The sequence below is a fragment of the Cyrtonyx montezumae genome, unplaced genomic scaffold (genome assembly GCF_038088225.1).
Source record: "Cyrtonyx montezumae isolate F1298 unplaced genomic scaffold, pur_monq_1.0 scaffold_5, whole genome shotgun sequence".
NCBI classification, from domain to species: domain Eukaryota; kingdom Metazoa; phylum Chordata; class Aves; order Galliformes; family Odontophoridae; genus Cyrtonyx; species Cyrtonyx montezumae.
Window position 1 is genome coordinate 8,024,017 of NW_027072056.1, and position 288,358 is coordinate 8,312,374.

The window sequence follows — 288,358 nt, forward strand, 5'->3', positions numbered from 1 at the left end:
AGTAACTGACAGTGCAGCCATTTGCTCCACAGGACAGGGATACAGCAAGCACAAAGGTCAAATGTAGCAAGAAAAATGAGAAAGGGAAATGTACTTTCTGCCTCATTCTCACTCTGCCTTTCGAGCAGCAAAGAGTCTCTGGCTATCTCATACCACTGCTCTATGAGAGAACCATTTTTTTTTGTTAGACAGATGAAAAAAACGCAAAAACATCTGACAGAAAAGTTAATTGATATTAAACATAAGGTGTTCTCAATAAAATGAAAAGCTAAAATAGTTTATTTGACTCAAAATGTTCCCCTTTTAAAAGTAGAGCCTCATTAACCTGCTGATAGTACTTAAATCACATTTCACGACACCTCAAACATTAAAAACAAATGTTTTGTCAGCTGCAGAATGAAATGACAATAAAAGGATGTATAAAATCTCAGAATTTTCACTTCACTTTTTCAAGGAAATATTTGCAAAATTTGACTAGTACAATTTTGGATTCCCAGATTTTTTTACCCAAGAATAAATACTTATTTGAAACTTATGTAATTCTGCACCAGTTATGACAACACAGTCTGTCCCCAGCTACATGAAGGCAAACAATTGCAAGCAGATAGAACAGGAAAAGGAGTAAAAATATACAGATGATCTATTTGAATCTTTGAGTTTTGCTGCCACCAGACCAACAAGGCAGCAAAACACAAAGAACAGCTGCACACGCACCTGAAGATGGTAAAGCTGGTGCAGAGATTGTCTGTCATTTTATGTCTGTAAATCTCAGCGACTGCTTTAGAAAACATGAGAAATTTTAAACTGGTAATGAAACCTGACGAGGGAAGATGGTTTCAGAGTAGATATGGTCTGTAAACCACAGGGAACCTTTCTCTGAACATAGCTTTAGTTTCAAGTTGACAAGAAAAATCAGAAGCTAGTTAAAATTCATGTGAATTAAGTTGAGAAAGATTCATTTCTTCCCAGTCTAAAGCAAAAAATGAAAACTTCCTTTTTGTTCATGACAATTCAGATATTCTGTCAATAAATTTAAGTCCATCAAATAATTAAAACAATGCAATATTGTCCAAAACAGAAAAAACATATCTGGTGAAGCCCCATCTGTTCAACAGGAGAATGCTAATGAAGACTGAAAAAGGCAATTACATTTGTATTTTGTTTTTAGATGCTCTTTTCTTCTATTCATAAATTGCAAATGAGAAAATTGGAACAAACTGCCAGCATATAAAACTCATGCCTAAGTTTTCTGCAGCCAAGTGTCCTGCTTCTCCCTGTGGATCCTTCCAGCTTACAGGAGAACGTTCTCATTATCAACCCCACACAAGCACACCGAGACTTCACAGTTTGGCTTCTGGCTCCCACCCTCGTCTCTGAATAGCTCTCCCACCTCAGAGGGAATACACTGAAAGCACTAATGAGGGTTGGACTGTGGCAATACAAAAAATGCATCCCCTCTTGAAAATTTCCTATCTCCCAGTAACCATTTGTTTGTTCTGTTTGCGCTGTGCAGATTCTGGTGGCACTTTAGGAACACAGGGCCTTGGCTGGGATGGCTCATTGGGCAGCGCTCCCAAGGGCTCTGCTGCACACAGGTTTGGTAAGCAGTACCTCCAGAGTGGCTCTGGCTGAAAGTTTTCTCTTCTGCTTATCAAAAACACAGCTTACTCCCAATTCACCTCTAGATTTTTAAGTCCTATTGCAACAGAGATAACAAGAGAACCATTAATACAGTCACGGGGAAAAATCTGTTGCATGTAGACAGAAAGAAGGAAACTGACAAAGCAACACATTTACACTGACAGATGCTCACTCAAACTTTTCACATCAGTAGTATTCGAGTGAAGCAAAATAAAGGCATGTTAACAACCTGTAGTTATGATGCTGCTAAGGCTCAGCCATGAGGGCAGACACCCAGCTGCTGTGGGGCCAGCACATGGCATGCCTCACATCAATGGCCCAAACGTGGAGACCAGGAACAGGGCTGGGAGCAGCACCTGCCTCCATCTTTCATACACTTCTCTTCACTGGTGCTGCCTGCTTCAACTGCTCACTGTGCACGGCAGACACTCTTACAGGAAGCTCAAGACAAGCATGCTGGATTCCAGACATGAGTAAAACATGCAAGAGCTCCATACAGTTCAGTCAACAATGATAACATGCTACTTTTGCAAGATTTTATGTTAATGAAATAAGGAAAAAATAAGAATAAAAATTGAGCCTGTCTTGGATTTAGCCCATGGCTTCGTCTCAAGCTAAAATGCATGTTAAGTGAGCTGGAAGTAATAATGTCATCTCTGTGATTGCTAATGATTTAATTAAATGACTACAGTTACATTCAAATAAATATCTGAATCTCATTTTATGCAGTACAAAAAATTGTTTTAATTAAACATGATTACAAAAGTCATTCTAAGGAAGTGTTCTCTTTAGTATTTCAGAAGTGAAATGGAATCCATTAATCACTTTGATCTTCACATTTTAAATACTACAGAAATGAGTGCCTGTAAAATGAATTGTTGTCACGTTCTATAGAAAAAGTGACACAAAACCCCATCTTTGTGGAAAATCATAAATGAGAAATGAAAAACTCTTGAACTCAAAACCTAGTAATGCTGGTCCTTCAGAAACATATAGCTCTCCCCATGTATGTGTCACCACTCAGATTTTTACAGAAAACAGTAGACTTCTAGTTTTAAAGTAAAATGTAAGCATATCAACCACAGTTGTTGTGGGAACCATCACTTTAAATTTCTTCATTGCTACGTTTATATCTTCAACTAAACACATTCACATTGTCATCTTTTTAAATAAACTGGAAAAAAAATCAGTACATTTCCATGACAGCAGAACCTTATATTGAAATAAGTACACTACTCAGCTCTGACAACTGGAAGTTTTCTCACTACCAACAGGTCTTCAGCAAAAATAATTGCAACCTAAAATCATTTAATTTCTTTGACACATTGACCTAAATGGGCTTATTTCAGAGAGCTGAGTTTTCTATCTGGGCTGACATGCCTCACTGTATTAGAGTTACTAGAAAAACAGAAGGCATATGTGCTTGAACATTATGACTCTGCAGGTGTTGCTTGCTTCTGTTCACTGCCATTCAGAGAATTAGTGGAAAACAAAGTTCTGTAAGATTTTAATAATAAACCCTTCCAAACTGGATCAGCTTCCATTGTATGAAAGCTTCAGCTTCCATACAATTTCTCTCTTCCAGGATAATTACTGAAACCGAAGGCCTAGGAAGTTGGGTACAAGAGCAGCTGCTAGACAAAAGAAAAAGTTTCTTTTATTTAAGAATATATACTGGGTTATTCCTGGGCATCTTGACCAAAGGTACTTGGGTATGGACTGATGCAGCCATGATCTGGCTATGTATTGAGCAGAACTTTGATGATCACATCACCTTATAGTTTCTATTGCTCTCTCATTTTCTTCTTTCTTGAATTCTGCATGCTCTTCTTGTGCTAGATACAACATTGCTTCAGAAGTGGAATTCTCATTTCCCTCACCTAACTAAAACACATACTTTTTCTTAAATTCCACTAAAGCTGATTACTTCCATAGACGTGGGCCATTGCTGGATGCTAGGTAATTACACTGCATTCTAAATGAGTGCCTCTGAAGAGACAGCCAGCTATAAACTCTTTTCTTTTTAAAGAGTAGTTAAAGCAGTCCTCACCCCAGAGAAGCTGAGCTTCCTGCAGAAATAATCAGCAAACCTTTCTCTCAGAAAAAAAAAAGATTATTCTAACACGCTGTAAAATAAAAAGTGAAGTTTCAAACCTGCGGGACAAGATTTCAGCTGGTATAAATTTATTCTGCTCATGACAATCTAGAGAATTTAATTCAGGCTTCCTACTATTCCAACCCAGGTTTCCCTTCTCTAAGAGCTATCAGAGGAAGTCTTACAGAGGGACTGATTGATACGTTCCCTATTGTTCTCCCCTCATGTTTTGTATCTGCCATTTACATCTGACATCCACACTGACATATTTCCTTCAACAGTAAGCTCCTTTAACTTCCCTTTAATTTTCCCTGATTGTTCAAGTCTATTTGCAATTGGAGAACGGAAGCTAAAAAACTGGTAACAAACAACAAACAAAACAACTGGTATTGAAGACTTGTGATAGCTGCTCGCTAAATACTTGTTCGGTTCCCCTTCAATTGCAATGAGGTCCCATTGCTTTTGGTGACACCTCTTGCAAACTTTTTAAGCTTTCCAACTACCTAGCTAATACTTATGCTCAACAAGACATTCTAATCAGACCATTAAGATAAAAAAGATGTACTGATGAGCAGAGCACTGAATGCTGCAGGCTCCAGGGATGGGTCTCCCTGTCTGCCTCCTCTCCAACATCACCAAGTGGGACTGACAAACATGACAACACACACAATCGCATCAACTGTAACCTCATTTAAGGAATTTTAAGTTGCTCAGTGGCTGCTGTGCCCTGAAACAACAAATGAAAAAACAATCTCACCCAATAAACCTTCATACAAATGTCTTACTGACAAAATATTTTAAACATTTTCTTGCATTTCAGGACTGTGCTGTTTCTAATTGTGGACAGTTCAGGGTCCTTCTGTTTCCTATTAGCTTTTTTTTTTTTAATACATCTTATTAGCCACATTCCCCCACTCACAAATCTTCTGACGCTGCTGATGAATACCTTGAAGTGATCCTGGAACATCTTTGTTGATCCATACACTGCCTTTACAATGGATCTTGTTAATCACATTATTGCTCATAGCAAGGCAATACTTGATCTGGAAAATCGTGGCTTCGGCCCTTCTCAGTGCAGATTGAAAGCCATATGATGTTTATTAGCATGCAGCATGTGTTACTTGGAGTTGGCTGGGAAGTTGATGGAGTTGAATTGAGCAGCATACTGGTATACATGCTGGCAAAGTTCCAGTTCCTCATTGCCACCTGCAAACCACATCCTCCCCCAGGAATGGGATGCTCATTTCACCATACCCTGAGGCAACATCAGCTTCTGATGTATTCATTCTTTTTTTTTCTTCCCCTTATTTTACAGGTATGTAAAGTGGTCATACACAGAAGCAAGAGCTTTGTGGAGCATGGCTGCTGAAAAACTCTGAACTGTTAAATTGCTTACCCTAGTTTGTTCATTATCACATGCAAAGCAGACTCAGCCATTTTTGAACTTACTCTTAACTTTTAGTTCAGTACAACTATGGCCATAATCTTTAAGCAGTGCTTTATCTTGCACTTTGTGTTGGTAGAAATTCTAAAAGAAAACTTTCTGAAAGATATAGATTTGAGTCAGACAAAATGAAGACAAATTTTTTTTGAGCTGTTCAGAAGTGAAAACAAAAAAAACAGGGAAGAAATTTTGGAAAAAATAGGAAAGCATTCATTTCTATAGGAAATTTCATATAGAAAACACACCTTAGACACTATCTCAAATCCATTCAACTCAGAATGGTTTGTTTGTAAATGTGTTTAAGATTTTTGTTCCCAATTTAATTAGCCATCAGGAGGCTCATCTGTTAGGACAATTCTACACAGACCCTTGACCACTGTTTAACTAAAAAATAGGAAATGTTTGCTTTTAAATTTCAAAGTGTTTTCTGCTATTTGACATGTGATTTCAGTCCTTAGTATTAGTGGGATTTGTTGCAAATTAGTAAGACAACAGCCCACCTATAAGATGCTGCTGCAGACTTGCAGATGTAGTGTGAGTGGCAAAGCAATAAAACCGCCTTTCACAGGACAGTGGAATAATGACTGAGATTCAATTAGCCTTTCCAGTAGAGGAAAGAGCTACCTGAATCTCTAGTTTAAACAACTCTTTATGGGCTGGTACTGCACTATTAGGTTAGTTTAATAAGCAATTATAATTATTGGGAAAGCAACTTCTGTATTAAAGGTCAGGGAGTAATCACTACAGCTCCAGCTATGAATATAATTGGACATTTAATGAAAGGTGTACATCCATTGCTGTCTCACTCCTTTAACAAATTCATTCTGGAGTAAAATACAATACAAAGATGTTTTCTGACACATTTCAGGCAGAAAAGTTGACTACTTCACTCTAAGGTTTTTTTGTTTTCTTTCCCCCAAATATGATGGTATAATTAGTGACCCCTATAGGTAAAAGTATAAAGCATAACAGCAACAATAGTACAACAAATTATTTAGATGCAGTACAACATATTTTCAAAAACTGGTGACTGAATCAATAACTCACATACAGGAGGCATCTGCATTATTTGGAGAGCTAGACTCCCAATATTAGCAAAATACATTATCTCACTAAAATCCACTGTTGCTAATTCTAGGCTCACACTTCAGAAGTGCTGAACACTTCCAGAAATGACGTGTGCTTGAGGTACCTTGGCCACCCTTACATTTTTATTTTTAGAAAGCAAACTCAAAGACCAGGATTCCTGTCTGCTGCAAACCAGAGTCCTGGCAAAATCCCAATACCTGAATAACCCAAATGCTGAATTAATATTTACTTTAGGGTTCTCAAAAATTCTTCCCTCATCTGAGTCTTTAATCAGAAATAAAGGAAACAAGTATTAACTCTTCCAGCAAAATGAATGATTTACAGCATCACATAGTGCAATGGTGCAAGAGAAAATTCATCTGTCCCTGGTATACAGTGTTGCCTCTTTGTTAACTCTCTCCTAGCAGGACTTGACACTGTCAAATGAGCAGGTAGAAACAAGAAAAAGGAGTGCAGCCTGGTGTGCTGGAATAATCAATTAACCTATATAAATGCAAAGCTAAGTTTAAAGGTGGTCCATATCCCCGAGTTGCTGCTCACCATCAGACCTGCAGCAAGGCTTCAGCTGACTTCAGCCCAACTGGGAAAACATGTTCTAGTTGTAGCTCTTCAGCTTTCTGAGAATATAGACATATATGGAGAAGAGGAAAATGCTAGCTAACAAAAGAAATAGCTTTGTATACAAGTTTTGAGTGAAAATATGCTTTTAGTCAGGATAACTGAATGATCCTCTTGCAACATACTTCCTAAGCAGAATGTCTTAAAAACAATCTAACAGCATAAAATAGAGCTTTCCTAAAGAAGAATGATCATGTAGCAGCCAAAGATGAGACTCAGTAGGCACTCTGTGAAGCTCATGAATGCATACAAAAAAAGACAAAAAATTAAAAAAGCCTTTTGCTTTTGTCCCACTTGAGTGAACTACAGGCTGAGTTCAAGAGCAAACAGAGTAATTAAATCAAATTCTTCTTTCAACTACCTTCACCTTCTGAGTGAAGACAAAATGATTTGTCCCTTTTTCATCCAGTTCAGTCACAAAACATAACGTGAGACAAAAAGCCTGTAGAAGATAGGCATGAAGTGCTAAGCTAAGCCTCAGCACTTTGGCCTGAAGTGGATTAGTGCTCATGTGCTCTGATTCACTGGTAGAGCTGAGGACTGAACATTCAAAAATACATACAAAGAAGAATCTTAAAAGTACTGGAGCCTGTAGTATTAAATCAATGCTTAATGCTATCTCAAGTTAATTTAAGCCTAATCAAAGTGAAATTTACACAACAAAATGCACTACTGACTTGGAACAGAAACTTATGCCACATCAAGTAAAAAAAAGCTACTACTTATTTAAAACTGCTCTAAATTGAAAGGTCTTCAGTAGAAACATACTAGACTTAGATCACTTTTAGTAACTGAAAACTGATTTTTAACATAAGCTTTCTACATCTGTGGGCATTATCAAGTCAATCTTTACAGATACAATACTGGATTAAAGGAATAAATTAGATTGTGAACAGCCCTGGTAAATTTGAAGTGAGGAAGGAAAACTGTCTGGCAGAAATGGAAAGGATAGAGCAGAAGTAGGGAACTCCAAATTAACATGGCATCAACCTAATGGAAGTAAAACAGGCAAATGTGCTCTCTAGGATTGAGGGGGTGGGAGTGGAAGGAGCTCAGCCCAGTAATGTTGTCTTCATCCAAGTACGGGAAAAAAAATGAACCAGAGTTTAGCTAATCCTGTATTCCTTGACTCAACTAAATGACAGCATGTTCATCTCCCGTGTCCACTGCTTTCCCTCAGCACATTCAGAAGGGAACTACTAGCTCTTCTTCACATCCCTTGAGAAGGCCTTTCAAAATAACACCTTAGTTCACTACTGCTGCTAAAACAAAAATAATGTATTTGAAACAAAAATAATATATTTGAAGCTCTTTGATACCAAAATGCTACATATGAAACAAGGAAGTCCTTTCATCTGTAAATAAAAAAAGAAAAAAGCAACAACAAAAGCTGGGCAATGCAAAATCCAAACATAATGAAAATAAGACACTTCTCTTGCTGAGACTCTTTCCATCTTGCTGATGGCCTTTCCATCCTTAACTAAGGCAAAATCACGACTGTGATGCATTGACCTATTTTGCATATTGCTATGACCAAAATACAAAAAAAAAAACACCTGAAGGGACAGCATTACATAGTGCTATATAAGCTTTTGTTGTTGTTGTTTGTTTCCTGTATGGGAAAATGATTAAGATACCATACAGTTAACTATCAAGAACATTCCTTGCAAATTTAACTTCCTGTGAATAAATATGACAATTTTGAAAGAGTTTTTCCTCAGGATCATCTTATGCTTGCAGAGCTGCTCAGTACATACAGTAAAAAACTTTTCTAATTCTGAGCTTCTAAACTGTTTTTATTGAAGCCTATGAAAAATCTGTTGCCTTTTGCCTTCTAATTCAGTACAAGTACAGTGCTCAAAATTTGCATGGGCTACAGCTTTAAGTTAGAAGAATAGAACAATAGAAGTATGCATTAATATTCATTTGTATTTCTTAAGCACAGAAAAAGAATCTGACTTTGTTAAAGAAGGAGACACTGGGCTAATGAAATCTATAAAAGGATTTGATGACGTGTGGGAGGAAAGCAGCTGAAGCAATAAGAATTTGGTGGTTGCATTTTTCACAATGAGAAAATTCCATTGGATGTTGGGAAACTGGACTGCATTTCTCTTCTATTTCAGCTCCTTTTGCTTCATAAGAAACTCTTGAACGTATTTGTAATGACAGGAGAAACCTTTTTTGTCTCTACAAAATTTGTAGCAGTGTTCTATTTTTCTGCCAGCAAATCCTCATGCAGGTCAGTATTAACTACTTTGATGTTGACCTGTCATGGTGGAAATATTAGCTTTCTGAATATTTGCAGAAGGTATTCATATGCCTACTGTAGCCTTGTCTCATGAAATTCATGGATATGAGTTTTTGTTCTCACTGCTGTGGCTCTTACTGCAGTGTTGTTCACATCCAAGACCTCAAGCAACATATAGGTTGAAAGTGATACCTGCATGTTACTTAGATATTCTTCTCAGTCTAAATCAGTGTCACCCAAGATTTCTCAGTGCTCTGTGATTATGTGTGTGACATCTGGCCTTTAATGCCTCTATATTTCCAAGAGTTAAACATTAGGCAGTTTGAACAAATATTTCCTGGTCTGTTGCAGCACCAGTTGAGTTTGACTGTAGAATTAGTTTCTACCATCAATTTAAAAAAAACACAGTGCATTACTCTGGTAAGTCAGTTACAGAGGTACTAAGTTCTCTAATTTAATCTTCAAAAAGTAAGTGACTGAGGGAACACAAAGTTTGATATTTATGATGGGTTTTTGAATATTGGTGTGTATTGTTTTGGAAAGATAATCATGACTTTCTTCTGCTCACACTCCAACTTGCTGGATAAGAGACTAAAGTGAAATGTTGCCTCTACCAGCTGAGCACAGGAATAGAATAAGCCTGTGCCAAAAGATTTTCAGAAAGCTCATCCAGTAACAGCTTGAAGCTTCTGGTAACATTTGACAGAAAGAACAATACTTTTTTATGCTAAAGAGAGCAATCTCAGGTGAAACACTTCACTACAAAAAAATCCCAGGTTTTATTTACTTGGCAATCAACCCACAGGAAATTCTTTTAACAAGGTTGACTGAGTTACTGAAATCATTAAAAACACTTAAAAGTGGACCTGGAGGAGACCCAACAAGATTAATTGGACAAAATTAAGTGATGGCTGGTGCTTGTGTCAGTTCTGACTTAAAATTCAATCACTAACCAACCAGTACTGGAGGAATAGAAGTGAATGCATGTCTTGACTGGGTAGGAGCAGTGCTCACACAAGACCATCTAGTATTCAGACCTCCATGCCCCACACAAATACATTGGAACCACACAGTCTTGATGGTATTACACAGCTGGAAATAACACAACCTTCCCTTTAAAATTCAAAGGCTCTGACTACCACTGATACGGCCTTCTGTTCCTTTTGGAAGAACACAACAACAAAAAAAATCACTTTAAAAGCAGATGTTCTATCCAGACAAGGAAAGATGTCAGCTTACAATGACTTCGTCAAAGAAGTCTGCAAAGTTACTTCAGCAAACGAAAGAGGATCAACTAGCAGAGAGGACTTGCCAGGAATACTCAGCTTGGCAAAGAAGCAGGGAAGGAAAGGAGTAAAAATCCAATAGATCAAATTTCATATTGGCTGCATTAATCTGTAGTCCCTAAAATACTTTCAAAAATGGCATTCTTTCAAAATTCATGAAGGATATCACTCTATAAAGCAAGTGGAAAACATGACAACTATAATCTGTTGGGTATGGGTAGACATTCACTGAGAGCTCCAAGGACATAATGAAGTGAAAAAACCAACCAAGCCTTTAGAAAATGATTTTTCCACAGCAGTACCTTACAGTCCTTGGCTGTAGCTAGCATAGATTTACTTTGCTCAAAAGGTCACGTACGTTATTACTTCTTCAGATATATCAGCTTAGCTCTACTTAAAAATCACCACATCTCTAACGACCTTAATTGCAAGACACTTCCTAAATTTATTGTGTCAGGTAAAACATTTCTAATATTTTCCCAGTATTTGGGATTTCATTGTCAGTTGTGTTACCCTGAGAACAGTGGTAAAGAAAAGACAGCTGTGATAGCATTAATGAAAAGTTCTGAAAACAAAACAATAACCCCATTGCTAAATTTCTTCCTTGCTGGTCAACAACCCTCCAGTGCAGCAAAGAAGGCTCTATCTGCCAGTAAAATCAGCATCACCCAAGCAAAGGATCTGAATGCGGAATGCAAAAAATAAGTAATGATTGCTCAGAACAGCAGTAACGCATAGAGCTGGCACCAGGGAGTGGACTTGGAGCAGGAACACCCAAAAGTTTGAAACCAATCAGAATTTGGAACAAGCTTCCATTTCCTATACAGAAGGATTTTTTTAAAGCATTTCACAGGAGGAATGTGTTTCACCTTCAATGTTTCTTAACAAGAAAAGGAGAGAGCAGGAGGCCTTGAATATCTCTTAAGAAATAAATCTCTTCTTTTAGGCAGTTCCATGCAAACGTTTACCAGAAACAGAAGCAGACTGTCTCTGTTCATATCATCAAAGGCTGTGCTCAGAACTGGAGTGGAAATGGTTGCAAGCCCACCTCACTCTGTGATGGTATTATCAAACCATTGGTGTAGTGAGCGGGCATGGGAAAAACTAGAGGCTTTGTCGTACTGCTGCCAATGTTCTTATAACGTGACATAGTAGAACAACATCAGATGAAGCTATGAGAATAGAAAGAAATGTGTAACAGCTCAGCAGACTTGTAATCCCATGCTGAGGAAAAAGTACTGGGTCAAAATTCTGGCCCACAATTACATAAACAGTCTATAATTAACACAAGATAGCTTAATGCTTCTTAGTAGCAGAAAGCATCTTGTATACAATCAAATTCTAATTAGCTGAGTTCTACCAGTTGCCTATAATTTACAACCTCATTTGTTCTTTCACAGGCTTGTAATGTGGAACTTTTATAGAGTCTCCTAGTCTCAGCTCTGCAGATCACATTATATTAACGTGCAGTGCTCAAGCTTTCCAACCGACTCTTAAAATTTCTTCTGAAGGTAGAAAACAAAACCAGACAAAAGCAAAAAACAAAAAGCAATTAAAAAATCCCCCCAAAAAACAGAACTAAAACGCCACCTACATTATCTTCCCTAGTTGTAACCATCCTCCTCCCAAAGCTCCCTTGTTTCCTATAATAACAGTAACCGCTATATGCTCCACGTGACACAACATAGCTGTCTCCTTCCCTCCAATCCCTCATGTTTACAGCCGATGTAAGAGCTAGACAAGAAGTTATTTTAAGGCATACCTACAGTGAAAAATAGAATGTACTTCAGAAAATTCAAAGCTTAGTTCTGAGAGCAGAGCCAGTACATCCATGTGGTCCAGTGCCAAGAGGATAGGCTCTTGGCAGGATTTATTATGTCTACACAGTAAGATGAATCACATATGCAGAGCCAGCCTGACTTGTAGCTGCTCCCTTTACATATCTCTACCCCTGTTGCTTTTTGTCTCTGCTCTTGAGATCACCACAAGCACAGCCAGCATTATCTTTAACCCAGACACAAAACAAAAATGATCCTGAAACTATAGAATGCATTCTTCAGCTCCATGTAAATGGTTTGACTTTTTTGTTGTTGATGGTCCTATGTTTCATACCTCTCGTCCCTTTATCCTGACTTTGTCTTCAATTTAAGTATGTATTTTAATTAATATTTCTCAAGTACAAAGTAATAAGAATAGAGTTCATTGTTATAATTGTAAGCGTCCATCTCCTGACCCCTGCATGTCTCCTGTTCTGGAATTCTATATTTCTAATGGAGAAGCTTGTAAAAAAAACCCAAAAACAACACAGCAACTCTGGCAGTTCTCAATAATCATAATCACTATATTAAAAAAAAAATTCAAAGAGTCACAGCGCTAGTGAACTGAATTATTTTACATCTTGCTATTATTTTCATTATAAATTTGTATTTTTTAATTGCAGACAATACATCTTCCTCATTTTTTTCTTAAGTGATTTGTAATCATTCATTTTAATCCTGAAAGCACATAAAAATACCATAGCACACTACCCATAGCACCTCCAGCTGTGTTCTTCCCATAATCCATAAGAGGAGTGGATCTATACTTGAGCAACACAGGCCTCCAAGAGAAGCAGAAGTGAAAGTTAGACAAGTAAAGCAGTGGGTGACTTTGTTTTCAGAGGGATGTACTATGCTTTCTTGCATACCTGGTGCAGCTCAATTGCCTTCAGTAGTTTAAACAAAGTCAGCAGACAAGTACACTAAAAAGACCACCAGTCACACAAAGCAAACCAAATTCCTGTGGAGTGGTGATGCAAAGTTCATACCTTGAGTGTCACGCGGATGATCCTGAAGTTGGAAGGTAATTCTTTCATGAGGCTGAAATCAGTGTTGGATTGTTTTTAACAAAAAGATGTTAGGACAGAGATACTGAATTCTAACGTGGGCAACTGCTCTCCCTAAAGTCTGTTACTTTCAGATGACCTTGTTACTATGCTGAATACATTAATTGCTACACTTAATTTGCTGCTTTGTTTTGCTGCAATTAGAGAGTGACTTCTGTGCACATCACAGAGTTTGTATAAATCATAAGGTTATAACTGCAATGCATTTTGGAATACTATTGATAAATGACACTGAAAAACAAGATATTTGTCATTGTTAATGCTCACTGGCTGTGCTAATCCATATTCATAAACAGTTACTTAAATATGTGTAGCATTAACATACATAGTTTAGGTTTCTAATTATCTCTACAGATTCAGACAGAATACAACATCTCCCTTGCTGCAACACTGTGCTAACCCAAGGACAAAAAGAGAAGCAGACAGGCTGCACTTCTGGGGCTGTGCTGGGTTCTGGGGCAGTTGAAGCACTGCTCACTGCATCCCCAGGAGCCTAAGCACGGAGTGCTGCTGCAGAGCTGCCAGCCACTGGGCTGGGGCCCTGACTGCTGCCCTCCGTGGCAAGTGTACCTTGCTTTTATTGATATTCAAACACTTTTCTGCACTCCTATTCTGTCTCTTCTGCTTCTGTTACTATGTATGAAATAGAACCTGGAAACAATAGAAAGAAAGAAGAAGAAAGCAAAGGACAGCACTAACTCACTTCTGCATGCTTAAGACAGACAGCTTAAGCCACTCCTCAGCAGCAGAGACGGCACAGAGTGGCTGACACCAGCCTCAAGAGAGAGGTTTCTGTGGAACTGTGAGGTTGGCGTAACAGAACCCAAGCCCAGCCACATGGTAAAGCTCTGAAGTTTACATGCAGGCTCTCCTGATATCCATGCCATCTGAAGGCTCTTGAGCAGTTAGAACAATATGCAGAGCACAAGAGCTTTTCACTGCGGAAGCCAAGCACAACTGCCTCAACACTACCCAGCTGGGCCCAGAACGTTTGGGTCCTGTGCTCTGGGACAAAAGTGCATGTAATAGGTTTAGTGAGGTAAAATCTGTTAATAAGGAAAATGCATCTGGCATTTATTATAAATACCCTGTGGTTTTAACTCATATTACAAAAAAAAAGCTTCTTAAAATAATATTTTTCGCATGATGTGGCGGTTGTGAAGTAGGAAGGATTCCCAGATTAATTGAATACATGCTATCTCTAGCTAAGTTGTATGCCAAGCTTTGGTCTGGAACACTTTCAGCCGAATGATAAATCCTCAAAAAAAGGAATTTTAAATGGGAACTGTAACAGCCATTAGGGTATGAATGAAATGGCTGTTCTGTAGCAACTTCTGAACTGTTGAGTCAACACCAGTGTATCAGAAACAGTCTATAATCATCATTTTGGAAAAAATTTTATAGACAGGGAAAACTGCATTTAACAATTTAAAGACTCATAGTCTTTGGATCAAGTTTATTCCAGGTGAGACAGGAAACTCCTCCAAAAACAGTACCAATAAAGTTATTCCCTACAAATCTGAGCTATCCACATAGCATGGGGACTGGGAAGATGCCCTATCATGGACTATAGAATATTGTCAAGTATATTCTGCAGTACTAAGCTCACTTACTACAGGAAGACTTTGGTATTTGGCTCATTCAGAAAAACATAATAGAATAGAGAAGAAAGAAAACAGAGCATGCCCCAAACTGAAAAAAATACAGGAGCCAAAGCAAATTGGCTTAGGAATTAGGATGTAAGAGTGACCGGGAGTTGCATGGAAACAGAGCTAAAATGAAACATACTGCTTTGAGAAAACAAAGCAGAATTAGGTATTTCTTGGCTCCAGATTCTGAGTAGATTGGACAGGAAATGTCAAGCCATATCAGATTAGTTTGGCTACATCTAGATTTCTTTGATAACATAACTGATTTTCTAACCCAAAGAAAGATCTCATCTGTTTGGATCTCAGTAGATTACCACATGGAAGTTCATTAGCTGAGATAAAAAAAAAAAGTGAAGGCTGGTAAGTGAATTGTAAGAGGGCAAGGGAAATGGATAAATAGGAGATGACAATGAGCTACACCAACCAATTTTATTTAATATTTTCATCAGTGACCTTACCGTAAAAAGCATACTAATGAAATTTGCCAGTGACACAAATTTTGCCTGTATCAGCAACAGAGAAGAAGATTGGAAGGTTAGAAACAATTAAAGTAATAGAAACTGAATGAAATTCAGTACCATACAGTGTTAGGTCATAACAGACTAATAGAATACTTCTGCAGTAGAAAGGGAGCTCATCAGGGTAGAAATAGCTGAAGAAGAACACATGCGTGATATCTGAATGTAAGGCAACAAGCTGCCACAATGACAGTCATGGCAGCACCCAAGGAACATTTACTTCATTCAAAGCATGATGGTAATGCCTGGGGAGCACTGAATAGCTTTCACTGAATATCACTGAATGGCTTTCACTACAACACTGCCCATAGTTTTACTCAAATGAAGGGTACAGATGAAGCTTGACTTGCTACTGCTAACAAATGAGAGCTGAGAACAGGTAGAACCTCATTATTGTCTAAAAATACTTCACAGAGATAAATGCCAAAAAAGAAGAAATCTTTAAGAAAATAGAAGATGCCAGCATATGAGTTTTTCCTGAATGAACTTGAAACTGGATGTCAACTGGAGATTTTCAGCCACAAGAATGATGTCATACAGAGAACAGCCTCACTAGTTGCACTGGGAACCCAAACTCTGCTGCTCAAAAAGCTCACCAAGTTTCTACATGGCCACTAGGACATGCATGGGGTCCTCAGTAGCCAAGGCCTGGTGAAGCCTCCTGCTCTCAAACCAGTTCCTCTTTTTAAAACTCCCTCAATACATTGGCAATGTCCCACCATTCTTCTCACCTGGGGAAGAGGCTCTGCCTGGCATATGAAAACTGCTTTGCAGTACCACAGCAGGAGATGTATTTGCAGGATCTCTGAATCCTTCAGCCTTCCCAGATGACAGCACTGCACAACAAAGCATCACAGCTTAAAGTCTTCCAAATGCTCTACTCACAGTGCTAGTAACTAACAGGAAACAGAGCTGGTGCATCCCATGGTGACATTAACAAAAAGACAGAAAGGCAAGAAATAGCTTACAGATCTAAAAATAAACTCAAATAGACGCAAAGTTGGTGAGTTTTTTTCCCACAGACCTCTGCTTTCAATGCCATTTCTATTTTAAGTTTTGAGTCTTAAAAAAAATATATATATATATATGTATATATATACACACACACATATACATACACACAACAAACCATACACATGTAAAGGAATTGAAATTTGATAAACAAGAGCAGGAATATGCCATTTCCCACTAAAGGATTGAGGTCAGACATCCCCTTCCACCTCGTTTATGTTTTGGGCTAAATCTCCAACCAGACATTGAATGATTTTTATCTTCTCCCGTATATGAAGGTAAGTGGATCTTAGTTTAAGACAGGTCCACGATGCCAGTGCAAGCGGCTCGGCAAGGAGCAGCTCCCTTCTGCTTGCCTTTGCAAGGGCTGAGAGGCTGTGTGCCCCAGCTGCAGCTCCCAGGTACCTGCTCTGTGCCCTTCCACTCAGCTCAGCTCAACCTTTGGCTTAACCCATAGCCCAGAGAATGGTGCTAGCCCTAGAAAGCACAGCACGTGGCTCAGCTTGAAGAAATGAAAACCCCCTGCAGATGCATCTTTTAGTTTAAGGAACCATGACTTAAAGCACAAAGCTCAGTATTTTTTTGGAAATATTACACGTGATAGTTACAATTATATGATGTACTTTGCAGAGAAAGCTACTATACAAACAACAGAGGAAATGATGAGAATTTGAGGTGCAATATGGGAAATTAAATGTGCATCCTCAGCTGAAATATGAAAACAGCATTTTGTTACGCAAATACGCAGAACTCCACTTCTGCTACATTAGTTGTTGCAAAATAAAAAAAACATTAAAAATAAGATATTAAGAAAATATGGAAAATTGATTCCCATAGAACCCCTGACCTGTGCCAGAAACTCCAAACCCCAATCTGGTTAATCAAATAAACAATTCACATACAAAGTATCTGCTTGCTCTCTGTGCCTGGAAAAAAAAAACTGTAAAAATTATAATGTTAACATTTCCAAATGGCAAAAGATGAATTTCAAGTAACTGGCAATGGAAATGCTTGATAAACACACGCTGGCTGAAATTCCCTTCTCTTCACACCCACTTCTCCTGAACCCCACGTTAACCATATGCTTTTGCAGATTAATTCCCTGCTTAGTTTATAACCTGGTTTGTTACCATGCATCTGCAGTAACCTGAAGTTCCTGAAAAATTTAGTTTAAAAAAAAAAAAAAAGATTTGCAAATATTTTCATCAAAAAGACAAAGCATTTGTTGTGTCACGAAACACCTATATTTCAAGTCTTTTGCAGTGGCAGCATTACTTGGATCATCACAGTAATTAATTACTGCTGGCATCAGCTTCATTGATAATCTTGTCTTCGTAATTCTATCGTTCCTGTGGTTAACACTGTAAAAAATCTAATGCACAGAATGAATGCCTGCCATATATGGCCACCAACTGAAGTCTGTCCTCAACAAAACCACTTGTTTTCTGCCTCGCTGCTGAAGATTATGAAGAGGTTCTTACTTAGGAAGCTGCTTCCAATTGCTAGCCCTGTTCAGTATGAGTTGTCCTGCCTTGGTCACCAGGCAGAGCCAGGTGAGCATCCAAAGTTTCTTCTGATCATAGGGACCATCTGTCAGCTGCAGCAGTAACTTAATGGAGTCAGTAAGAGCCCCGTCCATGTCCTATTAGAAGTGTAACCCACACCAACTTAATCACTGTGCCTCTCAACCAGTGAGTTCATGAAATATAATGCTTTCATTAAATTAAGCTGTTTTACATTCTCTTTGGTCTCAAGCACAATGCTCAGCCTTGCTCTCAGTAAGTAAGCTACAGCTACAGCCAGGACTGGCATGGTAAGCCTCAACTCCCAAGATCCCATAGGACACAAGGCATAGGGGTCACCACTGCCATTGTGCCTGCCTCAGTGCAGGGCTCCTGTGCATGGCTCTGTGCTCACAGGCTGATGGAAAGCCCTGCTGAATGGAGATTTCTGTCCTAATCTGCCATCAGCAGCCAAACTGCAACAGGTGAACCACACCTGCAGAGGGCAACATGCTGCCAACACTCCCTGTCCTTTTTAATAAATCCCCATGACTCAGTCCCTGCTTGTGCCACGAGAGCAACTCTGTCCTGTTGCTTTAAAGGCAGAAGGGAGAAACAATATTTTTCCTTCTCTGAAATTACATGGCAAATAATTCACCTAGCAGGGGATTCTCAGTACAGCAGCACTCCTGACAAAGTCATGGCAGATCTGTGAAGACCAAGCAAAGTAAGGTTACTCTGAATTCGCTTCCAAATGTAATGGTACCACACACACACAGCATGTTCCTTATTCAGCTTTTCCAAAGGGCACGGGGAAATGACCCCCTTGTCATAAACACCAGAGGTAAACCCCAGCTAAATCTGCTTTGCTCCCTGTGTGCCAGCAGCCAGACCAGCTAATTAACACAGCCAGATTTCCAGCACCTTCAAGGACGGAAAGGAATCTCCACCAGACTCCGCTTTGGCACCCCGCTAGCACAGCTCTCATTTCTCATGCTATCTGCTACAACACCCAGAATCTCCAGCCCTCGCTGGGGACTCACTGCTACCCGTGTACAAACACACCACAATGGCCCACGTCCTTGTAGCAATGCAGCCATGCTGTCAAACTTAGAACAAGCTGACAAACACAGGCTTGTCCTCTTATATTGACAAGTACTCCCAGTGACAAAACAGCACTGGGAATTTAAGGTCAGATCTTGTAGCTGAGAAAATTCAGCTAAACAACGCAGTGATTTTGAAGGAAGAAGGAAAGTAGGAAAAAGAAAATAATGGATTTTCAGGCTGTAAAGTGTAAGAGATTTTTGGACACTTCCACAAGCATCCAGATAACAGTGAATACTTAAAGGAAGCAAATAATGTGACCTGGCGGCTCTGATCACGAGTGACTGGGCACTGTGTTCAATCAGCCCTACCAAACGTGATGGCACGTATGTCCCTACGGTGAGGCTCCCATTCACATGCTGCATTTGGAGCTTTCCACTTCAAATGTTATAAAGCGAGGAACCTAGAAGCCTTGTGATGTGATTAGAGAGGAGATTTAGGTAGAGCTGGGTCTGGAAGAATGACCAAACCCCACACCATTTATTTTGTATTGCCGCTTTCAAAAATTGCTCAGACATGCTGTCAGTGCTGATCCAGGGAAAAATGTCCTAAGCATTCCTGAAATTGGTTAAGAGACAAGATCAACTGACATCAAGGGAAGAGCTTTCAAACAGTGGGAAGCATTTAGTAAGAAAATAAATTAACTCTATCTTCAGGACAGTTTTACACAGTAGTATTTGCATCTAGGCTGATAAATATCTCCGCTACAGACAGGGTCCTCTGCTGTGTCTGTTTAAAAGGGAACATCTGTTCTGTTTTTCACCCCACCTCTGTACACTACCCAAGGCCATGCAGATGGTCAGTAATTCCACCTGGTGCCAGCATACGAAAGCTGCCTGAAAGAAGGTTCTGTGACAACAAGCTCTGAGAGGATGGAGCCCTGAGCCTGCAGCAGATATCTGAATTTATTCAAAACCCACAAACCATAAGGTGACATAAGACACGTGGGCACACTAGGCACGTGGTGTTGATAGCTGGACTAACCCAGCTGCTGCAGAATCCTACACTAAGCTGTTAAAGGAGATCAGTGTTCTCCTTAACCGGGGGACTGACACAGCATCACCAGGAAGGAGTGGAGCACTGGAGGAGGAGCAACTGGGAGCCAAGAGGCAGAAACTCTCCCACACCCTGCTTGCCTCGCAGTGGGCAGTGCCAAGCGATGACAGCCTGAGGCATCTCATCTTTATTTCGTCAGTTCCAATCTACCTCACATCAGCAGAGGCCAGGAATGGTTGTTGCTGCTTTAGCATCAGTCCTGATTCCCCTACCAGCATCAATGCACTGACCCTGATGAATACCAGCAGTGATAAGGGGTTTTCTATGCCTCATCCCCCTAATCAGGAGTGCTTTCAGTTTCTCTCCCACAATACATAGTTTTCAGAAACTTCTACTTCATATTCTAACACTCTTGAAGAATTTGGCCCTACAGAGAGAGCATGTTTCAAGTTAGCACAGAGAATTTCACTATTCTCCAAACAAATTTTTAGGAAGGGCTTTTACTATTTTTCTCAAAGGAAAATAAGCTTTTCTTTCCATCAGAAACAAATGAAAATTTAAAATAGCCAGCATATCCCAGGGATACTCTGCCAGCTGCAAAGCTGCATGCAGGGATCTCAGCCCATCCCAGGGAAGGCAGACTGCCTGTAACAGTACTTCCAGATGTGCTCAACACCTTGGGTGGCCCTCTCATCCAAAGTGATTGCAACCCAAAAGCATCACAGCCTTCCATATTCTATCATCTCCTCGCAGACCAAGGTTGAGAACTGCATTCCCATAGCACAGACAGTGCCTGCTTTGTTCTGGAAAATACAATGGCTGCCCTTGGAGTAGGCACAGGTAACTCAGACCTTGACTGAAAAGACCTCAGTGCAGATAGGGAAAATCTTTTAGAGCAGGCACACAGGCACTCACCAAGTGCCCAGGGGTTGGGACATGGGAGCAGAGCAGAAGGGATGGACCCTACATGCTGCTTGGCAGCCTGCTGCAAGCCCCACCAGGTTCAGTTCCTCAGCTGCTGCAGTTCAGCTATGCAGGCACGTGGCATAGGAACCTTTGCAGGGAGAACAGGTTAAAAAAGATCTGTTTTGTTTTACTACTGAAGAACGATAGCCATTCTGGAAGACCCACACTCACTCTCTGTTCTCAGAATTACCTCATGAGGAGTATCATCTAAAAGAATCTCATTCATAAACAGTAAGGTTTGAGTATGATTTTTTCAAATATGTCTAAAAACTACCATAGCAATTTTGACACTTTCAGGATTTATCCTCAATATTTTCTTGTACAAGTGGTAATTTTTCTTAATGTTACTTCATATCTTCTTTCAAGAATGTTCTGCATTTATTTCAGAGAGGAATACTAGCGGATAGTGCCGTGAAATTGTTGCCTCAAGACAAATTGGCATTCATCATTCAAGCAGAAAAATAAATTAAGTGCAACATTTAGGCACCCTGCATTAGGTTGTAAAGAAAATAAAGAAAACAAATGTTATGTCAAATACTGACTGCAGAAACTGAATAAGTAAAATACTTCAGTATTTATACAGCTGTGGGATTCACTGTGCTGTTAATAGTTTTTGTAGGAACCTGTGTTGCAGATAGGAGTTACCAAGGCCACATCTTCAAAAACATCACCCACCCTTTTCCATTATTCAGTTTGGCAACTAAAAAATAGGTCAATAGCACTTTTATTACCACTGCAAATTATGAGAAGCTAGTGTTTTTGCTACAGTCTGGGAGACTGTAATAATGCACTTCAAGAGTGTCATGCATCCTGAAGGATTCAAGGGCGTATACACTTTATGAACACAAAGCAGATGAAGGCAGGGATTGTTTCACACACCAGCAGAATAGGATCATGTTTACAAAGACGAATATTGGTCTTACTTCCTTCTAATGCTGTAGAAAAGGAAAAGAGAAGGGAAATCTCTAACAGTAGTTCCCTACTGGGGTATTTGCCTTAGCGTTTACTTATGAGCACAGTTCCCTTCCCACTTGTACACCATGAACAGTAGGTGTTAGTGTTGGATATTCTGTAGCATAGAGCTGTGCTTGATAGTCTTCAACCATGAAAGAGAATGATGCGTTTTACAAGTTATTCACATGGTTTACTATCTGTACTGTTATTCAATCCCCATCACTCTGCCAGTGTCATCTGTATTCTTTGAGTTCCTCTCAGTACATACTCCAAATTAACTTAATTATTAGGAAATTAACTCTCATCATTAGGAAATATCATCCTTCCATTCATCCTCTCTACCTGACTACCAATAAAGGCATTAAGTGCTGCTCTTTGCACACAACTCCTCGTTCCCCACCCTGCAGTGTTAAGTCCTGCTCTTCCTGAGAACTGCTCAGCTATTTCCCACCAGAGAAGGATCTCAGCTTCCTCCTTCTATCTCTTCCACCCCCAGGCTCCCAGCCACAGCTCTGACAACACAAGCAGCTCTGCCCACAAGTGAGCAGCCACTAACCTGCCTCCTGCTGACACAGAGGAAGTTGCTACCATGCAATACAGACTACATGTTTGCACAGGTGGCTGTTGAAGCAACGTTTAATTGCACATTCACTTTCAAACTCAATCTATTCTTCTCCTGTCACCTTAGTGCAGCTCAGAGAGGTAGCAGAATTGTTCAGGATTGAATTAGGAGCATGACACCTGCAGCATGCCCAGTGTTTTACTCCAGATGCATGGACATGATACAGTCCTTCTATACACAACCTGATCCCAACAAGCAGCATGAAAGAGGTGTGCTCCTTTTTATTTTTGAGCTTTGACAGCACAGTTAATTCACAATCCTTGCTGCTCTGCACATCCTGACAGAAAAAGAACTGAAACTTCCTAGCTCCAGGTGAACCAAGCTTGATAGCATGAATATTGCTGGTGAAAAATCAGGAGGGGTCAGATTTTTAGTCAAATACCTGGAGCTTTCCACCACCAGCCTTTAGAGGAGTGCTTCCACATTTACTGGCTTACTCACCAGTACGATTGCTCACATTATTAGGAGCTGAAAAAGAGTTAAGCCTCAGAAGCCTCATGAAGTAGAACAAAGGCAGAGCAGCAGCAGAAGCACTACCCAGCCAGCTCTGGCTGCCACTCTGTGCCATCAGGATTGCTTCTTGCCTCTGGGGTTCCACCTCCAGCCAGCACAGAGGTGATGGATCCATCTTCCCTCTTTCCTTTTAAGAAATAAAGTATGTCTACTGCTTCTCCCCCTGCTTCCTTTCTGATCAGAGTTAAAGCAAAAGGAGCACAACTGTTATGTTATTAACCTGAAATTCCTCTCCCCATTCCTACACCCTCTCATCCATCCTTATTTTTGTCCCTCTCAGTCTTATTCCTAATACCCATCTGATACCTATAACCCAGTCTCCTCAGGTCACTGCTCCTTTATGCTTCTCACCATATCACTAAGACCTCATACATGCTCCATATCTCTTAGTCTTTTCTGTGCTTCCCTTAGGGCATATTAATCCAACACAACAAGCAGGGTTAAACAATAACCACATGATCTAGGTTTTGCCAAACATGGAAGGGGTCAGAAACTGCATGGCACCAATAATCTACAGTCCACTGACAGCTAACAAATGGAAATACTGCGTGCAATATTTTCACTTTAGCCAGAATAGAAAAAAATTACAGAGCCAAAAAAGACCACACTACTTCCCACAGGATAAATCAGATACAGGAATTTTTAAACATATTTCAACTTCATGAGAACATAAGTGACAATAAAAACAGCTCCATCTTTAAAAGCTCAGTTTCAAAACCCTTCTCTGAGTAGTAGACACTCATTCTTCTTTCCTATCAAGATGAATTTTAAGAGCAGAGTAATGTAAGTAGCTCCATGCATTCTCCATACATGTCAAGTCATTCAGTGAGAAGATGTAGCATAAAGGTGGTGATGAGATGAGCCACAGAAAAGGGGAAGTGGGAGTGAAGGGGCAGCAGCTGAATCTAGGGCTCTGCAAAAGGAGTAAGGGGCCAGAATGTCAGAGGCAGAAGAGAACATAGACTCACATATCAAGACATTTCCTTTTTCTTCCCCATTGTTTTGGGGATCCTAAATGAAGGAGGGGGAAAATAAAAAGCAGATACTTTATCAGGTCAGAAGCAGTTACTAAACATTCAATATTCCTTTAAAAGGTGCCAACAGGTGGGCAAGTTACAACTACCACAGCATATTGATAGGATGCAAGGAATTTGGATGAATGCCACTTTTTGGAACAAAGTAACTGAGACTTGTTGATCTACTAAACCTTACTCATGCAAAATTGAGTGTGAAAATAATTTCCTTCTGTCACTTCCCCTGTTTTCCGTCTTTTTCAACCTTATGTCATCATTCTTCTTGTAGTTTTGTAGGTCACTTCAAAAGCGATGCTTGCTATTTGCCCAGAAACTACAACAGATACAAAGAGTATAACAACACAATTTGATAGAGCATATCCTGAACTACAAAACACTTATGAAATACATTCTCCACCATTAGCTATGCATTTCCACCAGCAATGAACAAGAGCTGGTGTGCTGTGCTCATAAAAATCTTCACCAACGGATATGACCCACTGTTTCATAGCTGCTATGGTGGCAGTGTTACTAGGAAAATGTTACCTATACCTCTCTCACTGTGCCCACATCACTATTTGGTTTCCAAAAACATCCAGCAAGCACTGATTCATGTCAACAGAGCCATTTTTCTTATATGGCTGAGTTCAATTCCACACCATTGTTTCATATGTGCTTCCACATCAGACATGATTCTCTGTCAGACTGCCCCACTGCTGCCATCTGTCACCCAGCAACAATATGCAATGGGATAGTGGCAGGCAGGTTCAACCTCTACTGCCACATCACCAAGCTCTGGCATTGTGGCCAACATAATAAGATAGAAGGTATTACTTTCAGAGCAGTCCTTGCATGTTTTGCTGGTAGCCTACCCTACATGGTTTCTTCACCACATCTGATACATGGAGTGCTTTGGCCTTTGTCCACATTTTGTTCTCACTGTGTGTAGATACATAGTCACACTCCACAGGCAGACTCAGGAATCACCCTTGAGCTCAGTTGTTTACTCCTTTCTCTCTTGGTATCAAACAACTTTGACTTCAAACACACACAACTTGCCAGTGTGGGAGACAAGGTTACCTTGAACCAGATCTGTGGCTGTACAGGAATTCTGTTAAGCTATTTTAAACAGAAAGGATTTTCCCTGCCTCGAGGTGACTGTCCTAAAGCACTGCATAGCAAATGACAAATATTTGGTTGATGAATCATATGAGTATTTTCCCTTGCATGTAAATCTGACCTTTATGTTGAAGACTACTGTACTGAAAAAGATTGTACACAACCAAAGTACTGCACAGCCAACATCTGTTATTCAAAAGACCTGAGGGGTGGGAAAAATCACAGGAAACAATTTGACCTAAATATGTTTTGCTCAGTGATAATAAAATACATTTTACTGCCTAACTTGCTAAATTCCTCCTGCCTTAGCATGACACTTCTTTAACAGAAATATGTGATTTATGTAACCTTTATGTTTAACGCAGTAACTAATTGTTATTCCTTAATAGTCTCCACATCATTCATCACACAGTGAACCCTAGATGCTGAAGACAGATGGACCACCAGATGGACCCTGGGAAGGATTGGTTAAAATGTCAGTGATAAGCTAAGAAAATGAAATGCAGTAGACTGAGGAGACTATTCAGCTGAAAACTCTCTACAGAAATGGGGTTTGTATTATTCACATTCATTAAAGCACACTTCAACCATGCTGTTTTGACATTTTCTGTTTTGAGACTTTGAGTCAAATAGTTCTGTGTTTGCTGTTCTGCTGGTTTTTTTTTTCCCTTTCCCAAATGGTTGTTTGATGATAGATTTTCAAAAGTGACCCTAGCTCTTAAAGGTGATCACTTCTGCTGTCGAGAAATCTTCCCACTGTCATATTCAGCCATTAGAGTTGAAAGTAAAACAATTCTGACTCTGAAGAGCAAGTTGATGTAAGGATGAAGATCATGTCAGGGCCAGAAGTGAGTTGCTGTTTGCGTCTGGTAAACTAGGATGGCTTACATTCCAGTTCTTACCATACGTTTACTTTGCAATACTAATTCCAATAACTTCTTTGGGTCTAGCCCGAAGAATTTCACTGCCTACATGGAAATAAATGCATACACATTGCAGTGTATCCAGCAGTAGGGAGCTAGCTGAGACAGGTCAGGAAAGACTCCAGGCAGAAGCTCTGCTGCAAATCAGAAACACAAAATAGAGATTTGTCTGATTTCATGTGGTTCCTCAGTCATCTGTTTGACTTTCCCCACTCACTATTTGCTTCACAGAAAAAAAAGCTGTTTTCTTCAAACTTGCAGTTTTAGTTGTGACTCTCTACCAATGCTACATGGCTTATCTATAACTTCATAAGGAATATTCTGCAGTTTCAAGATCAGTTATCACAAGATCAATGTGAAATTCTTGTTTTTACTGAGTCACAATATAAATTCTACCACAAATATTGTCATTAAATGATTCAGAAATAAAAACAAATCTTGGCATTGAAAGGTACTTCACTCTAATTTGAAGCAATTCCCAGCATTCAATAAACTGTTGGAAAGGCTTTGTCCATTATGTTTTTCTTTTCTTTTTCTGCTTTACATTTGTAAACTTTTGAAATTAGAATATGTTTTTCAACAAAAGCAGCTCAAAATTGGAAGCAAAAAGTTTAATCTTTGTCATTTGAACTCATGCAGATAGGTCAAATATACCTTTATTCAGGGATGCAATGGATTTCCCATCAACTGAAATCTAAGTATTTCTAAATGTCATGCCATACACACAAAAACAGCAAGTTACACAACAGTTTAAAGAAAATAATAGCCACAACACTCCTTTTCTCTTCCTAAAAAGCATCATAAATCAATTTGACATTCTCTACCAGCAACCTATAGAATGAAGTAAAATATGTGCATATTTGTACTTCATTAAAATAATAAAGTGCTGCAGAAATACTAATGGAATATTGTGCAGAATCCAGCAATATAAAATATGTACTGCTCCATGTCAAAACATATCCAGACCCAGAAGAACAGAGGCAGTGTTCACAATGATCTAAAGCAAGTACAACTGCAAATACTAACACTACCATTTTCCACACTGTGCAATTGGGCAGTGTACATATTTCTCCTTGTATTTTGTGTCCTTAAGTTATCATCATAAGTTTATGGCATTATAATACATAGTTTATGTTATGCTATGGTCAGTTCATATAGCAGGATTTTTTTTTCTTTATCACCATCTGATAACTAAAACAACTGAAATTAAGTACACTGAACATCAATAAGGTTTTCAAGTGTGAAAGTGAGTTCTGTCCAGAAGCACAAAACTGCATACAGGGACAGAAGATTTAACTCCAAAGCTAATTAAACTAGACTCTCAAACAAAACAGAAAAAGCATTCCCCATTGTTCTGAGGGTAGCCATTAAACTCCAGCATAGGCCTCAGCTCCTTAGAGGTGATTATGCAACCACTGGAGTGATACCTGCGTATGATTCAAAGCCAAAAGCTACCTCTGATAGTTGCCTTCTGCTTGCTCATTCCCATTCAGCCTTCCACAGGAAAGCTAAACAAACATTTTAAAGGCATTCCCTTTTCAGTGGCCCAGCTTAAGTCAGGACACCCATTAGGTCAGCAGTAAATTGAGACACAGCCCAAGAGCTTCTTCTATAGTGCTATAGCATTATACTCCGAAGGATACCTGATAATTGAGAAGTTTAATTGTGATGACACTTGTAGAAGGACATGAATCCCGCATGGTATCTCTTGTATATAGTTTAAAATCAGTGTATCCATACTAACTATTCGCTATTATCAGATCAGCCTAACTGAAAAGCTTATCACTTCAAAGAACTTACACAGAATATGTTAATTGTTAATTCAAAGATGACTTAAGCAGACTCCCCACATTTCATTTGCCATGGCTGGGTTGAACTCAAATCTATGAGATTTTGCAGGAGAGTAGACGATATTTTCTATCAAATGTAGCTTGAAGTTATTGGCTTCTTCACAAAAAAAAGTTCTGGCACCCCATATCATTCTCAATTAAATGGAGAATGCCAGAAACAGTGCGATTTTCTATCTGTAAGTCAGCCATATTAGGGAAACTAATAGGATTTGAACATGACTCACGAATCGTAGTTTGAAGTTCCTGATTGCTGTTTTGAAGTGTCAGACTTTTTTTGAAGCTGAAAATGAATTAAAAACTTGAAAGTCCTAAGATAAGAGCTCCTTCTGAAGGAATATCCAGGGAAGTTTAATATGGTATGAAGATTACATTATCTCTTAAAACAGACAATGCAAACACTTAGAAATCTTTTGAATCTATTAGGAACGTAGTAGATGTAGATTTCTAGCAATAAACAGTTAAAGCACAGATAACATATAAAGATGGTTCATGCTAAAACCAAACTGACAAACCCCACCGTTTCTACACGCACGTATACACACAGTAGCTGAATGTGTGAATATGTACATGTGCATACTTAAATACAGATCATAGATGAAGTTCATTGTGCTGGCAATGATAGCAGGTAGCAGCTACACCACAAGAATGGCTTAATGTTAAGGTACAGAGCACTGTGCATCACAGAAGTGATTTCCAATTTTAGTAAGGCAGCTGGAATAGGGTAGCAGTTTGTTAGAGACCCGCGGCCACACATATAACAGTGGAGCATACAAACAGCTCTTGGAAGGAAATTCTTCATCAGCTGCACAATCTGAAAATATAAAAACCAGTGAATTACTTACATCTCATTCATAACGGAAACTACAGATTCAGCTTTCAAAATAAATGAAAGATTCCTGTATTTAAAGCTCACCAAAACAGCTTAAGAGATCCCAGGCTGCTGAACCTTGATCCTTCCCTTGGAAGGACTGAAGGCTACCATCTAATTTAATATTTATGGAACCCATTATATCTTGTCTCTACTGTGGCAATGAGTTGCAAGATTTAATTACTTAGTGTTTATAGAAAGTATTTTTTTAGCAGTTAAATCTGATAACCAATCATATGATTGTTAAATTATTTGTCCTTAGTATTGTGAGAAATAACAGATAATTGCCTTCTATCCACCTCATTCTCCTATTCACTTTCTGTGAATAGGATACCAGATCTTCTACTCAGATATCCATTACATTAAACTGTCACCATCGCTTGGGTTGAAAGCTTTTTTGTTGGTTCTTGAAGTTTTTGAATGTTTTTTTTTGTGCCAGAAACATTCACAAGGATATTAAAAATTCTTCGCAAGATTGTCTCTGCATATATTTGTTATTCACACATCTCGACTTTTAATAAAATTGGCTAAGTCATTCCATCTGCATAAGACAGATACAGTCTAGTTCCAGCTTTCATTCATTGTAACGGGTAGAACTCTGTCATTTGTCACAATTTTCCTATTCTCTTGGGCATACGCCTTTCCAGGGTTGGCTTTTTTTTCCTAAAGAAATTTCATTTTTTTCCCAAAGTAATTTTAGATTTGTTTTCACAAAATCTGATACTATTTGAAAAAGTTATTTTGGATAACTAAGATGTTTATGGTTCCAGTTTTGTTTCTGTTCTGTTTTAGCTTCATCTATACAGAAAAACAAAGAAGAGATTAGAGAGCACTAGACTTCTGTTAGGACTGATACTGGTGAAATGTCAGAACTGATAAAAACTGTTTCTGTTGCCTGTTTGTCTTATATTCACGTAATGCAACTCGTTAGAGGACTGAACAAGCTGCCACCTCACATGTACCACATTATTTCAGTGCTAATGTTTTTTTCCAGTAAGGTAACACCAAATCTGCAGTGCACACAAATCACTAGATATCTCTGTCTAACCAGCTATGCCCTCATATACAATCAACAGCCTGACTATACAGGGTCATTAAAGATGCTCAAAATATGTATGACATACTGAACTGATGATAGCTGCTTTTAGGTCCTCTCTAATTTATGTGCCAAGAAGCTAAATAAAAGTTAAGTAATACTGCTTATGCTATATGGGGTGTCTAGGGGAGTCTGCAACACTTATGTCACCATAAACGCAACTTTTAGAGTTTGTTGTAGCAATATATCAAATAATCTTCCCCCAGCAGACTTTGCTGAGCACTCCCAGTAACAGACCAGCATGGCCTCCTTAGAAGGTAAGAACACACAGCTGCCCATAATGGATCATCTAGGTCAAAGTCCTGTCTTTGACAATCGCCAGAAGGGCTGTTTTCTATCAGAATAGCTGAACAACAAATAAATACATACAGATATTGGGTATAATCCCCAGAATAGTTCCTCAATTACTTTGAGACTGAGCAAATCAAGTTCAGATACAGCCCACATTTGTGTGGTCAGTGCAACTATTCGGTCAGCACACATTTATAGCAGCACAGTGAAGGGGTTTTGTTTTAATCAAATAAAGTTAAGAGAACAGGATTCACATTCCATTCTGAATTTGACCAGGAAACTGCACTAGTCTTGCAAATCCCTGTAAGTCCCCACTCAGCCTACTAACTATTTTTTCCATGTTCTATTCTGCTATAGAACTCTTGTAGTTCTAAGGTCACCCAGCCTCAGCAGTTCACCTAGTCACTTTTTCATGTTTAAAGTGTTTTAAAAAATGAAAAACAGTACTAAATTTCACAGAGCACAAATAAAATACAGTTTTAAACATAGAAATGTTGAAATGTAGAAATTTTTGCTTCTCCTATTACATATTTTGACCATATGTTTTTCCAATATGCAGGAATGAGATATAGTTTTCCAGTGTGCATTACAGTCAGGTGGAATTATTTCATCAGTTCACAGATTGAATAAGAGGTGACATCTCTATTTTCTTAATAGCAATCATCCAGAAGAAAGAGACTGCACAGCTCCAGGTGCAGAGCTGGAGATCAGACCCTATAAACTCAGTTCCACACTAGGTGAGTACTCATTTGTGGCCCTAGGAACTGCTGCAGGACAGCCAACGTACAGCTCGGAGGCCCCTAGTCACAGCTCTGCTTTGAGTCTTCCACCAAGGTCTACCGGTTGGAACAAGAAAGGATGAACAAAGGTTTGAGCTGCTTGGGTTCACAAAGAATTGAACTGCCACCTGGGCCCTTTCCCCTAGAAACTGAGGCAGGTTAGAAGAGAAAGGAACTGAAATATGGAAATATTTCTGGGGGAAGGAAACTTGCAGAGAGGAATACAGCTTCTCACAGGGGAAATACCAAATTCTTTGAGACTTATAACTAATTTCAAATCAAATCTTTATGGACTAATTTGCTTTCTGCCAACTGAAGAGGGCATTCCATTGAACAGAATCCATAACATGCTGACCCTGCAGGGCTCCCACAATCTGTGTTCTAAAATCACTTGGTTCTGTGGCTTGTTCTGAATGTTTTCAAGTCATAATCCAGAGAGACTCAGGGCAGTACCTGAGAAGACCTCAGCTCCCCAAAAACATGGCTGGCATTGGAAGCAAGGGTACTCTGCAGCTCTCAGGAGCAGGCCCTGCTACATTAAGGGTGCAATCACTTCAGAGCATGAGGGAGTTATGTACCTCATTCACCTGCATACTGATGCTGAACATGGACATTAAGATAACTAAAGGTAATTATTCCGATTGATTTAGAATTAAAAATTGTAATTAGAGGGACTTTGAATTTTGTATTATGCAGCAGATACAAGAGATGCACATAATCACAGTACTCACCTTCACATTCTCAAGGAGACTTGTATTACATTTTGAAGCACCAAATACTAACCTTCAACTACTTTAATGCTCAAAATATACAGATTTTGTTTGGAAAAATGATCTGCTTACACGTGAACAGGAAATTCTGGGACATAAACTAGTATTGCAATGGAATTTCCTTCCTATAGAACTAGGGAAGTAATTTCTCAAAAAATGGCCACTCTCTGCACCATATTAGAGATGAAAGTAGCATTTAAACATAGCACTTTCTAGGTAACCTTCTATAAATGCCTTTAATTATAAAAAGGATTTTCCCAAGTACATTTTTCCTTTCATATTGTTGTCCACCCTTGGGTTGCTTTAGACCAAGTACCAGTAGTTGCTGCACACCAAGAATCACGGCTTCAGTGCCGAGAGTGATCTGAGAAACTAAGCATCCACTGAATACCTAACAATAGGCAGATCAAAGGCTAAATATATCTGTTGTACCCATCAGCAGACACATTACAGAACAAAGCTGCCCACTCCTCTAGGTGTCCTGTTACAGTGACCTCCACTGGGTTCAGCCACCTGTACCAGCTGAGGAAGTGACCAGCTAGAGACCAGACAGTGCTCGTGGTATGGATTACTTTACTGCAGCAGACAAATGAGTAGACATGCACCAAACATTATTTTTCTTCCTACATATTAGGTCGGGGTTAGAGTAAGGAAAGGGAAAGGAAAGCATTGCCCTTGTACAGAAATTCAGCTGGGCAGGCAGCCCTCACGTGCCAGCCATCTAATTGATTCAAATGCCACCTTCCAATGCAGTCTTGTGGCTTCCCAGATTGCTGCAGTTTCCTTTCATTTATATTTTCAGAGTATTTTTTCCTGGTGTATGAAAAGAATGATTTACTGAGATAATTTGTATGATATTTTATTCTCTTTAAACATATGCCTTCCTTTTCATGTTTGTCACTGACCCACTGTCAATCTCATTTCCATGAAGAAAAATTACTGAAGCACTTCTCCCATAGCAGCACTCATTAGCAGCTCCAAGTTCCCAGCACACAACAGGGGTTTTGCCTACTATGCAGTTTTGGTATGTTCCAGGCAGAAATCAGAGCAGATAATGAGGAAAGAACACAAACCTGTACAGTTTCTCACCAGCACACTCATTTACTACAGTGAGCGGTAAAAGGGAAGTAATTCCACATGCCAGTCCCCCTCCCCCCCCCCCCCCCCACACACACAGTGGGTGCAGTGGAGGGCCCCTCCTGGGCTGCCTTCCCCACACCCTACAGCAGGACACTAGGATGGACTGGGCCCAGGTAGTGCTCCAAGGGCCAGCTTGGAAGAGTCTGCTGCACACTGAGCAGAAGATGTCGTTGCACCTAAATTCCTACAGAATTCATCTTGCCTGACTGGCACAATTATTAGACTTCTCTATAGACAAGATTTCTGGCCACAGGCTTGCAGCTGTCTGGAGGCACCGGGATGTCAGACTTCTCAGCATTTGACAGATTTATCAATTAAAATTTTCTGAATCAAAATATCAACTTTTCTTAAGGATTTAATTTAACTTTTCTAAGGACTTAATTTAGTAGTTGGGTAGAGATAGTGATAGGAGGATGGTTGGACTAGATGATCTTATAGGTCCTTTCCAACCTTATGAACTTATGAACTTATGAACTTATCAACTTTTCTTACTGTTGTTTCTGTGCTTGCCTCCCTGCTTTTTCTCAGAAAGAATTGAGAAAGCTATCACAAGTACAACAAGAATTTCCACTGGATCTAACCAGACCCACTGAATACAATATAGATATTAGAAACAAAAGATCTGAATGATCGCTCAGGTTTTCAGGATATAGCGGGAAGTTGAACAGCACCACTACTATTTACAACCCACAGCAGCTTGCTCAGGGCAAGTTCAGAGCTAGTCAGCACCAAAGCAGCACAAGGCACATCCAGACCCTGCAGCCATTCAGCTGGGTCATCCAGGTACATGCCTGGGAGTCGGCAGGAGATGGATATGAACACAGATCAGCAGCCCATTAAACAGATTTCAGCTTTACTGCAACAAAACTTGGGCTCCTTCAGAGTGGGATGTTGAAACATTCACAGTTTGACTCCTGTATGCATAGCCTATGCATAATAAACACAAAGTTATTTCTTCTCTTGACAATTTCAAGCCCTCTCTTCCATGAGACCTGATGCTCTTTACAAAGCCAGGTCTCCCACCCCTACTACTGTCCTATCCCTCTATTTTATTTATTTTTCTAGTACAAGAATGTCAGATCATATGCTTATAAATGTTCCTAATCAAAAACTGCTCAGTAGAAGACATCTTCCTTTTCTCATAAAAACATTAAATAAATAACATCCTTTCTTAAAAAGATTTACATTCATTTCAGTACACTAAAAGCTGATTTCAAAAGTGACTGTCTTTCTGAAGAGTCTTATTCACTGTACTCCCTAGACTGGTAAGGAAAGCTGACAGATGCATCATCAGCAAGCACCCAAGGATTGCTATGATTAAAACCTGAATTCAAAGAGAAAATGTAAAGGTTTAAAAGCTTAATTTCTAAAAATTATTACTCCTAATGAAGTATAAATATTTAATGATTCTCAGAAACTTTTTGGGTTCGTAACATACCATTTTGAACAAAGATTTAAGAAAAAAGAAATCAATTTCTTTTCCATTTTCCAGACCATTTCTTCACTTCATCTGAAGTGAACACTTACATAACCAGGGCAAAGTTTAGACTCTAAATAAACTTCAGCAAAAAAAAAAAAATACAGGTAAAATGAAAATTCAAATCAGTGTCACCAAGCTTTCTAAAACAAAAAAACCCTTACATATAATCTAGCTGCATACTGTTTACTAGTAGGGAAGACAAATAGGAAATAAACAAATGAACTATATTTTAAAACTTTTTTCTGCCCTGCATATTTCTGACTTGTTTAGTCATATCATATTACACAAGGGACTTAAATTATGTAGCCGTATAACACTGAGCACCATATGCTAAGCCTAGACATATCTTTCTGATTCAATCTCTCTTTTAAGAGATAAACTGATAGACTGGAAAGTGATTTCTCCTTCTCATGTTAAGGTATTGCACCTGCAGCCAGTGAAGCTGGGATCTAATCTCAATCTTCTTAAAAAAAAGTGAAAGTCTCATCACTTTTAATAACTGTATGACAGGAGCCCTCCAGCACAGTATCAGGTATCTTTGCTGGGGTGAGAACACTTTATGAGCCAGGTGAAGTCCTGTCACCAGCACATGTATGAAGACGTTGGTGCCACCACAAAACATGAATAGTAATAATTCACATCCTGAATATTTTTATACATAACCTATCAAGTCACATGACTTTAATACAAAACGGTACTGAAAACAACATAAGAGCTCCTATGAGACATCCATTTTTACGGGACAGTTTCACTTAATAAAATTGCGTAATAAAAGCTTGCATGCTGCAAGTAATACCCCAAATGTTCTCAGAATGGAACTCCAGTCACACAAGACACCCCACTAACCATGTCTTGCTGCTGCAGAACTCCTGTTTTTTCCCAGTTTGAAAAGTAGTTTGAATAGTTAAAACATGGATAATACCATATTCTAAGATGGTATAAAAATGAAACATTATGCAGACTTGCATTCAGTTAGGAGAAGCCCGCTTTTCTTCAGCCTGCTCTCTTGCAATCAGAAGAGAGAAGAGTTGCACCATATACAAATCCTGCCCACCACCTCTGGAGCTTACACCTGATGTGAGAACTGTGCCCTGCCCAGAAGATAACGAGATGTGGGTGCCAGCTAGTGGAGAAAGCAGAAGGCAGAATGAAATACCAGCACTTGGCCTGCAGTAAGTCTTTTGGGAGGGCACGGGAACCTCCCACCTTCCCTCCTGCCAGCACTGCCTTCCTTGCAGGACACATGCTCAGCAGCACGAGGCACTAGGATCAATCAGCTTCCTGCTGCAGCTCCTTGCTGCCAGGCTGGGCAGAACGGGCCATTTCTCACAGCACAAGGCAGCAAACATCGAGCACTATGCCACTAGAAATGAATGGAAGATGCACCAGAGAATCTGCCCTGAATTGTATGCATGCAATTCAGCTTAAGTTCAGCATGCTTGAGCTCTTTGGGCTACCTCCTCCAATTTACAGGAAGCTTTGAGTTGCACTGGTTATTGTGTCTTGAGAACCAAGCCTTAGCATCTGCACAAGCTTCTTCAATCACTTTCAGATCTGTCTCAAGTCCAGATTACACAGAAAGAATTAGGGGAAAGAAACATAGCAAAACGTATCCAGGCTTTGAAAGGAAGAGCAACCCATGAGGTAGCACACTTCTTCACAATTACTTTTTATTTTTAATAACATTCAGCCAGACGAATTAGATTTAATTAAATAAACCATTTAGGGCTCTACTTTCACTTTGAAGGGGAAAGAAAAGAAATATGGGAAGAAAAACACCAGCTGTTTTCACAGCTGTCACAAAGGTAAACTCCAACACAATAGATGCTGAACATTTTTCAAAGCCACATCCCACTGGGAGCTCCAGACCCCTGCAACTGCCAAGCTTGTCTTCTGCAGACAGCATTTCTTACATTCAAGTTTTGGTCATTTGTCAAAATGTAGCAAACTTCATTAGAAATGAAGAAAAAGGAAAGTTAAGACTCCAGAAATGTATATGCATAAAGATATGTCAGCTCAGGCCTGGAAGAACTTACAAAAGTTAAAGTAATGGTAAAATCATCCCAAAAGCTCTTGAGGTCAAACAAAGGATGGGCCTGAAGAAAGAAGGATGCAGAAATCGAGCTCCTGAAACATTCCACCTGATTTACACCATGTTCAAATCCAAAACTGTGGGAAAGAGAGTGTCAGAAGACCAGCTGAATGAGTTGGGCTGATGGCCAACTCTGCCCTACAGGCCAAAGGTTAGACATTCTCACCCTCAACAATATGGAAAGACAGAGTGACTCTGCCCTCAGCCTCCCTGTACTCAGAACTAAAGACTGGACTTAAACTGCAACCTCTTTTGAGCTGCAGAGAAGCCTCCTGGAAAACAAGATTTTTCCTTGACGTCCTTTTCCCAAGCCCTACTGCAGTAATTACAATAGCAGGTTTCCTCCAGCCTGTCTTTTCTGACTGATTCCCTATTTCTGTTCCTCTTTATTTTCTTAAAGTCATTGCTTGTTGACTGAGATCTGACCAAGTGAACGCCAACTTGACAATAAAGCAAAAAGTCAGAATTCAAAAGTAGCTTGTTCTGAGACACTCAGGCTCTAAGGTTACAGGCATTAGCAAGTTACACAGAAGCTGGCTGGACCATGGAGCAGCCAAAGGAGAGAGTATATCAGCACAACAGGCAGCCTCATCTCTTTTCTTTGCAAGGAACACCTCTGTCTTCACTTGTGCTACAAAGAATCAGACCCTTTAATACTGCCAAGCCCTAACAAATAAACATAGGAAGTGATCAGGTATACAGTATCCAAGCAACCTGATGAGGAACTCTGACTGCATCTTTTAGTTCATAAAGATTACAAAGGTAATATTTGTATGAAAGAAAAGGAGGAAAAAAGCTAACAGTGAGGCCAGACTCCCACTCTTGAGTCTACAGCTGAGAAAATGCAGTCAGACAAAAAAAAAATAACACAAGATTTAAGTGTGAAAAACAAAAGTAATTCCTGAGTTCAACTAATAACCAAATAGTGCCAAGTTTCATCTGAAAATATTACAAAGCTAAGCAATCTCAATTAATTGTCCATTAGCAGCTATGTGTCCTACGGCTCATTACTAAGGCAGCATTTTCTTGAAGCCAAACACATTCAGTAGAAGAATCTCTTGAGATCTCCAAGTCTTCAGAGAAGAATTTCTTCCTGCTGCTGTGGGCTACTGCTGCATGGCTAGTGCTCTCAGGCTCAAGTTCCGTTCTTGTTAGGCCTGCTTGCTCTGCTCTTGTAATACGAGCAAACATGAAATAGCCACAGAGGGCAATAATTAGTGTTGTTCACATTCAAGATACAAAAAACTACTCCTTAGTACTGTTCTACCAGGCATATATGACTTCCTAGAGATGTCTATAAGTTCCTCATTATAAATTAGAAACACAGCTATGTGCACATCTAGGTTCTCCCCCCTCTAACTTAAAGTACACACCTTCTTTACTATTGCAAGACAGTGAAGCTGTCATTTATCTTAAATCATCCTGTGCTTTTTGTGTCAATTCTCATCTTTCACAGCTGCAAATGACTCAGTTGTCATAAGAGATGTAGTCATAGACCTCTTTTTTTCATAGTCATGATTTCATTCACAAGTGATTTCTATGAAGTACACAAAAAATGATTTTGACCATGTAGGCTCAGTTTTCCAATGGTGCAGCTATGGAAATAAGAACATTACTTCACAGTAATGAAGAAGAACCTCACTTTATAAGAACAATTGATAAACTATCTAGGCACTCATTTTAAAGAGATCAAATGATCAGGTTATTGAAGTGTGTGAAGGTGAAGACCACAGTGTTACACTGGAATTGCTATCCATCATGTCTCATATTCCACTCAAAGCAATCAATCCCTGTGATTAAAAAAAGAATTTCCTATCTTCTACCAGAAAATATGAAATCTTCATAACCCTCCTGCAAGCGTCAGTGAAGCAGCCAGCTGGAAAACTGCTTTGCTCTACCTGAGAGAGCACAACTAGATTAGACTTTGGGCCACTTAAGTTATCTAAATACTTCACCCTGACCCCAAGTTACTCCTAGTAACATAACTCACCCACTTTCTCCTCCTATCCTCTAGTTCCCACAAAAGCAGCTCTCCAGGCTTTATCAGCAGTCACAGGATCTAGAAGCAGCTTGAAGAGGATTCAATATGCTCTTTTTTCCATCCTTAAATAACCATCACATTTATGCCAGTTTTGCTAAGCCAGGAAGCTTGGTCTCTCGCCTCAGGTCTGTCAGGATCAAGTCACTGTTACACAATGCAGCCTGATGCTGCAGCTGTTACACTGTAGTGCTGTATACCTTCAAGTCCTCAAAAAAGAAGTTTTTTTTTCAACAGTTTACTGGAAGAAATCAGTAAGCATTTACTAATGCCCTACCAAAACCTCACGATGAAGGCCTGGAAATTTTCCCAGCCATAAAAACAAAAGCATTTTGCTTATAATACAGCAAAACATTTGTCACCAAGACTCCTCACTTACCATTACTAGGTTCAAGTTAAAAGGTGTCAGTTTGACACCATATGCAAAGCTGCTAGGTACCTAGATTGGAAGTTAGCACTTCTATTCCCTACAGACAGGGGAAGTACACAAAAAGGTTAGAACAGATGGTGGGAAAGCCAGGAAATGGATGTTTTTATCTGGACACCTTCACACTGAAAAATGAAAGAAATCACCTTTCTTGGTCTGATAGAGTTCATTTTTTTTTTTTCTTGCTTCTCCGACTTCTAGAAAATGAAGTTGCTCTACCTCCCAGGGGCAAACTGAGTGATCCCCTGCTGCTTGGAGCCTTAGGGACAATGCCACAAACAGCCACAGAGTGAGCCAGACGCTTCCTGAAGGGTGGCATGAACCTCACTTGTTTATTTATTAATCATAAACAGATAAGAAATGAGAGCAAAGGAAACAGATTTTACCAGTTAATTCTGCAGGACTTTAAACTACTCAAACAAATCTACAGAAAGGGCCAAGAGAAATACAGCCTTCTACTGCTGCAGCCACAGTGCAGGTAAGATACATGGTCTGTGCTGTAATACAAAGAAACAACTGTAAGATGAAGGAGAACCACAAAAACATATGATTTACAGAAATGGAGAACTGTTATATATCTTAAATATAATTTTATTGGATCTTATTCAAGTATTATTCATAGTGAACAATTTCAGTCTACTATTGTAATATTTCAACATTGGACAATTGGTATTTCAATAAAGTCACCATATTACTCAGATTCAAGGAGACCATAAAACTTCATGAAAATCCTTGCTGAGCTGCTTCCCCTTTTCTGCACTGATTCTATTGCTTGTGATGTATTAAAGCCCATCACACACCAGCCTTCCTCTCCCCTATGAAGGAAAAAATGTTAGTGTGATAAAGATTATCCTCATAGTACACAGCAACTGAGTCTAATCTGTTCATTTCAGCCTCAGAGTGCTGAAATGCAAAGGTGAAAGGGCTGCATTTCATATGCACAAGCTGCACAGTGGCTTGCTTTTGATGAAGAGTTTCTGTTGGACAGGAGCCTCCATTCACTAGGAACATATTACCTGAGAAGTGTTCTAAAGCCTAAGTCCAGCAGGATGCAGCGCGATCCGAGGAAGAGTATACCCCAAATCTGTACAACATGAATATTTTCCATGCTGAACATTTCTGATGATATTGTAAATGGAGAAATATTTCTTAGTGCCTTTTTGCCACGGCTCCTAGGAAACTGTGCTTTGACAGCAGTAATTATGACTAATATACATATGCTACAACCATAAGACAAAGATCAAATGATTTGACAGTCCCAAGATTTTGTTTAATTAGAATACAGTTCTGGCCTGAAATTGTAATCTCTCTAAAAATCACTCAGTCATTCTATGATGGTTGTTCCTTCCCCCCTCCCCCTACTCCTTTTTCTTCCTTCTGAAGGGAAGAAAGTACAACTTTAAAAAAATTACTCAAGTGTGTGTTACTCATCGCTAGCTGGAGGGGAAAAAATTAATGATTACATTCTGCTGTTACTACAACATGAGGTGCTGTGACACTTCATTCACAGTTGTATGAAAACAGATTTTGTGATCACGAAGACTTTGAGGCCAAGCTGGGTAAGAATCTAAAAAAATATATACAAGAAAAAGGAATTATGCATTTCTTAACCAGAAGTTTCCACATGCAAGAATATTTTGACCAGCTAAAATAGAACCAAATTCTTCATGGTATATTTTTGAAGATTTATTCCCAAGAAAAATTCACAGCTTTCAATATTTCATTGCTACCTTTTCACAAACTAAGGTAAATTAAAAGTATTCCCTTAGATGCATTAAGGTAGAGCATGATTCTTTATGCTCCAGTTACTGGAAAGACCAAAGCAGTGGAAATAACTGAACTAAAAAATCCCATGAAAGATACAACTCTTAGTTCTGCAACCCAGGCAGCTTTTCAAAAAAATCACTGGCTTCAAGTTCCTATAATTCTACAAGTAGAAAATGATACAAATGATACTCAGAACTGTCTTGCCTGCAGTTGAGCTGTTATGCACAATGGGTTTTTTTTTGTTTTTTCTTTCTTAAATAGCTTAACTGGTAAACTCATACTGCCTATCTTAAGAGCTTAATGCACAGAAACAAGACAGACACAAAAACCAGAAACCAAAAATTTAGAGTGTGTAATGCTGTAACGCAATAATGCAAAGGGAAGCACAGTAATAATGCAGGGTATTATTACAGGACTGTAAGTGAGAATGAGGTCAAGTGCAGCAGCCACAGACACAGAAAGAAAAAAAGCTGCTTACCCTTAGAGGGCCTTGGGTAGGTAGAGATCTCCAGGGAGATACCCTTGCCTCTACTGCCAACCCTTAAATGAGGTCTGGGAAGGGGTGGATCCTGGCTCCACCTCTTCCAGTCCCTCAGGTACATTGCATGCACCTGAGTTCCCATGAGTTGGTCCTGCCTGCCCACCAGGTGCCCAATCATTGCTTCAGGCCATGACTAGCATTTTTCTACAGAGGAGAAGAAAAAAATAGTTGGTATGCACAGTGGGAGAGTTTTGGCCCTTGCTGAACACTGGTTCAAGCAAAGTGGCATGTTATAGCAAGTGGTTTGTGGCACATTTTACCTTTTCTCTTCTCTACCTAACACAGCAATGTCTACACAATGGCACATCCTGGCCTACATGTTGCTACAATGCTTTATTTGGAATGCACTGTTTAGCAAGAAACAGCCAGAAATATAGTCCTGCAACTAATTCAGTGCTTTTTGGTCAGTCACAAACATATTTGGAAAAGATAACTAAGTTGTCTGTAAGTTGTGTTTAGAGAACGCAGAAGAGCTAAAAAACCCCATCTCTGTGAACTTAAGAGAAGGAAGATTTTATAGAGAGCACAAGGTAAGCATCAAGCAGGCAGAGAAATGCAACTCACTGGGACAAAAGCCTTCTCTTCCATTTTTAAAACTGCTTTCTCAAAAAAAATAAGGGATAGGGAATTAGGACATAGATCTATTCTAAAACTAACAAAGCCTATAAGCAAACACAGACAATGAGCTGATCAAGAGCATGCAGCAATATACACACAAAGATAACTGTGACTGGGTGGCATATGCAAACCCACTGCTACTAAGCAGGCAGATTAATCCTCTTCCACATGACCCAGATCTGACAAGACCAGCAATATCACAGCACAGCCACTGCTTCCCCAACATAACAGTAAGAGAGAACAAGGTTTCCCAAAATTGACAACAAAAGTGATTGAAGGGTTAATACAATACTAAACATACTAAGCAGCTATAAAACACCACAATGGGAAGAAATTATCAGCACATAAGCAGTGTGAGAACAGAGACATATGAAGCACAAGGTCAGTTTTTGAGAACAAGAAATAGGGTTCCTATGGAAGCAGCTGAAAATGATCACTTCAGTCTTATAGCAGCAGACTGAAAAACTCTTGAAAACATATACTGGGAAAGTAATTCCCTTACTGGATATCCCGGGAGATCTTTTCTGCCTTTAACGTGCTTCAGTCTGCAGCAACCCTTCACAACCATGGTGAAAATTACAGAAAACGGCAAACTTGGAACACAGAGTGATACATAGAAGAAAGGGAATTGCTCATAAGTCACACTTGAATCCTTGGCATGTAAATTTGGGTGATCTAAAAATAAATTGGTGTTTCCTTTAGCAATTTATTTCATAAGTATGTAGCATAAATAAGATAGTCCAAAGTCTACACATCTGTTTACTGATAACTTGCATTGTGCATGAATGAGAACTGATACAGATGAAGCAGGAAAAAAACCCAATCATTTTTCAGGGACTCACCAGCAGAGCATTTTAGGTGTTTATCTTCTGTCCTCCGTATGACTAAATTTTTTTTTGTCTGCTTGATGAGGTTTTAGCTGCTTAAATTTCCCCTTAAGTGGCTCTGAAAATCTCACTCTGTTTACATCTATAGATGTCATCTTTCGTAAGTCCTAAACACACTAATACACAAAGGTATAAAGAACACTGTCACAAGATAAGCAACAATGTCCCACATTAAAGACCAGATCAGCCCAATTTTTAAGCAATATGGAGAGACATCAGCTAAAATGCCCAATTAAAAGCCTCTATGACAGTTCAGCATTTCAAATAAATTCCTCATCCTCCGGATCCTTCACAGAAGTGATTTTCTGAGAACCTACCTCACAGCAAGCACATTGGATAAAATTCTGACACAGGTATCATGCACATTATGGAATCCCTAGTGGCTTTTCCCCCCTTCATTTTTGCCAAGGTATAGTTGATTAAACAAAAGGAATTCCAAGACTAATACAGTAACTCGTAATATATTTCAGCTGTACGATGATAATATATGGTCATACTTTTCCTAAGCAAATTTGTACTGTTGTATAAAATAACAACCCGAAACACTCCCCTATGTGTTTTGTGTTTATATACTTAGAACCATAGACTCATTAAGGTTGGAGAAAACCATTATTTTCATCTAGTCCAACCACCAATCCATCCCCACTAACCACGTCTCTCAGTACCATCTCTACCTTTTTCTTGAACACCTCTAAGGATGGTGAGCCCACCAGCTCCCTGGGCAGCCTGTGCCAGGGCATCATCCACTCTTCTGGGAAGAAACTTCTCCTAATATCCAACCTGGACCTCCCCTAGCACAACTTGAGGCTTCTCCACTTGCCCAGAGAAGCCAGCAGCAAGTGCTTTCTCAACAAAAGGAGGTCAGAATCATCCATTGCACTACCAAAAAATTAACAGCACACACACAAAAGAGTGCTTACTGTAACAGGAGAAGAGACCCACAAAAACAATTGTACAGCCCCATCCTGTACTCACTTGTCAATTATTATCCTCACATGGTCCCAGGAAATGATGCAGAAAAGCCTCATAGGAACACAACACTCATTAAGCAGCTCCATTTTCAGTACTGAACAAGAGGATATCACAGGCAAGCTGCTATTCTCTCCTAGGACACCTAAGCGTGAATGGAAAAAAAATAACAAAATAATAATTAAAAAAAAAATTGCTCAAGCTAGGGCTCAACACACACATCAGCAGCACGCCACAATAGGGGACAGCTTCTTACCTGAAGTCCCCCTAGGCAAGATCCACTGAAACAAATCTGGATAAAAACCACACCACCAGCCCACAGAGAGCTCTCCCATACCGGGCAGCAGCCTATGTTCTCCTCTCACATGTGGGGCAGTTATAGGCCAGGCCGCACTGACTGCATCACCACCTCCACCTGGTGCAGCTGCAGCTCTGGGGCGGAGGGCCATGCTGAGTAGCTCTCATGTTGCGTGGCTGTTGTAGGTTATTAAACCCACCTGGAAGCAAAGATGGAGGCTGGTGGCAGGTGGTGGGCAACGATGAGAAGGTTATTAAACCCCCCTGGAAGCAAAGATGGAGGCTGGTGGCAGGCAACAATGAGCCTGTGGTATTCAGGTAGGCTGGTGGATGGTGCTGAGGTGGGGGGGGTGCTGGCTCAGGTAGCAGGAGGGGCTGCTTGAAATTTGTTGAAGCATAGTGAGGGAGGGATCACCTGTGGGGTATGGGTGAGCAGACATGTCTTAGTGATAAAGGATTTAAAACAAAATCTGAAGTGTAGCCCTCTCTTGTGCTCCTGAGGCCTTGGCTGCCCCAGGAAGCAGTGAGGAGTACCCCAGCTTAGAGTGGCTGTGGGAGGATCCCAGACAGGTGTTGGGTTGTCATCTGTGAGGTCCCTTTCCTTAGATAAGGGCTTAGGAAGGTCTGTGTGGCGCATGGATATTTTGGTATGTACCTCCTAATGTAGTCTCTACTGTTAAGCGTATTTTGTATTTTGAAAACTCATTTGTCTGGGGGAGGATCACGAGAGGCCTACCACTGAAAGTCTCTGTCAGTGCATGAGGAGCAGCAGCACTGTGCTGGCACCTGGTCTCCAGAGGTTATGTTCTTGTATGGGATTGCAAACAATAATGACCTTGCAAGACCTACTTTTGCTTGTCCAAAAAGAAAAGCTCCAACTGTGCTTTAGGATCAACAGACTCAGTCTGGATGCTGGCACTGCTTTCACTGGAACATGCTCCGCCCTCTTAAAGGGCACACCTGGAGTTACTTGCAGCTTTTGTTAATGAGTGTCTGCACTGGTTTTAACCATGTGTTTTGCAATTTGCTAGCCTGTTTTGTGTGTCTGTGGAATGCCTGAGGTCCAGTCTCCCTCACTGTTAATACTTAACAGTATATCAAGAAGCAGCAGGTAGTGTGCGATGTTGTTGCCCATGCATCTTCTTCTCTTTTTTGTCTTTGACAGGCTCATCTCTGTGTTAGCCAGTAAGGAGACAATACCTCATAAAGGGAATAAATAATGCATTTTGTAAAGGAGATGAGTTCTGTCCTATTTTGTTTTTGCTTGTTTTTTGTTTCATTATCTCTGATTCTGATGGGCAAGAACATGTCTGTCTATTGACTGGAAAGGGAATATGCTTCCTCCTGTGGGGTGAAGTCAGGTAGTCAAGCTTTTATATGAGTTTGGACTGGGGTTATGAATTTTACTTTCTTTGAGAAAACATAAAAGACCACCCCAACACTAATATTCTCGTATTTCTTGTTTAAACTGATTTTCTTATGTAAAGTTCTCTAAAAGAGAACATGTCTTTCAAGACTCTTATGAGTCCAAGCTTCTAAGCTGTCTACGTCCCTGGCAGTGGCTTGCTGGGCAAGATCCAGGAGAGCTATTCCTGTGCTCTAATCCAGCTAAGTGTTTAAACAAACTGTTTCTAAACTGATATTTATCACACTGACCTGAGGCCTTCATGGAGATGCTTTGTGACTCATTGCCAGTTTTCTGCTCAGCAATTCTTCAGTAATTCTGAACATCATGCTGTGTGCCTCTTGCCTACTCACTGTACGCATCATTTTTCTGTTTGCTTTTTCTTCCTTTGGTGCCCTGCTTCTCTTCACAGCCTTTCTCGAAAGTTGTGCTGCTATGTGAGACTGCATTTTTTATAAAAGACTGCAGTAGTGATTGCTGACTGGAATACCAGGTACACGCTGATGAAAAGATGGACAGAAATCCAGACTAGTGTAAGGCCCTGAACACATCAGGTCCAGGGCATGCAGGTTTAATGAGGAAATTGACTTTCCAGTACAGAAAGATACAGCAGAAGTGTACCATCTGGAGGGTGATGTGCTGGTGAGCGAGCATTTGTGCATTACATTTCAGTGGGAGTAGGAGGGGCATGTCTAAATGTGCTGTTCAGAATACAGTGGAGAGTCAGTCCTCCCATCCCTTTGTATGCAGAGCTCCCTCTGGAAGCTGACAAGGGAGCATCTTGGAGAGCAAATTGTTATTCTGTGAATTTCCTTTATTCTCCATTTTCTCTGACTTTGCTGTTTGGAAAATTCCGTTATTACTTTTCCTGCTGTGTCATAGAGTTGGTGTCTGATACTTCATGTCCAGGCCAAATGCTTGGTCTTAGAACACTACTATCAGAAATGGGTGGGAAAAGACAGTGGAAGAGGCTGGAAAAAGTGAGAAAATCAGTGGTGCTTTTGGATGTGTTTTGTTTGTTTGTGAACACATCTGTATGTTTCATTTAAATAGGAGCTGTAACAGGAGGTAGACACTACAGAGAAAGCAGGACTGAAATTCTGCAGTGAAAAAGAGATCTGACTTTGTAGAGGAGTATTTTGCTGTTTAAGTTTACTGTCTATGATATACTTCCTGAAGGCAAGCAGCAGGACCTTCTCAGTTCTTGTTCCTGCTCAATCAATCTTAATCATGCCACAGGAAAAAAATACTTAAATATTCATCCAGTACAGAAAACAGTCCAGTTTATCAATATGCATATGTGGAGAAAGGGACTGATAGGCAGTGTTGTTGCATGAATTTGATGATACTAAATTTAATTGAATGTATTGAGTAGTATCCTCAAGATACAGTCCATGGTACTGGAGAAAAATAATCCAGAGTAGTTTAAGGTACTTGGGCTTCTTTTCTGGTTTGAAAGGAGTTTGGCCAGGAGATAAGGAAAGACAGGGGCACGTGTGTGAGGTCTCAAGTGCAAAATACGAGCTGGTTGTATAAATCACAAGCAGAAAAAGTGCATGCACCCAAACTGAAGGTTTAAAGATGAGGATGATTAGTTAGAATAGGCCATGAAATTCAAGTCAGGCTGTCAAGGATTTTCTTGGTAGTCAGAGTCCAATTGTATTATTTCAGTAGCTCCTTGCTAAGCTGTGACACAATGGCCTTTGCCTTTCTATTCAAACATTTGGCTGTTGGGCTGTGGTCTTTCAATGCCACTTTAGTATTGTGCCACAGTGTTGACTTAAGCAGGAATGGTGAAGGCAATGCAGCTGTCAGCTGAACTTGCAACAGCAGGAGAATTTCTTTCACTAAGTGAAATTTCCAGAAAATAGCAAGTTACTTAAATGCAGCCAAATGTAATGTTTGCATATGTTGCATATTTCTTCTTTTGCAGTCTCTATCTTCTTTTCATGTTTGTACTGATTTTGAAAAGGGAAAACTAGTGTTCATTCTAGAATGAAGGAATGAAATTACTCAATGTTATCTTCTAATTAATAAATGACTAACCATACAATATTAACCTTAATGTGTACTTTCTGTGGATGACAAGCTAATGCAGTGTACTGTAATTGATAATATATGTATTCACCAGAGTATACTGACCCTTACAAGCTATCTTGCCTTGTCTATCAGTAGAAAATTAAAAAGGAATCTTGCAACAGAATCCCTTTTTCAGATTGCATGAGAATCTATGTTATTTAAAAAGGAGGGTGGGAAAGGCTTGCATTGATTGGTTGCTTTTTCATTTTGGTTATTTAATGCTTCTTAAACATATTTCAGGAGTATAACCTTATAAACATGTGGGATGTATATGTTTTTTTTGTGGTTGTTTGTAGCTGCCTGTGTATGTGACATACTTGACCTTCATATAACATGCTTATGCTTTTACACATGTCAGTGGTGGCATGAAACTCAGGAACTCATTAAAGGGGCAGAATGAATCTCTGCCCTGTGCTGGTCTCACATTCTTCACTTGATTTGTGTGCTTGATGTTTTCCTCTTCAGACGGATGTATTGGACTGACATGTTAATTCATAACAGCCAGATATGTATTTCCCACTTCATTCACTCAAATCCCTTTTATTGGGCTCTTCTTAAGCTCATACTTCCCAGGGTTTTTGCTGTGCCTTTCTGTGACCAGCTGTAGTAACAAAACTCTGCACTGGGACTTCTGAGAAAGCATATAGAATGTCGGATCCTTGAAGGCTCTGTGAACAGACACAAACAGGGTGGTGTTATGAGCTGTACAAGCACTGCTTTCCTCTAGAGATGTAAATGGCCTTTGTGCAACAGCTGACATCTACCAGCACAGGAAGTAACATAATGTAACATCTTTTTGTGTTTGCAAGAAGTGGTATTGATGGTTTGAGGAGGCTTTTGCTTGACAGGTGTAGTTTTTCTTTAAACCAGGAGCTGAAAGTAGACAGTTTCTTACAGTAGAACAGAAGAACCAAGAATAGCACGTCAGTATATTTCCATATCTATGCGTGGCATACTTTAAATTGCATTGATTCTGAAGCCTTCTTTAAATAAATACATTTTTAGTAAGCAGTGTACTAGTTCACTTTACACAACTGGTAAGTGTAGGAGAGAGGCATTATCGTTCACGTCAGATAAGAAAGGGTGCAAAGGTCATTCTGTGCAGATTCATATCACTTTTGAAGTCAGGTGCACAGGCCTTTTACCTGTGGAGGGGTTATGATCATCTCTAATGAATGCAGCTCTAAGGCTACAATTAAAACTATGACTTGTTTTCATTTCTATTAACAGCTTCAGCTGTGCTCTTGTGGTTCCTAATGAGTAATAATAAATGACATTATGAAATCTGATGCATGCTGCATTTGAAATTGTTTGCTTTAAAATAAATTTTGATTAATTGTAAGTGTATTTGGGAGTCACTGTTAACAACAGAATGCTTAGAGCTGTTATGAAATAGGAGTTAATCAGCTTTACGGAACAAATACATGTTGAGATAATCAAATATTTTCCTGTTCTTGCCAAGTAAATAAGTTTCATTTATGGATAATAATCAAAAGAATCTCTTTGAAAAGATTTTAGGCCAAATGAATATGGACAAAAGCTGCTGAGAAGAAGGTCATGTAAATTCTTTCATGTGTAAGGTTCAGAACAACCTCTAGGTCAATCATTTTGCAGCAATTTGCAAAAATGTAAGCAAGTTTTAAATAAAAAGAGGGATTAGAAATTCTTGGCTTTAATGAAATACATTTATACATCTATGCTTTTGAGAAGTTGGGGGAAAAAAAGCCTGTTAATCTCACAAATCAAAGTGAGATTGCCATTATGTCCTCAGAACTTCTGGAGAAATTTTCACATTCATCTGCTTTGTTACTGCTGCCACATGGTGTTAGCATAACTAGCTAACCTGATGGAATCAGATAGTCTTATCTGAGGGAATTTAATCAATCCTTATGATTGTTATCAAATATAATGTTTTCAAAGGGCCATGCATTAGCCCAGATTGTACACTGAGTGACAAGCAATCCCCTAATGGAATTCACTGCATACATTTTGGTCCCAGCTGGGATTATTGCTTTCACTTTACTAAATGTAAATTTTGGATGTTTCAAGTGAGTGCTTTGAACGTTAGGTGAAGCCTATAGAAATACTGTTATGAAGTATAGAACCAATTACTGTTTACAAACTCCTTTACTTTCAAAAGAGGAATATTGAATGTTGTTCTGCCCTGATTTCTTTGACTGCTGGATGATCTGAAATGCACTGATCTTGGTTCTCCCACCCACCCAAACTCACAAAGGTCCAGAGGTAACTGTGGGGGATATTTGCATGTAAAGCATTGAGCATAGATCTAGATATAAAAGTTTACAAAGCAACAAAATAACCAGGCTTTTATTCTCATAGTATCTCGGTTCATCTTTTCTTGTAAAATAATCAGTTTTACTTCCCGAATTCAGTAGCAGCCTTTACTACAGCTATGTGAATATGTAACCCTGATAGCCAATTGGATACAAATGCTCACTGCCGACTGTGCTGCATACCTTCAACTGTTCATTGGACTACCATATTACAGGCAGCAAAGCAAATATTTGGACCTCTGCTGTGTCATTGCTGCAGTTGGGAGCCAGATCATCCTGTTTTATGATCCTATTTTGACTCCATGTATGCTAACAATATGTAATAGACTGAGCCTTCTCAAAGTCTGTTTTGGTGCTGCTGGGATGTATAACTCAGGAGCTACAGTGAAATGTGGAATTCATCTTCCTATTCCTTTCATATAGATCTAAATCACATCTCCTGATTTGAGTGTATTTGAGTTCCTGCTCTTGCCCACTGTTCCCCTCCAGAAAGGGAATCCAAGTGCAGATTAGCTGTTATTATTTTTTTAATTATTATTTACTATTAAATAGAATTCATCAGACTTTCAAATTTTAACACCTGCGTTAGCAATCAGGACTGATTTACTTGAGGTTTAAATATGACTCCAGAATGGTTGTTTTTTCATTTGTTAGAAAAACTGAGGAGGAGCAGTGCTTTATGGCTTTGGACCGAAGAGGCTGATGCCCTCCAGCAGGAGAGCTACTGCTCCTTAGCTTGGTTCAAGCAGGCCAAGGTCCCCGATGGGCAAGAACCATGAGGATGATGTTGCTAATATAATAACCCAGTTACTTCTGGTTTCCTGTCTCGAAATGCTGCTTGAACCAGATTGAAGGGGCAAGCTTTGTGGTGTGGCATTTACACTTGTGTAGCAGCAATGCAAAGTTGTGGCTTGAAACAGTGATGGAGCACCTGGTGGGCAGGCAGGACCAACCCGGGGGAGCTCAGGTGCATGCAATGTACCTGAGTGACTGGAAGAGGTGGAGCCAGGATCCACCCCTTCCCAGACCTCATTTAAGGGTTGGCAGTGAAGATAAGGGTAACTTGCTGCAGATTCCTGAGTACTTGAGGCCTTCTAAGGGTGAGAAGATTTTCTCCCTTTGTTTTTGTGTCTGTGGCTGCTGTGTTTGGGCTTGTCGCTGTTGCTACATTTTCCATTGTGTTATATAGTTACAAGCTTCCAATTCTGCATGGTGCTTTCACCCCTGTGCACTCATGGTCTTCAGGTCTCCACTGCAATGGTGTCAAGAGATTAGGCAGTATAAATAAGCTAAGATTGCTCTTTCATAAATCTTTCATAAATCTTAGACTGTTACTGGTTGTTGCTTACTAAAAAAATCTAAGCTTGTGTTTGGTGTTTCTGAGTAGCTGCCAGTTTGTTGGCTTTGTTCTCTTTGTGTAGATAACCAGATGAATTAATTGACTCCAGGGGATTCTTGTTTCAGTTTAAGCAATGTAACTCCTCTCTGAGGAATAGGAGTTATGAAAAACAATAAATACAGTATTTCCTTTTTGCAATTAGCCCAGAATATAGCAACATAGCCTCTTACTTGTAGAACAGCTAATTCTGACCTCATCACTTCACTTGTCCTCTATGTTTTCTCAGGGTTCCATTGGTGGAGAGCTGATGGTAATTAGTGCTTAATATTAATCAAATAGTAATGATGAAAGAAAATGTGTTATTATAGCTGACATAAGCGAGCAGGGAAGCTATTGTGACAACTGCTGTTGCTGTTTATTCTATTGTCTGCTTCCTTTGGTTTCTAGTGGGAAGTGCTCTATTTGTATACCAGATCTATTTTCAGCAATGGTAGCTTGCCACCCAGTGTGAAAAAGGAACTAGTGGGCAGTGATAACACATCTGCTAGGCTCATCCAGCACCAGCCATGTCACTATGCATCTAAGTATAAAGCAATCAGATTTAATGATCAAGCTGAAAATGAGGAAAAAAACTGGCTAGGCAGCAGTACTTCTAAAAATATTCTAGACCTTGTCTGTCGACCACAACAGCACAGTATCAAAGCTCCACGTTCAGTTTTCTTGATTGCTCCTGGGTAAATGATTAGGGTGGTTGTATGCATATTGCTACAATCTGGGAAATTCTCTTTTGATAACTGTTTTCAGAAAGATGCAGGCAAAATTTCTATGTGTGGTCTATTGTTGATGTCTTTTAGATAGTGCAAGCTTTTAGGAGCTGAGACAATTGATGTCCAGCGTGTGAAAGCTTGTAAACACAAAGATGACCTGCTAGTCTTTGTCACTCACTGAGAGCAGACTGAGTATTTCCAGTCTGGTGCAGCTTAGACAAGGATATGATCTGTTATGTCTTTGGAAGCCTTTAATGATAGGTTAAAAGCACCTATGTGGGCTGGATTGTAGATCCCACTAATTTGGAGCAGGGCAATTGATGATGTAACATTGCTAGGCTTATTTTCTCTGTATTGTGTAACATGTGGATTTTCTTAGCTAGACATCAAGATTGCCATGCTAAGTTGTTTGTTCTGGCTTAAAAATTTTAGCTATGATCTTATTAAGGTAGGCTTCAAGATTAAGAAGCATCCTGGGTTTTGTCCCAAAGAACAGATCTTTTTGACACAAGTAGGAAACCAGTCCAGATTTTGCGTTATCTCAACTTTGATTTCTGGCTTCATTGACTGAGCAGCTGGGATCGGTCCCATCTCAGTGTGCTGCAAGAAGAATAATGATGATTGCAACTCGCTGTTGAAGTACTCAGAATATTTCTCATTCAGGGTTTAAATTAGAGTTTGTAAGTGTTTGTAGAATTAGTAGATGCTATGCTTATGTGCAGCTGAAAGCTTGTTGTATAAATGAGCAACAAGATTTGATCCCACATATTTATTATTATTACGTGGGGCTTTTTTTGCCTCAGCTCAGTGAATATGAATGGAGTAAATCCTGGCCTGATGAAATCTGGAAAGTGCTCACGCTGACTTTAGATGCATCACAGCTCCTTTCCCACATAGATGCTAAAACTGTATGAGCTAAATTTAGCACAAGGCTTTTTTTTATACTTTCAGCAGCAGGGAAGATCCGTGAACTCCTAAAATAGTGACTTGTTTTGGTACTGATGACACAATAATTGCACTAATATTGCTGCTGTGGAATTTAATACTTTTTAGGAGAGAAGTGACAGGAAGTAAAAATACACAAATTGCAGTAAATACTTTAACAGCAATAAGCATTTGTTGACTTCAGCATGACGATTGAAATATAGAACTTTTGTTCTCCTTCTAAACATGACCCTGCCATCGTATCCAGAACTGTTTCCCAGTAATCGCTTTGTTAAGGCTTTGCCAGCATGTAAATCTCACCACAACTGGGAAAAATCAGTACCCAGAGTGAATTGGAAGGCAGAAGTACCACAATAGAATATATAATGTGTTAAGCATTCAAAATGCTGAGCTATTGTCAACAGTCTGAAAAGCAAGTTGGCCAGCAAATGAGCTGATATGCCAGGCTGCAGCCGAAGAGCACAGACAGAAGGAGCTTGCTGCTTGATTAAATTGGTGCTGTACAAAACTGGGTGGAGAACAGCAGGAGCTGCTCTGTGCCTGCCCACAGATCCCAGCTGCAGGGGCTGTGCTGCAGGGAGGGCTGCAGCATGGGAATGGGAAGCATCTGAGAGGAGCATGTCTGCCTCTGCAGAGCAGGGGAAGCATTGTGGACCAAGGTGCCTTCACAAGCATGGATTGAGTTGGGGCGCTTTATCTCATGAAATAATGAATGCTGCACAACAGAAACACCTTCTGGTGTTTCTTGAAATAGTCTGTCTTTAAGAATCAGGGAGCCATTTTTTTTTCCCTGAATGCTTTTTCTTCCGTCTCAATCCTTTCCAAATTGTTTAATTAAATGTTTGCCTTCAATATGTGCTGAACCCCACATTAAGTCTAGACAAAATGACATCCTTTAGGTATTCACTGAACTTGTCATGGGGTGGCTTCTGCTGCACTGCTCTTGGTTATATCAGTTGTTTCTTAATGATCAGTGTAAGCTGTGGCTCTCTTTGCTTTGGTTATGTGCACCATCAAGCACAGGGAAGGCATTGTCAGCAACGATCTTCTGTGACACTGAAAAGCAAGTACTGGGTATGTGTATGAGCAATGATTTTCATTCCTTCTGAGTATATATTCATACCTGCTTCTATATTTTCGTACTTGTAACCTCTTGACCAAGTTCTGCATAGGAATACAGGAAGAGTTTTTGTATTTTCTTGCTTGCTACCTTCCTGAGAACAGTCCTATTGCTTAGATAGCTGGTGGGGGTGTGGGACCTAGCACACCTCCTTTCTTACAGTGCTGGTTTTCAGAAGACTTTGTAAACTCAGAATGTGCCTGAATTTCCACTAACAAGCTTAATATTTCTTTGTTTCATGAGGTGGTAGCTAGCAAAATAGTAAGAAGGAGAAATCTGAGAAGAGGAGGAAAAAATAATAAAACAGCAGCCTGTATCTGTTTTTTTAATAGGAAATGCAAAAACTATCCTCAGCTGCTGTTGCTTCTGACCAGGACCAAATTGGATGTAGCAGCTTGGTGTTGAAAGCATTTATATCTTATTTCTTGTCCTTTGAGCTGTGCAGTTCTTCTGCCATCAGGGTTTCACAGAAGCAAACCTTCCAAAGCAAATAAATAAATAAAATCCCAGCTGACAAGCTAATATAAATGGTATGAAACAGAAGGGTAAATGGGGAAAAAAAAAAGGCTGATTTGACATAAACAAATTAGAGCTGTTGACAGTGTGGGTGATTTTGAGAAGTGCAGTTCCATTAAATTCACAGATATGAATCCTGACGAATAACAAGCCCTGGTAATTTATATAAACAAGGAAAGGGAGTAATGAGTGGATGTGGAAATCTAACAAGAGTTTGGTTGTTAGTACAGCACAAAATGAGGCAGTATGGATGGAGAATACAGAGCCCCTGCCACGATGACGCAGTGCTAATGTGCAGTGCCTCACTAGAAACAACTGCTGTGCTGGTGTTGGAAGGCTGCAGAAATGGTTGCAGTTCTCTGCCTTCCACATTATATTAAAAAAAATCACCCTTAATAGGCAAGGTTATATTGTAAAGTCATATAAAAGCTAAAGCCTTTCACTTCTGTGTTGTTTAAGAGCAAACTAGTATTTGGGGGCAGATGTCGCCAAGGATGATTCAAACTAGCAGATTCCTAGTGCCATACAAGTATTGGGTCCACAGTTTGTGATCTGGGACCCTTTTCCATTTATCCAGTATTTTATCTGCTTTTTGCTGATGTTGCTGTGTGAGTATGTTGTGCTTGTTCAGCATGATTGGCCAAGATCACATACAGCCTACTGCTTCTTGTCTGCAGACACCTCCAAAACTTCATATTGCTCTCTTATTTTTTTAGGAAGCGGTTTGTTGGGTTTTTTTCACCCTTTACTGAGAACAGAATAATGGAAAGACCTATTCAAATCTCAAAGCAGTGAATATATTTTGATAAAAGTTGTTAATTATAAATGTCCAGCCATATGGCCATTAGGACTAACGTTTAGTGGGATGAAGAGGGAATGAGTATTTTAGACAAAAAAACTTTTAGACAATAGGAACTTCTTAAATATTATGTTTCATGTGGGTTTCACAGTGGTGTGGTGGTTGGTAGCCTGCCGTGTTTCAAACTAAGGACCCTGGTTTTGCTTTTTTCTTTTTAATGCCTTGCTACCGAGGAGTCTCAAAAAAAAAAAAAACAAAAAAAAAATGCCTCCAGGAAAGCCAGATGGCTCAATATTGGCATCTGAAATGAAAATAAAATATTCAGCCATACATATGTGCCTTAAATACACTTAGCTGTAGTCCTTTGTTTATGAGCCAGGGTTTTTTCTCTATTGCTTTTGCAGTGGTAACTTTGAACTTGTTTTGCATATGTTTTAGTAGATCAAAGTTGAGTGAAAATATGCTTAAGTAAATGTTTGTGCATATTGCTTCTAGTCCCAAATCAGAGATGCAAGGTTAGGCTTTGGCCAGATGTCACACTCTAAAGTGATAGGGGTTACTTTGGACAGGAGGAGGAATGAGGTTTTCTGAACTGGCATCTCAGTCTGGAGATTTCTATTTAATTTTTTTGGTTAAGCTTTGTGTATTAACAGAGGGATAACAGCGATCTTTTGAATGCATTGAGCATTTCCTAGTAATAATACTGTTTTTGCCTATGGCTCTGCTCATTCTGAAAATTCTTCAACTTCATCTGCAGGTGTGGAGTCTATGTCGCCTGGTACCATGCTGTGCAAAGGGAGCAACAGCTCAGGAAAGTATGTGTGTAAATAAGCAGATATCACCCCAACTGCAGAGCATAGTGAAGACACATGAAAACCCTGTTCTTCTATAAAATCCAGCCAACTCCTGGAGCCATCTACATACTTGCCTACAGGTATCCAGCATTTTTCTATATAAAATGCATGATGTATAAGAGACAAATGTTGTATTGTTTCTGCATTGTGAAACACTTGGTTTGGTGGAAAGATTTCATTAAAAATTATGCTGTCATTTCGTTTTAATAGTCACTAGGCATTTGAAGGCACTGATTAAGACTAGCATCAGTCACTGCTACCAAAAATGCAACTTTGGGATGTGGGTACATGAGAGATACTTGTTTGTGAGTGGCATCCAAACAGAGCCTGCCTTTTCCTTCATACATTCTTTGTTCAAAAGACCCTTGATGAAAATGGAAGGGAAAAATATATGCATGGCCTAATTTTTTTGCGTGTTGACTGGAAAGCTGAAGAGATCACAGTTTATTCCAGTCAGACCTGCTTGTGTTTTACCTGATCTCTTAAAAACATGAGCTCTGGGTTTTGTGTAGTCCTCACCTGGATCTGCTTGCAGATGTACTTTTCCTACTGTCAGAAATTCTTCACTTCTTCCAGCCTAAAGAATAATAAGTGAGTTTAAGAGGCTAAAATGATAAAGCTTGTGATACAAAATGTGGAAAGAAAATTATACAGTGTTGATTAAAACTGTGTAGATTACTGCTGCGTGGCCCTCTGCACATTCTCTTTTGATTTCCTCTCTACCCTCATCTCTGACCCATCTACTCAAGAATGCTATGAATTCTTTGTGACATGTGGGACAGTGTAAGTATGATTTTTGGCAAGTCACTGTGTCTATTTAAGGAAGGCTGTGAGGGGGTGCAGCTCTGTGTACCTTGTTCTTGTTGATGGAGAGAGCAAAGAAGGCATGATCAGAAATGAGATGTGGCGGGGGCTGGACTGGTAGCTTTCCATCAGGTCTTCACTGTCATTGTTGCTGCCTACAACAATATATTTTTAGAGCAGTTATATATTACAGATATGTCAGATGCTGTTTTGGGTCCTTTCTAAATGAAGAGTGAGAGAGTGGGGAAAAAATGTATTAGGGTTTCTTGCAAAATTGTTAAATGTGTATGGAGACATGCAGAGTGAGAAGCAAATTTAATGGTAAGTACATTGGAGGGAAGAATTTTTGCTCTTCTCTGGTGAGTCATTGCTCTGTATCCTTTGATTTGGGCCAGTCACAATAGTCTGTTTACTCCTGTGACAGAATGTGGTGGGAACTCCATGTCAAACACCAACACCAGAATATCGTTGCAGATGTTGCTTTGTAAATGACCAATTCTTTAGTATGTTATACTTGCCAATGAAGGAGGCTTTCCTGAGCTGGTTTCTAGTATTTCTGTATGAATCTATCTTTTCACTTTCAGTTAATTTCCATTTCTCAGCTTTAATCTGGAGTCATAATTGTAATCTTCGTTTCTTGAGACTGATTTTTGAGAAATCCTATTTGCTTGTGCATTTGTTTGTAAAGCCCTTCTACTGTAGCAGAAGGAAATGTATTCTCTGAGTGAAAGCCAGTCTATTTCACTGCACATGTGCCCTATTTGTAATGAGATCTCTATAACGTAACAACTGGGAGCTGGACACAAAATCTGCACTAGTTATGTTAACCTTTGTCACCCTGACCTTCATCAGCTTGATGAAGAAGCAGCCTTGTCTGTTTCCAGTCCTTTGTCCCCCTGATTTAATTTGCTTTAAATTGTGTAGCAACAGCATCCACTGTTTAAACAAAAATCCCTTGGCCCATGTCTTTATTGCCATTTTTTCCTCCACTCTTGAAACTATTTGCAGTTGAACCTCAGTAAAATATGAAGCATTAGAAATGTTAAACTATCTTGGCAATGAAGAGACATGAAACAGATGAATAATGAGAAGTGAAAGATAAGCAGTGATGCCACTTTCATTCTGGAGTGCCTGTTCTGGAATAGAGTTCATGTCACCTTTTATTATTTCATATCCTATTTATGACTCACAAGAATGATTTAGGGAAAAAAAATCCCACCAAAGAACAGTCCTTAGATTTCTGCTTAAATTATGGAAATGAGAAACTTCAAGGCTTTTTTTTTTTTTTCTGAAGATTAAGCAATATCCATTTGAGATTTCCAGTGCTTTATTTTAAGGTAAAGGAAGGAGAGGGGCAGACTCATGACACATCCAAGAAAAGTACAATTTTGAACAGTGTGAATGCACCTGTGACAGCATCACAAGTGACTCCCTTTTAATTTCTTCCTGAATGTTGGCTTGAGGCAGTTCTGTGTTCATGTGTACTGTAAGTTTGTAATAAATATAAATACAAAGCTCAGTGAGCAGGCAATCACACATCTGGAGATTCCCTGCACAGCTTTCTTAGCTCTACGTGAGAGAAACTTGTTAGTGATACAAACCACACTGGAGCTCTTCTTCCTGTGTACATGCTTGCTTTACTAGGGTTCTTCTCGTTGCTTTCACTGAAATTGCTCCAGTGCTCACTGCTTTAAAAAAAACCAAAGAAACAACAACAAAAAAAACCAAAACAAAACAAAAAAAACCCCAGCATTTTCCAACCAGTATTTTATCAACCCTAATTCATAAATTTTGTGAGTTATTTTCAGTTACTCTAATTAGAGTTTGCAAACAGCAGTCTCAAACAAAAGCCTGAGCATAGTGCAGCTTTTGTTTCTGAGGGGTAGCCTATGTACATGTATTTAATTACTTTGCATAAGAGCTGTTGATCCTCTATTTTAGGATCAAATATGAGCCAGGAAAACGTAGCATATGTGAACTGCTGTGTGAAAGCTCAGTGCTCAAAATGGTGTCAAGCTGCATGTAGGTAACCAGTAGTGCCCCTGCAAATTTACTGGGAAATCTGGTGGGGGAAAATAAGGGTTAAACTGGAAACCTAGGACTCACGTTGGACCCCTCTCCTTTTCCATTGGTTGTGTGGTGCTTACTCTCCCTGGTAAGCCAGCACTTAGCTAGCTGAGGACAGTTGATGATGAGCACACTATAAAATGCTTAAGTATATTTTGAGTGTTGGAAGTACTATCAAATGCAATATATATGAATATGATACGTTTGTAATGAATTTGAACACACACAAAACACTACATTGCAGTAGTGTGGGGAATGTGGTTTGACCATAAGGATGCCGGGGGGATCTTAAGCTGTTAAGGCTGATGCTTTGTCCTTAGTTCCCCCTGTCATTTCTAGGTATTATAGTATGTGCTACCAAATGTAGCTCACTGTATCAGATCCAGTGTTTTTTTTTTTTTAAGTAGAATGCAAGCTATATTAAGTGTAGTGGACAAAAGGAATCTGCTGTGAGAACAGCTTCACCCTACAATTTTCACTGCATATTTAGGATGAGTTTTTACAGTTGTGGATTTGTCTAGCTATGTGAAGTAGTTATAACTCTGGAGAGTGGGATGCGAACATCATCCTGTAAAATGTAGTGTAGTTGGAGTACAGAGTATTTAGAACGATACGTTAGAAAACAGGTACTTAGGAGAATGTAATGGCTTCAGATAACGGCGAATCTTTATTTTGCCTAATTTGAGCTTGTGTCTATTGTGTAAATCCATAGAGGTATATTCAAGGTGATTAGCTAGGATTTAGTTCTGTGTGGGAACAGGGGGAAAAGGTCTAATGGAAATGTTGACAGACCATTAACTAGAGTATCACTAATGGGTGCTATAATAGATAGAGATTATTTTTAATTGTAAAGAGGTTAATTGGTATTCCTCATTTACATTCCTTTCTTCCTGAGTGGTAGCAATTTTAGCTCTTCCATTGATAGGAATGGCTATTATACTGAGAGAACATAAAGGATCACAATATTTTCTCCAAGAAAATAAGCTGGGGGAGGGGTGGGGAGGAACAGAAGTTAACTGATGTACAATGATTAGCCAGCTGTGGCTGTGGAGAAAACTAGTTTTCCTAACAGTGTGTGTATGCAGTGCCTGCAGGAAATTGTTTCCTTAATAATTAGAAGAATTTGATCTTTATTTTTAAATTGGTATGTCTGAACATGGGGAAAAATAGCTGACTTCCACAAAACTGTTTACCATGACTTGCGTGTTGTTACAGACTTCAGCCTGTTTCTCTCATGTAACTAGGGATAGGACTAGAGGGAATGGCTTCAAGCTGCACCAGGGAGGTTCAGGCTGGATGTTAGGAAAAACTATGAATGAGTGGTCAGGTGCTGGAATGGGCTGCCCAGGGAGGTGGTGGAGTCACTGACCCTGGAGGTGTACCAGGAATGTTTGGACAATGTGTTGAGGGACATGTTTTAGTGAGAAAACGTGGATGGTTGGACAGAGTGATCCTGTGAGTTTTTTCTAACCTTGGTGATTCTATATGAGAATTTTTGGAATGGGTGAGAGCTTACTATTTTTTCCCTTCTGTCTGAGGAGGTGAGGAAAGTGCTTAGCCTCCACCTAGACACAGAGACACCCAAAATAAGGTCTGTCTCCCTATACCTGCATGGATAAAATGGGCTTATCTTGCTTGGAGCTCAGCTAGGCCATGACTGGAAGAAGGGGTCCGCTGCTGCTGACTGGCTACACCTGCCCTTGTCACTAGTCCATTTAATCACACTTTCCCTTGTGGCTTTGGAGCCCAGCACAGGAAGGCAGCAGTGAGCACACACTGGTGAGGGCAGCGTGGCAGCTGCTGGTGACTCCTGGCTGGCAGCCACTCTCCTTTGTCTGCCTGCTGCTCTCCAAGCTTGGAGCCAGCTCCAGGGTGTGGTGATGGCCTACCGCTGGCTGCCGCAGTTGCATGAGGAGGCTTAGAGCTGACCCAGCACCTCATGCAGTGACTGCCTCTGTGCATGAGGTACTTGGGAGCTCCCCTCTCTCTCCACCCAATGCTCTGTATCAAGCTGCCCTCCTCCACCAAAGGTCACTGCTTTAGAAATTGAGATAATCTTTGTCTCATTAAGAAAAGCAAAGAAGCTCAGATGTCCATATCCTCAGTTTTCCTTCTTCTACAGTAGCCACTTCTTTGGTTTCATTTCCTCTACATTTTCACAAACTTATACAAAAGAAAATGAATATATTGCATTTCTTTTTTTTTCCCTAGACTTCACCAAGTTGAAAATCCTCTCTCTAGGGGGTAACAGTTTTTCTTCCAAACTTCACTTGCCTTCCTTTCCAGTCCTGATGTACATAGCAACAAATATCCCATGTGGATTTTAAATAAAAGGTGAAGGCAAACACATCTGACAAATTGATTCAGTTTTGTGTCCGTAATGCTTGTTGTACTGAACAAATGCATAGCCTCTTAATTTCTTTATAAAATGAATGTCTTAATGAATTTAGCGGATAGCAACAACTTATTCTTAAAATCTATCTTCATGTGCATAGCTAGATTATTTGTGGTTTCTGTTTGTCAGTTCTTAAATGCATTGTTTCTCAGTGTTTTTCCAGTCTTTCAGCTTCTACTGTGCCTTTATGTAATGGCCCCAATTTTGTTTTATCAAAGTGAGCATTTAACTTTCCCCATCTGTGCACATTTCCTAAATAGATGGGACTTACCTGCAGTTCTGAGGGGAGCAAATTGCAGATGATATTAGTGAATACAGATAGGAGACTTCATGCTTCAAGAAAATAAAAAAATACCTCCCACCTCTTCTTTCCTGATCCTCTGTACTGCTGCTCATTGTGGGTTGCTTTTACAGGTTTCATGCTCTGTGTGCTTTCAGACACTTTATTTGCAGTTCAGAAATGCCATGGGTCTCACCGGAGCTCCTTATTCACAGCTGAGTGTCCAAGTAGCTTGGATGAATGTAAGAAGTTGGCTGCTCCCGAATGAGACTCCACTGGCCTGCCTTCCATCTGCTGGGCTGCCCCGGCTCTCTGCTGCCTGCTGTTTCCATAGGCAGGGTGGTCCTCTCACAAGTAATAACGTCCACGTGCTGCCAAAATCCCAGGCTAGTTCTCAGCTTGATCAGTTTCTCAATCTGCCTCGCCACACGGCCAAGCAGGAATTGTGCCAGCGTGAGGCCGGAGGAATAACTGGGGCTGGGAAGGCTGCATCCTTGATTCTGTTTTGGTAGGCACTGTGCTGGCTTACACGAATCTGAACGCCTGGAGGCTATCAATTGCTCTAGTAAAGATAGTACTCTCCATCTTACATTTATAACCACCTTGTATAGTGTACCTGTCTTTCTCTGCCAGCTCTAAACTAACTGAGGGAGTTGCTCGTGCTTGTCAGAGAAGTTGTTCTGGAGTTTCTAGACAACAAAGAATGCCTGTCAGCACCACTGCTGACTTCAGGGTTTTTTTTTTTCCTCCTGTAGGCTTCAGGAGGCACAGTCACTGTGCAGCAGTTCTGGCACACATGCTGTGTGGGCAGTGGAGTAATTCAGATAGAAGCTGAAGGCCACTGGTGTCTGTGGTGTAAGGACTTCTCACTTTAAAAGTCACTGAATGCTTTGGCAGGGGTTCTCATTCTCACGCTGTGCAGTGCCCTTCTCATTGTGTGTGTAAGGAAGCGATCTGGTTGAAAAGAACTTGCTGGTCTTTGTGGTTTTGGATTTCCCATCGTTCCCACCCCAAATTATTTCTGGTTTGGATCATTTCCATGACCCAATTCCTTGCAAGGCCACACAAACGTGAATGAGCAGTAGGGTGTGGTGGTGACAAGCAAGCTTAAACTGCATTGCCTTTTCACTCCATGGGGCAGTGTGTTTCTGTGGGGCTAGGAGATCAAGGCTATGATAGCAGAAGCAGGGCAAATTGGGAGTGCAAGCACACTGACACAGCTGGATTTATCCCAGAATAATCAAACCACCTACTTAGCCCCTCCATGAGCTACACAGAAAAACAATTTGGCTAGTACAACTCCATCCATGCTGGAGGATTTGCCAGCATCCACTGTGCTATAAATACAGCTGTCTGTACTTGAGACCTGACCATAGAAATGTATCTTTACCAGCTTTAATTGATTTTAGCTAGGAGCAAACTGGCTCTAGAAGAACTACTTATAGCTTAACGTTTCTGTTGAAAATGTACCATTTAGTAATTAATGGGTTTGGAAAGCAGCCAGAATCTTTCAATCTAATCCAGTTTAAGGAAAAAGAATCAATTGACTTTTTTTTACTTGAATGGTAAACATAACGAAATATTTTACAGCAGATCATGGTTTAAAAATAGCCCAGTTGTGCCAACTGTCATGTAGGATAAATCTCTTGCATTGGGAAATGATTTTTGTGATTTGTGGCCTATGCAAATAAGCAGAGGGTTTTGCTCCCCATTTTGTATTCAGGCAAAGTTCCCCGTGGACTTCAATGGGAATTTTGCCTAAGCAATAACAGCAAAAATTGGTCCCATGTGAAAAAAATTGATCGCTGGGGAAAATTAAGAGATCTTTCTTAAAGGCACAGATGGCAGTTAAGCATTTAACTTTAATTGGCTTTTTACACGAGTGGGGACCCCTCTGCTGTTGTACCTTTAGATGAATCTTCCTCAGTACTCTGGAAATATCTTACCAGAATAAGAGAAATGTATGTCCTGGTTGTGGATAGTCCCTGGTAGTGATGTAGCCATTGTGCAGTATGGAAGTAAAAGAGTGCTGTTGAGGGTTGTGATGTAGCTGAGCCAAGTGCCAAAATAGAGTAATGAGAGTTTCCTTTACTCTTCGTTGTGCTTGTGGTAGTGCTGTGTGCATGAAAGGGAGAGCATGATGAGAAGAGCCAAAAATGGCTGGGAGAAGGAGCGACCACAGAAGTTCCATGCATTTAACAATGAGGGGAACATATTTGAATCTTTGAGATGACCTGGCATGTGGGTTGAAATTACTTGGGAGAGTTGCCTAGAAGACTCTGCTAACCTTCTGGCATTTCATGCTGGAAATTAATTACAAATAGGGAGATTAGTAGCTTTTCACTTTATTTAGGCTGATCACCATCAGATGCAAAGAGTGTGTACAAACCAGATCTCAATCATCTAAAGTCAAAGTTGTGATGAGCACTATGCTCATTTATGAATGTAGTTCTGCAGGTAGTTGTGGTGGTGGTGGCAGTGTGGTAGTTATGCAGCTTGCTAAAAGTACAGATGTTACTTCACCTTTATGCTCCCTGAGTAAAAGCTCCAATTCCTCATGTGATGCCATGCTTGCATTCAGTCAGAGTTACCTTAGACTTACTATGATTTTAAAGATGAAGGTGATATAGATAATAAAGTCTCTCATTTTACATGTTTTACTCTAATTAACTACTGCTATTTAAAGCCTTTTGTCTCTGCCTGTGGTCTTCAGGCCTTCTGTGCTCTGAGGCTGAAAAGGCTTGTCATCCTCATGGCCAAGAAGTCTCCCACAGAGATCTGCCTCCTTCCTGTTGCATAGTTGTGCTTCCAAACTACTTGCCGCAGCCATCTGCCTGGCCTCGTTGTGTCCTGCAACTGTTTTAATTCTGAACAGCCTTTTCTTCCCCTTTTCTCAGCGTGCAAATGCAACCAAAGGTCAAGTGACATCTCCCCCTCACTTATATACGTGTCTGTGTACATACACAAAATCCTTTCATCTATCTCTTATGTAATGAAGCAATCCATGCAGAAAATCCTGTGATTGATTCTCCAGATGCTTTTTTTTTTCTTTTTTCTGGGCTGGTTGTTATATTCCTCCAGTGCAGTTCCCACAGTGTTACTGTACAGAAATTGGACACTTTTTTTCCAGAGCTGATGGAGTAGTGGTCTCTGTGAACACTGGTGCAAGAATAAGACACATGAACTGCCAAAATGTGTCTGGAAGATTATTTCTGGGTTAGTTTGATTACTGGGATTAATCATGCAGTGAAGACATAGTCAAGAGCAAAGGTACTTCGGAAAAGAAGCTGCTAGCTGTATTTCCAAGTCAGTGGCAGAAACCCTTTCAATTTCTGTTCCCATCATGGCTGAGTTAGAGCAACCCATGAAGTTATTCATGGAGATGCCCATTATCTGTGTGCTCCTTGCTTATGGGTTAAAATTTGTAGTTCTTCGAATTACTTATGAAATTGTAATGATTTTAGAGATCCATGTGAAATTAATGTGGAAAGAATTTGCATTAGACAGTTTCTTTTTAGTGCGTGATTTGGGCTAGAGATAGAAGTCTGAAGTTTGAAGAAACATTGGCAATAAAAGGCCCCTGTGTGACAGGGATCTGCAATTGACAAAAATGAAGAAATTCCCCAATTACAGCACAGCCACAGATCTTCTTCTCGAAGTATCCTTCAAGGAGGAAAAAATCAGAAGCAGAGCTGTAGGCTAGCCCCTGGGCTAGTAAAGATTTCCCTTCTCTCAGGACTGCCTTCAGTTCTTCTACATTGCAGATACTTCCTTTCCAGATCATTTTTCTTGTGACCAAATAACAGCATTCTGTAACTTCAGACCCTATTCTTTTGTCTTTTTAACACTTAAAGCATCCTTTTGTAATGTTCTCTCGGACGTGTTACATGGCCATACAGTTCCCACCCTGTTTCACAGGGCTGTAAGAGGGGTGCTGGAAGTGGTAGGAGTAATTTGCAGAAAGATGGATCTTGTAGCGAGCTTTCCTCTGGCTATGGTTCAATATTAGCGTTGACCAAGTTTTGCACTATATTTATGTGGCTAAATTTACTCCTGGATGGGATAAAATATTGATATTACAGGTTGGGGCTGGAATAAGTAAATCATTAAATCTGCAGGAAGTGTTCTTGCTATAGGTGAGGCCTTAAGTATTATTTTAGCACTCCTTTTCATGTGAATGTGCATGATGTTGGAAGGACTTTATTCTGTGAGCTTAGTTTCTAATATTGGAACTGGAGTTGTTCACTTGGGAAATAAATACATTTGAATCAAGACTTATGCAAGAAAAATACTCCTGTAACTTGAGAAAAAGGCAGAACAAAATGAAACAAGGAACATCTGGACAGCTCCCTTTCTCGTTCTTCACTCTTGTGGGGAGTGAATGCTTTTGCTTTGTGTGCATGCTGCAGGTTTAGGGGAGAGGAAACCAAACTGCACATATTCTGAGAGGAGGAGCTATAACACAGATTTTCAGTCCAGAAAAAAAGGAAATGTTTTCCTCCAAAGCGTTATGCTTACAAATGCTCAATGAGCATAAAGCTGTGTAGTTTCATCCTGGATGCATTTCAAACAGAATGCTTTATTCCAGGGTGTGTGTCTTTTATCAGTATAAGTAAAATAGCATAAATGTCACGCTTGTTCTGTCCGAGGCGTGTAGTTTTGTTCTCGTGCAATGGGAGCAGGTGGTGGGAGGTTGTTTTGGTGAGGTTAAGAAGCTCCTCCCCCCCTTCCCCAAGCAGCAGCCTAATCTGCGTCAGCAGTAATTGTGCGCCTTGCACTGCTTTTCAGTGAGGGTGAGTGCAAAAGATACATCAATATAAGGTATCAAACTGAGGCTTAGATGGTCCTTTTAAGTGGCCGCTCATTTCCTTCATGGGCTAAAGGTTAACCTACACATTCTTCATGGAAGAAGAATTTCTTTTTTTTGGGAAGGGAGAAGGAGGGGGGAAGGGTGTCGCTTCATATGCTTTCCTCCGTATAGACTAAACGCTACAGTGCTGTTCACGCAGATCTTTTTCCCACCGGATTACTTGCTAATCAGCATCCAGTGCGGCGGAGATTAGGCCGCTGCCCAGAGGAGCGCCGAGAGCCCGGCCCCGGCCCCGCGATGGGCCCGGCGCGGCGGAGCTGTCCGAGGTGCTAGCATGCCGGCTGCGCGGGGCGGCTCGGCAGCCGGATTGCAGCCGCCGCGGAGCCCCGCAGTCCTGCTCGCACCCGAAGGTAGGCTTGCTCTTTGTTTGAGAATCACTGATTAATCAACAGCAGCATCAACAGACTGAGGCAGCTGGAGAGAGCAAGCCTGCCTGTAGTCACGGGGAGGGTGAGAGAGAGAGAGACGGTGCCACAAGCTAGACTGCTTCAGACCTTCTGTATCTAAGTGGCAATGAGAGAGAGAGAGCGTCTTTCCTGCCGCAAGAAGCCATTTGGATAGTATGCTTTCCACTCCTTATGTTCCTTTCTTTTTGTCTCCACAGAACAAATTCAAATGAGGCACCTTCGCAGTCTCTGTGTTAGTGCATATGATGGTGCTGTAATCTTCTATGTTGTAAAGTGGGTAAAAATCATCCAGTTTCTTCTCTGCTGGACCACAAAGCAGGGTGTTGTTTCTACCCTCCTATTATCTGTACCCTCTCTTCTCTGAATGTGGATTTAAAGAAGAAAGCACCTGTCCTTCTCTTGCTTTTTTTTAAAGCCAAACTTTCCATGCTGTTTTAATCGTATGTTAAGAAGATCTGTAATGTAATGCTGACTTACAGTGATGCTGAATTCAACAATCTAGGCAATTTTGCCAACAAGATTTAATGCACTTTAAGTGAAGAAAAAACTCAGCCTAACTGCAAATCTGTATCCTATGGTGCTGAAAAATCCCTTCCAACTGCACTGAGATAACCACAGGAAAGGGCTTTTATGGGCAGAAGTCACCTTTGATTATTGCACTTAGCAGTCCTCGTGGACTTAAATTTTGGTACGTATATGTTTTTTTTAAGTTCTTGTTTAAGAATGAGCATGCTAATAAAAATGAAAAAATAATTGTACTTAACAGAATGAAATGAATACCTGCAATGCATAATGATGAACTTGCATGTCATTTTAGGGAAATATTAATCACACCATTGCTAAAGTAAAAGCTGAAGTCTATTTGACTGGTTTTTTTTTTTGTTCTTCACATGTTGATTGTACTTAGAGACATTTTGCAGGTGGATTTTTTTTTGTTGGTAAGAGGTGCTGTTAAATAATAAACATTATCTGCTGTTTTCTGATGAATTAACTGAAATAATTCCTAACATCTGTTAGTTACTTATCAAACTCAATGCACCATTAATATTTTACAGCATTTTAGCATGGTGCTGATGGTAGTGAGATCTTATTTCATTTTCCTAAAGAGAAGGAAAAAATATATATGCATCAGTAAAAAGCTGAGTCTTTTGAGATCAAATGTTCTCCAGTTTGTTTACAGAATATTTGCGAATATGTCCCTGTGCATGGCTTTTTCTTCTTGATCATAAGTCTTCCTCATAATACTGGGATGATAAAATATCATAATTGCGCTTAAGTGCTGGCTATGCTGAATCCAGTTTTGTAATTGTCCAGTGTTCATGTTGTTAGAAGGAAGCTTTATTTTCCTCAAGGGATAAAAGTGATAGGATTGTTGCCTTATTCCAAAGTAAACAACAGCTCTTTACATTCTAGATCCAGAAGAGTCATTGTTAGCAGTGACCTTTTTCAGAAAGCACTAGTGAAGGATCCAAAATTCAAGGTTCAGGGTATTTTTTTAATTATTTTTTTTTGGTTCTTAAAATTGTAGGGAGAATAACTTTCCACTGTGAAGGGTGTAGAAATGGACTACTTCTTTAAATCCATTCAATAGCATTTTCATTCTACTGAAGGTGCCACTTTTAACCTCTTTAAGTGAAGGGCTTAGCACTACTTAGCTTCAGTGATTTCACCCAGGTGCTAGAACTCATGCTGTGCAGTATAATGAGGTTGAGGTGTATGATCTGTAATTCTGGTCAAAATACAGGAGCATATTTTGTCCTTCCAAAAGAATGCGGCATTTTTTCTTTACATGTACACATTAAAAACTTGTCAAATGTTATCTAGTAGGAAACTTGCGTCCTATTTCAGTCTTTCTCTTTTATGTGAGAGTTTAATGCATCACTGAGTGAAAGTAATAATGCCAGATTATTATTGAAAACAAGCAGGGAATGCAACTCTTAAGAAGCATGCCATAGAAATTTGTCTCATGGCATTCAACTCTTTAGATATTACAAAGCTCAGCTGGAATAAGGTACAGTTGTTATAAGAGACTGTTAAAGAGTTCTGGCAAGCAGTCTCAAGTATGCTTTTCCATCACTGACTTTTTCTTCATTGCAGAGAAAATATTCTTTGTATACCCAATGCCATTAGGTCCTGATTAGTATTGCTGTGGTCAGCAGCTTGTGAAAATTGGATATGGCTTGACTACTTTGCTTTAAATGCTTTGCAAGCAACTGGAATGCAACAGCACAAACTTGAGGGCCGAATGGCAGAGTAGCATCCTTGATTTGTGGATAATCCTCCTGAAAATATTAAATTTAGTGGAGGAAATTGACAGGTAATGTGAAAATGGATTTGTGTTCTCAAAGAGAGGTGGCAGTAACTGGAAGGGAGATGGGCAGGACTGGAGGGAGATGTGTAGACTGCTTATAAATAAAGGATTGGGCTCAGGACTTAGGCAACCTCACTCTTGTGGTACCATGCTCTGTTCTCTTATGTTTAAATAACAACACAAAAAGTCCTTCTGATTTAGGAAGAAGGCAATCAGTGCCTTTGTCATTATTTCAAAAAGCTGCTTCAGTTTAATGTCAGCATTGTCAATTTTCAATGCAGCACAGCTGCAGCTTATGGCTGTCATGCATGCTGAAAAGCAACTGATATTTTGGAGATCTTCATGTGAATAAGAGGAAAAACCACATATCTGAATGCTACCACCTAGCACTGCCGTGTTATTGTGATATTAGGTCAATTGCTTCTTGTATTATGAATTCAGTATCTTTGCACACGGATCATGTGAAAAGGAGGTGCTTTTGGTTTTGGCCAAGAAGCCATATGTTTGAGCACATAGTTAAATAAGTAAGGTATGTAACAGTCTTCTAAAGCACTGCTCTTTATTCTCCCATAGAACTGGCGTCTGGATCATTTAAAAAAAATCTTGAATTTATTTATGTAGACATTTCAAGGCAAAGCCAGTAAGAGAGTTCTTTGCCCTTGCCAGACAGCCAGATGTACTGCTTCTGTGGGGAACCCACAAAAATCTTGCTTGCTTTACTCCAGCTAATTACACAGGAAAAGCAATGTGAGCTGCTCTCTGTTGCTTTGCAAATGTCTGATTTGGAAGAAAGGAAGTGGTGGTGCTTACAGACCTTGAGGACTTCTACCCCCCTGAGTGGAGGGGAAAAAAAAAAAAAATTGTCAGATTTTTTCTGGATGGTTAAGTCCCAATATCTTTCCCAGAATGGCTAAACTTGCTATGAAACTTAAAACATCAAACGTTTTGGATTCAAGTTATCTGTGTAGTTTTAATAAATGCAATGGCATTGAACGAACCAGTGCACAATTATGTAATAAATGTAGGATTATTTGGCGTGGGATTATCAAGTCATCTGGCATTTGTCACAACATGCCTAGAGTTCTTATGACTGTAAAAGTCCTACTTAATAACTTAGGAAACAAAGAATAAGCTACAGGTGGAGGTGTGTGAAGCTCCATTTGTGGGTAGCTGAAGGGTCGGGTGACAATGAGGATGACTGCTCTTTCTCAGTGAGGTTTCACACAGTCTTGGGGTAGACTTCAAGAGGCAAAGTGAATGTGTTGGAGAACTCCTTACACATGTCCTTGAATTCAGGAGAATTAAAAAAAATGTTCAGTATTCACTGAATGCTTGCAACAAATTTTCTTCAGTTAATTTCTGTTGACTTCTCAGTATGTTGACTTCAGCAGTTGAAATCCACAGCTTTTCATCCTCCTCAGCGTCTCCTCCTGTTCCTTTACAATGAAGAGGGGAAAAGAAAAGGTATTATAAGAATTTCCTAAGCAGAGCAACTCCCAGTTATAATTTTCCAGTGTATAGTGGTTTCAGAAATCAAAATGGACAAAAATCAACTTGATTGCAAATGCAGAGGTGGCCCTGTGTGTGCCTTGTTACTAGTTATATCTGGCTGCAGTGTTCGTATTAAGGTTACCAAAAATGGTGGTGCCTCACCTACAGCTCACATTACATATTTAACAACTTGCATTTGCATATTTTTAATCAAATATAAATGTACTCAGAACATTTGTTTGTACTTGTATCTGCCCTGACAGATGGCTAGGAATTGCTCACTGCCTGAGCAGCAAGCAGAACCTTTGATCAGGAGTTGATCGGTGATTGCTGCCTGCAATCAGCATTTCCTGAGCAGGGTGGCAAACCAACGATGCATGTGACTTGAAAGGCCACATGTTTTGCTTGTAGTATATTGCAGTTAGAAAGCAAACTTACTGGGGTAACATAGCATCTCTGAAGTGGCATTGCTACCAGTTTAAAAAATAAAAATAAAAATGATTGTGCTATGCAAGGAATACTAATAATTTTAAGATGTTTACAGTAATTAATTTTTTATTCTAGCTGTTTGCAATTTTATGCTGTTTAAGCACCACATACTCACCCGTCAGATAGTAAATACAACGAGGCTGTAAAATTCTCTGCATGCAGGATGTATGCTGGTTTTGTTTCAGAAAATGCTTGTGATTGGTATAGATGCTTGTGCGGTAAGAGCTGATTCACGTTTTTGAAGTCTCTCAGCATCCCCAGACTGGTCCTTCAGAAGTACCTTGAGATTAATTTGGTGTCACAAGCATGCGGTGCTGTCACAAGAGCAGTTCAATAGCTACAGTTATGCTCAGCAGTGTTGCAGGATTGGACTCCCTGTTTGCCACCATGGGGCAAAGAATACATTATAATTTATTTATTAAATGCTATGCAGGTTTTTGGCACTCTGCATGAATTTTGTAACAGTGATTATACAGCTGAACAAGTATTCTATGTACTGTTGTCACTGACCAGGAACTTGATTGTTTTAGACAACTTCAAATTAAAATGACCCTTGTGTTAATGCTCTTATATATGGATAAACTTAAGCAAAAGGTGATTCAGTATATCCTTAATGTCATTCATTCTAGACATGTCAAAAAAAGGGAAGCATGGAAAAAAAAAATTAGGCAGTCTTGTTGAAAAGAGGAAGCAAAGCAGATGAAGATGAAGTTCTTAGTCTCTTAGTAAACACAGGTCAGATACACTTTACTAATGCCCTGAAATTATGCTCAGGATAAAATTTCATACTATATTTCAGGAGTAAAATCTAGTCTCTAGAAAAACCAATGGCAAAATTACCATTAAAGTCACTACAATGAGATTTGTTTTACATGTTTATCTGAATGTAATTCAATGTATTACCAGTATAGAAGCTATACTTTACTAGAAGTGAAAAACGGAAACTTAATAGAAATAAACATCAACTGAGGAAATGGTCTGGATTTTAACCATCAAGGTCAGAGCCTCCATGCTTCCTAAATGGTATCTGGAGTTGGAGCCTCCTATGCCACTAGTATTGTTTTTAATCAGGCCAGCCTTATTGCCCAGGTAGAGATTCTAGTGCCTGGACTTATTTTCAAAATAAAGTTTAAGGACTGGTCTGTAACGATGCCTATTGAAACATGAGCTGATAGAATCTGTTTAGCTTTTTGTAATGTTAGCTTACCAGTTCACTCCTTTATAGCTACTGGGCAACGTGCAGTGAACATATATGATGGCTTGATATGTATTCCAACTCAGTGCAGTTCTAGCCACCTTAAGTGTGAAAGCTGTGTGTAATTGCATACTTTCACATTTGGACTGTGCCAAGACCTCTTCACTGGTTGTTCCCTGCAGGGATTAGTTGAAGATACCTATACCCTTGCATGGAAATGCATTAAGTTCAATCCAGTGACCCTGAACATCAGCCCTGTGCTTGTGTTTGGCCCCAGACGATAGAGGAAGTTGTCTTGGGAGGCAGAGGAGATGATAGCAGCAGGGCCTTCCCATCCTAAAAATCATGGTTTTAACACTCAGCTTAGCACTGAATGGAAGCAGTTTGGATATAGAAAATCGGAGAACAAAGGAAGAGGTCATTTGCTTGCATTCACATTCACTGTCTAAAACTGTCTAAAATTAGCTTGTTGCTATAGCCACTTTATATAATTAAAAATAAGGAGAAAAGAGTGGAAATACTTCCCTACCATTCATATGCGCTGCAGATTGCTTTCATCGTGGATATAAGAACATTTTGTTCTCTTATTCAGGACTGCTCCTGAAGGCCCATAGTGATTGCTAGAATCTATCAGTTTAGTTTAATTTTAAATCAGGGCCTATCCTGATCAGAATTTTGCCTAGCCATTGATATAATAAATTTTACAAGTATGGCAGTATACTAAGAAAGGAAGGAAAATTGATGCCCAATACTCAGGGGCTCTGCCCCCAAAGTCAGTGTGCAGACAGGTTACTCATTGCCTATTGAATAAGATCACTTCGACTTGCAGTGCTGGCATCATTCTCAGGCACATTCCGAGAAATCACGCCATCCTTTTCGCAGAAGGGAGGGCTGCTCTGCTAGCAAAGAGCAAATGTGCCTTGGAGAGCTGCATTCAGCTCCCCAGCCTGCCGTTGTGTCACTCAGTCACTGCATCAAGTCTGCTTCTGTAAAATGTTGCCCACCCCCCCGCACCCCTTCTCTGCATGTAGGGATGGTGCTGTTCAAGATCCAAATGCCTCAGTACTTTAAAGCAAAAAAGCACAACAAGATGGTACATTCCTGCTTTTTAACATTCTGCTTTACTAGCATAACAGGTATTTAATCCACTTGCATAGAATTCAGTTGGAAAGTATGTTTCTAGTAATTTTATCTTGCCTTTAGTCACTTGTAGTATTTACTGATTCCTATACTCTGGGGGCTCTTACAACTCCCAGGATATCTGCTGCTGCGTGGAAAGCTTTTGAGAGTGTTTATGCTGCCTGCCATGGTGGCAGGAATGAGCTAGGGATCCAAGTGGGACTGCTCTGTGCTCCTTGACTTGGGGGTGCTGTGGATTGGTGTATATCACACCTGTGAAGGAAATACCTGTGGAAGCCTGGAGAATTCAGTCACTTTACAAGTGTGATGGTCCCAGCTGAGATGTGTTCTCATGTCCATTCTTGGAGTTCAGGTTAGTAAGGTGTTGGACAGCAGATGACCAGAGACTTGTAGACTAATTTCTATGCTATTAAGAAATGTAGGAAACTATTCAATAATCTTTATTTCTACATTTTGAAGCTGCATAAAAAAGTTAATATTTGTCTTATTATAGAGCATGGAAAAGTATTTTCCACCTCACATTTTTGGTATATCCAGCAGAATAGGAATTTTGACTGATGATCTGTTTTGGTGCAGTTTTATCTTAATTGTAAGGACCCACTGTCCTTGGAAGTTTTTCAACCTGCTTCCAACTGAGATTTAGGGAAGCCAATGTTGTTGCAACTGAAGGCTTTTAGGTGAGAAAAAACCTTGTAATCCATGTAATCTGTGGAATTACAATGTGTAATTGAATGAATCATCATCTTGTAAGACAAGGCTGTTGTTTCTTGTCTTTCTAGTAGTATATTTCTGTGTTCAGATTTGCTTTGTTAATTACTCTTTAGACATAAGAAAGTATAGAAGAAAGTATACATCTTACAGAGATGTTAATTATAATTGATACAATGTCATTGTAAAATAAACCATAAGCTATTTTCCTGCTGATTAAGGTATAATATGTTTTTCAACCTGCAGGAAACATTACTTTCCTTTGTTCATTATCTCCTGCAAGATGATGAGTTCTAATAAGGAAGAGGTCACTTTGGGCGCTTTTCTCCAGTATATTGAAGATATGGGGATGAAGGCCTACGATGGCTTGGTTATACAAAATGCATCAGACATTGCTCGAGAGAATGATCGCATGAGGAATGAAACAAACCTGGCTTACTTGAAAGAAAAGAGTGAAAAACGCCGAAAACAAGAAGAAGCAATAAAACGGTAAGTATTTTGATAAAAAGATTAGAGATCCAGCAGAGTGAATAAACATTGAAAGGTTCATAATCTCAGCAACAGTAAAACTGTGTAGATGAGTTGACTTCCAGCCACTTCCTGATAAAAGCAGTACAGCCTACTGGCCAGTGTCAGGCTGCTAATTGCAGCTGTTATGTTGTGTATAGATGGTGCTGAACAGTTCTCCTCAATGGAAGAGAATATTCCCATCAAAATGTATTAGGTTTGAGCACGTGTGGCATCTTCAGCAGGTGTGATTGGTAACAAAAAGTTTGGAGCAATTGTTAGATGGACAATGTCTACTATGTTCAAAGGTGTACCATTGCAAGTTAAGGCAGCCTCACAGATGAAAATAGGTTCCCTTTAGGTTGATATTTCAAATTTGGTGAATTTTCAAAGCTCTGTAATTGCTATCTAGAAAAAAAAATGTCATGTTATGTATGATTTCCTCTCCATTCTGCACTCTCTGAAGTAATTAAAAAATATTGCAATTCATTTAAAAGAAAATTGATATTGCACCTGGTGGGCACAACCCTATAATGACTCTTCTTGAATAATTCAATTGATTTTAATTGACAGCTAATGAGAAGAGCACTCACATGACCTGGTGTCTTGCACCAGTGGATAGCAACAGGATCTGCAGCCTTTTAGACATGAAAAAAGGGGTCAATGTGATGAATATATATCTCTATATGGAGATACCTGTATATAAAGTCATATGTATATTTGTAAATGCACATACACATAAAAAAAATTGAGTTTCTTGAGGAGACAGACAAATTGTGTAATAAAGATAAACCATCCATATATATACTAAACTTTTATATGCAAATGAATGGCTTGGGCTCAAACTGATAGGAGGTCCTTTGAATTTTTTTCCCCCAGCATGAGTCTTCCATATTTCAGTTTAAGTGATTAAATTTTATGCCATATCTTGGATATTGTACATGCAGGTATAACAGACATGCTGTGCTGTGAACACTCTATCAATGCCTCAGTAGTCTGACAATTCTGATGGAATGTTTAAAGGAAGAGAACAGCGCATACAGTTTGATGGAGGAAGGAGAGGCATCATAAAGCAAAACTGTGGGTCCTTTACATTCCAGGATGTAGAATTTTCTGTATTTTCACTAGTTTGGTTTCTGTAGAGGACGTAAGATTAACATGTAATTGAAGTGAATAATGAGAGCTAATGCAATGTTTTTTTGGTGTCTTCAGGACTAGTTGTCTTGTTACTTCCTTCTGGGTAATGTTTGGAAGAATTCAAACTGTTAAAGTGTCAGAGGCATAGGTTGCTTGTAGCAGGATCTCTGCTAAGCATGACTTAATGAGGGAAAGCATTTTTCTCTACAGCAAATTAATGTAGGTATTTTTTGTTTGTTTTATTTTGATCTATGAAGGTTTAATGCATTTTCTTAAATTCTGGCTATTTTTGTTCTGTGCTCCTGGGTGCAAATACTGAAACATTTGTGTTAAATATGAGTGCCTTTAGCAGTTAAAACAAAAACCATTCATGTTAACTTCCTTCTCTATCTTTTGACTACTACATAGTTACATAAATCAGAATTTCCAAGAGGAAAATGGTCTGGTGGAGGGGGGGATTTAAACTGAAGTTGCACAAACATAGGAAAGATTTGAACTTCTCACCTGCAAAACAGAAGTTCTTTTGTCTGCTGTCAATAAACTGCTGTTTTAAAGCAGTGAGATGAAGAGTACCTTCTCCTTATAAGTAGTTGGCTTTTCTCCACTGAAGAAAATAAATTAAAATTTCAAATATTTTTGATATTATTGAAATGCCACTTTTAAATTAATTTATAATTGCTGGAAAAATAAGTTCCCCATTCCTTGTGGATGCAAATTCATGTGATAACGTAAAACCATCAATGTGTATTTAGTTTGGACCTACCTGGTTCTGTTTATCCCTGTAGCTAAGCTTCTCTATGCCTAATTTGAATGCTGGAAGTTCCTAATTTGTGTTTGTTTTATGTGGTTTTATTTACTGATCTTGGCAAAGTTATTTGAGGAAGAAGTCTGGATAAGCATTGATGATTTAGGCCAAATCTTGAAATGTCTTGCTCATGTTGAATTGAAATTGCTGAGAACAAAGCTCTACTCCCCAGATACTGTGTCAGAAAGCAAGGAGGACTCCCAGCAATAACCGTGGGTTTCTCTGAGGAACGAGCATGTGTGTGTACACGTGTGAGTGAGATTTGGAGGCACCAGCATTTCTTGGCTGCAGCACTCTTCTGTGGAAGACCATGTTTGTGGTGGTACCCTCCATTCTCTTCCCTCTTGGCTTACCTCAGTATCACTGAGTCATATGGCACTACCCTTTTAAGAAAACAAGTAGGAAAATCACCCTAGGAAATCTCAGAACATGTTATCTTTATCCTTTTTCTGTCTTTTCTGTCTTTTCCCTGTGTAAACTTGGGTAGGAGAAAGAGATATTCATGATCAACCCTTGATCAGTAAAATCAAAAGCAGTAACAGATCCAGTAACAGATCCTTTACATCTGATTTGAGTAAAGGAACAATGGTGTCATAATGTCACTTAGGCTAATGGCAGTCAAGTCTGCTCCCTGTAGTAACCTTAACAGGATCATCCAAGGCCCTATTTATTGGAAAAACAGCAGTCAAAAAAGGTGAAGGATTGTTGATTACTTCTTTGTTCTGTAATATTTTCCTTATGTTTTAAACTTATCTTGGTGGATATTTATATTCTCCCTAGTTCCTGATAGTGTGGCCTAGGTAGCAAATAGTGCACAAGCACAGCGATAACTGTGCTAACAGTCCAGAGATTATCAACAACTGAAAGCAATCTCTGTAGCAACCAGGGATATCCCCTGGAACTAACAGCAGGTAGATCTTGAACGGGGGTGGAGGGTGTCCAGCAAACACAGAATAAAGAAATTACCCCTTTTGCCTCCAAGAATGAAAATAACGCAGCTGAAAGTCTTTGGTCTTTGGTATCTACTGAAAGTTGTATTAGTCTGATTACTTAATTTTGGATAAGCTATTCAATTTCAGTATTCAGATGCTCTTTGAGAAGTAGGATATTAACAAATTAATGAGCACTTTGTTATCCAATACAGTGCTGGTATTCACACAAATACTATTTTGAAGTAGCTGTTATACCTGAATAATCAGATAACCACACTGCATGACTTAAAAGTTCACTGAAATGAATTAGTTTCAGCAGTTTAGAAATAAGATCTGAAAAATGACCTTAAAGTGGTGCTATATTTTTTTTTTGCCTTCCTAAGGATGCATTGTGCTGTGCTTCTTCAGTAGCATTGATACACTTTTAGTGTGATTGCTGTTTCATTCTGTGTGGTTCTAATAGGTTAATTGTGGGGAAAATGTATGGATCTACTGTAAATTGAGGGGGATAAAGCATGTATTGCATTGGATTGTGAGGGGGAGAAAAAAAAGCAACTAGCCTTTGATCTTACTGGGCTGAGTCAGCTGATCTGAATTTCTGACCTAATTTTAGTAGAGTACTTAGCGATCATGCAGAGAAAATAAGGTTAACGTGCTGATCAGTAGCTGAGAGTAAACCACAGTAAATGTTAGTATGTGTATTTTAAGCCTAAGTTTTACCCTCTTTTGTCCTTTTATTTGTCTGGTCTCACTACTTCATCATCTGTTCAGGAGTCTGTGTCCAGACCAAAAGAATATACTGGTATATTGCCCACAAGCTTAAAAATTGCAAATAAATTATGAAGCTGCATTTTTTTCACTGGGAATAAGTTGCAGTAATGTGAGATGTACATTTGCCATGATACAATATCTGCCATAGACAGTGTTTCTGGGAACAGAAGATAGATTTGCCTCTCTTGTTCTGGGTGCCAGGGAAAAGGTGAGTATTTTAATTTTACATAGGTTATTGTGAGCAACTGTTTTCTTACTCATCCATAATGGAATTGCATATATTTAGGTACATTACATCTGTTATAGTGATGTCTTGTGTGGATGCTTCATTGGTGGGCTTTAACAGTGGTAGGAAATAATGAACTCTAGCTCCTCCTCTTCCTCCTCCTCTTCCTCTCACAGCTGAGACACATTACATTAATTACAGGGAGTGGCTGGGGCAGCACACTTTCATAGGAGATGTATGCTTTGAAAGTTTGTATTCTAGTTTTTAGACATCTCTTAAGCTACTATTCCCATTAGGAATGTTGTCATTTTGATTTGTAATATTATAAAGATGTAACTGCTCTAGTGTAAAGCTGATGGTGTCTGTAGGTATGCACTTCTAACTGCCAACTCCTGGAGTTTGCCACCAAAATATTTATTTCTGCTTCTAATAGTTTCCCCTATTCTAGCTCATTCCTACCACCTAAATGGCTCTGCAGAAAGCCTTGTTTCTGCTCATTGTGGGAAGTATCCAGACAGATGCTGTCAAGAGGAGGAGCTTTTAAGAGCACTGTTTTGTGCTAAAGCTAGCAGAAATGGGCCAGCCAGCCAGTAGCAGAGTTAAGCTCTTGTAATGAAGATGGGATTGTAATGAACAGCTGTCATCCTAACCTCTCCTTCTTATGGCAAACCAAATAATGAAGACTGACCCATCAACAAAAGTAAGATAATATTTTTCTCTTGCTGTTTTCTTCTTTTTTCTTTTTAGGATTGCAGAGGCATTTAAGTTCAGGCATTATCTATCCGTACTTTTCAGGAGCTTCTGTACTGAGGTTCCTTCATAAGCAAGACATAAGATATGTGTCCTTTGCCTAAAAGTTAAGTTTCTAAGTGTGGGTATAAGAAATATATAAATATATTTATGTGTATGGGATTATTTACTGCCAAAAGATCTGTTCAGCTGAGAAAATGTGTGTAATCTTAGGGAATGTCTAAGTGTTTCTAACAAAAGGTTACTATCAGAATAAAAGATATCCTACGGGAAATGACATTGTGAACTTAATGTTTACAATAAAGTTAATTTTAAAAATGTGTTGAAATTAGAAAAATATTTTAGGCAAGCAATGCTTAAAATGCTGACTTTTTTTTTCCTCTGATCATTTGTCTACAGTTGAAATTTTTCTTTGTGACCTAGACATGTCTAATCTGGGAGTTTGTGCTTCCAGGCAGACCCCAAGAAAGATATAGATGAAGTCAATACGTGTTTTCTGGTTGTGGTGAGAGATTCAGTTAAAATATCTGCAAGTGCAACACTGAGATGTTACAAGTTACTAGCTTATGAACCTGTTGTTATTGCTTTGATATGTTGGTGTGGAGTTTTTAGGGAGAGGGAGTGGTGACTTTTTTGTTTGTTTTTAATTTTAATTTTCTCAGTGTAGCTTTTGGATATAAGGTTAGCAGTGCATGCTTTCTTAATCAAAGGATATGGGTTCTCAGTTTATATATGTGGCAGTACTTCTGTTTTCTTTTTCTTTGCTGACATGTTACATGCTGATTTTATTGTGGATTAAGGATTGCTGTCATACTTTCTTTATGGCTGAGGTGGCTGTGAAAGAGACTAATTTTAGTATGTTTTCAAAACCTTTTTTTTTTTTATTAAAACAATAATCGCTTTTGAAGTTGACTTGATATAGAAGGAGTAGCACTGACAGTTTTTTTAATCAAGAGTAAGTAAAATGGTTGTTCAGTCAGTGACCTCTCCAAATGTATTTTTGTTGCATCTATAAGTAAACAGATGTGAAGACCTAGCCAACAAATCCTCCCTTCCAAATGCTCGTATCCATATGGCTGCCTGTATTATTGCCACAGAAAATAAACAACAAGCACAATGCAAAGTACATTTTATTACTGTTGCTGTTGTTCTGGGTAGTTTAATTTTAGGACAGTCATGCAGAAAATGTCATTTAAAATTTATTTTGTGGCTGATAACCTGCTTGGTAATCCCAAGCACACCTCCCCCCAACATAATAAAGGTATATGAATATATAATGATCAGTTTTGTATCTAAATCTTGATATTATTTTCAATAAATCATGATTTTAGGGCTTCTATGTATACCTTTTTATGCTTTTCAGAGTAGTACAAGACCTGTTCCATTTCATCACTTTATAAATTGCTGAAGCAATTTACACTTACACTGGTTCTCTGTGTAAGTGGGTGTGTTGTGGCTCCTGTTTCGTTTGCTGTTTTTAAAAGCACAATCGGAAGCATGGTGTTGCAGAGCCCAGAGGACTTATGAATGGGTTACAGAGCCCTTTCCTTGTTAAAATCCACTATAAGTGGCTGCGTGCTACTGCTGTTCACAGGCTATCTGACTGCTGGTGTAAAGGAGCGAGCTGGCCGTGGTGGGTGTTCAGACACAGCCTGCAGCCTGTGTGCTCTCAGCAGCCTGAGTCACTACAGAGAAGGTCTCGTGTGTCCTTAGGAGATGGCTCTTTAGGTGCCATTGCTGAAAGAAGCTGTGGGGTGTGTGGATCATAATGCTCAGTTTAGGCTGTTGTTTCTAACCTTTGTTCTGGTGTCATCACTATCTCCTTATTACACTCCAGTGATACAACATGTTTATAATTTTAACTTCAAGTTAAAATTGCCTGGCGTTGCTTCTGGCCAAGCCCTCCTTAGCAAGACAGAAATGCGTGTAGAGATGTTTTGTGCAACTTTTTGCTGTTCTACTGATGCTGCTATTTCTCATTAGGTTTAAGCATTTGCTTGGAAAGTGTATTCAAATACAATATGAAATTGCATAGAGTAAGTAAGGGCAGAAAAAACACAACTGCTGTGTGAAGACTGGATTTAAAAAAAAGAAAAAAAGAAATAGAGGCAAGACCATTTTGAAGCATTCCCAGGTAGTCTTCATAATTAATCTAGGTTGGACTTAATTAATGAAGAAATACATATAGCACTACAGCACAACTGATGACATGTAACACCAGCAAAGCCATCCCCAGGACTGTTGGCAAAACTGAAGCACTCATCTGTTCTAGCTCATTCAAGGCTTCCAGCAACCACAACATACTCCAAACTGAAGTTCAGCGATACCAGACAAATAGTATTGCTAGCTGTGACCTGACTGAAGAATTTCACTGATTCCCGTACAAAAGACATGCAGAAAGTACCCGTGAGCCGTAAGCAGCAAAACTGCAGCTAGCCACACTCCTAGGCATGCACAGAATCACATTCATCCACATGAATGTAGGATGTTATGCCAAAACTGTCTCTAATGAACACCTTTCAGACGACACAGAAGAACTGAATATCTGAGCTAGTACTAGAGTAACATGATTGAATCTTTCAGTACCTTCATGAAACCTATTGTTTAACAATAGCTGTTCAAAAAGTTGAAGAAAGCTGTGTGCTTTGAGCAAAACAGCTCAGTTCTCTCTTCCTTACAGTGCAATAAATCACAGCTGCATTTTGCTGTTGTTAATGATAATACAGATTACTTCATACCCCACCCAGCTGGCAGGCATTTGTTGCCATTGCCTGTTCTCCTTCTCAGCACCCTTCTGACAGGCTACACATGCTTCTTATTTATTCATTTTCCTCCACATGAAAACACAAACATGCTATGGTGCTTGACAGTTTAATCCAAATCTTTGGTTTTTTTAGCCTGAAGAGGAGAGTCATCTGCTGGGTAAGCCCCAGGATTTCAATATAGACTGCCTCTGCAACAGGAGCATTGTGATGAACATCTTGCTGCTGTGCTAGATCTGTGGCTAAAATTCAGATGAAAATAGGAATGTTTATGTGCTCTGGATAGACTTCTATGTGTTGGATTTAAATGGGAGAAAGGGGAGATTTAGAGAAGAAATGGATTGCAGAGACATTACTAGCTTTAGATTTTATAGTTAATTTGATAGTCTATTTACTTCTGACTTTCCATTCTAATGTCTCTTGTAATCCTAAGTGAAATCAATTTTAAAAAATAATTAAAAAGAAGTGTGGAAAGTGTCCACAGCACATGGTACTCAGCAACACCCACTGGGGCAAGACCTGCTTAGCCCTGAGGACAGCCCCACTGGGCTCAGGCACTGCCAGGAGCCTGCAGATGAGCTGGGTGAGCTGTTTTGGACCCACGGAAGACAGTCTAAGTGGAATTGTTTCCTATTTTGTTGTTACACAGTACCCAAGCATCCTAAATGGAAATTAGATTCCTCTGTAACTAACACTGTGTGTGCACCAGGGCGTGAGTCAGAATGAACCCCAACCAGTGACTTAAGGGGACAGCTGAGGAGTTGGGGGACTGCTTGCTTCTTTCGCTATATTAGTACAGTGCAGATTAAATTGAAGTGTATCCATGGTGGCTGTGATGAATTACATCCAGCAGTGCACTCTGAAAGCTGGAGAGAGAGAAATGCTTCCAACAGACATGAGCAGATGCTTCTGGAACATGTCAAGATTGAAGGGCCTCAGCCAGCCAAAACCGACACAGGGATACTCCTGCCAACAAGTGTGTTATATGACAAAATTGTAATGTTTTAAAAGATCAAAAATGAGAGTAACTGTAGGGTTTACCATAAATTAACAAAATTTACCTGTGTTTAATCCATTCCTCTTTTCAGTGGGTTATATAGGGCATATCTCACTAGTAGATCCTCTGCTAGCTGAGGGCACTTTAGTTATTAAGTTGAGATCACATGTTAGGAGCCATTAAGTGAATTGCTTTGTACAGCCTTCCCCTGTATGCTAGGGCAAATGCAGTATTTCATACCCTTAGCTAATTTCATGCTGTAATTTAATTTCTGAAACATACTTTTAATTGAATCTTTAAAGACAAAAGGAAACTGCTGAGTCCTTCAGTACTGAAAAAAAATAAATAAAAAGGATTGTTTAAAAATGTAGCCCATCTAGAGAATAATCTTCTATAATTAAATGTAAAGTTTGTTTTGCTTCTCTGCATGCAGTTATGGAGAAGCAAATTCCTGCTGTCTGCAGAAAGCTCAGGGCTGAAAGAAGTATTGGGGGAGCATGAGAAATTATATAGTCTATTTTATACCCCAGCCTTGTAAATCTGAGAGAGCAGATCCTGCAGCCTTCCACAGTGTGCAAGTCTGAATCAGGAAACAAAGAGAGGCTAATTAAAAAAATTAGACTGCTAACACCAAAATCACATTAGTAGGAGCTCTGCCTAGTGATCTCATTTCTTTAATTTCTGGTAATGAGATGAACTTGAGAAATATGCCAGCAATTTTGTACTAAAAAAAAAACCAGTTGCGTGACAAAATTGATGATTTGCATCTTGAATCTGCATCCAACACCTCAGTGACTGTATTTTGATATCCACCTTCAATAAACAGATTCAAAATAGTTTCACTGAAAATCTGTATAATATGTTACGCAGTTTTGATATGAGGAAAACATCTCAATTTTGACAGTAGTGATGTAGATGTCCAATTTAATGCATATCAGATTAACAATCAACATTAAATACAACCCACTCTAATGTAGAAGAAATCCTGGAGCATCGCTTTGTGGTCTAGTGTTCAAATTCCTTTAAATCAGCAAGTGATTTGCAATGGGGATTTTCCTTTTTGTTGCTATTGGAGAGAAGGATGTGATGCGCCATGGAAGTGAGATGTGTGCGGGGACGTGAAGAATGGAAGGAGTGAGTAGCATGAGGTTAAAGAGAAGGCTCTGAAATTAACCTGTGAAACCCAAACAACATATCTCCTAAGAAGGGGAAAGAACAAAGCAATATTTTGTGTTCTGTGTGGTGGGAAGATTCTGTGCTTCCTAAAAGCAGGAATGATACTGTCAGTATTGAGAGCAATGCTCTTTAAGTAAGTGCCTGGAGAGTTCCGAAGTCAGTGTGGGAAGAGGGGAGGGATCCTTTTGGCTTTACCTCAGATTTAGAATTTATTTGGTTTTCCTGCTAGGAGGAAAAACTCAGAGAGGGCAATTTTCAACACAGGTTAACGCTTTTCAAGGAATTCTATGAAAAGCAAGGAAACAAATGGCTAATTTTTATTAAAAATTCGGTTGTATTGAGGTCTGCCTGCCTTTACTTAATTGATGGCTTAGAGGCTCAAGAGCTTCTGTGTGCTTAGATTCATTGAAGTATTTCTCCTGAAAGCTTGTTTAGTACTGTCCAAAATTATTTCAGAACGTGGAAATTTTTTGTTCTATAGCACTAGCACATGTGAAAGGGACCTGAATGTGTATTAAACACTGACATCCTCAGGTCAGTGTGTGCAGAAGGTCACCTGGCACCATGGTGAGGTTTCCAAAAATACAGGAATGGTTGTACCTCACTGGAACTGATCTCAGAACTGCTCCCTGATTGCTCCTACAGGAGCAGTTGCATTCCCAAAATCTGGCTTTGAGCTGCTAGTAGCTTCAGCTGTGTTCCCTCACTGAATCAGAAACAGAAGCCTGTATGATGTGGCTTTTCATCAGCCTGTTGTATTAGTGTTGTATTAGCAAGCTCCTTATTCTTGGTACTAGGTATTAAAACTTCAAGTCATTGTCTACCTTAGTGGCAGGAACAGCTTTCACAAGAATCTCTTGGCTGTAGCCATCTGATTATTTAAATGAAAAAGCATACATGAGGTAAGTATGGAGATGTTTTTGAAGACAGAACTGATAGCATTCATGCCAAATGATTACTGTGGTAAAAATTTTTGATCAGTATATCACAGATATCAAGGATACCATTTAGCAGGTATTTTAGATTATTTCAACTTCACATTCAAACTGTTAGGCTAAGGAAAGTACAGCTTCTGGAAAATCATATTCCTGCATTGTTAGCCTAAATTCTGCTAAGTCTGTGATGAAGTAGATCAAAAACTGCATATATACTTGCCATGGCAACCCCTGCATCACATGACATATATGCTAGTTCAGCCAAAGCTTCATGGCTTATTAAACAGGCACGCATGGACCCATGCACACACCATTTTGCCTTGTGACTGCTCTAGCCCTGGCACTTTTCTAAAAGGAAACTGTATTAGAACATCATAGTGATTTCATCAGCATTACTTTGCTGGAGTTCCTTCCTATCCTCTTGGATTCTGATGAGTTAAAAAAAAAAAAAAGTAAAAAAAGATCCAAATAAAATTACTAATAATTTTTTTCTTTCATTAAAAAAAAATCTGTGTAAGAAGGTAAAACACTGGGTTTTGACTTCGTTATGTTATTCAGAAATTAAGGGTCTCGTTGGGAAAATGTACTCTTTTCTGGAAGCATCTTCTGCTGTCACTTCCGTTGAACTTTTATTTACTTCAGGAGTGAAGGAGGACAGAATAAATACAACTAATCCATCTTGGCACTGACTGCATGTTACCAAAATGCTTACAAGAAATCCTTTGCTCCTTGCCCATTCCTTCCTCCCCTCAGGGATGTGAGGGCAACGAGCTCTGAACCTGCAAAGTGCAGCCACATAGAACTCAGTTGGTTTAAGTCACACAGGGTGCTTGAGCAAATCAGGGGGACAGCAGCCCAACAGAGTGAGCTGAGTTTGTGATGGGCAACCTAGAGGTGGGCTGGATTAAGGACAGCTGGAGTGGGAAATTGTCTGCACCTAAATGCCCTTAAAGGAAAGGAGAGTGACAGAAATGCATGCTTTCCCCAGTTCCATTGCTACAGGGCAGGTGCTGTGCACGCTGGGTTGATGTCATCATCTTCTCTGCCACCTATTAGCTGGTTTCATGAGCAGTGCAGCTGCTGGAAAACTAATTATTTACTGAAACAGTGTACTATGGAATTCCTTTCTCATCATTTTCCTTTCCTCTGCTACATCCCTGACTGAAATGGCACCGTTTCTCTTTCTTGTTTAGTTGGAACCTGAGCTTTTGCAGCAAGAATTCATTTGAGCCCAGGTGCTTCTCCAGGCACCTGACTAAAATGGAGATCCACTCTGTGCAGCTGCGCAGCAATGTGCAAAGATAACTGGCTATTTCTGTTGTGTGGCTGCAGTGTAACAAGAGTTAGACAATTTCTCAGGTCTGTGTGCTGAAATTAATAATTCTAGTGATTCATGGTGTTGCTTTGCGACTTAAGGAAAATCTATTTTCAATTTTCAGTTCCAGTCATACAAATTTTCATCTTCATTTTCCAAGTTGTCACTCAAGGTGCAAATGCACATAATTAACGCTGCTCGTGAGTGAGTGTTGTTTTCCTGTATTCTGTTTTTTATGAATTTATTGTTTGGTCACCACTTTGGAGATGACCCATAGCAGGGAACAGTAGCATACTCTGAGAATTAATTTGGAGGCGCTTGTACACAAACTGACCATTAAGCAGAGAAGTAGTGTTGAGGGATACAGATGAGGAAAGTGCTGTCTTATGAAGCATGCATCCATCTCTGCCAGTGAGCATAGACAGTTTCTAATGCAAAATCCACCTTTGATAAGGAGATGTTTTAAAATGCGATGTCATAAAGAAGTCTTCTGGCAGGATAACGTATTTTAGGTTATAGTTTCAATTGCTTTTTATGACAGTATTGATCTTTTTCAAGATGTGCAAGAACTACTTTGTTATTAATAGCTACTCTAATATTATTAAGAGGAAAAGAGAACTTAAAGATCATGGATTTTGCAGGAAGGCACTAAATAAAGGCTCTGTCTGCTCTACTGAAAAGTCTTAGGTCTGCAGAATGAAGCAGTGGCAGTAATATTTCCCCTTTGTTTGCAGTCAAAGAGCAGTCAAAATTCCTTTGTGCCTACAAGTGGGACTGCATTTTCAGAGGTTGCCAAAATTGGAGCTTTTCTGAAAAACTGGCCCAAGCCTCTCTATATCAGAATTTCAGTATTCTCTTTTTAGAGCTAAACAATTGGGAGGTTTTGCTTTCTAAAGGTTTATTTAAAACACCATAGGTTTCTATACTGTGCTTGCTTGCAGTTATAGCAGTGGAAAAGGCTATTTAGTCTCATGACAAAATATTTTGACTACCCTCTTCCTAGTTACTCATTTGTTTGTGCTCAGTATATGTTCATTGTGAATTGTAATCCCTTGGGAAGACAAAGAAAGCAGTAGCTTTCACTAACAGGTCTTTCCTGTCGTGTAATGATGGGCTCATCTGAGAGATCCTGTACCAAGGGGTTTGCCAGGCTGGGTGTAAAATTTGTGGAAATCGTGCCATTACCAGGATATATCAGGAAAAAAAGCCCAATAACTTCATTGCAAGACAGTTCTGGTTGCTAAGAGACAGCATGTAATTATCTGTCAACATGTTTACCATTCCCAAACACTTAGAAGGGCGAGAGCTATGAACTGCCCGAATACTAAGCTAAATGTGAAATAATCCAAAATGCATTTTCTTATCAAATGCATTTTTAAAGGACATTTTAAAATGACACGAGCTTTAACTGTGACCTGAGATTTTTTTCTAAATGCATAGAATCAGTCATTTCTGTTTCCCTCTTGCTCTGCAAATCTACGTACGCTCATTGCATGTATTTTTATTGATATTACAGAAAGTATGAACATATGCAACATATAGAAGTGCACAGCTTTTCCAGTAAGACTTTCAGCTACACTTTCTTTAAAATGGTTGTCTGACTCGAATAGTCATTCAGTGATCCTGTGTTGTGATAACATTATTGATGTATTCTGTTGTTAAATTAAGGTTGACCAGCATGAGTCATTGACTCATTTTGCTTTCTTTCTAAAACATTGTGTTGCACTTGCAAAGTGTTGCGATTTATTTTGCGTGCAAAATAAGTTTGCGCTGCAAGAACATTACATTTCTCTGTGTCACCATGGCTGTTATGTAGACAGTGCAAGATTTATGCCATCCTAAGCTATGCATTTATTTGGTTTTAAGGGCGTGCAACTGGTAAATGAGGCACTGACAGTAAAAAGAGAAGCAGAGGTTTCTCCCTCTGTTTTCAGAATGGTAACATCTGCCATTGTTTTTCCTTTACTGAAAATAAAAAATCATTTTTAGCTAATGTGAAACACTGGCTGTAAAACTGAACTCACTATGATACTAAAGCACTTCTGACCAGCCTAACAGTAAACTGAAACATGACTTTGTATTCAGTCAGTGGCTGTGACATTGTGATGCTAAAAACGTGTCCATTCAGGCACATTACTGTGTTGTGGGCATTGTTCTGGAAAGCTGGGGGAGAGCCTTGTTCAAGAGTTTTGTTACCTTTGGCCTTGTGCATCTTGCCCAGCAGAGGCTCTGAATCCATTTACTGAAGTTCATCAGAATAGAAGTGTCTTTACACCAAGCATTGGCATGGCCAAAATAAAGGTCACTTCACCAGAAAAATAGACCCCAAACAACTCTTCTTTTTTTTTGGTGGTAGATGCAGGCGACCTCTTCCCTTGTCACTTTTTCAAGAAAGCTTGCCAGAGTTTAGAGGGATACAATAAAAACCACTTTATATTGGCATCCCTCTTTTTCATTCTCTGATCCTTCTGGCTGCCAAAGGAGTCTTAAATAAATTCTGACTAAGCTCATTTTTCAAAGGCTGCATCAGAAACAATAGAACTGCAGGCACATTGGCCTGTTTCACCTACAAGTCATCCTTTTAACTTCCACTGGTAGTGATCCAGCAGCAGAACCCAGTGTTGGATAAACCAAAGGATTGAGTCCCAGTTGGCCTATTAAAAACAGCACCTACTGACTGCTCTGGAAAGGTCTCTTAGATCACATGAGCTCAGAAGGGACTTTCTAATGGTTGCTTCTTTTTTCTTTGGGGACCCAGCTATCTGCTGTTTCCTCCAGTGTGTAGCTGACAGCTAGACAAAATGGCACGCTGCCGTAATAGAAATAGCTGAGTCTTGACTGCTGGAATCTAGAAAACTGAAGCCTTGTCTTGGCTGATGTTCTGACTGCAATACCACCACTTATGTACTGTGTTTGGATGCAGAAAGACTTAGCAATAAGGATTCAATTAATGCATATTTGCTGCAACTTTATTATTATTATTTAACAGAACCATTTTTTTTCTGTGTTAAACTTGTAGTTGGGGAAAAAAAAGCATTATTTAACTAGTATTCCTTTACCTATTTCAAATTCTAGATGTACAACTGTAAAGATGAAAAAACAAACAACCAAACAAACAAACCATGAAACTTCTTCCATGTGTTTGACTCTCCTAACTCATTTTCTCTCTTTTGTATGTAGATTCACTTTAGGGTGTTCTTTGAGAACAAATAAAATGGAATGACAAAATGCATGAAGGGAGGTTGGTTATTTTTGACCTTTGTTCCGTTCATTCAAATGAGGGACAGGAAACGCTTTTTTCAGTCTTTATTTAATGGCAAGGTCATGAGAACTGTGTTTTTACTGTGGACCTCATAAAGTACTTTGTAAAACAATGGGATAAATGCTCCAGTGATGTTAGACAATGATTGAGATGATGGAATGTGTTTCTTGCTGCTTCTTTGGCACACAGCCTATCCTACATGATTTCCAATTTGCTCTCCATACTTACAAAATCTTTACCCTAATCTTGCATATGGAAATAATACAGGTTCACCTTAATTAGAGAGCTGCATGTCTTTGATGTCGAAATTTCTGGAATGTCCAGTTGCTTTTTAATGTGTTGTGAGAAGTCTGGGGTTAAGACACAATGTACCTATACTGCAAACAAACAAACCCCCACAAAACAGAACTACCAATAAATAGATAAAAATAAAATAAAACCCAACAGTAGATGATCAAATAAAAAAGGTAATGCCAATTTAAGGTGGGAATTCAGATATGAGAGGGTGTTTTTTTTTTTCATTTGGTGTGGTTTATTTTTGTGTAGCCTGTTGCATTTTGGCACTATTAGAGTAAAAATGCTTATGCAGCGGTCCTGATTCAGCTCCTATTCATTATTCATTTGTACTCCAAGTAAATAGTTCAGTGCTTGCTGTTTGCTGTGAACCATCATGTTGCTGAAGCTGTCAGGGACTGCAGTAAGCAAAACAAAAGGTCATGAGCACTCCAGGTCTTTTAGCAGTGCTGTAGCAATCCTTCCTTATAATTGCATAAGCAAGCAACAAATACTGTACTATCAAGCTTCCTTTCTCACCTCTGTGCTGCATGATCATTAGTGGCTTCCCAGCATGTGGAGTTGTTCCACCCCAAGGGAGATGAAATCCCACCTGAGAAGTTATTCCTTCCACAGCTGATGCATTTGCCAGCTGTTCCATATCTCCTTTCTTTGAAGGTGTGACAGGCTGTGAAGCAGCAAGCCCAGTGGTTGCTGACATCGCGTGCGATGGCTAGCAGGCTCCCTGCGTCCTGGTGTTCACTCAGCAAATCATGAGCATTAAATTAAGGCAGCAGACCCCACACACCATTTGACAGTAATGGTGTGTTAAACCCACTGCTGTCTGTGCATTAGACTTGTAAAATCGCAGTGCTTTTTGAAAAGTATTTTCCCTGCTTCACCTTCAGCCAAATTTTTGTTGCTCTGTGGGATGCTGAAGAAAATTGGGTGCTAAGTGGGGGCTCGTTCTGCCTCATGACTGCTGTGGAAAGTCCAGAGGTGAGCAGTGCCCGTGGTCTGGAGGGATGTGTCAGTAACACCTTCTTTATGCCTCTGGCACCAAGGAGAAATTGGGCCAAGAGGAGCAGCTTGCACTGCAGACTTTTTACGGCTTTCTCCAAACATTTGATGCTATCAAGGAGAGCAGGCTAGCTAGGCTTTGAGTCTGATCAGGTAGTACAATTCCTGTATACTCATGTTATGTACCGTTCTTTTGTATACATTACTTTCAGATTCTTTGGCTAAATCGACTACGGAAATCTTCAGGAAATGAAGCAATGTTATAAACTGTCAAGCTTGAGCTAATTTCTTAAGCATTTTAAAGTATTTCAGAATAAACATTTTACATTTCTGCTCATATTCATGCACTCACTATGGTTGTTTTAGTTACGCTTTCTCTCCCAGACTCTTAGCAAGATTACTCAAAAATAATGATTTGCTTTAAAGGCACTGTGACTGACAGGACTATTCCAAGTCTATAAAGTGTGATAGATAATTTCTACCCATGTTCTCTTTGCAGACATGGGATTGATAGGCAAACTGTCACATTATAACCTTCAGTAATTAACCTATGAATGGGGCATTAGTATTAGTTCTGAATAATTACTTGTTTTTTAAGCAAATCTTTCACAGATAATAACATGGAAGGTCTTGAAAAGTTTGGTTTAAAAAGCTATTTGGAAACCAGTTGGTACCATTTAATGCAAGAGATGGTTGAGTGACTTGTGGAAAATAAGGTTATCTGACAAATTCAGCCCATATTTCAGTTCATAAATCATTCATAAACTGATCCTGATTTCCACAATGTATTCATTATTCATAAGTGCTCACTGAATAATTTGTGCAAACAAATTTCAGCCTATAGAGTACCCATGAGTTTTGTATTTGTTATTCTTATTGTGATCATGGTGCTTGGCTCTGTTTTCTTATTGTATGCAGCTTTTAAATAGGAGAATAGAAGATAACATTGAACAGTTCCCAGAGCAAATGGAATACCATTCCTTTATGAGTCAAAGAATATTTCTGTCATGCTTTGCGATTGCTACTGTAAGCACAACAGCATTGTTGAGTGTAGTTGCTTAGGTCTTCAAACAGAAATCCATGGAGACTCTATTCAGTGATGGTCATCCTGCCTAGTGTGCTGTATGAACTGCATGTCCAAACTCCTTATATCTTTAAGTTCTGCACGTTTTTTTTTTTTTCCCAAGGTCTTCTCATGACTAACTGGCTCTCATTTTTCTTTTCTATCTTTTTTAATCCTTCAACAGAATTCTTGCATGTCTCTTTGATGCTTGTGTCTTCCTCAAAACTGTTATGCATCCAATTTCCTAGCGTGGAAAGGGAAAAGAGGTACTTCTCTTGGAGGTTCTGTGGGATATTGAAGTTCAGGCACCATTTAATTCCATTGCTCTGTAAGAGAACAACTTCAGTTTTTCTCTTCATTTCAGGGAACAGATGAATTCTCAAAACAAATTGATATGTACTCCTTAAATAGCTGTTGTGGTATAAATTTCAAGGCAACAGATCATTTTCAATCATTTCTGCTAAGAAATATGGCATGTTTCAGAGTGATACTGAATTGCTTACTGCGAGGAGAAGCAGACTATAGTAAAGCTGCTAGTAATAGCTGTTCATTTATTATCTCAGCTTGTTGTTTCTTGTGGGCATCAGACATAATGTGCAGCAGACATTTGGAGTGATAAGCAGACCCCATCTCTGGTGAATACACACAGAGGTACACATGGTAGAGCCTTGAAGTTACTAATATGCATCTTCTTGCTGAGAAAAACAATCATATACGTCTTAATTATCTCTGTTTGGAAAGCAATAAATATTAAGATGGTCTGATATTTGCACAATTGCACTATCCTGAAGCTCTAAGGAAGATTAAAACAACATCATGCTTCACATTTCTGAAAGCCTGACATTGTGTATAGTTCATGAGAAAATCTGAGACTATTTGAGATTGCATTTGAATATTAGAATCAAAAAAGAAATAAAACAGCACAGAATTCCCATGAGATGTGTGCTGTTGTTGAAGGTGCATTCCTCAAACAGCTCTGTTTCTATATTGCATTTAATATGTTGATAGGAGAGTTCAGACAACTTGCTCAGAAGGTCTGGATACATCTGACCTGCTGTGGTGAAAGCTAGAGATCTTCTGGTACAGGATGAAGGTATAATTTTGTGATTTTGATACTCCCTTGTGTCAGACATGATGTGGTGAGCTGCTACCATTTCATCAGAAAGCAAGCCTTGCAAGATAGGAACAGAGCACACTTGGTGCTGTATGTTTATTGGGAATAAATTACAGTAGTGTCTACAAATATCAGGGCTGGTTTTAACCCAAACAGTAAAGCGAGCCTGGCTGTGAACTCTGAGAGAAGTTAAGAGTAGGTAGAACTTCTTAAGCTGGCATTTCCTAAAGCTTTGCTCTTTAAAATGATGAATAACATAACACCTTTTGTAGTACTATGAAACAATAAAAATCATCTGTATTAAAGGGCTCATAACTCTGTTACAAGCACTCAGTTCACCTTCAGAAGTTTAATATGTACCACTAGTAATGATTACAGTTGAAGAGACGCCATATGCCCTTTTATTTGTCTCCTGGGAGTATTTGCAAGTACACAGATAAATGTAAGTTATTGCTATGATCATCTAACCATGTGTGTCATATGGTACATACAAATGATGTACTATTTAATAAAAAGCATTCTGTCCTTGATTAAGCATCGTTTCATTTTTAAAAAGTAGGTATTCATCTATTATAACACATAAATATTTGTTCTGAAAAGGGCCAAAATTCTGTGTGCCATACCTGAAGATTATTTGATTAAATCTGGAGACCTCAAGTCAAGGTATCAGGTTTTTATGTCCTCTCACATCTTGGGCTTACATTATAATCTTTCCCTTTTCCCTCTGCTTTACTGGGTACTAATCAGCTGTGTAATTGAATTGGCAACAGTTTCACTGCTTATGTTATCAGTCCATATTTTTCAGTGGATTCAGCCATCCTTACATCTAAAAAATAGAATTTCTTGAACAGAAAAATTCACAGCTGGAGATTTTCGATCCCTCAGTAAATAACAGACAGTGGAATTCATTTTATTTCTTGTTCATTTTCTTGCTTAGGATTTTTCATCTTTTCTAAAGATTTGTTTTAAAGTGTATAGAATTTGCAAATGTGTATTCTCGGTGCACAGGATTTCAGTGGAAGGCAAGAACAGTCAGTGTGGTCTGCCTTCCCCCATTCAAGAAATTTCTCGTCTGAAATGTGTGTGTGTGTATATATATATATATATATATATATATTTTTTTTTTTTTTTTGCCACATATAATCAGTTCAAGGCACTTGGGGAACTTTCCTTATTCTCAGCTATTTCTAAATATTTCCATAGCAGAAATTAAATTTTTGTGGCTAGTAGGGGTGTATAACTATCTACCCCAGCCCAGAATATCCTCCTTGAAACAAAAAATCCTTCACAAAAGAACATCAGGTTCCAATCTTGGAGAGGGAAGCGGGATTCTCTACGTGGCTAAAAATCAGACTGTAATTATGCATAAGCTGAATGAAGTAGGAAATGGTTAAATTCCTCTAATAAAAAGGGTTGCAGAAAACAGCCCAGGGCTAGCTCCTGCTGCATTAAGTTGATGGAAGGATTCTCACCCACTCGAATAAAAACAGCAACAAGCTGCAAATAATTCTAGCATTTTAGCTGCTGTTTGTTTTACTGTTTTTTTTTATTATTATTATTCCTGACAGCCAGGCTGTCAGAAAACTAACCCGCTATTTAATCTAATGATGTGTTTACATTTATTAATCAGTTTGAATATATAGTTTCCTCAATGTGACTTTCTTCCCCCTTGCCTCCTCCCCCAGATCTAAGCTGATAGCATTCAAAGCAATGAGAATCTTTCTTCCTTTTTCACTTGAGAAAGTGGCACAGAAGTTAAAGCACTTCAAAGAGATAGTTATCTCTCCATAGCTATTGTTTAATTAAACAACAACCTCCCTGTGCCAGTGTACATTCTCCTTGATCTTTGAGTATGAAAACAAAAAGAAGAGGCATCTCCTGTGTTTGTCTCATCTGACAGATGAGCATTAGCTTTTCACCTTTCTGCTGTAAACTGGCTTAACTGAGTTGGAAAGAAGCTGAACTAAGGCAAAAAGATTTGCGTGCCACTACAGGCAGCTCCTAATATAAGCTTTCAGCAATTGATTAAGTTGTGCAGATGTGTGATTAATGACAGCCTGGTCAAAAGTGACCTTTTAAATATAGGACAGGGTATGTGCTACGTCTTGCAAGATTTAATGAGGAGTTTTAAGCTACAGACAAGGGGACACTTCGCTTGTCCCTTTTGCTCAGCATGTCTCAAAAAGGTTTTAGCTGTAGCAAATTAGGTAGAGCTAGATGAAATGAGAGCCACCTCCGGCTGAATTATCCAACTTAAAACAGCTTTAGCATGCTATTTTTAGATTTAAATATTCCAGCTTCATGGTGGGAGATGCCAAAGTTAATCTGCTTATGAAGATTCAGACTTCTAAAGTTTCCGCATGGGGTCTGTTCAAGAAGAAAACAGATTTTCTGTTTTAATGTTTTAAACAAATTTAACTTTGGATTTTTAATTTAGCTGGAGGGAGCAAATTGCTATCCAGGACCACATTTTGGTGTGATTGATGAATCTTCACTGAGCCAAATATTCAAGCGTGCAAACTCCTATTGTGTCACTGATTTTGATGAAGTTATGAGATTTCTGCCATCAGCCAAGGAACTCACAGCTCTGGAATCAGTCAGTGGTGTGAGAGGAGACAGGATGACATGGCACCAGACACTCCTAACTTCCAGCTGTTTCCACAAAAAAGAAAAAGCTTGATCAAAGGTGTTTAAAAATATCACCGCCTGTTACTGTAACAGACAGTAGGCTGACTGTATGGAGCAGTGAAATCAACCCAGATGAGACAGATGACAGCATTTTACTTGGTTTCAAACTCACTGCATTATGGTTTAATGGTAGCATCTTCTTTTCAAAAGCTAGTTTATGTCTGAGTTCTAACTCGTTGTTACATATAATTCAGTGATAATTAGTGCTGCTGATCTGTGTTAAAGGGCTGAATGTGCAAATAGCTTTCCCTATAGTCTGACAGCAAAGCAGTGCTACTGGCCTGGATGCAGTCCCAGCTGGCTGGTTAAAGAACTGTGTCACAGGATCACAGCAATATAGACATTAGCAGTGCACTTGGAATTAAAACTTGTTCTGAGCTCTTGATTTTGCTCTTCTTAAAGGTTTCCAGCACAGTGAAATGTGGGTATCTTCAAAGCTAAGAACCCATCCAGGCGGGTGTCTGAAGTGTGGTTTCAGATGGGGTTTTCTCTAAGGAAAATATTTGTCTTTAAATTATTTTAGCTCTAATTAGGTCCAAAGTACTCACATTTCATGTCCAAGTGAGCAGTAATTGCCACTGTTTGCACAGAGAAGCAGACAAGGAGCTGCCATGGCTGCCTTGTAAAATGCAAGCTAGCAAAGTCTGGCATCCAGGCCCAGTTTTAATGACTGACTCATTTTTGTGAAAAAAAAAAAAAAAAAAAAAAAGAATGCAGCTCCTGCTGCAGTTGCAACCTGATTCAATTAAATATGCCTTATTTTTAGAACTGGGAATTATGAACTCTTCTTCCCTTCAGGGATCAGGCTTCTTTGTGCAGCGTTGCCAGGGAAGGAGCTGTGTCCCTGGAGAACCCTGGGAAGAGCTTGAGGGAGGAACCAACCCAGGACATTGCCCTCCAGTCTGCGTGGAGCTGGTGGGAGCACTGTGCCCTGGTCCTGGGGCAGCACAAAGGGCAGTGATGGCATGGCCTCGTTCCCCTTTCCCTTGCTCCCTTGAGGCAGTAGGAGCTGCTAGCTATCATGCTTACGGCACACAAGATGGATCTCAGCTCATTACGCTATGGTTCTAAGCACAAAGGAGAACGCTTCATTTCTTCTATTAGCGTGTTTTTTTGTTCTGGATGAATAGATTGAAATGAGTCTGTGGAGAATGGGTATGTGGGAGGTGCGTATGTTTCTGTCTCCAGGCAGTAGCTGCCTTGCTTCTGGAATGTTCCTGTGGCCTGATTTTTCTGCTTGCCCAGCTATCAATGTAAGGCAAGGCATAGTTTCACAGAGTGATTTGCACTGAAATGTTACTGGTGTATGTTGAACTTGCGTGAAACCAGTCAAGCTATGTGCCCAGACAGGCATACCCCATCCCTGGAGGTGTTCAAGGCCAGGCTGTGTGGGGCTTTGGGCAACCTAAGCTAATGCCTGATGTGGTTGGCAGCTCTGCCTGCAGCAGGGGTGTTGGGAACTAAATGTCCTTGAGATCCCTTCCTCCTAAGCCATTCTATGATACTTGGGAGTGTATAATACTCCCAGCTCCTTGGGAGGAAGAGTGAGCTGAACGCTGCCATCCAGCAGAAAAAGTCACTGTGTGCAAATCCAGTACCATGTCTGAGACAAGAATGCCATTGTCCTCAGGACTGTGTCTGTGAGAGAACCTGAACCATAAGCCATTGCATCAGCTTTTATTTACAGAGATAAAATGGATTTTTTTTTCTCTTGGGTTATTACTGTCAGTCATTGTTAAGGGACTAATTAATGATAGTGATTCTTTATTATTGGTTTAGAATTAATTTATTTACCATTTCATGAATGCTAGCTATGTACAAATAAAGGCTTTAATTAATTGACAGAGTTAACTTTTCCAATATACATCAGCCCTGCTCCTTCCCACGCATGTATCCAGAAGAGCAGAATACAAGTGACATATGGTAAAAGGAAGCAGAATGTCTAAGCTCAGGACATTAAAGTGATAATAATAAAGGCTTCACCAAATGGAAAATATCACCAGTCTACTCCAAACTGTCTTGAACAACAGTCAATTCATTTTTATTGGTTTTAGTGTTAATTATTTTTTGAAAAAAAAATCTGTATAAATTCAATTCATAGCATGGTTGTTACACTGTAAATAACTGAAACTACTGAAGCTTTTCCTCTAATAAAATTGTAATTGGGCTTTTAAAGTAACTGCACTAATAAATTCCCCCACTCCCTCCTCCTCATGCTTGAGAGTAAGAGATCTTTAGCTGCCATAAGTTGGCATCATTCCTTCGGTGTTGTGAAGTTTTGCTGACCTACAGCAGCTGAGCACAATGCAGTGCTGAGGAAGAAAACAAACCCTCGCAAGTTATTAGTGTACAGGATAGTTATTCTGGCTGAAGTCAGTGCTTTCCACGGTCAGAAGAGCAAAATAAGCTCTATTTATTCTTGTTTGGGTGTTTTATACATAGCGATTGAAATTTGGAGTAAAAATACAGTTCTGTTTTTTCACTCACTGCTCATTCCACAGTGAAATGATTTTATTAACATACTAAAGAGGTGCACCTCTTCTCATCAGTGTGTCTTAAACTTCTCCATATTGCTTGTTGCAATACCTCTGCACCTTCCAATCCACAGTGTGCTGATCTCTATATTCCTCATTTTAAATGGGGCATTAAACTGGATCCTTCGCATTTCAGTCTCATGCTTTAAAAACCAGAACTGCCTGCTGGAGCTTCCTGGGCACCTGCTGAGGAAGGAGCCTCCAAAGGATGAGTCACAGCTGAGGCACATTTGGAGTCATAGAATGGCTTAGGTTGGATGGGACCTTAAGGGTCATGGAGCTCCCTGCTCAAGCAGGATGTGGTGGAGCAGAGAGATGTGTGGAGATCTTCCAAATTCTGAATGTCAAGCAAGTTTAGGAATGTTCTCTCCTTCACAGCAATCTCATAGAAATTATTATGTCATTGTATTTTTACTGACTATCATTTCTTATACTATTGTGGCCTAGAGTTGTTTTTTTTTTTTGTTAAAATCACCATGGGTAAAGCTTTTGTGCACAAGAACGCTTTGACGTTCTGAGTTTTAGATATGAAGCTTCTCAGTGCATTTCCAGGTAACTTCATCTACAGGTTCTACATTAAGCATTGAAGCTTGTGCATGCAGCCTTATATTTTTGCGTGTGTACAGAAAACACTGAGATACATGTTTCCAAGTGCAGTGATCCCATTTTCTCAGGTTTGTACCTGCCAGTTTGGTGTGCCCTTGGAATAATGCAGGTGTGTGATTCTCTGGCAGATCTGTGCCATGCATGTAAGTGTGCAGAAGCTCCAGGATGGAGCATGGTCCCAGATCTTGACTCTGGCTTTGGGGACTCGGTTATGCAAGCATAGGACTGTGCTCCTCTTCAGGTCGTAGGGTCGAATTTCTCCATTCACTGTCAGCAGCCTCTGTTAAACCCTTAAGGTCCAGAATAAGGAAGCTGCTCAAGGTATTACTTACAGTACTGTAGTAGCTGAGGTCTCCCTGTTGAACGCTGTTCCTCTTACAGACATGGGCAGCTTTATGTGCCCCAGAAATTGATCCCTACATGTCACATTCCAACATTAGCTCTGTTGACTAATTACCCTGAATCTGTAGGATGGCTCTCTGGTTCCCTGTAAATAGCACTTAGTCTAATCTCAACCTGTTAGGAGTATGTGACTACTAACATTTTTGTCCAAGTGTTTCATTTTGACAGCACTATAAGCAAAAGCACTTTTACACATTATTCTTTACTGAATTATTTATTTGAATATAGGTATGAATCATTCTTTATTGCAGAATACAGTACAGTTAGATCCTAGCACTAAAACATCAGTGCTAATTAGCTGGAAATAAAATTGTCAAAAATACTTGATTCTAATTAGGATTTTTTAATGTTTAAACACTGTGGACTTGATCTTTCTTCCAATGACTGTGTAAATCTGTAATAATTTCATTGACTCTAGTATGATGTCCATGCAAATAAGATGATAACGTTATGGTTTATTCTTATGGTTATTATACGCTATTAGCTTAATAAGTAAGTAGGCATTTTAAACTCTAAGTTGTTTTATTATTAAAAGATGTTCACCTATTTCTTGCTGCATTATCTGTACGCATCAATTTTAGAAGAAACAGAATTCAGGCTGTACTCTGAAAGTAGTGACATGCTATTATCTACTTTATATGTGAATATAAATAATATAATAATTATATATAATTAATATAGTAACACTATAATAATATATATTAATGCAAATATATGCATTGATAATTAATTTTTATTAGCTGGAATTTGTAGGGACAAAATATTATAGTCAATGGGCTCCATGAGTGATACTGAGTCATATATGCTGAAAGGTACCCTGAACCTCAAGGGTTTTTCTACATGGTTCATTTTACCATTCTCCCTTCCTTTGAAATCAATTTTCTGTCTTTTTTAAGTGAAGCTCAGCTACTTCTTGATGTAATGTCTCAGCTGTTCCCCATCCATTTTTCCAAATTCAAGGTTCATCAAAACATTCAATCCTGTAATATTGCTTCAGCTCTGTATTTCTGTCCCAAGAGTTTTCTAGAATAACCTCTTTATGATTGGGCCCCAAACCTGTTTAACCATACATCAGATGGGTTTGGATTTAGTATTCTAAAATAGTATTCACTGGGCATTGTCACAACAGAAATAAAGTTTAGCTTGGGATCTTATCCTTACTGAGTTTTAAATAGGTCACATTTAGTGAGCTTGCAGCCTTCCATCCTTCGTCAGTGTGAACTTCTGAATCCAGAGTTATCTTTCAGTGATTCTTGGTGATCTCTCTTGAAAAGCAGTAACAGTGACTTTAACAGGGAGGATGTAGAAAAGCTGTTTGTTGGGTGTGTGCTGTGAACACCCCACTTTGAATCTTGCTATCTGGGAGGATTCTGTAATGTATAGTTTTAAGCTGAGACAGGATTGAGCCAGTCCAAGGCAGGGTTAATGGATGCATGTCAAATCTTCCTCCCACCCAGGAGCCATGGCCATCAGCAATTGTTACCTCAGCTATTTACTTGGGGGTTTCTTTACCCCAACATTTCTTTGACCAAGTAAGCACAGAAACTGCTATGCTGCTTAGCTAAGAATTAAACTAGAAAGCTTTTCAGAAGAAATAAGATAATTTATTTTCTGCAGTTCCTGAATAAATACCCAAAATGAAACTGATTGTCTTTGTCAGCCTTCCTTGTCCTGAGCTCTGCTCTGTGGGGACTTGAGCCTAGTTCTGTCATGCTGCAGTCTCATTAGCACAACCTGGAGAGGTCATCTAGGGAGTGCACAGATGTGTAGTGACACATACATTTGTGTTTGATAAAATATGGCCCAATAAATGGAGAGATTACTTTTATCACCTGAGAAGTGTGAGAAGTAAATGGGGGGATGCCCAGGAGAGGGCTGTTCAGGATGCTTTAGGCTGTATCTCATTTCATTTCAGAAACTCCAACTCAGTCAATTCTACTTCATTTAAGTTGACTGTAATGAGTGGTGTAGTATCACTGTGAGATACCTGAAAATCTTTTAAAAGCTCTGTCACTATTCTGTCCCTTGAGATTTAAGACTAACCTTGGGTATTTGCCAATCTGGGAATCTTACCTAATTACCTGAGGTGACACACAGGTCAATGTGAGTTGATTTACGAAGAGTAGTGGAATTGTTCTGGTGTTTGTGAAATCAGCAGTTGGGTACATAATTCCCTGGGAGACTGGTTTGAGGAGAAGGAGTGAAGAAAGTCCTGACTTCCAAATGCAAAACTCCTGTTTTGTGTCAGGAGAGACATTTCCTGTGTGGCTCAATTTGCCATCCCAGAGACATCACCAGAAAGCAGCTGGGCTATGTATGGGCTTTGAGCAAGATGAAGGCTGCTCTAGAAGAATGCATTGCCGAGAGCAGGAAATGAAGTGCTTTTGTCATTCCTTAGAAGTCTGTATCTTTGTTTGGCTTATCTCATTGATGTTGCTCTCTGACTAGTTTTCCTGGGTCTTTTTCTGTGCAGACTAGAAGTGGGCACATTTGTACAAAAGTAAAGGCTGTGGGCTGTGCTTGCAGACTGAGGGAGTCACCTCTCCCAGCTATTCTCCTTGCATCTCTTCTAGAGTTAATTGAATGAGGGATGCAATTCCTCCCTAATCACCTTGATATGCAACCTTACCTCCTGATTGTATGCTGGGCTTTACTGGCAGATAGACTGCAGCTTAATCTCTGTTCTGAGGGATCACGTGTGAGGGGACGGTACAGTGCCAGATGAGTCTGCTGTTCAGAGCCACCCTGACGTGGAGGTACTTTAAGGATTTGGTTTGTAGGTTACTGTTTGATCTGCTAATGCTGGCATTGCTAATGCAAAGCCATGCTCTGCTTTCGCCTTTTTAGCCAACATTACAGGGAGCATTATTATTCCCCAGTTTCTTTCCACCACTGAAGGGATATTTCAGTGGTAACTTTCAATCCTAACCAACAGCAGCAATGAAACCACACAGAGGGAGTCCTAATTCAGAGAATGAAATCCTAGTGCTGTTTTACTTGGAAGCAGCAGTCTTTACTACAGTGTTGGTGCAAGGCACACCAACATGTGCTCCACGGTGCTCAGATCCAGAACAAACAGAACAGGATTGGGAAAGAACAGCAGTCTTAATTTCTTCTCACATGATGTGAGTTTAAATTAGGTCCCTAGGTATAGTTCAATAATAAATATGTAATAAACTACTGAACTTCTGAAAGTTTTCCCAGGAAAGTTATAAAATATGCAAAGTGTTGCTTGAGAGACTGGAATGGATTCTTCACAGTTGTGTTTACCCAGTAGATCAAACATGCTTAGTAAGTATTTTAAATCCTTTTATTAAGGCTACCCAAAAGAGTTATTTTGTTCTAGCAGTTAAATCAATATTTAGGTGGGTTTAAGCTACTTATAATTCATCCAAGGCACTGCTGTGGCTTACTGTGCTTTAATCTATCCTAAAAGAATGCATTTAGGAAGTATTCTTAAGTAATTCAAAGAAATATTATGACATTTTGTTGACAAGGTAACTGTTCAGACAGCAACATGAGGAACAACTGAAGAGATGGAGATTGACTTGGAAAAAAGAATAAAGAACGTTCTGTTACCATATTTCCATGACTCTTCTCTAGGCTAGAACTGAAATGGAAGTTTTAAGGGTTGTGGCTTTCAATGCTTTTTTAAATCATATCTTATGAATTCTATCAGTGGATGATGTTATTCATATATTTCTTTGCACTTGTTGTACAAAGAAGTACTCTGAAACGTTTTTGGGGAAATGGACAGTTGTCTGATTGTTTCTGCTAAGCAGTGCTGTTGTGTTTTTTTATGCTGATAGAAGCACAATAATGTTATAATTCAGTCTTCTTCTTAGGCAGTTGCTAAAACACAGTTTATTAAGCTGTGTTTGATTTTTGTATTACAGAAAACTATGTTTAAAGCATGGTTATTATCCACATGTTTTCCTACTCGGTATTGCAAGTATGTATAGCAAAAATGAGTCACTTTTCAGGCTGAACTGCCTGAACCAGCTGTAACATTGTAGGGTTCATAAGCACATACTAATAGAATAGACTCAGCATTGAAAACGCTCTTCTTAATCTGCAGTATGAGATCCTTTGTTTATTACATTATAAGATGGTCAATATTAGAATTTGAAGAATTAATTTACAGTAGTTGAATAAATTACCTGGGATAAAAAATAGAGGCTAACTTTAACATTTTGTCTGCGACTTCCTTGGGCTTTTTATATTTAAGTAAATAGGCCTAAGGGTTTTTCACTGAAATAGCTCTACTTCTCCTTTATTCTTAGTGGTAGTATCAAATCCCTATCTGATGTTTTTAGGGTGAAACAGAATTTCCAAGTTAATGATTAGATTTTATTGCTACCACAGAAAATAATGGTTTGTTTTTGGCCATCATGATGCAGAGGAATTAGGCAGAGAAATACATAAGGAATCTTTATTGATTTATATGTACAGTATAGTGTGTGGTTGCCCAGAGTAGCAACATACAATTTGATCTGAGCATGGACATAAGTTCTCAGGCTTAGCTTCAAGAATAAATGAAATGGCAAAGCAGGAATTCAGGGATATGATCATAGGTTGAGTCTTCTGAAGCAGTCTTGCCTCTCATTTTATATGGTTGAATCACCAGATCATCCTGTGGCTGTTTGCCTTACTTAGGTGAAAGTACTATCGGGGAATGAGTGCAACTACAAGGAGTCACCAGTTTTATGATGCAGTATCTAAAACACTAGCATGATTTCCCTACTCCAAGAAAGGGAATTTTTGCAGTATTCTATTGCAATGCCAGCAATGAGTGTTCTAAGTTCAGTCTCTGGATTTGTTTGTGCAGAGGTGAGCCTGTATCAAAAGACAGTAGGCAGAGGTGTTTGATGTGGATCAAATACGTCATATGCTCTTCTGTCACTGACGGGCTTTACAAAAGTCAGTACAAAACCTTCTATCTGCATTCAAATGAGCATTATAGCATGTAACCAGATAGTGTCATTGTATTGTAGTAGTTATCATCACCTTGGTTATTCTGGTGACACACACAAGGCAGATGCAATTTTACTCCTTTATTCAGTAATGAAGCTGAGAATAGAAAAGTCTGATGTTTTCAACAGGTGAATTTTATATTCAGTCAAGAGAGAGGAAATGTTCTCCTTTACTGAATATCGCCAGTTTGAATCCTGTTGAAAGGATTAGTGTCTTGGGATGTGGTCCATATAAAGTACTTATTTAGTACCATGTCTTTTACCATCTTTCCTGGCAGCAAATGTTTTACTAAGTGGCACCATGCATTTACATAGAGTGTTACCCAAAGAGAAGAGTAGATGGAATGAAGGGACAGCCAAGACTTATGTAAGTCATGTTTTTGTCATAATGTATTCCCAGTGCCAAACTGCACAGCTACTTCCTCTAGAACTGTTTTCTGTCATCAGCTTGTATTTGTTTCCCTGCAGAGTATTCTCTTCCATGAACGGCACCTGTAACAATTCAGGGTACAAGCAATGTGTTACAACCAAAGTGCAGTCCAAGAGCTCCACCTGAGTTTACCAGATAAACAGTGCTAGATTTAGAGGGCAGCTGCAATCGTGTTCATAGCTCTGAATGTAGCATATTGTCAGTTACAGAGATCTCATTGTAGGATCTGTGTAACAGCAAAACATGGGTTTTGCACTATTTTAATAGAAAGCACTGGGAATTGTACTATCCTAGGAATGTTATTGTTAACAGTGCAGAGACACACTGTATTGTGTGACTGATGCAAGTTTTAATGGTTTTATACTTGCCGTCAACATGATGTATCATAATTGCCTTTTTGGACCAGTTACAAGCTGAGCATAAATATTTAGTATTAATGAATTCAGGTTTATTATGCGTTAAGTGTATCTACATTGGAGGAAATATGTGTTCATCCATGAAGCATCTTAGTGCACTAAGGACAGGACTTTCTTTTTGTTTTGCATCTTCCTCTTCCTCTTGTGTATTTGCTTTTTGGAAGTCAATATGACTCTGTGTTTCTTAGCCATTACTGGGTCCCTTGACCTTGGTGCTTCACTGTGCTCATTAGACACACTTGCACACTGCCTTTCTGTCCATCATGCCTTTCTTTTAGACCAGAATGCCTAGATATTTCTCCCAAACTCAGATCTGTTTGCGGGTAATTGGCCAAGGGGTATATCATATTGGCATTAAAGTGTTTTATTTTACCCTTTTTGTATATGCCTTGTGTTTCTCCTACCAGTACACTGGTGAGCTTTGTGGGAAAAAACAAGTGACAGCTGTAGATATGCCAAAAGCTTATTGTGCCCTTGCTTTACACTTCTGAGGCCTAACTGCAAAGCCCTTCTGCACTCTCAGGACAAAGGCTTTCCTTACCCAGAGAGTCTGCGTCAAGATTAAGTGGTGAGGTTCTTTGTAGAGTCAACAGCTTCCTCCTGAATTCAAGTCTTTTGTGATGGTTTGTGATGCATCCTGCTCAGAAGGCTTTAGGGCTGCTCTATGGCACGCTGCAGTGAACTCAGACCAATATTTATGTGTATTTTGGAGATGCAATTCCAACCATTCAGTGAATAAGATAAGCTTGACAGAGGAAGAGTTGTTCTGGCTTTGAGACTGAAGCCTGGAAATCGAAGCATGGACTCAGGTTTTTCTTGGCTATATATTCTGCACCATCTGCCAGCCTCTGAAATGGAGCTATAGCAATGCTGCATCCTACAGAGATAGGTGAATGGTGAGGAGATGCTCAGGTACTACAGACATACAAGATTATAAAACTGTACAAGACAGCTGGACAGACTGGGTTTCCCAGTGAGAGGGGTCTTCTGAAGTCCCTGACATCCTTCAGTCATGCAGCTCCTCTTTGTCAAACCAAACTTCATCCTTCTATCTCTGTAGGCTTAAGGATGCCCTCTGCTCCCCCATTGCTCCTTTTCCCTCATCCTTTGATTAAGATCAAGAGTTGTATAATATCAGAACAAGCATACTACTGGTATTGTGGTGGTGCTGTGTATTTACATATGCCACCAAATTGCCCAGAAAGTGGTAGGCCATATTTTATAAGACCTTTGAAGATCAAACTGACTTACACCTGTAATGCCTGCAGTAATATTAAAAGCCTCAAAGTGCTTTCAATATAGTTGGAAATCGTAGGTAAGTTGCTTATTGTTCTCCTGCCCTTCAAAATCGCAGTCAATTTTCACTGATATTTTTAGTAATAAATTGGGAAAAGTGTGCGTTCTGTAAACCATTTAACCACAATTATGTAAACTTATGGCATTTGCATTTTTTTCTTTTTTCTTTTTAGGTTAAATGCAAGTAAATAACTTTTTTGATTTTAAAAACATGCAGAGACAAGTAATGAGGTCTGTTTTGGGTAGCTTGGAGGCACAGTTGTTAACTGATGGAAGACCTTTCTCACATAAGCTCTTGTGATTTCCTTAAGGTTGCTAATAGTCCGTAATCTTAACTGCAGTGGAATGAGAACTCTACAATTATTCAGTAGGGAACTCAGGCTTTTGAATTTTGTATAAAAATCTGTGTGTTGGTGGAGCTTTTTGTAGGTTTGGCTCATTGTGTTACTCGATGGTTTTATTAAAGTATTAACTAAAAGTGCATATGTTTCCAGCTTGCCCACTCTTGGAAAATTATGAAGTTGCTTTGGAGAATACCAGAGAGGGTTTCCTTTGTGTAAGAGACATCAGAACAAACCTGTGCTGCTGCTGTTGCTAGTATATGCCTCTATTATGTATAGGCAAAAACCCAGTAAAGCAAGTCTTCTAGGGGGTTAGGAATTATGTGGATTTTTTTGTTTTGTTCAGATTTCCTAATACAAAGTTCTAAAATTCATCTATATAATTCTATTTCCTTAATACAACAAGGTTCAGAGTTTATTGAACACATCTGTGAGCTCACCTAAATAATAATCTGAGCTTATAGACTCACTCAGCCTGAAAAGAAATTGAAAGTTACTAGAATTAGTTTATTTTAGGAGCATTTTCTACCACAGAGGAGCTAATGATCAGGTAACAGGCAGGCTTGGCAAGGACCAAGAATAAAACACACTGGGAACAGAAGCTGGCAAGGAAAACAGAAAATGTAACACCACAAGGAGGATCAACAATAGCCATGATTTCCAAGGAATACTCATGCAATTGTTAGACTGTGTATTAGAGCATTCTCATTGGAAAACAACACTTGCCAAGACTGACACTGTCTGTGCAAGGTGTGTAAATTGTATGTAGGACAATACATGTGCGTGCCCTGGGAAACTTGAATAGCAAGAGCTTTGTTTTGAGGGCGTTTGCTTTAGTCCTGTTTTTTCTTTCCGAACTGCCCTGCACTTGGTGGCTGAAAGAAGGACAGCCCTGAGGTGGCTGAGTGATGCAGGGGACCCATCTGAGTCACTCCTCACTGTGCAAGAGGCACAGGTGCAGAGTGCTCCTTGCTGGCACAGGCGTTGTCCGTCCAGCCATTCGCATCCATATGCACTGTAGCTGTATTGAGTGACTTCTCAACTTGTAGTCCTGGCAAAGCATTTAAAGTAGAGGCAGGAAGGGTCCCAGCCTGGCTTTGACAAAGGATGTGATGTGACTGTCTGTGATATGGGGACAGAAGGAACTGGGAACATAGCCTGCACAGGTTACTGGTTTTGTAATGTTTTTTTCAAGCTTGAGGCATTATGTTGAATTCAGCCCTCTGGTTTCAAAAGCAAGATGCTGATGATTTGATCAGTTTAGACATTTGCCTCCTACAAGCTTGCCTCTTTGGTAGCTTCATGACTTTGCATTCAAATGCTTCCTAGCTGAAATAGGCAGTCAGTTCTTATTCTGACAACTGATGTAAACATTTTGTGGAAGTAATAATGATGTCTTTTAAACAGGATCTTTATCTGCTCTCGTTGCATTAATACAAGAATTCAGTCTTTTATTTCCTGGCTGTATTCCTGTTTTGTTTTATTGGAAACAATAGATAAATAAGTGCAATTTCTTTTTCAGTTCATCAGCTGCAATTAATGTATATGTCACCTGAGAAAAAAAATGTAGGAAAGCAGTTGACTTCTAGCTGTCATTTCTACATGCTGCTTGTGGCGTGTGGAAGTGGAAAAGTCTAGTGTCAGACTTTGAGATATGTCTGGCTTTCTTTTATCTGGTGTGCACTACTATATTCAATTGAAAGAGAGGACTGAAATTAGCACTGTTCATTTTCTTCTAATTTAAAGCAATATATTTTCTCCCCAGTCTCATGGTGTTCAGAATGTGAAGGAAACTGTCATCTGTTCAGTCCTAAAAAAGAAAATTCAAATGCAGCTTTAACGTGTCTCTTTGCTGATGTAGGCTTTCTCTGACGCACACTGATTGCCTGTCATACTCTGTAAATCAGTTATAAATCTGCATGCCCTGTAATACTACTGCTAAAAAGGATCTAATTGTTTCTCTATTCAGTTTGAAGGGTAATAAACACAGATTAATAAGCATATGCCTAAGTAACTCATACGTGTGTTAAAAGATTATCATTTGCATTTTTTATCCTCAGTTCAAGAATTACAGGCACTAGCTTTGGAGAAACTCCATTAGACGACCCAGTTTTGTCACTTGCATAGCAGGAAATATTCTCTCCCTGGGATGTATTTCTTTGCTTGATACAACTCTTTCACGAGCCCTCTTGAAGTTAAACTTGGTCTTGAACCAAAGCTGTCCTAAAGATTTTACTGGATACACCTGTGAAGTATGAACTGCTTTTTAATATCCGAAGATTAAAAACTTTAGCTTCTATCACATTTACCAAGCTCCACAGTTAAGATTTCCCATTTTTTTGTGTGATACAGTGCTCAGACTGGACTTGCTTTGCCCTCTCAGAATCCTACAACAGGATATAAAAGAGCTCTGACTCTGACTTTAAGAGCATCTGTTACTTATAGATGTAAAGGAAAGCTTGAAAATGTGACCACAAATAGCCACATAAACCCAAAAATGCCAGTGTGAAATATGCTGTCTTTCTTCACATTTATTTGCAAGGGCGCTTTGCTCAGGTACAGTACCGTAACTGTGCTCCTCTTTTCCCACCTCTTTAACCACATGCTTTTGTGGTAGAGCAATGAATCCATGGTGAAATAGCTAGGTACCAACAAGTGTTTTTGAACAAAGGTCATCTTTCAATTACTGAGGAAAAATAAGTTTGAAGAGTTTCTAGATACCAGAATAAGCTGGTCCTCACCAGAAGTGTTAAGTCTTGTCTACATGTCATTCCAGGAAACCTAGAGAGCATTTCCCAGGGCAGGTGCACAGAAGTGCACACAATGTCTGCTTCAGCTGATCCTTTCTAGGAATCAGAGTAATCAGCACCTCTGTACTGACTGCGTAAGTGGTGGCAGTGCAAATTAAAAGATGCATTGCCATGTGCTTTCTGTAGGACTTGAAAGTCTATTTGATCCAAAAACATATATAATAGCTCAAGATATTCGAGTTCAAGCTGCTCTGGTTTAAGGTTTTCTATTGCAAGACCATCTTGAAGGAATGGGCTTTCGGCTCAGCTTTACAAAACTTGCAGTCATTGGGGGCCAGTGTGAGCAGTGAACTTCAGCATCCCTGGTTGCTGTCTGGGCATTGGGTGGCAAGGCATGGGAAGGGGCATGAAATATTCTGTGTACAGGAATGGATTTTTTTGTTTGTCTGTTTTTAAAAGAAAATAAGTAAATAAAAAACAGAGCTGAATTGCTGCTAATAGACACCGCAGGGATGTTCTTTAATGCTGTCTAGTCTCCAGACTCATCTGGGCTACAGTGCTTGATGTCTCTGATCCCTTACCTGTCTTGTTTTAAAGTAGACTCCTGCTTGCAGAGCAGCAGTGAGAAATAAAAAACAGTTCATACTATGCCAGGATTAAAATACCTAGATGGAAGACTTTTCAAAGGGGCTTATGTGACCTAGAAATGTACACCCACTAACGTTTGCTACCAGCTGATTTGTAGATTTCAACAATAATTAGTAGTGCAAAGAAAAGTAGCAACCCACTATTCTGGTCTGCCATTTTCTATAGCCCCAGCTGCCACAGCTCACCACCTCAGCTCACAGAAAGTGCTGTTTCTTGAAAGCTCAAATATTTCTAAGAGTGAGCAACGGAGAAATAAAGGGAGTTTATAGACCTGTAGTGTGAAGAGCATTGAGCTGATCACCCCTCGTGCAATGAGCTACACTACTAGGTTTCCCACTTATGAATGCTCCTTTCCTGCAGGTTGCATGAGTTTTTAATATTTTAAGTCCTTAAAAATAACTACACAGATTTTTTCAGCTTGGAAAGTATTTTCATTATTGACAGCAAAATTTCATGTGTCTGTAGCTTCATAAGCTGTCCTGATGATCCCTTGAGCAATGCAAATATGCCACTAAAGGAGCACTTATATTAACTTCCGTATCAATTCTTGTTCTACTATTTGCCACAAAGCTGTTCCTGCAAGGAAAAAAATACAAGGCGTCAGTAACCAACAAACAGTCATTAGCTGAACATCCCCAGTGAGTGATGAAAATCAGTACGCTGTGATTTCTGGCAGCCTTGGCAGAATATTGGTAGTGTTTACTGTAGCTGGTTGTCATGTTCCATACACATAGAGACCTTTTAGGAGTCCACTAGGATCCCCTGAGCTTGTCCCATTAGCTCTCTGTGGGTAGAGGAGGAAACAACTTCTGCACTTTGCGTTTGGACCATTCTCCATGATTTCAAAGGGACATGCATGGACCTGCAGCTAACATATTTGAAGACCCAAGACTGGATGGATGTGGTTCAGGGGCAGGCTGGGGGTGTGTGCACATAGGATAAGCAGTGCTTTTACATGGCTTTTCCAATGAGCTAACTGAAATTACTGGGTTTTAGCCACCAATATGTGCATTAAACTTACTTTCCACACACTCATGTAATATTAAAGAAACTGTGTTTCTGACATTGTATTGTCCTTTTTAATTTATTTCTCTGGACAAATAACCAGCTTCTGACAACCTTGCCTACATAACTAACATCCATCAAGACATCAAAACATATTTTTTCATGGTATTATTTTTATATCTAAGTATGAAGCACATTAATATTCTGATGCAATAATAATGGTCACTTTGTTACAGATAAAATGTGACATAAGCAGAGACATTTTCAATGGGATTTTTGTTTCTTAGAAAACAAACCTCTCCAAGCTTTGATGCTGAGAGCTGCCAATTTCAATGTATAAGATTTCAAGTAGTTTTATTAACCAGACTGAGGCTGAGGAGGGAAGAACAGAGAGTTGTCTACAAGTCAGTGTGGAAGTATTCTCTTTCCTGTTCCGTGATTTTATCACACTTCTGAAAAGTGTGCTTAGCTTTTAAAGTCTATTTCATTTGGCAAGGTGCAGACATACTAATGATGAGCTGCTGTCTATTTAAATAACAGAGATGGCTGGCAAATGGGCTGAAACCTTCCCTCCAAAAGTGAGGAAGAACAGAAGTGTGATAATATGTATTTTTTTTTTGTACCATAAGTTTAATAATGCTGGCTGTAAATTCAAGTGAAAAGGCTCCAACAGAGCAGTTCAGGGCCCAAAAAAAGGGATTTTTGCGTTAGCATCCGAGGCAGTAAGCTGATGTGTCCAGCAGAAAGTTTCTGTAGCTAGCATAGGATAAGCTGCAGTGTTCCCTGCACTTGAAGACCAATTTAGCCCATGAACACTGTACATGGGGAAAGTATCCAAGAGAGCATTGTTCTCTTTTGTAGGAACTTAAACTATGCATTCCTTTTAAATAAAAAATTTCAAGATACATTTTGTAAATTAGAATGGATTTAGTCTCATTTAAATTCTAATATACTGATGCTTTTGTAGTAACTGCATACTGATGAAAACATGAAAACACTACCTAACTTTGTACCTGAAAAATGTGGATATTTTACTCCTTCCTTTGTGGAGCTGGAGGCCATAGGAAGCACTTAAAACTTTAATTTGCTTGTATTTGAGCTTGGATTTTTACAAGAAAGTAGAGTGGAATTTCCCAGAGGGGCTCAGAAGAATATCTGTACCTACACTGTTTGAAAGAAGTCTGAATCAGGGTAAGGGTTAAGCACTGTGTAATACCTCGTTAGGCAGAGCGTGGTTTGTGTGCATTTGGTTTACAGATCACCATTTGTAGAGCATCAGCACATTTCATTCATTCCTCTACCCTTTTTTACTTTTTACTCATTTTTCATCCATCACATCTTGAAATCAAAGAAATGTTTTATTAGAAAAATTCAAAAGAAATTTTTTTTCTATGTTGATTTATTCGCATCTTACTGAAATAATTCCTTAGCCACAGTTGCTCAGGCATTATGGAGTCTGCACCATGTGGTTTGCCACCAAATATGACAAAAAAACAACTTTATTTTAGCACCACCCATTTTTGACAGGATGCAAAACCCCACTCCATTAGCATGAACATGCGTCTACACTCAGATTAAGCATCGCATATGGTTCATGTCTAATTCGAGGTGACTCTGAGCATACGAGCTTTCATTTACTGGCTTTTAGCTGTGCATCTCCCTTCCAAAATTAACTAAATTAAAAATATCTGTAGTCATATAAAAGCAGAGTGCTTTTCACTCCTGGCTGAAAAGCATCCCCTGGTTTCACAGCTTGCAGCCCTTTCCATATGCATCATTTACCAGTGGCTGTGCATGGGTCCTGAGCCTGGGGGCCTGGTGTGCCCAGCACTGCATCAAGTGCTGGTGCTGGGAGGGAAGTAGCAGTGCACTCCAGTTGCTCAGCCCAACATCAGGCCCTGTTTGAGAGGCTGCCCGTTAAGGACAGAAGGAATGGCAGTGGAGGCAGTTAAGGAGTACTGGCCCTTGTGTTCACTCATGCAATATGGTTCCACTGAGCACTCTGTATCGGAGGGGTCCTTACTTCTCAGTCAGTTGGTTATTCCATGCTCACTGGATGATAATGTATTTGTTGTAGAAGTTTCATGCTTTGTGTAGGTTTTATTCATCAGTGTTTCATCTGAAGTATTTTTCAGAATTCCAGTCATAGCTCCCTTTCCCAACCTCCTGTATTGTACAAACAGGTGACCTGTAAGATAGCAGACTGTGAGGCTGCTTGGCTTTTGGAGTTGTGTGACTGTCCAGGGGCTGTGGACAGTCTTGGTTACTTAGGTTTTTCTCAGCCCTTGTGCAGAGTGTAGGATGTGGAGCTGTCTCTTGGCAATTCCCCCAGTGCCTGGCTCCCCTCATAGCACAGCCTGAGCTGATGGGGAGAGCTGCAGCCTGCCAGAAATGCCTTGGGGGAGGGCCCTGTGCGCTGTGCTGCGGGTTCTGCTGAGATATCTGCTTGGAGAAATGATTTCCTGGAAATAATCAGGGGTCAGACAGCCTAGATGGGCTCACTCTGCACGCAGTACTTAGATCAGATTGGCATGCTGCGAGCAGTTTCTGCAAGGCTTCCTAGATGTTCCAGTGCGGATAGGCAGGTGCACTGATGGAGTATCAGCTTGTGGCATGTTTGCAGGAGCAAACTTCAGACCTTGGGTTTAACGGGTATGATAGAAGAATAAAGTTTATTTGAGAGCATTAATACATCCTGTGTCCTGAGAGGCCTGACTGCTGAAGCAGCACCTGATCTCTTACCTCAAAAGCAACGGTGTGTGGTAGAGTGAAGATGTTTCATGTGCACAGACACGTCAGTTGCTCTCTGCTGTTATTCCTCCAGGTGCATGAAAGGACTCTAAATTTGACCTTTGTCATGATTCATTTACACTGTAGCCTATATCTCAAAGTGATGGTAGGGTAGTATGTATTATCCTCTGGATCTTGATGTTAGATCACTGTGAGTCATTTGGAGTCTTTCAGCAAAGTAATGCAGGAAAAATAATGTACGAACCCTCCTTGGGAACAAGGAATGAATCCTCTAAAACGTGATTCTTAAAAAAAAGAAAATGAATAGGGGAAAAATGTGTGCAATTTCTATGTTTAATTTCTATCATAAAAATTGATGCAGCTTTGTGTAAAACTGTACATGCCGTGCAGTTCCTAAATCCATGGTTGTGATCCTGCCCTTCTTTCTTCAGTATTACATTTCATGGTCTGCTGAAATCATGTTTGGGGGATAAAAATAGTATATCTTCTGTTTTTTTTGGCATCCAACCTCTAATTTACAAATATAATTTATGTTAATCTTGAAAGTGCTTCTCAGCTACAAAGTAAAATGTGTCATCCTTGGTATATATGTGTATAATTTATTCTGATGGGGAATAGACATTTCAAAGCCATTTCAGCCCTTTAGATGCAGAACATTTGATATGAGCAGAGGAGCTGGCTGTTCACTGGTCTAAGAGAAAGGAAATGGTTAAAAAAGAGACCAAAATAACAGCAGATATTCTCTTAACCCAAAAAAGACTAGAGGCAATGAGTGATGAACTGCTGTTTGCTCGGTCAAGCCAGCTCATATACAGTCTCTGAGATAAGTATTTTTATTCCTTTTGTATTTTTGCTGTTAGTCATTCTCACGATAGATTTATAAAAATCTTCCTACAGCATCATAGGACTTTTTGTTTGTTTGTTTGTGATTTCTCTTTTCTTCACTCTCTGATCAGATGGCATCCCTGATGAATTTAGGGCTCGCCTTGTCAGAGTGGGACTTCATAGGAAGGTGTCTCGATGGGAAGAGACTTGGCCATCCACTTACACAATCTGCCTTCTAACATACAGTTCTCATTTGTGCAGAGGAGTCTGCAGAAAGTCCCCAGCTCACTTAGCCCTGGATAACAAACCTGTATTCTTCCTCCTTGCTTGGAAAATGAGTGAGCTGTTGTTGTTATAGCAGCTGTTTTTGGTTCTCTGAAATTTCAGCACAGAGAAAGAAGGTGACCTGCAGTGGTCCCCAGCTTTGGGAAATCTCAGTACAGAAAGGGCAAAAGTACCTTCAAAGATGCTGTGCCAGAGTACTTTTCCTCCTGTTTAGGAATCCAAGTCATACTCAGGTCTAGTTCCATTTTTGAACTCGTGGATAGAAAGTCAGAAAGTCTCATGTAAGGAGCACAGGAAGAAAAAGGGAAACCATATGAAGATAATGGAAAATACCAAGCGGTTCTTGGTGCCTGAGGAATGAAACTAATCCTTTGTAAGTCTGAACTGATAAGAGAATTTCTGGATGAATAATAAGAACAGTGGAAAGTAGATGGCTGGGAAGAAAATGTAGCTCTAGGGTATTCTCATTTTTCAGGACATAGATATTCCCAAGAATTCTCTTACTAGGCTGAGGGATTTAATATTATACATTGTTTGTTGTTAAGGAAGCAAAACCTAGGAAAACAAATTTTCACATAACTATTCATTTGTTTTTCAGGAAATAATTCAATTTCTGCCTGGATCAAGTAAAGAAAATTCACAGCAAAGTAAAACCATTATTTGCAATGCTAAGTAGGAACAATGCAAATTAAAAAGACCACACTGGATAAGGCAGGCAGTCTTCTCATGCTTTTTCCTTGCTGTGTACTTTTCAGAAATGTGATGACAAGTTTTTCTTAGGTTTTTAACTAATTTGAAAGTACATTCCTAGTTGATAGAACTGCTATGATTCATGGCAATGCAAGGTGGCAACGACCTTTTTAGTGTCCATTTAGAGTAGTTTTTGTGTTCATTTATGCTTAGCCATCCTTTACAACTTACCCCCTTGTGTTATGCCTTAAAATGAATAATGCAAACCCCTCTGTAGTTGTTGAAAAACATGCACAGTTCAAGTTATTCCATATTTCAGTTTGTTCAGTGCTCCAGTTTCTGCTTGATAAAGCAGAGCAAGCAGAGCACAATAGGCTGAACTGTAATGTAACTAGAACTGCAGCATTTGCAGCTTACATGCAGGCAGGCTGATAGTGCAGGTGTGAACAGCAACTTACCATGGTTTTATTCTAGACCATTTCTGAACTTGGAAGTCTCATGTGACAGTTAAAACATATGTTAGAGGGGCAACAAACTCATAAGATCAACTGGAGCAGCTTGTTTGTATTTTAGAAATGGAAAGCAAAATACACCAGTAATGATTTAAGGCAGGTTCGATTGTTTTGATATTTGTTGTAATAATTAATTTCCATCCTGAGGGATGGAAAGCTTACCTAGCTCCCATGGCACGCAGGAGGAATTGTGTTGTCTGGTAGCACTCAGTGCTCTACAAGGGGTTTCTTAGGGAGGCATTGGGAAAGCCATGTAATGTGTTCAAAGAAAAAGTGCTTCAGAACACTCTTCTTAATGCTGACAGGAGACAACTCCACCACACTGCCCTTTCTTTTCATCCACTGCAGTTGCAGTCTCTAGACCTAGGCATATGCCATGTTGCATTTTCAGCAAGGTCCACTTTAGTTGTGTGACATAAATGATCACACAATTAATTTTGTTATTTAAGCCTTCTTTTCTTGTAGACAAATGTCTGCTGCATTTTTAACTTATTTGAGTGCTGTACATAATTCTTTGTCAGAGAAGCAGTTGAACCCAGCCAAGTTCAAATTGAAACTTCCCAGAGGAATAATCCAAATCTGTATTTCCATATATATTAATAAACTGTTTAATACTTGCAGCAACTCACATAATACAGTTTTGAAATGAGATAGAACCCATTATCGGTACAGTGAGGAGCCCAGGCTCTTTCCTGTCAGAAATAATGGAGTGAGATCATCTCTGCAATTATTTTCCCTAGCTGTCTCCATAGTCATTTATGCAGCAAGGTGCATATAAATCTTTTTCAGCCTGTTGTGGAGTAGCAGAGCATACATCAGCTCCAGCCAGCTCCTGTGGTTGCAGGAAGGAGGAGTGTAGATATAAATCCTTTAGTGCTGTCTGGTTTCATGCTGTACCATCAGCAGTGCTGTGCATTGCAAAGCTGAGTTGCACAAGTCCAAATTGAATTGTAGCATGCTGCTGCCAGAAGGCAAAGGTTGCAGCATTTGATTTGTGTCATTCTGCTTTTGCACTTATTCTCTGGGCATGAGCCTGGAGGGACTCTTCTTTGCAGCGTGGTGGAATTCAGTCTGTATAACTAAGAAGTGGACTTGGCACTCCATCTGGTATTATGGTTGTGGTTACTAGTCAAATTGTGCTAGAAAACACCCACTGCTTCAGGCATCATCACCAGTATAAGTAACAAACCTAAGCCTTTAGGATCCTGGTCAATGAGTAAGGCTGAGGACTGACAATTGGAGGCTTATCTTCTTCAGCTGGGCATAGCTTGCCATGCCCAGCCTTTAGCTGAAGAGAAATGGACTGTCTTTAAATGTGGCTGAAGAGGGAAATTGTGTTCTCCTTTCTTTGTCCAGTTGCTGAGCAGATGGTACAGAGCAGTAAGGCCAGATCTACTCCAGCCATTGAGCAGAAGACCAAGATCTGTTTCCATCTCTGCCTGCCACCTCTTTGGCTACAGGCCGTTTTTTCTCAACTGTAGTGAGCAAGAGAGGCGAGATTTTACCTGTGACATTAAAAGGAGTTTGGTAAAGAGTTAAAAAAGAAATGATGGGGAGGGAAGGAACAAGAGAATACAGGATTTCATTGTTTTCTGAGATGGTGCATTTTTATTTCTGGATTATAAGATTCAAGTCCTTTTACTTCAGTGTAATTTCTGTAAGTGCATCCAGAACAGGATCTGCACTACAATGTGTAGGCTAAGCACCTTCACGCATAAGTGCAGTAAATGCATTCAGTGAATAGAGTAACTTGGTAAGAATTGTAATGTCAGGCACATGGTGATCTGAAATTTTTTTTGCTAAATGTAATTTATACAATGGACCTAAGGAAGGAAGCAGACTCCCCACCTGTGTTCTTCAGCATGTTTGGATAATAATCTTCTTTAAATAATGCGTCGGGCACTTTTTGTAGTCTAGCATTAGAGGATTATATTATTTTCAGAACCATTTATGAAAGATTAGTAGAGGCATAGTTAATCACTAGAACTGGCTGCAGGTTTTTTATTAATCTTCAAATTAATGAGTTCTACCTTTTGATCTTTCTGGCTGCAAATCCCTGTGGAGCTGATGCCAATTAGGATTTGGTAATAACTTGGTTCTGAACATGGACCAGTGTGTGTGTACATGTAGCATGCATGTGTGCAGGTTTGTGTGTCTGCATGTGGATGTGTGTCAGTACCTCTGGACGCATCTTTATATAGAACTGCACCGTTGCTACCAATTTAGAAAGCAGATCTCTCCATTAACCAAAACTAAAATAAAAATGCAGAGACTTCAGTAAAATAATAAAGATTTTGCTTTACCATACACAAAATTACCCACTGCACAGTGCCAATCTGATGCTTTACAACAACTAGGTACAACAGTCTCTATGTAACCTACAAAGAAGATGAAGATCTACCATCTGCTAGGGGCAGTATCAGGAAATGAACTGACCTTATTCACTCTTCTATTGAGAAATGTGCTTGTCTTTCAGAGAAGGAGATGTTTTCAGCACAAAATAAATTACACCAGCCCTAGGCAACATCAAGTAGGAAACTTACAGAGGAGCAGATTGACCCTGTTCAGAGCTTCATTCTGTGTGAAGGGGAAACAGGAGGTAATTAGGGCTTTCTGAGACTTTACAGTTCTCATACTGACATCTCTACATACCTGCAGTGGTACCATTTCAAACCTCTTTGCAAACAAGGCTGTGTTGACCTTCTATGTGTTACTGGGTTTCTTTACATGGTCGCTGAATGGCCTTAATTGAAATGTGCTGTAGGTTAGCAGTATAAGCATCAGTAAGAACCGCGTTTCAGAACTGATAAGCTTGTATGAGCGTAGCAGAAATAATACCAGGTTCTCAGTAGTGCCATCCCCAAAAGAATGTAGTACTTGAAATGACTATGCTTGTTTCAGCTGAGCTTTCCTTCTTCTTTACCTGTGTTTCTAAACAGTTGGACGTTACTTTCTTCCTGCAGTTCCACAGCACATTGCCTTTTCATTGTCTACACTTGCATCTTATTAGTCTGATGGAGCTTGTGTTGCAGCTTCATGTGTTAATTTTCAGTTTCTTATATCCCAAAGCTTAGTCTGAAGGGGAATGATTGATTGGGTGCCAAGAGCCTTATTTCCCAAGGTACTTGTGTATGTCTGTAGTCAAAGATGAGTGCAAATCAATGCACAATGTTGCATTTCTAAAGTAGTATTCTTTGCCCTACTGGCAGTCTCTTGTCATCCTAAAAACCTTGAGTTTGGAGTTCTGATGTTCAAATTTTGCTCCGTTGGCAATTTCAAGCCACAGTGCTGTAAAAACTGAACAGAAGCATTTCTCAATTTGATTCTTGTAAAATTTGGAGCGAGTGCATAGCAGTCTTATCTACATTTCACTTGTTGGCAGGTTGCACTGAAAAACTGATAGCTACATTCTAGTAGTCATCTTGATTTAAGGAAAGAACACAGCTTGTTTACTAGGCAAAAAGTAGTGTCTGCAAAGCACAGACCAAACTGAGGCCCTGATTTCAGGTAAAGCTGAGACAAAGCTGAATCATTTACTTGTGTGTGTGTTTTCTGTTACAGCATAGGTGGAGAAGTAGTGAGAGGAAATGAAGGAAGCTACGTGGGGAAGCATTTCCGTATGGGATTTATGACCATGCCTGCTCCTCAGGACAGACTGCCACATCCTTGTTCCAGTGGCTTTGCTGTGAGATCCCAGTCTCTTCATTCTGTTGGAGGAACTGATGATGAAAGTAGCAGCTCTCGTAAACAGCCACCACCAAAACCTAAGCGAGATCCCAACACCAAACTGAGCACCTCATCTGAAACAGTCAACACTGGAACAACAAGTAAGAGTGGCAAACTACCGGACAGGACTGAAGGTAAACACTGTAACTGTCTAGAAGAAACATTTTATAGACCCAGTGTTAAGATTAGGTGGTTGATAATCTTGTGTTTAAGTATTGCATGCGTGTTTCTCCTGAGCCAGCAAAAATATCCAGTAACATTTCTCACAGAACCACGCCACTCATGCTGGCCTTGTTATATAATGGAGGAATTAGCCGAACACATTCAAAATGGAGGGAAGAAGATATTGCTGTCAGATGGTATACAGAATAATGTCACTTGTACACCAGCCAAGGACTTAGCACCGTGATTACTAGCACTGTGCAAACTAGTGTTTTGGTGAGGTTCTTCCTCAATGAAGAATTAAAGGGCTGCCTCTTCCTTGCTCTGAATTACTAAGGTGACCTAACTGTATAGGGTTCTTCCTCCTTTCATGCTGGAAGTGCATTTTGTGCAGCAGTAGGACCAGCTGCACCCCCTGCTAGGAGAGATCAGGATGACTACTTCACAGTATGAACTGTAAGGAGAATCCCCTAGGGACAAGTGTTTTGGGCTGGAGCTGATCTTTCTCACGGCAGTGTTAGGTATCACTTTTGACATCCCGTACAGTATGTTCAACTCTTACTGAACGTCCCTTTTGTCTGTCCTGTGGCCAGAAATACTGCTTAGTTATGCATATGCTACAAACTCTAAAGTAAATCTAATTTGTAAGGTCACTGGTGATAAGAAAGATGCAAAGGAATATCCATTTCAGCTGGTAGCACATATGTCTATGCTTACAAGGATGAACACTTGCTGAACAAAACTCCTGGCATATTAAAGCTGCTGTTCACAGTTATTTTGCATATGACATTTATCATTACTTTCCATAGCTTGTCCCCTGCAATACCACTACACCAACTCCGTGGATCAGACTAACAAGAAAAATCTAAACACTGAGTAGCTGCCCTTGATAAAAGCAGTTTAACTATGTAGGACTAAAGCTTACATAAACATATTCAGATTTGTGCCACAAACAGATTTAATATCTCATATCAGATAGTCATTTCATTTAATACAAAACAGAATGCATGGCACAACGCTGGTTACATAGGCTGTGAAGAGTAAAGGTAGGTGCTTTAAAGTTGCTCAAAAACTAGTTTAAAAATACTGCATTTTGAAATACTTTAACATTTCTTTAGTATTCACTAGAACTTTTTATCTCTGAAACTGCACAAGAATCACAGAGGCTAAAGGAAGCTTATTCTGCAGTGAGAGCAGTACAAATGGGCTCTAACACTTTCTAACCTGTAAAATGAATATTCTTGCAAGGGTGTATCGAGTCACACAACATCAGTGAGTACTTGGATAGATCTGGCTTGGTATTCTCTCTGGGATGGTTGGGGATGGGGTTTGTTTCACATCTACCCTCCAGCCCTTTTCCTCCTTTATTGAGAAACAGGAAACTTCGACAGCCTTTAAGATAGTACTAACAGTGATAATAGTAATTGAAATACACCCATGTGTTTGTCTGTCTCACAGAATCTGTGATAGGTTTCTGAAGCAGTCCGTATCCCCATGAAACAGTTTTCTTCAGCATTATCATCATGCAAGGTTCTTAAAATTTCCCTTCCTTCTCCACATCTCTCCCTTCTATCTTAAATTTGATACCTAGAACATAATATGGGATCACATTCCTGCTGATAGATTTGAACATTTGAAATTGATTGACATTTCTGTTTCCAAGGCCACTTTGCTCCTCCCACACTATGCAGGCTGTATGTGATCTATCGCATCATGTGATGATTTTCAGTGATACATGATATTAAGAACATCTGTGGTGCTTACTATATTACCTGAATTCTATTCATCCTGCTCGTTTATACATGCTACAGCTATGGGCACCTTTAGACTATCATGAAGAAGTTCCTGGAGATTTTGAACTGACATAACTTTTCAATCATACTGTTATACTCCCGTGTTCAGAACATCTGCCCTTTTTATCTCGTTTAATACATGCCAAACTTAGAGGGGTTTCACCAAAGTGTTGTATCTAAAGTAAGATCAGATTGTAGGATTGTTTTGAAGAAAGCAGTACAACTTCAAATTATGAGATACAGTCAGAGATGTTAGAGTATTGTGTTCAGATGAACAGGCTGGGCTTCTAAAATGCTTTTCATACACTCCTAGGGAGGTTTTTAGGAGCTGAAATCCAAGAACATGCAGATTTGAATTTTATTTACTTTTGCCTGTGTTGTACCTAAGTATTTGTATATGCTCTCACACATTTGCATATGCTTGCAGCATTTTCAGGCTACATATCTACAGCTCTTTCCAGAAGCTATGAAAAACAATGGTGAAAAACTCCATTGTTTCTCCATCATCTATTGCAGAATCTATAGAAAGAAACTGTGAAAAAATTGTTCCACACTCATTTTTTATGGCAATGCAGAATAATTCAAACTACAATATTGACTGTCTGACCTGGTGGTTACTTTCAAAAAGAATTTGCTGCATTTCCTAGGCAACCGGGGACAGCCTCACCACTCATTTTTATTCAGCTTTTTAATAGTGATCCAAGTTTGTACCAACAAAAGCAGTAGCTGATGGTTACTTTTATTCTTTTACCAATTATAGTAAAGTTAAAACTCTAAATCCATCACATCATAACATCCACCATAATGGGAGATTATATTTTGAGTATGCGTCTGACTTCACTGCAGGAATAAGTTGCAGGAAAAATTTGGTCATGAGCCTGAAAGACTTTTTCCTCTTGAAACACGAGTAGCATCATAACAGCCACAGAGGCTTTGTAAACTTTTCTATAAGTGCTCTTGCTTCCAAATTTGTGGGAATGTGAAAATCTATTATGTTGTCAAGACACCTGTTAACCCTGTCTCATTATGCAGTAGCGTGATAACACTTCTGTTTGTGTTTCATCAAGTCTACCTTGGCTGTGTCTGCATGAGCAGTCTCCAAAGTGAAGGTCTGATTCTCCTTCACTTCATTTCTGTTGGTGTGATGCCACACATGCTTTGTGCCTTCTCTTAAACTTCACTATTTCTTTTTTACTCTTCTGGCTGCCTCCCATATGCACCCACAGAGAGCCTTCCACCAAATCCTTTACTTCTCTGAGACAGATTTCTAGAAAGTTGTTTTTAGAAACGTGGGCTGGCTTTCTGCTGGGTTTTCAATCCCTGGTAGGAACAGCAGATAAATATACTGTGCCCCTTACATCACACATTGGAAGTGAGAATTGAACTGAACAGAATTTTTAGATAACATGATTTTAAATAACTTGTTTCAGCAAGTAAGACACATCTAACCTTGATCCTGAGGGGCTTTTTAATGACAAAACGCACTTTAACTAGTTGAGGTACTTTCAGTGCCCAAGCTTATAGAAAAAGGAAGTCATAAAACAATTTAATTGATGAATGCAACCAACCTCAAATGCTGGCTTCTGATGTGATGGCTGCCTATCCACAAGAAAGGTTTCCAGACCTACTGAGCACCTAAATGAATGAAAATAAGTGAATTGCATTTTAAAAATATTTGGGGTTAAAATTTTCTGAACTTGTTCAGTGATTTGCATGGTGTCTACCTAACATATAAATAAACATACATGTACATATAATATAACATATAATACATACATATAAAATATAATTAATGTATACCTAATATACATATATATTACATATATATTGCTTATTATACATATAATGTAAACGCTGATTGTGTGTGCACGCATGTACACATAAACCTGCCCACAAATGTCCATTAGAAACCACAGTGAGATTTTGGAAATCCTGTCTGCTGCTGTAATTCTGTTCCTGCCAGAGCCCATGGGAGGTGTAGGTCTGTAACTGAAAATACTGCAGGGATCCCAGCTCTGGAACCCATTAAATTCGTTCAGGGCTTTCCTGCTGAGTGCCTGGTGTGGAAGGAGTTGGCCTTCTCACTGCCTTCTGACCCCATGCAGAGGAAGCCTCTGTCAGTTGCCCAGCAATCTCTGAAAGTGGGTGACTTGTGGGGAAAATTATCCTCTGGAGAAAAGCAATTACACTAACTGTAACTGGGGTTGCAGTCCAGCTGGTCTCTCTCGTAAATCTAGTTTCCTGTCAACTAGACTGGGGACTCTGCCTTGTAAACTTGAACTTTTGTTACTCTCATTAAACAGAGCTTCAATGCTTTAGAGCTTTTGCTGTCTTAAAAAAGGTGCTGGTTTCCTTTTATTTCCTTCATTAGCTAATAATGTATTTAATGTGCATTTTGAAATTGTGTCCTCTGTAGGACAGTGTCACATCCTTCCTTACAGCCAGATCTTACTCCTGTATCTTTTCATCTGTGCCTGCTAAAGGAAGAAATAGTGCTACAGAGCCCTGCTGAGACCTAACAAGTCTAAAGGGAATGACTGATGAGTGCTGGTGGGTGCAGCCACGGGCGGTTTCAGATGTCACTGCTCCTGCACAGCTTGTTTCCCTCCTCCTGCCAGGGCTGGCAGCCTGTGCCCAGACAGTGGAGTGGAGGAATTCAGGCTCCCTCGCAGCGTGTGCTGGGCATCACCGTGGCTGTTGGTGCTGCTGTGCAGCTGGAACTGGGGCATGAGTGCTGGGGAAGGCGGCACTGCTGTGTGGGATGAGGGTGTGGGTGTGGGCTATGCAGGGATAAGGCAAGCCATATGTAAAGCAGTGCCTGTCTTCTTGCCCATATGCTCATCTGATTCTTGATCTCAGAGCTGCATTACATGTTATTTTTTGTGCACTGTAATGTATCTCTTCTAAACTGTGAGGCTTGAGAGGGCTTAACCTTAAACTGTGCACAGTGGGAGAAAGGAGCTGGGAATCGTGGAAGAAAAGTCAAAGCCAGAGGCAGAAGGCACATACCCTGATGTCACTGGAGTGGAGTGGAGTTGGTTCTTAGCTTCTGTATGTGACTCCAGAGGTCTGCCCTCGTGTCCAAGTGGCAAGGGAACAGGTACAGTGCCTCCAGCCTTTACACCAGCTTGGTCCCACTGAGCTGCTTTCTAGTAAGGAGCACAAAGCAGGGATTTCTGTCTCATCTCTACCACTTAATAATAGCTTTGAGATTTTAAAAGGCTTTGCTTTTGGGGATGGCGGTGGTAGTGTTTTTGGTGCTTTGGGTTTTGTTTTTCTTTATTTTTACCAAGGCATCAGTTTGCCCCTCCCTGCAGAGATTTTCATATTGCAGCTCCCCAAGCTGAGTTGCTTACCTGCGTGTACCATCTCCTGCAGCACTTCATCTTTTCAGGTCTGTTTTCTAGTCCCTCAGATAAGGGCGGGCAAGGGGAAGGAAGGAATGGAAGCCATGGTTCTAATAGCTGTTATAATAGCTTTCTGCACTCAACAATGAACACAATGTGATTTTTGGAAGGATTTATAAACAAGCTTTGAAGCCACAGAGGGAGTGTATTCTTACCCTCAAGGCACATATGCATACTCATTAACGTTAATGGAAGTTGCAAGCACTGAACAGAAAATAGACCAAGCAGTGGTAAAAAACATGAAGATCTAGTTACTGACTTGGGAATTGCCTTGTGCCCAAGACTTGGCAGTTGGTACTTCAGTTATGTTGTGCTAGTCTATCCTCTGTACTTAGTGTCTTTTTCTTTTTAGTTTAACAAAGTTGCTTTATTTATTTCTTGTGTCTCTTCTCACATTAGGATGTCACTCATTTGCTCAAAGAAGCACTGCACCTTTAAAAACAAAAAAAGAAGAAACAAATACAAAATTAAACGTGCAGCCACCCTGTAGTACAGCTCTCTCTCCCCTCTCAAGGGTGACTGAAGCTGTGATGTTCTTGGTAATAGAAAAGCCTTAATAATGCGAGTACAGGGAGTGCTGTGCTTATTTACCATGTTGGCTGCAGATGTAGCCAGTCCAGGGAGAGGCTGCTCGGCCTGAGCTTGGGCTACAAAGCCCTGAAAAACTCAGGTGATTCCAATAGAGCATGTCATCTTTTCTGCAGTGTGTTTCCCAATGGGTCAGGGCTGCATCCTCCGGTCCAAATTGCAGCTCTGAAGGTACACCATTCTGCCCCAGAATTAGCAAACCACTGTTGGGTATAACACAAACGTACTGAGTAGGAGACTCCAGGTTTCTCTCACCATGAGTTCCACTGGCTATATAGGGTCACCATAGCCTCTGGACATGTCAGCAGACAAGGAAACATGAGTGACTTGTTCACACAGGTGGCTTAGAGTATTATCATGGATTTCACATCACATGGAAGTCACGAGGCTGCTTTTAGAGCTCACTCAGCCCTGGAAATACTTCAGCTGTGCTCTTGAGGTATGAGTCAATAGTCTTACCAGAAAGACCACATTGAAGAAAGAGTCCCTGCAGAAGGCTATCATATGGGTGCTCTTGGGCACTGCATGGTTAGTTTGCAGCCTGGATAGACAGCCCCTGTGTAACTGGAAGGCTGTCAAGTCAATGAATCCATCCATTGTTGTCAAGTCACTGTCAAGCCTGCAAGACTGCAAAAAAAAAAACAACAACCAACAAAACACAAAACCAATAACAAAACCACAACGCTCCTATAAGTCATAGTATTTGTGACCATATTACTTTTTTGTTATTATTATTTTATTTATACCTCAGGGAACCATAATAATGGGCATTCTCAGCATTTCTACCTGTGAGCTGAAATACTATGAAACATTGGATTCTTGCATTATTTTGCATCACTGAACAGCCCTGAAAACAGGGCCAGGAGAGGGGGGGGGGAGAGAGATCCAGGTAATTCTCTTGCCTCATTTTGACAACCCTTCAGAATATGTTAAGTAAAATGAAATGCCTATGAAAATACAAAAATAACTTTGGGTTTCTCGTACTACATATTTGTTTTCCATACTGTCTTTGGCATTGTCTGTTAAAGACACTGTGGACAAACGAGTGAGGGGTTGAAGGATCAGGCTGAAAACCAAAGTCCCTGATTACTCTTAGAGCTCGTCTGTAGTAACAGGTGTCAGGCAAAACTCATTTGGAATTAAAGAATAGAATACAGCTGAGCTCCTTTTCCACAACAAATATGTTGGCTTGCCACCTCTTCATCTTACTTCATTTTTACTGGTGCCCTAACCCCACCCTCACAAAGTCAATTCCTTATGGAGTGAAACCTAACTGAGAACTGAAAGATTTCCTTCCAAGAGGCTGATTCTGGAGGCCAAGCACACTATACTCACGTTGGCTTTGCTGGGAATGCACAGTGCTTAGTGGTATCGCGTCATAAGAGATTTAAATCTGGCTCCAGGTGAGATCCAGTCATGGTTATCCTCTGTTTCATTGGTAATTTCTTTCTAATGACTGTTTGAGTCTAATTGTCTTGATTGGTGTGCTGGATTGTTGCTTTCATTTCTTCCATTTGGCTTAATACTGGGTGACATCAAGCAACATATGCCTGACATACTGCAACTGAGTTTGGCACTTTATACTTTTCAATTTGTATGTGTGCAAACAGTGCTGTGTAGGAATAACGTGCACAGCAGTGACAGCTTAGCAGGGCACAGCTTCCTTTTTTTGCACTGCTATCAACTTGCCTGCAGGTCATAGTGTATAAGCCTCAACTTTTTGTAGATCCGTGGGGTGAAAAAAAAGCATTAAAAAGCAAAAGAAGCACAAACAACTTTTTTGGTGCTAATTTTAGTGGCTAAAGCTTTGGACTTCTGGCACCTCAGACAAGAAAAACATCCTCTGAAATGTAGTGTGATGCCATTGTCAACTCATTGCTGGTTCAGACCCTGCTTGGAATGCAGGAAGTAAAATTCTGGAGCATACACTTCACATCATCAAGAGGCATCACTTAATGTTATTTCCTGGTGTGCCGATGTGAGGAGCATTATAATCTGAGGCAACCCAGGCTATCAGGGCTTTGTGGGATGGAGAAGATTCCTAGCATCTTCTCCTTCACGCATGGCTGCAAAGAGCTATTCTTAGAAGAATACAAAAGCATAACTTTGCTCTAAATCTTGATGTATGATAAGTTTGATAGTGCTACAGGTTTACAGATTATTTATTTCTTAAAATGGGAGAATTTTCATAGGATAGATATTTGCTTGTGAAAATGGAAGTCTCTTAATACTTAGATTTTGGTGAATAAGATAGGAATAAATTATACTGGCTACACTCATGCCACTCAGTCATATTCTGATAGTTGATACTTGCTTCTTCCCTTTGATGTTGGCTTAGTTTTTTTAACTTGTAGAAATATTCTTGCTTTAATTACCTTTCATTTACCTCAGCCTTTCAAAGACTTCTGCTAGAGCTGATCTTTCACTCATTGTTCCATCTTCTGTCTTTTGCTTCTTGGCATCATTTCCCTCTTTTGTAGGGCTCTCATTTCTAATCAAGTTTCCTCCCTGTTTCTAGTAGTCCTGCTTGAGCTAAGCAGGTTCAGTAGTCACGGGTGAGCTTCTGGCACAGCTCTGGAACATTCACTGGCAGCAATTCCTCTGTTCCTTTTTGTGCTCCATGTTTCTCTTTCATCCTCTTTCTAACCTCTGAGGTGGCACAATGAGGTTAAGTCTTGTCTTTGAAAGGAGAAAATTATCTTAAAGCTTATCTGGAGTACAGTGCTGCCAGTATGGTACAGTACTGTGCAAATATACCGGGTGAATTTAGATGGTTAGGCCAAGCTGCATGACTCCTGCAGATCAACACTTGACTCTACTAGTTTCAGCAGACCACTCTGTAAAAACAAGAAAGATGAAATTGTAGATGCCAGGCACACAGAGAAGCTCAGAGGGGGAGGCAGTTGATAACGTGAATTGTCTGTAATTTTTTCAATGCTTTATTTAAAGTTGAGGAGAGAGAAGTCACCCCTGTAGAGAAGGAAGTAAAATGAGTAGCTGTGAGGCTCTTCTCCTAAGCCGATTACACAGAGCATTTCAGCACTGCTCAGCCTCTGACCGCAGAGGTGTGATGCCTCCAGGCACTGCTGCGTGCTGGAAGCTGCTCTAACAATGCTCTGCCCGCTTCAGCTATCATTATATTCACCCCAAAAGATGCTCAGTGACAACCTGCAGAAGCTGCTTCTGCAGGGTCACCTTGTGTCCTTTCAGTGAAGGCAAGAGTGCCTGTCTAGATGAACTCTGCTTCAGCAGGGGTTATGTGCTTTCCTGCCGCTCTTTCTGCGGTGACTCATCTGACCTCTGCGATCAACGTTGTGCTTTGTTTTGAAACGTGAGCTTCGTCAAAGACAGGCCTGTCGGATGTGTCATTCAGCAGCGAGAGGCTTTTCGTGCAGTAGCCTTAAGGAAAAGAACGGCTCAAAAGCCGCAGGACTTCAGGAGAAGAGGGACTCGGAAATCTGCTGGTTTCTTGACCTGGTGGGATGGGGGAGAGAATTGAAAAAAATTGAGATAAAAACTATCTACTAAGACAGAAAAGAGAGAGAAAAAAGAAGATAGTAGTAATTATAGTTATATACATACACACAAAACAAGTGATGCACATCACTCGCTGGACTGATGCCCAGCTAGTCCCCAAGCTGCGGTGGCTCCTCCAGCAGACTCCCCAGCATTTTTCAAGGGTTTCCATCATGTCATATGGCATGGAATATCCCTTTGGGCAGTTTAGGTAGTTGGGATGGGAGAGAACCAGGACAGCATCTTGTGCTCCTTCAGTCCTCCCTCATTGGCAGGACAGTACAAGGAGCTGAGAAATGGAAATATCCTTGGCTCTCTATGGCACTGCTCAGCAACAACTGTGACAATGGTATGTTATCAGCATTGCTTTTCTCCTAAAACTGAAGCACAGCATCGTGCTAGACAATAGGGAGGAAAAGTCAACTCTGTCCCGGCTGAAACCAGGATGCAGTGCTATGCACAATATCACCTCAGTGGGTCTGCCATCTTGATTTAATGGGCTGCAGTTATTTTATAAGCTTGCTACTTATGTAAGCAAATAATGGGTTTGACCTACTTACTGTGTCTGTAAGTAGAAGGTAGGCGTTGCTGTGGATCTGAAAAGTCACATATCTCAAGACAAACTATCCAAGTATCTGCATATAGTCACTAAGAATATTCTGGATGGGATATTTATGGACCAAAGCAAAGTTAAATCAATTAAGCAAATGCAGAACATTGTTCTGAACACATGAAGTAGGTGAGCTAAACTTACCATTTCATTAAGCAGTTGGTGTTTCTCTAGACAGATTTACTTCTTTCTCCTTTTCTCTGTGAGTCATTCCAGACTCCAGTGCTTGGGTGTAGGCAGTGTATTAGAGCACTCAGAGACAGGAGCTCTTGCAGAGGTCAGTTTTGTTTAATGTTTCCAGGAGCACAGAGTTGGAAAGCAGCTGCACTATACCTTCTCCAAGAAGTCCATGAAGCTCAGCCAGGGATGCTTTAACTCATTATCTCCCTCAGCTATGATAACTAGAAATCAATACAAATTTGTTCCCTTGGAGTTCCATTCAGGCTGAAATATACCTTTGTTCAGGTGAACGTTGCCAAATGACACTGCAGGGGCCATCAGTGCCTTTCAGGCAGCAGTAAACATGCAAGTCAGCCTCCACACCCACAAGAGCTGATCAGAGCGGTACCCACTACACATCTTACTGACATGACATTGGTGTCTGACACGTGTGCTGGTGGAGTTTGGTTTGTCACACCACACATCCTGTAAAAATGCAGAGCCTCACCATCTTTTCCATGGTTACTTGGAGGATGCAAGGTGGATAGCTGCAGAGAGGGAGAGGCAGCAGATAGCCCTAGCCAACAGCTGTATTAGAATGGGCTCTAATAGCTGTAGCACAATGAAGATGTTGGGTGGAGGGTAATGAGGGCTGATTTCAGCTGAGCTGTCACTGTGAAGTGCAGTGAGTTTGTGGGTAGCTCTAAGTGCAGTGATAACAATTAACTTTCAGGAAAACTGTGAAAGCTGTTCAGGTTCCATCTCCAAGGTGACAGTCAATATGCCATAAATGTCACTTTAAAACTGAAGGGCTTTACTCATGTTGTCAGTCTGCAGATGCTTTTCCATACTCCATTGTGTCTTCTGCAGATGAGCACCAACAAACAGGCAAATATGCTCTGTAAATTATCTGCAGTTGTGATTCAGTAGTTTTATTTGCATTCTCTTAATATAGTTTTTCCCATACCAATTGCCTCTCTATGTCTAGAAATCCTTGAGATTATACACAGTCTCAGTATTTTTATTTTTCTTAGTGCTGCCATTGCACAGGCTGCAAAAGCTGTTTCACATGCAGACTGCAGGCTGTCCGAAACACAACAAAGCAACACTTTAGCAGCAACAGTGGCTGCCTGTGTGGGTAATGTAAGGATCCTTTACACAGATTCCCATTTTGACAGTAACCCTCCCACCTCTCCTCTCAGAGCCTGCTTCCATGAGAAGTGCTGCAGTTACACGCATTAAAGGTAGTGTAATAGATCCTGGCCTTTGGTGTCCAGGTAGACTAATTCAAGGATATTTTTCTAAATGAGTACTAGGAAGTCATTGCAACCTGAAAAAAAGTTACTGTGAGACTTTGTTTGCCTTCACTTTCACTCAGTGTGTCCGTTTTCCTTTAAAAGAAGGATGATTCAAGTGAACTTTTCCTTTTTTTTCCTTTTTTTTTTTTTTTACCCAACTCTTGTTCTTTCTGTATTTCCAGAGCTATGCTGACTGACAATAACTTCTAGCTTCAGAGAATAGTACAGGAAGGCTTCAGTGCAAACATTTTGTAATTTTTTGTTGTTGTTGTTTTGCCTATCGAATGTCATCTGGAGAAATCAATAACTCAATCTTTGAAAGAACTGGGAAGTGAAGTTAGAGGTGTATGAAAGGGTGAGACTGGGCATTCAGAAGGATTCTTTGTCACTTATGTAATTTTTGGAGACCTCAAAGCACAGCGTGTCAGCTGAGTGTACAGAGCATTGGAGGGCTATGAAGGAGAAAGCCTGGAATTCACTCTGCGCCGGAGCCTGGCAGTTTGGAACAAACTCCCTCCAGCACGCTGGTACTCCGGAATGCCTACGTTTTTGAAGTGTCCTGGCATCTCTGGATCTGCCCTCATCTTGATAACACAGAGCAAAGGATCTCTGGGTGTGGGCTCTGGCAGCAGGAGGGCTTTTGTGGCTCCCTGGCAGATATGGGCCACTTGGCATTTATAGCATGTAAAGAGTGTGGCACTGGTGCTGCAAAATTTGATTTTGTGGCTCAGGTACACAGGCCTAAGCTGACTACGGGAGCGGTGTGTCTTCCAGCCTTGGTGCCTGTTGGTTTCTTCCGTTGTATTGGTGAATTAATGCAAAATTTAATTTAATTGCAGGGCCCAATCCTACTGCTATACAGGCGTTAAGTTCTGGAATATCACTACTAAAGTCACTTGTATTGAAGCAGACATCATTCATTTTAAAAGATGTATTTAGAAGCTGTAGTCAAAATAAAGTGACCTGAGTAATTTTCAAGCAGTGTCCTTAATCACAGCCTCGAGACATCTGAAGATTACTTTAGTATCAGTATGGATTATTATTTTAGTATCAGTATTATTTTAGGACACTACCCTCTAGTCCCTTCATTTTGATTAGTGTTTTCTCCTCTTTAAAACGTCCAAATAAATTCCAGTAAGAGGACACAGATCGAGGAAGAGATATATCCTGTGTGATATCATTGTGCTGAAGGCACTTACTGTTTGCAAAGGTGTTTCAGTGAATCGGATGGTTCTTTTATTCCTTCTGTGTTCTTTCCTTCTTTGTTCTTTCCTACTATCATGTTTTAGAAAGAAAAAGCATAACTTGCAGGGAAAAGACTCACGTCCAAATGGATGGTGCTGTTTTGAAGGCCAGATTTCCTTCATGACAGAGATTCATTCTTTGATGTTACTCCAGCCCACTGATAACGTTTCTGTGGTTATGTGCTCAGATGTTTGTGTCTGTGCATGTACTTTATGGCTTTTCACAGTGTGAGAACATGTACTGTTGAAAATTCCTTGGAGAAGAAAAGATATCTCCTGTAGATACATTTAAATTTGCTTTTGTTTTCTACTGTGGCTTTGCAATGATGGGAGCCACTGTGCAAAGGTTGATATAAACAACAACAAAAAACCTTTCCTAAAACACTTTAGAGTTCAAACTGGCAGAAGACAGATGTGAATACATGGCATTAAGGGCTGAAATGACATCTGAGGCCCTGGGGCCTGTGACAGAGAGAGAAATTAAACTCAGGTCTCCTGAGTGCCAATCTTCTGCACAGTTCAGAGGACTGTGCCTTTTTAAATTCAGTCCCACTAAGAATATTCAAAATTCATCTTCAGAGATAATGAAATCAGTCCCAGTATAAGCTCTGGTGCACAAATGCTCTTTTGATCAGGTACATTTTTGAACAAGCAGTTCATTTCATAAAAGTCAGTGGGGTTACTTATGGTTTTGAACTTACACCACACACCTGCATACACACATAGGTTCTGTGCTGCCCTAGTGCTGGATTTTCTCCATTCACTTGTGCACTGTAAATCAGGATCTGTGCATCTTTGGTTCAGTAGCCAGCAAGTTCAGGGTTTAATTAAAGAAATTCCATTTCCTGTCACTCCTGGAGGCTTTTTGATAGAGGTATCCCTCAAAATGCAGCATGGTTAATTTCTTATGCATTTAAAATAATATTTGTAGGAATTAAAGAAAAAATTAGGCCTCAGATTATTCCTTCATTCAGAAAGAAATTGAATGCTGTGGCATCTTGCAGGAATGGAAAGGGAAGAACTGCACTGTTACATGTATTTTTATTCTGTTTGAGAGAACAGTGCAATAAATCAGCTTGTTCTCCAAACCACAAAAGCTGTGAAACACCTAAAAGACAACAGAAAATGACAAACTCCATTTTAGTTTTCTGATGCTTTCACTCATTCTGTATGCAGTAAGCAAAGAGTAAAAAACAATGTGATAACATATTTTCATATTTCACTCTCTCCTTAAAGAGAGAAAAAAGATTGCTTCAAGAGGACAGGATGGCAAGCAGCATTCTGTATTTCCAGAACTAACCATGAACGATGGATCATCTGGGCATGTCTGAAAGCTATGCGTAACCTTTGTGCTACAAATATCTCATTTCAAAAATGTCATCTTCTGCTTATTCAGTGGGGTTCCGTAAGGCTATTTTAAGCACTGTGCCTCTTGCTTCCAGATCACAACTGAAGTTATTACTGCCTGTGTGTTTGGTTTTCCTTACCGTTTATTAGAGGCAGATCATTGCTTGGTACTAGATTGCCAATAAATACGGGCAGTTGCTGCTCAACAGGTGTAAACTCAGTGAAGTTGGGCTTCATTCGCAGGGATGGTAGTGCTTCCAGTTCTTTAGCTGTGGCAGGTTTGGCAGTTTGAAATGCTAAAGGCAGAGCCCTTAACACAACACCTGAGCTCCCTCAGCTTGGGCAGCAGTGGCAGCTCCCATGGTGACTGCTGAACCACCATCCTCCAAGCACCTCTGCGCTGATCCCTGCAGCCCTAGCAGCAAATTGCCTTTGTGCTCTGCAATAAATGCATCCATAGGGGCTTCGTGAGGCAGTTTTGCATGACTAGTTAGGGAAGTGGCACCTGGCAGAGAGAGAAATTGTTCTCGCCTTCATCTTACCCTCTGGCTTCACAACTGGTGAGAAAAATAGTGCTGGCTGAAAGACAAAAATCTCTCTTGGGAGAAACTTGGGGCTGTTTTATGGAGGAGATGTGGTATCTGTGGAGAGGGAAGGGAGAATTGAAGTGAATTGCCCTGACTGGAGATGGAAATAAAAATCCACAAACTTTTATACTGTGAGTAGAGGTCTTGAAAATACCTAGTTCAGGAGAAACTCTCCAAATACTGCATATATGTGGCTCTGGAGCCTCCCGCTGATCACATCAGCTTGGTGCCCTCTGTTTCCCATCCCAGCTGAGGCAGTGTGTGGGGACTGCAGGTATTTGAGGAACCCATGGCCACTGTCTGCAGGTCCTGGGAACTCCCTGTGAACAGTCCTAATGCCCACTGAGCTTTACTGTCTGTTTATTAGTAGATCAAGAAATTGACAGAGAATGTCATGAATAATTGGGTCTTCTTGCCTGTGGGAATTAACAAAGAGCAAGCTTATTTCTAATTGAAAAAGCAGTGGCAGATTTTTGCTATTCTCCACAAAGGAAAACTCAGTTTACAGACCAGCAGTGGTACTTCTCTATGCCTTGGTATCCCTCAACTCATAGGAGTGCCCAGCTTGCTGGAGTAGATGAACAAACAATACCTGGAGTGGAAGAGCTGCATCCTTTAGTGACAGCAGTGGCTGTCAGAGCAGCACCCTGAGGAAGCAAGACCCAGATCAGAGCCTATAGAAGCCTGTAGAAACTTTTGTATTTCTTCCATTTACCTTTGGATCAGGCCCCATGTGCAATGAAATGCTGGTGGCAGGGTCTCGGGGTGGATTATCAGGGACAAACAAACTGGGGACGTGGTAATCCACCTTGAAAAGCACTTAATTACCCCATATTTAGAGCAGACGACACTGCAGTATGTGTATCGCCAATATGTCAGCACGGTTTGCTTTTCATAGGAGTTTATGTTCCCAGCAGGCACCGAATGCTTTTTCTGCCTGATAAATGTCAAGTACTTAAAGCAATCTTGCCTGTTCCTCTCAGGAGATTGCCAAATAATCTCCTTTCATTGGCTATGGGCTCTTGCCAGGGCTTCAGCATTTGTGCACATTTATCCCTGCCAAATGTTGGTAACACAGGAGCTGTACAAATACTCCCTGCTCCTTTTGCTAGCTTTGCACAGCTCTGTTCAGTTTCAGGATTCCTATTTATTCCTCTGATATTTGGGAGTAGAGCAGGAGTTTGTGTGCAGGTGTTCCATAACCACAGGTGATGTGAATTCAGCCCTTCTTATGGAGCTGCATTTCAGAGTAAAAACCTTTGTTCAGTAAATATGGTGTCTTGCATCATAGCATTCTCAAAGCTAATTCTGTTCATCTGAGTGCCCTGCTGCAGCTGAAGGAAGTTCCCAGTAGCTGTTGTGCAGCTCCATAACCCCCAGTCGTGATAAAAGATTTCTTTGCTTCTGTGTACCATCTAGGAAGTCTCACAGCACCAAATGCAGATACTAAGTAGCAGATAGGAGGTAACTCTATAAGGTTTAGCGATATTTAAAGTGTTTAGTTCTAAATTTTAGTTTTAGTAGTGCAATTTATCACAGAGAGAAAAGGTTCTTCATAACATACCATCTCCTGGAAACAGATGCTTTAATAAAGGAAACTGGCAGAGAAAGAATGCTTTGAATAGAAAGAGGAAAGCTAATCTTTCACCTTGTTGTGTTTTTATGATCATGTGGCAGGGCCAGATCATTTGACCTTTTTGTTGATAATGTCACCAAGATATTTTAGGCTAATGCTACATACTGTGTGATGCCAGATGAGAATGCTGCGTGTGTCAGTGCAGCAGTTAATTTCAACCCATGCAAAAATACGAGATGAGATGGCAGAATGTCACTCATTTTTCCATGACATTTCTCATTTCCTTGTCTATAATGTAATAATGTCTGAATGTTGTGTGTGCAAACCCCAGCACTTTGGGAGGGGCATACACTGCATGGCAGAACCTCATCTGCTTGCATAAAGATTCTGAAAGTAGAAGGAGAAAAGAGGCAAATGCTATTTCTAGCACTTTCTCAGAAAACATGGTGTTGCTGGGCACTTTTAGTTACTTTTAAGTAAACATATCAGTTGAAGCTCTCACTGAATGACTACCAGCACAAGAGCATTTTTTTATTACTATGCCATCATTAAAATCACTCCAGATAAAGGACGGAAAGGTGGGGAGATAGCTGTGAGACAGAGCTCTGTTTGTGACACCTGTGGCATAAGACATATACAAGGCAGAGCAGGGAGCAAGGATCTAAAGATGGCAGAGGAATGGGAAACCATCTCAGGTATACGTTAAGGATGTGCATGGAGAGCTGAAATCTTCAGAGTGCTTCTTCTTCCAAAATAGGTGATTTCCAAATGCAGCCAAATCTGTAACCTGTTAGCTGGTACAGAGCAGAGTTCAGGTCCTGGGCAGAAGGCTCAGAAGTGCTCAGGCATTTCGTACCAGTCTCACTGTCTCTTAATAGTAATGACACCAATCTGAAGGAGATTGCGCTTGCCAGAGTTGGAAATCAGATTAAGGGTGATGTGGAGAGACGACTGAGCTCAAGTTGATGTCAGTAGAACTTGTATGAATGTGATATACAAATAACATACTAAATAGAAAGGGAAAGGTGATTTAGCTGGAAGCAGAGCAAGAAAAATCTGATTGTATTGTCAAATACTTCAGGAGTAACATTTTGTGCAAGGCCCAAATGATTCACATAGCCTACATCTCATTCCCCAAAGTCTATCGTAAGACATTCAAGAAAATTAATTTGGGTTAATTAAAAAGACAAATTTAAAGTACATTAGGATATATCCACAGAGTGAAAACTATCAAGCTACCAAATACGCTTATCTGCAGTAGCTTTTGCATGTCCCTAGCCTGCTGCAAAGTGGAACACATTAATTGGAACCGTCATGAAAGTATAATCTCATTCTTTGTGGTTTTTTTCTGTTTTTCTTCTAATTTCCTGCTAGTTTTCTTTTTGCTTTTGCTCTGTTGTCATTAGTTATGTACATGTATATATGTTATGTACACATACGTATGTTACTGATGAGGAGTGGTCCTGTTACTTCATTTTAAGCCCACACATATATCCAAGTCTCCTTAGTCCTAAGCAAACCTAAGATCTTGTTGACATCGCTGTGCTGACACTTGCTGACATCGCTGTGCTTTTTAAGAAGTACCAAAGAATTATTTAACAGATCAAAGCAGAAGAATGACAAACGCTGGGTTTGAATCTTCCTCTGACACTGACCAGAGCTCATCAGGAAAATGCAGTAGTGCCTTCCCCAGCAGCCAGCATCCTAGCAGGCCATCAAAGCACTGCCTTGCAGCTGGCAGAGCCGCTGGCTTTGGGAACACACTGGAGGCTGTTTCAAAAAGAGGATTTTTAACTCCATGAGTGCTGCCTGGTTGCTTTAACATCAGATATTCACTAGCTGCTGTCTGATTGTTGGGTCAGCGAATGGTATCTGGAAACTCTGAAAGCTGAGTTTGCAGCAATAGATCTGTAGCAGCAAATTGCAAAGAGCAGTACTAACTGGTAAGAACGGAAAGCTGCCATTCAAAGCTGGCATGTAGTTTAGGAGTTTTTGAAGACCGAGTAACTTATCAATGAGGTGTCAAGGCCTTCAGTGCAAGAACTGTTAACCGTACAGGAATACAAAATAGGTTCAGTATGCACAGTGAATTTCATTTCTGAATTAGTTTGATGAATCCATGTAGGATAAAAACTGATTTCAGCTAAATATTTAATGAGGTACTCTATTAACCCCAACGTTTAATGAGATATTGTATTAAGTGTTTGTGCAAAGAGAACAAAATGAGTTTCATTTGTCTTTAATTCATCAAGGATAATTTTAAGAAACTCTTAACCTTTTCAAACGAATTTCGTAATAATACTTTGATTTCTAATTTCACAGATAAAATGATCTGTTGTTTCTAAATAAGCCTGTTTGAGAAGGATCTGAATCTATGAGGTATTTTGTTTCTTTTGACTTCACTGAAGTCTTGTGTATTCATAGGACTGAATTCAGATAAACGATGAGGGTTATCCCAACAGGACATTTTGCAGTATTTTTTTTATGTTAGCTTTTCCTTTCCCTTTCAGTGCTGAGACAATTGTACTTTAGGCAAGACGTTACTGCAAGCAAAATGTCTTGATTCATCAGTGTGTTACTGCAGAGTTGCATCACTGTCATTCCAGTGTGAATGTCCAGGATCTTAAGTGTTCTCTTACAGCTGCAAGGAGTTCATTTGGATACTTAATTTTATGTCTTTGGCAACTTTTTGGGTTCTTAAATTTTCATAGTGATATTTCAAAAGCATATTAAAAATGGAAAGTCCTTCTGTCCAAAGAGTTTGGTGGAGAACAGTTCTCTCACAGGAGATATGTGATCTCACAGGAGAAATGTTCGCTAGCTGCTGACTAATGGAGTCACAGACTCTTGGGGGAAGATCAGGGGTGCTTTGAATAGGATGTTATTTTTGTAGCGACCTACTGATAACACTACCAGAAAAAGCTGTCAACAGGCTGCTCCCATGAAATCCATTCCAGAATTATGGTACTGTTACAGAGATCCTATGTTTGACAAAGATTGTTAAATATTTCTGATGAATTTGTATTTTGTTTGTTTTCAGTGTCAGCCAAACCAAGACCTCACAGTGATGAATATACAAAGAAGATTCCACCTCCTAAGCCGAAACGAAATCCGAACACTCAATTAAGCACATCTTTTGATGAAACTTACATCAAAAAGCATGGCCCTATGAAGACACCACTCACTAGGGATGCATCCTTGTCACAAGTCAGCAGTCCTGCCCCAGATACGGAGGAAGAAGAGCCTGTTTATATTGAAATGGTTGGGAATATACTCAGAGACTTCAAAAAAGATGAAGATGACCAAAGCGAAGCAGTCTACGAGGAGATGAAATACCCTATATTTGATGATGTAGGCCAAGATTCAAAATGTCAATGTGAATATGACCATCACACTTGTTCTTCTCAGTGTGCTACTCCCACAGTGCCTGACCTCGATTTCACTAAGACTTCAGTGCCATCTACTCCCAAGGGCTTGCTTTGTGATATACCCCCACCATTTCCAAATCTGCTTTCTCACAGACCTCCACTGCTGGTGTTCCCACCAGCGCCAGTGCAGTGTTCCCCAAATTCTGACGAGTCTCCTCTAACTCCACTAGAGGTCACAAAGCTTCCTGTTTTAGAAAATGTGTCTTACATAAAACAACAAGCTGGAGCTTCTCCGTCTTCACTGCCACCTCACACACCAGGCCATCAAAAACTGGAGAAAGAGCAGATGGTATCTCATGGAACTAGCACCCCTGGGCACACCTCCTCGCCTCCTCATCCATCTACCTTATACAGAACACAGTCTCCACATGGTTATCCTAAAAGTCACTCTGCCTCACCCTCTCCTGTCAGTATGGGTAGGTCTCTTACCCCTTTAAGTCTCAAAAGACCTCCACCTTATGACTCTGTACATTCAGGAAGTCTCTCAAGAAGCTCTCCATCAGTGCCTCATTCTACAGCCAGAAATACATTGCAAGAAGGAGGAAAGATGGTAAATGTCTCAGTCAGTACCTACGGGTCATCATCTCAGAGCAGTTCCCGCTCTCGGACGCCTACCAGTCCTCTGGAGGAACTAACCAGCCTCTTTACCTCAGGACGAAGTCTCCTGAGGAAGTCCTCCAGTGGCAGAAGATCTAAGGAACCTGCAGAAAGTAAGTTCTTAATTCATTTTTTCTCATTCCTACATAGAATAACAGCTTCCTAAATCCAACTCTTGGCAAAAAAACAAATACCGCAGCACTCTGAATTCCACATATAATTGTCTTGAAACTAGAAGAAAAACGATTGTTATTGAAACTGTGAATGTTGTTAAAGTTAGCTTTTGTATTGTTTTATCTTAAAGATTTTTAAGCATGTGTACCACGCTACAGAATCCTGTCAGACAGGAGTACAATTCATGGCTTGGTCTTGCAATAGGAGTCAGTTTTCATTAACTTTTCCACAATCATAGTGGTCTCACGTGAGTTGGAGTCTTCTCAATATCTCATCTTCTTAATTTTGTGATGGATGCTAAGATGATTGCCTGAGCAACTTGTAGTGAAATATCCAGAGATTAGTTTCTTTTGGCCTGTATTGATCACGCTTAACTTTGCCTGTAATCACTGTGTGTATGGTAGAAACCAGAGGCTGAAAGCATTGCTCCCCTTTCCACTGCCTCCTTCTACACCGTGCTGCAGAGTATCTCATTCATCTGTGACTGTGAGACTGGTTGTGAGGCCATACTGAGAATCAATATGAAAATCAGCATGACCTAAAACACATTACCCACACACAGAGGAAAAGATGGGAGGAAATTGTGTAGAAAAACCTTCAGCCAATATTGACTTTGAATACACTGTATCATAAAACCATTGTCCCATGTGCACTCAGGTTCACAGAAGGCACTTCTTCTGAGTTAGTGAAATATGGAAGCTCCTAATGAAATCAACAGGAGTCACAGGTGTGAGTGAAAGCAGCACCTGGTGCCAATATTTCTCTTGAGAATAGCTGTTTCTGTTCAATGGTCACAAAGAAAGTGTCTTGCAGTGGGATTCAGCCATAACACCTTTTCTCTTTTGACTCTCAAACACTTTTGTCTGAGTGCAAGGTGTGTTCAGTATGCTTTCTCCTGTGACTTCCATAAAACCACTTTATGACTTTGAAATCTTAATGCCTGCGTAACAGAAAAGCTCTTTTCAGAGAATAACCAATTTTGTGTTTGTGCGAGTGCTACCTTTTACCTATTTGGCAGCTGTAACGTGGCAGTCTGTGGTGGCTTTTGTCTGTTAAAAGAAGGTATTCTTGTTTCCAGGCTAATAAATTGAGATGGGAGGTAAATTTTCCACTGATTGGGTTTACGCTGCTCTGTTGCGTTACTGACAGCAGTGAGGTCAGGCTGAACTTCTTAGTCTCATCACTTTGGAGCATACTCAGGGAACTCACAAGAACACTGCTCTGGGTACTCATGGACAGTGGTTGCCTGCCTTTCACCTCTGCTTTTTGATCACAGACATTCCAGGCTGGTGTGGCCAGCTTACCTAATGCTGGTAGTGCGGAAGCTCAGGTGAGCAGTGATTGAGCACAGGGTGCCTGTGGTACCAGTGCACTGGTGTCCTTCTAACACATCCCCTTGGTAAGCAGCTCACTTGAGTCCTGTGTCCCTGTGATCACCACCAGCTCAAGGGGCTGTGACAGCACTGTCTGCAGCTGTTGAGCACGTGCAGACACCTAAGCATGGAGGAGCTTGTTGGGAAGGCTTCTGTTGGGTTGGCTCCACCGCTCCACCCTCAGCACGTTTACCCTTGCAGCTCTCTGAAAATCAGAAATAATGACTCAAATCAGAAGGTAGAGGTGAGAGTGTAGTCAACAGAATACTGAGAATGTGAGTCAGGGCAGATACTGGTTTTATCTTGCTGTAATACTTCTGTGGCCTGCAACCAGAGATTGTTATATGAAAGCCTTTCCTCCATTATTCAGTGAGGTTTATGAAGTGATTCTTATTAAAAGACAATAACACCAGATTTGTGTGCTGGATGGAAGCAAAATGGCAAGGTGATTTCTGTAATTGGGAACAATTATGAGGGATGTGTTCTGACATTTATAAATAATTGTAGTGAAGTGGTAGAGAGATTTTGGCAAAGTGCAGACAAGATTGAACATTATTAAACACGGTTCTTACTGATATGTGAATAGAAGTTCTCTCTGAATCCCTAGCTATGCCAGGGCTAACACTGAGTCTCATAAGTGTGATGATTTCATGCTTTCTGATGTAGGCAGAAGTACTAGGTTTGGAAATTATGGAAATACTTGTGATGAATCTGCCAAGTCCTGGGAAATTTCAGGAAATCAATGTGTGTCTTTCTCATACCTAACTCCAAAAAGATCTTCTCTATATTCCAGTTGACTTAAATAGAATGCACACTATCGAAGGATATTTCGGTGATATATTTATAATAAATCTTGCCCCGTGCTTCTGTATCAAGAACAGCTTTCTTATTGGTCTCTCAAGGGGCATTCTACTTCCTCCTTAGGAGGCAGAAATGTCCTTGTCACTGGTAATAGTGATGTAATTGGTAATGGATAATACAGAGGAGTTGTGGAATAGAAACAGTGTTCATTTATGTTAGGAACAAAGCATTCATTTTATAAATGTAGACCAGTGCAGAGAAGACTGTGGAGCACAGCTGTGTCGAGTAAACGAACAGACTGCCCATCTAATCCGATTGTAATTCATCTGGTATTTACAGTATGACTTAATCTCACGGGATTACTGCTCTGAGGAAGGATCAGGTACTGTAGTGGTAGAAGTCCCTTTAAAACACATTGAAAACACATAACTGGACTAACATTTTGTGCTCTGCAATTTTGCATTGAAACAATCCACCATTAAAAAAAAAAAAAAAACCAAAAACAAAAAAATAAAAACAACTAAAGTGAGGGATTTGAAAGTGGTATCTACCAAACTGTCACGTTTATACACTGTGATAATATGTAGTGATAGCGAGCATGGACCGGACTCATCATAAGATGTGTTGAAGAAATCTTGCGCCTATAAATCAAACTGGAAGCTTTAAGTAATTCAGTTTTGAATTAGTTTTTTAAGCTACAGGAGAGCAAATGCATAGCATGGGACTTGTGGGGACTGCCATGTTTCTTTATTTGTCACTTCAGTGTAATTTGGTTTCATCATAAAGAATGAATTCCAGAATCTAGAGGCTAATAAAGAAACAAAGCAGAAATGGTTTTTATGAAATTGTGTTAGGAAACTAAGAATATGTGCTTCTAAACTTCGAAATTATTCTGAGCACATCTCAAGTAACTTTCTCATTGAATCCTCTAAGACTCAGCCCCCTGTGACTTGTCTGAAGCTCTCACTGCCATATGTTAGTCCCCCCAAAAGCACAATCCTACATTTTATATTCAGCAGAGTGTATTTGGAAAATATTGCAGCAGTTATAGAGAAAATTCTCTCTCATCTTTATTGTTATTACTGCAACTGACTTTGTGGAAATTTTGCACCTGAGTCCAAATTCAGATTTTATTCACCGTCTTTTTGTTTGTAGGAATATTGAGTGGGTTTCTTTTTGAGGAAGGAGACTGCACAAAGCTTATTTCCCATGAGTTTAAGCTGCCCTATTCCTCCTTTGTGTATTATTTTCTTTGTTCTTCTGGCATTTTTCCCTTATTTTCCCCTTCCGTTTTATTATTGTAGAGATCATTGGAATTAGATTGGTGGGAAATTGGGATAAATCAGTGATACAAAGGAGACTGTCACCTGGGGGCCACATTTTCTGAAGATGGGAGCTTCTGCTGAAGCCCCCGCCCTGTTGCTGAGCTCACTCAGCACTGGCTGCAGCTGTGATGTGCATATCTAGATTTTATAGGCTGTTCACTTACTGTGCTGTGTTCCAGTAAAAGTTCTCTTGTGTGCTTTTAGCATCTTAAATATGCATTGAGGCACAATTATGAGGGTGGAGAGAGAAGAACAAAGGAAAATAAATTTTAAGGCCAAATCAGAAATGAAAACGTGGAAGATGATCACAAAGAAAGGCAGAAAGACGGACAGAAACCTACTGAAAACTGAAGAAAGATGTCAAGCATGAAAATCGTGAAGGAGTAGAAAAGATAAATATTGTGCCTGTGTGAGGTAACATGGGAGCATGCCTGAACAGCTTGCAGAGTCCTACAGAACATGATGTCAGCCTCAAAGTCTAAAGGGAAGCTGCAGAAAAGGTATCACCATCATCTGCTTTGCTTGTGGTATACAGTGAACTTTTCTAATGCATTTGGAAGGTGTGTGTGACCACTGTCAGCTGCTCTGCTGAAAGACAACTTTCCTGTGTTTGCAGCATATGCACTAAGTGTCCTTCATAAAGATGGAATGAGGGAGAGAGGCAGAGAAGGTGAGAGCAGTGTTCAGATTTTTGGGGGATATTTGCTGTCTTCTGCACCACAGAGATGAGAATCACTGTGTGAAAGTATCAAACTGACGCTTTTGCATGTAGGCATTCCCACACTCTGAAAAGCAACACATGGAGAAGCTGCTGGTGTGTGTCTAAACTGCACTTACCCCAAGGCAGTACAGTTTTCTGGGTGAAATGATCTGTGAACCCTTTCCAGGGGTGACCAACCCTTTCTGTTTCCTCCTAACTTCCTTGTAATTTCAGACATGCTTTGAGCCAATTTTCAAGTGTTCCTTCCATTGAATTGCAGAACATATTGGTTATCTCTGTTGTGTGCTCTTTGTCTGTCCATGACACACAAGATTAGCTCACACAGCTTACTGTTTCATTAGCTGCTCTGAAGGGCTTTGCACCTTATCTTGGATTTCACCTACAGAGAGTTTCAATCTTGAGCTTTAGTCACAGAAAGGGGGGGGGGGAAATTTGTAAATGTGCTACTTTGAAAGTTCAGCTGAAATGATTACAAATTGGGATGATTGTTAAGGTTTTTTTGTTCAAGGCTGGTGCTCAGTGTATTAGGAATCTAAAACATTTTATTATAAACTGACAAATAGTGTGTAAATGGACTGAGGGAGAGAAACAAATGACCTAACTTGGTAAAAAGGACCAACGTCAGATGGCCGAGGCCCTGCCATTCATGGAGTCAAAGTGGAAAAAACTTTGTTATCATTTGTTATTGCTATTATTTTCTGGTGGTGTTTTGACCAATAAGGTCATTCAGCTCACCACTCAGAAGTAGGACGATGACGTTTCCAAGATTTATGCCAAATGTGAAGGATTGAGCTGAAGAACAAGGATACTAAGAAGAAATGAAACGTGTGAAAGGATGCGTGGCAGCTCTGCGACAGATTGTGTGTCCCTGGGCGCCTTCACTACACTGTTACTGCCTCACTGAGCATGGCGTGCCAGCGATTCAGTCCTTCTCAGCACGAGGCATAATGCAAGGTTTGGGATCTTCTGTTTTGAATGGCTAAATCGGCAGGTATCATTCCATGGTTGAAATGCAGGCTGTGCCATTTATCGTCTTCTTGCTTTCCCTTATCAGTCAGTATGTCTATTCAAGGGGCCTTTAATCATTCAAATCACTGAAAGGTGGGATGTCCCCTCCGCTTTTGAGAGGAATGAGTTTCTTTGTTACTCATGGTTATAAAAAGAAAAAAAAAACTGTGTTCTGAGATGATATGCAGTGGTTTTGCTAATTGGTACTGTGACATAGTCTCCACTTCTAATTCAGCAATTTAGGCTCATCAGAAAATCAGGTCCTCCTGGGATCATGACCATATAGAGTCATTGAAGAGGACATAATTTCATAAATAATTGCTCAGGATTTTTGGAAACAGCTGCTGTTTCTGACTGATGTATATGGACTTATTTATTTCTTCTGTTTATGTTACTTGACTGCTTGAACAGTTTCTGCATAGCAATTTAATCAACTACTCTTTTTTTATGAAGAAGAAATCAACATGGAAAGAGTAAAAAAGAAAAATTAATAGCTTCTTTCTATTAGATTTCAAGTAAAATATAGTTTCAGGTAAAATACTGAAAAAAAAACCCCAGCTTATAAGTTTTTTCTTAACATACCAAACAATGTGGGTTGTCTAGAAGTTGTTGAAAAGAAAGGAAGGTCCTTTTAATTTGGTTACTAGCACCCACTTACTGTGTCACTGATAGGCAAAGCAACATGTTTCTGCACTTAAAAGATGTGGATAACGATAAGAGATTCTGAGTTTTGAGTGCCATTGATTTTTTTTTTCTTTTTCCCTAACAAAGCTTTTTAAGCCAGAGAGATATCTTGACCTTTAGGCCAAATTTTCAGCAGTTATAAATCACTACTTCATATTTGAAATCAGAAGAGCTACTCCACGTTACACCATCTGTGTCTCTGACTTCAAGAAAATAGATTTGTCCTTTGTGACTAGAACAGCTTGTATTCAAAACGGGATAGTCATACAGCAGAACGGTGGAGAATTTATTGTCTTTTTTTTCAAATGTGAGTACACAATTCAGGACCGGTTAATGGGTGCTCATTTCAGTGGTAAAAGACGTTCAATCTGGTGATGTTTTCCATAAGTAGATATTACCTTCAGTGAAACTGAAAAATAGAGCTTTGTCAATTTTTTTCACTGCATATTTAGGAAGGGTGGTATCCATACAGAACATTTGGGTACCCATTTTCTAATGGAAATGAGGGAACAGAACAGGTTAGGAGTCTAACTGCTTCAGCATGGAGGAATTATGCAGGTTTATTTGCATAGCCTGTATTTAAGAGTTGGCCACGTTAAAAAGCAGCGGCCAGCCCAGCAGCACAGCACTGCAACTCCCTGAGTGGGCAGCACCACATGTTGCAGAGGACGTGCCCAGAGCTCCTGGGCAGGTGGCTGTCCTTACTCTGTAAGCTCATCAGCATCCTCCTGCCTGGGGCTTCTGCGTTTGCCTTGTTTCATTTCTGTCTGCTGAAACAGTGAATGATTCTACTGAACATGGTGAAACTATGCTCAAGGAATCTGCTACAAGATTGTCTGTTGGTCTTTAAACTGGTGTGAGTTGGAGATGGTATCTGCTGCATCTTGTAGAGGTTGTTTTGTTTTTTTTTCAAATATAAAAAGGTGCTGGCATTATGAATTGCATTTTATTTCTAAATTTAAGAATCAGATTCTTTTTTAAATCTAGCACTCAAGTACATTTCAATAGTAAATCTAGCACTCAAGTACATTTCAACTTTGGACATGTTCCACAGGTAGATGTGTACAGAGCAGGTCAGTCTGCGTAAACTAAATTCAAGGAATGGGGTTGGAGTTTTGTTTAGAAAAACGACCTAAATCCCCCAGACAAATCTACCACCACCAAACTGAAGACCGCAAGCTCTAGGAAAGGGAAACACTCTGCATGAGTCAAATAGAGCGGAGCTTAACAGTTTTTATTATAAATTGACAAACAGTGTGTAAATGGACTGAGGGAGAGAAACAAATGACCTAACTTGGTAAAAAGGACCAACTTCAGATGGCCGAGGCCTTGCCATTCATGGAGTCAAAGTGGAAAAAACTTTATGTTATCATTTGTTATTACTATTATTTTCTGGTGGTGTTTTCCAGAGAGACAGAAAACTGCCCATGGGTCCCTGTTAGGTGGAGAAGGATGCTGGAAAAAGAGACTGGGAAATGAGTCAAGTGAACATTTTCCCCACATAGTTCTATTTGTTATTAAACCTCCACTGCTAAATAGTTTTCTTTTTGACAGTCTTATAATGCTCTGCTCCTGGATGGGAAACACCAGAGTGGTTATGATGTAATGCAGCTGCAACACAAAGCTGTGGTCAGCCTAAAGTGACTGAGAGCCATTTTTAATGTCTGTGTTCAACTTCTGCAGTTAGAAACCTCAGTTCTCCCCTCTTCAACAGTGGCGACTCTGAAATTTCCTCCAGCTCTTTCACGACGACAACTCCTTGACGAGAACTTGGCCCCACCCGCTCGAAATGCGCAAACCCAGAGCTGGCCCGAGGAGGAGAGGCCCCGCGGCCCCTTCTCTGGAGGTGGGGCTGAAGGAAGCTGCCTCAGGAGCGGTGACGCAGCGCAGCCGGGCAGGAGAGGGGCTGTGTGCAGCAGCTCCGGAGGAGGGCACGCAGCGGCATCCATGGCTTCCCCGCTCCACAGGCACTGTGTGAAAGTCCCTCCGAGTCGGCTCTGGCTGTCCAGCCTCAGGCGCGGGTGCCACGCGGCCGCAGCAGCAGCAGCAGCAGGCGGGGATCTGTTCACTGCCTTACCCCTCACTGTGGCACTGCGCGGTCAGGAAGTTCAGAGGCTCAGGGTTCTGGAAACAGCCTGTTTGACCGACAAAACTTCACACCCGCTGTCCTTTCTTTACAGTGGGATCCCTGGTTGAGTTTCCATTTCATCTCTCAGAAGGAAGTAGAAGCAAGTGCTCTACCCCCAGTTTTGGGATTTCCCACGATTTACTGACATTGAAAGATCCCCCCACGCTTCTCTTTGTCGGGAGGAGCATTCAGTCCCAGCTCTCTCCTCGTAGGAGAGGTGCTTCTGTCCTCCAGCAGCTTGGCTGCTGTTCTTTGGGCTCTCTGCAGCGTGCCCAGGTCTCTGGTGTAATGAGGAGCCCAGACCTGGACGCTGGGTCTCAGTGGGGCTGAGCAGAGGGGAATGGAGCGATGAGCTCGAGCCGCTGGCAGCGCTTCTACTGACACAGTGCGGGGAGGCGATGTCCGTAGAGCTGAGGCAGAAGAGCTGTGCAGTGCCTCAGCCTTCTCCCCGCCAGCGCTTTCCCATTCCTGTGCTGTCCCCAGGTGAGCTGACATTGATTTTTAATTGTCTTGGTAACACAGTTGTAAAACAATGTGTATACTCCAGATACTGCCTTCTTAGTTAAAGGAGTAAGGTGGACGTGAACGGAATCAGAATAGGCACACATGACCGATCAAAGGCAGGTTCAGAACAAACCGTAGTGATAACCCCATTGGAAACAGGAGGCATTATATTGTCATTACTTCTATAATGTGTGGCAAAGTAAAACCCGCTTAAATGACTCCCATTATGTACTATTAAAAACAGGTTTTCCTGTATTTTATTAAATCACAAAGATGACTGATTAAATCATGAGAGGATTTCTCCTCTTACTGTATGACATCAATGTTAAATGTATGTCTTAAAATTTAAGAACTTCTAAAACTTCATCTTTTAAGTGGCAGATAATGCTACTTATTGAAACTTAAAGGATTGTTGCTGTTTGTTTTTTTTTTTAAACTAGATTCTGGTAGTCTTAATTTTCATCAAATATTAGGACAAGAGGGCATACCCTCAAGTTACAGCAATGGAGATTTAGGTTGGGTATTAGGAATAACTATTCTTGGGAAGACTGGTGAGGCACTGGCACAGGCTGCCCAGGGAGGTGCTGGAGTCACCTTCCCTGGAGGTTTCAAGAAATATGAATTGTATAATTGAAAAATGGCACTGAGGACAGGGCTTCGTGGGCATGGTGGGGCTGGGCTGGCAGCTGGTCTTTTCCAGCCTTAACAATTCTATGACTACTTGCTTCCCTAACTGTTTTTCAGAAAATCCTGGGACTTAATGGGAAGCAGTTCGTTTACTGAATATACTTAATGTGTGAGAGTATCTCTGTCTCCCTTAGTAACACTTTAATGCTTTTCCAAATCTCCTTTTTGTATTTAAACTGTAATATTTTATGTTTTGCATTCCAAAGCTTTGGGTGACATTTTCTCCTAAATCTAGTCCTTCTTTTACCAGTCTCCAGTTATTTGCAGTGTGGGCTTTGTCTCTTCTTATCTTCTAGTTCTAACCAGGATTGCCCACTTCCCAGCCCTGGGATAGTCACAGAGTATCAGCCAAGTCTCCTTCCCTCCCTTTGAGGCCCGCAGCAGGCAGGGCTGATCTGTGCAGGTCTGTGCCAGCCAGATGTGCTCTCATTTGTATTTCACTGTGTAAAAACAAAAGCCACACTTCTCACAGGAGCGTGTGCTCAGTAAGCTCTGGGACACATTTCAGCCATGTCTCCTTAAATGTTAGATGGTTTGTGAGACTCTTTCAGGCTTTCTATTGATTTTGCATGGAACTAGGTCAGAGCTGCTTTTAATTGAACAAGCTGGCTGCTGCAACTCTCACTTAACTGTAAAAAGGGGTATTAAAAATTGATATGCAAAGCAAACTTCTGCCTAATTAGCAAGCAGATGAAGTCAGAATAGGCAAACCACTGTAGTTAATAAAGATGAGGAAATGTCTTTCATTGACTGTATAATAATATACTCCTGGTTGTTTTTTGTTGTTGTTGTTGTTGTTGTTTTTTTAATGGCTTATGCACTGAGCATCGCCCATGTTCCTTATGTGTGGTGTTAATAGCTGTTTGTTTTCTTTGCCAGAGGTTGTGATAGATTTACAACTGTACTGCTCAGACAACCACACATCAAGAAAATTATTAAAAGGCAGAACCTATTTTTAAATGAGTAATGCAGGTAAATAGAAGTTCCTGATGTGTAGAAAGAATGAACTGCAACACTGGGATTTCCTCAAGGCCTTAGCACTGCTCAGCGCACCATGTCCACAGCAGATGGGCAGGTCCTGCTGTCACGCTGGCTGTGCTACATGGGGCACTGCTGGAGCCATGGTGGCTATTTCCCTGTGGCAGGAGCTGGGGGATGAAACAAGGAGAGGGGTAGAAGCCTGAAACATTTCTCTGGTGGCTCCAGTCATTGAGAACATGCTGGTTACAGCCTAATCCCACATCTCCATCCCTGCTATGGCCAACTGTGGCCTTGGGGATGCTCCCCAGGCAGGTCATGTCACCCTGTAGGTTGTGAAGTGAGATGAGCTGGGGATGTCTGGGACTTCTCAGTCCCTGCATCTACTCCCATCCCTAGTGATCGTCCTTGTTTGCATGTGCTGAATTGTAGGCCTTGTGAGCAATACCATTTACTTCCCAAGCTATATGAGTTCTGCCTGGAGTGATGTATTATTTATTTAGGTTTATAACAAACACACAGAAAAAGAATAAATGAATAATGCATGGATGAATAGCTTATACATTTCATCTCACAACTGACAAAGATGGCAGACAGCAACCCTCGTTTAAAGTTTCTTAAGACAATTCTCTCCTTCCTTTCCCCCACAAAAGCCCCGAACAGTAATGCAGGTTCTGCTGTTTATTACCCAGCACTGTGCTTAGAGGCCATCAGGACCCGCAATTAATTTGTGTATAAGAGCTTAGTGGCAGACTGGCCACAGAGAGTATATTCATTTGAATGATTGCTTCTCAGGTAAGATGTTTTTCCTTAGCTGCGCTTTTTTAGTTTGTTTTGGTCTAAGTTACAGCTGATTAACACAGATTTGTTTCTCCCTTTCTTTATCATTTATGAGACTTTCAGTCCCGCAGCTCACACACCAGCATTGCCAGGTGTGGCAGCTATTAGGGGATCTTTCATAAAGGGGAAATGGTGCACATCAATAATAAATAAAATATGTTCTTGTACATAACGTTAGTCACCATCTTATTCTTGAAGTTGAAAAGCCTGAGACTTAGGTGAAATAAATAAGGAAAATGCATGTCTATGAATATTGAAATACAGTGACACCTGGAAATGCTTGAAACATGTGAATGCCTTTATGGCAGTTCAACCAACTGTATCCATAAATATTTAAAGCAGTGAATTATTTCTTGAAATTTACATTTTTATGTACCATTTCGGCTTACGAATTATTGAACAATAAAGATGCTTTCCATAATAATTTCAGCTTTCAAAATACAGCACTTGACTGTAAAAAGATTTGCCTGTGGCCATCATATGACACGTGAATTCCCATCATAACACCAAGCTTCAATATCTCCTAACTCCAAATTAAGGCTTTTAACAGCATGAAGTAACTTCCATCCCATCTGTGTTGCTGCGCTTTTAGAATAAAAAATAAATAAAATAAAAAGTTGTGTGGCAGCTGCAGTTATCTTCCAGAATACAAGTGTGTATGGGACTGGTTAGAGTTTGTGTTTGTAGTAAGGAAGCAATGTGGAGAAAGTGGCCTTTTAAGTCTTGTAGTTATGTTAGAGGGTTGATCCTTTGAAAATGTATGAGTTTCATTTCAGACTGTGATAAGGTCACAACAGCCAGGGGCTACATCCATGCTCTGCTTTCCGCCAGTGCCTCGCACCTTCAGCATGAGCAAAAGTATAATGAACATGTTCTTATGAGAAATAGTAATCTGTGCCACCGAGCTTGCTCTGTAGGACTGCTTCTGCAGCGTGGAGTTGTCAACAGCATGGAAACACCCAAGCAGCCAAGTGATGGGGAGAGTCACCCAGAGGTCCCAGTGTTGCTCCATGACCTGGAGGGGAGCTTTTTGCATTCCTGGAGCTGCCACAGGCGTGATGGAAGAGAAATACTGTTTTAATCGAGTGAGAACTAGCACTGGGATTTTTTATTGAGTTCGAAGTGTGATTTCCACTGACAATTATTGAGGAAGCTGAAATTCTTGTAAAATCACCCACAAATGATTTGCGTAAAAGGGAAACATTACAATTTTTGAAATTTTTTAATATACTCTGAAGCGAGCAGGAAAGTAATGTTACAGAAAATATGTTATAAAACACTGACAGGCTGTGTGTATCAGTGTTATTGATAATGATCACCAAATAATAATGATTCAGGCTCAGTGACGCGTTGCTTGACATTATAATCTGATTAAATCCGCTTTTTCATTTTTAGAATATATTACTTTTCAGATAAACTGAAAACTGAAAATCCCTTAAAGAATTTAAATTTACGAAGTCTAGACAGCCAGCTAAAGACTGATTTTCTGCACCTTATAAAGAAACAGACTATAAGCCAACTCTTTATTTAGCCTGAGTACTGCCATACTTTGCAGCTGTTTGCAGAGAACTGCTGTACTTTGATTCAGCTGATAATAAAGCTAAGCATGCACAAATCATTTTTATCAAGCACCGAGTACAAATGCTTCTCTTGTTGAGTAAGCTGAAGTGGACGCATCCTTAGCTCCACACTCAACCTGAGTGTTTCCATTGTAGCTAAGGGCTGGCTGCACGAGCACGTGAGATTTCAAGGGCTGGTGCTCAAGTAGTGTCAATGGGAAGCACACAGGGAAGGTTTTCACTGAGGTACTCACAGCGTACTCAGTTTCAGCTGAGTGACATAGTAAATTGTTTCTGTTGAATGATGCTCTGAGCTGGTGGGTATGTTTAAGGCCAGATTCAGTATTTTTGAAAGCATCTTCTATTCTTTCAGCTTTCTCTTAGTTTTGCTGGATGGCATGCAGGCTAGATGGAGTCGTGTATTGGTGAGGAGATGGTTGTGTGCAGTTCCAAAATATTTTGAAACTGTTCTGGTGTCTCCTTTTCCCACATGCACGGCACCGAAGAAAAGTGTGTTTTATTGATAAAAAGAAAAAAATCGAGAATGCATGCATCTTTCATGTGAAAAAGTGCATCATTATTTTTGATAAAGGTTCATAACAATATGAGAGTATTTTTGTTGGTAACTAAAACAGTTAAAATCTAGTTACAATTTGGACAAGACTCTTTGTGTTGGAAAGCCCCTTTATGCTATCACAGAGCTGTGTTACAGACAGTAACTGGTCCAGTACTGGAGAGGCATGTATCCCTTGGGGCCTGTTGGCACCTCTTGCTTGTGAATGGCTTCTGGCATTTTCCCTCCACTTGATTTTCCCCAGTCTTAGAATAATGCCTTCTGTAGCCATAAAAAGATTTTGAGACAAGGCTCAAGGGAAGTTCTTCTATCTTTATCAGTTGTAAATTCCGAGATTGTAGATACATACTGAAATAAAGGTACATCAAGGGTTAGATTTATAAACGTGGATGAATAGAACTGAGTGTATCATGTAAGGAAGTCTTTGGGTTTATATATGACGTATAAAATCCTCAACTCATACTAATGTTTTATAGTAAAAGGAATTAAACAGTTAAGCAGACCTTCAATAACTAATGCAATACTTATCTGTTATGACTTGGTGATCTAATGTTTCTTCTGTGCATAGTTTTTCTTTTGGAACTTTCACTGCTACAGATGGGATAGATCAGGAATTAATTGTTTCTCCACTGCATTGCTCAACCCACAAGAAAAGAATTGAGGGTCTCAAGAAAGAAACAGAAAATCAGCAGCCATGAAGAAACCAGACAGTACTGCTTCACTTGAAAAAACATTCCATTGTTTTTTGAATTTTTTCTCCTTGTATTCACTCATGGTATTTCAAGCAGAAAGTCATTTTTACGATTTCAAGGATTTTTCAACCAAGTGACATTTTATTCCCTAGGTTACAGTGTTGGGCACGCCTGAAATACTAGCACAGGACAGTTTGTGGATTGTGTACTTTGTACTAGTGCTTATGAAGGAGTGCACATACGTTGCTTGTACAGTACTGCCTTAGGAGGCAACTTCCTTAGAAAATGCCTGGAGAAGAACTTGTTCACTAAGAAACGACATCTGAAAAGAATTGAATGATTTTCCCAAATTGTTAATAAAAACAGGTTTTGATAGGATATCATTTTCAGAAATATTTTCCTGGCATATAAAAGCTCAAAGAGAAAAGTCACATTCTACTTGTCTCCTACACTGTGTATTGCTTTAATTTAAAAGTGTGTTGAAACCAACATAAACTATAGATTTTTGGCCTAAATGGTAAAAGTAATGATATAAATCGCCCCTGGCAGGTGGATGGTTGGTAGACTGCAATTATAATATTGAACAAAGGATTGTTAGATAGCATGGGAAATTAGCAGGCACTCCATAATGAAACGAACATTTTGTATTTTTGTAGAACCACTGGACGAACTGAAGATCAGAAGTCACAGCACTGAACCACTACCAAAGCTGGAAAACAAAGAGAGGGGAGGCCATCATGGGACAGCTTCTTCCAGGGAGCCAGGGAAAGCTCAGGAATGGGATGGAACGCCGGGCCCACCCGTGGTCTCCAGCAGGCTAGGGAGATCCTCTGTCAGCCCAACCATGTTGGCTGGAAGCAACAGCTCAGGTATGTGAAACAGCAGAGCAGGGAAGGTCTCACTAATCTCCTTATGAGCTGAGGGATCTCTAGAGAGGTAAGTAAGCATCTGGATTCTTCAGACTTCCAGATTTCTTCTAGAATATGCCCATTAGCTACTGCAGTAGTAAGTGTTGTGCTATCTACTTGGGTACTTGTTGTACTCTACTTAGGATTGGGATGGTGGCAGGAAATATAAACATGTACATTTGCCATTCAGCTATTTTAAAAGAAGAAAAATTCTGTTTGACATTGAAGAAGGATGCTGTAACAAAAGCCCTTCTCAATCCCCAGATGACAACTCAGAGAGTTGATAAATTGAGATGTCACATAACAGTAACAAAAATGTACTTTACAGAAACATGGCTGTCTTCTTGATATGCTAAGTGAGTGGACTCAGCAGCCTTTTTTTATACCTATTCATAAATGTCTAGAAAAGTGACAATGGATTTCAAAAGTCTCAAATTCATATCTATCCATTTTATCAATCATATTTCATATATGTAATATAGTGAATTGCCATAAGCTGTGCAAAACAGTGCATCTCATTCTATAAATTGTCTAAGACAAGCACAACTGCTAAATGAGTGTACATCTAAATCGATACGTATAGCTCTTGGACAAGGACTGCATTGTCACTTTTTGAGATTTGACAGTTCCCTTAGAATAATAACTTCATTGCTTATTGCTTGGACTGTGAAAAATACCCACTTCAAAAATACTTGCCATGTATAGTACTAAAGCCTTCTGGCTTCAGTAAAAATGAGGCCATGAAGGCTACTCAAACAAGAAATTATTCCTTCAGGAGTGGTCTGCTGGGCTTTCAGTGGCAGTCATCAGTCTTTACACTGCTGACAGAAGAGGTACCCAGCCCTCACCCAGGGCACTGCTTTCCTGTGAGATAATGGAACTCTCATTTTCCCTTCCTTGCTGGAAATTACACCAGAATCTCAGTAGGTAACTTGAGCAGCTTTTACTGATATGAGGTAGCATTTTCACCAGCTGTGTAGTCCTGCTTTTCTTGCTGCAGTATGCTCCCCAGACAGTCCTGCCTGCAGGAGCAGAAAAGACTTCTGCAAATGTCATGACTCCATCACAGGTTATTTTATCTTCTTTACTCTTCTGTTCTCATAAAGCATACTGGTAGCTAGAAATTTTCCAGGTTAGCTCATAGCTTTGTTAAGAATTTCTTTGTTAAGAATTGTCCCAGTGTATTATAGCATCATCAGTGCTGAAGCAGGTAAGAGACTGGGTTACAAGTACCACATCAAAATATCAGGACATCTCATAACTAAACCAAAGGTGTGTAGCAGCATTTTCTGTTCTGCTGGATGACACTATGAAGCAGAACAGAAGGGAAAGGAAAATTTAAAAGTGAGTTCTTAGCAAAACATAGCACTTCTGCTCAGCCTTTCTACATAAGTTTTATTTTAAAGACTTGGTTGATCTCCAAAAGCAGACAAAACATTTTGGCCTCAATCTTGATCTGGCATCTGCAAACTGTAAGTTGTTGAATCATGCCTTGAATTAGTTTACTGTGACTTTCTGCTGCATAACTAAGACTTTCAAAGACTCATGGTAATAAATGTAACAGAAATATTTATTGGCTGAATTGACTCCTCTTTTGTGATGAAAATTTGTGAGCTGATCATGATTTTCCCCTCCCCACAGTTTTTATGACATTTCATTTGATGAATTTGATGAATATTGCCTCTCATCTGCCACGAATATTTTTCCTGTGTCTCTAGCTGTTGCCTGAGCAACGTAGCTTACCTTTAATCGGTGAAGCATTGCATTCCAAACGCTCTGTATAGTTCTCGTCAATGTACTGATACATAAACTATAACAGTTCATTCCTTGAAATTAAATTAGAAGTGTAACAGAATGCAAGAAAAGAGATTCTGTACATCTGTATGGGTACAAATGCTTTCTGGAATCAACGAGAAAGTGTTTCTGTGTGTCCTGGTTTTAGCTGTGCTAGGAATTTGGAATTTAGATGTACCACAGGATCAGATAAAATCAGGGCAATCCCCACTATTGTCGTCATCATCACTGTTCTCTTTCCAACAGCACAGATAGAAGAAAAAAGGGCCTATTTTTTTGTGTAGTTGTGTACTTTAAAGACCGCAGTACCACAGTTTCCTGCCTACCTGCTAGGTTGCAGTGGTCCAGGCACTTGTTAAGGCACTGCTGAAATGAAGAAAATGAGGTTGAATTGCTCTGTGGTGAAACAAAAATGATCTGAAAGGACTTTTCATGTGTGTTCAATAGACAGCTCAGCTGAGGAACTGGAGAGAGTCTAAATGAGTATTTGTGGATTCTCTGCACCTGCTGGTAAGGTCTGCAGGGAAATGAGCCATCTCCAAAACAGATCTTGAAATCTTGGTCAACCTGTTTGAATGAGCACAGCCTGTTGGAAGCACAAGGGTATCACTGAACATAATGGCTGATTTTCTCTCATCTGCCCCACACCTTGTAAAGGCAAATTTTTGTTTCTTGTCGTCCTATTGTTTGGAAAGCACTGTAAGTGCTTTGGGGACATGCTGCCCTTTAAGAAAGTCATTGCAATTCTAGCAAACAGCCAGATGAGATCTGTGAAACAGAAGGTTTGTGATAACTTCACTCCAGGAGCTTTGCAGAGTATTTTCTGGAATGTTGCCTCTTTTTTTCTAACTGCATCTACGAAGCAGTATTTTGCATTGCCACCTGCTGCTACAGACAGGCATTGCACTGCCTTTTGTATCTCATAGAGGCTATTCACTTGCACACTGTTTTTGAATTACCATTAGCTTGTCATTCAGGCAGTTCATTTTGTATTCAAGCTGAAAACGCTGCAGATAATCATGAAGGGAGTAAATATCTGCCCTTCATTGGAATTACTGGTTATTATTGTGTGGATTTGCAGAAGTAATGAATAGTTAAGTTCATGCTGTTAGGGAATGAAGAGATTCTTGCAAAGCCCAAGGTGCAAGTCACATTTATTGGTACAAGAAGGGAGCAGGGGCACAGCAACACTTCATACTGGGTAGGGCTACTTCACTCAGAGAAGACTCCCAGACTCAGTACTCCCACCAAACTCTAATTGCTCTTCTCAGGCAATATCAGTATTACTAAATCCTCAAGGATTCTCCAAGCATAGACAATTAGAAGTGATGCTAGAAGTGTACAGTATGGGGTAGCCAGCCCAAGGAGTCCAGGCAAGGACACAGTGCTTTCAGAGCTTACCTACACTGGTTATCCATGTTCTTAGCACACAAGCTGTGCCCAGGCAGTGACTGGAGCAGTACTGGGCACTGTGCACTGAGGGGACCAAGCCACTGTGCCATGAGCCAGGTGTGTGATCTCTGGTGTGCTTCTCCACCTCATCACAGAGCCTGACTGCAGACACACACACTGCTGTGCACAGTGGCAGCATTACAGCCATGTGGAACAACGTGGTTGCTAAATTGTCCTTTTGGTCCCGGGCCCTAAGACTGATGGCTACCAGTGCCAGAAGCTTCAGAGAAAAACAGAAAGAACTGCTAAAGGAAAAAGCATTGCCATTGTTTATTTCTTACCTCATTGCCTCAGCTGTTGACATGGACCTTAAACACGATGGTTCAGAACAAATCCTAATTTAAAACATACCCCATCTAATGCAGATGTGTTTTTTTCTCATCTTGTTTGGTTTTGAGTACTGCTAAGCTTTTGGCCTCTTAGTACCTGGCAACACTGAGTTGCATGGGTTCAGTGCTTCCTTCGTGAAAGTTTGATGTGTTGCTGTGCTATTTTGGCACTGAGTGGCTTCTGCACATGAAGCCCTGAATATTTTCTGTAAGTGAAAGAATAATATATAGTTTATTTCACTTTTAAGGTTTCATAATTTCAAATTATATTTCAGCTTACTCTTCTTTTTTAGCAGACCAACGCAGCCAGGCCACTATGATGATAACAGGATTTATTATTCCAATATGCATGTTTTCTTTTTCTTCTTTATTTTTCTTTTCTTTTTTTGCATGTGATTACTCTCAGCCTGTCACATTGCCCTGTTTAATTCAAAACGTGCTTCTTGGCAGCTGTAGCAAATAAGCAATATTTCTCTTTTCATGTGCAAAGAAGAGACTGTGACAGGATAAGAAGCTTCTCCAATGTAAGTGACAGCCAGAGTATTTTTTTGAATTAAGATTAGGATAGGCAGAATGGAGTCTTCCTTGGATGAATAAAAGAACTCTTCCCGTTAAGATCCAAAAATAAAAACTGTTCAGAGCTGTTGTATTTCCGAAGAATATAGAAAGCCATAACACATTGGTATAAAACTGATAGAAAATATTTCCATAAAATCTTGTCTCTTCTCAGCATTCTGCTTTGCTTAGTGAAATCCAGCAACTCTCTCTGCCCCAAATGCAACCAGCCAAGCTTCTGCATCTTCAGCTAAGATGACAGCAGTTTGTTGAGATTTTGGAAAACAGGCCATTTATGTGAGTTCTTAAAGAATTAAGTACACAATTTTAGACAGCCATATTTGTTACTAGAAAGTCTGTATTTCTGTGTTAGGTATTTTCTCCTAAAATGGTTACCCTTGATGTTGTGTCTGCTTGCTGGCAGTATCAGGACTCAGCTTTAAACATGAGATTCCGGTAATGCTGTTCCCAGTGCAACAGGCCACATTTGCTCATTCCCTACCATTGGGATTGCTGTGTGTCTCGTGGCTGCTGTGGGTGACATATAAGGGGACATGACCTAGGGCTGTCACACGGCCAGCTGATCAGGCACCCACTACTAGCACTGTGCTGCCTCAGCACCTGGCTCCTAGACCTGGCTCTTAGCAGTGTTTTCTTCATAAAATGGCACAGTCTGAGGGAACTGTCATTTGAAGCTGTGCAGAATAATACCACAGAGGTTTCTTCAGTGAGATAAAGCAGTTGAATCTTTCGTGCATAACCTAACAAAATAAAACCTACAGAGCAGCTAGGTAGCTGGCCTGAATAATCTGCTGAATTCAATCTTTGTGCTGCCCACTCATTGCAACGAGCATCTTTAATGGTTGCTGAAGTGCACTGCATCCTTGGCTCCAGTCCAGTAAAGCACTTAGACATATGCTCATGAGTTCCCTACCTTGGCAGCAGGCTTCTAGCCCTTGTCAGCATTGAGTGACTTTACAGCAATGGCAGAAGGCCCCTAGTTGTGAATGCAGAGCAGGGTTTGTGTTCAGAGTGGAGTCTGTGGAACTCTTTCAGGGCATTTTGCTTTAGAACCAGAAGATACATCCTCACAGTGAAGTGAAGTACAGCACAGAGCTGAGGTGCCACACCAGATTTATCAGTGTGGAACCATATGTGCTTTAGCTTCCACTGTTGTGGAACCTGAACAAATGGGTCCACCACAGAGTACAGATGTCTGCAGAGCACATCCTTCCCCACATGCTCATCAGGCTGACTGTTAAACTGTGCCCTGCTCCACACTGTGTACTGCAGTCACAGAAGGGACTTCTCACGTGTTCTCAGGACTGCTCATTTCAGCTGTGAAGAGCGACCTGTGAGAGTACTGTCCACATGATATACACAAACCAAATGCTAGACACCGTGCCTGGGATGTGTTGGCAGATATGTTCCACCTTCGACATTCTCAGCAGGAAATACTAAAACTCATTTTCATTCCAGAATCAGGATCTGTATTGATATGCAGACCTTGCAGACAAGCTGAACTGGCCATTTAAAGCGCACAAAGAGCTGAAGATACTGCAAGTGACTGGACAGTGGACAAAATGACTTAAGAAAACCTCTTTCTGTTTTTTAAACAGCCTAAAGTAGAAGTGATTTGAAGTGAGCATTGTATTCAAAAACCAGTTAAATTTGGTACCTTAATGTCCAGTTGAAAATTAACTAATGCTGCAGAATACAAAATAGTGAGGTGGGCATCACTGCTAGTGATACACAGTGTTTAAGGATTTTTTTCTATAGAAGTGTACAGTGGGAAGACATTACTCAGAGCACTAATTAGAGTAGAATAAAGTATTTATTTGGTCTAAACATATTCCCAGAGAGACCTGTGGAATGGCAATTAAAGAAACCATTTCCCTTTCACTGCATAACCTAACTTCTTGAACTGAAAAAAAAATATGTATCTAGATAGAACAGTCTCAGAAACTGCTCTTGATGAAGATCACCATGGAGATTGCAATAGTTTCCTTCATACACTAAAATATATTACAGGGAGATAAAGGAAGTAATCCTTCATCTGTATGTGATAGATTTTATTTCTTTGATGCCAGATAAAAGGAATCTCTTTGGCAAGGAAATGGTAATCTCTTACTGTTGCACGTGTATCCAAATAGGAAATTATGACACTTCTCTCTGCTTTTCCAAAGTAAAAAAAAAAAACTCAGAAGCAATGGCAAACAATGCCATGGAGTTTTTGACATGTAGAGCGTCTCATTTTGCTTGTCACAGCAAAAACAGAGCCTCTACTTAGCAATAGGGGAATAATGACCAAAAAAAGCTCTCTTCCTGCTCTCTTTGAAACCCCCAAAAAGTTCCAGGGGGGGAAGAGAGACCCATTATTACCTCTATATTACTGAAAAAAAAACCCAGCTATCTGGCACACAGACGATGTGAAATCAGAACAAAAATAGAATCAAACTCTTGAAATAACTACCCAAATAAAAAAAAAAAAAAAAGCAAAACAACAGATCATATACAAAATGTAAGGTTATGGGGGAGATCTTTGTGCTCCTTTCTGTGTGCTTATTGCCATGTTGACTCATGGTGTGTTTACAGACTGACTAGGAATGAGTGAACTGAATAATGCATTCGTCAAACAGCATAAATATTTTTGCTGCTCAGCCAGCTGGATGTTAACCAACCTATTAATATTTAGTTGATGAATATTCACCCATACAGATGCTTTCACTGGTCTAAGTGCTTCAGCTTAAGTGGATAGCTCTTCTCCACACTCTATTGAATTCTGAATTCCTATGAAGATAAGCATTTAAGACAACAATGAAAAAGCATCAGTGAGACTGGAAGGACACGTTTCAGCACACTGCTGGTATGTGCTGTGACCTGTCAGCTGCCCTCAAGTTTCCAGCCTGCACCTAGTGACCTTAAAGACACGCTAGTGGTGGACAGTTTTATTCCTTTCAGACACTGGCCCAACCACTGGCTAATGATGATCCTACAGATCTACATAGGAGAGAGATATTAATATGAAACACACAGAGACAAAGCAGCACTTTAAATATGGCATGAGAAAATATGTCTCAGAGAGACAGAAGCAAATGATGGTCTTCAAAGGCAAACTGCCTAAACCTGGATTGCAGAAGGCATAAATCTTTTCTTTCTTCTTGAAAACATGAGATTGAATTCTTTCAACCCATTGTGAGGAGGCATGGTGTTATAGTTACTTGTTATTCATGTTAAAGCACTATCATTTCTGCTCAAAATTGAGAGTCCACAATTGTAGAAAGAATATCTGCTGAGTGTGAGTGTCCTTGGTCTCAGTATTTACCCACTAAACAGAAAATACAGGTGTAGGGTTAGAAGAATGGCTTATAGACGTGAGGAGAATGAACACATTCATCTGATCCAAAAGTCATGGTTGCAAGGATTTATCTCCTCAGTCATAAACAGGAAGCATAGGGACGACAGCTTTCCTCAAGCAGAAACAGGCAGACTCTTTCTCAGAAAAAGATGGTTTCTTCTGGACAAGATGTAGGATGCTGAACACTGTTGGGTAGCACGCTGGTGTCAGCATAGCTCAGACACAAACCTTCCAAGACTCCTGAGCAGCATGATCAGCTTCATGTCAGTATGATAACAGAAGTAACCTGCTCTGGAAACCAGTGGGGAGCCCTCTGAGAATTGCTTTCATGTACAACAGAAGGAAAATGAAATAACCATGTAGATTCTGTTCAGTTTTTCTCCGGAATTAAACTTTCTTTTCTAATTGAAAGTTTCTGTAATCTTCTCAGTTCTGGGAGATGAGTTCAGCATTCGTCACTGTTCAAGTTCTGATTTGTCTCCTTTCTTCTTGCGTTGTCTGTCAAGTCACTGCCATCACATTTCCTAGAGCTTCTGGTGTCATTCCAAATCCCCAGGTCCAAAAGTATCCTCACTGCTTTTAAATACTGTTTCCTTAAAAGGAGGGCAACAAGGTCTTCTTGATATGCTTCCCGGCTGTTTGCTGTTTTATAATTAATACTTCAGTTTCAGAAACACCAGAGTGAAAGGGAAGAAGTTGGGACATGCAGTGGATTCCATGCTAATCCCCTTCTCCAAAGCACGACTTTTCGTGATCCAGCAAAATGCCCAAGACTAAGTAGAATCCAAGGCTGGAGCCTCCATTTCAAGGGAATCCTGGGTGCACCGTGCTTCAGTTAATGCAGCAGTAACCGGCTTCCCATTCACTGTCTTTTCTTTTCCAGAGCCTAAAGCAAGTTGCAGATTAGGTCGGTCTGCGTCCACGTCAGGTGTGCCTCCTCCGTCCGTTACTCCGCTCCGGCAAGCCAGTGATCTTCAGCCGAGCCAGGTACCATCGTTAGCCAATCGGGAATGACTTCATGTGCTGCAACATGCCAAACGTTCCTCACCTCTGTGTCTGTCATTTGTTACAGTAGATGATTTCTTGTTTTCTTGTCTTTATTTTCTGTGTGTGTGCGTGCATTTGTGTGTGCGCATCTCTCATTGGCAGTGAAATTCCACTGGCTATGGCCAGTAGAATTTTCTTTGCCTTTAATTCCTTGTATCCTTTTCTGTCTTCATTCTGTAATATAAATGTAGTAAAACTGTACTGTATGAATTTGCTGGATTTTTTATTTTTTCATGTTTTCTGTACTTTTTTACTGTCTCTAAAATTTATCAAACTTTGATAAATTTAATCTATGTTTAAGTGTAAATTTATTTTAAATGTCTTGTCTAAAGCACTTGCACCAATGTTTATCAATGACTTGTACAGACTCCCACTTGTACTATAATATTCGTGCCAGTCTTATATTTGTTTTGAGCTCAGTGCATGATTGTATTACACTGTGATTTATCACTGTCCTGCAAACTGCTCTTACAGCAAGTTTTTTTGTTTGGTTAAGGCAGCTAGACTCTCTTTAGCTAGAGGCCATGTAATACTTACAGGACTACTAAATAGTCTGCTGTAGTTATATTTACTGTATATTGTTAGGAACCAAAAACTGAACTAGAGGGGTAAATCTTCCTTGTATCTTAAACAGATATACCTTCTTTCCCCCCATCAAAAACAATGATGCTACAGAGACCATTGAAAAAGAAATTGAAATGTTTGGCAAATTTATCCAATAGAGAAAACAGAGAAGAATTAAAGACATGAGAAACCTATACTTACCTTTATTTTATATGCTAATACTGATACTGTATCATTTCACTGTTCAGACCTGTATTATTAGTTTGACAGAACTAACTGCTGAGAGTAGTAATTGAGAGAAAAGGCATCACTTAAACGTAATTTGAATACCTTCTGTCAAGCTCAAAGCACTCTGGTGTCATGTCACTTGTTTGTACATGTATGGGACTGCTCATTGCTGTATATGAGTGCGGATGTGCATATATACAGACATAAACAAACTTGTATATATGTGCACATTCATATATGTATGCTAACACACACCAGCATCCTTATTTAGATGGGGAATTTCTGATTGGCTTTCAAGGAATTAGTCCCCATAATCCTATTGAACTTCAATGAGATCTCAGTAGTAAACTCCCTTGGGAATACTTTGTAGTTAATTCCCTATGTAAGTTTATTGTTGCTCCTTGGTGAGAAGCTCCTGCCCAAAGCAGAAACCAGGAGAGTAAGGTCAAGTTCCTGTTAGGAAGGTTATATTTGCATAGCCTAGTCCATACTGGTTGATATTATTTGACTGGCAAAACTGTATTGGTTTGGAGTCCTCCTGCTGGACACAATGCACTGCACATTTCTGAAACATATCTTACATAAAACCAAGTTCATAACAGATTTAAAATGATAACTCATTTAAATACAAAAAAAGTATGAAGGTTTTTTTTGGTGGGTTATTTTTTTTTTTTCAGTCTAAGGAAGAAATTAAGGTAATTGTACTTCCAAAGGTTTTGAGTATCCCAGTGTTCAAGTAGTGTATGTTTTTTCATAAAACAGGTCTCACAGCAGACATGATGATTTGCTGGTTATTCAGTGCAAAGGCACCTTGGGTGTTTTGAAGGCATTTTAGACTCTCAGTTTATATTAAGAACTAAACAATAAGCCTTGAAAGCAGAAGCTGATGTGATAGAAGAGATAATGAGCCTCTTAGAAGCTGCAGCCAGGGTTCACTGAAACCGTGGAGGAAAATTCCACCTCACTTCATGCAGAAGAAAAGAACAAAGATGATAAGAGGAATTTTCAAGTGACTGTAGAGGGTGTTCTTGTTAATTGAACAATGTGTGTACGGTATGGGCACGTCTTTATGAAAAAACACAAATATGGTACAAACTCTCTCTGCCCTCAAGACTTCCCCTCCAGTTGTCAACTGCTTACTATCCATCTATTAATTTGCCATTTATTATGAATGCATAATTTTGTAAAGGTGTGGTTTGACCCCGATTCTGGGGAAAGACAGAAGTCTCATTATCTCTTTGGCATATACACCCACTCTATCTTAATGTGCAATTAATCTATGATGGGTGAAATGTGTTTGGAAATGCCTGGGTCGTTAGCCCATTCCGAGTCTGACAGATTGTGGCATACAGGGTATTTATTTCCATGTGCTGCAGATATTGATTGTATTGATACTGGCTCCCTAAACTACATCGTAAGCAGCAGTTAGTCCTTCTGAAAAAAGAGAATGTTTTCTGTTGTTCACCTCTGTTCTGACATGGACACAAATGATGCTCACATGGGGATACAAGATTGAGGAGTCTATCTGGGAAAGGGGAGTTTATTGGATTGATGGGTTTTCTCAAATCATCCAGGATCCCAAACTGTTTTTCCAAAACATTTAACTTATTCAAGCTTTTACATCACTATTTGTGTAAATAGTGAGAATGCTTGGTAATTCAAGAAAGGTCTAAATTAAGAAAAACTAAATTTTAATTCCAGCCAAATACTGGTTAATTGTGTAACTGCTGACATTTAACTCCTCTGTGCCTTAAATTCTTGCTTGTTTATTGCTGTAGGAGTTGAGAGGATTAACTAGCTAGTATTTATGAAACATATTTATGGCATATGGATGGTAAACGTTACATTACTTATAAATAAAACAAAGGGCTTATAAGGAGAGATGAATTATTTGGCAGATCTCTGTTGGAGAACATTTAGAAATCTGTACTGCAGTGGTCACCAGCAGTTACAGACAAGCAGAGGCAGACAGGAAGCATGCTGTTCTATATTACGTCTGGTAAGTGGCAAGGGTATTTTGAAAGGTGGCTGCTGGAAGCAACCTTGGATTAAGTTAAAAAATTGACTCAATTTAAATTGAAGGATAAAAAATGTTTATCATCTTGAAACTGAAGTTATTAATTGTGTAAGAATAAAATGTAAGAAATTAAGGAAGTAGAAAAGGAAGACAACTGGAGAGTATAAAACTGAAATATGGCAGTAGCATAGAATATTTTTGAGCTACACAAGTGAAAAATAGCTATATATGCTGAATACATATCATGATATAAATATGTATCCTAAAGAGGGGAATGTAAGTAGTAGAGAAGTGTTCTACACTTCATAGAATGTGATCCCCTGGAAAGAGAGCTACAGGGAAGGGGAAAATGTTCTAGAAAGTAAAGAAAGTTACATCTTGATCTTAGAGATAAAGAAATGTGTGGATAAAACTAGGAACTGTGGAAGTCCATCTGTGTTTGGCCTTTATACTGAAGTGCAAACAAGTACCAGTCTTCTGTTTCTACCCAAGGAGACAGAGGACAATAGAAGTTAACCATTATGTGAGGATTCTAAGGTAGAAATTAAATACAGTCTCAGGATGCCTCGGTAAATAAATGTTCTCCCTTACTGCTGCAACCTCTGAGCCTCATGCCTATGACTTCTGTGTCAGGCATGCTGAGGTGTTTCGCTCTGCAATGGCAAATGCTCAGGCATGTCAAAACACCCCGGTAGTGAAAAAAAATGGTTCACATGTACAAAGTAAACAGGATTTGGAGCCATAGATACTACTGCAGTACAGTGATGTTTTCCCACCCCCTATCATTATCCATATCTTCATCTCAGAGTAAGGAACGATTACATGCTATGGATGGGCTCAAAAATCCCTATCACATGCAGAATATATATGTATCAAGCGTGCTCATTAGTAAGGTGGAAAACGTTTCAAGCAATCTACTCTGTGAAAGTCCCTCAGCTGGATAGCAGAGCATCTCAAATCTATATTCTTAATGCACATAAAAACCATCTCTACGTTACTGCTACGGCTTAATTCCACTCTAAGGAAAAAGAACCAATGTAACTGTCTCTAGTCGTCTTTGCTGCAAATTAATTTTGCAAAGTGAAATTTATTTTCATTAAGATGTAAACAGCTGTTGGAAAGTCATGTATTAAGCTGCATATGAGTAGAGTAGGGCACGTTATAACAACACATCCTAAAGGACTGATCCCTGTGTTTATGAGATCTGCAACCTGAGAGAATATACACCCTCAGATAACAAAACTCCTGGTAGTTAGATGGCGATATTTCAGCTTCTCTGCCTCTTTCCATGTGTTTCCACAAAGCTGTGTACTTATCTACAAACATGCAGCTTCTTCCCATGCTGCCCCTTAGTTCCTTGCTTTTCAGTGGGAAGGCAGCACTCTAGTTCCCCTCCTGCTGTCTCCTTGCAGCATGCTGTCCCTACCTCTGGAAGCTTAGCATGCCTGCAAGCCCTGGTGCCTTCCTGTGGGGAGGTCTGGCCAATGATATCTATCTCCAAATTTAGCAAGGAAGGAAGATCTAAGCTTTAAAGTGATGATGAAAATTAAATCCAGACACCATCCTGAGATTAAGTTAGCGGAAGGAATGAAAATACATGGAGCGCTATGAATGAAAGAGTCTCGACTGGTGCTGAAGAAAAGGCTAGAAAACATCAAAATCAATGCCAAGCTTTTTGTGGCCTTTCCCCCTGAGTGTGGCTCAGCTCCTTGCATGGTGTCTGCCTCGGCCTGCAGCAGGATGGGGCTGTGTTTCTCTGCCCTGGCAGCCCCCAGCAGGGAGCACGGCACGGGACTTCACCGTCTGTGCTCTGCCGCAGCCCAGTGCTGCGAAGGGGAGAGGGGCTCCTTCACAGCACCGACCCCGCTGTGTAATCACCATCTTGCACCAAATGAAGGCACTCCATAAAGCTTTTGTCTTTTGGGCAACAATTTATATGCTCATGTCTGGTGTTTGAACCCACTAACAAAGCTGTTTCCAGGAAATGAAAATCCAAGCTTTGTAGAGTCCTGAAAGCAAGGAACCAGGATTTTTCTGTTATGGTTTTCTGTTTTCTGCGCTTTAAACGAGGAAGGAGACAGAAAAGCACAATGACTGCTTTAAACCTGCAGCTGAAAGACGGTTTTGAACGTTTCTCCTCTTCAGGGAGACACACTGGTGCGTTTTTACACTTCTGCGGCTTGCATCTCACTGTTTATTGTTCAGGCAGTGGTTACACCGCCGTAACGCGACAGCTCACGCTCCTCGGGCCTGGCTCCGGAGGCCGCCTGCCCGCGGGGCTGTGGCTTTTGCGGCCCCGGGGCGCGGCAGCCTAGCGAGGCGCTGCCCGGCCCGGCCCGGCGCTGGGCGAGCTCATGGCGCCGCCTGGCGGCCCCCGGCCGCGTCCCTCCCGCCGCTGCGCGGGGCCGCTCGGCCCGCTCGGCGCTGGCAGCGGCGCGGCCCAGTGTGGGGTCCCCTGAGCAGCCTGGGGAGCCGTTCCTGAGGAAACGCTCCTAGAACAATGCTCTGTAGTTTAAGCGCAGTGTGAGCCCATAGAAAGGAATTCACGAAACTTAGGAGAAGTAATTCAGGAGTTGAACCTTGGCAGTTACAGGGCGCTCCCAAGCGATGCAGCTCATGCCTCAGTGCATGAATAATGCTGTTCTGGGTCAGCTAAGTATCACAAACCCAGTTCTGAATGTCTCCAGCCTTAGCTGTGTATACAAAGCATATTATAGTACACGAAGTATATTATCGTCCTTGTACGCTTTGTAAGCATTGTGTTCACCCTTTAATGAATGAATACAAGGTTAAATTGTTACTATTACGGCCATAATTATTTTTGAAGGCACCTAGACAAAAAACTTCCCTGATAACTTGGCATTATCATGCTTTAGTTGGCAAATTATGCATCAAACAATGCATCTGTGCTCTTCCATTATTCTCAGCTTAAAGTTGCAATTTTCCCAGCACCACTGTACCAGAGTTCAAAGCAATCAGCGAACACCCAGTGCTTGTCAGCCCCTTAGCAGGGCCAGGTGCCTGACTGCCCCATTTAACAGGTTCTGCTGCTGAAAAATGAGCATCCACAAATGATGATCCCTGTTCCCTGTCTGATCACTGCAATTGTTTGCTTTTTTTCAACTTCCAGTCCATGAAAAACACAGTAATTGCTGGTAGATGGAGAGTTTGGCAGACCTTCATCCTGTCTGAATACCAGCAAAATGATTCTGCTTTTATGGTTTTAGTAGTGCAGGCCTTTTGCAATGAGAGAACCAATCTCTGTCATACCTGTTCCCTGGGCCAGAGGGAAATTAAGGACCCCCCTCCCCACCTCCCCCTGGGCTGCTTGTTAAAGATCTCAGGTGAGACACAGTATCAAGTTCCTATTGAAAAGAAGTGTCAAGCTACAGTGCTAATTACCACTCTGGTATGGCTCTTCTGTCTCTCTTTCTTTCGTTTCATTTTCAAAATTTCTGAAACTGTACCATGCATTTTGGATGTAGGATAGCAAAACATTTAGAACAATTCATCAAATGATGATGATCGTTTTCCTCTCACAATTTAGATCCCAAATGTTCCCCTTTGGACAGTGTGGTGCCTCTGAGATCTGTCTCCGTGCTCCTGGAGCCAGGATCATGGTCCCTTTTTGCTACTTGATGTTTTTCTTCATTGAAAATGTGTGTCCACGCTGTGGGAGCAGCCCCTTAGCCCCTCTCTCTGTAATCAGAAGTCCTGTGGGTTTTTGGTCTGCACTTTCTATCTGCCATTTTTTGCTTTGGATGGTAGCTTATGAAGCTGTTTACTTGAAGGAACTTAATTACTCCTTCTGCTTAACCATCACTTTTAGTAAGGCTTGGGACAGGCACCGGATCTAAAATCTACCTCATGTTCACCAGTAGAATTTACTGTAATAACATCTAAGAATCATAAATGATGTCCATAATAAATTTGTCTAAGCATCATAAATAAAGTTCCTATGTGTGTAGACAATATGCAGAACAAATCCTGCCCTTACCTCACGGATTTGTAAGCCCAGTGTAACAGATGAGAGAGAGTAAACAGCTGCAGAGACTGGTACATATATGACTGTCAGGAAAAGCTTAAGCTTTGGTTTAATGTGAAATTAGAAAGTGCAAAATATATATGGAATAAAATCCATGGTATCTTTGACAGTGATTTATTCAGTTTTATAAGCCACTAACATAACGAAATGTATTTGCCTGTCTTACACCAGAAAACAAGGTAAATTTAGTTAGAAAAATGTCACAAATGGTTTCTATTTCTCAATGTCCCTCCCATGGAGGGATCCTGCTCCACTCGTGGAGAAGTCATGAGGATCACTGTAGGAGAAAACAAATACAGACACAGTCAGAGTTTTGTGAAGGCAGTTTTGCAACTGACTGGGAGGAAGAAGCCCCTGAGTCCCACCTGGGTGGATGGGCAGCTGTGGAAGAACCCACAGAAGGGTGCAGAGAAACCCCTGGCACAGCCCCTCGCTGATGGGACATGAGGTGTTCCCGCTTCTACCTTGACGTGCTGGTTTTGACCAGAGTTTGGCCTGAGAGAATGTGAAAATCCGAGTCATTCCGAGCCTAGGGGGGTCTGCCTGCTAAGGACCTTGGGGACGTGGGTGTGCTGGGTTTGTGCCCGTGCTTTCACAAAGCGCAGCAGAGCCTTGTGCCCACCAGAGGGAGCGCGGGGATTACTTTAGGCCATCCTTTCCTGTCTCTGCAAGGACAAATACTCTGCACACACGATGGCAAAATTCTGCTGTCGTCAGTCCAGCTAAATACACTGACAACATGTTGGATGGGAGCAGCAACAGGAATGTTAATGTGTAGGGACGGCTCCACATCGCATTATGGTACGTTGCAGCCTGAATCTGGTCTTACATAATCAGTCCGTGGGTCCAAAGCCACACAGATTGTTTCTAAATATGCAGACTGCAAACAGAGAATGCTTCTTAAAAAAAGAAAGAAAAGAAATGCAAACCTTGAAGGGGATGGGATTGCTGCATCCATCATCCCTCACCTCCCAGGCATGCCTGACTGATTGGCACGAGAAGCCGATGTGTCAGAGCTCCCTTCTGTTGGCAGACAGCCCTGCTGCTGCTGTCCCAAAACGTTTTCCTCAGCATTTGGCTGGTGTGGTCATGCAGCAGAAGCAGGTCACTGCATTGCTGGGTCGTGTGCTGCCAAGCACTGATTGAAGAGCATGAGAAAACTCGTGCTGTGCAGCCCAGGCACATGCTGCGGCCTTAGCAGGCCCCAAGGCCCGAGCGGGATTTGGTGGCTGTGCTCAGTGCTACCCCACAGCCTGGGGCTGCTTCAAACCTATGGAACTGCTGGGGGCACAGCACACGGGTCTGTGGTTGCACAGCAGCCTGCTGGTTTTGTAAAGGTGATAATGGTTATAGCCATTTGGGACGCAGTTTTAGGATAAGGACACAAAGGAAACGTTGAGGGAAGCATGTCAGCTTTAGCAAGGGTAGTGCTGCAGAAAGAAGGTGCTGGACACAGGAGCAGAGTGAGCAGAGCTTGTTTTATCTGCATAGTTTTTTTCACCCCTCAAGCTCCAACACAGCATAATTTGCAATATACTGATGGAGACTGGGAGGCAGAATATTGCAATCTCTTACTCCGATCTCTTATGCTTAGATGGGTTTTGTAAGCTTGCCAGCAGAGTAGAGAAAGAAGTTTGTTCCCTCACATAAATAGCTGAAACTTCTCAAATACAATAGTACTTGGATAAGGAATGAAGTGCAGTGTTTATGGGAGGTTTCACTTCCTCATATTGTTTTATTTTATTTTTATTTTTTTTTTCTTCTATATTTACCTGGTCATATTTCAGCTCTAGGCATTTACTTTTTTAAAGAGAGCAGTCATGAGAAGATTTCGTCTGCGTGTTGAGTTGGGACAGTGTTTCATTACTTTAAGAAATAGTCTTAGCTCAACAGGAATATGTGTGAGGGATGCGACAGCTGGAGCAGCACAGTGCAGGTGACTGTTCCCTGGAAAGTGACTGACACAGCCCCTGGAAGCTGCTGAGATGTTCAGAACATCAGCAGGAGGGCAGAGGGCAAGGAAACAGGCAGGTCTAACCCATTGTGCAGCCTAGACTGTGAGGGAAAGGAAGGAGGATCTCGGCGTACTTAAAGGCAAGGCCAACTGTGGCACAAGCAATGCTTTTATCAACAAAAAGGGAAGAAATTAGGAGGAGATGAGAAAAAAGGAAGCAGCGAAGGGCAGCAACCGAAGGGCTCACACTTATGCCTTTCCTTTTAGGACTTCTTTTATGACTGTGTGCCTCTGGAGCCCTGCAAATAGGGCTCAGACACGGGGACAGCAGCTGAAGCACAGCCCTCCCAGCCAGTCCCAATTTTTGATGATCAGAGTTGTGCATGAGGGTGCAGAAATGAATGTGATGTCCTCAGAAATTTAGCAGTAGTATTCCCAATAAAGGGCAGTGCTTGAGATAGAGAGATGTATGCCTTAAAAGTTGGAATGTTTAACAGAACAAATGTTACTAAGCTATACCTCTTACAGGTTATGAAACAGAATTAGTGAGATCGCTGTTCTATCCTGCCTACGACAAGAAAAAATTGTTGAAAGTTCTTTGTGTCCAGCTCCTCCAGCATTGCACATGGTTCTACTGAAAATAATTAAAACCTTACCACAATATTAAACAAATATACAATGTAGTTATGTGAAATTATTTCAGTCTTAAGCATCCATAAGTTGCTTAAAGGATCTCATTTGGTAGCATTCCTTCCTCTTTAGGGAATCTCTCTTTAAGGCATTTCTCATAAATTTGCTTATTCTCTTCTGAAATTTGTAATTTCACTTCAAAACTTGTGCTGAGGCTTTTCTGTGCAGACAATTAGCATAGTTACATTAAGAATACAGTACCAGAACAATAACAATTGTAAAGTTTATTTCAAATGCTGTTGCAACCACTATTAAAGACATTGTGCCTTGGTTAAAAAAAAAATCAAAAAACAAAAACAGAAGCATGCAATTTCCTTTTTTCCCTTTTCTGTGTGTATTTATGTTTAACTCAGGGGAAAAATTTTATAATATTCTTAAAGGAAAAATAGAAATAAAAATGGCATGGATTCATGAAAGCATGGGTTTATATATAGGCATTTTCTGTACCAACCATTCTGTATTCTAGGTAGAAGAACCTGATCTGTCTGCTCGTGCACATTTCAGTTACCTCCATGCATTCCCACCTGTCTTACCTTTTCTGTATATGAACGGGATGTATTGTACCATGTTTTCTGTTGGAACTATGTGTGCCTGATGCATAGAACACGACACAGAACAGCAAGTTTTTCCCCACCATCTGCACTGTCACAAACCATCCAAGCTTTGTTCTCATGGTTGTTGCCATTTCACCAGAGTCTTTCGATGTTTGTATAGCCTTATACAGTATATTGCACTTACTGTACCTGTATAGTTTCTCGTCTGTATACTGTATGCACATAAATATGTATATTCACTCATGTATGTATGTATAGTATGTTTATATACCTATGTATATGTATGTGTGTTTGTTCATAGTCTTTCACTAGAAATGTGTGGCTATTCATATACATCCTATGTATACCAACTGTGGAGAAGTATGACTGCCAGCACCCACTTTTGATAACTTACTTTTATTCTCATTTTGTCTTGTTAAACAATGAAAATAAAAATGTCATGTATTTTAAATGAGATCCTTAAAATATTATTATTTTTATTAATTATTTTATTAATTTAACGTTTCCAGGTCTTCAGTAAATATATATATATATGTATATATAAATTGCCAAGACACTTATATTTTTCATGACAGCTTTTTATGGTTGAAAAATCTTGGATAACAGTCCACACTCTGTAGGCTTGATTCACTGTATCTTACGCTGGCCTGGTGTCCCTTGGTGTAGAAATGCCCTTACCCAGTTGGGCTTTCATGCAGCAAATCCCAACTCTGTACACAAGGAGGACTCGCACATGTAAATACTGGATAGAGAAGGACCTTACTCAGCCTGGAAAGAAAAGTGTCTGCAGTGTAGGTGAGCTCTAGGAGCAGATTTTGATACCATACTTGATTAATCAACCTAATAGGAACATTTTGGAAAGGGTTTGTTAGCTGTTTTCAAGCTGCCTCTTATGCTTTGCAGTCTACAGTAGCATACAATGCCCATTGATTAGGCATTTATTGAAACAGCTAACCATGCCCTGCTAGCCCTTTATTTAATCACCATGCAACTGAATATAGGCACAGTTAACTTGCCTTGAGCCAGAAGGGCACAGGCTTATCTTGAGTAGCAGAACATCCCTGTAAATCAAGGGGACAATATTTTCCAGAGGAGCATGTTTTTGTTCTTCACTGAATTGGAGCTTCAGTGACAGTCATATGTGTTTCTGTCTGAGTCCTGAGAGTGATTGATTCACTTCCTTTAATGTTAATCTTATCAGTGTATTATCTTGTCCAGCCAGACCAGACTCCATGCATAGTACATTACTGCAGCAGAGTGGCAGCAGCTACTCAGAAAAAAATCTTAGAAGACAAATATTTATGCAGGAAGTAGTACAGAATCTGTAGCGTGACAGAGACACTGTTATGAAGAACCTTCACCCCAAACAAAACCGCGTCATAGAAAACCCTTTTCATTTTTTCCTATTCAGTTAAAAGGTTAAATTCTGACCTCACTCACATCAAGAGCATATTCCCATTTCAATCATCTACAACTGGAATATCTGAGGAATGCTTTTTGGCAACAAAACATAGGATGGGGAAAGGATACATTCCATTAGGTGAGCTTTGTGTGCGTGGTCCAGGCCAATCTTTAGCCTTCTCAAGGCAATGGTGGTTAATGGTCTCTTGGGTGCTGTTGGCCCATCTCTTTTACAATCTGGAAAGGCACGATTACTGTCTGGGTTTCATAATATCTACTGTATAATTTACATCTGGATCACAAGAGGACAGAGTAAAGAAATGAGAAAAGACAATGGTGATATTATTATTTTAAATAATAATAAATTATGGCTCTTGCTTGATTTCTGCACCAACTTTTAAAACACAAACTAGAGCAAAACAACAGGTTTTTGCGGGTTGGCAGTTTGTTCTTTTATGTTACATGGGATGCATGTGCATAGTTTAACACGCATTAGAATGTTTGGTGTGTAACTGATTGTCTTCAGCCATTCCTTACAAGATGGGTGTTTAAATTTCCTGTGGAGACCTGAACTGGAGTTCAACCCAAGCTGCTGCCATTGGCTGGAGCCATGCTGCCTGATGGGTCACAGATTCACATGAATGAAGCTGTGGTTCAGCACACCACTGTTAGAGGTTTCGTCTGTTGCAATCTTCTCAGTGAATTAATGCTAAACTGGCATCCTGCTACATCAGCAAATGCCATCCAGTTGGAGATTGCCTTTAAAACAGAAAAGCAGAAGTAACACATGGCAACCACTGCACCCAGTGAATCCCATTTTCTAAAATCTTAATGTACCAGTCTAAGTTTCTTGCTTGTACTTCAGCTCTGTCAGTAAATCATGACTAAATCAGATTTAGGTAATAAATTATTAAGCAATTCCTCATACATATGAGATTGCATGATGTTGCTCTGAGGTTAGAGTAGATGTAGTATTATGTACCAAGAAAGACTCTCACATTTGAATTCTTTAGAAGCTGTCAGTACAGTTTGTAAGTCCAGTATCTGTTCATTAACTACATTTCAAACTGGGGTTAGTGTGCTTAGATCACCAAATACTAAACAAGAAGATCTGGAAGGAAAAGCCCTTTCATAGCTGAGGCATTGTCCCTTAATGGATTAATATTATTATTTACTATTATTATTATATACTATTATTATTATATTTTAAGTGATTCTTACAACCACTTTCTTGAAAATACTAGAAAAATACAAAGATTTAGTGGCTTAACTGAAAAATTGGTGAAGTTTTTCAACTGTCACAGCAATAAAGGTTAGTTAAGTCTTCAGTTAAATCTCCTGGCATCAGGAGGAAGAGTACTGAAGCTCGTGCATTTATTTCTGGCTTGTGTAAAATGGTGTCCAATAAAGTGGGGATACTAATTGACCTTGAGATTTCTCCATGTCACATTTTCATTTATTTAGACCAGGCCACAATGTCCACTTTCTCTCAGTTCAAGTGTTGGTACTGTTGTCACTCATTTTTTTATTCCAATTCAGTTTTTCTGCCTTTCTTGGTCACTAGTGGATGACAAGAAACAGTGACCTAGAGTCTGTACTTTGCTGCCTTCAGCTCCTTTGTACACAAAAGCTTTTGCAATCTGCAAGGGCTCGATCTAGAAGAGATAAGGGTCAAACCCACCAGCTGCTCTCCTTGCTCTGTGCCACATCTTAACTCAAAGGAGGAGGCATTGTTCATCTCATCATGAGATTTAAAACCTGTTTTCCAACACTACCATAATTTAGAGCAAGAGACACTAATTACAGGTGTCCTGTGCTGTGGACATGCTTGGCCATAGGCCGGGCTGGGTACAGTAGTCATCGAGGTCACTGCTTCAAACCACCCTGCTTTTTTAAGATCGGTAGATGTGCAGCTAAGGCACACGTGTTGGGGTAGCAACTCTCAGCAAGAGGAAGAGGTAGGGAGACAGAGTTAGCAACCTACTAATGGAATCTAGGACTTTCCAGTGTTACATTGCTGTGCACTTAGCACAAGGTCTCTGTACCTCTGAACTCTCACAAAGACTGGGTATTCTGTCCTTTGTGCCTCCTATGATTGACCTAATACAATATTGAATTTTCTTTTCTATTTTGCAGTGAACGAGAGGATGTGTCATGGTGGGTTGCTTGAGTTCTACATTTATTGCTTAGCAAAGACATACATTAAGCTTTGATTTTTCATAAGTAATCTCAATAGAAATGCACTTGTGATGATCCACTGCATAAATGAGATGCATGAGACAGCTTTACACAATATATCCAGTATGAGATGCTCTATGGCCTCTTACTTGAAACGTACCAGCATTAACAGGATGTGTTACCTAACAGCGAATCCAGCAGTACATTTCAGACAGTTGTTTGGTGTAAAAAAAATCAGCTTAGATGAGAAGAATTGAGGTTTACAAATATATTACTAATGCAAGGTCAAGAAGATCTATAGTGAGACTGCCAGCATGAAAACAAAGTGCAGGATGGTGAATTTATCCTTTGAAGTTTTTGTTATCGATAGCCTCAGCAATAACCTGAGGGTAGCCAGAAAACTTGAGGCATAGGAGATGTGCAATGCTGATTCTGTACAAAGTAGCTGTGCCATTTTGTAATCATGGCAGAGGAGGTCTGCAGTCAGAAGTGCTGATGGTTTGCTATTTGCTAATATAATTTTTAGGTAAGTGTTAATTGTTCATAATCTTGAATCTTCTGGAATTCATGGAGTTCCGAAGATTCTTGTTAACTGCTTTTAAGAAGTGAATTAGTCAGACCACAGAGCATAATGCAATAAATCTTTTGTCGAGTCCGGCATTTAGAAAAGGTGCCCAGACTTCTCTTACTGTATTGCACCGTGTAATTACAGGAGCTACATGAAGTGCTAGAACAGTTTTACAGGGAGTCTCATTTTGTTTTGTTTTGTTTTCCTGTAGCAGTATCATTTGTAAGAAAACATATTCCCAGAAGTTTAGAAATACAGAATAATGGAAATCAAAACATTGAACTCAGCAACTCCAAATGTTAAGATGGCCTTGAAATGCGATGCATATGCGATTTTAGAAGTTGAAATAGCAGGTGTCAGTGAAATCCTTTAAATATGCGGTGCAAGATTATAAATATTTTGTTAAAACTGTTGTGCGAATGGAATTCTTTCCCAATCCTTAAAAATATTATCACCTGGATCCTAGCACTGGGATGCCAACAACTGTGTGATAACACCTACGTTATTTCTGCCACAGCAGAAATGACAGGTTGACTGGCAAATGTTCATTTCCAGATCTGTGCCAGTAGCATTAGAGATGTTTCTATACAAACAGAAAATTGGCTTTTAGTGGCTTGAATTGAATTAGAAATAGAAAGGGGAAAATTCTTGAGAAAGCTGAAAGTGCATGTTTTCTTCTGCTTCTGGTGTGCTGTGTATGTCAATCAGAAATGTACTGCTAGCAAATTTTCTAGAAACAAGTGCTTAGCGCAGGCCATCCGTACATGTTTCTATGCCTTTTTTCAGTTAACATTTCTCTCAGTTCAAGGCAAAAATGAAAGTTTCCTTGTGTGAAGGAAGAGAGAGTGCAGCCTGCATGGTGCTCAGCACTGCGTGGTGCTCAGCACTGTGTGTGTGCCTGTGCTTGTGATGTGGGTACGGGAATGCAGAGGGCTCACGGCAGTGCGGCTGCGGGGCTGGGGAGCACCTTCAGAAAACACCTTGGACACTCCTGGAGGCAGATTTGCAATTGTGTTCTCAGATGCTCCTGGGAGCACTACCATGCACGGTCTGCATGGCGAGCGTCTGCTTTCACAGCTCACCTTGCACATGCTATGTGTTCCTCAACATGCTGTTGCTTTTAATCACCTCTGTATTAATAACCAATTGTTGTTTTGAATTTAGTGGTAACAGGAGAGCTGGGTAGCAGTTCAGAGCTGTGTGAATGACTAACTGGGCTGGGTCAAATTACACCATGCTTTGTGTCAACACTGTGCAGGAGGAGTGGCTGCCGGTGTAGCCTGTAGCTTTATGCTCACTTCCCAGCGTTTACAGCCACTGGAAGTAACTATTTAATTGCAGTGCTACAGTTATAGCTGACAGTTAGCAACAGAAGCCTTATTATTTTCCAAATGCTTTTTAGAAGGCTTTTAAAAGCATTTGAGGGGCGTTTACTATCTGTTTGAACAAACCGTAGTCAAGCTCTCGGACCCATGAAGTTGGTGGGTATACTCCTTCTGTCTTCAGATGGGCAAGGATCTTGGTGCCCAGAGCCTTAGAAACTTGACTCCTGCTGAACTCTCACATTGGACAACTCCCCTTTTGTGAAGGCGTGCTGACAGGATCTCCGTGTCGAGCTGAGACTTTCAGAGAACGTATCATGAGCTAACTCTTGCTACTTAGCATAGCCCACTGCCACCCACAGCAATGGCACACGGCTGCCACCTAGGAGCCACCCTCCCGAGTGGAAGCGCCCTGGCGACACCTCCTGGCCAGCTGGCTGGGACCCGTGTGCATGAGAGAAGGCACCATCGAATGTTTCAGTGGGAAAGAGAGTTTGGAGGCTCCTGTATGAGCACAGGCAAGAGGAAAGAGGGAGGCAGTACCTTTTCCTCCCAGAGGATGGTAAGTGGCTTTCAGAAAGCCTTTTTGCTTTACCCCTAGTAGCCTGCCCAAACAATCCAGCATGTTTGGCTCTGCTGAGTCATGGGTAGCACTGCTCACAGCTTGCACTGCTCATGGGTCACTTTGTTTTCAGGTGCAGGAGTCACTGCTACTGATCTCCGAATGTCGATGACGTTTTTATTTCATTCTAGTTTGAGTTGGTTTAAGATCACTTTGTTACAGCCTCACATCAGTGGTTGGGCTTTCATTTTATTTATGATGTGCTGTCGTCATGAAGAAGAGTGTTTGTACAACATCCACAATCACATGTGTGAGGTGTGGTGTTCCTCATCCTTCATGTAAATGAAGTCAGCCCCTCTGCCTGTCCCACAGGAGAGAGAGGACACTCACAGGGACCAGAAGAGATGAGCATTTTCCTCGGTCCCCATAATGTGCAATTCAGTACAGTAAGTGGGAACCTATTGTACTAGGAAAAAAATTACAGAAGCACTGCTGAATCATGGGACTCTCTTATTGCTTGTGATTTAACTTCCAAAAAGACAGCAGCATTAAAAAAAAGAAAAGCAAAAACATGTCAGCCAAGATGTCACACAGAAGGCATGGGTTATGGTTATGTCTAAGCCCTCATACGGTGATCCATAACTTTTTTTTTTTTTTGTCATTAGAAGTTCATACTCCATAAAACACTCAGAAAAGTTATAGAGCATAAAATGTTGGGGGTTCAATCTAAATATTAGAAAAGTTTGCTCAAAAATTGATGAAAATGGGCAACACTTCCAAACTTTTTGACTCCTCTCCACCATGGGATTTTTAGCAGCACATTTCTTTGTGGCACTGTTGTGAAACTGTGTTGCACCTCTGAAGGAAACGTTTCCTGCACTGCCTCCCAGGAGCGGGAATTAGAGCGGATTTATCCAGCCCACACTTCACGCTTACATCCTGGCTTCAGAGATTGTTCACTGTATTTTCAGTCTGGCTCCCACGTTTTCCTTCTCACAGCTCTTGTATTTTTCATTTAGAAAGGCTTTGCAATATAGGATTGTTTGGTTTGTATGCATCATGAATATTTTGCTTTACTGTTCTTCAGTAGCATGCATGTGTCTGGCAACTCACAGGGACCTATGAGAGCTATGGAGGGTACCGACCTCTGGTCAGAGGACCTGTCCTGTAGATGTTCTGCCCAACAAAAGTCTGCCCCAAGACTCCTGGAGGCACCTACACACAGAAATACACCAGTCCCACTTTGTAAGGGAGGGATTTTGTTCAGCTAATTTGTCTCAGACCTTCGTAAAGCTTTGAAACACTCACCAGTAGTGAAGTTTTGGACTCTGCCTTTTACTCAGTAGACAAAACATTTTGTACAATATTTTGAGAATGTTAAAGTTCTCAGTGTTACTGTTTTTTCATTGTTGAAAGAAGGTTTTATAATGTGACTTCTTGTTCTGTGGCACTGCCAGAATAAAATCTGAGAATATTTGACAGATCATTATGGGGTTCACTGCTAATATTTTGAGAATGAAATATTACAGTTAGGACAGATAGTGAAAGTAAGGTGACAACACATTGCTGTCTCCTAAGCTGATGAATTAACTGTGCAGAAGAACACAGTTTTGCATAGTGAAAGAGGTTTCTTGCTTTTTTTGGTGGATGTCCAATTTTGAGACTTCGGGATCCTTCAGGAACAGAGTGGCCCTATAGCTGTGTAGTATTAGGAATGCTTTACTTCTTTGCATTAACTTGTAACTGTTATTTTTATTTTATCCCTTGCATTGAATATCACCCCTTGCAGAGCTGATATTAGCAACCTTGTGCATGACTGAGGCCAGAAAGGAGGGAGAGTGTGAGAAGAATTAGTTCTGGCAGGAACTGAGAGCACCATTGGTTCAGCAGCCACAGAAAGGATTAGGTCTAAGTCCCAGTGCTACACACATTGGCTTCAAACACCTCAGCAGCCCTGTGGAAGTCATCATGGGTTACTGCTGGGATTCAACATCTGTGCCAGGTGCTGTGCTGGCCTGGGAGTCCTGCTGCCCACAGTTGTGTAGGACTCGCTGCAGTTGGAGATTTTGTGTTAGCAGCAATCATTGTCATGATTCTCTTAGGTCCTTGTTGCAACTTCAAGAGTCACGCACTTGCTTAAACTTATTTTGCTGCATGTTAACACTAGAACAGGGCAATAATAATAATAATAATAAAGACCATGAACATTTGTTCCCTCTATTAAACTTTTTCCCTTATACCTCAAACACAGTAGCTGTCTATGTACTCAGTCCATTTTGGCAAACGATTTTCCACATCTCCTTTCTGCACTTCATGCTGCACACACATTTTCTGAGTGCAGAGATGGGAGAGGAACGTGCCCTGGGGGCAGGTGCTATGTGAAAGGAACAGCCCTCAAACAGACATAGCGTTTAAATCATCACAAGTAGTGTTGAAATCCTGTGTCCTGGAAAAGGGAAATACTTGAATTCTTCATAGTAAACGACTCTCTAACTGCTTCACAAGATGGTGGACAGTATAAAAAGGGATTCTGAAGCTGTCTACACTTAGGTTTATTTTAGAGGCTGTTTTGCAGTGGGTGGCAGAGTGTCTGTGTAACTGATACATTCTGCAGCACCTTTTCAGTCTTTGTGAAGTTGCAATTGGTATTTCAGAGCTTAGCATGTCAAAATGGCGCTCACGTCCACTCGAGTCCCCTGTGTGGATTAGCTACCAGAAGATGCTGTGCTGGCTCCAGCACTGCGTGATGTGATGGTGAGGGTGTGGTGGTGTGGCCTAGCACACTCCCTTGGATGTGCAGTGTTGATGCTTGGCCACAGGCTGCCAGGGCTTGGTGCCACTGTGGGCTGTTTGCTCATGGGACAGTCATAAAAAGAAAAGGGCTCTCCATGCTTGTTGTAAGGGGACACCTGCATTCGTGCACTGCTGTCTTCAAGTTCAGTCCAGAATTTGGTGTGCCACTGTGTGTTGTCAGTGTATTGCTTAATGAATTATGTGCAAACTGCATTGTCCGTGTCCTGACCCACATAGGAGGAGCCACACCAAATGAAGACACTGCTGCGTAAGTAGTAACGCGTCATCGATGAAGAGTGTGGCAGGAAAACTGCCTCTGTTAGAGCCTCATCCACAGCCCACGGAGTCACCAGGGGTGGGAGGAGTGAGTACTGCTATTGGGATGAGTTGGGAACCAGGCTAAAGAGACAGACAAAGAGAGAAGGTCCTGGGTTGGGGCAAGTGACCTGCTTCATACCTGCACTGTGTTAAACCTCTCCTGGGGATAAACTGAGCATTGTTATAGAAAGAACAGGCGTGGTGGTCTTCACAAAGATGTTCAGTTCAGCTGAGTGTGCGTGCACTGCTGATATATTGCCATGTAACTGTAAATTCATCAGAACGTTCAAGAGCAAAACACTTATTGTGGTCTACTCAAAGTACTATTTAATGTGTAACACAAGGTAAGCATATTTTTGTTTCAGTATAAAGAAAGGATGTTTTATCTGAAATTCTTTTATCAGTCATTAAAAACCATTTGTTACACCAGTTTGTGGAAAAAAAAAAGGCTTTTCTGTACCCTGTTTATTTTTCTATTTGACTGCATTCTTTATTACTTTTTCCGTTCAGTTTTCTCATTTTTATTCTTTTAGTTTTATTTCCTGCTATGATTCTGAACATTACCCATTTATCCAGAGATGCAATTCAAGCAGACAGCAACAACTACAGAGGTCAATGGCATTTTCTTTGTTGGCTTCTAGGAAGACCATTCCCAAAGCAAGGAGCTCAGTGCACGCTCACATCTAGCATTTTGATATTTGTGAATGAAATGCAGATGAATTATTGAGTACTAATAACATAAACACACATTTCCTTCATGAATCATAAAATGCTGCCGAAGTATTAGCGTACATGCACATTTGCATGACAAGATCAGAAATATGCTTGGACAACCCCTGCAAGTGTATGGCATGCATTCACTTACAGATTTATGGCCACTGGTGAAAATAGATTTTGCAAGATTTTAGGAAATGGCACAAGGCTTGCACGTATGTGCTCAGAGGATCTGGTTTGCAGGTATGCAGTATGTAATCCAAGTATGATGAGTTCTTTCACAAGAGTTTAGTATTCGGGATTTCAGTTCCAGTCTGAAGCATTTGAGGGCACACACACCACGTGAGCACCCTGCTTGACTCAAATGAAGCAGCTTTCTCAGGCTTTGGTGGGGCTGTGACATATACTTACAACTAAACATATGCTAACCTCTCTTTTTGGATCAGGATCCTGTTTTGAAATATTCTACATGTGTGAAGACATGGAGTTTCTAAACTGCTGAAGCCTTCTAGTTAATGAAATATCATCATAGAAAAGGATAGGTTAATCCATATAATTCGCATGGAGTTCATTAAATCATGTTAAAATACTGACCAAACACAAGAGTTATATTTAGCTTGATCCTCAGAAGTGTTAGTAGCATTCTTTTAATGTGACAGATTGGATTTGGAAAGCAATATAAAACATAGGTTTGAGCATATAGAATTTTTTATTTCTACAACTGAAGGGCATTGTTCAGATCCATGTGCATTTTTAAGATCCTTTTCATCATTTAAAATTCAACTAATGCTAGTTTGCCAAAAACATTTGTCTTTATTACCTTTCAGTGCTCTGGAGAAGTTAAAAAGGGAACTGTTTATTACCCTTATTTTTCTTTAGAGTAGTAGCAAGAAGCGATGACTGACTTTGTTTCTTTGGTTGGCATAGAGATTTTTTGTTCATGAGACAAATGGGTATTTCAAGAGTAACGTTAACCTTGAAAAGAAACGATGCCTTCAATCTACAGCCACATAGTTATTTGTATACTTTTTTTCTTCTTTTTCCTTTCTTCCTCTCTTTTTCTCCCCCTAACAGGTGACGTGTATGCAGTGGTTGCAAGGGGACCATACAATGCTAGATATGATTGAGAAAAAACGTTGCCTCTGCAAAGAAATAAAAGCTCGACAGAAATCAGAGAAAGGACTCTGCAAACAGGACAGCATGCCTATTTTGCCGAGTTGGAAAAAGAATACTGGGACCAAGAAATACAGCCCTCCTCCTTATTCTAAACAACAAACTGTTTTCTGGGACACTGCAATCTGAGAGCTGTGTGGAGGATGCTCTCTCCACCGCATTGCACCGTGCAAAGGTAGCCAGCTTTCTTAATGAGGCAAAGGCTCTAACTAAGACTTACCTGCAGGTGTTGAACTTCCTAGGAACAAACACACCCATACAGTGCTCACCTGTCAATCGAAAGAGAGTTTTAAGTTCCCAACTGGATTAAGGCATATATATTTATCCAGGATTTTTTTGGATCCAGAAGATATTAGAATGTAAATATTTTGCCAGTATATTGAAAACACCCAAACTAATAACACTGCTGAAATATATATATATATATTCAAAAATTTATGAAGAATTTTACTATATAATGTTACTGTCATATGGTTTTATTAACTATTTTCTATGTGGTATTCATGTTCCCTCTCAACCTCCACCACCATTTTATTTCTCCTACCTGCCTAGATTTGGCCTCTGTACAAAAGCATGTGGTTGTACGTTATATTTAACAGGACAATGTACAAAACAACTCGGTGCTAGGGCTGTAGAAGTTACCTATAGGTGTGCTTGTTAGATGTCCTTAGCTTTTTTGGAGGGAGGGCTGGACAAGGGAGAGAGTTTTGGTGTGAAACAGCAAAACTGCAGGCCATGCAAATAGGAGTGCTCAATGTGGATGCCCCAGTTGCAACACATATAGCTCTGCCAACAGTTTTCTCACAAAGTTAATCGCATAGATTGCTCTTGGTTTTATCCTAATTGGTTAATCTCCAGCTATAGCTGCTTGCCAACAAGGGAAACTAAATTTTCTGAAGAAAAGCTTGAAACAGAAACTCCTCCCTGTGCCATCCAGCCAGCTAGTGGAGACCATGGTTCACTGTGACTGAGCGATGTACAGCCCGTGGCGAGGAGCCCGCTCGTTAGCAGGTTACAGCCGTGCCACTGCAGCCACGGCTCCTGTCTGCATTTGTCTTTGGTCCAGAAAAGAAGGGTGACAAAACCTGTTTACATGTTTATTAGTTTTAAATCCAGCAGCATGTCCTGTGTCAGATTACTGTGTGTTACCTATGGAGGTTGGCATTCAGCCCCCTGATAGCTGGTACAGAAATCTCCCTCGATTTCACATGGGTTTGAAGCAGAGGCCATGGAACATGTTCCCCCGGGTCTGCCGTGCCATCTTCCTGGCTGCCTCTGTAATTGGCTTACAATCCTGTATGATATTACACACATTTTGACAGAATATTACGTCATGACCAAAGAATTACGACCTCCTGGTTTTAACGGGAGAAAGAGATGGTTTAAGCTGATAATGAGGGTGAAATCCATGCGGCGAAATATCTTCTGGAAGAAGCTGTTGAGAACGAGGGAAGCTTGTACTGCTGTGGAGTGGGAAAAAATGATCTATGGCATATATTTTGTATATTTAAATTTCTATGTGTCTGAAATTTGGTAGCACAAAATCCCTCTCTAAAACAATCATTTTAGTATTTTATTCTGTGAGAAGAAAAGTTGTGTTGTTTGAAACTTCTTGTTATATCAGCTTTTCTTTGGAATTCTATTGACAGCATTGCCACAGCTGTAATTGCTGATCAAAAAACCAAAAATAACGAATTTTAGAAGGTTTTTGTAATCTATATTGCTAAAGTTTGAGTTTGAGTAATGCTTTATCGGTAGCAGTTTCTTTTCAGCCTCTGAAATAAAGTTTTTAAATATTTTATAACTAACTAATGTATATTTTGATGTCCAAACTGAGATTTCTGTAAAAGATAAAGTGTGTGTTTATATGTGTGTATGTATATTAGCATTATTGTGTATGTATATATGCATATGTATACACACATATATATGTATACATGCATGTATCTCTCTATATACTCATAGATGTGTGCATTAAATATTTGTACGTTAAGGATATACAGTGACAGGAATGGGTACACAATTGAAATGCAGATTTAAAGATGCCCTCACAGCCCAAGTGACCGAAGAAGAGACAGACTCCAGAGGCTGTGAAGGAATCTTTGAATACATGTTACAACCACTACCCCAAGTGTACATTCTGCTTATTCTCTTTTTTCTTAAAGAAAGAAAATGGCAGAAGAAAAACTCCAGAGATCTCGCAAAGTTCCAGAATCTGCTGGAAAGAAGACGGCTTGTTGGTCGTGAGAAATCTGTTGAGATAACAGGTTCATTATTCAGAAGTGCTTTGTCTTCCTTGTTAGGTGGCAGGAGAAGAACTTCTCATAACCACGTGTGAAATGCTCAGCTCGGCTCTTTCCCCCCTGCACTAAACGTGCGGTGACAAAACTAACGCTGCTGTCTGGCAGTACTGCCACACACCAAGTGCTGGCTTTGCAGTCGTGACCCACGTGGGTGAGCTGGGTGCTGCAGTGTCAGAGCCTCTGGAGGACAACAAACATGAAAGAAAGCAGTTCAGTACCATCTTCAGTAGTGTTCCTTCATATTGTTTCCTTTCCGTATCAGTGCGTAATAGGAATAACGATCAGGGAATTGAAGCGTTCTTGTCACAGACTTGTTTGTACATTCAGCCTGCCATAAAAGCCACCCCTTGTTTTGCTTTTACTGCTCAACACTATTTATGTTGCCCTTAAATAACTGCCCGTGTGCTTCCAGACCTCCATTGTATCCCATGGAAACAATGGCATTTTGTTTTAAAGCGCAACACTACATAAAAAAGTAAAACAGAACTTAGCACTTACCTTCCAAGCACTTTAGAAATGTGGACTGAACCTCGCGCTCGTGAGAATCGTTTTACTGAGGAGGGAGTGAGGCTCAGGCTGAGGAGTTTCCCAAGGTCACGGCCACAGCCAGGGCATGACACGTGCTGCCTGGTGTCCTGTGATGGCTGGCCCACCCCATCCCGTCGGAATGCTGTTCAGATGTTCTCCACGTTACCTATTGTCTCAGCAGTTTCTGTGTCACAGGGTGAATGACGGTGCTTAGTTACGCACAGTCAGTGAAGCTGTAGTCTGTATAAATATGCAATCTGTATATACATACAGATCACATATATACACACACTTAACGACGACTGTATATATGAAATTGTTTGGTATGCACTTATTTTGCTTTAAACTCCTGAAGTTAAACATTATTGTGTAGCAATTTGTGTAAAGTGCACTGTGATTTCAAGAAAGCACAGTAAAGTCACAGGTCTTGTTATTCTTGCACTAAAAATGTGTTTACGTATATTAGCCAATGTATGTCTACTTAATTGCTCCTTTTGACAAAGCAAATGGTATACAATGGTTCTTTTTCGTTCGGGTTGTTTATTTATTTTTAAGTGGACAACGGCACTATGTTTTTAAATGACAGGGTTTTTCAATAAAATGAAATCATTCTGTGTTCATTCCAGTGTAATACATTTACCAATATCTTAAAATTGAATGTCATATTGCTTTTCTTTCATATTTCATTAGAAATTGTCAGGTATGTGCCTGGGATTGTGTAGGAGTAAGGAGTAGCTAGAGGCTAACTGTAATAATATATTACTATCCGTTTCTATATACACAGTATAAATACATATTAATTTTCTTTTCATTTTTGTACTTGATTTTTTTAGGTAAGATGTAATTAAATGTACTTTGATACTTCTGAAGTAATAAGATGTTGTTTGAAGATCAATTCTGCTTTCTTTAGTGCATTGACAACATTTTACAATAATTTAGTGCTTATTTATTTGTGCTCCGGTGTAATTACAATAAAAAGCAATAGTTTAAAATATTTGGCTGTTCATTTTCATTTGGTGGTTTCAATCTAAAGCTGGGTTGTTCGCTAGGAATTAGCCAGAGATTGCTTGGAATGAAAAGTCAACTCACAGATATATATTTCCAGCATTCCCTAGGCACATCTGTAATCGCATCATTTGTTGGGGGAAATGAACAAATTGCTTTAATAGGTTAATATTTGCATGCCTAATTGCATCTAATGCCACGACTGTTATCCTCAACTAAATCATCCGGATAAGATTTATCAGTAGAGCAACCAGAAGTTTGGTTTTTCTAAGTGCCTCTCAGAGTTTGGTAATGAAGATGGTCACATCAAAGACCCTTCTTCAAAGATCTCCCTGTGAGCAGAACGCACTCTGATGGAAGAAGGGCCCATCCGCCATCTGAAAAGCTTCTTTTTTTAATCTGCTCAAAAAGTAAGAATAATTTTATGTGTTTCCAGACAGAAGCTTTATTTCCATCGTGACGTAAAACCAACCAGCAGATGTCCTACCGGCAGAATTCCACGGGGCAGCCGGGGACAGGACAGAGCTGTGGGAAAGGAGAGCCCCTGGAAAACCCTGCAAATGATGCTGATCTTCTTTGTGACTACTTGTTACTGTGTCTTCTGTTGTTGCAGTTTTCTAGCATGGATTCTCTGACTGAGAATCTTCTGTCTGAATTTTTAAGATGAAATTTTACAATTTAAAATTACCAAGAGCAAGGAAGCAAGGATTAAAAAAAAAAGAACAAATGAACAAACAAACAAACAAACAAAAAACAACAGCAACATTCTTGCTATGGCACAGAGACCTCATTTCTTTCTCTTCATGGAAAAATCTTCTTTGAATATGCCAAAAAGATACTATCCGTGCTTGTGTAGATGTCTATGTGGAACTGATCTGCTGGGAATCTTTTGGTTGCTCTTTGCAGGAGCTGATTCTGAGTCAGGTTGCAGATGACCCAAAAATGCTTTCCAAGAGCTTCCATCCAGGAGCCACGTGCTTTCCTGTGGCACAGCCTCTCTCCTCAGTAACGATCCCATTGCTAAGCCTTGCTACCTGCTTCCACTCCTCCTCAGACTCTGCCACCAACATTAAGAGTGACCCACCCTCCAAAGCAAACTCCAGCCTTTTGTCCCAGGCTCCTTATTTTGCAGAGATACCCTATAGGGATGACTAGAAATGAATGGAACTGCATTTTGTAGGGGAGTTTTTTTTATTTTTTTTCCCCAAAGACATTCAGTCTTAAAAGAGAAAAATAGATTGTCTGTCAGTTGAAGGGACAAACTGTGGCCTGTTCTGTTCAGTGGGACATTTAATGATATGTAGCCTCATAGCTCCTTCCTAAAGGCTTTCCAGCATGACTCCCCACCCACCCCCTCCCCATGTAACACAAGACCACTGCTGGAGACAGTAGCACCTGAAGGAATGAAGGGGAAGAATTGCCAAATGCAGCAGGAAGCATGAATTGTGGGAAAATCAGATTTTTTTTCCATTTTAGAATATGTTTATTGGCTTGCTTTGCCACTGCAGAGACATTTTCTATGTGCCATTGTTTCTTAAACAGAAGAGGTTTGAATTAAAAGGAGACAAGACCATAAAAAGCAATGGTTGAGTTTTACACTCGCATTTGCTCTAAGTTTATTTGAAAGCTGAAAGGTGCCTGCAGTGCTATATCTTGGGTTTCTGCTCCTTGTGCATTTTAAAACCCATCACAATAACACTGGCAGGAGTTACTGCTGTTTCCCTGCCACAGTCATTCAGAGTGACCTTAGCTGGTGCCAGAGTGGCTGCGAAGCAGTGAAAGCAGGCAGGGGCCTGACTTGCTAGGGAACCAGTAACCTGCCGTGAGCACAGCTGAGAAGCTGAGCAGCCATCAGAGGAGCAATGGGTCAACATTGCTCAGATCTATGGCCAAAGCTGACAGGGAAACTGCAGGAAACTAAATAAAATTTACAGAAACTAAAGACAACTGAAAAACACTGCTCAAAGACAAGACTAAGCGCATTTGGCATTTATTTTTTAAACCTGCCAACAACTCTTTCGGTTCAGTTTTACCTTTAAAGCAAAATTACACACCTGTCGCCTCTTAATTGTGATTTTGGGTGTGGTAATGGGTGGTGGTTTTAGTGCTCTCTCCACCTGTGGCATACTTTCACCTCACTTTGTCCTCTGCTCCCTTTACTTCTCAATCATTTATTTCACAATGTTCTTTGGGAAATATATTTGTACGTACCAATGAAAGTTCCCCTCTCCTCTTCTGTTCCTTTTAACATTGTGCTCTCCCTCCCTTGTTCTCAGCTGGCTCTCCTTAACTCTTTATGAAAACATGCAAAGAAAGCAGGAGACACCATCAATTCTATTTTAAATAATAGCCTTTACCAGTGCCATTCTGAGTGTATATACACTCAGAGAGATTCATGAAGGGATTCAGAAGTGGCTGCAAAGACTGGATGAAAGCAAGAGGCACTGTAGAAGCTGCAAATGTGCCTGCAGTTGCAGCCGGTCAGCAGAGAGCACAGGGCTTGATGCTCAAGTGTCTGCTGGGCTCAACCATCCTCAAGTGGAGGCATATTAAAAACAGGTGTGAGGGGAGAGGTTCTCTGGCTGCAGCTGGCAGGAATCAGCGTGGGCCAGGAGGAAATGTAATGGTGTGAATTAAAATGAAGGATCACTTTTCCCATAAACTTTCTTCCCCAGCTCTCAGCTCTGTCTCCTGAGCAGTCCACCACAACTCAGGAGCAGTGATGGCCTCTCTCAGCACTAAGGAAGATGGCAGAGGAGTGCAAGAGCTTCACCTTCTTTTGGTGGGTACCTGCACTCTTCCTGGCCCTTAGATTGGGAGCAGAGAAATGAGAAGTGGGGGATCAGGGCAGCTTCTCCTTCTGGGAACAGGGCTTCTTGCTTGGTTTCCGTTACCACCTGACTAGATGTTCGTGCCAGGAGATGCAATATGAATGTAGTAGCAATGCTTCTTAACCTTGATAGAAACATGAAATGCATTGGATTAAGCTGTTCCACGCTTGTACAAATGCACAGCTTTACAGATGCATGCACGAAGAAAAATAAGGTTAATTAAAAAAATAAATAAAACCCATGCGTTTCAGGAACAGTAAAAGGGAGATCAGCCCTTGATTTCCCATTGCCTCTGGTGGCAGTGGCTGGGTGTGGAAGGCCTGCAGAGCTCTGTGTGAAGAAGAGGGGCTGGTGGTTGCTTGGTGCGGTGCCTCAGTGCTGCTGGGTGGGAGGCAGCTGCTGCCTCAGGGGTGCTTTCCTGCCTGTGTGAGGTGGCTGCTGCAGGGGGCTCCTGTCTTGAGGAGGGCAGGGAGAGCAGCTCTCCCTGCTGGCAGACAGGCACCTGTGCTGTGCCCAAGTCTGAGCCGTGTGCCCCAGGGTGAGAGATGGTGGTGAACTTGGTGGTCAGTGCTACACTTCAGGCTCCAGTGCAAAAAGTTACTGAGAAGAGCCCACAGCCAGAGCTGTGGCACGTGGCTGTCAGGGCCCAGCTCTTTGGGTGTCTGCAGCATTGCCCACTAAGCTTTGTGCTGATGGGAATTGCATGGGACACACTGCTGTCTGCAGGATGCGCTCAGCCTCAATCTGCGCTGCCATTTCAGAGGACTGCAGGGGCATGGTGGATTCCTGTGGGGAATGGCGGAGTGCTGCGGGCTGCCCCAGCTGAGCGGAGGCGGGAGGGATGCAGCTCTACAGCCTGAGTGACACCCACAGAGAGGTAAGTTCTGAAAAATCCTTTGCTGTTCCCACCTAAATGTGGTGCACTGTGTATGGGAACCGTTAGGTCATGGCCGCAGCCAGTGATTGAGCACCTGGTTGGGAGGTGTGGCCAGCACAGGTGCAAGCAATCCCCCTGTGCAGCTGGAAGGGGTGGACCCGGGTCCTGACCTCAGATAACGGCTGGCAGCCGAGGGTGGAACACGTCTGCTTGCAGGTTGCTCCCTTCTAGAGTTTTCCAGGGCGCCCTTTTCTTCAAGTGGGTAAGTTTTACCTCAGTTGTGACTAATCCCTTCCCTGGGTTATCTGAGAACAGGTCGGGGCAGCTATATAACCCTATTTCCTGCCATGCGTTGGGGCAGGGGAAGCGTGCCCGGGCAGTCGGTGCTGGAGGGGAGAGCTGCACTTCCTCAGTATCGCTCCTAATTGAATTTCTCTGGCCGTGTGCTCTGTGACCTTATACTTTGTTTAGACATTAGCACCTCCGCAAAGTGGGTGTTAAATGGTGCTGTTATGGTTGGGAACGCTTTTTTTATGTCCGCTTGAAGAGTGTAAATGATTCTACAAGGTATGGGGCAGTGGAAACTCAGCCTTCGCTGCTCTCCAGCTGGCTGGTGTAATTCAGAGCAGCTCGTGTGGAATTCAGTTCCCACCGAAGACATCTTTGCCTTCCTGAGCTCTTCAGGGTTTTGTCCATTGTTATGGTAAACACAACAACTGAAACTCCCGAGTGTTTCTTTTTATTCTGTGAAGAGTCTGAGATGTCCTTTACCAAGCAGGCGGAGGCATTTATTTTCCACCCGTGTTCAGGTGCCTCAGTTTCCGTATTATCTGTCTGAGACATCTGAAACCAACGCTATCTCTTTCCTGGCTCTTACCCTGCCCGTGAGGAGTTCGTGGTGTGGTAACAACATTTACATTCAGCAAAAAGCTGAAAAGATGACTTACTCCTTACAGCCTGGGCAGTGCCTGCTGGGCGAGCAGTGAGCACAGCTGTGAGCTCCAGGAGGGTCAGCGGCACTGCAGCGTCTGCCTACAGGTGGCTCTCATGAGCTGGGGTCTGCTGGCACGCGGCGGCATCGGGAACAAGTTTGGGGAGTGGGGCTGCGATGGTGGTATCCATACAAAATTCGGTCTCGACTGATTTGCACAGGCTGTGAGGTTCTCTGTGCCATCCATCCCTTGGTGCTGGTTTCTGATCTAGGCAGGAGCAGGTGCTGTTCTAGTCTGACTGGAATATCAGCTGGCTTCAGAACAGTAAAGCTATGGGGCCTCCTTTGTGCGTTGTCAAGCAGGGGTAAATACTAGAGACAGCATCAAAAATACGAATGTATCAGAGAAAAGCATCTCAGGAATTGAGTCAGGGCTGCTCTGGCACTGAGTGTGTGTGCCTTCATTTGTGACCAGAATATCTGTGTAAGCATTTCAGAAACAAGTACTGTATGTAGTTCACAAAATTGATGCTGGAATGATTTTTGCCAGCAGTTGTCAATGATTTAGTACCGTAGACAGCCAGGAGCTGTGAATTTGACCAGTTACTCACAATTCTTCCTCATGCTCTTGCTGGCATTTCATTTACACTCAGCAGCTCCCTCTGTTTCATCACTTATGACTATATCTGTAGATATGTATAAATCTCTAGTAAGCTGTCTACAGTCATGCTTTCAACGTGTTTGAGAAATAATGAAAACCCTTCATGTCTTTTGGAATGAATCCGTACTTCTGATTATTATTTGTTTAAAAATCAGATTACTTCCCATCTGGTTTGGGCATTCAAGCACATATTATATTTTGTGACTTTCTATTGAAAAAGAAATATCACATTTTGACAAGCTTTAATCCAAGTGAGCATAATCCATGCCTAGTTTCACCTTCAGAAACATGAAGTAAATCTGAGCGTCAGCTTTCTGTGCTTCTGTAAGAAAGTTTCTTGCTACCTATTTCATTTCCACAGGGACATAACTTTTTGTTAACAGACTTCTGCTGCATATAAATCATCTTTCTGTCCTTCTCTCTCTGAGAAACAATTAATATGTAGTGCTTTTTGCTTGGGTTTTCCTTTCTCTGTGTTTCCACAAGATGAATGGGTGCTCTGTGGGGTGAGGTTAGTGGGTTTCTGGGAGGGAAGAGTTGTTTGGTGTCTCAGTATGGTGAAATATAACACTTGCATATTCTGATAGTTCAAGGCATGTCTTCAGAAGTTTTATACTGTTTCTGTGACAAACTAATAGGAAATCGGGCAAAATGCTGACTTGGGATGTTTGGTTGTGACAATCTTTTGTCCTTCAAATTGCATCTCTACTGAAGAGCATTTGATAATATAACAGAAGAATAATTAGTGCTGCATTTACTGCTGCACTGACTTAGGAAAATGCACTTTTAGATTTACCCTAGACAGAAGTTATTTTATAGCAGTTTGATTTATCTTTGGGTAGGCTATTATTGGCTGCCTGATACGGTCAATGGTAAAGTAAAGCCTTAATGAGAGCCCAGTATCAACTTGTCTTAGTGTGTTTTAAAACTCTGGAGACCTCAGCCTTGATATCTCTCCACCACATTTTTAAATGCCTCATTTTCTACTATCTGTACCTTGCAGATGGAAAGGCACTACTTTGCCATCATTTGTATGTATGTGTTACAGGAAAATGGATGCCAGATTCCAAGTGCCTCTGAAAAGAAGAAGAGAACAGAATTATTTGCTTTTTTGACAGTTGTTACAGAAACTCCAGCTCAAAATCTTAACTGTGTAATTTACATTATCATATATTTAGGCACTTACTGACTTACTCATGTTAGTAACTTTACTCTGGGAGTACAATGTTACCTTCATTCTGGGAGAGGAATGTCATCACATACTCCTGAAGAATCCTGCAGTATATAATTTTTTTAAAATTAAAATTTGTTGAAAATACTTAAACTTCATGTTTATGTGCGACTTGCAATTTTGCAAAGGATGGTGAAACTTAAGATAGAGCCTTTTTTTTGGTAAAAATATTTGAGAGGCATTCAACTCTAGAGTATTAATGCTTTAACTTTCCCATCAGCTTAATCTGTATCTATAGCTTTGCTGCCTTGTTACCTAATATTAACTGCTTATTGGAATTGATTGTTTCTGGTACTTTCAAGCGTTGATTGTTCCTTCATGGCTGAACGTTTTAATATAAAGCTATTGATTTTTCTCACATTATAGCTCTCCTCATAACTCCTAACTAGAGTGTGTCACTGTGGGCTATCAACATGTGGGGGTACTTACTAATGATAAATTCAGCATGATGAGTGTCTGCTGAGTGCAATGTTCTTTCAAGCACTGGGATCTTAGTGCTTTATTTGCTTCAGAAGTGGTGAAAATATGAAGTAGTGTGACACAGATCCTAGAATGGGTTGATTGGAATATCTGTGTCTCTGTAAGGTTCTCATTTACTAAGTTTACACAGTTTGTTGAGATCAGGGCAGGACTAGAGAATACTTTCTGTTCTCTGTGCTTCTGCTGAAGGTCCTTGTACCAGTGACCACTGCCTTCTCTTCTGTGACTGCATGCCCTCTCTGTGCTCCACTCCAATGGCTTTTCTGTGGTTATTTATCCCTGACACCAGAGACCTGGCAGTTGTCACAGCCTACTGTCACAAAAGAAACAAAGACACCCCAATGCTTTGAGCATCAGAAGTTGGTAATCTGTCACTTAGCAGTTCATTAAAAATTATTCTGCATCTTTCTACTCTTCTGGCTTACAGAGTGATTTTCCATTCCGAGATGTTCTTGGGGATAAGACAACAGAGAAAGCTGGGTGATGCCAAAGGCTTTTCCTTCCATAGTTACTGAAGGAAATGATTTTATTTTATTATTTTTAAATACAGTCAGTATTTGAGAAGAGAGGTCCCCACGGCAGCTTTGAAGCATGAGACAGTACTGACTTGAGCACCTTTGCTGGCTCGATGTTACTGTATCGCCCAGTCTCTAAGGACAGTATTACTTGGATTGCTTTCCGCTTCTGCTGGTGGAGTGGCATGGTTTTAATGATTGAATGAAAAGCCATGTAGCCATGGAAAAACTCCTCTAGATGTTGTGTCTGTTCGGACCAGGAAGATAAATGCATAGAAAGGGAAGTACAGTTAACTAGAAAATTCTTACCATGGATTTAATGCCTTGCAGAATGGACCGAATTAGCTAGACAAAAGTGGAGACAGGTAGAAGCAGAATCAATGTGACATTCTGAACAATTATAGGATAGAGAAGATAAAGCACTGAAAAAAAAAAACTGCAGCTTGATTCAAAAATAGGAAATTTTTAAATAGACTGGATATGCTCTAGTGGAGGAAGTAAAGGGAGACAATAAATATTTACCAGTATTATAAATAATACAGCTAAATAACACCAGGAAAACAGCCAAAGATACTGTTATAATTTAAAGCTGATGCAAAGAAACTTGGCATAATTAGTATACTTTTCCAAAAGGGGGGTTAAAGAGGCACTAGCTAAATAAATGGCAAATAATTTTCAAGTAGTTGGAGCGCCTGCATTGTTCTCACTCATGCCTTGCCCTGAACAGCTCTGAAGCTTTCAATATTCTGGATTTTCCCAGGTATGTTGCAAACATAAATATATATATATATTATTCTGAAGGCCATATATTGTTCTGAGATGTTTTTATCTTATTCTGTGGTTTTAAAAATTTATTGGGTTTTCTGCAGGAAATGACTGCACCAGGCCAGTGCCTTTGGCACCCAGCGTGAGTTGTTCTGACCCTTGGAGCTTTGGTTATATGTTTTGAATGTCTGCACATCTTGCCCTCAAAACACTCCTCACTAGTTTCAGGAGGTTGGCAATTGGCATGGAAGTCACTGTTTCTTGTCACCCACTAAATCAAAACGTTGTAAGATTGTCCTGTGATGATGTAGCTGCTGAAGTTCATTGGATGCTTGCGGGATGCTGTTGGACACTGAAGTTGTGTTGGCAGCAGAGGTTGCTGTGTTAGGTGATGTGTGGCTCAGCTGTGAGCAGCAAAAGCCACTGAGAAACTTGTCATGGAGTCTGCTGTGAGAAAGGGCTGCTTTGTACTTCTGAGTACCTTGTTGGGGGCAGCTTAGCAGCATCTGAGAAAGACTGTAGCCCTTCTACTATAGAGTTATTGTGCGAGCTAAAAAGTACCTTGGCAGGCAAATGTTAATTACGTAAGGACATACTGCAGTACCTCTTAGTATTTTTATGCTGACTGTGATTCTCTTGTCCTTGTAAATGAGCAAACTTCTAATTTTTATTTGACCAGTGTGATAAGCAGGGCTGGCTGCTGCGCCAATGAAGGCATGGGGCTTCCAGCAACGAGATGGGGACCCCAGCTCTGACCTAGATGCAACTGCTTCCCCTAGGCAGGTAGCATTGCATCAGATTCCCTGCACATTTCTGACACTGGCTGCAGGAGAGGAATCTCACTCCATACAAAGCTGCTGGCATCACACCAGGGGCTGTGTGTGTACACTGAGTCTAGATCAAGGTGGCAGCGCTGCTGTGTGGTGTGAGGTGCTGTGGTGGGTGGATGCTTGTGAAGTCATCCATGGAAATCTCTGAAATACCCTGGATTTAATTTTTCTGTCAGGCTTCTTGTTTCGGCAGTTTACAGTGGGGATGTGTGTTTATAGAGATCTGTTAGGCTGCCCTTTCAAGTGTTTAAATAATATTGTATCAACATGGTGCAGACTGATCTGTATCTTAGCAACTGTGTCAAGTTCACGATGGGCTAAAAATCAAATGGAATCAAACAATCTGGAGCCTCTGAGTTGAGAAAGCTGAGAATAAGGAGAAAATTACAAGGTTATTCTGGGCCCAAGTGATACTCCCCTTCAGCTTCACACTGTGCTAATTGTGGGTTAACAAGTACCTTGAAACTATAATTAAAATGAAAGATATAAAGAGTATCTCTAGAAATGAATACCTTCAAGAAATTTCAAGACAAGAAAAATACTGTAGTACCAGAAGTGTGATTGATGTTTGGAGTGTGGTTAGATCTACGAGGAAACAATACATTCCCCACTTTTATTTGCATTTCCCTCATTTTCAGTCAGTTTTTAAGTCTAGAAAACTGTGTCTGAATACAAGGTTGAATGTGTTGTATGTTTACCCCAAGTGCTAAATGGACAAGAATAGAATTACATCTGCCTCCCTAAGCAGTAGCAAATACACGTAGCCTACTAGGATGTTTCACAGGTATGCAGCTCCAAGTTGTGCAGAAGCTGGCTCCAAAGAAGAGGTTGCAGGCCTCTTGTTCTCAGGCTAAGTAGGTCATATGTTGTCCCAGAGCCAGCAACAATCACTTTGCATCCCGTTTCAGTTATCTGCACTTATGGTCACCCCCTGTTAATGGTGTGTGCACAATTATTTTGGTTTATTCCTGATTGTATGTGTAAGCCACTTTAATTTTAGGAGGCTGATAGTTGCTGTCTTCAGCACCTGCCTGCAATGACTCTAACAGGGAATTAAATTTCTTTTAAAAGACACATTTCAGCTTGCAAAAATATCGTGCAAGAGTTGTTCAGATCTCCTGGGTACTCATTTACACAGAGATCTATGACTCAGCTAATGGTTTGTATGAAGCTGATATTTAAAGGCATTAGTTAAGCCTATTAAGTACCCTGAAGATGATTATAGGTCTAAGAGTTTCTGGCTGTTAAGTACCTTATCAGAACTTTCACTCATCAATACTTACAAAGCAGGATTGCACTTGTGTTGTTCACCTTTCCATTCCAGGAACAAGAAGGGATTTCAGAGGTGCTTTCCAACTGACAAACTAGCTGTTGGGCCACAAATGAGTAGGTGAGGCTGTAGGTGATAAATTCAGAAAGAATTGTGGTGCGTTTGAATTTCCTATCTGCACTCCAGCTTAGCAGGTACACATTTTCTTTAAGTATTCCTGAAAGCCTCCTCAGTTTTAAATAGATTTTTTTTTTTGTGATTATCTGTCAAATAATTTCTTGAGCAGTATTTCTTTCAACATAATTTCCTGTAATAGTAAAATTTTCCATCAGAAAAAGTAACCGCATTTACTTCCAAGTGGGCAACGTGAGGGAAAAAAAATTATTTCTTCAGTGCAATTGGCAATGCATTCTTCTGTTTTGATGTACTTCTGGTGAGAGAGTTGCAATATTCTTTGACTCATAATGTTCTAAGATGACTGAGGGCTTCGAAGAAATACTGATTTTCCTTTCAGCTCATGCTCAAGTTTAGCATAGATCATGGTACTGAGATAGCTTTTTGACTCTTGCCCCTCAGTTATGCGATTTAGCACTTCAGGTGTCATGTGGAACTCAGAGCATTCTATTACATGAGAATGGTTGTTTACCTTTTCTAAATAGAATCCTTAAGTAAAACTGCTTTTTGTGTCTATTTACAGTAATGGCACTTTTAAATCACTGTTTTTCTTCTATATGATGTTTAATGTTCACTTTCTGTTTTGGTTTGAATGGTATGTTGAAATACTCTTTTGTGTTTTGAGCTTAGTTATGGTTACAATATTTGGCCTCAGCTTTTTTGAACACGTTAGAGATAAATAGTATTTAAATTAAGTATCATGTTGGGTTTTGCTATTAGAAAGTTGTCTGCTAAATTTAAAATTACTTCAGGTTGAGTAACTTCAAATATTAGCAGCAAGAATTTTAAGCTTAGTTTTACTCAAATTTTTTTTAAATAGAAGTTTTTCTCCTCGCTTTGTAAGTGCTGTCAAATCACAATACAATATTTATAACAACACTGTCCAATTCCATTTGTCAGAAAGATGTAACAAGAGGACATTCTGCTTTTTCATTCAGCACCTGGAAAGCTTTTATTTAAACCTGCCAAAACATTTATTTTGTCATTCTTCGACATGTTGTGCATGCAAACCTACAACAGTATCAATTGTCTTGTTATTACTTTCTCCATATTTGGTTGCTAAACAGGCTATACTTGAGTAGTGGGAATTACATGCTAGAAGAACCTTTGTCAGTTCCTTATTAGCAGCATTTGAGCTGAAGCTTCAAAACAGATGATAGTAGGAACACTGATCTCTTGGATTTCATAGAGACTGTGAAACATCCAGGCATTGTGCTCATCTGTATCTTTTATCACTTAATTGTGCATGAAACCACAGAGATGCTCACTTGCACATAAGCCATGCTGAAATTGGTCAGCCTCAGTGTTGAGACAGGGATCAACTGTTGCACTAAAACAACCTTCTTAGATTTTTCATTTTTATTTATTTTGATTGATAGTTGGACTGGGATTCCTGCCAAGGAGTTGTTTTACCATGTATTTTGTCAATTTTATCTGAAAACGGTAACATTTGCTTGAGGCAAATTTCTGTGAATCATGCTTATATATTTATTCAGAAAGATTTCCAAGTATTTCTGCAGAAACGGGAAAACTTCACCTTGAATTAAGTCTTTGAGCAATCAATTTCTCTTCTGAAAATATCTGTTGGAGGCAATATTTTAGGAAGGAGAAAATACATGGTACATTGCCACTGCCTCTAGTTTTATGGTCAGCAAAATAATTTTTCATGATATCCTAATCTACTGTTCTAGTGTTCATTTAATTAACCAGGATGTTTGAAAGTTAATTAATTGTATGTCTTGGGTCAGCAGGCAGTACTGATGAGATGCTAATCTTGCCCTGACCTCTCTAGCTCTAGATAGTACTGCAGACAGGTGAAGTATTTGGAGGCCAATTCTACCTTTCAAAGATATTTAAGCCAATGATATAAGGGCTTGCATTGTTTATTTTGCTGACATGGTATGTCAATTCTTCAAGAGTCATTCAGACTTGTGTTATGTAGCTATAGCAACCCCTATTTTTCAATGAACAGTAAATGGCAAAAACAGCACCCAGAAGTTGTGGTGTAGCTGGCTTTCTTTTCCTTGCCACATTTAACCTTTTTTTTTTTTAATGCAGAACTGGTTAGTTAGTTTAAGGCAAAGCCCTGGAATTACAGCGTGGAGCCAACTTCTTATCCCCTGCAGTTTTGTTCACTGGAAAAGCTCAAGCCCGAACCTTTAAGATCCATTTTAGCCTTGTCTGATGATTAGAGAGAACATTTTCTGGCTGAGCCATGCAAGCCACAATTTGTGACCTGATTTCTTCCCACAGCACCCTGCCCAGCTGATCACTTTGTGTGAAGGGCTTTAGTTCTGATCCTTTTCCGCAGCAAACTCCAGGGCTAGTGCTGGGTAATGGTAGATTACTGTATTTTGCTCTCCCTTCTGTCTGTTCCTCATGTTGCTGTTTAGGGTCAGCGTTTCCTCAGTGTTAATATCCCTTCATGGTCTTCTCTCAGACAAGGAGGTATATGTTCCTGAACTGAGAAGCATCCACAGTTAGAAGTGTCCTTTTTACCTCCTGTTTCTCATGGTTTTTTTTCTTATCCTAGTTTCAGAGTTATTTCACGTCCCATCTCATCTTCCCTCCACATACTAAGATTAAATAAAGGAGAGATGATAGTTGAGTTTCCAAGAGTTCCCAAGAACAGATTTCAAGGACGCATTTGATTGCTATAATGTGTATACTTTAATCTCAATTTTAAGAGTAATGAATGAACCAGTTTTAAACCAAAGTTCAGTCACCAAATGATTTAATTCTACCTACGCTACTGTAATTTATTAGTTTCATATTGTACTGGATCTAACAGTGACCAGGAACTGAGTCTTAAGATGCTAAATTTCACTTTAAATTTAAAATCAAAACAAGAAAATTTCAAAATAAAGCATGGCCAGTGTAAAATTTTCTGCTTCTTTTCAAAGCTAAATATTTAGGAAAAAGGTGAGGAACTTTATTTGACTGTTATATAACTATTTCAGTATCTCACATTGGACTTTTAGCATCTAGCATGTGATGACTGCTCTGAAACTACTACCTCCTATCTTATAAGTTGGCCCACAGCGTCAGAGTGTTGGTGGTACAACAGTAGAGTTTGAACCTTCCCACCAATACCCCCTTCCATCTGTCACACAGCAACAAAATGTCAGCAGGGAGGCAGCGTGACAGAATGATGCTTGACATGGAGGTGCTTATGAAACAGAGGTGCGGAACTGAGTTCCTTTATTCAGGAAAAAAATGGCACCCATTGTCACTCATCAATGCTTTTGAACATTTATGAAGACCCAACAGTGGATGTGAGCACAGTGAGGTGTTGTGTGGCATGTTTCAGCAGTGATGACAGTGATATGAAAGACAAGCCACATACACAGCTATTGCACCATGAAATAAAGAGCATCTTGATTTGCAGGTCCGTGTCAATTGGTGGATTAAAACTAGGGAACTGTCTACTGAGCTGAATGTCAGCTTCAGTGCCTTGGAAACAATGGTGATAATGTTGCAACATCACAAAGCGTGTGCAGAGTTGCTCCCATGAATGTTCACACAGGAAAGGTTGGAGTCTGCAGTCTTGTCAGGACCTATTGAACTGATCTGTGTCTGAAAGCATAAGTTTCTTGAATTGCATAATCAGTAGTGACAAGACATGGTGTCACCACTATGAGCCAGAGTCAAAATGGCAGTTTATGGAGTGGCAACATTTGACTTTCCCATTGAGAAAAAGGGGTTCAAAGTGTTATAACACCTTTCACCATCACCTGTGCCAATGAGTCCAGACAGCAAGCTGAGGTTCTGATTAGAACTGCATTGCCAGGCACAGAAGTAATGTGGCTTGGGCAGGGACCAGGTGGAGGATTTGAGCTTATAAGTAGTTGCTGAGAAAGGCTACCAACAAGCTTCTTGAGCATCCTACAGCTTTTCATACCAGTCTGGAAGGGTAGCTCCATGTCAGAGCTGGCTTTGAGTGCTGGCAGTAAGACACTTTGGAGGGGAGCAGAATCCCCTAACAACTAGCAAATGTTCTCCTATGAGGTCAGACTGTGTTGGCATCATAGGAGTTCAGTATAACATGTGCTTCCAAAAATGATGTTCTTACTTGCGTATGCAGTCCTGTAAAGGTCTCACTGCCTCTGCAATTGCTTTTCTGACTTAAAAGATGCAGTTCTACCCTTTTTTCCCCACTCTGTGTTTACTGTGAATATTAACTGGAGTATTCTTTGTTTTTGCGGTTCAGTCATTCCAGATCATCCTAAGTTTCATGGCTGAATGCTGTTGTCTGTTGAGAGATCATTTTAAATAAGCATGGATTGGAAGTTCTGTATTACTTGCTCTGACTGTTAGACATAATGTTTTCCCATGAGCTCAACACCTTTTTGCAAGCACAAACAGGTGCTAATTCACCCTAGATCATGAGACTATATTTCATCAAAGCAGCTTCCAGGAGCTAACTTGATGCCAGCCCCAGATTCTGGAGTGAGTGTTCATAAACAAACTATCCTTAACTTCTCTTAAGCAGTTTGTAAATTAGGTCCTGAGTTCACAAGGTTATTTTAAGACAGTCTTTGCACATATTTGCCTAATGCTCTGAGGGACACTGAAACAAATGTGAGTTAAGTGCTGACTTAGAGTTCTGGATCTGGGTCTAAGTGAAAAAGGCTTAGCTTAATTTGCCTTAGAGATCTGCCTTTAACTCAGTTCAATGCTTTATGTTTTGTGTTTGTATACAGAAATTTGGCACTCCACTATTGTTTACTATGAAGTTAATTTCTGACCTCTAAAGGAAGATACAAGTTGAGCTGCTATTTGGAATATGCTTGTATGTTTATTGAGTGTAAAACTAATTTTTAAAATGTTTTAGTTTGGCTGAAGCATGGTCATGAAAGATACTTCATGGGTCAAGTTTGCTTCCTCAGTTTCTTTCAGACCACTGTAAGTTTACAGCCCATTAACTTATGATATAAGCAGGAATGTAAAAAAAAAAAAAAAAAAAACAAAAACAGCTGAGTTGAATCAAATGTTAGTGGTAAAAATGAGGTAGGTGCCAAGTTGAATTTTTAACTGATAAGTAAGCTTTCTTGTAACTTAATAGGGAAAAAAAATCTAATTTAATTTCATAGTCTTGAGCAATAGGTAGCCTGACAAAAAAGAAGTTGATTTGGTTGATGAAATGGCAACAATGCCTCTAACACCCCACCTGAATCCATAAACTGTCAGAAAATTGACAGGGAAGGGGAAGGGAATGTTCCATGACCCAGGCAGGCTTACACTTGTGCTGTTGCTTCCATGTTGCACTTCATTTTTCAGCTTATTAGTGAGTGGAGTATAACTGTCTATCACTGTCAGAATAACTTTATTCAGAGGCTGAAGTGGTCTTAACTGATCCAAGACTCAGAAGTAAATTGGTGTGTGTGTGTGTATACATATATATAATAGTGATAAATATGTTCATTAAAGGATGGCAGATAAATGCCTTCATTTACGCTTACATTACAAAAGCAGAACTAGAAAACCAATATCCCTGTTTTGGGAAACAGTGGCACCATACCTATTGGCTTCAGCTTTTGGATTAAATATAAATTTCAGGATGAATTTGATCTCATGGTCCCTCCTGATAGAAGCTGTGTAATGACAATGAGCACTCTAGAGGATTATAATCAAAGCAAACTCTAAAGCAACTGAGGTCTGCTTTGGAGGCTTTCTGTAGTTTGCTTTTCTTTGTATTTGAACCGATTAATCCTGGAGGACAGACAAATTCCTGAGCTCTAGATGTTAGTTGCGTACCAGTGTAACTAATGCCAATCCTGGCATCATATTGCAAAAATGATCTGCACTTTAGATCTTGAGGTTTTTTCCTTAATAGACTTTTTCCTGGATCTGAGATATAAGCTTAGACTATGGCAGATGGACAATAGCTTTGTGGCTTATCTACAAATGTGATTTGTGCATGTTTCTGTACAAGATGAACCATAATGATGAAAATAGTCAGGCTTTTACTGACAAATCTTTACTGTAGATAAAGCTACTCATTTCCTTAGGGACTAAGTTAATGTTTCTTCTTGTGCTATCCTTATCTCCTATCAAACTTGCTTTTAATTTTTTTTTCTATTATGAGCTTCTATTCTGATGTGTTGTTAGTAATAATGAAGAGTTCTTGAGGGTTACTGGAGGGAAAATAAAGTATTAAACAAAATGAGCCTAAAGTATTTCTAAATATATAACATTTTAAGCATTGACAATTTTAGCCTTCAGTGGCTTTATATTCATTTAATACTTCTCAGGATTAAAAAGATGCTAACTGAAAATTCTGCATTGAGGGAACTTTGCAACTGGATTGTTATGTGCTCAAAAATCAGGAGAAGATAGCACAGGGGTTTGACCTAGCTTTGTGTGCTGATTGTATTGTCTTGATAGTGTAGTTTTTAGATTGCAATAGGAGACATTTTTTTAATGCTGCTATTATGTGTTATTGTTATGGGCTCATTTCTGATAGCACATGATGAGTCTAAACTAGAAAACACTTCATTTATTTTTAGATCTACAATTTTCTTATTCCATCTTGAACCGTCTGAAAATTTTCAAAATTCTGTGAGAAGTCTGAAGGTGATGGAGGAGCCCACCCAGCAAAGTCCACTGTGTGGCAGTGAGAGCATATTATCACGTCCTGCTTTCTCCCTGACTCTCAGTTCTTGCCAATACTTGGATTGTGGACTTAAGAAGTCTCAGACAAAATATTGTCGTGACCACCTGTGTGTTTCAGGATAAAGGCTGGTTGCCTTAAAAATGTGTCTATATTCAGGATCTATCAGAGTTGCCAGTGCTACATATGGCACCTGCCACTGTAACTGCAGCGCTTGCAGAAGTTAGCTACAGAATGTCCAACGTAGTCCCAAGGCCTGCCGGCGTTTGGGAAGGAAGAACTTTGAGGGAATGATTGGTGACAACAGGTTGCAGTAAATGTTATTTAACTTGGTTTCTTTGTGAACAGTCTGAAAACACAGTGTTGTTGCATCTTCAATGATAAAATAACTGAACTTAGACTTCCAGTATGGCTTGTTATTCTAGGGATGGGAGCTCAACAACAGTTTTTCACAATTGTTTTCAATAAAGGTTTTTGTTGTTGCTGTTTTCTTTTTCATCTTTTCCCATGGCAATCCAATGGTACCAAAACAGTAAATAAAACAGATGCTATGTTTTGGGGCAGAATGTGACAGTTCAGCACAATCAGTGACTTTTAAAATTTCATTGCTAGGAAGGGAGAAATTGCTATTTGTAAAGAAGGAATCAGGGTCTTAGTTCATGGGTAACATATGCAGTGAAAGCCTGGCAAATCTACAGTGGGTACTTGCCACATCTCCAGTGTTCAAAGCTAGTATATTTATAGCATGTGCTGACAAAAGCAAGAGGAATAACAGGGTCTACTGGGTTTGCAAACCTGCATGAGGTGCCCGTGCAGCATTGGCAAGCAGAAAACAATGGAAAGTGATCTTGTTGAGCAGCTACAAGCAGGGAGATGATCAAGAAGAACTTTTTTCCAGAATGCCAAGTTGTGGAAAAGGCCAACTGCTGAATTATGCTTTGCTACATTTGCTCTTACTGTGTTGAGATACTTTCCTCACATGCATTTTCTTGGCTAGTGCCTTACTTCAAAAAAAAAAAATAAATCTCCTGTTGAGTGGCAGGCTTTGGATCTGTGCTCTTTTTCAGTGGGAGGGGTAAGCAGAAACCAAAGCATGTCCAATTGCTCTCCAAACACTGTGGTAGAAGTGGGCTTTCTGAAGGGTAAGTTGACTAGCAGAGTGTAGTGACTCAGCCATAGTTTTTACCACTAAGGATCATGTAGCAACATATTTTCAGACAAGAAAAATGCTGGAGAGTAAATCAGATGAGTTCTCAAACCGCACAGCAGAATGAAAGTAGTGGTTACGATACAAGCTGTTTTATCACCCTAGCAATTTTTGCAGTGGTCTTGACTATAATTTTAGTAAGTCTAGCTCTAGTGTTTAGTTGGGAAAAAGCAAAATAAAAAGTTTAGAGTTGGATTGAGGTTTTCGTTTTGTCTTTTTTAGTTTTTTTTTCTTTAATTGAATGAGTTTTCATGTACAGAAAAAGGTCAGCAGTGAATGGGAAGGGTTGATTCTCATCTCTCTGAGCTCTACCTGCCTCTTTAAAAGTATGTATTTTTTGCTACTTTGGCCTGGAGTTGGCAATTTATCTGTAACAATCTGTATCTTGTGGTCTAAGCCTTAATCCAGCAGTGAGAGGCTTGGCACCTTTGAACTGGAGACATAAAAAGCAGCAAAGTTGTTCTTTTATAATCCCACAGCATACTTTTTATGAGTCTTCTCTCTAATTGTGGTGAGCGTGATGACTACCCTCCCTTCAAGGTACTCTAACAGGGAGCACATCTTTTTATTTCTGGCTGGCAAATGACAGGGATGGTCTGGCAGGAGCAAAGCTGCTGGAACTCTGCTGTCCCCACCAGCGGTGACTGCTGGATGCGCGTAAGATCATTTCTGAAACCGTGATAGTCTAAGTGTGTGAGGGAGGCAAGATCTGTGGGAAGAAGTAATCGCTTTTATTGCATTGATATTCCTGGAAAAGCATGGTCTTTCAGGCACTAAGTCTGTCTTCAGGACTGAAATTGGCTTTCTGTCTGCATAGCTTGACCTGGGCTGAGAGATGACAGTGCTTGTAAGCTACTCTGCTTTTTTCCAACTTTAATTATTTTTTTTCCTTTTAATCAAGGATATTACCTCTCCCTACAATTGCTGACTTGACTGTTCAGATAGTGTCAAGACTTCAGCAGGTGGCAGAAGCTAAACTAATCTAGATTACTTGATCACAAACATGAGGTGGATCAGAGGTGACCCACACTGAAAGGAATGTGTTTCTGCTTACCTGAGTGAGTCCAGAACTTATTTCTCCCTGCATGCTTTGCCTCTTTGTAACAACGCTGCAGGGAGAGGGAAAACGGAAGGTGAAGAACAAAAGCAATACCAAGAAGTTTGCTAACATAGTGCTTTCTAAGGAAGCTGTCTGTGGATTTCTACACAGATATTTTCTTCCTTCTGACACTAGCTGTTTTGCAGCAGGTCCTCTTGTTGATACTTTGCCCAGTTACACTGTAGCTGAAAAATGATGGAATTTGTTACAGGAGTGATGATTTGAGCATCTTACTCCTAAAGCTCTGTATAAATTAATCAATATCTATTAGAAACTATGATATACATATTGCTATGGCTTTTTAATTTCTGCATATGAATATCCAGACAAAAATATATTCAGCAAATGTAGATGGTATCATTATTATTGCCTGCTTTTCCTCATGTTTGTTTCTACATACGATGAAATGAATTCTTGCTGGTGTTTCTAATCTGGCTCTGCAGAACCTTGCAGTGGCAGCCTGGTCAGCCACTCCCTGCTCTGATAAGTGACCCTTAGGAGGTGAGAAGGAAGTTTCCTGGAAGGTATTAGTTTTCTGGGCTCTTGTTTGTGCTTGTTAAAAGGCCTCTCACTAATTACAGAATGAGTCATGCAATCCTATTGAATTACAGTATATGCACCTGTAAAATGTTCTGCCAAATAAAACAGATTCTCACAAGGATATCTGAGTGTATCAGTATCAAAGCCTGCTTTGTTCGTGTTAGAGTGAAAAGTTTTACTTTGTGTGCATTATTTAAGTGCACCCACAGGTTGTTGCCCAATCAACCACACCCGGGTGTGATGAAGTGCCTGGGCCTCCCTTGCAACCTGGTGTCATTATGGGCAACGAGGCTCAGCTGTCCTGCCTCTTTCTGGCCATGTACATGAAAGAAAAGCTGTGGAAGAAAGTGCTGTGACCTGGGGCAAGTGCAGCCCCTTTAAGCCCCTTGGAGGGGGTGAAGCCTGTGGAAGAGTTGCACTGTAGCTTAGTGGTACTGCTGTGGTGTTTTTTTCCTGTGCAGCAAGTTAGAAACCTCCTGGAAGATGAGTTAAGCTCTTAGTGTGTGCTGGGTTCTTAGAAGGGTGTTCTCTTTTGACTTGAAGAAAGCCTGAGGACCAACTGAGAAAACTATTCAAGGTTGGCACTAATACTGAAGGACTATGTTGAAATCTAAAATTTAGGTGAGCCATCTGCAATAGAGAACAGGTGACAGCTATCTGAAAGGGTCTGAGTATGGTTGTTTAGTCAGTTGCTCCTAAGCAGCTGGGGTTTAGGATGGAAATCCTGGGTTTCCTCCTCCTGTAGAGAGCCCCTCTACAAGGGGTACGAAGTGGCGTTACTACAATGCAGGGAAGCAGCCTGTTTACAGGTTCTGGAAGTTGTGGCTGTGTTGCTAACGCAGATCTCTTCTCCTGCTAGGGAAGACAGTGGATATGGAAAGAGAAGCAAGTTGGTTTTTTTTCAGGAGCTACAGAGGCTTACCGTCGAGTTCCTTCAAGGCTGAGTGAAGGTAAGTCAAAAACGCATTGTTGTGACTCACTTCAGGCACTTGGTTTTTTAAATGGTTATCTTGAGTGTTATATAAACATGTTTTGGATTTAGTGTGAATTGGGGACCGTTTGTGATCATCCTTTTTGTGTCTTTTTCTCAGAATATCAGTGATACATGAAGTCTCCTAGGGAAACAGTTTTCATCACTGTTGCCTGTACTTCTTAGAGTTTATTTTAACTTGTCTTGCAACTTTCTCGGGCACGTTATACTTGCTCCTGGCTCGTGTTGGTTTAGATCCCTTTATATTTGAATCAGGATGTAAAGAACTCTGAAAGCCATGTATTTTTTTAGTTAAGGTGTGTCCAACTAACACCACTTATCACAAATAGAAAATTCTGGAAATTTCTGTGCTTGAATGTTGGAGGAGGAAAGGTAGTGGTCATGACTGACAGACAAAAACAAAACAAAACTAAAACGCCTTTTTTTTCTGTGGAGTACACTGGTAGTTTTCCAAAATAAGAGCAGCACTGAAGGCTGGCATGCAATGAAGAGGAATAAAGAAGTGAACTCTGAAAAACAAGGTCTCTCACTGAATCTTCATTGTCCAACCTCATGAGCATACCATGGTATTTCAGGAAACCAATATTCTTATCTGATGTAGTGAAAGTGAATTACTAATGTTACAGCTGTTTATACTATTGAGTGATCCTGTAACTGTCAGATTTCTGGAGGTTTCCATGTCATATCTCAAGGAAGCATTACTTTGTACACCATTACAATGTTGTGGTTACTTACGCCATTAATAATTCTTAAAGGTGCCTGAGTTATTTTTATTCAGTTTAGCATATGGCTGGGCCATATTTTCTTCTGTTATGTAACTCGTAATACCTGTTAATTAGAAAAAGAAACCTTTGTTTAAAAGAAATTTTACAGAAATATTTTTTTTCTGTTGAGTCAAGCTTTATATTACTTTGTTGCTAGCTCAAGGTTTACACAGTAATGTTATCTTCTAAATTTATATAGGTTCTTATGGTTTGCCATATAGAACCTAAGTTTTTTTTTCAATATTACCACTTAATGTTATTTTCAAATCTTAGTTTTTAAACTTTGAATTAAGCTAATTAAGCAGGGTTCCTGTTTCTATGCTGACCTGCACAGTAACCTTATGGTTATGCTCTGGCCCAAGCCAAGAGAGGGTTTGGACAGAGGAGAGGAGGAGGCTCAGATTTCTTTTGTACTGATCCCTTTTGCTTTCCCCTAGATGTCACTGTTTCAGAGGGACAAAGATACCCACAGCAGTAGCTATAGGAGGCCTTTTTCCTGTATGTTTCCTAGTCCTCTCTGGGATGCTGTTTAGCAGAAAGCCAAAATCTTCCACGATAATCGTGCATTGTGTTAAACGAAGAAAGCCTTGTCATCTCTGATGCCTGAGGCATGGGTTTCATTAATCATATCTTCACAGTGTGCCTAGCTTCTAATTCTTAATTCTGGTAATTAAGTCATCCAGATTTTTAATGAGAGCTTTGCACTTAACTGCCCTGGATTTTGATTCTAAAGTGTTTCTTTTTTAAAAGAACAGAAATCCTCTACCTCCTTTTTAATCTAGTATTCCCCTTATTAGTAAAGCAACCAACTAAATTGTGAGGCCATAAGTATAAAATGTGATGATACTATGTTGAGGCTATAACAAATCTGCGGAGAGCTGGGAAGAGATTGCTTTCTGCAATATTCTGGGAGGCACCTTAACAGAAGCTGGCTCAAGCTAAGGAATGGGTTAATAATACTGTTTATATTGCTTGCTCCAATGCAGAAGTTTAGAGGCTTAGTTAACTGTCATTTCTAAACAGCACCAAGTAGAACTAAGTACTTCTTTATATTTATTTTCCAACAATGTAGACCTTAGAAAACATCTTGTCAAAAGTGACTTTTTAAATATGGGTGAAAAATGTCAAAAGTTTGTGGATTTCTTTTTAGGGTTCTGGGAACTGAAATTCATTCTAAAGCCAAAAATGACACACCCAGATATGAAGTTCAGATAAAATCAGGCATTCTAAAAATACTTGAAGTTGTTCTAGCTTCTTTTAAGTGAGGCATAATTAGTTATAAGATATTCATGTTTGGTAAACTGAATCCTGACTTTAGTCATGTTCATTGCTAGAATTAGTCAAAGTACAGTTGAATCCTGATGAAGAAAAATGTAATAAAATTTTCCATACTGAGTTTTTTTAAAACAATCTATGAATTATATGGATCCTAGGGGGGAGGAAAATAATCAAACTTCACAGTAGATGAAGGCTGTAGTTATTAAAGTTGCATTCTTTAAAATCTAAGACTAGCTATTCTTCATCCTGTCAGTGGGAATTAGTACCAATATATCTATATGCTTCTTTTATTGCTTTTATATTTTTAGTTTATTGTTATAAAGCTACCATACTTAAGTAATGCTTCAAGTTTCATGGGACACGGGTTCATGGATTCTCATGCGTACTGAACAAATACCCACGAAGCAGAAAACGTAGAATCAACAGGGCCCCTTCTGCTTGAAATTTCAGAAAGAATGCATCAGAATAAGAACATGCTCAGATAACTACAAAATGGCAGTACAAGGAAGTGCTGTATGTTGAAGGATTTCCACTTGGTCTATTTAATTTATTGAGATAAATATTAAGGAATGTTGTAGGGGTCAAAAATACTGCTCTTGTACTCAGAAAGAAAAGACACAGAGAAATCCAATGACAAAAAGTGAAGTTATTTGAATTCAGATTAGAAAAGGCAGTTACTTATCATCAAGTAAAATTATCAATGGAACAAGTTACCTAGACATGTGGTTGTTTCTTCATCCCTTTGAATGCTCTAAGTGTAAGTGAATATCATTCTAAAAGATATTACAACTCAAATACAAATTAGGGTCTTCAAGCACAAGATGTCACCTATTTGTTTTATGAGAATATTTCCATAAAACTTGATGAATTTTGTGTATATGCTTTATGGATCAGTCAAATAAAACAGTGTATACGTGCATTTCAGTGATATAGCACATAGAGGAACTTGGTCCTGTGAGTTTTCTAAACTCCTATTGCAGTTGCTTTCAGTTCTCTGGAACAATAATGGTGGGAAGATGTCTCCAATACTGTCAGTATTGTTTCCTGGCTTCCACTAAACTACTTAGTGAATTCTAGTGAGGCTGCTGCCATATTCAAGGCTATCCGCTAAAATACTGCAGGATAATGAAATTTGAAGGACAGCTTATGATATCAGTAAAACCAGACGGTATACGAAGGCAAATGTAATGAATTAACTGACATAAGTTAAAATTGATTGTTAGCATAATAGCCTCAATTTGCAGATACTTTAATAATGGATAATGCATAAAAATCCTCACTGAAATCAATTGGACTATTCACACTGTGCAGTAACTTGAGACTTGTTTCTTTCTAAATAATTTAAAGACCAGACTTTTAATAAGCCTCCTCTTGATGTATTTAACATCCTACCTCATCAGACTCTCAACACACACAAAAAGAGTGAAAACTCAGCACTGGAATTACTGGTGATGATGCTTCTGAAATTGGAGTACAGTTGTATTCCTATTCTGCTGTAAACCAGGAGTACAGGAAATGCTACTTATTTGTCCCTGATAGAGCAACCGATTTCACCAGCTACAGATAGAGGTTTCTTTGGTAAAAGGGTTGGCCTTGAGCGTGGCTTTTTTTTTTTTCTTTAAAATAAGAATCTCAGAGGACATCATGTTCTCTTTAAGGTCAAACTGACACGAGTTAAAAAAAAAAAGTCTACATGAGTTACAGAAAAATCTATTGTGCTCCCTGTACAGACTCCTTAAGGGAGCGTGCCAGGTGTGACATCATGGAATTCAAAACAAATCTGACTCTTGTTAACTGTAATTAAAATACGTTATTTGTGTCAGCTAAGTACATAATGCCCCTAAAAGATTTTTATCATGAGATCTGTTGAGGTTGAGCTGTCTCTATAGCAAAATCTGAGAACATACTTCAATATTCATTAGGTCCCACTGAAAACTGTTAAATCCTACTAATCCAATATATTTTGATTATCCAAGTCCACTTAAAATAGGTATATACGTCTCTAAAACTATTGCAGTCTGAACAGCAGAAATAATTTTAATTTATGACTAGCTTAATTCTCTATTTGGTAACTGAACACACTGTGGCCACGCAGGTCATGGAACATTCTTGGTCTAGATTTTTCTTCTAAAGGAAAATTCCCAGGAAAGCTGTTGGGGGCCCAGCTGTCCCTCCTCACAGGGTGAATACTAGACTCCAGCAGAGTTTAGCCTTTCTTGTCTGTGGTGCCTGAGAGATGAGATCCAGTGCTGGGCGGTGGGGGAGGCAAGGTAGAATTAGCAGAGTGCCTGTGAGCTCCTGCACCACATCATGCACGTGGCAGGGATGGTCCTCTGGGCATGGTTGGGCATGAACATTGTTCAGAGATCGGCAGAGCTCGTGTGGCTCAAGGACTGTCTTGTCTGCTGTACATGTGCGTGGCCTGTGGGAGTCCCTGTTCCTGCATTGTGCTCTGATAGCATTTCTGGGCAAGGAGGAGAAGGCTGGGGAGACTCAGAGTGCTAGAAGCACCACAGGTGGGATGAGCAGCATTTGTGTGGCTGCTCATTGGAATGTCTGAACCCTCCTTGCCTGGAGGACTGCAGGTGTGAGTACACCCGTGGTTCCCATTGTCCCAGCTCCCTTTTGTGGCCTTGTAAGGAAGGGAGCACTTATTTAGTACGAAGTAATTTGTGATTCTGCAGGATGATCTGTAACATGGAGTTAATCTCATTTATAGCTGAGCCCAATTGATATCTTTGTAGAACTTATTCTAAATCTATTTCTAGCAGATTTGAACTTCCTCCAAGAGCGATTGTGAAATTTCCAGTAGCTATTTTGAAAGCAGTAACTCCACTGCTAGATGGCATTCAAAAGTTCTTGAAGAGCTTAGGGAGAATGACCAGTTCCTGGAGCAGTGTCAGAATGTTGTACAGGGCTTTTTATTGAAGAGCAGTGTATTCCTGGATGGGACTGTGGGGTCCTTTAATTCACTGTGGAATGTGGTATTTGAGAATGGAGATGTTGCTGTTGAAGGACAAGTTTCCTTAATAACCTCTCATCTCTGAAACCTACAGTGGGAACCTGAACATGGTTTGTGTCAGTGCTCAGATGGGTAGCTTTGTCATGCTGAAGTTGTTTACTGGAATAGTCAAAGTAGTTTTATTGTGGATTAGCTTTTTGCTATCAGATGGAAATTATCTGTAAGCCCCAAGACGGTAAGAAGGGTTTGGCTGTAATTCTTTAAGTATGCTCTAGTTTTCAGTGAGAACTTTATTAAGAAAATACTGTGTTTATTATTTAAAATCCTGGTCAAGCATTGTAAGAAGGATTTAAATAGTATTTGAAAAAAATGGCTGATGTAGATCTGATATCTTTTCATGTAACTGAAATAATTACCTGCAGACACAAATGCATGTTCATAAATGCAAGCCAGCTTGAGGCAAACAAAGCATTGTCGTGGTGTTTGAGGTAAATGGAATGACATTTGACATAAATGAGCTATTTCAGGAAAAAGCAATTATTCAGCCTTATTTTAAAATAACTTTTACCAAACTCATTCTTACAGATAAAGATAAGGACTTTGCATGGTATATAATAATTCTCAGAAGAAATGGTATCAAAAGTATAGTTAATAATGTCCACTTTTGTATTATGTTTTTAGAGAACATGTGGTCCTTTACAATGATTTTTTTTTTTACATAATGTAGAGCAGAAAGACAGGGCAAGTTTGCAGTGTTAAGGTGAATGAAAGTAAAATAAGTAATTTAAAGTAAAAGTTACTTAATTTCGGCATAGAAAGTTAGTTTTGTGTAACTGTGGCTATGTAGAAATACAGTGAGAATAAGACGAAGGTTTAAGCTGCCAAATTACCGAGAGCAGATAATCAAAAGTTGTCATTTTTACTAAAAGTTATTTACTACTTTTTTAAAAAACCATTCAGCACTATTTGCTTGATGACTTATAAGGAATCTTCCCACTTAACATCCATACCCGTGCATACAGTTTTTCTCTGGATTAATGTTTGGAGGAATAAATCTTCTTATTTGAATCTTTTAGCATAAATTAAGCTAAAAGTCATGATTTTAAAAAGCATTTCCTATTTAGTAAATGTTTTGATGCTGAGTCAGTGTTGCGTAACTGATATTAGGAGGAAAAATTATTACCCATATCTAATTCTTTTTCATTTCAGACTGTTTTTTGCCTCAAGAATGAGTCTTGTGGTGTTGATCTAAAGCCCAAGTAACCAGTCTGTATTGTGTAATTGGAACACTTTATGGGTGAAACTGTGGCAGAAGGTAATTGCTTATGCAGATTTTAGAGAGGGGATAGGGAAAATCTGTACAAGAGTTCACCGGACTACAAGTTGGTATTTTCAGAATGGAATGGCAAGAGTGAGGGATGTGTTATTTTTTAAGAATTAAAAAAAATATAAATTAAATGTACCACCACAGGTGAGAAGTTCATTTCTTCTCTAAACTCAATTATCTCTGTAATTAGATTAATCACTTCTGAAATATGGTTCATCCTTAGGTACTTCAAAAAGCTGTTTTAAGTCTTGTATAGATGATTTGGATTCCTTACTTTTGTCTCCTGAATAACAGAATGGCTTGGTTTGGAAGATACCTTAAAGATCATCTCATTCCAGGTTCCTCTGCTGTGCTCAGTGCTATCAGCCACTGGATTGGGCTGTCCAGGCTCCATCTGACCTGGCCTCGAATGCCTTTTATGGATGGGGCACCCACAACAACACTAGGCAGCCTGTGCTGACACCTTACCACCTTATCAGTGAAAAGTTTTTCCTTGACATCTACTCTAAATCTCCTTTCCCTTACTTCTAAATCATTCCATTTTGTCCTATTACTATTTGCCTGTGTAAAAATTTCATTTCTTTCCTGTTTAGAAACTCATTTTAAGTACTGGAAGGCTGCAGTGAGGTTTCCCCTGAGCCTTCTCTTCTCCAGGCTGACCAAGCCCGGTTTCCTCAGCCTGTCTTCATAGCAGAGGTGTTCCAGCCCTCTGAGCATCTTTGTAGCCCCTCCTCTGGACCTGCTTCAGCAGCTCCACATCTTTCTTGTTCCAGGGGCCCCAGGTCTGGATGCAAAACTCTAGTTGGAGCCTCACAGAGGCAGAGTAGAGGGGGCAATCCCCACATTCCCACTGCTACTAGTCCTCTTCTGATGCAGCCCAATGTGTATTTGGCCTTCTGGGCTGTAAGAGTGCTCTGCAGCCTCATTGTCTCTCATCTGCCAGAACCCTTAAGTCACTCTTGGCAGGGCTACTCTCCTTCCAATTTGTAAACATACCTGGGAATTCCCTCACTTATGGGCAACACATTGTGCTTTGCTGTGTTGAACCTCATTAGGTTTACATAGATCCTCCTTTTGAGTCTGCTAAGGTCCCTCTGGATGATATCCCTTCTGCTGTATCAACTGCACCACCCAGTGTGCTGTCATCTGCAGACTTGCTGAGGGTGCGCTCAATCCTGTCATCTGTGTCATTCATAAGGATGTTAATGAGAGCAGGTTCCAAGACAGACCCTTGAGGGACACCACTCTTCACTGACCTTCACCTGGACATGAGGCTGTTGACCACAACCCTCTGGATGTGACCATCCAACCAATTCTTTATCCACAGATTAGCCCATACTTCAAACTCTTATTTCTCCAATTTACAGATAAGGATTTGGTGTGAGACCACATAAAAGGCCTTGCACAAGCCCAGGTAGATGACTTACTGCCTTTCCTTTGTCTGCTGATGCCATCACTATGTTCATTTCAGAAAGCCACCATGTCGGTCAGGCATGATCTGCCTTTGGCTGTGTTGTATCACTTCCCTGTCTCACATGTGCCTTAAGACTCTCTTCCAGTAGTACTTGTTCCATAATCTCCCTATGAAAGGACATGAATCTCACAGGCCTGTACTTCCCTTTCTCCTGTTTTTGAAAATGGGAATAATGTTTCCTATTTTCTAGTCAATAGAGATTTTGCCTGTCAGCCATGAATTTTCAAACGGAGAGAAGCTCAACAACCACATCATCTAATCCTTTCAAGATCCTGAGGTGCATGTCATTCTCTTCAATGGACTTGTACATGTTCAGCCTCTGAGACACTCTCAGGCTTGATCTACTTCTGTAGTTAGGAGAGATTTTGCAGAACATCACCTGTCAGCCTGTCTCCTAATTAATCTGTAGGTAGATTTGAGATTTGTATGAATATAATACATAAGAAAAAGCCATGGAAAATACTGTGGAAAATACTGTGATGTGATGACAGTAATGAAAGTAGTTTTCACTGAAAAATTTTGACTGTAGAAAAGTGTTGATGATGTGAATCTTCTTGGAAAACCAGAAATTAAGCACTGGGGGGAGGAGGGTCAGATGGGCTTCTTAAGTTCAGTTCCTGGACTAAACCATGATGTGTGGTTAATTCAAATAGGAATTTCTTATGTATACACATGTAAGATATTTACATACTGTTCTCATAAATATGAAGTTGTCCCCCTGTTCTTCTGAACTCATATCTTTGCAGATGTGACCTACAAGTGCTATAGCTTTGAAGCAGTGCAATGTTATGCCTGCTTATGGATGTTACAGGCTCTCAGAGCAGCACTCACAGGAAATGAGGCTGAGTGGCCAGGCTACCCTAGAGTATCTGGGCAGAAACTATACTGGCAAAATATTAACCAGCTTTATGGAGTCTGTATTTAGCTTTATCCGCTTTTCTCCCCTTCTGATAACAGATGAAAGATTTGACTTTAGCCTGAATAATGATCCTTTTTACAATATCCTGCGCTATCTTGGTAGCAGCCAAAGCTCACAGCCAGTGTGAGAAGCAGGGCAATGTAGAAAGCAAAAGCAGAAAGCTCATTGGGAGACTTGAGTATGAGGAGTTGAGAGTGTGAACTGGAGAGGCAGCTGGTGTGATTTCAGAAACGTTACCACCTCCCTGTAAAGGACTGGGGAAATCGTTCTTGAACAGTTCAAAAACTCACCTTGGATCAATTTCTATTACACTTTTTTCCACAAGAACATCTCTGGCATCACCCTTCCACAGTTCAAGGCTGTGCAGCCAAGAGGAGCCCTTTGTCTCTGAGGGATCAAATGGGTGGTTCCACACCTCCTCCCATCTTGTCCACTTCCTGAGAAGGGCCCATAGTGAGATCAAACTGGATAAAGAAATGAGAAATGGAGAGAGAGCTATTGATAGGAGTGACCTTCTCCCATGTCTACAGCCCCAAGATGCTGCACTGTCCCCTTGTGCACAGTTTTATAACACTGAAACACTTCTAGCTAACACTGTGAACTCTTCAAGTCACATTCCCAATTACTAGCTGTTTGCAGTAAAGCAAATAACCACAATTAGGAAGCTCTTCAGCCAACAAAAATTAGATTTTCAAAATAATAATGCAGAAAAGCTGGATTTGGCAGAGTATTTAGGTATGTCCATAAATCCAAAAGATCTGACTTTGCAGAGGATTTGTTTTCTTCAAGTGATAATGTTTCTGGCACGCGAAGTCTGATTGTTTTGTAAGGCCACAGGGACTAGTGCTTGTTATTGGGGCCAGCCTCTTACATAATGCTCACGCATCACTGCAGCTCCTCTGGCTGTGGCTGGAGCTGTGGGTATGGTTTAGAGTAACAGCCAGCGTGCAGCCCTGACCCTGTTGAAGTTCTTTAGAAATAGTCTTACAGCCTTGGCCTTCAGAAAGGCAGATCTTTCTCACAGGGACTTAGGAACTCAGTAAAAGTTAAATATTGAAGGCTTCTGGCTCTTTGAAATTTTAACCTTGCAGGCTCACGCTTGGGATATGTGACTGTTATTTATGTAGTTGTTCCTTAGATAATTTCCCTGTAGAAAGTTAACCTTATTTTCCAACCAGGAAAAATAGATTCATACAGTATCTTGTATATTTGTCAGCTCACACTGGAGTCTTCAACTATAAGATTCTGTCACTGAGTAAAGACTTGGAAGCACTGACAGAGCCACCTTTCTATGTGTGGCTCATACTGATGGCTCATACTCTCAGAAATCATTGTGAAGGCATTGCACAGAACAGCTGCTATTTTTCTTCCACTTTCTTTAGAAAATCTCTCTATAATTTCTGGTCTACATGACACAAAGCCCTACATGATACAAACCAGACCAGCAAACCCAAAATCAGCTGTAGTAATTGTGTGGCTTATAAAACACGTGGGAATGAAGAATCTGAGTTTCAGCCATCAGGCTACAAGGCAAAAGTGAAATTAAGTGTTGAAATAAACTTGATTGTATCTAATAATTTAGGATTCCAGAATTCACTTCAACTAAAGTAAATTGGCTATAGCATACTCGTGGGTCCCCATTAGTGTTTTATGGACAGTGTAAGGGTTCTGAATGTCCTCCCTCTGTACCCATGAATACTACACGTCTTCAGTTATTTATTGTACTTCCATTAAAATACTTAAATTCAACTGATGAGAAATCTTGATCACATCCTGACTTGCTACAGCTGTGAAATCACCTAGATCTTTTATTTTTCAAGGTTACAATTCCTTACAGCAACTATGGAAGGTCTTTAAGGACTATTAGTTGCAACTGGTATAAATAGTCTCTAGAAAACTGAGAAATAGCGTTGCTCTGTTGGTTGAATTCCAAGTTCCACAGTTTTCCCTAACAAGCCTAGGTGATTGCATCACAGTATCAGCAACATCTCGCTTGAAGACAGGCAGTAGCATTATTACAATAATGTTTTCAGTTATTGTATACTACTCTAATTGCAATTGTACTTCCTAGAGAATGGTAAATTCTAATTTTGAATCCTTTTATGATAAATTGTTTATGATTTTTTTTTCAGATAATTTCAGAATAATTTCAGAATTGTGTATGATTTTTTTTTTCCAGATTTTTTTCTCTTGCTTTTCCTGGCATCTGCCAGGAAATTACTATTCTGGTTTTAAAAGAAATTTACTTCAAAGTAACATATTACCTTATATAATCTGCTAAGGAAACTAATTGTTTCGCAATAACTTTTAGGCAGAGTTTTGTAACATAAAGAAGGTGACTTTTTCACTATTAGGGTTATAACTCTTGTTGAGACTGGCAGCTGCTTTATATTTGTCAGAAGCAAAACACTGAGCTCTAGAGAAATATAAATATGAATAAAACGTATTTAGGTTTACAAGTAAATATTTACGTAGGAGGTGCAACTGGAGGTAATGCCAAAATGTCCTCACACTGCAATGCAGTAAAGAATTCAAGGTTTTGTGTGTGTGCATGCAGGATCATGAAAGTGTGTATGGATATGCATGTTTGTATAGGCATGAATTCATCTGTACTCAGTGGAGGTTGTCAGCACTAGGTAGTATATGCAAGAAACTGTGTAATGAACAAATAAAAAAATCTGCAGAATAATTTAGTTAAAGATTTTCACTCCTCAGTTGCCACTAAGCTTTCTCTCATTCTGGAGTATTTTTCCTATTTCCTAAATTGCATACAATGATGGTTCTGTGGGTCGGTGATTTTTTTATTTTATTTTATTTTGTGAGAACGTACTGACACAGGGATAAAGCATTATCACGATTGCAATCCAGAATAAATCATTAATTCTTCTGTAGAGTATCATCTCTTATCCAGAAAGATGTGTTCAGTGTTACTTTTCCAGTGGAAAATGTTTTTAGTGACCTCTTAGTATCTATGAGTTTAAATTGATGTATTTGTAATTGCAGTTTTCCTAATAAAATTATAAACATAGCTAGAAAAATGCTATTTGTCTGCACACACTGTTGGCTCTTCCAAGTATGAGGGACGCACAGCAGAAAGCAAAAGAAATAAGTGTGGCTGCTTTTTCTGCTGTAGTTGTAATTCATGTGGGTCGTCTTGATGAGTTCAATCTTGTCAAAAAATTATCAGACAGAAACTTTCCTGGGCACTGAATTCATAAACTAGGTGGGATTTCTAGCGACAGAGATGTTGTCCCTTGAAGACCCATACTTAGTTTACTGTTATTCCAGTACAAAAGCTATTGAAAATGTAAAGCTGTAATTATAAATTGCAGATCTTCACCTGGCAATGTCTGTCTCTACCCCTGGATTATAATTGAACTTGACTACTATTTTTTTTCAAAAATCATTAAAAATAATATTTAGGAGCTAAATTTTGAACTAAATTATTTTAAGGAAACTCTCTGAATACAGCGTGAGAGTCACGTAATGCAGTGCATTGGTGACTGCCCAAGAATTAGGGATGAGAAGGTTAGAGGATAATTGGGCTTTTGCAAAACCTTACTGATCAGGTTGTTCTTCCATATCACTTCCCTGATTTTCTGCAGGTAGAGTAATTGAGAGCCTGACACTGTCACAGCAGGACTAGAATTTAAAAACTACTAAACTAGAGCTTGCATTTGAACTGAAAAAGAGGAAGCTTAGATTTTATAAAATGAATATATATATATTTAATGATGATGATGCACCTGATCAGACTGTACAGAGAAGTTATGTCCTTTCATTTGAAGCATTCAAAGCTGTGTTGGAAAACACTTAGAGCAACAAGATCTAATGAAAGGTATGCATGCCCAGGCTAAGGGGTGGGTAGTTGTATGGATGATCTTTGAGTCCCTTCCACCTCAAACATAATTCTATGGTTCTTAGATTTGTTAATGCAATTGCTCCTGTCCCTTGTGCAGCCATTGGTGCTTTGTCTTCTCTTTAAACAGACAAAACAATCTAAATGATTTTGGTTGTGAAACTTAAATATTTAATGATAAAGAGGGGCAAAACTGAACTGCCCTATGAGCACATGACTGCAGAAGTCTGGTGTCCTACCCCCGTCTCCTGTGTGTATTCTCTGATGTGCAACAAAGAGTGAGCTGTTTGCCACATAGCCATTGCAGGGCCCTGATAGGGTCTGTCTCCTGCACCCATCTGCTTATTTTTACTGAATTCGTGGAAACTCTATGTCTTTGGCCTCTCTTTTGAAATGATCCAAATGTCAGTACAAATGTTACTGGGGTAGACTGACATGCTTATGCACACAACATGATTGCATAAATTTCATTCCCTTAGGAAATAAGACTGATATAAATGTGAAAAAAAAAAAACCCTGCATTCTTAGCAATCAGTACAGGGCAAAGCTCGGTGTAGACTGGTGTGAGAGTCTTGCTGTTTTGTATCAGGATCTGTTTTGTTGCAGAACTTTATGCTTAGGGCAGTTTTGGTGATAGGTGTGTAAGATATTGAATACCGTAACACTAGCTAGCTCAGATTCATTCATTTCTTATGTGAAAGCAGTGCTTGTCTTTAGAACAAAAAGTAAGTATTAGAGATGACCAATCAGAGCCCAAATCATTTGGTGCTATCTCACAACAAGGTGCAAAATGCCCAGCGGAAGGTGACCTGTATTTATGTGTACTTGGTGGCTCGATTCAGGGCAAGTTTTTCATTGTGCAACACAAACTGAGACTTTTCCTGTATACTGTTATATAATGTGGCTTAGAAATTAAGGACTGTGTCTGACCAGTCAGATTGATTTAGGTACCTTGAACAAATGAGAATACCAAGGCCAGTTTTAAGGCAGTTGTTTATGGAGAACGGGGTGTAAGAGAGGAGGTGTAGTGAAGGACACCAGGCAAACCCACAGCTTTCTGGAGCAGTGTGGCAGCTAGGCAGGTCGCTCTGGGCGCCTGGCTGGCAGTAGATGCTCGCCATCAGTAATCACTAACAGTCATGCCTTTGCATGTAGAGGTCAGGTGATTACATTTGCAGCACTCTTCTCTCCCTTGCCTCATAGCTACTTCAAAACTAAACGAAAGAACTTGAAGTATAAAAGAAAAATACAAAGGCAGAACTGTGAGACATTCATTTCCTCAGGAATTATAGCCCTCCTTTATTCATACAAAAGGTTGAAACAAGTGAAAATTACTATCTTCTATTTGAAGAGAGAGAATTTTCGAGCTTGAAACAGAATTGAAGTGAGAATCAGGAATCTGAAATGTGAATGTTGAGACAATTTAAATTCAAAAGTTTTAACGAAGGGCTCGGTAGGCTTTGCAAGCTATTTCCTTGTCTGAAATGCTAAACATTCAATCTCTTTCTCTACCAGAGAAACATAAAGAGTCCTGGCCCTGTGATTGCTAAAGACCTCAATGTGGCAAGCATTGCAGGGTCACTGAATGGAGTAATGAACACCCTTTGCACCTCTGGGTTTGTGTAGGGACTTGGAGAAGTAATCCTTCAGGTGATTATTCCTGTTCCTCTTGTTACTGAATAGTTATGCTCTTTTTAGAGACATTGTAATGTGTTGTATGAGGAGGACTATGCCCCAAACACAAAAAATATTTTTATACCAGAAATTAAAAATATCAACATCTTTAATGTGGTGATAGAATTTGTGAGGAGGAGATTTGCAGTTTTTGGATCATAGGAGAGACAGTGTGAAGAAAACTGAATATCATGTTCAAATGAATAAAAGGAGGTGTGCATGGGGGGAAGTACAAGGGGTGTCAAAAGGCTTAGGCAAACATTAGGCAAGCTTGTAATAAAAATAAGAAAAAAAAGCTTTGAAATCAGCATAACTGCCTGCGTAATAACATAGGCATTAATGCTTGACGGCAGGACCCAGCAGTGGATTTGGAGTGGCCACTGAGTTTATGTTTCAGTGGGGCTGTTCTGGGGTTCTGTGCATCTCCAAAGCATCTGCTAAGTCCCATGCACGCTGTGGTTCTCCTTCAGGTCAGATTTTATGTATGCATGGGGTACTGTGTGCTCTCAGTGGTTTCCCAGAGTTCTGTAATAGGCACTTATCACAGTGCTGCATAAGCACTACATTGGTTTGGGCTGCATTTTTGTCTTGGGTACAAAATTGCATCCATCTTCATGTGTCTGGGACTCCTTGTGTTTCCATCATGACCTTTCTCATTAAAGCACTTTTGTCAGGGTCCTTGTCTTTGACTCAGCTTTCAGTCAAACCTTGGTCAGTCTTTTGTCTTCTTCTGTAGTAATTCCCTGAAAGTACCTATGGTGTGGGATATCTTACTGTGTTAAGGCTGAGTTTTGAGTCTCTGACAGGAGCAGTCAGGTCTGAGAACTAGGCACAGATCTATGAAGAAACTCAGAGAGACACGTGTCCTAGAGCTGCTATGTAGAACAGCATGTGTTAATGTCTGCTGGGTGGCTGGTACTTAAACAGAGAAGTGTGTTGGGCCAGGGCAACCTCAAAACAATAGGGATGCTGAAGTATCAAAGCAGCCTAGGACAGAAGGCATTATTAAGCAAAGGGCTTATGGCAGCAGAACAGCTAGGTTCCACAGGGAGCAAGCTCCCTTAAAAAATGGATTACTGCATGCACTAGCTACTTTAATGCAAGCTAACCACAGTTAAAGTGGTTCAGCAACCCAATGTAGACATGGCCCAAAGCAATGCAATAACATTCCCTTCTTTTTCAGGCCATTTGTGGTTGTGTTGGCAGGTAATATAATCCTAGAGGTGGAAAAATTACTGCATTAGCAACAGAAATTGGGAAAGGAAGTCAAAGTTAACAGTATTGTTAGCATTTTCATTGCAGTATCAAGATTTACAATATAATACTCTAGGTCCAAAAAAAAAAATCAAAGAATGGACACACAGCTTCAGTCCCAGGAATACATAATCCCTAAGGGCAAAGAATTCTTTTATTAGTATGTGAAACATTTTTGCATAATTTGTTTTGCAGTGTTATAAGCATAAGTTATTCAGACCTAAAAATGAAATCTATGTCCCTTGTTTCCCACTATATACCATTTATTTTTCAACATATCTCAGCACTAGCTTTTTACATTTGGGAAAAGAAACTTCATATGTTTCAGCACTCCATATTTATAGATTCATAAGACTTCTAAGAGGGACTTTTAATAACTTATTTCATTTTATGTTATCAGTTTTGTGATGCTTTCTGCAGGATTGTATTTTTAATTGCTTGTACAGTTCCCTGATGGGTTCAATGTCAGGGTTGCTTGTCATTACAATAAATTAATTAAATGATTGCTATTAATGATTATATGATGCATTGAAAAAAGGCATTTTTCAGCCTGAGGCATGGAGAATTAAGAATGCAGATGATTCTGGTGTGGTAGCAGGAGACTGTTATCAAGGTGGAACCAACATATTCTACTCTGCCAGTGTTTTTTTTTTACCTTTTATTTTCACCCTTCAAAGTCAAAATGAGGATAGCAAAGTTCATACCTTCACATGGGTGCAACAGCCACATCCTGCCAGTATAATCTTCCATGTTACCTCTTAAGTGCATTTCTAGCAGTTTTCAATGTTAATTTTTAATTTTTCATTTCATCTGGTTCAGTTATCTTTGAAAGCCTACACGTGAGAGAGGCTGGTAGAGTAACTGCTCTGAAGTGACCCTAGGAACACGGATCCACCTTTCTTTGTTGATCTATCCATGCCAAAAAGGCTTGATGTCCACAGCACCCTCCATGAAAATTGACAATCCCTGGCCGGAAAAGTCTCTTATAGATGGAGACAAGCAAAATGACAGCATTGTGCTTGTAGCATCTAAATCTCACTAGTTTCCTTTAAAAACTGAAAACCCAGTCCAGAAAAATGGTTCCCTGACCTTTCAACACAGTAATGGCAATTTAGGTAATAGTATTGGTCAAACTATTTTTTTTCTCAACTTTGTTTCATTGAAACTGGCATTTGAGGCAGATTAAGGAAAATGAGGAAGGGCACAGGAGAGAACTAGAGTCACAGAAACTAAGTGTTATTATGTACAAGCTGCCTATGAAGTTAGTCTATGCTGGAGTGAGAAATGAGGAAGTATTCTGTCTCATCTGGGCAGTGAGAACATTATGAAACCTTTTGTATTTGTGACCAAAACCAATTGCTGCTTCAGTGAAGAAATACTGCACTGAGTAAATCTAAAGAAATCATATGACTGTTTTTCTGTTTAGTTTTATATGAAAGTGAAATCTATGTTTGGTAGATTTGGCCAGAAATAGCTCTAAAACCAAAACAATAACAATGAAGAACTGAGCTGGTGGCTGCTTGCAAGTTACTTGTTTTATTGTTCCATTACTAGGAGACCTGTGATTACATAAGATCATTTCCTATTAACATTTCTAACCTGAGATGTTTCCTATTAAGTGGTATCCATAATAACAAAACAGATGTTGAAGTGATTTCTTGAGAGTCTAGAGGAAAAAAAGCACTGATAATTGCAGTATTTGAGGTTAATACTTGAGGCCTGCTTCCTTTCAATTAGTTATGTTTTGTACTTAAGTATGTGCATATATGGTGCAAATTTACAAAGCTGAACTTATTACACCTAATTTATTCTTCTACTCATAGTTTATAAGTCTTCTAGGCTAGAAGGGAGCTAGAAGAGAATGGCTGAAACAAATCAACAAATTATCAAAAGGAAAGGAATGAAAATGCTGCTGGGTTCAAAAAGATGATGGGGAGAAAGGATGATTCTTCATACCTTACATGATGCCCTTCAGATTCTGCACTGAGCCTAGTGAACTGAACAGAGAACTACTTATTATATGAGAAAGATGACCTTTTCCCAGTGGCCTGTACTAGTTAAAAGGGATAGGTTGTTCAGACTGCCATTTGGTGTTTCTAAAAGCCCTTGTCATGAGTGGTTACTCATTTGAATTAAGGTACAAAAATCAAAGGAGAGCCCCTGGTACAAGCCCTGAGGCAGGAGCAGCCTTCTAAAAGTAGGAGGCTGAGACAAAACTGTGCCTCAGTGTAGCATTATTTACAGTTGTGGGAGAAATAAGATTGAATGGAAGACATAAGCAAAGTCATGGATATATTTCATTTTCAATCTTAAAGTTGTGTGCAGCTTGTATTACAGAACTGTATGTGTGTGTGTTGACACTGTACTAAACTTAGCTGTAGTAGAGTTTTCTTAGTAGAGTTTTCTGTTATCTTTGTGTGTACTTCACAATGAATTGGTTGAGCCAGGTCACCAGGCAATACTAACAGATGATTCTCCTGGAGCCCTTTGTGAGCATGGCAGTAAGGCTGACCCCTCTGGGTTCTCTTGTCTGATATATATATATATTTTTTTTAAGTTCACTTTTACGTTTTCACATTCAGGCCATCTCATATACTGATTAATTGGTTTAGCAATTCTGCAGGCTGCCTTTGATTCATGTTTGGGAAGAAATAAGACTACCTAATAAGCGGCACATGCAAAATGCATTTGGAAGCAACATCCTGGGTGTGAGGCAGTCAGCAGGTCAACTGCTCTCCCTCTTCTATTCATATTATATGATAATGAACATTCATAAGGGGCAAAGTCCTTGGGAGAGAGACAGCCCAAACTTTTTAATTTCAAATGAGCACCCTTGCACCTGAAATGCCAGTGCCAGGGATGCCATCCAGCCATGTCCTGGTGCTTGCCAGCAATACTGTGGGAGAAAGCCATGTGCTGTGTGCCCAGCCTGGCATTGAGTGCTTCCCTGTTACCCAGAGGAAAAATGAACTGGCTGGATGGCAAAATCCTGGAGCTGTCATGTTTATTAAAGAGCTTCACCTCTGGAGAAGTCTCTTGTTTCTAGCTGGATGGAATATGGATCACATCAGGATTTTACTGCTTGTGTATTCACAGGACCTTAAGGTAGTGTACAGCTTTAAAGAAAGGCTATGAGTTGCAGCCAGTGGTGATGGTTTTAGTCATTTTTGTGTAGATGATCAGACTTTAAAGTAGGCGTATTCAGCCAAAAGACTACAGCAACTACAAGATTTCCTGATTAAAAAAAAAAAATCTCTGGAATTGAAATTAGGTCTCTCTTTTTTGGTGACTAAATGTGCTTGCTGTTTGGTTTTTAGTTGTTGTTTCTGGCCAGCAAACTCATGTAAGAAGTAAAGTCTTTTTCTTGTCATCAGAGGATGTTCTGATTGATGTTCAGATGAAGATGTGTTTTCCTTGATGCATTTGGAACTGTACAGTAACTATTGCAAGTTCCATTTGCCTATGAACAGCAAAAAGGCAGAATAAGCAATTTTCAAAGAGCTGCTGAGCTGAAACTGGGAGCAGATGAGATGGGAGTTTGTTTCCCTGTGGACTGAGAATTAACATATGGAAGTCAAACAGACCAGAAGCATTGAACCCGTATTATCATAAGTTGACTCTATTCCATTTCTACAGGGCCAGATATAGCTGTGGGTGATCTGATTCCTGGCTACATTTACATAGGTATACATTCATGGTTCATCCACTGAAATCAATAGACTTTAATATAAATGAAACTCAAAACACTGCCAATCAGACTCAGGCCCTAGGGTTTCTATGTACCTCTGGAGAGTCTGGCTGAGCCCATTTTCGCATAGACTTTTACCTCATATAACCCCATTATATTCATTGGGACCACACAAACGTATTTCAGGGAAAAGCTGGCACCACATTTCCTGAAATCCAGCCTGTGGACTCCAGCTTCTGGGTGGATAAGCACATATTCTAATTCCTCTTCTAAAAATTGCATGTAATTCATCATGAGAACAGAAGGCCTATTTTTCCTCAATGGTATTTAGAACCTCTGACCCTTTTACACGGGAGTATGAATTTGCCTTGGTGTCACTACTTAAATTTCCTTCCTTGCAGTGGCAGGCACATTTTACATCTTGAAATAAAAAAGACAGCCAGGTGTGATAGCACAACTGAGGAAGGTAGTCTTTTTAAGTAAAGTTTCTGATTTTATTGATTCTCCTCAGTGTTATATATTGACATTCACTTTGGAGACAAGAACTAGATCAGACCAATTCTTATGACAACCAAATGTATGACAACCTGGCCTTCCAGGGCCCTACAGCCAACAGAAAAGAGTTTGATTAAATATTTATTTATCAGGCTGTTTTTCATTAGAGCAACATATTTATAGTAAAAATAATCCACTAAAAGGTGCTGCTTCTTAAGGCAGAAATACTGTTCCATAGCTCTGCAATGCAAAACAAATGCATTTATTTCAACCAGCGCAGAATATATTTGAAAGCAATTGATAGGTCACTAATGAACATCACTTATCAGATGATGACTTGCATGTTACTCTTTCTGTAGATTGAGATGATATCCTGTGTAATCTGTTTTCTCTAATTTTTCTATCTCAATGAAAGACCCTCACAGAAAGTCTGAAGACTTTGTTACTGTGGGAAGCCAAATAATTTTACCTTTGTCTGTCTACATAGATTTTTCACAGCAGCTCTCCCTTTGTTTGTGTTGTTGATGTCAAGTTGCACCTGCTTATTTCCCTGCTTAAGACTGTGGGGATTTATTTGTGTCCCGTAGTTCCCAGTGTGACAGTAGAGCACTTCACACAGGCTGTTATCCCTTCCTGGTGGGCCCAGGAGGGGAGTGCTTGGCCCAGGGCCCTGCCCCTGTCCTGGCTCCCTAACACAGCGACCCAGGGATGATGCCAGTGATCTAATGTGCCCTGGCAGCTCTGGGCAGCAAAAAGAAGCAAGCCACAAGAGAATCAGACATTACCGGCTGTAATTAATCCAATAGAGATGCGAGCACTTAAAAAGGACGTGTCCCACAAAAACTGACTGTCAGGTTTACTGAAAGCATGGGTAGTCACATCCACGGGTAGGAAACACATGATTAGAAAGAATAATGAAGCCAACATGGCAGTCCATGTTGTGCACAAAATAAAGCAGAGTAGGGGTTTCAAACGGTCTGATTACGTTTTCCTGTAGCATGTCAGCATTGTAGGTTCAAGCGCTTCTGCTAAGGAAAAGATTTATTTGCTTCTAACTGATGCAAAGTGCTACCATTTGCTGGGATCTTCCAGCTTGGTTGACAGGATTTCTTCAGAAGACCAGAATACTGGCCAGTGTCCTGCAAAGGATCCGTTTCCTCTGAGCATACTTATTAAAGCCTCTTATTTTACTTACAGATATGGTTCAGTGGGCTGTAGTGGTGGTAGTTGGACAGTTGGTCTGGATGGTCTTGGAGGTCTTCTCCAACCTTAATGATTCTGTGATTTGCCTAAGGTGATTATATTTCAATTTGAGAAATGCCTGTCAAGCACACGGATTTTGGTGCTGGCTTTCTGAAGCTTTGCAGAGGTTTGGGCACTGAAGGATATCCAAGCACAGGCAGGGTAGCTCCGAGTGGATTACAGAAGTGATATATCACAGAGTTCTTGAGATTGCATGTTTTGGCTATGTGAGAATGGGTACAGATTTCTCGGTGGCATATTTCATTCTTGAATAGTTTTTATTTCGATCATATTTGTAGCCCTGCATAATCAAAAGTTCAGAGACAGGAAGAAATGCTGTGGCTCATTGTTCAGACTCCTTAAGCTGTGCACTGTCTGTTGCTGTGGTCCTGGTTCAGTTACCTAGGAAACAGCTGTAGGATGGAATTTATTTATTCTGTCTGAATATGCGTCTGTGATATACACACAAGGCTTATCCTGCTCATGTCTGTGGGAAATCAGTGAATGCTTTTGTGTACTAGTAGGCTGATATCAGCTATCCACACCTATATGAGGGCAATTACCAGCACTGTTTAAACAACAAAAATTATCTGTAATTCCTGCAAGAAAAGGGTGAAGGAGGAACTGTTTAAATATGTTATCAAGCATATAAGATTTTGGGTCAGAGAAGAAGCCCCAGGAGACCAGAGCTATTGGAAGTAAGAGGGGCCTGGAGTCCAGCTGGCCTCCCCGCAGGAGATGCAGCATGCTGTGAGCCAGGCAGGGGCTGCCCTTGGCTCTGTGAAACCAAAGGTGGCATGGGGGCAGAACTGCCCAACCAGTGAGTTTCTGAATGCAGGCAGACCTGTACAACACCAGCTTCTGTGGGAGGGGAGTGGGCAGGTGTGGAAGTGTATATGCTTTGCATCCTGATTGTTAGTACGTACTGTTATTTGTTATTGTATGGCGCAAGGTAGTGATCCACTCACATGCTAGGTACAATTTTCACTGTTGTCTGTGCATCTCAACCATTCCCAATCCATGTGCAGTACTGTGTTACATGAGAAGCCTACATTTCTTGGCTAGAAGCCATTTTCTGTTTCGCTCAGCTACCAGTGGTAACCATTACTGCAGTGGCTCCTTGTCCTTACACATTTCACTTTGTTTTCTGTGAATAATTTTTTTTTTTCCCAGAGCAGCTATCCTAACATGCCCTGTGAATTTGGGGAAGTGAGAGATCACTGTCACCCCATTGCTCTTTGCTTTTCCAAGGCTCCTGCTCACGCTGACCACCATGTGGACAGCCTCTTCCCTTGGTGAGCCAGCATCACACGCCAGTGCTCACACACAGTGTGTGATCTGCCTGACATATGCTCATGAAGGTTTCATATTTTATACTACAGGGAAAAGCTAAATGGCAGACTGATTACAGCCTAGGCTTCATACAGAGTTGTTTAAATGGTCATTCAGACCCTGTCAGTAGTCCAGGAAGAGCACTGCCAGCTCCAGAGCAGGGTAGCCTTTGTGTAGAAGAGACGCCCATGTGTAGGCTTGGAGTGATGCCCTTGAGTGAGGTTTTTCACTTCTATTTCCCTTTGCAGTTGTTGTAATTGGTATGAAGGCAGAGCAACCTTGTCTACATTTAGCAACTGGTGTAGCTGTGGCTTCATTGGACACCAGCAATTTCTAAATCAGGGTATTTGGGACTCAGTCCCTGGGGCTGAAGCAAAACCTCCCACAGCACCATGTCATCAGCTGCCAGTGCTGTGCCTGCAGAGGTGGTCAGGCTTCTGGCTGTGTTGCTTTAGCCAGTATGTTGAGAAGAAAATCTCATATTTCATTGGTTTCAGTTAGATGGTACGGGGAAATTTTGTGTGAATAGCAACATTTTCAAAGGAATTTAGCAGTTTTAATAGTAAATAAGCCTTTGTTGACTACCTACTTTAAACTCTCCCACAGGGTGCACCAGGTGCACCCCTCATCTAAGACCTCCCCAGCTGTGTTTTAGGTTGGTGACTTTCATCCTCCTTTCATAGCTGCATTGTGGTGTTGCTACTGAAAAGTGCAAAGACAGCTGTTTGCTGTGCTATGGTTTATGCACCATGTAGTTCTGATTTTAAAAGGAGTGAGCAAGAGGGAAGCAAAAGAAAACGTGGCCAACCCCTGTATTTACTGTGTGTGTATCTTCATCATAGTGTTTTGGTATGTCTTCCAAAGACTAGAAAGTAAAATTATGAGTCTTACTTAATGGGTGCTAAAACAGACTCTAAGAGAATAGCCTTGTGTCACACAGTCAAGAGCAGGAAGAGATTCAAAGTTTTTCTTCAACCTTATGCTCCCCCCTTTAATTAGCATATTATTTGTTATAATTGATATAGGCTTTTCTTGACACTACATTAGCATAAAGCAATCCAAACCACTCTCAGAAAATCATTTTAAAAAGCAGAGGAAACTGTTAAACTCATAGCTCAAGCATACAGGAAATTAAAGCATTTAAGAGGTTTATGAATTTAACAGATGGCAGTCTCTCTCAGCTCTTGGTACATATGATGCTATGAGGTTTTTTAGGATGTTTATTTGAAAGGAATTCATTACGCTGTTCATGTCTTCTTAAGACTGTCTTTCTTTTGCCTCTAGATGGCTCACCTGGAACTGCCAATTGCAAAACTGTTAACCAAAAAGGAATTCCTACAATATATTCTCATGTAACAATAGCTTGCTTTTCCAGCAGTAACGTAGATTCAATCATGTAAATGTATTGTATCTGTGTAAAAACATCCTGCCAAATTGTTTTGCCTTTTGTAAGAACAAGAATAACAAATGGATTAAGGACAGGGCAGATTTATGAGTAAAGCAACTTTCTATTAGTCATTATCATGAGTCACATCCTAAAATATCTTAGGGAGGACTGTCTTTCTGGGTATAATAAACACTTAACCAGGTGCAATCCTTGCTTTGGGTAGGTGATATGTTAGACAGTGATTACCTTCTCATCTGTCTTATTTCTGCCCTGTAAGTAAGAAGTGTTATTTTTCACAGTGGGCTAGGATGCAGGCTACTGTGTGTAGTATGAAGGCTTCAAGTAATGTAAAAAATAATCATGCAAACTGGTGTTTAACCTAACAGCAATTAAAAACCACAATAGCACTTAAGGAAAGAACTAACAAGTTTTCTTCTCTTACTAATACGATTCATATGGTTTTGTGAAGATCTGTATGAAGGTACACATTTCTCATTACATCCACGAAGGAATGAAAGAGGACAGCTGGAAGCCGGTGACAGAGTGCAGTGAAACCCACCTTGAATTCAGAAAGGGCTGTGCAGATCAGAGCTCCCAGCTTTGTGTCGTGAGAACTGCAGGGTGGAGGGGAGCAGTGCACAGATGCTAGGAATTTGATTCAGAGTGCTCAGGGGACAAAAAGCTCTGCAACCACACAGAAGCAAATGCCCTGCTCCTGGGGCTCCCACGTGCATCACAGCAGTGGGTAATTGCTTTCCCAATATTTTTATCTGATAAACTGTGGGGTGGTTTAGGATTTTTTTTAGTGCTTTCTTGACAGCGAGATAAAAATCATCAGGAAAGCCATTTGCATCACACCGTTCTCCTGACTGCAGCAGAGAGTGTATTTATCCCCTGCCCAACAGGAGCAGCCCCCTCTCTTCAGTGGCAGGCCGTGCCACTCCTGTGTGCGTTCCACCTTTTGTTCTCGGGAGGAACTCCCTTTGATGCAGATATGTATTCCACACACCAGGCGAGTGCGGAGCAGCCGATTGCAGCCCTCTGTGCTGCAGTCTGGGGAGCAGCACAGCTCTCCACATCACCCCTTGCATTTTAATAGTGGAGAGAAAGTGGAAATCTCCATTTTTTTTCTGAAATGGAGAGAATAAATAAAAGAATAAAAGGGAAGGTCAGGCAATGCAGTAGGGATTTAACTCATCCGATCCTGTTGTAATATGTGTATTATTTTTATAGTTCTGCTGTTCTGCAACATGAACATCTGAGTGATATCTGAAATGTAAAGAATGTAGCCTCAGATTGCATTTATGTGACAGGGAGATTCGTTGGACTCTATGAGGGAAGAACTGGGACATACAAAGGTCATGGAGTGTGCCCAGATTTGCAAGACCTTATAGTGAACAGGACTCAATTGTCTTGAAAATTCTCTCTGGTGCGTGATTATGAGGGAGAATTTTCTTAAGACAAAACTGAAGGTAGAAAAAAAAAAAGAAATCTCATGACATTCCTCACTGAAATGGAGTCCCATCTCATTTAAAGTACTTGTTACGCTAATAAGTTCAACCCCAAAATTAAGTTAAAAGAAGTTGAGTGTAAATACATATTATGAACTGCTAGAAATGTGTGTCTCTAGAAACAACATGCATTTTTCAGGGTGGTCCCATTACATATAGCTATCTGCTTGAGTCATACCTCATGGCCTCAGGTTCTTTGCATACACAGAGATCTCACCTTCCTTTCTCAGATTCTGGACCTCAAGATCATCTACTCATTGTCATTTAGAATTAACTGTCACCTCAACAAGGAGTTATAACATGTATTTCCCCATGCATACATTTCAGTCTTCAGTCCATGATATAAAAGATGTTAGTTTTTTGTGCCTCCCAAATGTCAAATGCTGAGAAACACCACCCAGAAGCGTCTCTGCTGTCCTGTTTTGTTTTCTGTTGGGAAAGAGACCTGCAGAGCCCGCTCAGTCCTTGTTATCTTCTCTACCTGCTAAGGTGTGTATGTTATGGGAAGACTTAGGTAGGCTCCAACTGGAAGAGTGACATGTTGAGGAGAAAAAATGTGACCTCTTCCCACACTCCTCCAGCATTACTTCAAATCCAAAATCAGCCCAGCTCTCTGCTATTCAAAGCGTTTGTCACAGCTCAGTACAACTGGCAAACCCAGCTCAAGAAAAGCCCAGAGCTACATTAACACAGAAACCAAATGCGTGCTGTCGGGTTGCAGTGTGGAAGGGAGGGTCCCTTTAGGTCAAGGGCAACAGCTGAACAGGGCTGTGACTGCCTACACTGTCACTACTGTGCCTTTTGTATGTACATAAAGCTTTGGTTTCTAGGGGTTTGCAGGCACAGGCATCCGCCTGACACCCAAACAAATAATCAAAAATAAATAACGCGTGAAGCTGTTGATAATAAAGCCAGAGAATGGCCATTCATAGAAATATGCACTACATCACTCCTCCTGACTACATGGTGATTCATTACCACTTCCCTTTTCTTGCCTTTTATTCTTTTGATTGTCTCTGCTCAGGGATCCCTTAAATGCTTTCCACCTAATTTTAGATATATTTTTGTTTGAAATGATACATCTTGGAAAAAGCCTTTCTCAATAGGAGTGTTTCCTATAAGTAGGTCACTGCAGTAAAGGGGTTAGATGTGCAGCCTTTGCTGACAAGATACTTCATTTTATAAAGCGTTTAATGCTGCCTTAAAATAAGTACATAAATAAAAGAAGGAGAAAAGGATACCTGTTTGTTGATGTTTGGTGCTGGGCACAGTGTCCTTCTGACCAGCCCAAGAGAGAGACGTTAAACCAGAGATGTATAGAACTACATTTATACTTGGAATAAATAGACTAAAAATATCCCTTCAAGCAGGGTAAGATGCAATTTTAAATTGTAACACTTCTAAAGGGCTTTCACTGATGTTAGACAGTCCCAGGCTCCAAGGAGCAGGGCACTGTATTTTAATCAAATAACAGAAACCATTGCCACAAAATTGCAACCAAAATGTTTGTGTAGTGTTATGTAGCTACGGAAACAAACTCAGACTTCTAGAATTACTTCATTAACTGGTTCATAGCAATGGGCTCGTTGCAGGATTTTGGCAGTGTTATGTGTTGGACTGTGCAATTTCTTCTCTTGCCCCAGAGATGAGTAAATGTCATGTAGAATCTGGAGTGGGCAGACACAGTGATACGAGAATCCTGATAACTTCAGGCTGCTTAAAGATGAGTACATTCCTACTTAATGTTAAACAACTGAGATTGATAAATTAGGAGTTCTTGAAAGCGTCCAAGGGCCACGTGGTGTTTATAAGGGTGTTTCTCCATTATTTCATCACATAACTTTTTATTACAGGCTAAGTTCTTGCTATTTAGATTGCAATTAAAGATACAATTATTACCTATTTCTTTCAAAAAGCCCAGCACTGAAGTTACTAATTTTTTAGAGGTATTCATTACATTTAAAACAATTTACTTCTTAAGACTTACTTGTGTTCTTCACTACTAAGCTCCATTTAGACCTTCCTGATATCTAGAAGTGCGTGGGGATCAGAAGTTGTCTCCACCCTTCTCCTTCTCTCCCCAGCCCCCTCAATGTTTTTTGTGACAAAATACTGAAAGTATTTGTATGGACTGTGCTGTCTCGCGTTATAGGCGCCCTAAAGCAGGACAGTTTAATACAGAGTATTAATTTTCACTTTGAAAAAAGAGCAAATACGAAATGAGGTATTCTTTTTCTGCTGGGAATAAAGAGGGCTATATTTTAGATGAAAGTTGCTCTTCATGAACCAATCAGCAGTTTTCAAAAGATAATTCTATACCTCAGACATGTTGGAGATGAGTTTCAATATTATCCTCACTGACATTTCTTTTTTTTAATCAGACAAAATGTCAACAGTATCTATTGAAATCTGTATGTATAGAGGTGTGCACCAGAACAGAACTGCATGTTGGTGAAAGAATATTTTTGCAGGGCATGTATTTAATAGCTGTGTTTGGGATGAAGAATACTCTGGCTGCAGAGCAGTGGCCCTGCTGGTCCTCATGGCCATACAGGGGTAACAGCTTGGTGACAGCCCAGATGGGCTGACAGCTTTCAGTGGGCAGTAGCCATCTCCTAACTGGGCTCCCAAGGGAAGCACCCAACATTGGAAACCTTCTGGCCACAGAGGAAGCTATGAAACACAAAGCAGCCCTCAGGCTTACTTTTAGTCATCTGTCTTTACCATCCTTTGAAGGTTGTCTTTCTGTCACTTGCAAAAGGTGTGAATGTATGCGGTCAAACTCTGTTTATGATGAAACCCTCTTTTGACTGACCTCTGCTAAGCCATTTGCTTTCAGCAGATGGAGGTAATGACATGCAGAGTTTTTACGAGAGACATTTCTTCAGGTAAATGGGAAACCTGCAGCTGACCAGGCTCCATTCTCTACTGCACTACTCAAAGGACTGTTTTCAAGTTATCTCTTCTTGTGAAACTTTCAGCGAATGTTAGAAAAAAATGCCTTCTTATACTAATTTCCTATCTCAAGAGAATAGAGAGCAGTACCTAAACTCTCCCTCTATCTCCCAGCAAAATTAATATTAAACATCACAGAAAGCCTCTGGAAAACCAGGCATGCCAAGGAGCTCAGGGAAAGCAACTTCCTGCAGAAGCTTTGCAGATGAGGAGACAGGAAAATCCCTTGGCACAGCATCACAGGGGAATTCAACAATCTATCTTTTAACTGCGTTCCTAAAAACTGCACTCTGATCTCTGATACTGTGGTACTTATTGTCTCTGTACAAATGTTAATCCTGCCAAGGAAGGCAGACGTAGGGAGTACCATGAGTGAATCCAATGCAGGATCAGAGGATCCTGGTTTGAGAAAGGGGTTTATAATATATCCAGCTCTGCCTGCCTTCTCTGACCTGTCAGGAAGGCATACAATACAAGGACATTGTCAGTTGTTCGTAAGCAGCTTATAAAGCAGTTACGTAGCAAGTCTCGAAGGGAAAAGTCAAGGTAGCTTTACAACCCAGGAAGACCATTTCTCTGCAAGGTTTATATCTCTTTACCCTCCTTCCTAAATGGGTTTTCTTTACATCTACAGCAGCAAAAATCAACCACGTTTTTTTTTTAGGCATGGAAATATACATGGGTCATGATCCAGAAATAATGTGAGAAAAAGGAATTGTTCAATACAGTTAGAAATTACTTGTGTTTACGGTTTTCGCAAACTTGTATTGACCATTCAATAAAAACAAAAAAAACATGTAAGCCTGCCAGTTTCATATGGAAAACATGAACATTTAGGCATTAAGGTGAAGACTGTCTTGTGAAGCATTAATACCAAATTAAAGCATTCGAATTCTGTGGTTCTCAGAAACTGAGAAATTGACTTATGGTCTTTTATCCTTAAAAGTAATAATAATAATTTTATGATAGGGTTATAAGAGCTGGAAATGCTCCTTATTTTGGAGTTTTCTCTGCTTTATGAGTACAAGTTGCAGGATGGTTTTCCTGGAAAGGAGGACTGTGCCAGGAGAATGCTGTGCAGTCTACAGTGGTAATATTCAGACAAGGTGTTAATTTCAAAATTAGTTCTTAGTCACAGCAAATTAAACAGGTGAAGTTTGATAGATTTGAAAGATTTGAACACCTGCAATTCCCATTGTCTTCAGGGAGGGTTTTAGTTGTCTCTAAAAGACAGAATCAAACCAACTTTAAAAAAAATGTATATAATTACAGTACTGAACCAGACCAAAACCTCTTGAGCTCATTTCCTGTTCTGATAGTGGCCAACAACCTCACTGGGAGTAGAGAACAAGGCAGGCACACATCAGTGATGCAGTCTTCCAGCCTTCAGGAATGAGCAGGTCAGGAACCCTCTGATCCACATGCAGCTCCATGGCATTTTACAGTTCCAGTGGATTGTTCTTAAATCATCATCCTCATAAACTTTAATTATATTATACACTGTGTGAAGAATCTTCTTTTGTGACCCAAATGTGCAAAAAGATGGCCTGCTTCTATCAGAGAAGGCACATCAAGATTCACAGGTTCCTCTGTTAACTGCCCTAGAGCTATGTGGTAAAGTTCATTTAATCAGGTACTAATTTCTTTTGCATGTGTTGGTTTCTCTTTGGGCCAGAGGATGCTTAAAGCTGTGACATATTTCACATGGTTTTTAAAATCACTTCTGTATCTTCAGCAGCCACACTTGACTTCCTTTCCACATACCTGCTCTTTATTATACTGGCATCTAGAAATGCTTACCAGATGCAAGCACAGCATGTATTGAGAAAGAAAAGAATTATCTGTCAAATTCTATAAGAAAGAGCCTAATGTGATTCTTCCTTGGACTTCCCAACTAGAAAAATTCTGGACACTGGTTCATTGAATTAAAAGTAGGGCAAATTTGACTTTTTTAAAAGAGTAGATTATTGGTGCTGTCATCTGTTTCACAAATTAGAAACTCAAAGACATAAGAGATAATCAGCAGCTACCACTCTTTAGAGATTTTTTTTAATACTGTTTGCCAACATTACTGTCACTGATGAGACTGTGTGGGAGATTTGTGACACTGCCTGAAGCACAGCTCATCCTTGGAGGTCCTCTGTGCAGGAGAGAAGAGAAAGTTCTAAATAATGCCTTAGAGCAGGAGCTTGGGGTTAGGGACACCGTCCCTGCAGTCGAGGCTCCTCTGTGTCAGATGCCCACATGTGACTTATTCTTGGTAGAAAAAGTATGTAGCTAATCCTATTGACAAAGAAGTAAGAAGCCATCTTAAAGTGGAAAAATCACCAATGGGATGTGGGCTAGGTGCTGCTGTAACCTCCTACAATCTCACCCTTTCACAAGTTACAACTAGTTGTTGAGAGCTCGCATTAAAAACAAGTACATATGTAGGATAGAAGGTGATGAGCCAGGAGTGCATTATGCCCAGATGGCAACTGATGTAGGCTTTTAAAAAAGTCTTCTGAAAAGGCTGAAGAGATTAATTTCTGAGTTTCTTCAACTTGCCATTTTCTTTGCTGACTATGAAAATAAGGGAGTGGTGTCTTTAACAGATAGCATTTTATTCATGACTGAAAGTATGGGTGTGTAACGTAGACAGATTGCTCCTTCAAACACAGTAACTCTGGGATGTTTGATCACATTACTGTGTTCTTTTTTCATTTTGTTCTAGAGGCTGGATTTATTTTATGTGGAAGTGAGGGGAATGTTTATAATGAAATCTTGATTGCTTCTGAATAGAACTCAGGAAGGTCATAGATTTGCATGATAAAGATCCATGTTTGCAGCTTCTCTTGGGATTTGTTTACCACAGAATTGTTGCTTCTTTTCCTTAGAAATTACTTAAGTCATTATACTTCCTTTACACCTGCCACACCTTGAATATCTATTTGGAAAGTTGAATGAAGACAATCTTACGGACTATATTAGATGTATCTACTTTTTTTCTTGGGGCGTTTGGAAGCATCCTCTAGCTTCTCTCTGAGGAAGACTTATTTTTAGTATCAAGTGCTGTTTTCAACAGCTCCTGTACCCACTCTTGTACTACACACCTAGCAAAACGTAATTACCTAGTTTGTGAACCCTGTGTGGGGAGCAGGCAGATCCTGTGGATATACTGTCATTTCTTGTGCTGTGCATTATCCAAATTTTAAGTATGTATAGAAAGTTTCATCAGAGGAACTGGGTTTCTACTGTCTTGTCTGTTTACTTAGGCTAGATTAGATTATTTCTGATGCTTTCTTGAATTTCCATAGCCATGCTATCTCCTCTGAAGTGAAGTGTGATTCTTGCTTAAGATCCTTAGCTTCGAATTACAGTGCTTGTGTTATTAAAATCTGGAAAACATGTTGAATACATGGTGACAGAAGACAAGTTGCTGGGTGTTGGTTCCACTATGCAGACCTGCATAGCAATCCCATGGGTCAGGATCAATAGCTTGTACCCACAAACCCCGGGTTGCACTGCTGAACAGCTGCAAGTTGAAAGTTGCTTACTTTAACTGTTCCTGTCTCATCTGTGCCGTGGGGAACGGGGAAGCCTTAGTCTGTTGTGAATGAAATACAACACTATGTAGTATTGTACATGACCAATGAGGACTTATAGAAAGTCCATGATGTATTTAGGATTGACAAAGAAAATGTCTGAAGTGCTGTTTATGTGCTATAAATAATTTTGAGCGCTTTTACTAGCGGTGCAGCATTAATGTTCCATGCAATATTTTTGAATAAATATTTATTGCTAGTATCTTTGAATAGAAGCAATGCATTCAAAAATTGCAGCAAGTCTTTCAAAGGTATCTTTTATTTTCAGAATTTATTAATTAAATTAAAGTTTCTAATATAGATATATTTAAATATGGCTTTGGTGTCACTAAATAGATAACAAGGAGGCAGTCTGTGACCAAAAATTAAATTTTTAAATGCAGCGGTCAGTAACAATTATTTCATAGCATTTATTCCTCACTGGGGATCCGTGCAAAATGACACAAAATACACTGGTAGAAATTCCCAGTTCTGGTGATTTCACAGAGCAAGTACAAAACATCAGCAGTGTAATGAATTATTTATTAAAAACAAAATTGATTTTTCAGTTCTTGCAATTTGCAGAAAAAGACAAGACAGAAAATGATATTACTAAAAAAGAAACACTCTGTATGAACCAGCTTTTCTCTTTCAATATTGACGCCTGCCTTAGGCATGGATCCTCTAAACACTTACTGTGATTTTAACTTCAAGCACAAAACCAGTCAGAAAATCTCTCTAATGGGATTATTCACATGCTTACAGTTAGGAACACAAATATGTTTCCAAGCCCATGCATCTCCTGAAAAAGAGAATTCCAGGCCTTTAACCAAGTCTCTGCTTCCTCTCGTACAACCAAGGCAATTAGTGCTAGATTACTCTTCTGGGGAAGCCACATATGCAGTTATTCCCAATGTTATTGAAATTGTAAGTCTTATTTCATTTGTTTTGCAGTCTTATATGAATATTACCATATGATAAGAGCATTACATATGAACACCAATAAGAAAGTGGAGCAGACACAAAAATTAGCTTTGCCTGTCTACAGCTGTGTGCTACACAAAAAGCACATCCTTCTCACCAGGGCGTAAGAAATCAGGAACTTATCATCTAAAAGCAGTTCTAAATACCTTTTTTGTTTGTTTGTTTGTTTGTGCCAGTCAGATAATTAGTAGTGTGAGAGCTGTAAGTTGGCACAAAATGTTTCCAGTGGCAAATGCTTACAGAGCCCCTCGGTTATGACTGCTTGGAGGCTATTCACCAGTGAGTGTGAACAGTGGTGAATTACAGAGACTGAGGGAACACAAAGGTTTTACTACTTGGCTGAGATCCAGTGCTCAGTCTGGGAGCTCTCTGTGCTGGGGTTTGCATCAAGGCCCCAAGGCTTAGCTTTTTTAAGTCCCTCACAGTGCCACCATGCAAGGTACAATTCTTAGCAGAACACACTGTGAACATCTACACGGGGTGTGTACAGTCTTTCAGCATTATTTCTCCTGTTGGGAGACAAAAAATAATGATACCTAGAACTTAGTGCTGCCAAGTAACTGTAATCATAATACTCGCCCATGAGTGAGAGGAATTCAGGATATTGCCTGCTGGTTTACATTGTATGCAGAGTAGCAAAAGCTGGAAGGGTGCATTGTGACTGCTGTAGGAGAGGAGGACACTGGTGTGATCTAAAAAATAGCCATGTCTCGCAGTCACAGCTTGTTTCATGGAATGACAATCAAAGGATGAGAAGTTGAAACTGCCATTGGTTTTCAGTGGAGAGCTCCAGCCTGCAGAGTGGTACCTGAGAGGCAGTACCATCAGACTCCTCCCCAGATTGTCTCCGTGACTTCTCCCTGGCTGTGCACAGCAGCTCCCTGCCTGGCATCCCATACTCCAGTGGGGCTGCCTGCAGTGCCCAGGCTCAGTGTGGGCAGTCCAGCATCCACACGCAGCCTGGCTCCTCTGGCAGGAGGGAATGGAAGGGCCTCTGGGTGATGCAGTCCATGTTTTCCTGGGACTCCTCAAATTTCTTTCACTACTTTTTTCTTACACAACTGCTTCATGCACATTAGCAGATTTGTTCTCTGGGGGGAAAAAAAAATTACACAGGACTGCAAGGGTCTTCTTCGTGTTGAAGCTGGAAGGGAAGGATTTGCTTTACTCTAATCTATTCAAAGCATTTAAAAGTCTTTTGGGATGGTGTGCTACTACCTGCATTGGGATTATGGCATCACTCACAGCTAAATGGAGATGGACAGACTATGTGTCTGCCTAGACTCAGAAGAGCTTTCTTGCAGTGTCAGCAATGCAGATGATGGGTCCTATTTCTCAGACTATTGATTAAAGACATTGGCATAATAGCTTGTTTATCGTATAACATTTGGTTATTAGTCACAGCTTATCTTCTCTGATAAAAATTAATTGAATAGAGTTTGTATTTGTTAATGGCCAAACCTGCGACAAAAATATTACTTTGGAATTTAGAAAGTATTGTGCATGTTAGATATACTCACTGGGACTTGATGCAGTGCATACAGAGCAGTATTTCACATTCTATGATGGGAATTTCAGACTGGTCAGTTTGCTTAGGAGAGAGCAGAGTGCAGCTAAGTGAGCAGGTATCTCCCTGTCCTCTCCATTAAGGTTTCTGTGTAAGCACTATATCTTTTTTGTATTTCTTTTAAATGATTCTCTGAATCAAAAGTTTCATTACTTTGATAAATGTGTTTTTCCACCTGAGGAAGGTTTTTCCTCTTCCAGTCTATGTTTTATGTGGCTGTTTGTTACTGAGATCTACACAATGACTAAATCAATACAAACTACCTTCTAGGCAATGAGATACCACAAGAAAGTGCAGCATCATTAAACTGAATTACAGACAAGCACTTAAGGAGACAAATAAGTATTTTGTTACTATAAAGCTTCACTTTTTTATAGCTATGATGATTGAAAATGTTTACGCAGCATGCATAGTACAGTGGTGGCAGAGGAAGAAGGCTGCAGAACGTGTTCTGACTGGCAGCAAACTTGTGCTGCGTGTGGGGAACTGGGCTGAGAGCTGAGAGCCAGGGCTGTCCTCCAGCCATATCTCACAGCCTTTCCAAAATCAGCTCCAGCCTGGGGTCAAGGAGGAAGCAGCCTCCTCTCAGTCACTGAGCAAGAAATGCATTTCCTCTTCTGTGTGAAGAGGTGAGGGTAACTCACAGATGAGAAATGAAATCAAGGTCCTCTCTAAGCTTCTGATGACAGCTGACTACCAAGCTCAGATAACCCCAATTTAAACTGTAGAGTTTGTCACAAAGAAGAAGTGCACAGGTCCCCAGGGACACCCTTCAGACTGATAAGTGATTTCTACTTTGGATATGCAACTGCTTCCTTCTGTTTTCTCAATTTAATTCTAAAGAGCTTTCTTACCTATTGAATATTAATAGCTGTGATGATTTCTATCGAAGTAATTTGGAAAAGTCATCATCCCTTCTGTAAAAAGTTGCTGGTTTGATTTCCAACATCCTCCTAATCAAGTTTTCCTTTCCTGTTGCTTAAAAAACAAAATTCACGCAGTTCATCCAAAATTCCCAAGGCAGAACTTGCATGTTTCCCCCTTCCTCATCTGTCTGTCTTTCTGCCAGGACTGTATATGGACACCTTTCTTACAAAGCACAGGAGCGATACTGAAATCCCTGCTTGAGTTGATGTAGTCTTTGGCTCATCTCCCTTTGTGGGAGATTAGCCTTCTGCTGGGATCAGATATTTAATCTTTATGGTTTGCAGCTGGCATAATTATTTAGGGCAACAAAACACCAAGCAAGTTTCAAGATAAAAGCTTTGGGGCTTGTTTAAGATTCTTTGAACTAAAGCCTTCTTTCTTCTTTAAGGCTGCGTATCTGAAGGAAAAAAAAAAATTCTTCTTTAACAGAAAAGTCACCTAAAACTAAAACATTCTAGCCCTCTGCCTCTCTGCAAACGTATCTGGGCAATAACTCATACATGTGCTGAGCACACGCTTGAATTTCTCAAGCAAGAAATCAAATGCCTACAGCTGTCACAGATGTGTCCAGTTTGGTAACCATGTATAAACCACTCTGTCCTGGTTGTACAGTGAGAGAGACAGCACGTTGGAACTGTGCATCTAGATTGCTTGCAACTTTTTAGGGGCAAATCCTTAATGGGAATTGAATGGCTGGAAGCAATTTTTAGGTGACTTTTTCAAAACTGTTTTGCACTGGCGTAACTTTGCTTCAGTTGACAGAAATCCAAGAATTCATTATTGATTTACAGGAGGCCAAATTAGGCCTGTGATGAATGCTCCGGAAAACACTTTATTGGTCATAATGCATATTCAAACTATGATCCAAAAATGACTAGTTGCCTAAAGCGTGTGGAATGATGCAGCTGTGCACGTGGATCTAGACCCTCCTCTTCACTTGGTGCCAGTTGAACTGCATTGTGATTTGCTACAGCATTTTTCAATGACCTCACATCTCACTCCCAGTTCTTTTCAAGTCCCCTTCTGGTGAAGGAGAGCTCACTGGCATGAAGTCTGAGCCCACAAAAGCATGGATTCATTAGGGAAGGAGTGGAGCTAAATGGGTTTTTATCTTCTCATTAGCACCAGTGTAATGCCTACTCCTGAAAAATTCCTCTCCACACTTGTTTACCCCCAGCCCACACCAGGAGCAGGTCAGGGACTATGCGGGGGATTTTCCATTTGTAAGGATCTAACATGGGAGTGTTTAAAGAGCTGCGGAAAGCAAATCCTTCTGTTGCCTGCCCCATGAATCTTGCATTCCTATAGCATTGTGTAGAAGTTAACCATGGGAGATGTGAGTTAAACGTAAGCCGTTTTGAAAACTGCACTCATGTAATCTTTTCTTATAGGGAACTTTATATAAACAACTGCAGTTCCTGTACTACTGTTAGTTAGCCAAGAGGGTGGAGAAATGACCTGTGTTGCTCTCCCATGACAGAAGTGGCTCATAAAGCCATCAGATAAGAGATAATTCTTGCTGTGAAAATGGGTGCTCTCTGATGAGAGGATGCTGCACAAGAGGGAATGAAATGTACTTTGTGTTTAAATGTAAGCACAACTGTCATTACCTATCAGCCTCACAAGTTATGGCATCTGTCTTTTTTTTCAGCTTAACTTGTAAAAGTGAGTTGGCTTAACAATATGATCTGAAGGATCTACAATGCATTAAAGCTGTCAACATTACTAAATATCAGAATTAGAATGAAATAACTTAGTTCCCTTAAAGCAGGATGGGAAGGAGGCCACAGAGGGTTTTGTTATTAAAGAAAAATCCTTCTTTCTACTGAATTCTGGTTTTCTATTCTGTTTCTGCTGCTTTGAAATGGGTGAGGCATGATGAGAAAAAGGACAGGACAGATCCCATTCAAGCAGGCTCTGCTGGTCAATGCAAGCTGGAATTTGTGTCAAGGTCATGGGAAAGGTCAATGACCTAATTTGTTTTTTGCTCTCAGAGCGCTTCATGTGCTCTAGAAAGAGGAGAGAAAAAGGCACAGCTTTTTGGGCAGTGTCCTAGCATGATGAATAAAGTGCTCAGCGTCATTCTCTGAGTACTTGTGCAGAAAGTCCTTCCTTTTCTACAGCTATGAAGATGATTAGCCTTCACTGTAGCCACTGCCACTGATCCCATAGAGGCAATAATGTGTACAGAAAGAGTGTGCTTCTGTAAAGAGGTTGGGTACAATATAATGCCTGTTTAGCAACTGATATTCTCGCTACATTATTCATATCTGGATATGACCTGGTTCCTATGTAAAAGGGAACAGTTAGGCAGGGCAACACTGTGAAAACACTTCTCAATTCTAGAGGAATTTGGAAGTATTTGGACAGGAAACATTTCTAGGATCTTCTAAAATCCTCTAGAATTTGTATGTGTGCCTCTGTTAAATCTGGTGTCTGAGGTTGCTCAGCCTGTATCTTAGTGTATCTTCAGATTTAAGATTTAAGAATCAGTTACACAGATAAGCTAAAAAGAAGGCTTAGCACTGTCAGCTAAGTCTACTGTTGGAGCAGACATCAGGATTAACCCAGCATGTCTTCCCACCTCACACTGCACTGGTGTACTGCACTCCTATGCCTGAAAAGTATTAGAACAAGATAAAAAGTAAGAAAATGCCTAAATCTATTTTTTAGGCAGCCAGCACTGTTTCTGCCTTCCTCTGAGGTGGGTTATTGAACATCCTCCCCAAGGAAGGAGTCTGCATTTAGCACCACCCTGCATCAAATGCACAAAAATCAAAACCCTCACCTTTCTGTGCATTTGAGTTGATTCTCACAGCTTTCCAGAGCTGGTTGGAATTAACTGATGTTGTTCATCTCAACACCAACAGAGAGCAGATCTCATTCAGTATTATTTACATGTTCTTTACATTTCTTTACATGATTTTTTACAGCTTATTTTGACTGATAAACTGGATTTATCAAACAAATTTAGCAAGAACTCAGAGTTCAAGAAAGTCCTGAGCACATTGGAACACCAAGTCTGGTCTTACTTTGCCTTACGCTTGAACTTTTTTAGGATCTTTCTTTTTCCCCCGTTGCTGGCATTTCTTCTTGCAGTTAGATCTATCTCACAGGCGTATTGTCTTCTGTACTGCCCTTATAACATAGTATTGAAGTTTGTTTTTAAACATCTTTGTATAGAAGCATTCTTTTTGAAGTCAGTCATTTCTACAGTGATCAGAAAGTGATCTGAGGAATCATTTGTATCAGACACTTAAAATAACCTTTAATGCATTCATTAAGCCTTCATTTCCTTTAACTGTATATATGATATTTGTATATGAATATGAGGTGGTGCTCTTCGTTTCTTCGTGAACTTCTTGGTAACTCTAAATCTTCTTTATTTACCTGGACATTTCAGAAGGAACATAGTGAAAAATAGCAAAATAGGAAAGAAGTGGCATGAAGCAGAATAAAATGTTCCCTCACGTCAAGTCAAAAATTCAAAAATATCAAATCCTATAGGCAGTTTAGTTTTAGTTTTCCAAAGGTATAGAAGTTGATATATAGAGTTGATCCTTTAGGATTTGGTAACATTGCTCTGGACTGAGCTAAAACAATCCAAGGTGGCAAGTATCTGCTCTTGAAACATGTTGCTGAAGGCAGTAAAGGCCAAGGCCCCGTTCTGCTGGCACTCCTAGAAGACCTGGCCATCAGTAAGACCCAGGTGTCTCAGAGGAGGAGAGATGGGTTCCTTCAGGAACCTCCTACACTGGGCAAGCTTCACCTGCTCAGTGTGCTGGGGACCCTTGGCAGGAACTGCTCAGAAGCCCATAGTCACTGTGTGCACAGAGGGAAAGAACTGTGCATCAGATCCCAGAGTGGGTCACAGACCTGGGAAAAGCAACTAGCAGCTTAGGGCACAGCTCTGGCAACTCAAGCTAAATACAGTCTTAGTGTATTGATATTGCTGTTAGACACCCCAGCATCTGCCATTTTAGGGACATGCTTTTCTCTAGTATCAGTGTTGCTCACAGTCTGTTTCTCAAATCTGGGCTTGTTTGCCATCTGTGAGATTAAGTACTGATGTAGATAGATTAAATAGCTCACTCTGACACTCTGCTTCCATTTCTAATGTGCTGGAGTATAAATTTACATAGTTACAACATTCTCTAATTCAGTGTTAAGAATAACACCTTCAGATGCAGACGTTAGCAACATTAACTCCCCAGTATAGCAGGCCACTACTAGTGGCATTGGTATTGTATGGCGAGCAACTACCAGTAGCATTAGTATTCTATTAGCAGACATTTCAGAGGGAATGAAATTCACTTAAATTAGACCAGACTGAAAAAGGTAATAAAGGCATTAAATATTAATACAGTTTTCTCATGAAAATATTCAGAGGACGCATCAGAATTGTCATCTAGCTTTCCCCTGTTTGTGGGATATCTGTGATCATAATTTTCTCCCATTCATTCCTTATTTAATGAACTGATTATGATTATTTAAAGTCAAGCTGCGCTGCTTGGTTGTTATTCATCAGAGAAGTCACACAATACTTTCTACATATCCAACGCTTATAAAGCGGATCCTCACATGTGCCAATTTCAACAAATTCTCCATTTTGCAGCTTTGAAATTAAAAATATATATATATATATATTTTTAAAGAATTATTCACTAATTTTAAAAACAGTGAAATTTGTGCATTTGGAAAAGAATTCATACTCTTGTTTGCAGCAATGCAGATTCTACCAAATTAAATCATTCATGCTTGGGAATGACCTAAAATAGAAGAAAGTAATAGTACCTCACACCTTCCAAGGTGGTTGCTTGTGTTTGAATTTGAATGTTACTCATCTTTTCATCACATCTAGGGAGAGAATTACCTCAAAAAACTTTAGTACCTCTAAGAATATTAATTTTACCCTCTCTAGACATATCAGTCATTTAAGAATGAGTAGCAAGGCTGCACAGGCAATCAGCTTGGATGTGGTGGTTTCAGATGGTGAATAGTGGGTGAAGTGGATGGAGCTGAACAATGCAAGGCTCAGGAGTTTTACTGGCTGCTTGTTGCACTCACTGCAATCTGAAAGTGAAGCCAGTGACAAAAAGTATGGTAACAGCAATTAGCAGCAACTGCTTCTCTCCTTTTGTATTAAATTTGAGCTCACTGGGAGCATTTTTTGTTTGTTTTTGTTTTGATGTTTTTAACTGAGGTTTTCAAGTACAAATGAAGCCATTTCCATGAATCCTAATTTAATTCTGTTTGGAACTAAACTCTGCTTGTTCAGAGGATTGCAGGCCCCTTTTTGGTTCAGATCATGTAGCATTATCCAAAAGTACTGGGATGGCTTGCAAAATTCATACACATTGAAAAAAAATTGAGTGCTTTTTACCTTTGAAAAAAATCTGATCTTGATATATATTCAGATTTCTCAGTGGAACAACAGGGTGTCTGACTCAGCTCAGCAACTCCAAGTTCATGATATTTTAAAGTCTCACAGAGCCTCTCATGAATTCTGAAAGAAGTAGCAGATAATATTTTATCAGCTCTAGAAGAGAGATATAATGGGAGGTAAGTTCTGCTTCTCAGAATACTATTGCATGAGGATTTCAAGCACTATTATCTTCAGGAGCACTTGAAATACTCATATCTTTAGGCAGTTTATAATTCTAGAGTGCCTCCCAAAATAATATTGGATTTTTCATTTAAGACCTTTCAAAGCAGTGCAGAGCACTCACAACATCCAGCCTCATCTGTAAGGCAATTTAAGCTTACAATCCAAAAATGGGAGTATTGCTAGCCAATATTAAAAGCATAGATCTTAGCAACATTCCAAGGAACCCAATGAATTGTAGCACAGCGCACACCAAGATGCCAAGACCCGATCCTATTTTTTTTAGAACAGATGTAGCCTCATGCTGTTGAATCTTCATATTCAAATAGACACATGAGAGATGGATGGGATTTAGAATGTTCCTTTGGAGCAGTAACTGCAAGGGCAAGTTGAAATAACTAGCATTATTTCTCAGACTGTTATCAAAAATAAATTCATGCTGCATGTTTTTATCTCTCAGTATACTACAGCACATTTATAGAGCCTCACTGCTTGTCTCCTTCTATGTATATGCAGTAAAATGCTTTTTGTAGCAATTGCAAAGACTGTTCAGCTGCAGATTGGGGGCACTCTGTGCTGTACAAACAAGTGATGAGGACGTATTCTCAAAAATGGAACAAAGCAGAGAGGCACTTTGATTGAGCATTTTATTTTCCATACAGCACTGGAATCTGCAACTTGGCTTTAGTAGTAATGCAGACAAGGACTTCGCAGTCATTCGCAGTATACATCCTGGGTCCCAAAGGGCTTTCAGCCTCACTGGCCAGTGGAACAGCTTAGGACAAGCATGGAAAGACAGGCTGCAAGCTCTCCATCTATCCTGATTACCATTCTGTTTTAGTTAACTCTGTATTCTGATTTATTCATTGTATTTAAAGCAGGAAATTGTAGTAGCAGTCACTGCTGCTTTCTTCACTGATTTTGATGCCATCCTTTAAAGACAAGCCAACAGTGAAGGCTGGCCCGCCTGCCAGCTGGTAAGCTAGGTGATGATAACTCCCCCAGAAATAATCATTTCATGAGCTGAGAAACAGCATGAAAGTTCTCTTCAGAAATATGAAAATGCTTAAAAGGTGTTGTCTTACATTTTTTTTGCCATTATAAAGTCTCTGGCTTTTGGCTTTAGACTGCAACACTGCAACTATTAATCTGATAAATTCCAGTCTCTATTTACTGCAGAGCTAGAAGATACATTGGCTTTTGCAGAATTTATCAACTATTCACAAGTGTAAGTAGATGAAGAGTTGCTTGGCTGGGCTATGCATCTGCACAGCTATTTGGAGAGAGATAAAGGCAACTAAAAAAAAAGTGTGTATATATATATATATATATATATATATATATTTATATAAAGGCTCTTTCTCTCTACTGTGATATTATTAGACGCTCTATGGATGGGTTCTCACTTGTCTGAAGTTATTTCATTCCAAAGATCTAATGTGTTGTACTTAAGGTATTACTGTCTTTGGAATCAGGGAAATAACAACAGACCATTGTTCTCCCAAATTAAGCATACAGCAATTGTTTGTCAGCTGCCTGTATCTCTCTTCTTTACGTTTCTCATTTCTTAGGGTATTTCCCTGCTTACTATAGATTGCCAGAGAACAACAATATCTGTTCTGTGATAACATTACAGATTTCAAATTCATTTTTTTCCATCCTGGAACACAAATTATTGTCTCTGGAAAGTATCACAAAACAGAACTGTTACATTTCACTATTTTAAATTGGAAAAAAAAGTCACTTTTTTATTCACTATTTTTAATTTTCTCTCTCTGATTGGAAGTGGTTTGTACCACAGGAATACTCACGTTTAAAACGTACTGAATCTGTACTTCTTCATAAGTTAATGTTTTGACAATACAGAGTAACCCATGGAAATACATTCAGTCAAAAAATTTTGGTAATATCTCTCTTTTCAACATTGGGGCAGGTCTGGTGATAGAGAAGTTCTTTTTGTATTTACTGATGCATTAATCATATTCTACTGTGAAGTCATTGTGCCATAGATGAATGTCATCCCAGGGCTCACCAGGAAGAGCCTTTCCCTAGACAGTAATGAGGGAATTGTCAGCTTATTCATTCAACCTGGTGTATACTAGGAAGAGTAACTCCAGATTAGAAATGTGGTTAGAACTTATTCTGAGATTTCTCTCCTGTGTGCTGCCTGAGGTTGAGCTCTCCAGGCCCTGCACTTGGTTGCCTTGGTTGTATATGCTTCTGGCTTTGCTCAGGTTCTGTGTGGACTTCCAAGCTCTGTTTTGGGATGCCATCAGAGTTGCTGAAGCAGGTGACCTGCTCTGGCTCTTTGTCCCTGTTTTCTGCTCTAGAAGCTGAGCACAGCTTGCTCATTTCTCTTCATCAGACCCCCTCCTGGTCCCCTCTTCAGGATGTCAGGCACAGGTCTGCTTACAGGAGGGTGCAGCACCGCTCCTGTGTGCGATGCCCAAGCCAAGCAGCAGTCCCAGGACTCAGACAGACAGGGGAGCCAAAGGGTCGATGCACTAGCACAGTTGTACTCTTTGCTAAAATATGACCCTGCTGTTCCACTTGCCAGCATCTTCATTGTGACCTTTCCATTGCTGGCACATCATGTGGGCTCAAACTAGCTCCCTAGGACAGGTGGTATAAATGCTACTAACAACTTGCTTCTTCTCCACGTGTGGTCGTGAGGCTTTTGTTTGCATGTTTGCTTGGAGCTAACATTAGAAGAATTTGGAAAGACAGCTTCCAAAATAAATCTTTCTGAGTTCATTTACTAGGCATGACAGATTTATATGCATCTATATAACAAGGTGTGGGAGCTTTGCAGTACTTCCCTAGAACACGTAAGCTCTGCCTCAAAATGATGGCATCAATAAATAAATACATGCTCATAAAAATGAATTGATAGTCGTTGATCCCCTGCTACACCAAAGATTTACATGGCAGCCTACTGTGTTTCTGTCTGGTGGCTGTAATTCTTGCACAACTCCCCAGTCACCTGATCTCAGTGTTTTCAATCTTGCTAGAACCAGAGGTGGGAAACTGACCTCGCTGACATCACTGGTAAACCCCCTTTATGTTCACCAAGAGAAGTTTTCTCAGCTCTTTTAAGCAGCTAAGAGGTTTGCATGTGCCTCTTCAGCAAAGAAGACTCATGCATTTCTAAAGTGAGCTGTGTTGCAAGGATAGCAGCAAAAGAGACACTGCCACTGTGAATCATGTAATGGCACTCCAAGGCAATGGCACAGTGGCCTCTAAAGAGGGACAAAGTGTGAGGGCTGCTGCACTAATCTTTGTATCCCAGAGGGGTTCAGCCCAAGGCCTGATCACACGCATTTGTTCCTGCTTGTGTGAGTTATGTTCTCCAATGGGAGGAGTGTCTCACCAGGTCTTTGCTAAGCTCATTGACTTCAATTAATGTTATTTTTTCATAGTTTCATGAGAGATCCTATATGGCATATTTCATTACAGATATTAGTTGTGTAAATATACAAAATCCATAAGAAAAATGGAAGCCTCTACTCTGCTACACTGAGTAATGCAACCAAGAAACCATTTCTTGGTTTCTAGCAAAGGGTCTCCAGCAGCAATAAATGTCTCTTTATTTAAATTATGTTACTCTTCATACCAGTCTCTGTTGCTACCTAGTTTTGCCCTGCAAGAAGTTCTGTCACTGCAGACCCTACCTTGTGGACTTCAAAGAAACTAGCAAATGACGGCTGCAAGAAGTCTCTCATACTGCTCATGCACCAACACAAGTAACTGAGGTTTGTCTTAATTATTATTGGGTTTCAACAAGATGTCAGTATAAATGACCTAAGAAGTACAACAGATTGTGAATTTACTGTGTATTTATTGGGAAGAAAGAAACAATGCAGCACTGAATTATCAGGTGAAAGATGAAAAAGAGAATCCATCTTGGATTACAAAGAGAAAAAAAAAGCAAATGTTCAAGCACAGATGGTGGCAGAACCTGGTCCTATAGGGATACTGAGGGACCAAGTTAGTAAAGTTTATTCCTACTCTTCATGTCACTAGATTTCTCTAATATTACTAGAAGAATTCAAAAGTGGGTGACAGATATGGCTTTGTATGTAGAATATGTTTTTGCTGCAGAGATTTATTGTGCTAGATGCATTATTTACCTAAATGAACAAACAATTGCATTCTAGAAATACAATAATTGAATAGCTATAGGTCCTATATTCACCGCTTCATCTTCAGATGGCTGCGTGCAATTTAGCTGTAAGACTTTTCAAGCCTGGTAGAGTGAAAGACATTACTGGGAGGAGCTGCCAAATGGAACAATACAGTCCCAAAGTTTTGTAATTAGCTCCTTGAGTTTTAGCTACAAAAAGCAGAACTGAGATTGGAGGCAAATGTGTGTGGAAGTGCACTGTAGTTTGCACCAACTCCTGTCTTACTGCAAGAGACAACCCAGCTCATAGAGTTTCAAGGTCTTTCCTGATATGTACAAGCAAAAGGCTGTAGATTTTCCTTTTATAGCTTTATCATTAGGTAATAACAAGCCACCATGAAATAATCTTCAACAGATCCTACCAAGGGGGTTTCCTAGCGCATAGTCTGTGTTCCCTGCACACACTTCTTTGAGTGCAACCAGTATTTGCAGGAGTCCTGGTCTACCCTCTGAAAAGAAGAGCTGGAGAGGCTATATGGCCCAAGGGCCCAGCCAGAAGCAATTGAGTTGTTCACTGCCTGGCATGAGCCCTTGGAAATATCAGGTATGAAGTTGTCCTTCAGTCACTGCTGCACTGAGCTGAGGATCTTGCAGCCCTGGTAATGGTTTCCTCAATGGAGCTGCAGCTGAAGGACTGAACTTCTTTTTACAACAAGGTATTTTTATTTCAATCTTGACTGATAAAAATTCATAGCTAAGGGCTCACTAACCTCCTGTTTTAAAAGATCTTCTGGAACTCTTAACAGGTGTGATTGTTCCACAGAACTGTTAAAAGGCAACTGTGCAGTCTACAAAGCACAGTTCTGCACTGCCTAAGGCTGGAGATAGCTGCCATGGATACTTCAGCTAGATAGGAGATGGAAGGCAAAGCTCACAGCAGCACTTAATGCTGTAAAGAGTTGTCCTGGACTGAGAAGAATAGAGAATATAAGAAGAATATTGATAGAACTAAAATTTAGCTATCAGTTGCACGTAAGGTTGATTGCTCAACTGGTTATGAAACACTACAACATCTTAACCCCATAATTTGCTTCATAAGAGCTTAATAGGGGAAAATTTGTTTACAAAAGTCAGTTTTGTTGAATGATTTTTGATAATATGTGTGAAAAGCTAAACAATATTGACAGGTATTACTCGGGTGAGGCAGAGGACCAAAAACACTGCAGGGTATAAATATTTGGAAGATGATGAGATATGTATTGGGGCCAATTTGCTTTCTATTTTTATCAGCAAATTTGGAGGTTAGCATCAATTAATACTGGCATTAGAATTATGAATACAGAAAACTAATGGGAGAGAAATGAGATGACTGAAGCTTTTATGCCTGCGTTTCCTGGTGCAGGAAGGTAAAAAGAAAAACAAATTCAGAAACTAAAATAGACATATGAAACCATTATATAAATTAAAATCTAGAGAAGATCAGCCAGAGAAATGATAGACTTAAGTGAGCATCAAAACAGCATCAGCTTGTTCCTGTGGATCTTGTGCTATTTATTGCATGATTTGCTAATGAAAGGTGCCAGACTCACTCTTCTTACTGTATAACAACACACCAAGGGGTTCTGGAGAGCATACAAGAAGATACTGGGGTGTCTCAGAAGCACAGGCAAAGCCAAATAATGCCATCTGGTAGTCAGGTTTTAGTCAGCAAATGCAAAAGCTGGTGGAAGGTTATGACAAGCATACCAAAGTTTAATAATGAAGAGACATTAATCCTTTCTCCCCTGCCTGATTACCCCAGCAGAAAGTCTGCACCAACCTGTTCTCTGTAAATGATTCAATATATCTTTTTTTTCCCCATGGGCATGCTTGTACAACATCCAGTGTGTTTTCAGCCTTGCCAAAATGAAAAATTAACAACCAAATAGAAGGAGAAATTCTACTACCTTGTGCCTTATCTTTCCAAGGTACAGTCTGAGCTTAGAATTAATTTTCTGCTGGCAAACTGTAAAACTGTTATCCCTAAGCAGTTATAACAGGTACAAATACAAATATGATTTTCTTCATGATGGGTTGAGCATGCGGATCTCTTCTTACATTTACAGGAATATCAAAAAGTTTTACCTAAGACTTAGCACCCCTGTGTGCTAAATGCAGGTGGAAAAGCAATAGTATGTGTAGATCCCTGCTCCTAATAGGTGATAACCAAGTGCTTTCAAATTTATGAGTCGTCATCATACTCTTTGCTGGGTCACTTCCACCACTAAACATTCTTCATAGCATCAAGACAACGTCTGTGCATACATTCATCCTACCTTAAGTGAATCACCTTGTGCCTGACATAGAAATGTCGGGATAGGGCTTTCTTCCAAAGGAGTTTTTGAAAAGCAAGAGTTGTCTGTTGTACCAATAGTTCAGAATATTGGCTGCAGTAAAAGATCTATTAGCAATCTCACTCCAAAGCATTTACATCATCTGCGGCTGACTCTGAGAGCATGCTATCTGCACAACTATAGAGAGCCTATAGTCCCTTCCACCTCTCCATTCAATCCCATCTAGCCGGCCAATTGCCATGCTGTCACCTGCTCTCAGCTGCTACTTGGCTGATTAGCGCTGTCTCCAAGCTGACATGTCCAGAGCAGGGATTAACTCAAACTGAAAGACAGGGATCTTCCAAAGACACCTTATCCTCCAGGGACAGAAAGCTGTGACGAGACAGGCTGTGTTTTGGGAAGACTAAAAGCTGTGCCAAGGACTGAAGAGCTGTTTTGGCCTATAAGCAGATAATATGCAGTGATCTTAGATGGAAATCTAAATCCGAGATCATTGGCTCCAACACCAGCTGTGGTGTGGCTTGCTGCAGGGAGAGCTCTATCAGTCAGGGAAGATGCCTTCATATTGGTGTTCTCCATCAAGAGCTGCAAGACTTCCATAGCAGGCTGTTGGTGAAGGAGGCTGAGCTCTCAAGGGTGTAGTTACATCTCCAAGATTCACCCTTCTGAACCACAAATGCAGGGTGCACAAAAACACTCATTCCTATCCAAGCTGCCATCTGCTATTCTTTTTTAAAGATCAAACTGTCCTTGTTTGACAAACTTTTTGGTAGGCGTAGGGACTGCTAAGATGATAGACAGGTTGTGATCATCATCTGCATCCCAGTTTTCCATTGCTTAATTGTTTGCCATACAGTAGTGGTGCCTACCTGTGGCAAGCTTATTTACCCTTGTCTTTGCAGCCAGCAGAAGTCTGAGCAATGTAATACAAATTATCTACAGTACACACAAAGCAGTGGAAATAGGCAATGGAGTAGTGACGTATGTACAAGAATAGCTGCTATAGGTCCTTCATTAGTCCCCTTTGAACTGCTGGATAATGCCTTATGAATAGCTGTAATTAACAGTAAGATCAGAGCTAAATATTTCCTAGTGACAATGTATTATTTTGACCTATCTTTGTTTTATTTTAAGAAATGAAACACTTCTGCACCTGCCTGTCCATATGCTTGACTCAGAGAGAGGATAGAGCTGCTTTCCAAACTGGGCTCATGCTTTGCCCAGGGGAAAGAGTATCAGCCTTATCTGAAATTCTATGTGCTAACGTAGGACAATAGTAAAAGGGAACTCCATATGAAGCAATTTTGTACATAACATGCCATTTCAGCCAGCAGCAAACTGAGCCAGTGTCTGTGGCCTGGTGCTTATTAATGCAGTCCCCTGGGTTAGGTGAGCTCAAAATCACTTTATTTCTGCATCTGTCTGTCAAGTTTGTTTAAGGGAGAAAGTGCCTCTCCAAATTTCGTGGTCATGGTTCTAGCTGGTTGACAGGTCGCTTGAAATGAGAACATCCTCAACCTTACCTTGAGAGTAAAGTTTTATAGGAAAGTGTGCAGGGGGAGCCAGTTTTGGACCTCACAACCAACACTGCTAGAACGTCGTTTGTCTTTAGGGTAGCTACCAGAGCTGCCATTGAAAGGCTAAAGGAAACTAAGTTTCAGCTCTGTGGTAAGATGAAAGCTCAATAATAGCTCAGGGCATGAAAGCAGAGAAGTAGGAAGCAAGTTTTAGTTTGAATAAGATTTTAAGAGGTGATACCATAATGTTACACTTGGAAACCAGGCAATGTTACTGAACAGAAACAGAACAGAAAAATCTCAGAAAACAGGTATTACTCAAATGTTTCCTGTTTTTATATAAATAACCTATGAAAACAAGTATCCATGTTCCAGTATGTACTTAGGTGTTTGGTAGGAACTGACTCAATTGAATTCCAGAGAAACTTTTCTGAGGCATGAAGAAAGGTGTTGAATGTATTATAATTTGTATTGTGGGGAAAAAATGTGTGATATTTTGAACCAGACTACATACTCACAGCAGGAAAAGACTGCTGGGCGTGCTATGACACTGAGTCTGTAATTTTCTGTTGGAATAATGGAAGGACTCTTGAACAAAAAACTCATTGGCATATATATAATTTTTTTTATTTTATTTTTTTTAATGCTCCTAGTACAAGATATGTACGTCTACCCAACTAGTATACTCTTCCTCCTCTCCATACTTCAGTGGTTTCCATGTTCACAGTAGGAGTGCTACTGCAATGGCCTGTTTGTCATCAGGATGAGCTTGGTAGTATAAACCCCTTGAGATTCATGAAGTATGACCTTCACCCTTCTGTTTTCCCATTAGGTCTCCAACCAGCTTGCCTATTCCTATTGTGCCTGTTTTAAACAAGTGTGACAGACTCCTGACAGCACTGACTGGTGTCCTGGTCATCTATTGCTCTCAAAGTTCTTAAGCAGAAATGGGATGAACTAGGTATCTTCAGCTCAGCAGCAGTAGTGGAGCCCTACAGGAAATATTTCAATGAAACTTGAGGTGATAGGTGGAAAAGGTGACAGAGCTGGGGAGGGAAGACTTTTTTTTTTGTCATTTTAACATACATGCTCATAATAATTATAATAATTCATAATGGAATTTTGGTGGGAAGTACAGTTGGGAGGACAGAAGGGAGAGGCTTATTTTTTAATGAAAATGTACTAATTGTGACTCAAAGCAAAAAGGGAGGGTGGGATTGTACATGGTAGAGAAGATACCTTCAGTGGAGGTGAGTAGAAAAAAGGCAAAAGAATACAATGTTTTTCACATAGTCAGTTGAAAATAAATGTATTTCTCCTCTATTGCCTGAACACCATTTGTCCTGTGCTCAGGACAAATCTGTGCTCAGGCTTGGCTGTGCTCCTGCTTATAGCTTTTGTGGTATGGTTCTAGGACCAATTATTTAGACTTTGTGTGAACAATTGATTTGAGGTGGAATGAAATGTATCAGTTGACCCAAAACTAACATTTGTTTTCACTAAGCCATCTAAAAAACATATTCCTTTCCTTTCTGGCATCAATTTGTATTATGTTTGTGTTTGTCTAAGTCCAACTACGGGAAATGCTGGGAGGCATGATTTATACATGCAAGAAATTGAAAAAGTTCTTTCCCAGCAGTGAAAAACCCAGCAATGTCCAGATCACTCACCCATGTGATAAGAGAACTTTATTTGAGCCTTTTCCCTTTTGAGAAACTTTTAACCACTATACTATGGGTGATTCTGAGCTGCAGGGTAGATGATCAGACTTTGCCAAATGACTTTTTATTGGTGTTTATTCTGATCAGGAGACAAGCACTCTGTTGCTCCATATGCTGGGCAAATGTCCACATGCTTATTTCTCAATGGCTACTGGCAAGCTCCATCCAAACTCAAATAACTTTATCAGAAGAGACACATATAATATTGTTAATTAATCTCAAACTATTTGGCAGAGATATTTCAGGCAGCAACCTAACATTATTTGAATCTGTAGAGTAATTGCTGCTGGTCTGAGCTTTTTTGAACATAACTGTGCTTTTATTAATGCCCGGAATTTAAGTGTATATCACTAGCACATTGTTATCTGGGGGCCACACAGGTAAACTTTCTGTGGTGTACTCAGGGACTTCTACCATGAGTGACAGAGAGAGGTCTTGTTCTGCAGTAAACATTGGAAACTTGAATGGGCCCAATACTTCTTCAGAAATAGAAGCTCTACTGCTTTGAATTAGTATTCTAGCTTTCTCTTAATTTAACTGAAATGATTCAGCACTGCTCCTGTAGAAATGGTTGTTGGTCCAGCGACCCTCAGGAGGAAATACAGCAAGATGTTTCTAGTTCTGTTTCTTTGAAGTCATGTGGACAGTTGAAAAAGAACAGAAGCACTCCTAATTCACATTGACTACCTTCTTGCTTTCACCTTTGAAAATTCCCACTGTGATCCTAACTACATTTTTAGGCATCTAATACCTTTGAAATACACTCCTGCAATATTTCATCATTTATGCAGCAAAGTGTACTATTTTATGTCTGGCTGAATGAGAAAAAGGCACATTAAGGAGGAGATGAAAGGCAAAATTCAGGTTGCTACTCCCTTGATTCCAAAAACTAAAGTTTTTTTTTTTTGTTAGAGAGGAATGTAAGGAAGGAAAAAAATTAGGGACATACTGCTACCTCTTGAGTCACTGGCTGACTTTTTTCTACTATCCTACTGAAACAAGACGTCATTGTCTGGAGCTTTGTGCAAATGATCATTAACCACAGATTTACGTCTCTATTCTGCTTATCCAGTAAACACACTTAACAGCCTCTGACAAAGCACATTGCTTGCCTACATCTAGTGGAATATAAATTCCGTGTGAAAAGAACAACATACAAATCAAACTCTTGTCCATCCTTCTGTCACTGTTCACTGTGCAAAATACTTTTTTTAGGCATCAGGAAAGCTCTGCTAATTTTTCTGTTCTTCATACCCAGATGTCATCCAGGAGTGGACCTTGAGAAGAGCTTTACATTCTCTTCTTTGAGCTCCACAGTGAAAAAATCTGCGATGGGGCCATGGATGAAGCAATATAGAGGGTGAGTCAATTAGAAAATCATCCGTGCTATGTGATGCGGGAAGTTCTGTGGCTGGTATAAATACTACCATTTTCCCATAAATAGAAGTGAGGAAATTGTTGCTCTAAAACTTGAATGTGTAGCTAATTTGAGCGTGATCTCACAGAGGGTTTTTAAGGAGCTCCTTTTTGTTATTATTTGGTGATTAAGCATAGCTTGTGCATCTGAACCTCTTTGTCTATTCATTCTGCTTTAAGACTCATAGCAGCGGATGCCATAACAATTCACTCCAGAAGATTCAAGCACAGATTTCTCTCTATTTTGGGGATTTGCAAAGGCTTCCTCAGCCTTCAGAATTCTGCTCATTAATTCTTTGATGGCTGTCATACATCTTGCATTTTGATAACTCACCCATTAACCTAGACAAGCAATGTGCAACCTTTGGCAGAGTTCAGTCTTTAGTGTAGCAGAGAAAAAGCAACAAAATATCAGGCTTCTTTCTCTAAGTTTGAGGCTAAGACTGCTACAGTACCCTTTGGTTTTTCACTGACCAGAAAAAAGGTTGATCCTAGTTTTTCTTAGGCCTAATTCTTATTTTTTTCGGTTAATGACTTAATGAGAGCTACAGTATTCCAATGAACAGAGAATCGTTAATCACACTTGTAAGTTCAAACAAAATCCACAGACATTTTTGTCCTTTTAAAGAAGCACCCCCAATCCCCTCTGAAGCCCCAGATTTCACAAAAGGTTTCCCACTATTGAAAGACTAAACAGTGTGTCTCCAAAGGCCATGGACTCAAGGAAACAAATTACTAGATCACCACCAGCAGTCTAAAACTACAAATGATGTCATTGTTGAGATTTGTGCTTCCCCACAAAGGAGGTAACCAGTTTTTAGGAAAGAATTTCTTGTACATACCAAATTGTTTGACATACTGAAGTAAAAAGTTTTACTTAAGAAAAAGCATATTCAAAAATATTTTTCCAACATGAATAAATCTTAAAAGTTTTATCTTTGGTTTATAATCTGTAGAAGACATAGAGAAACTGGTAGGAGTTTATAATTTAATTGTATTATGTGTGTGATAAGAACATGGTTAATTGGAAATCATTTAGCATCAGTAAAGGTCAGACCCTGGGGATTATTGGAAAGGAAATGCTTACCTATTTGTCTACTACTTTGCAACTTCAACTGAAAAACTGTGCAGTCTTTTCCTGGAATCTTGATATTACCATGGACTTCTTTTTCCTAGTGTCTGTTCAGAGAAAAAAAAAAGAAAGAAAGAAAGAAAGAAGAAAAAATAAAAAAGGGTTCTATAAGTCATTACCTTCCAGAACATCCTCCTAAATCTTGAAGTCTGTGTCCAAAATGATAGATTTATAAGGGGCAAACTGGGGGCGAGGCCTTTGTTATCAAGCTTGCAAATCAGGTTTGTGCAAGTTACCATTTACACCCAACTATCTGTTTCTCTGTCCACTATGAGTAGGAACATTCATTAATTGAAGCACTTCAGGTGTGGGCCACAGCCATGTCACCCATTCCCCTGGTGTTCATGATGCTCAATGACTGCTAATAACAATGATGAGGATGGCTTTTGAGGTTTCCAAACCAGGTATGAAGGGATGTTTATGTATACACACTGCTGTGATCCACATGGACATCTCAGCCCTCACAACAGTGGCCTGTCTGCTGCCTTTTTCTTTCAGGTCAACTGCTGAAAGTATGAGGGAATGCAAAACCCCAGCCCACCTAACTTTGGATGTTGTAGATCTTATAATGAACAAAATAACAACAGCTGCAATTTTCTAATTTCTTAAATGAATGCAGCTAACATTATCCAGAAAGACAGAGGGTCTGGGTGGAGGGGAGCTGGGAATGGGGAAGACACCTACGTGCTTGAAGAAAACAAGCAGTTTAAAAGCTCCCTGAACACATGCAACTAAAATGCAATTACTAAATTAGCCTTGAAAGGAGGGAGTTAAATTACTGAGTGTGGCTGTGATCATTTTCCTGGTTTAAATTACTCTGGAATAAATGAAATAAAATAGGACTTGGACTCTGCTAATTAGCCACCCTAACCACAGGTGAACACAATATGTGCCATGTAAGATCCCTGCAAAAGCAAATTTTATACACCTGGAAATGTGCGTATTAAAACCATTTTTGCAGTCGACAAGAAAAGTGAAATCCTTTGATAACTAACAAGGAAAATTATAGGTGGGGGGATGGTATGAAGGAAAATCTGCATACATTTAGTTGTAATGATTTAGACAACATTTCCTTGAATTAGTTCATTTTAGGAGAGAACAAAGGGTTTGTCCTGCTGAGTAGCTTTTCACCGGGGATGCCCTGCCTGCCTTATTTTAGAACTGCAAGATTACGTGGTTTCAATTAGTGGTAGCACTTGCAAAACTAGTAACACAGACAATTTGGCATGAAATCTGACTCCAAGGCGTTGAAGGGTACTTAAGATCTACTCAGGGATAGGTGGAGAAATACAGTGTATTTTAAACACTGTTGATCATTTGTCATAATGGTGCCATTTCTGAAAACCACACTGTATTTTTATAGGCTTGGCTTTTCATTTTGTCTTTACCTCACTGTTCAGAATTTGCTTTCCACTTATCTAGCATCCTTATTTCCTGTCTCTTTTGTCACCTGGATCCTTACTAGGCCCTCGGCTAATTTTTGCTTCAGGCTTTTAGAGCAACCAAGTGTTCTAGCTAAGAATGTTCAAAATGGTAGAGTACTTAAAAAAGCATTTACAGAGTCCTCTTCATCTTCAAAGTCCTTTGCAAATATGAGCTACTGTAAGAACAATCCTCTACTGTCAGAGTCTGGCTGGTCTAACAGACCCCCTACTCTCCCCTTAATGTTGTGGAGCAATTTCTAAACCACCTTTTTGAGGCAACTGCTAATTCTTTTAATTTTGCAGTCAAGAAAGCTAACTTCTGTTGCTATTTCCCGCCAATGTAAGTGCCTTTCATAATACATCTGCTGGCAGAAAAAAGCCTGTGTATGACTCCATGAGAGTTCCTACTCCTACTTATTCTAGCTATCTTGATAGGCAGGTGACATTTTGATGAGCAAAATAACAAATGTCACTGCTGTGGTGATAGACACATACAATATTTCAAATATCCACTAAAAGAAATCTTTAATACAGGAATGAAAGAGGCAACTGCTTGACAAGATTCAAACATGTGTAACTATAATATTTTTAGCAATAAAGTCAGTGATTTGTCTCACTATCACATCTAACATGATGCTAAAGTAGTTTTTACCAAAACTTTCTATACACTGTGCTAGTATGGTGGTTGTCAATAAATAGTGTAGCTGAAAGAAGGTTATGGCACAAATATGACCGCTTTTTTTGGGATTTGTGCTCTTGAATTCCATTTGAGGATTTGTTTGGGTAGTGCTGAAGGTTGTAGATCAGAAAAGACCCTGATGATTGTCACCATGTATTTGAACTGGTAGCCTAATTTTGGCATTAAAGAGTATCAAAAATTTGGCTTTAAAATAATGCATATTTAGTTATGCATCATTTTTATACTTGTGGTTGTTCTTGAGACAGAATGGAGTATTCAGCTGAATTCAGCAGGATGCATGGGGGTGACATAAAGCTGCACTGGGGAGGTTCAGTGGATGTTAGTAAATATTTATTTATTGTGAAGGTGGTTGCACAGTAGAACATGTTTCCTAGAAAGGCAGTTGATGCCCCATGACTTCCTGGCTAATGCCTTCAATACTTAATACCCACTTTTAATGCCCTCAGTGCATTAACTTTTGGTCAGCCCTGAAGTGATCAGGCAGTTGGACTAGATCATCTTTGAAGGTCCTTTCCAACTGTTCTGTTCTGTTTATTCTATTCTGTCTGTTTTATTTGTTCTATCCACTTCACTGCTGAGTTATTCAAATGTCTGGTCTACACCATTTATTTTTTTAAGTGTCTACCTCAGTCTTGCTTGCACAGTCATCTAGCCTCACTCATACCCACAATGAGCAGCAGCAGTTCTCTTCTGGTCCATGTAACGGACATGTCTGGTGAATACAGATGAGCAGTTGTGATGAAATTCAGGGGAAGAGTGTAGTTTGGTCAGTTTAGATATAGAATACCGAATTTACTCCACAATTCTTCAAAATCTCTGCAATGAGAGAGTCTTACTTTGATAACAGTTTTTACATGGCAGGTAATCCACAATGATCCACTATCATACAAGAAGGTATTCCCCAGTTTCACTGAAACTGCTTAACAGCTTTGTTACAATTCTAGAAATAAAGATGATCACGTTTCACTGACTTAAGAGCAGGTTTAATGCACTGTGCCATTTGCTACCATCCTTATGTGCTTATTTTGTGTGTGTGATCAATACATGTATTAAAGATAGTATAACACAGAGTTTCCCAGATGTAGACACGGCCCCTTAATCCTTCCCTGTTCTGTTGGGGATAATCATTTTTACAACATGAGATCACTTGCACTAGTGAAGTGCATTTTAACACCTTTTGCTGTTATCTCTGTGAACTGATGATCCAAATAGAATCCCAGCAGTGCATTCAAACTTTATTTCCTAGGTTAATCAGGCTAAAAGACAGTTAACTAAGTTTTCTCAAGGGGGGCCTTTTTAACATAAAAAAAAAAAAAAAAGATGCTTCAGGAATTCTTCATCACCAGAAATTTTGTTTAATGAGTAGAGAAAGGCACAACACTGAAAAGAAAGGGTGTTTTTGGCTTATAGTGGACAGCATGACATGCAGGGAAAAAAAAAAGGGAAAAAAGGGAAATATTTTCTGAACAAAGAAGTCAGGTCAGTTCCCTTCTTTTTTGATCTTTAATCCCTTCTCTCCCAAGTAGAATGGTAAAGGAGCCCTTCTCTCTTTCTAATAAATAGCTAGCAAAGGCAGGCATTCACTGCTACTTCCCTTTGATCAGCACAAAGCTGTCAGCTCCTGCCGCTTTTTTTTTCTACCAGCTCTTGTTCCTGGTTAAAAGTGGAAGTAATACCCCCTGAAAGAAATACCCTAGGTGTCCTACAAATCATCAATCCTATTTTTTTTTCTTGTTGTCTTTCTGTGGCCCACCCTCTCAGCCTGAACAACCTCCTTACTAACACCCCTCTTCCTCTTTCCACCCTTTTTCCAGAATACCAGTTTCATTTGATACGCAATTCAATGTGCCAGTCTGACCTACTGGGACCTTGCTGTCTGAGACTCTACCACTGTGCAGACAGGGGAAACCTTCCTTCCAGCTACAGATGATGTTTACCTCCAGACCTTTATCTTTCTGTAAAGGAATATACAAATACTTCAGAGAAAAAGTAAAGGGAAATTACATTTTAATAGTTTATAATAAAGCCCTAGCTTTAAAAATAATAATAATACTAAAAATAAAATATTCTAGCTTTTGCTTGACCGACTCTGAGATCTCATTTTACTCCAGTCCTTAGCTTGCTGCATTTCAGACCACATCATTGCATCTCAGTAGTAAACAGTTTGCAAATGTTGCTGCTTTCTGACAGGTCACTCGGCGCATTTTAAAGCAGACTGCTTGTTTACTGCTGGAGATTATTTGCAATCTGCATTTCTGCTCATCGCGGTATCAGGACCTTATTTACAGTTTGCAAATATTATGCAAAGGAAATAATTCACAAAGGCAAACAATTATAATCAAGTGTAGAACATGAACCTGACTTGTAATAGAAGAGCAGGGCAGAGGCTTTAGTGTGTGTGTGTAAAAGGGTTGGTGGGGAGAATGGAGGAGCAAGGAAAAGAGACTGTATAAAAGATCAGTACTCTGAAGCAATGCCATATCCTTTGTGACTTGTAATGATGCTTAAATACCTTTGCCATTTCCCTGTGGTGATGGCTGCACCGGGTGTTTTCTGTGTGCCTGCAGAGATACGTTTTTCAAAAAGCAGGATGGAGTGAATGCCGCTCGTTGTTCTGGCTGCAAAATGTCAAACTGCAGTGGAAAGAAATACAGCATTGCAGTGGTGGTGCACTGAGGCCCCCGGTAGGAAAGCAGGAGCTATTAAGTGGAAAATTCCTGCAGAGGACGTGTTTCCATTTCTAATGCGAAGAAAGAGGGTGTTGTTTGAGGCTGGCAGGTCTGTGGAAAATACAGAAAACACAGGGAAGATGAGAAAATGACCTCATTGAACTCTGAGAACTTAAGCAAACAAACAGCTTCGGCCAACATACCACATTCTTGCAGCACTTCTGCCCAAACAACAAATTGACCTATAAGTTATATAATCACCCACCAGCCCCTGTGCCCCATGTAACCATGGGGAGGGGGAAGGGGGTTTCTCTGCAAGGCGAGCGAGCTGGGGGAGCAGCAGTAAATCGAGCTCCACTAGGAAAAAATATCTTGGGGAAATCTGCCTGCACCCCACAGCCCCACCTTTCCACCCCAAATGTTGTACTCACATGAGGTTCAGGTTTAATTGCGCTCTGAATACCAGCAGAATGATGGCACTAGTTGTTTATTATAGTATGAACTATTTCAGTACAGCATAAATTTTCCATTTCAAAGGATCCCGAATGCCTGCGGGGAAGGGACTAGTTTTTGTGAGCAGAGGGTGGCCTCTGTACAAGTTGGTGGGGGTTTCCTCTGAGCAGTGGTTAAAGCTGCATTCTTTGAACCTGGCTAGGGGGGCTCTGGGGAGCATGTTTAGGGTCTGCGTTTCCCCCTGTAGAGGCCCCCTGTAGTGATGGCTTGGAATGCCTCAGCTACCATTTTATGTCAACTGAACAAATCCTAGTGTAAAAATGCAGAGGCTAACCAAAGGCCACAGCTCAGCGCTTGTTGTTGTTGCTCTACATAGCTGCAGAAAAGGAAGATGTATGCCCCCGTCCCCAGCAGCTGAGCATGCTGAAAGGTTTGATTCATTGCACGGATCCTCTCCTCACTGTATTTCCAATAACTAATTAATTGAGTATAACAGAAAGAAAGTTATTAATTGACAGAATGGCAGATAAACTATAATTCTTATTTTACAGTAACATTACTTAACAGATCAGAAAAGGGCTTCTCTATTAGCCAACAGGAACTTTGCTGTAGAAACATATTTTCTGCTACCATGTTAACAACAAATGCTTTCATTGTTGGTTTTTGTTGTTGTTTTTTTTTTCCTGTTTATAGTGTTAAAATCCTGTTGTCTCCTAGTTTAAGGCACAGCCAAAAGATGCTGTACTGTCCAGCATTTTGTGTGGGATTTGCCTCTGATGTTAGTTTTGAAAGGTCCTTGAAACTTTAAATAATGCATGATACTTTAAGGAGAATAAATATAAACAGATAAATTAATCTTGAAGGTGAGTTGTTCGGGCATAACAAGGTTCAAATACTGCTAGCAAAGAAAAAGCAGCAAACACAAGTCACAAGATGCATTCAGATTTCATGTAAGCTGCTGTCTCGATCCAGTGGTTTGATCCATCCTGTTGTTAGATGAGGGACTGCTATCTGTGAATGCACTAAGTAATTCAGAAAACCCTGCAGCTCTAAGGGGCTGACTGGATTCAACACTCAGTTTCCCTCACTGGAACATTTCAGAGCAAGATAAAATGAATAAAAAAATGGATATGGAGGACCAAGTGAGATAATCCCAGACATCATCTGAAAATGCAAACCATTTATCTTCCAGGGTTTGTAAAATGTGATCAAATTTCTTTTTTATTTTTTCTTTCTAGTTCGACTCTGAATACCTGAAGCACAAGGGAAAATGATGGAGTTATGTACTACAAAACAAATATCAGTACATGCAAGACGTTGTGCATTATTTTGCAAGCATACTTTAAGTTGTTTGGCTAAAGATTGAGAAAGGTGAGTGAAGTACGACTAAATCAAACAGAAACTCTCCCACACCATATAAGTATCACTTTTTAGGGCTCCAGATATCACTTTCAGGTATGGAGGAGACACCATTGCAGTGTTACAAATGGGAAATAATTCTAACCTATGCAGCTCAGATCTGAAACCAAATTTGCCCAGAATCCAGCACTTCCTCAGAAAGTTTAGCCTGAAATCCCTGCATCCCCTGCAGCACAACGGCCAAAAGACGTTCAGGATCTCCACAGTGTTGTCTTATTCCCTTTCTGGAAATGTTTAACCAGGGCAAACTATATAGTGCAGCATTTCTGCATGATGCCATGGATTCTGTTTCTCTTTTCCTTGTGCTGTGTAACTAAGGGGCACTGTAAGGGGTGCATAACTTACAGACGAGAACAGCTTTCTCTTCCACACTCTGACAGGAAATAAAAGGCTCCCAAAAAACTCGAGAGAGAAACAAACTTTGTGAATGACAAATAGAAGCAGTGCCAAAACAAAAGAGTTTCCTGCATCTAATAAAAGGAAAAAAGGCAGTTTTTTGCTCATCTGTACCTCATGACTGCAAATGACAAGAAACAAAACAAGGTAAGGAGTGTCCCACGTACTGTTAGGATTCTGAAGTTTAGCACCTGTTGCAGAATTTATTCTTCTGAGTGTAGGACTTTGGTTACAATTTCCCTCTGCGTTTTGTAGTACAAGCCTGAGACAAGCAGAATGTAGGAAAGCCATGTTCGGCTCTTACCAGTGCTCCTCAGTGCAGCCTTGTGCTTTCAGAAATTTGCCTGGTGTAAATAAGCTGTGTGGAAGCTTCACAAAGCATAAATGGTCATAAGAGAATAAACCGAAGTTTTATGCTTCTTGAGTTACCCTTCTTTGCTTCAGAGTGTCAAATGACATGGAACAAAAGAGCACAGAAATCATAGATCAGGATCTTATATCATTTTTCTTTTATTTGAAATCACTAATACAAATGGTGGCAGCACTGTGGTTGGGAAATGTGAACTAGCGGTTAGCATGCCCAAGTTACCTTCGGCACTGTTCACTTGTTCTGATCGTAGCAGAAATAGGACCCTTGGCTTCTGACCTTTGATGGAAGCCCTAAATTCTCTCCCCTAGATTTCCTATTGCTGATTATATGGATCCGCTTTTCTACTTGCTATGAACATTAGAGCTTGAAGGAAGCTTTGAGATAATGGGCTGCGGAAGATGGAAGAATGATCCAGTCTCATTCCTTGGTCTTCAGTTCAGACAGTCCTCAGTTTGGACAACTGGAGGATGAAGATCTCAGGACATATTGAAAGAGTAAGTTGACTGTCTTATCTGGATGCAGAAAGAAACCCTGCTAGTCAATAGTTGTGTACTGAGGAAACAAAACAAAACAACAACAACTATATATATATATATCACAATAGGATGTATACACAGGACTTACATGGATAAAATGTTTGTAATCTACCTTTGTACTCATCAGATGAAGACTTCTAATCTTTCACATGAGCCACAGCTGTGTGTTCCTCCCTTGGCGTCACAGAAGGCAGTAGGAGTAATCATGTTTTTAGAAGCCATGGCTTGGGAAAGCACTGTTCAGTTTACAGAAAGGAAAAGACAGGGCTTTGAACTGTTTAAAGGATAACTGCAAAGGAGGGAAGTAGTCTTTGTTTTTCATGTCCATTGGAACTAGAAATGGCTCATTTATCTTGGACAGTAAGACAAAATTATGTTGAGTGATGTAGGTATACATAAAATGAAAAGCATTTCCCTGAATACAGATCCTAACATATAGCAGAATAAATGCATAAACCAAAATGTAAATCTTTGAGAAATGTTTGACTCAAACAGGATTTGAGTGCTTCTCAGATAAGTTTACCTCAGCTAGGTGCTGCTAGCAGGCCACTTGTGAAAAAGCGTGGTGACAGCCAAAGGCCAATAGCTGAGAGTGATGGTGCAGTGAATGGGTTTGGAATGGTTTGGACCTCATAATTGTTCCCAGTTTCTTGAAGGATCTAAGTTACAGTAGAACTGTACAAATATATAGATATAGAGTTTTCTTACAGCAATTGATCTGGCAATGGAGTTTGATTAGATTTTCTGCAGACAGAGTTGGCAGTACATAAGCCTAACCATTAAAATGAAAACAAGGTTAAAATGTGTTTCCTATGTTGTCAGTTCTTTTCAATAGAGCTTCAATAGAGTAAAATTGTATGAGAGTAAGGCAATGCAGATACTACAGACCTGTGTCAAGATAAATCAACCTCATGATTTCTCCTACCTAAGTCTTAAGGAATGTTCCTTGGAGATCTTTAATTCCTATAGAGTGTATTACTAAAAGAAGTCAATGGAGTCCAGGGAGAAGCAATAAGAGAGGCTTTTAATATACTTCCTTTTCTTCTTTAAATTGTAATTCACGTGAGTAATGAGCATGTTTCATCCAAAATGGTGGGAATGTTGCCTAGTGTTGCTAACACATATTTAGTCTGATTCAGTTCCATAAGCCCCCCTACCACGTAGAAGCTAATTGCAAGGATTAGAATACACCAACATACTTAAGCTCCACTCCTGTGGGTTTGGGGAGAAACAACACATTTCAACATTCCAGCTACAGTTCCCCTGGCAACGTACATAACAACAACTCACTCAAAACTATGGGTTTCTGTTTTCTTAACCCTTAGAACATTGACTGAATGAATACTTCCTTGAGGAAACAGTTCAGTCAACCAGATCTAGTCAAACACTCTTGAATCCATCAGTTCTTTTCTCCTTAAAAAAAAAAAAAACAAAAAAAAACAACAGTCCAATTCCATGTCAAACTGATCTCCTCCCATAGAATTAAGGAGTTTAATTCAAACAATTAGCAAACCTCATGTAGAAGTCTGCATGAAAAAAGGCTTTAAAAAATCCCAAAATATCAGTATTTGAGAGCACTAATAAGTTCTTATACATCAAAGGACACACAGAAAAATACACAATGAATTTTACAAAATACATAAATACTCTTAAGAAACAAAACAAAATTAGCATTTATGTATAGAACACAATATTTTCCTGTCAGTTAATATAGTAGTGATAATGCCTATAGCAACCTGATGATTCCCCTGAGAATTTCAAATAGTTCATAAATATTAACTAATACCTTGAAATAATTTTTACACCATTGTTGTGAAATACATGAGAACAGCTCCAGAGCTTGTTCCACTGCCCAATGATCTAAAATCTCTTGTGATGGTATCACATCTGCTTCTTAGCATTAGCTGTTCTTACCACATAAAGGAGCCACCAGCTGAGAGCATATGCAGGGTGTTGGAAGTCACCAGACCTCACCTGACCCCCACAGAGAGCTGCTGTAGATTTTGGGTTGTCAATAGCAGGCAGATTTAATGAACATGTATGGCCATAGTTCTTAGGGGCTGCAAGCACCACTGGTACTTTGCTGTTTATTTAAGATAATAGTCAGATCCCTGTTATTTTCCTCAGAAGTCTGTATGTATGAATGCACTGAAGAATGATATCTCCTGAAGAATTTTAGGCTGGAGTTGGGGGGTGGTGGTGGTGATATAGCAGTTTTCTGAAGAGAGCTTACCTTGCTTCCTCAGCATGCAAGAATTGACCTGATGAGGCTCTTAGAGAGCAAGAGAAGGCATCAGTACCTAACCAAACATATGACTATTTCCAGTGCTCTGGTGCACTCTTACTTAGACAAAGAAAGAGCTGAAGGCTGCAAAACTAAATCATGGATCAAAAAGATGTCAGTGAACTTTGAAGCAATTACCTTTCATAACCTGGATTTTCTCCCTTTCTTTCCATAACCTTTTTTTCTTTTTTTTTCTTCTTAAAAGGAGTCAACGTGATGTTCCCTTAGATCTTCCATCCCATGATAAAAACCATTGCCTCATTTTGTAGCTTTGAAGAGATGCAAGGAAGCGTAAGTACACCTGTAAAATTGTTTAAAGTTCTTTAGCCACACACTTCTAATGCTCTATCACTGTACCATTGCTTTCTGTCCATGGAGAGAGTGTTCCTTGCTGCACTGCAGCAACTCCTACATAAATCACTGGGAAACAGACTTTTCCCCCCCTCCACCCTCAGGCTTAGTACACAACAGTTTGCTGAAGATTATTCAGCATCCTTACTAACATGTGGTTGCCAGGGCATCCTTGTTCCCTAGCCAACTACTGTAGTAAGGCTTCACTGGCAACCACCCAGCTGTGCTTTACTGAGGAACCTCTGCAACAGGCAAGGGCATGTTTTCACAACATACTGGAGAAGTCAGTCCAATTGTTTCTGTTCTCCTAAAGACCCTAAGCATTTGGGAAAGCAGAAACTTTTCACAGATGACCGTTAAGACAGTGGATGTTTCTTTTCCCTTTTATCTACAAAAAATCAAGATTAAAAAAAAAAATTGCTGCAGAGAACTTGGATTTTGCATTAACTCAGCCACTGTGCAACCTGGACATTTCAGTGTGGTACTGTGTCAGGACCAGCACAGGCACAGAGCCACACTGACATGGTGATATATTCCACAGCTATCTTCATAACTGTTTAGATTTGTTCAGTGCAATTTGTTCTGTGAAGTTACTCTCTTAGTTGGAAGGGGGCATCCTAGCATGTTGCTGTTGATTGATAACCCATTTCTCTCAAGATTTTAGTGCATCACTGCAACACAAATCCCAGCTGTGTTTTTACTTTCAGGTTTTCTTGGGCTAATAGCATGTGAGATGGTAAGAGTTTGATGACACTACCTAGTGACAACAACAGGCTTCATTTGCAATTTCACTGTGTTGCTGACACCCAAAGTTGTTATGTCAGGGCCAATTCCAGGCTGCACTTCTGCTAGATGGCTTGAACAGGCTTCAGTTATAGCTGACTGCAGGCTCCATGATGCCAGCATCAGGCACAAACTGTTGCTGCTGCAATAGCATGTCCCTTGAGAGCCCCAGGCCAGCACATGGGCAGAACAGAAAGAGGATGGGTCATAGCAAGAGAACAGCTTGACCAATCTATATTGCTTGTGTCATGGGTCTTCGGTTGACTAAAGCCTTCAGGCTGTCACTGCTATTGAATTTCTCAGTACCAGGAGACTTAATGATGTGCACTGGTGTCCATAGCACTCTATCATGGTGACTTTATAGGTACCGTTCAGGCAACGAGGGCAAGATAAAGAAAGTGGTGTGTGCGATGTAATATTTACAGGGTTTTCTATTAAAGAAATGATAATTATTCAAAAAATATCAATAAAAGATAGATGTTATTATTGCTTCAATTGATGCTGGTAAGCCCAATAACTATTATCAGTCCTTCATCTGAAAATTAATCCAACGTAACATATGCATATACTGGAATAAGCAGTGGGAATGGGCAAAGAAATTTTCCATCTTTAGTCCCTTTGTTTTGAAAGGACAAGAAATTAGAGCCCTGTGTTTAAGAACAGGAGAGCTGCACAAATTCATATTTTGGACAGCTCTTTTTAAAACATTAGGCAATGTGTTATGAGGACATCTGAACAACAAGCTGCTAAATTGTGCAGTCATGTATAGTCAAATCCCAGTATTCTTTTTATCCATACTACTTAGGTGTTAGTTTACACTCTGGCTGTAGGATGGGAAAAGCCTGTTGGGTTCTCTAGACAAGGGACGTCAAGTCAAATTAAAGATCAGATCATATTTAAGGCTTCTCCCTGCAGGATGGGTAAGCCTTGCTTAAATCATTATTCTGAGGCTGCAAGCATAGATACCAAGAACAGGACAGATGGAAAGCAAGTCTAGATCCCAAAGTGGAGTGGATTAGAAGGTATGACTGATAGCCAGTGAGAGCAGCTTTAACATACACTAGGCAGCATATCAGGTGAACTCAAAGTGTTATGCACTGCTAGAGCAAAAGTAGAGATTTTTCACTCTAAGGCTAGCTTTATCTCTTCTTCTATTATAGAAGTGGCTGATCCCAAAGACAAATGTCAGGCTAGTTACAACGATTAAGACATGTAAAGACTGGGCTGCATTTTAGGTATATTAAAAAATGAATGTACATATATTTTATATATATAGCGCATCTGATAGTACCTGAACATTAACAGTTAACATTAACCCTAGTCCTATTAGGGAAATGAACATTGTATTTGCAGTTTATAAGGTATAAAATAATAAAATAAAATAAAATAAAATAAAATAAAATAATAAAATAAAATAAAATAAAATAAAATAAAATAAAATAAAATAAAATAAAATAAAATAAAAACACAGTGCCTATGCTACGAAAAGAATGCATAAGAAACTAGAAATGCAGTGTAATATTGAAAGAAAAGATGCCATATGAATTCTAGAGCAACTGCAGGCCTTACCTTGATCCTATCCAAGAAGTCTTGATCTCATCAGTATTCAAATCTCAGCGTTGCACCTATAACTTTAGCATTTCAAACCTCGGAGGGTGGGGAACAAACTGGCAAACAAGAATTTGACTTTTGTTCAGTGTGTAAAATAAGTAGTTCTCCACGTAGTCCCACAGAACATGCAGAATTCAGTGACTTGCTCTGCACAACCTTTCACTGGAGGAATGTATGGGAAGCAGAAGTATTTGTGATATTAAGTAAAGATTAGAAAATGCCCCTTGGCAGGGTGTTTCAAATAAACGAGACATGTTTTATACACAAAGTAATAGAAAGATCTGTATTTCTCAATTTAGAGGAAAGGTAAATTGAGAAGACAACTTAGTCGGAGTAAAGTGGGTTTTAAGAGTGAGACAGAAAGTATTTTACTTCAGTGTCAATAAGGATCCAAAGTAATAACTACATTTGCTCAATCTAAGGAAGAAGTAACAGACAGTTAGCTAGATTATTGTCTCACTTGCTTAATATAGTGAGATATTTGAAAAATTGGTAGCAATTTTCATGAAACAAATGAAAAATTTTCACTTTTTGTCACAAAAATATGAAAAAATATTTGCAATATAACAGCTGAATGGAATCTATAAACACAGCACCACGTTTTGCCAAAAGAAAGACAATTAAAACTGAGTCTTAATTTTTGAGACTGTATCTAAATCTAAAACATTTTGGCCAGGTTTATTTTGTGTAGATGCTGTAAGATTAGCAAAAAGCATCAAAGGAATATTAAAAGGGTATCTGGAAAGACCAGCATAACTTATGTCATTGCTACTGAAAAGTAATACAAAAGATACGAAACGTACAAATACAAATACCCCACCTGGTGTATATAAACGTTGGTTATCCATGTTTGGTTTTTTTTTTTTAGAAATCTGTTGTCATAGTTACAATTCATCTGTCTTTATGCTTTAATAAGGCCTGTATTCTAAGGTTGAGGTTCAGTTCAAGTTTATAGGAAGCGAATCAACTGACCCTTTCATTTGTGAGCTCTAGTATAATGTGCATCATTTTCTGAAAAGAACCTTGAAAAACTTGTGGCACAGTTCTGAGATGTCAAGAAACTTCAGGTGCAGCAGAAGCCAATGCCCAGTATGCAGTGTCTGAGTGATGAATAACATATCAGTAACGGTAACAGTTTGAATAGCCTTAAAACTATTTCAGGTGGTATGAGGACAGTTTCTGTGCTCTTACAGGCTAAACCTACCACCAGCAGACACTAAATGAAAACGTTTTTACTCTCTACATCATTTATTTATTTGTCTGAATATATAGGAAAGCAAACATAAACTTAATTCCTATGTGTAAAATGAAATAATCCCATACTTCTGATCCACAGATCAATGGAAAACTTCCCCTTTCCTTTTCTTAATTTCCTCATTTTTAAGTGGAGGTAGGAGAAATGAAAGAGTGCTTAAAATGATGACAGGTATTTAGCCCTTTATAGGTCACTGAAGCCTTGAAGTTCAAAACAAAAACACTGAGACTCGTCAATAAACTCCAACACACCTAGAGCCAGGGTAGCTGAGCTGCAGGGGCTACCTGTAGTGTATCACTTTTTTTTTTTTAAAAGCAGTGTAGTGTTCACACAGTCTTCTGCAGGAAGATATATGTAAACAGTCAAGCAGATACATTTAACTACTTTTTTTTACTATTCTACAGAACCATATAGCACCTTATCTTTTTAGCTTAAAGCAAATCCTGATCACGGCCTCCAACAAGCCACCTGGAACTGCCAGAAACTCCAGGTATGGCTCTTTCTTTTCTTTTCCCAATTTAGCTTTAGCTCAGGAAAGGAGGTGTTGCTCTGGTTGTTTGTTTGGTTGGTTGGTTTTGTTTGTTTGTTTTGTAGTGCAGTACACAGAAGAGGAGCTTGCTCCTAAGGAACAGAAATGTTGTGGTAAAATTTCAGTATAGTCAACTTCTCTATGAGCATATTACACGTAATTTAAATTAAATGTACCTTCTCCTCCTTTCCTCTCTAGTACAAAAAATGGGATGGGAAAGGGCAGGGGAAAAGTTTTAGATGAGTGTCTCGTGTTCTAGGACCATCTCTTACAGTCTCTTTACTTTCAGTGTTGCTAGTTCTTGATTCATTCCTGCTCTCACAAAGATAAATACAACCACGTAGTGTCATGCGCTGACCTCGTGTCAGATCTTCAGGACCCATATTCTGCCTGGAAGTAAGTCAGTGCTCAAAGAATTTTTTTTTTCCTCTTGTCTGCTTGGTTGTTAGTTTCTTTAGTTTGCTTTGCTTCCTTAATGAAATTGTCCTTGGGGCAGCCTAAGTGGAGTAACCTGGAAGCACATATTTTCAGACACATCTCACAAGCAGGTAAGGAGAACTTGTTAAAAAAGTAATTGTCCTTTCCAACTGCTCCAGAAAATTTCTGAGGTGCCAATTTAATCAAAAAGGAAAAATACAAAAGTGTAAAATACAGAACAGCATAAGTAACAAAGGATTAGAGAAGCAGGTCAACAACATTCATTTGTGAGAATATACATATGATCACCATGTGCCTATGGGCACGTACACAGTATGGTGTATGTGCCACAACTGTGGTGGTAATGTTACAGAGACATTATCAAAATAATTTAAATGATCATGTACAGAAGATTTTTTAGACAGAAGGGCACACACACACCCTAACTACACATTATTTATACATTTATTTTTTGGAGACCCATTAAGATATATAATGGAGTCAATGGATATGTTTGATCAGAAGTACTCAACAGTATTCTTTTTTTTCAGATACCTCAAAATTATTTCATGACTTGTTTTTGCAATACGTGTTCTTTATGGCTCTTTACTTATTTTGATAATAAGGGGCCAGTAAACATAAGCTTTATCTCCAAAACCCTAGAGTTAAGAATCATCAGAGACACGAATGAGTTGTGAGCAAATGGGACTGAAGGAGCCTCTTTGGCCCCCATTTCCAATTCCAGCGTACGTTCAGATGAGTGGAAAATGTTTGCTGCTAATCTCAATGCAGAACTTCCAGTTCATTGCACAAGTGATACACTTCCACGGACTTTATGATGTGGTCTGTGATCTATGAAAAGAGGAAGAGAGCGCAGGGATGAACTCCAGGTGCACCTATTTTTTATGCTGTGGTATCTTGAGGCTTAGCACCATGCAAAATTGCATTTCATAAGTCACTTTCTAGGCCACAGCATGAGACAGTAGCAATGACATCGTTAAGCAGGCTGTCTAAGCAGAGAAAGGGTCACCTGCTTTCACAGTTTGTTAAACACTGAACTGAGCAGGAAGCTGTCTGGCATTGCAGGATCAGCCTTCTTCTCTACTGAATATGCAACAGAGATGAGTGAGAATATTTTTATCATGTGCCCATGCTTTTAAACAGGTTATTAGCACAGCAACAGCAGGGGGCAAAAGAATTGAATACTTGATTTGTTCATTAAAATCAAATACTTATTTACAGCTTAAATGATTAAACTCTGCATTTGAAAGAAAAAAAAAAGAAAAACACCTCCATTCTGCCTGCTTGATGTTAAATAGTAAAACAGGGCAGGAGTGAAAAAATCCTGAAGTCCTATATCATATTCATTATCTTCACTGGTGAAGTGAGTGGAGAGGTGTGAAATTCCAGCAGAGAGAAACATGCTGTTTTAAGAGGAAGTGCTGACATGCAAGCTACAATTAGACAAAAAATGACTGCTGACATTTAAAAATCATTACAGAGAGGAAATTGTGAGTGTAATTATGTCATCATCAACACAGTTCAAGTGTGCTGATGCATTTTTGCTGATCAAAATCGAGTGCTTATATTTGTAAATAGAATGCACTTAGCAACTCTATCAATGGAAATGTTCTAGCCAAGAACTAAGAAAAACAGCCAAGTCACTTCGACAGAAAGTTCGATTTTTCTTTTGCTTGATTTTCAGTATTTTGCTTGATTTTCAGTATTTTGCTTTCATAGTCTTTTCTTGCTAACAATCATTTCTTGTTATTTATTAATTTGTATGAGTGTTGTCTGTGTTTTGTTTGTAAGTTGTTTAGGGTGGTGTTTTTGTTTGTTTGTTTGTTTGTTTGAATAGGGCAATAAGAGTGTCCATTCTGGAGAAGGCCAAAGATTCTTCCCAATGTATATTTTACATCCAACAATGGTAAACAGTAATTGACTACAGGATACAAAGAATACTAAGAATGTACCAGCCATGCCAGTTTTTTGGCTTCCAAATCTGCTGCTCAGGGACTTCACAGGCGCTCAGAAACAGCAGAATAATCAACTCTTTCCGACTGGCTTTAGAAATAGTCTCCTACTGGAGTCAGTACAAATGGAAACATGGTGGCAGTAGGTGGTAAAATATGTAAATGTTATCATTTACTTTGAGAAGTTTGTTGACTGTGCTAATACTGAAGTGTTGGCACTGCATTATTTATCACAGTTCTGCTTTAAGCGCCGTCAAAAATTCTTTACCTATGACATATTATCTCTCAATGACAGAAAAGTGACCAATCTATGATTCATTTATTACATCTACAGTTCGAAATGGAAAAAAATACATGAAAATGTTTATAATTAATTCACAAAACACATTTGCTTCTTTTCTGTTCAGTTGGTCGGTCAGGTTTTTTGATTGTTTGTTTATTTGTTTTTTTAATCTCAGAGATCTGGGAGTTTATGTAAAATATAAATACATTTTATAAATGTGAAAACAGAAGTGTTTACAAGGGTTCTTGAGAGTAAAGGTCTTGGTTTGTGGAATGGAATGTCCACAACACAACTTGTCTACAAATGCTAGTCCTCATGAGGATGGCATTTTGTTCACAATATTCTGGAACATGTTTGTGTCAAAATTTAAGAAGACAAAAAGCCTGAACAAAGGAAGCTTAATAATGAGACGCTCTGCTTTATGAGCACAGTTATACTTGAAGGATATAGCACAAATAGAAACATGAATATTGAATGCCAACTATTCTAGTTAAAACTAATTCTTCATCAGCCTTTCTCTATTCTGTTCTAAAATTCCCCTCATTATTTGTTAGTTAATTTTTTGAGAAATATATGCATTAGCTTGTCTTCACTTTTCCCTTTCTATTTCTTCACTTCTTCTTTATTGACTTTGCCCCTTAGGAATGGAGTTCTTTACAATTCACTTATTAATTTGCTGGGCGTCATCCTGCGGCCCATTGTGGTTTTTTATTTTTTTATTGTTGCTGTTTTTTGTTTTGTAGGTTTGTTGTTTTTCTTTTGACAGAGGGTCCATCAGTTTCCATCAGTGTCCTTGTTTTGTAGATGTCAAAACATATATCCAGTCAAATTTTGTTACCAGAATAATGTCAAGCAACTCTGCAGTCACCACATCAGCAAAAAAGCTGCTTTGATAAAGTCATCTTATAATTGGATGAATACTGTAATTCATTTTTAAGTGATAAAAATTTCCATGTCAAAACACAGAAGTCTTTGGTAGAAATCAGTAGTTCAGGAACAACTTACAGAGGGTGTCTTGAAAGAAGGTGGTCCCACTGGTAATTTGGATTACTGCTTATTACAGAAGGGAATGCTGTAAGTAAAAGAGTGGTCACACCCATAAAAGAGTGGGTCACATAAATATAGTTTTGCAGAGCATAGTTTGGGTAATATGACAAATTAATACCCAAACACAGATCTGCGTGCTGCATCCAATTGAGAGGAATGCATCATCAGTTCTTGATTTCTTGAACCAGAAGGAGCTCTGAGTTCTTCTGGTGCCTGGCAGCAGAGGGTTAAATCTACACCTAATATTTATTTTAAAATTAATTATGACTATGTTTTGTGTGAGATTTTATCTATCTTATGCATTTATTTTAGTTTAATTTATACATGGCCATTCAGCAACCTCTCTGAGAAGTCTTATCCATCTTCTCATCCAGAGGCCTCTGCCTGAAGTCTAACTTGAATCTTATTAGACATTAACTTATCAAATATCTATCCTGCTTTTGGCAGGATTAATCTTTCACTTTTTGGGCTTAGGTCCTTAAAGAGCTTCTAGCTGCTTTTACACAACAATTTACATTTTCTGTCCTTCACCTGACAAGTAGGATTTTTGTTTCAGAGTATTGCTGGGTGCTTTGTATGTGGCAGAAGGAAACAATCACTTGCCCAAATGAAACTGCTTCAACCCTGCAATTAGAAGAAACACTATAAGCAGTTAAAAAATGCAATCTCTTGGAAATTGGAGTGTGGTCTCCTTATATTGTATGCATTTCACTGTATTCCATACAGTTTTTGCTTTCATTACAAAATTATTTCTTAGTCTTTTATTTGTATAATGCAAGCCACGAGCTGCTGATCCGGTAATCTATTTCCATTCAAAGGTATTTTTTGACCACAGAAACAGCAACAACAAAACCACTCCCAAACCAACCAACCTAACAAACCAACAGCAATCTATTTTGTTAGTCTTTTCTCAGAGCATTTGCCACAGCAAGGTGTGAGCTTCAGAAGCTACACAAAGACTAGGGAATGCCAACACTGAAAGGCAGTGCACTATTGCTACTCTTACAGTATTTATTATTACCAATACCTGTGGAAATAGCAAGTATAGTGACAGTATTCAGAAGAGTGATTCTATGGAAGTACTTTGGCTGTAGCAATAGGAGAGACCATAGCTATAGTAATTAGGAGGACCAGAGCTATAGTAATCAGTGCAACCTCATATTAGTTTGTTTCAATGATGTGGAATTACCTACCTTGTCAGCTTGAAGATAAGGATCAAATTTTAAGATCTTTAACATCCATTGTGAATAATTATTCACTCAGGTTGTCTTACCATACTAAGGCAGGGGATTGACCAGCACACCTAAACAACATTAACAGAAATGGGTATTTCCTGTAATTAGTAAAACACAATATAATACGAATAATTATTCCAATATCCTTTCTAATCTGAAAGGCTTCATCTGTGCCTGCAACAAAGATAGTCTGTCATATAGACTGTCACTGATGATGCTGTCTCAAAATCTTTTCAAATCTCCCAATCCCATGAATTGAAGGAAATATGCTGATTCTGCTGTACAGTATGTGAAATGATCTTATGACCAAAGTGTACATGAAAACATGCAGCAACAAGTCTGGAGACCAAGCTGGATAAAATAAGAACAATATGATTTATCAACTGAATATTTTCATCTGGAGAAGAAAGTTACTGTCTTCCCCCACAGTCAAGTCTAACCCTGAAGATCAACAAATCTGAAAATATGGGAGCAGAACAACAACTCGACAACAACAACAACAAAAAAAAGGTAAGAGTGGGAAAGATAGGATGCTATCCAAATGATATTGTTCAAACACTTTTGCTTCTGAAAATACTGTTAATTTGCAATGTTTGCTCAGGTTTCATTTGTTAACTTTTAATTGGTATGCCTGTGAAATCAACTGTGCTATATGTAAACCTTTGTTGGGATACCTTTATGAATGCTTTGTGATGTCTCAAATCAAAGAAACATGTCTTTAGAGTTAATCAGAGCTGATGACACTGAATATAAGGCATTGTCAGTGCATTTTTATAATACTGCAATAATTAATTACAACCTTTTAATTAATGAGTTTTAAACAATTTAAAAAAATAGTGCAGCATATCAATCACAACAGCAAGGCAGGTTTAGATTTACAGACACAAATCTAAGAGATTGTATAGTTCAAACCTGCAGTTGGCAAAAGCAGCACTTGGAGTGAAATAGCTCAGGAGGCTTGGGTGTTTTCATGTCAGGGCATTTGTAAACCTGGTAGGATCATCCTGCTCAGTTAGTGTGAGTCACTCATGATAGAGTTAAGATGTCGAACCAATTTATGCCAGCTAAATGCCTGGCTTCTCTTATCACCTGCTTTCACTTTTAATTAAATGGTGAAAGTAGACATTGGCACCTCTGCTGAAAGTAGTCCTACTAGAGAGACTGAAAGAACTACATGTCAGCCTTAAGTGAAGTTACTGGGCACTGATAGGGCTTCAGATACAGCGCTGAGCATGTCTTGCAGACAGATGTGAAGTAGCAAGAGGGTGTGCTGTTAGGAAAGAGCTTTGAGAAGGACCAAAAATCTAGAAAGTGAGTACAAGTGAAAAGGCAAGATGGAATAACTGAAGATAATTTAAATGAAGGGAGAGGGCTGAGTTAAGAGTCTGCACACAAACTATTTCCTAAATTCCATCTCCGTATGCTTGGTGGATAATAAGAGAAGTGAAAGTAAAAATAACTGACAGCAAGAAAAACTCATACTGGACATTAGGAAAAGTTTTCTCATCTAAGAGCCATCATAGAAGGTTAAAGTATAGGCTAGGCTGGTATCAGTCAGAAACGAGGTAGACATGTCAGGAATCTCCCAGCACTGGTCTTAAATGACCACTCATACTCACAGCATCTTAAGCTTTTTAGGATACAGAAAGAGCTCCAAACTGCCATTCATCTAGAAGTGCAAGGATTGGCACTCAGTAATCCCAGGCTGTTCTGCACCCTAGGAAGAGATGGTGCTTCTGCTACCTCTGTCCTGATGGGGCCATACACAGCTCCCTAATGAGTGTGCTAAATCAAAGCACTTCATTGCTCAGTGTGCTACTGCTGAACAGATACATATGCCCACTGTATGCTCTGGATTGTATTATTGAAGCAAGACTGTAGTACTGACCTTTAAAGCACTTATATCCTAATTGTCCTTGTACCTTACCCAACATGTGTGAACGAAATCTTAAAAATGTCAAAAGGTTATCTTTTCATTGGCTTCAGTAATGTCTTCCAAAAGTTTGAAATATATTTCCAGCTGTACGTGGGGTGAGCGTTAGGTTGCCTGCCCTTACATTCATACGTGATGTCACACAAAGGTGTGGCCCATGCAAAGCTGCTGTAGGCAAAGGAGCTTCTTCAGAATATGTTTACCACTGATAAGCTAATGGGACAATCAAGACCTCTTACAATCCTATTTCGGTTGTCTTGAGAAGTTCCTTTACAGTTTACAATGAAGAAAGGAGCAGTGTGCCCTTCCAGTGTGCCACTACAGAAATCAAAGTTCATATAGTGCTTCACTGTGATTCTGGAAGCTGATTTATGTACTGTGTCTTGAGTCTATTTTAATACCAGCCTCTTCATTACCGTACCTTGAAACACCAAGCCAAATTCCCATGAGAGCCACATTAAATTGGCAGTACCCCAAGGGCAGCTAAGTCTAAGGAGTAAGTGAAATTTAAAATGACAAAAGGAAAGATATCAGTATTTCAAATACAGATTTGAAGGAAGTCCATTGATAATGTAAAGAATTTACCTGCATCTCTCTTTTTCTCTTAAGAGAACGCCTAACTTCATGCTGAGAAAACTCCTCACAGGAAAGATCCACCAACCCTACACTGTTACTGGCTGTCTGATGCAGTGCTTTACTTCACAGCTCTTGAACATCTCTGCCTTTGACAGCCTGATTTCAGCAGTCATTTTGTATAGGAGGTTTTAAAAATTCTTTTCAAAACACTGTAGAAAGTAGGAGTATGCCATAGGTACACAGCTTGATTCTGGAAGGTAAATTTCAAGCCCTGCAGCTGAAGTTTTCAGAATATGCTTTCAAAAACAACAAAAAAAAGTTCTCACTAATTGCCTCTTGAAAGAGTAAACAACCTAAGCTGCTTTGAGCTTTGCTTTTGCTTCACTTGCAATAGGGTTATCTGACCCAGCCTCACGCCTCACAGCCTCTAACTCTGTAACAGGTCACCACAGCATAGTGTTACATGCTATAACCTTGCCCTGCCAGTCACGCTTAATGTGGTCTCAGCTTGATTTCTTGTGGCATGCTGGGATTCCTGGCCAAAATTCATTGCTAACAGGGGAAAAAGTCAGCCTGAAAAACAGTATTTCCAGTGCAAGCAAAGGAAGACTGAGTTGCTTTTCATGTTTGTATATACATGTGCACACACACACATGCGCGCGTGCGCCCGCGTGTGTGTGTGTGTGTGTGTATTATTCCTACAAGGTGAAGGCTCCTTTAGGCTATATTTAAGACTTACAGTGTGTTCTGAGTGTAAAGCAACCATTCCCCTTGCTGCAACTCAGGCAGTCAGTTCAGTATGGGCGAGCCAAGTGAGCCATTTGAGACGTGATCTTTCAGCTGCACAGCATCTCATTCATCAAATGCTTCAGAAATGCAATGTGTAACACTGGGAAAAACAGAAGCTGCAAGAAAAAAATCAATTAGCACAAAAGCCCACATATGAAAAAAACCTGACTATATCCACTACATTTTGCCATTTTAAGTTCCTACGGGTGCTCCCCTGCCTCCTTTAGAGTGATTACAGAGCTAGAATATTCTTTATATTAGGATGAGAGGACAGAAGCCCTCTAGTCTCCTAGGGAGGCAGAACACTGCAGGATTTGAAGTATACAAGGTATCACTAAACACAGTGTGCTTTATATCCTTTTCCCCACACCCTTGCCCCACCAAAAATCTCAGATATGACAAGCCTCAATCTTAGGGAAGAGGCTGCTATAGTTTGCACATAGTTTCCATCCTGGAAGAAGACACACTCAACAGAATTTAAACAATGTACATTGCAATCTCAGTTACAGAGGCATAAATTAGGACCAATTCCACTGAGGTCAGCACAGTTATGTCAGTATGAGACCCAAGGTCTGAAGCCAATTAAAACCAAAGCAGTTAATTTTCCTCTACTTCACCATAACTCAGAGCAGAATCCAGACCCTAGCTTTCAGTTGAACTCAGTCCATGTGGTGGGCCAAATCTGGCTTTGAATTTCAAGAACATGGATGTTTTATGGGAACTATTCCTAATTACAGTAGTACAACTTTTGGCCCAGAGACTATTTAGTGTCCAGACATTGAGCAGCAGCCAAGAGTTGAGATCTCATCGTGCTTTGGCCAAGGTGGAGTGGAACATTCAGAGTGCGTCCTGCAGAAGTATTTCTTTGGGATTTGGGGTACTGCAGGTCAGGCCTATTTTTTATCACAATTATTTCTCACATGGATGAGAGCAGTAATTCCAGAAATAAAGTGGACACATGGAATATATTCATCTACCTAGCTCCTCTCCACCCCCAGGAATATTTTCTGACTTGTTAACTACCGGAACTTGATCCTAATGTAATACAGAAAAAGTGTAACAGTGATACCAACGACCTTAGTAAAGTGCAAGCTGTGAATAGCCCTGGTGAAGCTGAGCAGCCTGAAAAGAGAAAACTGCTGGTATGCCAGCTGTTTACTTCAAATGCAGGTGAGTATCTTTTAGAAATATTTAAGCAAGTTGGAGTATACCCAACTTCAATCTTCATTAATGGGAAAAGACAGAAGAAAGGCAATAAATCAGAAGTGCAGTAACTGCATATACTAAGATTTAACTAAGATTCTTCCTTGAAAGCTTTCTCAAGTGTCTCTGTAGATGAATAATCCTCAAGTTTCTTCCTTGACTGAATACACATGAATTCCACCGCATGCCTCCTGAAACAAGACCATATCTTTCCAGATTTGAGGAAGAAGTACCTGGAGACCCTGCCTTGTGTCTAAGAAATTTCAGTACTGCCTGTGTGCCACTAGCGTTACTTAGCACATTTTTTGTCCTCCCCCAGCCCCTTTCCCCCACAGGTCTTTTTCTGGTTGCTCAGTGTATGCAGCACCAAAGAAAATCATAGGACTGCTCCTCAATCTTAGCCAAACTACACTTCTGAAACTACAACTTCATAATTTACAGCTATCCTTGTGAGGCCATCTCAGTTCTTTGAATGTTCAAAAACAGCAACCACAAAATTAAGAAAACAAAAGTTTTTCATTCATTTCATCTATTCATTCCAGCTAACAGCTACAGAAACACTGGAACAAGGCATACAATTTACACTGACACATAGAGAGGAAGAAGACTGACCTACTTGAAGGAGAGGAGAAATCAGCACCAGTTGAAAGATCTGAGGACTGTCTGCCACCTCTTCTGCCAGATGGGTGAAAGCTGTGTCCTTCCTGCAGTGGCTCCACACTGCTGGGTGCTCGCTCTTAAAGCAGTAATTATGAGGGAGAAATGTAGCTGTATACAATCAATTCCCTATTAAGCATCCTCTCCTGTTATTTAATGTTGAACTGATGCAGAGCTTAATGATTCACTGCTTTCTGACAAATAATAAATATACCACACAGAGGCATTTCAGAGGCACTGGGACTCCTCCTGAATTTGAATGGAATTTAACAAATAGATCCAGATGAAACAATAGAGAGAAAGAAAAATGAAATGTCAAAACACTTCATTTTAGTATTTCAAAACGGAGCATTTCATTCTAGAACTGCCAAAACACTTCCATTACAAAACAAAGGCTTTCAGCTGTCCATTTTAAATT

General features: G+C 39.9%; 1 protein-coding gene and 1 long non-coding RNA gene across 2 annotated transcripts in view; both read left to right on the forward strand.

The window, feature by feature from the left end:
- The first annotated feature begins 67,655 nt into the window (after positions 1–67,655).
- NYAP2 (neuronal tyrosine-phosphorylated phosphoinositide-3-kinase adaptor 2) lies at positions 67,656–185,316 on the forward strand. Its single transcript, XM_065748218.1, has 7 exons — positions 67,656–67,734; positions 74,627–74,869; positions 120,139–120,437; positions 139,631–140,728; positions 155,320–155,532; positions 163,943–164,046; positions 185,089–185,316. The coding sequence occupies exons 2-7, from the start codon at positions 74,664–74,666 to the stop codon at positions 185,314–185,316; spliced, it is 2,148 nt and encodes a 715-aa protein (XP_065604290.1). The 5' UTR covers positions 67,656–67,734; positions 74,627–74,663.
- Positions 185,317–287,857: 102,541 nt separating this feature from the next.
- Positions 287,858–288,358, forward strand: part of LOC136056192 (uncharacterized) — a 5,989-nt gene continuing 5,488 nt past the window's right edge. The window contains exon 1 of the long non-coding RNA XR_010622916.1: positions 287,858–288,010. This is a non-coding gene — a long non-coding RNA (uncharacterized LOC136056192). The remainder of the gene's footprint in view (positions 288,011–288,358) is intronic.

Coding starts and splice junctions, on each gene's coding strand:
- NYAP2 (XM_065748218.1), top strand. CDS start 74,664: ATGATGAGTTCTAATAAGGAAGAGGTCACTTTGGGCGCTTTTCTCCAG. Junction 120,438..139,630: donor ACTACCGGACAGGACTGAAG/GTAAACACTGTA, acceptor GTTTGTTTTCAG/TGTCAGCCAAACCAAGACCT. Junction 164,047..185,088: donor GTGATCTTCAGCCGAGCCAG/GTACCATCGTTA, acceptor TCCCCCTAACAG/GTGACGTGTATGCAGTGGTT.